The following is a 288,358-nucleotide window of genomic DNA, read 5'->3' as shown; positions in this document are numbered from 1 at the left end:
TGCTTTGATTTTATTCTGAAGCTTCTAACTGCTAAAGCAATAGTTAGCAATAGTTAGCTCCTCTGACACACAGACCTGCTCATCTCTGCGTTCACAGTGCTCAGCCAAGGATCGATTGAGCATTTGAATTTAATGGATTTTTATGTATGATAATAGCCTGATCATCTTTTGGCCAAAACCATTAGTGCCTACTTTCTTGAGTGATTGTTATCAAGTCTAACATAGTTTAATCACCCCTCTGACGCATCGATGCATTTTCACACACCTAGGTGATTGCAAAGATATTTTATTTAATTAAAGAATAAAGTTTAAGATTTCCTGTGTGTGTGTGTGTGTGTGTGTGTGTGTGTGTGTGTGTGTGTGTGTGTAGTTTGGCACTTCACTATATTAAGAGAAACCTTTTGGTCATCAGCTGTGCAAGCAAAGTGCTCCTGAATTAGTAGGAGGATGAACCATCTTATATATGAAAATGTAGATATTGAACATTTATTACATGCATAATATTCATCCAGTGGGGTTCTAAAGTCTCAAGAGTATAGATCAGTTCTTTTTCTTTGAGTTTCCTAATTTCATTGCTGCCATAGTAATGAAAGTATAGAGACAACTCTAGGAGTAATGCATGAGGAGAATTCTATTTTATTACTGTATATAAGTAGTTGTCTACTGTATAACTTGTAAGAGATGTAGTCAGCTTGATATTGGAAAAACCAAGAGAAGACTTGCTGATCAGTTTGTTGAATACCTTCAGGCCATCAGAATTAAGAATTTGTCATTTCCAGTGGCAAGGCATGTTAATACTATTGGACATTCCATTAATGACATATATATATATATATATATATATATATATATATATGTGTGTGTGTGTGTGTGTGTGTGTGTGTGTTTGTGTGTAATTATAATATATAATTATTATAATATATTATTATTATTATTATTATATAAATAGTCAACCGCATGCCATTTTCTCATCTGTATGTCAGTGTGTGACAAGACTCTCAGCCTAGAAACAAAGGTCTTTTGAAAGGAGGATCTTCACAGAAGAAGGACAGCTCTCAGGAGGAGGAATAAGATAGATGAATAAGGATCCCTCTGAATTAAAAGATTCATAACTAAAAATGTAAAATCTATGAAAAAGTTATATTCAGAGAATTTAAGAGGCAAGAACTGAAAAGGGATCAATTATTATTGCATTCTCCAAAGGAAGACATAGCCATGTTTTTATAAAGATTTCTTCTTAATATATTTTGTTCTAAATATAACTGCCAATTGACTAATTTTCTCAAAACTAACATTTCCATGGTAAAAGTGGTTATAGAATTCCTGGTATCAATATCAAAAGCAAATTGATGAGATTCTGGCTTAATTGAACATTTGATCATTCTTACACGAAAACAGCAGTTTGAGGGCAGCAAGAAACAGAGACGACACACACAAGACTGACAGCCCTATATATGGCCCTGTCAGAATGAACCTAACCTGCTCCAGGCAAGGCGTTCAATGCAGCTTGCCTAATGAGTGGATTGAAATGCATGCTCATACACTGAATATCTATTGGCAGCTAATTGAAAAGTAATCTCAGTCTTTTTCTCTCACTATAGCCATTCATTCAGGGGATGGACCATTCTCAGTCTGCTGGCCTCAGGCCAAAGCTAGCAGTTATTCTGAAAAATGAAGAGCACCAGAAAATGATATTTAAACCTACATATTGGACTGTCCTTCTCTTTCTTTTTAGAATAGAATGTTAATTATGATGATAGTCTTATACTTGGGCTCCATGTCTCAGCAGGTAGTAGCTAATACATGAGTGCGGCTTCTCATCACTCTCCTCCCAGCTATGAAATCACTGTGTATTAAAGGCTAAAAGTCCCAGAGTCACTTTAGGGCTATAAAACTGCCAACAGCTCCGTCTGGCCCTACATTTTCTCTCTCAATTCGCTCCACCTCTCCACTGGCTGTGGGCTTCTCTTACCCAAGCACCACCACCCCATCTCCCCTTCCCCAAACAGATCCCAATCACAGCACTGTACACTTGTAGGAATGTTCCTGCGCCAACAGCCCTACAGCACTCAAAACCAAGGAAAAGGGGAAAGAAATATGGAGGCAGTGGGGACCTGACCTGATTTACTGTTATTGCATTTTAATACAGGCGAGTCCCGGATCTCCTACCGAGATGTCTCTGGGAACAGAGGGGTGATTCTGCTGCTGTGTATTACCATTTCATCATTTATTCATGTTGGTCTCTAAACAGACACTGAGGGTGGGAGGCTGGACTCATTGGCAGCTCCAGTCAGAAACAGATGCCTACTGAGGTCTCTGATGCAAACAAAGGCCTGGGATGTCAGATGCTTTACTACAACAGTAAATTGATGATGATTTATTTCAAAGATGAACTTAAACTGTAGACACGGATGTATTTCAAATTGCACAGGGGGGCTCCTACAAGCTACACAGTGGGTCAAGGGGCTTTAGGATTGTATTTCAAACCCACACAAACAGGCATTTGGCACTGGCATGTGGGTTAGGGTTACACTGGGCAGTTTTCAAGGTCTGCCTCCCTCCTGATACATGCACTATAACAACTGGAAGGAATCTTAACTTTCCACAAGTCATTCTGAACTGAAGGTTTGCAATTAAGTAATTAGGAACAATTTGGCTTGGTTATTGAAGTAATGTTAATTGGTTTTGCTCAGTGCAATTTAAAGCTGTCTGATGCGAAAACCAATAAGAGGTAAATTAGGTATAATGGTGCAGACTCGTAATGGTATAGACCCAAGTCTATAGCCTATCCTCCAATGTGACAGTCATTTATCATCATTTGAATGGCATACCTTATACATCTGAAGACGAGCTAAACTTATTTCAGCTTTTACCTTTCCACATGGCCCCGGGCACCAATAAGGAATTGCCTGACTGTGAGATGAGGTTGCTTTTATACTTCCATGACTGTGTTTTGTCAGTGTGGTTTAACAATGTGATCAATTATGGCATCCCACTGGAAGAATTAGTTGGATAAGGCCAGAACGTAACAATGTCAAGAAAATCCGGTTTAGAGACCATTCTTTTTGTGGATACCACTGAAAAGGATTTTTTCAATTTTAGTTCCTCAGTTGCTCAGCATCACAAGCGTTAATTCGGCTCTGGATAGATAAGAAATGAAGAGTGAATGATGGAAAGGGAATAAAAGATTTGTCTCATGAAAACATGCCATTTGATCAGTTAAGCTCATGCACACTCTTCAACAAATCAACCATAATAACTTATTTTTAAATCTCTAATTTGACACAGAACATTAAACCTGACACAAAACATAAAGCCTATGTAACATAACAACCACAAGTAAATTAAAACACCTAATTCTAGTATTGTCTGTTCAGAGTAATGAAAAACTGGAGATGTTTTCTTTCATTTTTTCATAGGAAACAAGGGCACATACTCCAAAAAGGCTCCATGGACAAAAATATTCTGCTATAAAATGAAGGATGTGAAAAGAAAAAAAAAGTTTGCCCCATGTGGTACACTCAGAGGGTGATAGAGGCAATTCTCTTCTTACTTCCTATCTCATCTGAGTTCAATATTAACAACGGGAAGCATAACTAATTGTAGGTTATTTGTATACCCAGAAAATAAAAGGGAAAAACTCACTATTTTAACTGAATTGGATATGATGTATAACCTGCTTTTTGAGACTTTCAAGAAACAGGTACCTTCTGGATAGTAGTTATCTGTATACTCTCATATGACGAAATTAGGAAATGCTGTCTGGCCGCTTGTTCTCTGGAAATTAATACAATATCCATACGGATTAGTATGAATTTCAGCCTTTCAAAACTTATATAGTAATTTTAACCATAATAAAAGCACCAAATAATGGTGATTTGATTTGTATGCTGTTTTTGTGAATGCTCTGCCCTACAATTTGTTAAGTTCATTATCTGATTATATATGCATGCAGAGTGAGGGTAGCCTCCAAAATCAATATTAGACTAAACCTTTGAATATTATCTGACAAATATTTCACTCTGCTAATTGTAATAGAGCAACATAACAGTGGCTGCAGAGCATGACTATAATTTTGCATTTTCCTGTAATATGGGATATGGGATTTAACAAACTTTGCATAAAAACATAATGATAATTCAAATAAAATATAATTGCATAATTTGTTCAGACAGTAAAATTTGAGAATGTAGCCAGAGGTGAGATAATGTTGGTTAGTGATTTGTGAATTCTTCTGTAAATTATACTACCTTATATCTGATTTTACAACTGAAGCAGTTGTTAAAAATCTTCATCTCATTATTGCAAAAAACAGAAGTACTGTATTGAACCACATTGCCCTCTGCTGGTTATTCAAAGGAAGTATTAGATTTACTAAGCATTTCAAATCCTTGAATTATTATTTTTGGACATGTGCACTGCTAGAACATTATGCTCTCATTTTTCTGAAATAGTCAAACTCAAAATATTATGTTTCATAATATGAAGCAGAATTACATTTTTAATCTAAAATAGTAGCCCTTTGTTCATGCACTAATTGCACATTAATAGAGATCTTTCAAGAATGCACCTTGGCGGTAGAGATGCTTTGTCTGCCATAGCAGTGTTGGATACATGCAGTTCTGTCTATCTACCAAATTGCTGCAATGTTGGCACATGAGCACTGGGCCACTGATGAGCATTGGCTGGGGAATAAAAACAGCAAGAAGGAAAAGCATAGCAAGCAAAAGATCCTTTAGGAATTATTGAAGAGTGGTGCTGGATTTTAAATAATGGATGAGCGCCTCATACAAAGCCAGAATTCCACAGTTACAAGGACAGCAGTGTAGTGAATACTAAGCAAGCTCCAGTCTGCTTTCATACAGTCTAAAATGCAGTTACACTGGCTTGGCTTTGTGGTGCTCCTTCACCAGCTCAGACACAAACCACACTCGTCCCACCCCTATGCACGGCCTTGCTTCCCTATTCTCTCTCTTCCGCACCCTGTTTGCTCAAATGATACAGGCAGAGTGTGTCAGCGGGTATTGCCTTGTCCCTAGATCCCCTTGCGATGCAGGACGCAAGGACAGCAAGAGGAACTAACCCACACGTCCAGCTGCTAAGACCAGCAAATACAGCTCACAAAGTCACAAAGTCACCAACATTAGGAAGTCTCGGCTGTGAGTGGAGAAGAGATGTATTTTTGACAGCTTTGCCAGACCTTGTGAGAGATACAGGTCTCTGTCCTGTCCACTGCCATCTTCATTACACAGCAGCTCTTCCTGATGATGCCCCCACAGGGGTATGAGAATAGAGGCAGGGGTATGAGAATTGAGACGGGTGCTGTTCTCTGACTCAGCGGACAATACGCCAATAGACTGCAAGTCTCACTTCTTGAAAAGTGGCTGATCCATTCCCATAAAACCCAACTCACAGCTGACTCGTTCCCAAGCTGAAATTGGGCTGGTGACAATGGAGCTGGTGTGTTTATTAAAAGACCTTTTCAGGCCCTTTTCTATCTTTTGTAGGAAGAGTTTTATCCCAGTGTGAAAGAAAACAGTTGAGCAGGAGAAGTTGTTTCCGGAAGGGGTGGTAATAGAACACTCTGCGCCATTGAAAGAACTTGTCAGGGTGTCTAATGAAGACAAAGGCATGGGTTCGGGAAAGGAACATGTGGGTAAAGGAAGGTTAATGTTCTATTAATGAAGACCTCCACTGTCCTTGGCAAATCATGTGGGCTCAATAGCATTATAATAGAAAAGTCAAAGCATTCCACAGGCAGTTATCAGTGCTCTTCTTCTATTATGAATTGGTAAAATGTCAGGTTTGTACTCTATACACTGGGTGTCTCATCTATTTTTACAAAGTTTTCTAGGAGACTCAAATATGTTTTGCATGTGTCTGGCCTTGTGTTTAGCCTTTACACCAGGACTTATTACAATGACAGAATGTTTTCACCACTGTCCCTTAACATCACACTTTTCAGGATGTTTTCCTGCTACAAGCATGTGAAACCCAGGAGGATGTGTTAAGTCATATTTTAGCATCACCACAAAAATGGGCAGATCAATTATTAGCTCAGTTATTACAATTTTCATGATTAAACTGCCTAAGAATTATTAACTTCTAATAGCATATATACAAGGACTTTTGTCATCTGGTGTTACATTTCTAAATGTAAATGTAGTGCAAGTGCAGTCAATAGATAGATAGATAGATAGATAGATAGATAGATAGATAGATAGATAGATAGATAGATAGATAGATAGATAGATAGATAGATAGATAGATAGATAGATAGATAGATAGATAGATAGATAGATAGATAGATAGATAGATCTATTTCCCACAGGACCTAGGCTGTGGATGATAAAGAATGGAAACTATTGATAACTGTCAGGTCATGACAGCTGAGTTGCTCATTCATAAAGTCCTGAAAACATCATAGAGATGTGGCTGCTTTCTGTTTTTTGACAGTGAACAATCAGTCATTCTCCCAACAGCAATGTGTGCCAGTCAAAGAGATTAATCGGATTTCCCTTTTCCACCTTAGGTGTAGCTTTATAAGATATAGTGTGGTCTTTGTTGTTTCTAATATAAGACAGCATTCCTTTACATACATGAATAATACCTCTTTACTGTACAGAATATATGCATCACATGAATGATTCAGAAATGCTGAAATAAGGTTCAGAGTTCTTTATTTTCTGCCATTTTTGAACATAGTAATTCCAAACTTTGGAAAACCATGGTTGTTCCAAATATGTAAAGCATTCATTTCCCACACTGTGGATACTCTGACAAAGATAGACTTAGATGTGTAGACACAAGTATTAAAGATATCCTGCTGATATAAAAATGTAACAGAGATGCATTATATGATTCAAATTTCAGAAAGTAATTCATATTGAACATCAAAACAATTTGTCTTACTTTTCCAAAATTTCTGTGTTGATGTAATATTTTAATTATACTCTAATGTGGAAATGATGTAAACTTGAACCATTCCAGCATAATGCTAATCAACTTTGTCTCCTGCATTTGGCCACATGTTCTCATCCACATCCCACCGTATGCCGTGTGGAGCAGCGCACCTGGGAGAGAATCTCTTGGCATGCCTGATCCACTGCTGGCAATCTGCTACAGTTATATCCTAGCATCCAGCATGTACTGCAGCAAGTAAAACCATCTGGCCATGTGGGTGGTGGTCATACACCTTCCACCTCCACAAGGAAAAGAATTCCTCTATGGGACTGTGAAAAGGAGAGTAAGATGGGAGAAAAATATATATTTCTTGGATGGCCTGCGAACCATTGTGTTGCTACAAAGGCATGGTGAAATGTCACATTGTGCGAAACAATTACAAATGTCTGCATATGTTGCCGCACTTGCACTCTGTTCTCAGGTAGCATAAACCTCCCGTACAGGCAGTGCAAGAATGCTAGGAGATGTTTGTGTGTTGTATCATCTGATTAGTGGTTTATGCATCATCAATCCATCTGAGGATATTGTTGCACACACTGTAATATCTGCTCCCCTCTGGCTTGGGATGTTCAATGTTGCTCTTTCCCAAATCACATTCTTTCCTCCCCCATGTGCCAAGCTAAAACCACCTTCATCCACAAAGATGAATACAATGAATGTTTGACTGGCTTCAAGCTCCCATTACCCTCTTAAGTGAATTAAAATGAATAAAAAATTTACATATCCATTTATAAACGTTATACAAAATTATGGATGTGTGTGCTATGCCAATTTTTATTTCATTTTTCAAAACCAGTATTGATTTATATAGACATCTTAGCTGGACATAATGATACCCAATTTACTTAGCATAATAAGATTTCCTCCCAAAAGGGACAGTATACAACTGCTTCATCCTGATTTTATGCTTTATCAGGACTCTTGCAATAGTCGTCGCACTTGCATCTTCAATATTTTCAAATGTAATGTCAACACTGTATCCCAAATCTGAGTTTTATGACATTGTTTGTGATGACCATGTCAACTTTTGCAGTTCTCCAGTAGAAATCCTACATCTTCCTTTTCTGTGAGCTAAGTTTACACACATGGTTCTGGAGTATTTGACCAGACTACTACTCAGTCAAATGCCTTGCTTTGTGTGAAAATTCTGACCACAGACATCACTAATGAGTAGGGCAGATCTTTAATCATTCCTTCATCACTTGCTTCAACCATACCTACTATTCATTCCCTGTTAGCCACTTCTCTGTTGGTTTGTTTCAATGTTTACACACAAAGTTCAAAACAAAAGTCAAAAACAAAACACCTGCGTTAATTAATAATTAGCTGTTGCTCATCGTGGGTTGCTATTTGGAAGTTATTTATTTATTTCCTTTAAAATATCATTGGAACAGGAATATTTGCTAGCAAATTCTAATTTATTTTGGTCTTGAACATAGTTTGAACCATTTTGAAGAGCATATTTAAATATGTGTTAAAGATGTAGTAAATACTAGTAAATCATATAGTAAATACTAGTAAAATACTATGTAAAGATGTAGTAAATACTAGTAAAATGCTCTGCCGGTGGTTGAATTTGAGTGAGATATGAAGTATATATGAACTTTGAAAGATGGGGTTACTGAAAGCATTTTGTGCACAAGCAATGAAAATGGATATACAATTTAGCCAACATACACCATTGTTGTGCTAGGTGTTTTAAGTGTTTTGTAAAAGTAAATTCAGTATAGATGAATGCATGGAACCAACGGAAAAAAAAAAAACCTGTAAAACACAGTTCTAAAGAGGCCAAATGTCACCATGTCGCCAGTAGATGGCAGTATGTACAGATAAATAGCATTTTTAACCAATTAACAAATTTTAAAGTTTCCCAATTTATGAGGAAAAAACACCAAATGCCAAATAAGATTATTGGTGAATACCTGATTTTTGTAACCTTTTCTATGTCTTAATTATCTAATTTTTTTAAATCTCTCAATTATGTTTTTATTTATAATTTTTTTTTTATATGTGGGTGAAGCCACTGAGAGTGGGATGATGTGTCCAATCCCTCCTCATTTGAACACTAGAGTACTGCTCCTCCCTCTGGGCAGGCCTTCTCGCACACACCACTAGACCCTTACATCTGATCCAGAATGGAGCTGCGTGACACATCAGTCCTCTCAAGTTCACACAAGCCACTCTATTGCTGTGATCCTGTACTCGCTTGCATCAGATTTAAAACCCTGACACTGCCCGGCAAAGCCAAAATGGATTTGCTCCCTCCTCCCTGAAAGCACTTGTCTCACCCTGCACTGTAACTCACACCTTTGTGCCTCAAGTACTGCACCCCTCAAGAAACAGAGAAATCTCAAGATTCTTTTCTGTACTAGCACCTAGATGGTGAAATAACCTTCTACTACCTGTTCAGAAAATTCACCTCCGTAAAAAGCATTTGAACGATTGCTTTGCATTTCAAGGCACTGGATTAATGATTAATCCTACACTTTGTTGCATAAATACTGTGGTGGTGATACATTTATGTTTCATTCATATAATATTTTACTCATGTATTACACTTTATTTGTGTTTGTAATTAATCTATTAAGTATTATGAAAGTTTATGCTCTGGCTGTGTGTGTAAGAGGGCCTCTGTTCCAGACTTTGCAAGGGACTACACTCAAATATGGTAGACCTGACCCTGACCTTCACCAAACTGGACCAGATAATGCAGGCACTGATAGCCCATGAAAGAAGCAACAATCCACCTGTTTGTTTAAATGGAGTTGTCCTATGGCTCTTCCTGTAGATAGTTGGTTACATCATCTTTATCTCAACAAACATGTCAGGACCTTTAAATTTTCATATATATATATATATATATATATATATATATATATATATATATATATATATATATATATATATATATATGAACACTTGCCTGTATTTCCTTGTGTGCATTCTCTCTGGCAGGTTTCAATGGGATCCTCAATGGGACCATTAGACTCTGGCATAATGTTGTGGACCTAGCAGCTTAAACAGCCACTCTGGACCCATTACGCACAGTAGCTGCTGCCTTTCCAATTCATCCTTGCACTCCTAGAATTGAACAGATTCACTCTCTATGAGTTCACTTATTCGGGGGAACTGCAACAGTGGGAACAATAAGGCCATTGTTCTAGGGCAAGACAGATGTTGATGGTTGGGTGACAGAACTGCCCAAAACCTATCATGCCTCATTTCATTATTTTATATAACCAGCTGGAACATTTTGGGCCTGCTAATACCTGCCCCATGTTGCAGCAAACCTATTTGGCTATAAATTTAGAGTGACAGTTGTGCTTGAGTTCAGATCTGTGTTGAAAACAAAACCACTAAACAAAAGTGCTATGCTGTCCCTAGGACACCGACCTCAAATCTATTTAAATTACATTGGAACACTAACCCTTAGTGGTGTTTATAAGTAAACATCGGTGATTGTATATTTGTTCTCCCAATAGGTTGAGGCTTTTGCTTGTAAGTAAAGTGATGAAAAACATTAGGTAAAAGTCTTACATCCCATATCGCTCTCAAAAAAGTGGAATTATAAAATCTCAGTATAAGTTTCTCAAGTCCAGTAGAACAATTCGATCAGCATGCTTCTACTTAGAGCATGCACTTAGGAAATTTATAATCTATGCACCATTCCTGTAATGTACCCTTAGATCTCAGCCCCTTGGCATCACACTTCCAAGTAAAAACCAATAATATTAACCAAATAAAGAGTGCTTATACTAACACTAACAAGTTAAATCCTGCTGCTACTAACAGTAACCAGTTAAAGTCTGTTCATGGTAACACTAATCATTTAAAGCCTGCTCATATTAACAGTAACCACTAGTCATCATATTTAATATCCAAACAATTTTTATGACTGTATCTGGTTCTACCATATCTGTTAATTCACCAATTTAGAAAAAAATTATATATATATATATATATATATATATATATATATATATATATATATATATATATATATATATATATATATATATATATATTTGCCACATTTTCCAAGAATATTGCAGTAACATTAGTGAGGTATGGTGCTCTTTGTAGTTCTACTTACTGGTAAATTAGAGATGAGTAAGAGCAGAACTGATCTCATCATAATCTGCCCTCTCTGGTTAAGTGGATGGGAGGGGCAGTAGCTCTCAAGTAGGTAGTGTCTCATGAGCAACAGCTCTACTTTCTACTCTTCATTTCAAATACCATTCATGAGCACCACTAGTTATGCCAACAATATGACAGGGGTTTTTTTTAGATATTGTTTTTCCCACTCTGTTTGACTGGTTCATTTTTGCAGAGCTTTTAGACTGTAGAATTTGTGCAAAATGAAATACATTTAATCAGCTACTCTTCTGACAGTATCATTATTATCAATGAATACCAACTTCAATGTGCAGTGATTAAAATATGGCTCAGGCTTTACTATATACACACTTACCTAATTTTCTCATTTCTCCCCAGTTGCCTAGTACCTGCTTGTCTCTGTGTGTGTGAGTGTGTGTGTGTGTGTGTGTGTGTGTGTGTGTGTGTGTGTGTGTGTGTGTGTGTGTTACAGTGGACAGCGATAGGATGTGGGGATGGTTGCACAGTCACTGAGATAAATTTAAACCCTAAACATCATATAAAGATTCACACAAACAGCTAAGATTTTCTGAGTGGGAGGGGCACAACTCCAATGGGAAGCGTGAAACTCAGACTTGTATCCTCTCTGTGACCTGTTGTCTAAGTACTACATTCAGCTTTATAGCAAAATCAATTGTGAAACCAAAGCATCAATACGACAGCAGGCATAGTGCACACAGGGCAGTAACATTAGTTTAAATGGGAGATGAGCTATAGCCGATCTTGTCACGGTAGCCTTTGCCTCCCCTGAAGCAACGGCTCTTGCCATGAGGGTAAGAAACTAAAGCTTAGGGGAGCAGGCAGCCTTTCTGAAGGGGATGGGGGTTTTTTTTAATTGCATTAGAACAAAAATTCATTTTTGCTATATTTTGATATATGTTGAGAAATGGTATGCTTAAATAATTTCCTTTAATTGTTTAATTGTTGGATTCAGTGCAGGTGAATATATATGCCATTATGTTGCCATTATTTGGCAGTATGCTGGGGCGCGCACTTAAATGCTAAGTCTAAAGACTAAAAAAGGTCAGTGTTGCGAGCAGTTTTTGAATATGCTATTTGCTAGTGCAGTGCTAGTTGAGATAGATGCCACTAATAATATTGCCCTTGTGTACTTTGATGATGTGTGCTGGACCTGTGATAATGTGTGTTTATGCAAACTCTGAGCATGAGCATTCAAACCTATTAGTAGAGTACTCAGATCCACTGCACATTGGTCCATAAATGTTTACTATAAAGTGATCAGTTTCTTTATGTGGTTATACTACAGATATAACCCTACAGGTTAACCTGTTAGTGTTGTAGTGTCAACATCCAAAAAGAGACAAAACATTTCCACGTCTGTCTCTTCTTGGGAAAATGGGAGGAAAACAATCGACAAGAAAAACACTTGGGGGGTGGGGGGTACAACACATTTATAAAATGCTAATATAACAATTATAAAGGACACTACTAACTAAAATAAACACACATAGACAGTATAAAAAAATTCTAAACATTGATGTTTAACTAATTGACATTGTGCAGGGAGGCACACCAGATTCTCACTGTGCCCTCCCCATTCTCTTTCTCAAGCTATTGGCCTGCCACCACATAGCTCCTCCCGCTCCCCAAGCGTCAGTCATCCCTGGAGACCCACATAGCCCCAACACAGCACCTGAACCTTTCCTTGGCAGCAGGCAGCCCCAGTATAGAGCGAGGACAACAGCAACAGTGCTTCACTCACCCGCCTCTGCTACTCTCCATGTTTTCCATCTTCCCCTTCATCTGCAGAATCGTCAATACTGATGAAGGTGATGATGATCATGTGCGCTGCCCCCTGCCCATGGAGTTTCGCCAACCAGAGCTCTGGTGCTGCGAGTTCAGTTCCTCCAGAACCAGTGGCTTGAAGGCTACCAATGAAGGCCACATTGCCAGGAAGCCCAAACTTTCTGCCTCTGTTCTACTGCTCAGCACCACTGCAACTGTGCAGAGTATATATCACTATAGCGTGGTAGGTGGATGTGTGCTTTCTTTGCCATTCCCATTGTCTCTGTCTTGCCAGGAGCAAGCCCAGCTCCACTATTGCGCTTTACTATGCTGCTTTCAACGCCATCCTCCCCAGTCATCCTCCTCACTCATAGCTGGCTGGTCACGTCAGGCAGAAGGCAGGCGTAGTGCTCAGCACCTCTTCCTCCAGGCTGTGTCTCCTTCACCATCCTCTCTCAAGTTCTTTGATGAACCATTCAGTTTCATCCAGCTCGGCAGCTCCATGCTTCTTCTGATTGAGAGTGTCAGTGCAAAAGAAGAGATAGAAGACATTTTTTGCTTGCGAGCAACTGTTTTATTGAGGCTTACACATAGAAAAAAAGCAGAATGGGACTAAAACTAAAATGCTAATATAACAAAAAAAGGACACAACAAACTAACAATTAAAATAAACACATATGTACACAAATCATTGACTGACTAAATTAGTACTTATTGTAGGCTATTGTTTATGTTGTTTAACAAACTAGCACTTATTGTTTATAGCACTTATCAAGATAGACCTTATGTATTTTGTACTTCTAGGTATCAGCATTCATCCATGTATTCTACAGTATTCTAGTTCATTGGTATGTCTGATTCTAACCTACTGTACTAGGATATATTGTATGAGTAAATGACAAAGCACTTTTGTAAATCGCTCTGGATAAGAGCGTATGCTAAATGCCGTAAATGTAAATGTAAATCAACAATTTTAAAACAATTCTAAATATTGTTTTTTTTAACCCATTTGCAGTCTCTGGGGTGCATGGCATACAGTCTCACTATGCTTTCTCTCTCTCTCTCTCTCTCTCTCTCTCTCTCTCTCTCTCTCTCTCTCGCTCTCTCTCTCTCCCCCAATCTCTCTCCCCCACTCTCTCAAGCCAGTGGCCTGCTACCATATAATTGTTTCAGGGATTTAGCTTGGCCACATGACTGTCTTCACAAGAAATTGCAGTTTATCAACTAGCTGTCACACTATTGAGAAAAATAGCAAAACGTGCACAAAAGCTATATCACAGAATGTGTGAGGCACATGAGGTTTGCTATAATGTTTCTCATGTATCAAATATCACCACAGTCTGAACAGTTAACATGGCTAGTCAGTTAGTGGGAGGTGTGCACTCCTTTACATCACGTATGGTGACATTTGTGTGAAGTCAGCATTAGTGTGAATGTACAGCAGTAGGGGGTGCTGCCCTAGTAGTGCAGCTGTTTGTCAAGCTGACGGAGTTGTTCCATGAAGCCGGTGTTTGGGCAGATATGCCTGTTCTGTGCTATGGCTTTGATGGCTTCCACAAGTGTCATGTTCTCGTGGATCATCAGGTATGCCAGCACCAGCGTAGATGACCGACTCAGACCCATCGCACAGTGCACCAGCACCTTACCTGCAAACATATATAAAACATGACACAAATACCTGCAAATAGCTCAGCTCAGACATTACATAAACACCAGCAAGTAGCTCAGTTTAAATACATCTTACCTACAAAGTAGCAGAGATCAATCATGATTCAAAGACTACACAAATCTACAACATAACATTTCACAAATACCCTTCCCAGCAAACAAATTTAAAACTATACAAACACCATAACTACAAAAACTTGCAGATCCAACAGTGCAACAACACCTTACCTACAAAAATATGAGCAAATGCATCTTGCCTTAAAATTACATAGAGATCTAATCCCTCACAAAGCAACTCAGTGCTGGAAAATGGATGACACAGCAAAGCAGTAAATACTAATGGCAACTGTTTATGTGGGGCATGCACTTCACCTTTACCTTGGATGGGTTTAACACAGAGATTTGAAAATGAATGTATTTTACAGTTAAAGGCTAGATTCTATATGCACATGAAATTTCTTCTCCTCACCTCTTGGAGTGCTCACAGCATTCTTAATGAAGTTAGCAGAAGAGTAGAAAAACGGGCTCATGTCAAAGGACGGCATGTCAAAGGCCTCCACACCATGGTAGGCAATGTTCATGTCTCTGTAGAAACTGGGTCCAGTGTTTATGTTGTATTTCCCATGGGCTGCATTCAGCACATGTGAAATATTCAGGTCCTTTAGCATGTGTTTGTCTTTCGCTGCATACCTGAAAGACGGATCATTTAAAAGACCAGTTTGGCTGAAATAGTCTAACAATATGACAGGCAGTGTTTCTTGTGCTTCTAATCTTCTATTTATTGTTAGTTAAATGATCAAACCAGTTTTAACCAACCATCCGGAAGATTTACCCTTCTGTTGGGTTTAACCTATATGTAGCATAACCAGCTAAATAGGTGCTTTGTAAGACAGTAATTAGTTGGATCAGGTGTAGTCATAGTTGTAACCAAACTCTGCAGAACACCAGGTGCCTAGAAGCATGTTGGTGACCTGGTAGTCACCAGGAGAGAACTGGTGAGCAGTCTTACATATCTCCTATGTAGATCCCTGGTCTGACTTCATCGAGATGGCCGCTGGTGCCAGGTTTAATCCACAGTAGTCTCTCTAACTCAGAGGCAGGTGGAGTCTCATACCTGCCCTCCCCCTGACCGAGGTATCTGCTCCGTGGCATGGCCGTCACCTATTTCACCTTCTGTTACTGCTTCCAGCTGATTCTGCTTTTACGTTCCTGGAGCACATTAAGGTACACAGTAACTCTGTGAGCTTCTAATTATAAGACGTTGCCCTTATGTCAACAGATGCCCTTTCTTCTAAGAAGTTATTTATTTGTAATTGCTGTGTAACAGTGAGGTTATCATTCTTAATGCCCCACCATAATCAAACTGTGCTTGACTTTTAAACATTTTTAAACATACGATTATTTCCTTTTATGCAATCACAGGAATATCCAGCACTCTGTAGCATAGCAAGATCAGGGAAATATTGTCCATCCAGGCAAACTGACCAATAAAATCATTCATATTTTTAAAGTGTTTGAATTAATTAAAATCTGACTAAAACAATTTTAGAATATAAAATGTATGTCCCTTTGCATTGCAGCAAAACAATAGCATTTTTTTTCCCAGCATGATCAGTCTTACACAACTCACTGTGTAATGCAAGAAGTAGCAGCTCAAATATCTCACTGTCTCATGAGACAAGATTTTAGTGCATACAGGTATCTAACATGTTTGTAAGTTACCTGATTTTTTTTTTTTCAAATTCCAGAACACGTTAATGCATCATCTCCCAAACAGACCAAGTTTTTTGAGAAGGAAAGAAAGTTGTGAATCGGTAATGTAGGACCTGTGGTAGGAGCAGCATGTCTGCCAGGTCGTTCCTGTGTGTGTGGCTATGTGTGTATAGTTGTGAGTGAGTAAGAGAGAGAGAGAGAGAGAGAGAGAGAGAGAGAGAGAGAGAGAGAGAGAGAGAGAGAGAGAGAGAGAGAGAGAGAGAGAGAGAGAGAGAGAGAGAGAGAGAGAGAGAGAGATCTAGCCCTGTAGGAGAAATACCCCATGCTTCTCAGGACAATTGAGTGCCAGAGTGAGGTCCAGTTGTGTTTATTATACTTTGACTTGAACCATTTCCTGAGCGTAGTCGGGTCACTGCTTGGCTTGTTGCTGTTGTTTTAAAGTGTCGTATCTGAAAGACCAAGCCCTTTGCATGTCTTTTTCCGTACATGCGCCGCTATTTAAGGCTGCTTTCCTGTTGGTTGAGGTATTTGGGGCTGCTTTCCTATTGGCTTAGGTATTTTGTGACAGCCTTGTAAACTAGCTGCCTTCATTCCTATCAAGCAAAGCTATTTATAAATAAGTGAGGTCTCTCTCCATATGCAAAATAGCACATTACCTCTATGTACTCCTAATCTCTAAATAAAGTATCATATATTTTTACTGGAGAAAAAAACTGTTCTAGTGCAGTGAATTTTATCCAGAGCTTTATTTTAGAGATAAGAAACAATGGCATTTATTTTTACTCACATCTTTATTCCTGTTTTCTCAGTGATCTTTTCTCTTTGGTCCATTTTGAGTAAGTTACAAAAGAATGTAGCAAAGGTCATACTTTGTCTTAATTTGCCTTCATATTGCTATATCAAATTGTACTCAAGTAAATGTGTCTCTGTGGTCTCCAGACAGTGTCTGCAGTATTGAGTACAATTCCCAAAACACTTCAAATGAGGCCAAATAGACTGTTTTACTATGATATGATCAACTTGCATTCACAATTAACCATACTGCAGTCTTAAAGAATATACGAGCATTTTTTCAAACTAATCTTCTGCATCCTTGTTAGACAATTACCACACAATATCTATTTCCCTGTACATGAGGAAGAATGGATAACTCAGAACACACTTATAATGGAAGCATAGAAGCAGTTGTGGAGACAGCTGCTAAATGTGAGGGAGGAATCTGTGGTAAGACATCATTGCTAGACTACTGTATACAGAGGCTCTGCCTAATCACTCCACACACCCATAAGGAAAATTAAAATATGCAGAATTATATAATTACTGTGTTGCATCAGCATGTTAAAGAGAAATAAAACTACAGCTTTGGTAAGTAATTTACTCATGTTTACGTTATCCTAAGATACTTATCATTAAAGTGTAACAGTTGTTGCTTTAAATGTTTGTTATATGGTCATGCATTTCAAATGTCTATTGAGGAAACCAACAACTGCCCTTGAGATTCCATTATAAATATCAATAGGCTTTTAATTATTTCCTCAGCACACAGAAATCCATCAAATTTATGGTCCATGATAATTAATACGCTGTAGATATTGTCAGTAATAAAGTTGAAGAATGATGGAATATTAATTTAAGAGCAGTATCATCAACTGACACTGAGCACAATCATTTGGATATCTGATTCCTATAACTAGTCTTTACGTAGAGTGTACTTGGCTCAGTCTCCATACTGTGCTACCCAAAGACGCAGATGTTTGTGTTATAGTGCATCACATAGAAGACTGTGACATCTACATTATGTCTTAGTTTTGAAGACCTATGTAGTTAATTTTATGTTTACTATTATAACAAGCCCGTGCTTCTATTATATTGATTCAGCTAGTTTTTTTGCCATTATCTTATTGGCTAAGTTATTCCATGCATTTATCATTTTTCCACCAAAAGTTGATGCTGCTGCACCATTGGCTCATCCATTTTATGAGACATTGTTACGTCCCTCATAAATCATAATGACTTCTAAGAAAAAGGTATGCATTCCTTGTGTATGCAAAACCATGAAATATTTGGGTCACGTTACCATGTAGATCTATTATGGTCTGTATTGTTTGTTTGCTTACAGTAAGAGCTTTCAGCTTCAGTCCTGCCTGGGACTAGTGTCAGGTTTTCATAACCGAGCATACCATATCCAGCTTTTTAAGGGCATGACAATGAGCCTGATGAGCTAGATTAGCTGGGTTAGAGTATGAAAACAGAAACCATACAGAACAGTGGGACTGCAGGACAGGAGCTGAAAGCCCATGGTTTACAGCAGAATGCAGGTCTTTCTCTTTCGCTTTAGCTGGAGATCTAAGTCCAGGAGCAAGGCCAGGAAATTCCTGTTGGGGTAGATGGCTCGCTTCTGGATGATGCGCTGGATGGCTGATCTCAGGGGCATGTGGTGGTACAGCATCAGGTACGCCAACACCAGGGTTGACGAGCGGCTCATACCCATAATGCAATGCACCAGCACCTTTCCTGGAGAAGGCATTAAGTACATAACAGTTAAATTCAGTATTTTGAAATTTACCATATATTGAGTTACCAGTGTATTAGCTATTCCTGTCTAGATAACATCAGTTTTGGTTATGCTAGAAGGGGTTAGTGACAGCTATCATACCACATTCAGAGCCACTAAGGTCACTCTTCCCATTCAAGTACTCAATAGATCAATAAATGATCATGTGATATGACTTGTTAGGATGTACAGTCAGTGTGAAGATTGGGTGTGTAAATAATGAAATGGTAACTCAGTTTATATTTGCTCCTATTACTGTTTGTGATTTTAATGATTAATATCAAAAGACAACAACATAATGAACAGTGACATCTCAGCACAGTGGTCTGAGCTTGTGACGGATGACTGAAGGGTTACTGCTGATTCCAGGAAGACACCATAAGCAGCTTGCCCGGGTTTACACTGAAACAGCTCACTGAGATAACTGAACCCCATGTTATGCCATGGTTATGATCGTAATCACCTCGGTCCTCTCTGCTAAGATGTATACTCTCACTGCATCTTTCTGGGATAAATAAATGGTTAAAATGACTCAGGCGTCTATTCTATAAATAAATAAATAAATAGCAGCCTCTTATTTAAGGGGTCAGAGTGCAAAGTTTAAGCCCTGAAGTTTAATGCAATAATAATAATAATAATATTATTATTATTATTATTATTATTATTATTATTATTATTAATAATAATTCATTTTAATTTTCTTATAAATAACCCAGTTTCTAAATTGTATCATTGCACTTTTATAAATAAAAAGAGCAATATCTAACAATCCAAAGAATTCATAGATTTGTGTCTTGATCATACATTGAGTGAGCACAGTAACATAGAAATATACTACACACTTCAGTACCCTCTTACTGTATCTCTGATTTTAACAAATGGTTCTGTTATTAGCAATTATCTCTTAATTTTAAAGATATGGGGATATGACTCCGGGTTAGGGTGATCCCCTTCATTTCATGTCCCAATATTTAGAATTAGGGCATTTTACTGAGTTGCTTCTTTACTGTAGTGGGTAGAACTGTAGAAGGGTCTGTGATTCCCAGGTGGGATTCTCTCACCATCAGGCGATTTCAGGCCTTTGTGGATAAAATCTGCTGCCAGTCTAAAGTAAATGTCCAGGTCGAAGTGAGATGAGTCCTCTGCAGGAATCCCACAGTACACGAAGCTGCTTCCATAGAACTTCTGGTCCCCAATGCTACCCAGCTTGGAGTGGGCGGCGTTCAGGACATGAGTGATCCCGAGGCACTGCAGTGCCGTCCTGTTCTGGGCGATTCTTCTACAGATGGAGGGGAACCATTTCAGAGGAGAGAGGAGATAAATGGCTCTGCAGGACAGCCATGTTCTGGCCAGCTTTATAGGAAAGTGTGTCCACACTGCTCCAGCATATGGTTGAGGAGCAGTGAAAGTTTTAAAATATCAAAATATCAAACATATTATACACTGTCTACTTCATTTACCAGATTAAATAACCTATAGAATATTTAACCATCTAAGAAAATTATTCAAATGCATTCAGTTTCAGATTACAGTTAACCTGCATAAAATAATAGTCAGTAGAGTCGTCCAAGTCCACAATCTGAGTACTTAAAGTTAATATTACTTTCAAAAGCTTATATTTAAGTTTTATTTTGTTGATGGCCTTTTTCACATAATCAAAGACCTACTAACGATCAGTGTTGTTCTATTTTATTAATATTTTATCTTGTTCTAAGGAGATATATGCGAGATTTTTAATCATTTTCAGATTGTTGCCCAATTGTTTAGACCTAGAAGATTGATATTTTGTATTTCACCAAGTAGACAATAACATGTATTACATCTTTATGTTGCTTAATCAGCATTATTAACTATGAATATGATATCAGATCTGCACAGTAGTTCCCAGTTAAGTCCCAGTTCCTAATTAATGGAATCATCAGCTGCATGGTTAAATAAAGATCACGGTTCCCACAGGTCATGGAATTTCTGGAAAATTCCATTTAAGAGGTCTATTCCAGACATGGGATTTGATCATTTTTTCGGACAGGTCATAGTATATCAGGGAATGTTGTTTGCAGCTTTTTGCAGCAAATGTTAGATCCTATTTATGAAAAATGTTATATTTTCACAGATTTCCTATATTGTGAGTGGTTGTTATGGTTACTTGATCTTTTATGCACCTATTTAAAAGTGACCTGTTTGTATATTAAGTCATGGAGATTCGGCTTTTTAAATCAATGAAAGTCAGGGTAAAGTCAGGGTAAAGTCAGGCAATTTGACATTTGACATGGAACCCAGAAAGTTGTTTGTTGATGTTTGTTGAAACAGCAAGTTTCTCTCATATATTAAGACCTCATGCTCATACACATTGTATGACCATGAGGTCTTAATATACTTAACATACTGTTTGTAGCAGCTGTATTTCAGTACAAACAAGTAAGTGAAAACTGTATATAGTGAATGTTGCTTGTGGTCAGAGGTGGGAAGTTCAGGATCAGAAAGCAAAAGTCCTCCCCACGATTTTGTTTGAACCACCAATATTTGCTAATTAACTCAAACCAGTAAATATAATTAATTAGTGAAATCAGATGGATGCCACAGACACAGCAGGACTTTTAGATACTTTTTGAAGCGGAACTCAGCCTACGTACCTCTACATACAGCTGAAACTTCTCAGCTGTCTGTAGTTCACTGTCAAACAGGAGACGGGGGTAGTCTGTACGTACACATTTCCAATGTACAGGTTCGGCCAGACCTCGTCTATCTGGTGAAGATCCAGAGTACAGGAGTCCAAAACTTTCTCCAGGTCTTTCACTGACAGGTACTCCGTCCTCTTATTCCTTCGAGCTGTCATTTCAGTGGTGATGAGGCCACTCTGGGTGAGCGTAGTGCCAGAGAAGCCATCGCCGGTGATGGTGGACAGCAGGTGCTGCCTGCTGCACCACTTCCACATTTAGTCTATCAGTGTTGTATTACTCATACGCACATGGGCTTTAGAGCCCACATGCCAAAACCTTTAGTTCACATGCATACGAGCATATACACGTAGAGGACAGGCACACACAAGTACTTTCTCAGACACCTAAACACAGCTCAAACACATTCACCCTCCTGAAGCATCTTCTGTATGCTCAAATGGAATCCAGCATCAAAGACTATTGTATCATATGGGACTGAACAAAAACAAATTGGTGATTTAGATCCATCATCTTTATTGATCATCACTGATGGGGAGGGAAAACTGTAGCATTGTGTTAGAAGCCTACTACACGAACTAAATGTAATCATAGGTTCTGTGTTATGTATGCCTGTCATTATTTGTAAATGCCTGTTCACTTTGTGCCATATAATGTCATGTCCAGCGCTCGGAGCTGCTTCAGGAATCCTCGGTTGGGAAAGATCCACCTGTTCTCTTTCACAGTTTTAATAGCCTCCAGGAGGGGGAACTGCTGGTGGATCATCAGGTAGGCGAGGACCAACGAAGCAGACCGGCTCACGCCCACTGCGCAGTGCACAAGCAGCCGTGCTGAACACACACAAGCGATCAGAAATTCACCAACTCTCACCGAGTGTTTCATTGCTAACTGTATAACATACCTACAATGCTAAGGCCTTTTCACAACTGACATTAAAGTTTATCTATTCCTCTAGTACCAAGTCTCTGACCCTAACACCAATATGTTTGAAAGAGATAATGCACAACTCTGCCTACTCAGTAATGTGCGTATTACATAGTAAATAGTGCTTCACATAAACAGTATATAGTTTGATAATTTATTTTGTAAAGCAGATGTTTCTGAATATGTAGGTGTTCATGTAGCCTCCTCGGTTTTCCTGCTTATATTCAGATGATGGCATCAGACTTAGAGACACTTACCTATAACAGTTATGACTTTTTATACTGCACATTTGTCCCATATTAGGCCAATACTCTGGACACTGACAATATAAAAATATAATAAATATACTTAGGTAAATAACGATTGGATCGCAATGTGCATGCTCTGAAGCGGTAGCCACAGCTAAAGTAGCAAGAAGGCTAAATGCATCTGCTTATGGATGAGACTGGATCAAATCAAACATGATTTGTGCCTTTGCAGACTGGAAGAGCAGCCAGGAGGTTTACCTCCAGGTGAGCTCAGAACCTGGTGGATGTAGTCAGCACACGGACGGAAGTAAACTGACAGGTCAAATGCTGGCGAGTCGTCTGCTGGCACTCCACAGTACTCTACAGACGAGCCGTAAAACTCATGGCCGCCCTGGCAGTGCGTCTTCCCATGAGCCGCATTCAGCACGTGGGAAATCCCTAGCTTCCACAGGCCATAGCGATCATTGGCTATCGACCTACAAGCAGTAATCAGTATGATCAATACCCACAGATACATTCACATGAGCAGAGTAGAGGGTCATGTTAATGTATTCTTGTAGAATCTGTATTATATTCTTCATATTTGTGAAGGCCTATACCAACAATATAGGCACAGTTTCTGTATTCTCTGCTACAACTTGCGAATGATATGACTCTTCTCTGTCCTGGGTCCCAGATGGTGAGAAACCTCCACTGGCTGTACAAATATCAGAGTCCGTTAATGTCTTCAAACATAGACCAAACTAATCCTGAACTTATAAATTATTGTCTTGAAATTTCTGAATTTCACTACTGTGTTTCTTTGTCCCGGGTATCAGTGCTTATTTTTGTTTGGTACTGCACTTAGAATTACAAAATAAACACATTATTTCTTTCTATGTATTAGCAGTGACTCCAGTATCTAGTAGTGTTAGTGGTTTTTGGACTCTAATCTATTTGTACTGGCTAGAATGCATTAGTAGATGACAAAGCACCTTTATAAGCCATTGTGGATAAGAGCATGTACTAAATGTTATAAATGGAAATGTCAATGGAAAGGTAACTGTAATAAAAGGTGCATTACACCTGTCAGCCTAAATGTCTTACTTGCAAATAAAAAAATCTGCACATGACTAAGACTGTATTTATACATTTCACTGCATTAAATGGTAGAGGATCTCACAGAGTCACTCTCTCAGCTCCAAAACATATTGGGTGCCTCAAAAAATCCAGTATGCCCTCATCCTATATATATATATATATATATATATATATATATATATATATATATATATATATATATATATATATATATATATTGCAGAACATCAAATTAACTGCTGTAGCGTACTCAACATGCCAACTTATTCAACTTGAAATTAAATTAAGTAAAACTTAAGCTGCAAGTTAAGCATATTAAACATATAATGGAATGTAAATTTTAAGATACTTTCATTATTTTAAGATATTAAGATATTCAGGGGATATTCTCAGACTCACTTTTTCGTTTCAAATTTGACATGTAGAAAAATGTTAAATAAATAAATAAATATATATATATATATATATATATATATATATATATAAATAAAATAAAATAAAATAAAAAAGTTAAAAAGATGAATTCCTCTAAACCTAAACTCCAACCCTAGTCCTAACCTGAACCATAACACAAACACCACTCACATGTCTCCCAAGAACAGGTTGGGCCAGACTTGATCCACATGATTTCCACTCCGTTTCCCTCCGAACAGGAACCTCTCCAACGCCTTTATCGAGAGGGTTCCCTCTTTCATGCCGTCACACATACTTATGCTGACCCTGCACTAAACTTTGTCACACACTGCACAGACTACGTCCAGATGGTGCTGATATTAGTACATTGACAGGGGCAGGTGCAACCTATTGCACTGAAATTAAACCCCTAAATGCTTGTAGTTAGAGGCGAAGGAGTAGCAGCAATCATAAAAAAGAACGCCAAATTGGTGCCAGAACGAATTAACAAATGTTCAATTTAAAAGTAAGTTTTTCTCTGCACGTCCCCATGTAACCAGTGGATGTCAGTGTTTTGGCAGAAGGCCTGTGCGGTGTCATCTGACGCATGGCACACGGAGTCCGCCCTGTTTACAACCGCAAACGCAAAGCTGTCAAATGTGTGACACAGCCTAGGGACGGTGGATAGTAGTCAGGACGCAATGATTTACAGCAAATATCCAAATACAGAAAAGGCCTGGACACCCTTCAAAGACTCAAGTAAAAGAAACCACCTCCTGACACCTACCGTTAATGCTTTAAATTCTCTCGAATGAGATATCTGGTGAGTATGAGCTAGCGAAATTCTTTTTCTTATAGAGCATCAGCTCACAATAGGTAATGTTAAGTTACCTATTATGCTAACTATACAGCTAGCTAGCTAAATAATAAGACTTGTATTTGCATTAAAAAACTAGATTTTGTTAAATATGTAAATAAATATTACTGAGCCAAGTATATGTTTTGCGACAGCTGAGATTAGGTGTAGCTAACGTTATTGATGGGTAGCTAGGTTAGCTACTTGTGGTGCCCAGCCAGTTAGCAAGCTAGCTAACATAGGTAACCTGGCTAGCCAACATTGGCTTGGTAACCCCAGGTGTTTGCTGTTGCAGGATAACCAGCTAAACCAATAACGTTTGTTGATTTAGTGATAAGGGCATTATTGCTCACTCAGGTTGCGGGCTTTGTAGAAAATGAGGCTTGCTGGCGGATTAAGTTAACTATGTGTTTGTAATCTTAGTTGTCATTCAGAACTGTTCTCCACGTTGGCACATATAACTAGTTATGTCACGCCGTTCAATTAAACTAGCTAAGATACAGTGGCCGAGAACTGCTTGTTTAGCATGCCGACTTGCCGAAACGTGTTGTGTGTCTTGAAATAGTGTTTGCAATCTCAATCGTATGAGAAACATTTTTTACATTTTTAAAAATGTGAGAAAATACATTTGTGTCATGTTTGCGTTGTTTTAATTACAGATAAGGAATATATAACTTAATTGAACATGGGGGTGAATCTAAGTGTTTTTTTGTTTTTTTTTATGTCCATATGCTTGTTCAAAAATAAAATTCATTTTATATGATCATGTCCAATCACTTGTGCTAGTTTGGAGACAAGTTAGTTTATAAGATCCTCTTCTGAGCCCCTAACATGCATGGGTTACGTGATGGATTTCACTCAGTGCTTAGATTGTGTGACATATTAGAACCATGATATTTTCGCTCAGTGGGACAGGACTAAACTTTTTGGCGAGGACACATTGTGATATTACACCACTGAACAGAAGCTGAAGTCCTTTTGGTTAAAACATTGCATTAAAACTCTCTTGAGTGTGTAAGTATATGTGGGAGTTTCATGTTTTTCCTGTAATATTTTACCCTGCACCTTGTGAGATTTTGGTGTGTGCAAACAGTATACAACATAATTGCTACAGCCCTGTGTAATATCACTTAAATGTCAAATTATTCAAAACTGTATCTCCTCTTAATAACTGCATTATTTCAGAGTTGACTAATATAGTATTTTCTCTTCTAGATAATCAAAAATAAATACTTTAGAAAGACTGTATTAAATATACAGGCCCCAAAGTAGAAATCTATTGCAACAAAAACTAATAAACCTGTGATCTCTGACACACAAGTTAGAAAACCTGTGATCATTGAAAGAAAATTAGTATACCCATGTTTTCAAATTAGCATAATTCTCTAAACATGGTTATTAAATGAAATTTGAACAGCAGAATTTCTGAATTTTGGATCTATGATTGTGAAACTTCACAAAGATGGAAAAGGACACAGGAAGATCTATCACCAATTAAAATCAGTTGAAACACAGTTGTAGCAATAATCAGGAGGTATAGCAAAAGCTATAGTACCACTAACCAAGACTATAGAGACTGTCCTAGTAAAATGACGCCACAGACAGTGTGCTACTTGCACAGTCTAGCTCTGAAAAACGCAAGGGCAAGTGCTTGGCACAGGGGCTATCAGAGTTTCTCTAACAGCTCAGACAGTGCAAAGGACATTACATAAAGTCATTCTCTGTGGACAGCATCCAAGAAAAAAATCTTGCTTGCTCATTGGCACAGAACTGCAATATTAAAGTTTGCATGAAACATGAACATGGTCAGAAGCCTGAAGAATATTGGGAGCACATTCTTTGGTCAGATGAGACCAATATAAACTTGTTCAGCATGTTTGTGACATCATTGTGTGTTTGTGTGTGTGTGTGTGTGTGTGTGTGTGTGGGGGGGGGGGGGGGTGATATGGGGCTGCATGAATGCAAATGTCTTGAGGAGATGATGGTATCATCAATGCCTGTGGATATAGAAAAATTATGGCTGAGGGATGACTGTCATTCACCAGAAGATTGGCAGAAGAGGAATGTTACAGCATGATAATAATCCAAAGCTCAATGACAAAATCAAACAAGATTTTCTAAAGATGAACAAAGTGAAAAGATGAAAATAAGAGAATCCCTTTGGGGTATTTTTAAATGAAAGGTAGAGCAACACCACCCCTCCACCAAAAAATATCCGGACAAAAAAGGTCTCTGAATAATGACAGAACATCTCATCAGATGTGTGTGCAACCCTGGTATCCTCCATGCTGAGGAGGAGTGAGTCTGTCATCAAAATAAATATGGACATGCAAGGAATTGGGGGGGGATTTTGAATCTCAGTAATGAAAGGTGTACTGACTTCGTGTTTTATTGGTTTCCTACTATGGGGCCTGTATTTTTAATATAGCATTAGTTTTTAATTTTGCATAAGAACAATTATCCTACTATTCAACTATTCAGAAGTAATGCAGAAGTAATCCAGTTTTGTTGTACTTTTATCATATACTGTATAGGCTATGGTGTAGAATTCTTAGGAATAGAGAGGCACAGAAGGCATTGTGGGTAATTTTTTAAAAGAGGACTCATATTTCAGCCTTCTGCAATATCAGTATTGCTTAGGTCAAGACTATAATAATGATTAACAAATGATAGATGATATTTGTATTGGGGAGTTACTGGTGGGGGTAAAGTTCCTGTCCTCTGTGTTCTGTGTAGAAAAGGGTTCAAGGAGTAAACAGACACCACCCTAAGAGAACTACACAAACAGCTGCATATCACATCACCATATCAGTTCAGGGCTAACTCTGGCCCTATTACAAGTGTGTGTGAGAGAGTAAGGGAGAGAGGAGGGGGTAGGAGAAAGAATGAAAGTGTGTGAAAACTTTGTTGTTGGGGTGTGTGCAAACTTAGGAAGTAGACTTAGGAAGTTGTCAGTGTATGTGCATGTGTGGAAATGATTGTTTTGCTTTGGGAGTGGTTGGTTCAAACACAAAAACATATGTTGGTTCAAACACAAAAACACAATATGTCAGGGTTTCTGTTTATGGAGTTAGGGACAGGTCAGAGCATGTGAGAACTGGATTGGTTTGTGGATGTCTTCCAATGATGTAGACTCTAATGGCAGTGTTTTTCAGAGTGGCTATTGATGAAATCTGAGGGAAGGGTGATCTGTTGAGCAACTCCAGGTCCTAGTCTGTTTCCACTAAACCAGTTCTGACACTCTTTATTGTGTAAGAGTTGAGTGGAGGACCATTACCCCATGGAAATGGCTGAAAATTTAGAGTAACCTTATTCGGGCTGATTTTTCTTGACTGAATGGTGTCGAGAACGTTTGTGTAGTCAGGACAGATGGACAGTTCTAGATAACTAATGAGGCAGCACTCAGAGCAATGTCCTAGGCTGTGGACTGAATACAATAAGCATCTGCAATCTCCAAAAAGAATCTGAAATCTTTAGAATCTGTAGACATCTTAAAATTATTAGGCTTTTTGAATACAACATGATTTGAAAAGATGTAAGATCTACCAATGTGGACTTTGTGTCCAAGGTGTTGCTGATGAGGGCATTGTAGTTTTCAGTAGCAGCCTTGCAGGCCATTGGCTTGGCTATCAACATGTTTGGTCAGCAGTTCGAATCTTGGCTAGTATGTGGAGTTTTCAACATGTTTGTCTGTGGTTTAAGTTAAAACAACAGAAACCAGAGTACTGCAGCATGGAGCTTTGTTCTTAAAGTATTCATTTTAACTACACTTTAGCAGGGTCAGTGCTTTCTGTCCTGTTGTGGTTTGGCTTCTCAGAGACTGCAGAGATGGCCAGTTTCCTTTCTCTTTTTTTCAGTTCTTTTTCTTTTTTCTTTTTTTTAATTCAGGTTTTACAGGTTAATCCATATTTTAGGGCCCAATGGCACTCTAATTTAGTTCTGGTTTTAGTCCCTGTGTTCCAAACAAACAGTTGGTTTTACTTTTTGATATCCTAGTTCTGTAGCTGTTCTGTTCATAGGCTGGTAAATAGCTGTTATAAGGTTAGGAAGCCTCAAAACCAGCTGACTAAGTGGAAGTCTTTTCCAGGATTCAGCTCTTGGATTTGTAGTGCTGTAACATGCAGTGCTGCTTGAGGACTGGTCTTTAGATGCATCCTTATGATGTGTCTTTTTGGTATATTGAATAATGGTGGATTTAATTATGCCCTACATGCATTGGATTGAGTTTTCCTTTAGGTTTTTAGAGTCCTTTATCATAGCTCCAAGATTGTCCATACTGCTGAACATTCTCTCTCTCCCCCTCTCCCCCCACGTCCCTTATCCTCAGCTGGCTCTGCAATCCCCATTAAAGAGAGTGTTCTTGGTTGTTAAGTCTAAATGAATTACTTGGTTAAATGCTAAAGGCTTTTCATCAGCAGTGTTATAAAGTCCCTCCACTGAAGTGAGATCTGGCACTGCTTACGTTATAGCCTACACCCTGCTGTGTCAAGCCTGCTGCTCATGGGCTGACTGGCTGCAAGGCTTCAAGCTACACTGAGGAATTGAGGAATTTGAGCAATTGGGGAATTTTTTAGGAATGCAGTCATTGCTCTGGCATCAAGTGGGTTGGTATTGTGTGATTTATTCTTGCTGTAATGAATGTGTTCATCATGCGCTGTTGATGAACACATTTGCTAAAAGTGTGGTCACTTTTACCAAATAAAATACCAACTATTATGTGGGTTGGATGTGCTCATGCAGATGATTTTGATGGTTAGCCTACACAGTTGAAAACCAATTTGAGTGAACACAGATGTCATTATAACGTTACATGAGCTGCACTCTGGTTAATGTGTGTTTCTGCTGCTCTGTATTCCATGTACATGCGTGTGTGCATGTAGTGTGCGCACAGCGTGCTCCGTCTGTCTGAGCTGTGGAATGGCAGGCTCCGGGCCACAGCAGGGCGTGCGGTACTGGAGTGTGAAGCAGGTGGGGCGGTGGCTGCGTGAGGAGGGGTTCTGTGACTACGTGGACCTACTGTGTAACAAACACCGGCTGGACGGCACCAGCCTGCTCACCCTGACCGAGTATGACCTACGCTCACCTCCACTCGAGATCAAGGTGCTTGGGGACATCAAGAGGCTCATGGTGTCTCTGCGCAAGCTGCAAAAACAGAATGCAGATGTGCTAGAGGAGCTGGGCTACGCCTATGATGGACACTCCCCACAAGGAGGCACTGGTAGGTATAAGGAAAAATTTCCCTATTTTCCTTAACCCTGTCCCACTGCTCCCACTGTCTGCCTTGCTTGGGTCTGGTTGTTCCACCTCATGGCCCTGGGGCACTTTATTCAGAGATACATGAGTATATAGAGAGAACAAAATCATTGAATAAGTGGAATTATGTAAATTTGAATAAGTGGAAATATGTAAATGATATAGCAAGCGCAATATTTTCGAATATGACATGATATGCAGATCTAAAATGAGACATTCATCTATTGCCAACTCTGGACCATATTTGACATGGATTATCAACTATCTAAAAATAAACAACAAAACAGCAAAACATGAGAGCAAAAGAAAAAAATGGCACTGCTGATTAAAGGATAGGTTATTTACAGTAAAGGGAGCCACACTGTAGGGAACTAACAGTAGGTTTTAGAAATAACATAAGCTGCATAATAGCTAGTGATTGCACTGATTCAATACCACATATTGGAATTATGTCGATATCAGCAAATAAATTCTGCATTGGATATCAATGAAGAAATTTTTAAGTAAACTGATCCATTACCATCTGAATTTAACTGTAGTGTTTTCCTCACATTAACTACTAACACTATTATGTTTAAATGCAAATATCTATGCAGTCATACACGTCTGGTGATCTCCCTTGCTAACATTCTGATAACGCAGTATGGGGGAACAGGTTATCTGCCCTCTAGTGAGAGCATTTAAATGAGACAAAATATAATTTTAGGACTGTGCACTGCCATGGATCCCTGACCAACGGGGATTTGTTTATTAATCCATTTAAAAATAAAACAAAAAGATGACTTTTCCAGTTTGGCTGTAAAGTAAAGGAAGTTCAGAGTCAGGAAAAGAAGCAGAAACCTGAGACAGTGATCTGGAGAGGAATAAGAATAACCAATAAGTAAAGATCTTTCCTTCTCTAAATCCAGATAGTTAAATACTCTGTGACTTTAGTATATTCAAACTACAAGAAAAAACAGGAAAACTGCAGTTTGTGTTACCCTGCTGAGTTTTAAGGAGGAATGAAAATTTTGAATAAGAAGCTGAAGATTAAGCTACGGTAGCTGTCCATAGATTTTAAGAAAAAGAATAACCACGTAGAAAGAAAAACCATCTTGTGATTGTTATCAGATTAAATTTCTTAGTTTTAAGCAGAGGTCAAGTGAAGACAGACTCATTGTACAGCTAGCCTAGCTCTGTCTGCTAACTTATCCTGGTGTGTATGGGGTGTCTAGTGGTTGGAACAGTGATTTATCACTGAAATTCACAAGAAGACTAATTATAAGATCAATATTAAGTTGATATTAAGTTGAATATTAAGTGGAATTGCAGTTGCAATAAGTTCAGGCAGACGTACTGAGCATAGAGAGAGAGAGAGTGTGTGTGTGAATGCATTTGTGTGTGTTGGAGTACAGCACAGTGTGTACAGTACATCTATTAACCAAGATGATGCCTGTAGAAATAATTCTCACTAAAAGAGACCCTGACTGTTGGGCAATAGAAGGGAAAAACTACTTGCTTTAGTCTTGTAAACAAAGCTTTTTTGGGTTTTTTTTTGTTTTTAAATATATAATTATATTTATATTTATCTGTCATTTCCATGCATTATATCTGTAAACATAGTTTATATATAATATATCTCACCCAAAACAGTTCCCCCAAACAACTGAACCACAGCTCCACAGTGGTTTTTAATGAAAAAATATTGCATTGGTATTGATGTTGGCCGACATTCAGATGCATAATATTGATATTGGATTGGTACAGAACAAATTGGTGTTGTGCCAACTCTTATAATTGCGTTGGTACTGAAATTCAGTTTCCAGCAGTGCTGGGGAGAGGATATTGACACTGTTGAGTAATGCTTTTCATCTGTGAATGACTCTTATCTCACAAATAGCTGAGCAGCTAACACACTGCTTCAGGTGCCATTAGTGAGTGAGTGAAACGTTTGCTGGCTAAACATATAGCACAGAACGTATGTTTACCCCAGTCCTGTCTAACTGGTAGGTGTTAGTGTTCATGCATTTGGAGAGCCATAAATCAGATATTTGCAGTCTATCCTTGGATATCAGGTTTTTGTTTTTGGAACCGAATGAATATCTGGTCTGGCTGGTAGTTCTTATGGTTCAGCCTCGATAATGAGTGGTAATTGCCCATGATTAAATTTGATCTTGTCTGGCTAGTAGTTCTTAAGATCTCAGCCTCGGTAAAGAGTGGTAGTTGGCTATGATTAAATCTGTGTTAAGTGGACAATTATAAATAAATAACAACATTGCCTATACCTGGTACAGGTTTATAATTTCCGAATAACTGTTTGCTAACAGCCTCATGTTGTTCAGAAGGAGGACTTTCATAAAACAGGTGTATATTGGCATGGCCCTGTACAAACTTTGAGAAAATCTGATGACGTCTAAGGACTGTTGTGAGCTCATAATTGGGGTATTAGAACACAACTTGTTGTGTACTGTATGCTATAGTAGTTTTAGCTCTAAGCTAGTCCCAGTAAAGTGACAGTGTGTGAGGTTGTCTTTGTTGTATGTAGTCAGTGATGTAGGCATGTCTGTGTGCGTGTCTGTCTGTGTGCGTGTTTGTGTGTGTGTGCTCAGGTCCAGAGTGGCTATGTAATGGAGACTCTGTGCGGGACTGTGACAGTGTGGCTGATGCCCTCGTGGCAGAACAGTGCCAGTACAGCAATGGCAAGCACAAGCACCTGACACGACGTCTGGACCCAGAGTACTGGAAAACAGCCCTCAGTTCTATCTATGTCGTCCTCGTTTTTGGTTTCACCTCCTTCGTTATGGTGATTGTGCATGAGCGTGTTCCAGACATGCGCACCTACCCTCCACTGCCTGACATTTTCCTGGACAGGTAAGTGGGTAACCTGGGTGGGCAAGAAGTTAACCTGAGAGGGTGAGTGAGTAACCTGGGTGGGTGTGAGGGTTTTACAGAGCATAGAACGGCAATCCAGCACAAAACCTGTATTTGCTCCTAGTGGTGGAAACATTAGCCACAGCAGTCTGTTCCAATTACACTTCTAATGTTTTTAACATTAGAAATTGTGTATCAGTGTGCTACATAGTTTGTATTTGTATGTGAAATCAAAACTGTTTCTGTCTGGTCTATTGCTACAGGACAGGAACATTGTTATAAAATAATACTATAAATTCCTTTGCATTAATTTGCTTTTTAATAATTGTGGTTTCTGATAAAAATTACTGCAAGTTGTTAAAAGGTGGATGTTCTCCTTTTGGAATTTGGAACTGTCCCTGATCTAACACAATGCTGTGCTTCATCATAGATAGTTCCAACGCCTGTACTGACATGAATGCTTGATGAATTTCACTACTTTGCATTTGTCTGTGTACTCTTAGTCATAATCACAAGGTTGACATTTGTTGGTTACATTTGCTGATTGGCTAACCACACACACACACACACACACACACACACACACACACACACACACAGTAGGACAGTCCTTCAGTCAAGAAACAACATTAAGCAAACACCATTAAAAACCATCACTAAAAAGGCTCTGTAATATGAGAATAAATGGAAAAACAATCATTTGTAGGCCAAAGCAGTTGAATGCTGCTTGTATTGATGGACTGTACAAAGTAGCCGATGCAATGTTGAAGAAAAAGCTTGATGGACTTCTGTAGTCAGTTTGTGAGTAACATTTAGTTCAACAGTGCAGAGGTGAAATTGTGTGGAAACTGAGAGATGGGTGCAGAGGCAGGTGGTGGGAGAGGGGGAAACAGACCTGTTAGTCAGCGACCTAGCATCTGCTAGTCAGCAGGCTTTCTCACAGGAACACACAGTTTGATTAAAAGGTATTTTTGTTTCTGTTGTGGTACCACAAAACTAATATCACTTTGTCAACCTGTGTTGTTCACAACATGAGAGATTACGAAACAGGACATGAGTCGTTAGCATATCATTGACAGCATCTTTCTGTGAGAGTTATCTGTGCTCAGATGAATAGTATTCAGACACACTACTGTCTCTTCCTAGATTTGCATGCAAAATATTCACAAAAAGATGGAAAGCCCCTGCACAATATGCCTTAATTACGCTCTGCCGTGCATTAACACTAGTGTGTTTATATTACTACATGGTGCAATATACCCATATATTTAACCCCACTGTTGAACTCTTAAAGTGTCATGGTTGAAGATTGGTCTGCATTATTTTAACCAAAAATGAGGTTTGTTCGAGTGCTAGAGTGCTCAGTGTCTCTGTAGAGCGGATTAACAATTTTCCTTCTTTCTACAGTGTACCCAGAATTCCCTGGGCCTTTGCCATGGGTGAGGCATGTGGAGTCATCCTTTGTAATATCTGGCTACTTGTACTGCTACTACACAAACACAGGTAAACACACAGCATACACTCACAATCCCTCACACAATGCACACACATTGTTGACATACATGTCTGGCAGTCACAATACATCTTTTTCATGAGGGTGAGTATGTGTGCAAAGATGAACAAGTCTGCAAGTGTGTGCGTATCCATGTGTCTGCAGGTGTTGTTTTTGTACGTGTGTGTGGGTGGGGGGTGGTGCGCAAGATAGTGAGGATTATGTAAGCGCCTTTGCTCTTGCACATTTGGATTGGTATACACCAGCTGTGTGTGTGCGCGTGCGTGTGTGTGTGTGTGTGTGTGTTTTCCCTGTGCCTTCCTGTGTCTTTCTGTTATTGAAATTCTGTTGAGAGGTGAGAAGTGACCCTGTAAGAGGGTGAAAGGCATGGTGAGGAAGATTCAGCTGGAGAGAACAGAGAATCCAACAAGCCCACTAAGGAAACTTCAGGCCTGCAGGTTTAGATCACATCCTGGCTTTGGCTAGAATGATGTATGCAATAAGCTACCTCCTGGGAGTGGAGGGCCTGTAGTGTGGAGCTCCACACTACAGTGACTGGGGACCCTACAGCCTGGTAACATTCTGCTGACATCACTGAGTTTTAAATGCCCCACTTAAGATGGCCTGCTAGTCACTGCACACAGCCCTGAGAGTCCATCTCTCCTCCCTACTGGTCCATGTCTAGGTGCTTATTTTGAAAGGTCTAGTTTTAAATATAGCAGAATGAGAATGCAAGGGAGGGGAGAAAAAGAGCAAGGGAGGGGAAGTTTTCTAGTCTAAATGATTGTAGGAATATGGGTGATCTGTAAAGGTCATGTTCTGAATTCTATAGATCATGTTTTAAATTCTAAATGATCCCTTTCTCTGTGTATGTGTGTGTTCATACACCTGTGCATGTGCATGTGTGTATAGGTCCATACTTCTGAGACGGTTGTGTAGTCTGATGGGAACAGTGTTCATGCTGCGCTGTGTCACCATGTTTGTCACCTCACTCTCAGTACCTGGCCAACACCTGCAGTGCACTGGGAAGGTAAATACAGGAATAAATGCACAGACTAATTTCCAGGAGAATACCTGCAGTTTAGCAGGGGAATAGTAAAAGACTTAAAGAGTAAAAGCTTTGGTTAGTGAGCAGCACTTTAAATATGAAAGAACATACCATATTTGTCAATTATTAAGTTGTGTTTGCATATGCATGCATGTGTGTGTGTGTGCGTGCATTATAGATATACGGTGATATTTGGGCGAAGCTGCAGAGAGCAGTCGCCATATGGAGTGGCTTTGGCATGACCCTGACAGGAGTGCACACCTGCGGGGATTACATGTTCAGCGGGCACACTGTGGTCCTCACCATGCTCAACTTCTTTGTCACTGAATGTGAGTAACACAACTTCTTGAGCATGCATGCGCCAGCAGAGACACTTTAGTGTGTGGAAAATATCTAAAAATAACTAAATGTGTTATCCACATACAAAGAAGTCCAGAAAGGACATGAGAAAGCAACTTTTGTTACCAACTAATTCAAGACCATGACTTATTTTTCTTGTGATCTCAACAAAAGTTGCTTTTTCAAGGGCACAACTTGCTTTCCTCATGGTCTTAAAATGCATAATTAGGAATACAAGCTCTAACTCATGGATGAGTGCATGCGTTTTTACGTTAATCAGGGACTGACACAACAGGAAACACAGTCAAAGCTGCTCACACATTCTCAATTAACAGAAATAAAGAAAATTCCTTTTCTCTGTTTACAAGTCTAATAAATTTCCACGTTTACCACCTTAGTTACTGGTGCTGGATTATTTGTAATATTATGGTATGTGTATTATTAACATGATTTCAAAGACTTTATCATGTTAATACATGTGTGATAATATTGTAAATAATAAGATATATGTGAAACGATATTATATATTATGAGTGTCATTCGGACTGGATAAATGTGGTCGGATTGTTACAAGGAGAGTAACAGTTATGACTGAGGGGATCGTACTACTGGAAAGTAACATACCAGATGTTGAGGGCAGCTACAAGTACCTTGGAATCCCACAGGCAATGGGAATCATGACGAGGCCACAAGGAAAACAGCTATAGCCACAAAGAGTGAGGCAAGTCTTGCAAAGTCAAGCTGAATGGGAGAAACCTATTAACACCCACGCTCTTCCAGCTATCAGATATCCCACTGGCATAATCAGCTTGCCAAAGTGGGAGATAGAAGCCACTGACATCAAGACAGGGAAACTACTTAAAATGCCTGGAGGGTTTCATCCCAAATCAGCAACTCTGAGACTGAGACCAAGCGGAAGGAGAGGGGCCAAGGATTAATGAGCATCAGAACCACTAAACAGGATGAAACAACCAAGATTCAAGCGTACACCAGGATGATGAAGTGTTTACTGAGTACCTCAGATAGCAAAAAGCCAGGAAGGATGGAAATGAGGAGGAGCAGGAAACATCATGGGAGGAAAAACCCCTGTACAGTATGCATCACTGGCAGATAGTGGAAATGGCTGATATGGTGAGATCCTACCAATGGCAGGAAAAGGGTGGGTTGAAAGACTGCATGGAGACACTAATCATGGCATCACAGGAACAAGCTCTGAATACAAGATCAATAGAGCCTGGGATCTACCATGCCAGGCAGGACCCCAGATGTAGGCTGTAAAGATGCCCCTGATACAGTCCAGCACATAACAGTGGGATGCAAGATGCTAGCATGCAGGACGCTCATGGAACGCCATAACCAAGTGGCTAGGTAGAGTATACATACTATGTTCCCATCTTGAGAACAACTAAGATACTACACAAGAATCTCAAGCTCCCAGGCCTTTGGTAGAGAACCCAAGCTTGAAGGAAAAAAAGACTGCCCGGATGGGGAGTAGGGAGGTTTTTTTGTTTGTTTGTTTTTTAAATGTATAATACAGGCTGCAATCTACCACACAATTTACATTCACAGCATTTAGCAGATGCTCTTATCCAGAGCGACTTAGAAAAGTGCTTTGTCATTTACTCACCGAATACATCTTAGCCAGTACAGTAGGTAGGTACACTACAGGAGGTTAGAGTCCAATATACCAATGAACTAGAATACTCTTGACATACAGGGATCAGTGCTGATACCTAGAAGTGCCAAACACTTAATCTGTATCTCAGAAAGCGTTAAGTGCAATAAACAATAAGTACTAGTTTGTTAGTCAGCATCGGTGTAATAAACAATACCGTACAATAAGTATTAGTTTCAGTTAGTCAACATAGAAGCACGCTCAGTGGTCATTTATATATTCCACAAATAGATAGGTCTTCAATCTTCTTAGGAGAAGACCAGCAAGTAGTGAGTTGCAGTAGATGCCAGTATAATATCTCATTCATAATTATTGTTAAAACTAGCATATGGTAACACCTCTAGACCCAGTAAACCGTATTCTTATTACAAATTAATTGTTGAAAAATGACATGATGGTGATTCAGATGTAATGAAAATCTCTATACACTGATGTACTGAGAATCTCTATACACTGCCATAGTTTGCATAAGCTCTCCCCTTTCCAAAATTACATTTCTTGCGTCTTTAAGGTTCTGTTAGGCCTTAGCTTACCTGAAAATAATTTAAAGTGTAAAAACAACCATTTGGTATCTTAAGATCACAAGAAAAATAAGTTGTGAATTCAGTAACAGTACAGAAATAATAAGTAGCTCGTGACCTTTCTGGGCTTCTGTAAAATTCTTTGTAGACATATAACAGTTGGTAAATAATACAGTGCCTCTTGCGATCGTGTCTAGCTGTAGTTGGATTGTAAATTCTGAATCTGAGTGTTTGATTAATATTGTGGATGTTTCTGTATTTGATGGAGTTGTTTTTTCTGTCTCACTATTGGATTAATAATATTGATTCCAAAGTCTTTGATAGGTGGTGTTGCTGTCATTGCTTTAGTGTTGGTGTTTGTCTCCTGTAGACACTCCGAGGAGCTGGAACTTCATTCACACACTCTCCTGGGTGCTCAACCTGTTTGGCATCTTCTTCATCCTGGCTGCTCATGAGCATTACTCCATCGATGTCTTCATCGCCTTCTACATCACCACACGTCTCTTCCTGTATTACCACACGCTGGCCAACACGCGCGCCTACCAGCACAGTCGCCGTGCTCGTATCTGGTTCCCCATGTTCTCTTTCTTTGAGTGCAACGTTAATGGCCCTGTGCCCAACGAGTATTGCTGGCCCTTCTCTAGACCAGCCTTCCTCAGGAGACTCATCGGCTAAACACACACATAAACACATCATCACACGCAAACACAAAACACACACACGTTCATGCACAGGCTAACTCACTCTCTGACTACTCATTTGAGTTGTACATTGTGAGGATAGAGATACTATCTTAATCATTATAAGCATTTGTTGCCATTTTGGCATGAATCTTTTTCTCTCACTGTCATAGTGGCCAGCAAAATGTTTTGTTCTCTATCTCACTCACCCACTCCTCTCAGACACACACACCCACAAACGCACACAAAACTGTTGATTGTCTGCAAGTTGGAAAATAAGGTTGGAGTCTTCCCACTGTTTTGTGCACACTGCAACTTGGAGGCTGTGTGTGTGTGTGTGTGTGTGTGTGTGTGTGTGTGTGTGTGTGTGTGTGTGTGTGTGTGTGTGTGTGTGTGTGTGTGTGTAAATATATATATATATAAACACTAAACATACTAATTTAAAAAACAGTGACAGGTAGGGCAAAAGTTCAGTCTGAACTGCATGACAATATTTGCAGTTTTCATTTTTCTAGATCCTAAAGGTTAGGTTGTCTAGTTTAACAGATAAAGGTACAATATTTTTCTGTTCACTCTTAGTAGAATATTGAAGTTGCATATGTGCTAATGTTTTATTCCAATGTGTACGTTGTTAATGAAAGATGCTAAATTTGAAGCATTTTTCAAGTTTTGCTACTATAAAACCCTAACCCTAACCCTGGGACTGGGACAACTTTATGCCACAGATCTTACACGGAGTACATTTTAAGAGAAAAAAATATATATAACTAGTGGTGGGGTGACCGTGCAGGTTAATTATAGTTGCCATGTTACACTGAAATGTGACTAGCAGGGTTGTAAACCTAAAAACAAATGCAGAAAATCAAAAATTGTTAACTGAACATTAAGTATATTTCAAACAACAAATCTGATAAATACATTTTACCGATCATTATATGAAAATAAAAATTAATGGAGGTGTTAAAATAATATGACAAACACAAAAGCATTAAATTTGTGGCCAGCCCAGTAACCAAAAGCTTGCAGTAACTGTAAACACTTTAACTGTTTTAAAATAATTGATTCCTTGTTTGTCCCAAAGTGATTTCAACCTTGTTTACCAACCTTTTGAAGCAATATGAAACATTAATGCTTCCAGAACTCCTATAGTTTACACTTTCATTGTCTGAGTAATGTTTCTGTCAGCCTTGATCATTTCCATGTGTTTAATTTGTGCGATAAGCCTTTGTACTAAGGATTTGCCATTTTGCTTGGCAGTATTAGACTACCTGCATATGCTTACAAATTATCATTTGTGCAAGATTTTTTTATTTTTATTTTAGGGGGGATGTGGTATTCAGGACACACAGGTTTTTCTCTCCAATTTTTTCTTATCTTTTCAGCCTTGCTGTTATACCATTATGTTTGAGTGAATTATCTGTGATCAGCTGCCAAAATTTGGGATATAAATTGTTGAGTCTCTGTCCTAATTAGCATTCCAAATGCCAACGATATTTCATAGCATGCTTCATCTCTTTAATACACAAGGGTTTTTTTTGTTTTGTTTTTTGGTTTTTTTTGTTTGTTTGTTTTTTTACATTTTTGTGAGATGTGTTAACTCTTGATGTGTTAGTATTTAGAAGGTCTCTTATACGGTCTTAGAATGTTTACAGTTTAACAAAACTCCTTTCTCCCCTAAAGAGGACTATGTTTTCCTCTCATTCTAGCGCGTGACATTAGAGCTGAGCTGACAGGATATAAGGATGGATCATTGGATGTGTGTGCAGTTGTGTACATGCACAAGTGTGTCTATCGATCTCTGATCCTCTTAAAGTGGAAAGTCTGCTGAAGGTTCTAGTGGAGATCCGGTTTGGTTTTTTGCACAGATGTACAGAAATACAATAAGTTAATTTATTTGTTGTAGGTTTGTAAATATACAGGATACAACAAAGTCAACCCCCAACCCCCCAGCCAAAAAAAAAAAAAAAAAGAAGAAGAAGAAAGCACAACAATTACTTGCCTAGTTAATATGTAAGGGAGAAAGTGGACATGTGAGTGCTATTGGGCGCCAATGGACCCTCCCTAATGGATGATCTACATTTGCCAGTTGAAGGAGTCCCACCATTCCTCTAAGCCCTCTGAAGGCTTGGGGTTTAGTTAGGTTGTTGGGGGAGCTCTGACCTCACCCTTGCTGAGTCTCCTTTTGTAGTTACATTCATGTTTGATATGTTGATTGTATGATTCAATATGTTTCTGATATTGCTAATAAAAGTTTAAACTTAATCTTGTAAAGATGCCTTTTTTATGAAGCTAATCAGTCCTCAAATGAAATCAGTTTCAGCATGACAGTCTGAGTAACGGGGGAGGTGGGGGGAGAAAAAAATTGCTTCTGGGAAAGAGACCTGTATGTGTGGATCAGTTTTTGGTTTTGTTTTAAATGTGTGTTAGAGGCTGGGGCTAATACCTTAAAAGTTAACCCCTATTAAGATCAATCTTGCTAGTTTTTAATTAATGCTTATTTTAAAAACAAACTGATGAACCACTCATGAAAACGGTAGAGTAATATCATTGAACATTTTTAAACATGCGCTTTATAACAGAAAGGAAAACAATATGTCAATTACATCTGTACGACAAGATTTAAAACTCCTAGACTCGTCCCTATCCAGACCATACACATGGCATGGTACTGTTATGCATCCCTGAGACTGCTCGCCAAATTCCATCAGGCAGATTTCGACACTCCAAAGAGACATGGGGTCCTAGGCTCGCGCCCGACGTCATGAAGACGCGCCGCGCTGCCAGTGCGTCTCCTTCAGATCACCCTCGAGCCGGCGAGTCACGGGAGAGCTGACTTTTGCCACTCGCAGCTGAACCTACCGGCCCAGAATTACAGGTAGGACTTTAGGCGTTGTCCCGATACCACATCCGATGGTTAATCAGTTGTACAAATCACTAGGTGTAGCAGCGGCAAGTAAATGCACTTTGACTGTGAGGGTGAACGGCCTGTTTGACATGACAGCCGTAATTCCCCTGATGCACACCTAGTCAAGACATCACTTATTCTATATTTTTTGCTTGGTCATTGGTTTAGCTCCTATTTTAGCTGACTGTTTCCTTAAAGTACTTCTGAGTGTAGCACTGCAAATCCAGCTAGCTAAATGAAAACGTGGCTCGCCTTTGTGTGTTTTTCTTCGTTTTTATCTTGATCTGACAATAACCGGCCAATAGTGATCAAAATTAATCTAACATGCCTAGATCATGGTGTAACTATATACTGACACTGTTTTAAGTGTAGTTAGCTTCTTGTATACAGGTATAAAAAGCTAGGTCAGGTAGCTAGCTATATCCGTTAGCTATTTACGAGCACATTAACGTTGCCAATACAAAATGCATTACAAAATGTATCGTTCGTCTCATTAGTCGTTGAGCAGTTCATTCATCAGGCTTCTGTATTCAGTCTATCTTCGTGATACTAATTATACGAAAAGTGCACGAGCACAACTCGTAAGTTTACAATGGTTAGACACACAAGTACAGAATGGGGCGTCTATATACAGTCATTTCGGGAAACTGCAAAATGATCCCAACCAAAAACTCCCAGAAAGATGTAAAGCCGTAGGGTGATTAATAGAACAAAAGGAATTATGTATTACGGAAGGCGCTTTTGATTCATACGTCTGAGGTTGCTGCATTGTCTTTCAGATCTGTAGAATGTCTACATTCTGTGGTTGTGTAAACATGTATGAAATGCTCACTATATTTTGTTTTGTTTTTTGTTTTTTTCTCCCCCTGTCCGTCCCAGCTGAAATGGCGATTCCTCCAGCATACGCTGACCTTGGCAAATCTGCAAGGGACATTTTCAATAAGGGATATGGTAATGGCTTTGCTGCTCATCACTTGTTACTGACCTCACTACTGGTCTCACTGTAAGCTGTGGAGACCACTGTACTTTGTTCTAATGCAGCTGATTGTGCTCTTCATGGGCTTTGCTCAGTCTGTGGATGTGTAAAGTTTTCTGCTTTAGAACAGGGATAACAGTGTTGCATTGTGGTACTTCATCTAGGCAAGCAAAAGGTCTTCTTAAATGTGATTTTGTGAAACAATACTGCACATACAATAATCTCCATCAATACACACATAAAACAGGGTATGAAGTGTGTGTGTGTGTGTGTGTGTGTGTGTGTGTGTGTGTGTGTGTGTGTGTGTGTGTGTGTGTGTGTGAGCAAGCAAGCAAGCATCCCACACATCACAATGGCATTCAGTTCAATGTATTTTCAGTTAGTCATTCAAGAATAGAACTAATTTTACTTGTTCTGGTGGAAGAAGAGTCCTTGCTGAACATCTGCATTTTAATCAATTTTCCTCAGATTTGACTACTATCCTAAATTTTCTCTTTTTTTCCCTGGTAGGTTTTGGGCTGGTGAAGCTTGATGTGAAGACCAAGTCAGTCAATGGAGTGGTATGTAAAGCAGTAGATCTATGAACTGGCTTCATTGCTCTTTAAGCCCTAGGCTCACAGCTTCTTGCTGTTTTGACCCTGAATGTAATCAGGAGTTCAAGACATCTGGCTCGTCTAACATGGACACGAGTAAAGTAATCGGGAACCTGGAGACCAAGTACAAATGGGATGAGTACGGGCTCACGTTTACCGAGAAGTGGAATACAGACAACACACTCGGCACGGAGATCACTGTGGAGGACCAGGTGTGCATGCACGTTATATATAAGAACCAGATTATCTTGTGTATGTGTGCTCTCTCTCACTCTCTCCCTGGTCAAGAGGCTGTTGTGTGTATTCTTTCTCTCTATATATCTGATGTATGTGTGCATGTGCACACATATATGCCAGGAACAGGTGCACACATGTATGCCAGGAACAGATGCACAACATGCCTACACCAGGATGAGAGAGATTCACAAACATTCATACATACTAAACACAGCACAATTGCATAATGTCTGTGAGCTCTTCTGTTTAAGCATGTTCTAATTGGCTAAACTGGGTCTGTAAACTGCTTTACCCTTTATAGATAACCAAAGGCCTGAAGCTGACATTCGACACAACATTCTCTCCAAACACAGGGTAAGGCAACCCTCTTCACTGCAGTTCTGACCACACATGGCGGTTTAAGGCAGAGGCATTCAACACTACCTCAACACTATCTTGGACGTCAAACCCAGCTCCTGTATAGAATTTTGTAATCACTGGAAGTTAATGATGTCCATAAAGGGAGGGTGAACACCTTGTAACATTTGGCCATTGAGGCCTGTGATTTAAATGCCTTGTTGTATTGACTTCAATTAATGACAAGTAAAAATTCAGGGTGCGGAGTTGAATAACACTACTAGTTAAAATCTCTGGGTGGTACCTCTCCTCTGTGGCAGGAAGAAGAGTGGTAAAGTAAAGACAGCCTACAAGTGTGAGCATGTGAATGTGGGCTGTGACGTCGACTTTGACTTCGCTGGCCCATCCATCAGTGCTGCCGGTGTCCTGGGCTACGAAGGCTGGCTTGCCGGCTATCAGATGACCTTTGACACCGCCAAGTCCAGAATGAAACACAATAACTTTGCTGTGGGCTACAAGACCAGAGACTTCCAGTTGCACACCAATGTGTGAGTGTTCTTGCATACAGGAGGCCTGTCTAGAAAGATCCTTCCAACCATTGGTTAGTTGGATGAGGTGGTGTGGGTTAGGGTGCAAAGTAAACTACATGAATGCTACTCTGTGGTTGAAGGGAGAATGTGATATAAAACTGCATTAACACTGGTGGGAAGACTGACCCAGCTGGGATTAGGGCTGCAGCTATCTGCTCATCATGGGTGTCTTTGAGCTCAAGCATCAGAAAAGGGTGGACATTATTATACTCAATGTGTTTCTTTGCCCCCTGACGTTGCATGAAAAGTTGTGGTTGGATGTATTCGCCTTGGAGGATGCATGTGACAGCTCTCCCCCTCACTGTTTGGCAGCTGTTGTCTGATGGATGAAGGGTGGGAATTGGATATGAATAATTAGAGAGAAAAATCAATGTGAAAATTTGAGGGGGGGAAAAAAATAAAATATACAAGAAATAAGTAAATGTGTTTGTGTATAGGAACGATGGTGCTGAGTTTGGAGGCTCTATTTACCAGAAGGTGAGTGATAAGTTGGAGACAGCAGTGAACCTGGCCTGGATGGCTGGCAGCAACAGCACACGCTTCGGAATTGCAGCCAAGTACCAGCTTGATTCCTACGCTTCCATCAGTGTGAGTATCTCTGTCTCATGCACACACTCTCCAGTGCCTCCACCAGTATAACATCCTCACTCACCCCTTAATATAAACCCACCTCATCTGTGCCTTTATCAGTGTCGGGATAAAGCTCTCTGTAGTCTGTTGTGGGGCTCCACCATCATTAGCATTGAGTTGCAAGGCTCTCCTCCCTGCACCTGTACTGATCCACCTGTCTTTGCTCTGTAGGCTAAAGTGAATAACTCCAGTCTGGTTGGAGTGGGCTACACACAGACGCTCAGACCAGGTGAGTTTCACCCTTCTACATTTCATTCTGCTGTGCAACCCAGAACTACACTAAAATAACCTTTATATGAACACTTGCAGAGTGACATACTGATGGGCTACAGTTGCGCGCGCGTGTGTGCGTGTGTGCGTGCGTGCGTGCGTGTGCGCGTGTGTAGGGGTGAAGCTGACGCTCTCTGCTCTGGTGGATGGAAAGTGCATCAACTCTGGAGGCCATAAACTGGGCCTGGGGCTGGAGCTGGAGGCATAACAAGTTCCATCATGAATACTGCACACTCTCCCCTGATCTACCTGTGTCTCTCTCTCTCTCTCTCTCTCTCTCTCTCTCTCTCTCTCTCTCTCTCTCTCTCTCTCTGAAGAGATGATGGATATCTAAGGAAAGTGGGTCATCTGTCTTAGGTTCATGTGGAAGTCAAAGACCCCTAGTGCTCCACACACACACTCACTCTGGCTGTGCGCAATCATTAAGCACACCCCCCTGCAGCCTTCCTGACTTGTATTGTCTGTGGTTCCTTCTTTACTCTGTGCGCCTCACTGCCACCCTGCTGTGTTGCTGAACTACATCTCTCTCCAGACCAACACAAGGTTTGGGTTTGCACCTTTGACATCTCTCACCCCACAAGCAGGCTCTGAACAGACTTTGTTACCCGTATACACCTGTTTGCTGCAGTTACGGTCTTCTGAACATAGAATTACTGTAAACTTACCTTTGTGTTGTAGAGAATCAACCTCCTCTCTGCTTTTAAAGGAAAAATGTGTCTGTTTAGCACATTGATTGTACCACCCCTGCTCCTGAGGTTTTATATTTGCATAAATTCCCATTTTTGGCTTCATACAGTTTTGGAAAGTGTTTTCGTACTTACCAAAACCATTGGCCGTTTTTGCTTTTGTCTGTAGTGCTCTCCAGGTTTTCATTAAATCGGATGCAGTTGTATTCACATGTGGAATGCCAACTGTAGATCACTTTTTACTTGGTTTGTGCTTTATAGGAATGCAATCCAATAACATTACTTTTTATCCATTGAAGAAGAGATTTAATTGAAAGGATATTTTGCATTGGTCATATTTTTCCATGCTCACTGATGCATGTCATTTAGTGCTTGATGCAACATAGAATTTTAAGCTTTATAGGAGCCTTATTGCAGACTATTTTGTTTAATATTCAGAATACAACTTGCAATAAAAACCTTTGGTGTGAACTACTGTCATTTCTTAAATTTATTTAATAAAGCATTGACCTCATTTAAGGACTAAACAATATATAGAGTCTGCTACTCTTGATATTGTGTACCGTTGTAGGGAAGAATCAATCCATCTGTTTATATTTGACCAGATTTATGTTCTTCCTTACAGACTTTTTGTTTACCCAATAATCTTCAGACAACCATTAAATGGATTTTCAGTGATGAAAGCTGGACCTTTTTAAGGAAGTTACAATGCAAACATTAGCTTTGCAAAAAAATAGGCTTAAAGCATGCTGGTTTTACTAACAAGCTATTTTTTTGCCCTCTGGCCTATTATTTCTTAAGTTATGCATGTGTACCTCTGTAAGCATTAGATATTTACAGGTTTTACATGTTGTCACTGACTTTGTGTGCATGTAGTATTTACTGTTGAGTTGTTTTTGACAAACACCACATGCAGACTCACTCCTTGCATAGTCTGAAACCTCACCTGGGAGTGGTCCTGTACAGAAATGGACTCAGACAGGTGCATATTATAACCACCATGCAATAGGCCACTGTGCTCAATCCCAGTTCTCAAAGCACTTCAAACAGGCAATCAGGAAAACTGAAAATGTGGTACATTTAGAGATATGGTCCAAGAGAAAAACATGCCCTTTAGGGAACACTGGGATATTCTGTAATATTGCAACCATAATGTATGTATGTTACATATGTATGTATATATCCGCAGCCTCCATTCGGAGTTTGCGTCTCTATGCGTCCGTCTGTCCACATGCATCCCCAGCCTCCATTTGGAGTCTGGGTCCCCATGCATCTGTCAAATGTGTTTATTCACCATCTCCAAAGAAGGTACTTTAGCCATTAAATTTTAAAGGTCCTGACATGTCACTGATCATTAGAGACAACGAAGATTTAACCAATTGGCTATAGAAAAAGACATATGGCACTTTGTTTACATTTCTGCCTAGTCACAAACGGTTGGATCATTGCTTCTCTGAGGGTCTATCAATCCTTGCATTATCTGTTCCAGTGTGGTGAAGGTCAGGCCTCCCAAATCAGAGTGTATTCCCTTGCAAAGGCTTAAAAAGAGGCTCTCTTACACACACAGCCAGAGCACTTTGCATAATACTTAGCATCTTAATTATAAACAAAGTAATAACATGAGTAAAATAATGTATGAATGAAATATAAAGAAGTGTGTATATTAACACACTATAATATATACGCTGTGTATGTAATCATTAGGGATACCTGCGCTTTCCTTCAATCAGAGGCCAGGTGACAGCTGTGATCCATAATAGATTGCACCACTAAAATTCACTTAGGTGAGTGTGTAAATGTAAGATGGATCATTGGGTTAGATTAGAATTTTGCAGCCTTGAACCAAGGTTGTGTGAAAGAAAAGCTTTGCTTTTGAATCTCTTATGATACATTCCAGTTGTGCTTGTTTCTGATGTAAGTTTCTTTAAGTTGAACGCAGCCCTGTGGGTATGTGGAAAGATCCAGTGACCAGGAGGGTGACATTAACTGCTCAGATTAACAGAGCTCAACATTGCAGTCAAAAGACAATAATGGAAATACAGAAGCACTGCTTGAAACAACTGGAGATTTAGTCTCTCCCAGCCAACAGCCCTCTGCATTTCTGCAGGTGCAATGAGCCATTAGACCCTTATTTTAGTCATTTCCTTAAGATGAGAGGGCAAACATATCAAGAATGCCACAAGTCCATGCATTCACTACGCTGTGATTCAACCTACAGGCTAGTGGTACAGCAGTGGGGATTTCCAAGGCTTATATAAGGCACCATGATTATAGAGTAGAAATATGTAAATGCCAGAGATCACTTGGACACTACTCTATATATACTTCATAGTCCAGTGTAACTCAATGCATTAACCTGCACAGACACAAGATCCCATTCCAATAGAACATACAGGATAAAATTAATGAGGGGTTTGAACTTGTGATCCATTGAATACTTTCAACAACTGATTAAGTCACCTGATAAATTCAGGCTGTTCTGAGGGCAAAAATAGCTTCAACAGAATATTGGGGAGTCTTTCCTGCTGTTTTGTTCTGTCACTGATTTTTTTAATGTTGCTGTCTTTGTACTTTAACTAATAAAACATGAAGATAATGTTTCTTATTATTGCCTTCAGAAAGTATTATAATCTATGAATATATAACCATATATTGATATCACATATCTTTGCCTTTAGAGCAGCCTCGGTCCTTCCTGGGATGCAAGTCCAGGACCTTGAGTAGAATGATATTGTATCATTCTTCAAGGAGGAAAAACCTCCATCTTTGAAGAATGCTTAAGATGGAAACTTTGTATGTCTCTCTCCAGTACATCTCATCCAGTGAGATTGGGCATAATGTTAGACATTTGACTTCATCTGGATGTTGATGAAAACAATCAGGACTTTGTTTAGCAGCATGTTTGGAGGAATTATCATTCTGCAATATGAGTAGAACAGTCTTTGGAACAAAGTGGAGGCCTGGTCCAGTAAAATGCCCTCATTATATGGACCGCAACCATATTTCATTGCTGGCAACAAATGATGTGGAACAAAAGCAACTGTAGGCCCTCTTCAACTGTAAGCATATCTGAATGTAGCAAATTGATTTAGCAATTGCCCTTTTTGTGCACCTTACACCAGGTTGTGGGTGCTTGTGCATTACACTTGTGTATATGCAGTTTTTTAACAGTTCCAGAGTACCAGTGCCAGGGGTTCCAGCCTTGTGACATTCACAAAATGCTGTCTAAATGAATATCAGATTCAATTCTGTTGTAAATGTTGGAGGCTATAGATTTGTACCAAGTAGAAGTTGGTGTTGGTGTTGATATTGATATTGATGACCAAGTTACTTAAACATGAGTTTATAACATAAAATACAAAATCAAGTCAGTAATAGGAGCATTTCCATATTATACTCTTTTCTTGCATTGGTACACTATGAGGGATAAAAATAAATAGTTTGGCAGAAAATGATATGTAGAGTTTAGGCAAACCTATATGGAGATTGAGAGATATAGGAATTTTCTTGTAATTATGGCATTCCTTTAGCCATTAGGGTCATAATCTTAGAGACTGTGCTTCTATCTGGAGTCATGCACTGAGAATCTCACCAGCAGCCAGCAGTCATATCTTCCGGGGGCCATGTGAATGTTAATCCAAAAACCTTCTGAAAGTAGAGCTCTTAACATGGAGCCTCACACAACTGTATGTTATTTATTTGGAAATCAACATCAAGAATTGAATCTACAGCCTTTGGGGAATCACAACTTGATGCAACATTTACTGTAATTCTGCTTTGGTGTCTCTGATTTGTGCTTTTATGTCTAAGAGAAGGTTCTGGGCCATGTTGGAGAAATGTAAAGGTCAGTCTGAAGGTTACTATTTAAAAAAAATGAATAATTGAGCATATATACATTTGGAACACATAGGTACCATTGGATCATGCAGAGCAGTTTTGTTTGGAATTGCTCTTTTATGCATGTTACAATAAATTAGTCTCTCTTGCATGTATTTCCAAATGCATTTTCATGATCCTCCTGATAGTCATGTAATTCCAGAGTTTCATATATCCCATATTTCTACATAACAAGTGGTGTCTGCACATACTACTATATCCAAACAGAAGCATTTTTTTGGAAAACAGTGTGCATTCACTCAATTTCAAACAAGGCTATGATTTATCATCAATAATGAGTGTACATGAGGCACACATTAGACTTCATAAATACACTTAAGTTGGTGCATCCACAAATGTGATTTCCGTAGGTATTACGGCAGAAATGAACACGCATGTGAGAAATAACATCCCAGAACCATGGACTCATGTTTCTAGTTTTATTTATCAGACATAGTGTTTTCCAAGCTGGTGACTGTAAATGTTTAGGCAACAATGTTATCCTTGACTTTTAAAGGTTTTTGCAACTATATTAAAATTGAGACGTAAATTTAGACTTAAACATACAATTCATTAAAAATGCTTAAAAATAAATCCAACATTACTCTGGTTCCAATCACTTAAACATTGGCAAGCTAAGTCACAGTCCTGTCAAGTCTCACCTTATTTCTCATCTGTGTGAGGTTTGAGTAGAAATGTTTAAGTTCACTTGTTGAGTCTGTTGAATGGCACTTCAAAATTTAAACTACACGTTCTCAGTCTGACTCCTGGGTTCCCCATGCACTGCAAATTGCACTGCAGAAAAAATACACTCAAATGCAGATCATGGGGTCCACATGAGAGAGACTGGGAAGACTTAGTTAAACTTAGCTAATATTGAAGCAGTGTTGTAACAACACCATTACAATGTGATTGCATTTAATACTACTACGAAATGCCAAGTGATAGTATTTGAACATTAACTGCAGCATTTGACTGTACCAGCATAGATGGTTTTATATTTTGAATGCTAATGAGAGGCCATCTCCTACAGTTAACATGCTCAGATTCACTCTGATGTCCCTGTGCAGTTTCTTGTTTAGCTTATCGATGCTCTGGGTGTCCAGATCATCCTCTGCTGGCTTCAAGACCTTCCCGCTCCATAACACCTGAAGACAGAAGTCACGTCACATTAACCTCAACCCAACGCAGGTGTAATCGCATTACCCAAAGTACCTGATTGTAGAGCCTAAGGGTGATGAGGACCAGGGCTTGGGGCCAGTTCTCTCACCACATAAAGAATGTGGATGATCAGACTCAGGTGAAAAAACAGTGACCTGGTCAGAATTAGGATCAGAAACAGCAGAGGATCTTCTCTGCTAGTATAAACACGTCATCCTGCAATCACTCACGTTGTCAATGGCAATGATACCTCCTTTCCTCAGCAGCTGCAGAGATTTCTCATAGTAATTATCATAGTTCATCTTATCCGCATCAATAAAAACGAAGTCAAATGTCTCCGCCTCCCCTGCAGCCAACAACTCATCTGGAAGCAAGACCACAAGTCCAACATAAATCTATTAACTACCTTAATTAACTCATCCAAAAGCTTTATGTGAGTTTTATATGGAAAAATGAACATATTGCATCTACAGGTGATAGCTGTAATGCCAATGATATCTGCAATGCACAGGAAATTAGTTCACAGTTCTTAACTTTAAAATTCATAAAACGCATGCCTTACCCAGAGTTTTTAGTGCTGGCTGCAGCCGTAGGTCTATTTTGTGTTCAATTCCAGCCTATGAGAGGAAACAAAAGATTGTTGGATTTGTGTCTCTTTAATAGCCAAAACGACACAGAAATGTAAAAATAGCACTGGTACAGAGAATGAGAGCGCTGCTGTAAGTAATGATCCAACTGCCATTCAAAGTAACCTATGCTGCTTCAGACAATGCAGACGGTCTACATGCTAATTACCCCTCAAAACCTACAACCTTATTATTTACACCTCTACCATCTACACCCTCACATCCTAATAGACTTCACCCAAAACAGACGACATGCTCACATCACATCACACCCTAACAGCCCACAGTTGTGGCCAAAAGTTGAGACTGACACAAATTTTGATTTTCACAAAGTTTGCATTAACTTTAGATTACGAAGAGTGATCAGATTATTTTCAATCAATTGCAAAATCATTCTTTCACATGAAAACAACCTTAATCACAAATCCCCCATTTCCACTACATTTTAACCCTGCCACAAAATGACATGCTAACATAATTTAAGTGATCTTCTCAGTAGCTCAGGAGAAAGTGTTAACAAGGACAAGGCATCTGATATCACTCTGTCATGGAGATTGAATTAGAAGTGCAGACTGGTTGCTTTAAAAGGGGGGTGGCTGTTGAAAGGATGGTTACCTCTAAGGAAACATGTAGTCATCACTCCTTAAATCAAAAGGGCTTCACAGGCAAGGATATTGATCCAATAAATGGTTGATTTAGGTGCATCAAGAACTTCAAAGTGAGGTTTAATTGCTGTGAAGAAGGCTCCAGGATGCCCAAGAAAGTCCAGCAAGTGTTAGGACTCTCTCCTAAAGAGGATTCTGCTATGCACTCTGGTCACCACCAGTGCAGTGCTTGATCAGGAATGGTAGCAGACAGGTGTGAGTGCATCTGCATGCACTGTACGAGGAAGGCTTTTGGAGGATTGCCTGGTTTCAAGAAGGGCAGCAAAGAAGCCACTTCTCTCGACAGACTGATTCTGCAGGAAATATAGGGATTGGTCTACAGAGGACTGGGGCAAAGTTACTTTCTCTGATGAACCCCCCCCCCCATTCAGACTGATTGGGGAATATGGAAAAATTACCATATGGAGATATTTTTAAAAAAAAGAAAAAAAAAAGGTGAGTGCTACCATGACTCCTGTGTCATGCCAAGACAAGTGTGGGAGCAATGGGTTAGATTAGAACAGTAAAGACCATGTGTGGGTTTGCTTCTCATCCAAGGGAGTGGGCTCAGTCACAAACGTGCCTAAGAACACTGCCATGAATAAACAATGGTATCAAAACATCCTCCCAGTGCAACTTCTCCCAACAACCCAGGAGCAATTTGGTGATGAACAATGCATTTTCCAGCATGATGAAGCACAATGTCACAAGTCAGAACTTATGACAAGTGATAACTTGGTGGCTCTGTGAATAAAACATTGGAAATTTTGGGTTCATGGCCAGATCTCAATCCCATTGAGAACCTGAGGTCCATCTTCAAAAGGTGGTGGAAACACAGAAATTGTGATACATTCCATGCACCGATTAGGCAAGAATAGGTTGCCATCAGTCAGGATTTAACCTTGAAGCTTCCAGGGCAAATTGCAGAAGTCTTGAAAAAATAGGGTCAACTTGATGTATTTGTCAGTAGAAGTAAAATACTTATTAATTGTTTATAACTGTACTTCAGTATACCATAGAAACATCTGACAAAAAGATCAAACACTGAAACAGGAAGCTTTGAGAAAACTAAAATTAGTCAGTCTCAACTTCTGCTATGACTGTACTGTGCTATGACCTTAACAACATCCAATTTGAAAAATCTAGCTCATGGGCCGTTTTAGATTGGCACTAGAAAGTAGTCAATGTAGTCTATGTAACTGTCACCGTAAGCATGATAAATTACGTATGCTACTACTAAAATACACATAGCCTATGACACACTCATATGGCAGGTGATCCCCTGGAAGCGTCGTTAGTGAGCACGTTTCATATGAATTAGCCAGACTAGCTTGTTTGAATTTTTAGATACATATAGGCAGGCTAGTAAATATGGAAGTAAAACATGTTTTCCCATTTTTGTAATTCGTAGATACATCCAGAAGTAAGGGCGGTACCCATAAACAGCTACCATTAGCAACACCTCGCCTTTTTCGTAGTGCATGATGGGTCTGCGGCTTCAAAAAGTAACGCGGCCTCTACAGCTCCCTAGCTAGCCTTCTTGGCTAGTTGTATACGGCGAACCTTTTGCAGTGTGAAAGTACTTATCATTCATAGAATAGCACAGTGGATGTGCGATTTCAGTCAGGGCCTTATTCCTAACTCGCTAAACTATTAAGTCAAACGCTTGCAACACCAGGACACGTACACACTGATGGTAAGCCTTAATCTTCCTGCCACAGATTTAGATAAATAAATGATCTTTTGAATTATATAATTGTTTTACTTCTGTAAAAAGAAAAGAAAAGAAAAATAAATCGGTATATAATCGCCTAATCTTTCATAAGTAAACAGCTACGCAGAATTCCAAATAGTCAAAGCTAATATGAGACTTTAATGTGTTGGGTGAAAAGTATTATTTCGAGCTACCCATATTGTTTTTTATTTATTTATATTTCTGTAATTCATATACGACTGTAGCTATATTCCTTTTCTACTTTTGATAGATTGGATATCTGTGAAGGACCCTAACTCGGTAGTGCATCGTAGATTTGCTCTGATGAAGAAATAGGACAGTGATTACTGTTTCAGGATTAGTCCAGTAGATGGCGTAAAATAACCTGTCCTGTGGTTTAAAAAAGTTCAAACTGTAATTATTGTTCAGCAATATTATATTATGGCTATGGTCCACCTATTGGCATTATTTAAGTTATTAAGTGACCCAATTTCAGGCTGCACTGGTCTCCATTTTGCTCATACTCATACCAACAAAGAAAACATTTGACTTTGTTGAAGATGACTCATGATCCTTTTAAATAATAGGTCCTTTTAAATAATGTATTTATAATATAGAAATGTAATGAAGTGTGCAGTGTGGAGAAAATATCACTCCCCTCCTCTAGGTTGTTCTAGGTAGCACCTTTGGTGCAGCTCAGCTCACCTCTTTCCAGAAAGGTCTGCCGATGTTCACGTATTCCTCACTCACGTCACATGCCACAACTTTACCATCCTCAGGAAGTGCCAAAGCAATACTTAGGGCATTATAACCAGTGTACACACCTACAGCACACACAAGCACCTTTCAGACTGTTGTATAGTGTGTAGCTACAGTGTAATGACGCGTGTAGAGCAGTGGCAGTATAGGACTGTAGTGTGGTCGTACCAATCTCAATGGCCTTCTTGGCTTGAATTGATCTGACTAGGTTTGCCATAAACTGAGACTGCTCACATGCCACCATCATGGCATTCCACCTATGGTCCATGGTAATCTGCAAAATATACACACATGCACATACATATAAAAACAAGTCATTACATGTCATTGCACATAGTGAAAGGTTTGCTTTTGTTGATACTAAAGCTACACAAATATTTAATAAGTAAGAATAAGGGCTCTATCAGTCTTAAATTTCAAAACATCTCAACCTAAAAAAAATTGCACATGGGACTTGCTGAAGTGAATAAACTGGAACCTGATTGGTTCTGTGTTCCCCCCACAAATAGAAAATACAGCAGCCTTTACGCCGTCCATGATCATTAAATCCATTTTCTCATTATATGCTCCAATTCCACAAAAAAATGACTGTCATTATATCCTTTGTGTCCTTCTAAGCAGCAGAACTTTAGCAAACATGGAAACTAGAGATGGTACTATACCATTTTTTTTTCTGTAAGAGTCCAATAACAATATCATGCATTTGAGCGTCACTTGATTATCAATACGGTTCCAGTGCTTTTCATTAAAAACCACTGTGCAACTGTGGTTCAGTTGTTTGGGGGAATTGTTTTGAGTGGGATGTATTATACATGCTATGTTTACAAATATAATGCATAGATTTTGCAGATAAATACAAATTATTAAAAAACAAAACCGTTTAAGGCTAAAGTATTTTTTCCTTCCATTGCCTTACAGTCAGTGTCTCTTAGTGAGAGATTTTTTTCCTTGGTCATCAACTTGTGGGTTCTTAGCTGTACTGTACTCCCCCCTATTTTTTTCCCTCTCTCTCTCTCTCTCTCTCTCTCTCTCTCTCTCTCTCGAAATTTACACTATAGTTTGTCTGCATTTTTTCCCCCCTTATTACTGAATGCAACTGTAATTGCATGTCCAGTTAATATTGACCTTATTTTTGGTCTTCTAGTGAGTTTTAGTGGTAAATCACTGTTTTACCCACTTCACACCCCATATACACCAGGCAATAAATGAGCACAGAGAGAGGCTACCTATACTACTAGTCTCTCTTCACTCAACCTCTGCTTAAAACGAATAGACATTTGATCTGTGACATTTGGCCAAATTACAAGATGGTTATTCTTTCCAGCCAAAATAATATATAGACTATCTATAGATTATCTTAATCTCTATTTTATTCAAAATTTCCTGTCCTCCTTAAAACACAGCAGGTTAATGCAAACCACAGTTCCCCCCCCCCCCCCCTCCATTCGGTCTGAATATACTAAGATCACAGAATATTTAACTTCATGAATTTAGAGAAGGAGCATGCTTTACTAGCTTTGTAATTTTTTTCTCCTCTCCGAGTCAGTTTCTCTCAGATTTCTGCTGCTCTCCTTTTCACAACCCTGAACTTTCCTTCACTTTTTAAAAATCTTTTAAAGAAGGGATTAATAAACAAATCACCATTGCTATTGGACAGAAGGCAAATAACGTGTTCCCCACATTAGGTTATCAAAATAATACCAACGGAAATCGCACGTGTGAGTGTGAATGGATATTTGCATTTGAACATTGCATAAGGTTTTAGTAGTTAATGTTAAGAAAACATTAAATTTAAACAATACAGTGGTGTATAAACTGTGCTCAAACTAGCCTGCCTGTTATCATGTGACCTGTTCAAAATAATCTGACTATCACCACATAATGCCATCCTGCAAAGTGCTGCTTTCAGAGGTATCTGATCAGTTTCCTCAGAAATTCATTCCCCGGCATCCGATGCAGCAATTCTTTCTGATATCAAACCAATTCCGATACATGGTACCAGATCTGTCCCATCTCTAATGGCAGCCAAATATTCTGCTAAAAAACAATTTTCGTGAGATGTTACATAAAATTAGGCATTTGATGATTTCAGTCTGATGTTTACAAAAATGCTTTTGATGAACTGTCAGCAGAAAAAGCTGCACTCCTAACTGGTGGGGTGTGATGGCATTTGACAGAGAGATGTGGATGGGTAGTGCTGTTATGCTGGACTCTAAAGCTTTATGCATGACTACCAGATATGCATCTCAAGTCAGGTAATAAACAAACTGCCATCTTCAAGGAAGGGGAAAAGAAGCAATCACAACATTGTCATTACCAGACCAGCATGCTTTAACTAGGCAGTCAGAAGGACTCAAAACAGCAGTTAGTATCTTTATGCAATAATCAAGAGCCAGATACCAGCCGCAGCTTCTTGAGAGCAGGGTGTTCCCTCATAGAGTGGTTGAGGACATACTGCATCAAGGGGTTGTCCTTGTTACCAACGTGGCTCTTAAGATTAGACATACTCCTGCCTCGGCCTTTACCTTCAGGGAAAAAAAGAAGACAATGTATAATAAAAAGTTACACAGCACAAATGGTTTTATAGGCCTAAATCTGACTGGACACAAAAGGTCACTGTGCTACAAGTTAACTGAAGTGAAGGTTTTAATTCAAAAATAGGATTTTTGCTTTGCATACGTTCCTTAGACGACATGGATATATATATATTAAACATCGTGAATTTATTATAGACTAAGCCATAGCACTAACTAAACAAAATTGGAAGCAGGCTCTGATACTAACCATGCTTTCGGTTTATATTAACTATGAACAGGCCAAAGCCCCTGCGGCTCTACTTACTGAAATAATAACCAGCTATAAGGATCACTCCTAGTGTAGCGGAGCCTAACAGAGCTTCTTTCGGAGTTTTGTGAAACGACATGAAATAAAAAGAATATCTCGAAGACGTGATCGTGGAAAGCAACAGCAGCAAGGCGAGAATCTCTTTACGAAAGATCACGTTACCGCAGGTGCACGTATATAATTTACACAGAGTGTCGAACATTGTCTGAAAAGCGTTCAGAACGTGTAATGCGCTTATATTACATACATTAAGCTACCGGAACGGTTACGCAGTCAAATCGTCATCCTGACGCGACCACTTATGTTTCTTAGTTTGAGACACCCATCGCTTTGCAGTGTAATAATTTCACAGCATTAAGAATATAATTCGATCTTCTGCATAGATTTGTAGCACGTTATTCTTTGTAAGCATGGCCTGTTTAGTGTACTCAATAGACTGGCAAAAGAGCCAAGCACACCCATCGTGAAAGCGTTGCTGAGTCTACACATCAGTTCGGAGTATAAACACTAACTTCCGGCACCCAGCAAGCATGGAGACAGCGTCTTCAGGCCATTTATCCAATCCAAACTGCACAAAGTTTTCACGGTTTCTAGCGAAATATTTCCCCTGCATTATGGTGCGTTAGGTACAACCCACTATATGGCGGAAAAAGTGCAACTCACCGCTTCACTTGATTTAGGCCGAATTTGCTCCCTTAGAACACCAGTCCTCTGCGTATGATTTGGTCGCTCTCTGATTGCATTGGTTACGTCTGTGGGTGGAGAGATTGTGCATTGTTAAATAGTTAATTAGAAAATATGCCTTAATTAGAAAATATGCCTTGTTAATATTCTCCAGAAACGCTCAACTTTCTCCAGGTCATGTAAGATGTATCTAGGTTAGTATAACTTAGTTTATGAACATCTTACAAGACTTTTTGTGCTAATCGTTTACCTTATTTTTATTACATTTATTTTTTCATCTTCATGGGAAGGCAAAATTAGTTCAAAATTTTTGCAGCTAATTTCATTCAGGGAAAACGCATACACACTAATAACCCAATCACTGTCTTAAAACTATTAGACCCACAAAATGTGTGGTGGTGTTTTTTTTTAAAGTTGATAATACCATTGAAAACTATATCCTATCTTGTCATTGACAATTTGAGTTAGCCATCCTCCAATTGTTCATAAATGATTAGTTTTTGATTACAGGACTGCTCATACCATCAGTGATGCTTCAAGTTGAGGGTGACAGACAAATTGCATAGCAATATATAGCCTCCAGTAACTAATAAGAAAACTGATTGTAGACCAGAGCAGGGAGAATTGTCAGGAGTACTGGTGGCCTGGATGTTGCCATGGGATCCTGAATTTAAGCAACACCAATTTAAGCAACACCAATCTAAAAAAAATAAATAAAAAATAAATAAATAATATATATATATATATGTGTGTGTGTGTGTGTTTGTATATCTATATATCTATATCTATATCTATATCTATATCTATATCTATATATAGCGCATCTATGTAGCAGAAGGCAGTTTGTTCGCCAAAGGGCTGGAGAGTGATACAATAATGAGTGTCTGCAGGCAACAGTGAAGCATGGTTGAAGGTCCTTGCAAGTTTGAGGCTGCATTTCTGCAAATTGAGTTGGAGATTTGGTCAGGATTATTGGACTCCTCAATGCTGAGAAATACAGCCAGATACTTATCAATCATACAATACCATCAGGGAGGAGTATCATTGGTCCCAATTTTTTCTGCAGCAGGACAACGAACCCAAACATACAGCCAATGTCATTAAGAACTATCTTCAGCGTAAAGAAAAACAAGAAATCCTTGAAGTGATGGTATGGCCCCCACAGAGCCCTGATCTCAACATCATCCAGTCTGTCTGGGATTACATGAGGAGAAAGAAGGATTTGAGGAAACCAACATCCACAGAAGATCTGTGGTTAGTTCTCCAAGATGTTTGGAACAACCTACCAGCCAAGTTCCTTCAAAAACTGTGTGCAAGTGCACATAGAAGAACTGATGCTGTTTTGAAGGCAAAGGGTGGTCACACCAATTATCGATTTGATTTAGATTTCTCTTCTGTTCGTTCACTGCATTTTGTTAAATGATTAAAATAAACCATTAACACTTGCATTTTTGAAAGGGTTCTTAGTTTAGCACTCCCGAGGGTGGTCTGTTCAGCAGAGCACGTCACAAGGCTAGGAGGATTGTGAAAGACCCCACCCATACCAACAATTGGCTCTTCTCTCTGTTGAGGTCAGGGAAGCGCTTTTGCTCCCTGAAGACCAGCACAGAGAGACTGAAGAGGAGCTTCTTCCCGCAGGCCATTCAGGCCCTGAATTAGGGTGACTGATGAACTGTGGGGACTACTCTGTGTATGATGTCCACAATAACATCATAAAAACTAAAAACTAAATTGTAAAAAAATGGAGTTTGTACATTGTATATATGCATATTATACATTCCCTCTTCGTCATAATATATTTATTTATTTATTTAACCACATCCATTTCCCTGTATCTCTCCTCGGTTCGGACAGAGCAGTTAAAATAATTGGGAACGTTTGTCTCCACTCAAACAACAGGAGGTCATAGAGTTGTGTAAGGGAGTGTGTGCTGTATGTGATTCTTCTGGTCACAAAAACCTGACAAACAAGCTTATCAGGCTACAGGTGGTTAGATTTCAGTCTGTTTTCTGTGTGTGAACGTCACGGAATGGCGATTAAATTAGCAAATATTCATGTAACCTGCGTTAAGATAACATTCTACAAAGCACAGAAACAACAACGGAGGATTGGGTGGTTTTAGCAGTAGTTCATAGTGTATTCCAACAGGTGGCAGCACTGTAACACGATTACACAACTCAGCAACTTACATGCATTTTTTTCAGTGTCACACAATCACCACTCCAGAACAAATGCAACACACTTATCACACCTTCAACAAAAGCAAAGAAATCTAGAAATTTGTCCAAAGACATAGGCATAACAGCATGAATTTGTTTTTGTGTGAATATGTTGGACTGGAGAGGTGAGTAACTCATGTTCTAAAATTACACAGCCACAGGATTCCAGCTCTGTTGTGCCAGTGTATGCACACACACATACATAAATACAGCAGTCAAAGAGTAACTGGGTCATTTCTTCAAGCATCCTAAACATTTACAAACTTTTGGCATTTGAAATCCTAACCCATACAGAATTCACTGTGGATTGCATGCAAGCCATCAATGTGAAGTAAATCCTGACATGTAACTGATAGCAGGTTCTGGCTAATGAGTTAAATTAGTACCATTCCAGTTTATGTGATAGGTACAGAGAGAGGGATTGCTAACATATTTCTGAGCACATTCTGCAGTAAAATTAATTCTCTGTGACTTCTCTGAGTGTGTGTGAGAGAGAATGTAGGGCACGGCAGGGTGTAACTGAAGCATCGGACTGCTGGACTACACCCTTACCTGGCTCACTCCACCCTCAGCTTCTGATATCAGTACAGTATGTGCAAATAAAATGCATGTGAGGGGGGGTTATTTACAGTCATTCAGCTTTCAGTGTCCGTTAACTTTGTGTGCAGATGGATGATCAAGTATATGTGTAAACATCCTGAATTCCTGAATGTGTTGAATCCAACTGATTATGGAGGGCAATAAATCAGTAAAGAAAGAAACTGCTGACAGACACAAGCACGCATGCAAACCATCACCACCTTGACAACAATGACACCACAAATTCAATCTCTGTTCATGGGATGTGTGTGCATTTACTGTGGTAGTTAAATGAGGTTTCTGTGACTCCTTTAGGGCCTCCTAGGCTTGCTGTGGGCTGTGTGTGTGTATGTATGTAGAGACAAAGGTTAATTGCTTTTAACCACCAGCAGCAGGCCTTACTCTCCAAATTGCATATCCCAATTTATGAGCCTGCATTGTCAGGGCTGAACCCTCTCCCTGATAGTCTGTTAACTGAACATGTTGATACTGATGCTGACATACATGGAATGTAAAACAGGATGGTAACCTCAACCCTTGCTGTAGAGATCACCCAGGAACAGCCTACAGGCTAGAACTGATAAAGCTGGAAGAACAGATCAGATGTGTACATTAGACAGATAGCGAGTGAGCCAGACTGTCCCACCAATCGACTGACTCATTCATTCAGATTTAATTTTATTGAAGAGAGATTTCACTTACTAAAAATTTGTCTTGGCAGTAAAACGTATTAATGTAGACAAGTGCAATAAATATATGAACATAAAAAGCTTTGTGAAGGAGAACTATGTGTTTAGGCTTTTTTTGTCTGTTATTAGTGACATGCAGAGTGGGGTTTAGTGACTGATGTCTGCCAGCACATTCCACTTAGGCACGTGTGGTGTGCTCTTCACACAACGACCATTGCATAACTCATAGGTAAATCCTAGAGCTGTGCAGATTGCATTATAATTAGTGCTATAACGAGACAAGCCTACACATCACTGAGTTTTTGTCACGGAGCAGAATTACTCTGCTCTAGGTGAAAAAGGTGGAAATGATAGTGGGACCTAAAGATAATGGCCTAATGAGTGTCAGAATGATGGGTAAAGTAGCCTACAATATTCATGAGCCCAAATGTTTCATCAGTGATATTTTCAGCCTTTGCACGTTTAATGTGATCGTTTTATATTAAGGAGCTATATATTACTTTATTCTTTGAACACTTTTTGCTTTCATTTTTAAGTGAAATGGAAAACATGTAATGTAATGTAAATGTAATGGTGATACTGCCATGTTCAATCTGCCTCGAGTGCTGATGACTTGCATTTCATCACAGGACATATAATTGATCATTTCATGTGAGTCATAAATAATTGTATTACAATCCTGAGATAGCACCATTTTCTGTAATGACCACAACTTGGTAATTAGTTGATGTACAGAATAAGCAGTGTAGGAGCTGGGGCAAATGCACCCTTAAATTGTGTAATGCCAAGGTTAAACAGAAGTTTGGGTTCCTTATAAAGAATAGTTAGGCCCCAACTTACAGCATCTGGCAGTGACTGCAGTGTTGGACATTCTGTTTTAATTTAGCTAAACCTTTATAAGAGATGAAGAATCTCTCCAAGTTTGAAAGATAGCATTGTTGTAAAATAAAGGATGAAAATGTTTGAAGTTTTGGCGGTGATAAGCTAAAAGAAAATAAGATACAAGTGTTCCATCTTGATTTTGTGATTGTATGGGTGGATGCTTATTTTTAACCTTTGGGTGTGATAGCTGCATGCACATAGCTAGATGTTCCTACTAATGCTGAATGAAAACCATGGTTAATTTAATTCTCTTGGATTGGGGTGCTTCCTGGTTGCAAACTAGGCTTAATGTGTAATTTAAGATAAAAACATTATTTAGCAGTTGATATAGCATTAGCTGACTATAGGTACAATCAGTCGGCTTGTATGCAGAAATCAGGGTTCTTCAGTACTTTGTCCCTGATGTGGTTCCTTGCTCTGATGTCCAAATAAATAATAGCATTAATTTGCATTTTTGCTGCATATTAAATATACACCTTTTTTTTATTCCTAAGATTTTTTATGAAGTTGTGGGAAGCACCAGGTAGTATCTGTCATTTGATTGGCTGATGCCCATGTACACTGAGGGTGCTGAGGGCATTTCAAATATGAGATGTTTTGTCCTATGTACTTTCTTCTCCCAAAAGTCTTTGGATTCTCTGAATTGCAAGATCCTTAAGTAGTCGAAATATAAATGTAGCTATGAACAACCTAAAGCTACTGTGTATAATAATGGCCACAGTAGGTTGTCTGAGGCAGGCCTCTGTGGTTTGTTTCAAGGATGGCCACAGGACTATTGATTAAAAGCAGTGAAAAGTGCTTGCAGTCTAGCCACGTTAAGCAGTATCAATTCAGATTCAATGCATGGCAGCTGTTAAGGCTTGTCAGAGCAACCTATGAACACAAAGGAAAGGTCTAATGTGTCAGTAAGTGTATTCCAATTGCCCTAGTAAATCCCTGTGCAATAAACTACACAAGGAATTTGGCAATTTTAACAGAGATTCAAAGCATTAGTGAGTTCAGTTCACTTTGAAGGGAACTTCAAACTATGCAATGAGTAGTGAATAATAGTTTATCACTGCTGACTGGTTGATATTGTAAAGCAGCAAATAAACAAGAATTTGGCAGAGTTCATTTAGGTGTGTGAGGGATACAAATATTTCATAACTTTTTGCTGTATTCTATCATCTCAAAGTAACCTGTTCAGAAAAGTGGTCAAACCAGCTGAAAGACAAATATAGATAACTTTTACCTAGTTAACTGATGTTAGTTACCCTGAGGTGAATATTGCCTATAGCAATATGTCTAGCGAACATCAGGCAAAGATTCATTGTACAAGCAAAATATATGTTTTCATAAATACAGTTTAGCCTAGCCAAGTTAGCAAATACATTAATTGGCTATAAAGCTAATGACAGAAACAAACAAAACAAAGTGTAACACAATGTCTTCTTTGCAATGATGTTACAAGCACTGGTGTAGGGCAGGAGTATGCAGTCCATGAACTGTAGGGGAGCCTCGAGTTCAGGGGGCCTCCCTGGGAGACAACATTTTATGAAAAGAGTCTCCACCCTGCCTCTTGCAATGAGACAGCAGATGTTTGTGCTATGCCACTGGTTACAGGACATTCTGAATGAAGGGATGTAAATCATCTACAGTTCATCTGACTCACATCAGTGTGTAGGGAATACAAAGGTCCTGCTTAGGCATGCCATTGAATGGAATGCAGAGCATAAAATGAAAAAGGTTAGTGAACTGCTTTATAGCTTATATTAACTACAAAATGGCTGTAGCTAACCATCTTACAACAATTAACTGGCAACTGAAAGCTAACTGACAACTGAAAGCTAACTTGTTAAAACTGAAGTTTCAAAAGAAAATCAGATGTAAAAGCTTCAGTAATAGGAGAGATTGCTAATTTTCATGTCAGTTCAGTGCGTGGTAGTTTTAATATACCTGTAGCAAATAAATTTTTTGCATCTTCAAATTCAAATGATCTAGTGATATTTCAGAGAAAAGTACACATAGAACAAAAATGTGTTTTGCTTACCACAGGGCATGATGGAATTTTCAAAAACCCCAATTTCAAAACTTCATTTTCAATTTTCAAAAACTCCATTCATCATTGACAAAACACGTGTAGAGGAGGATAACTTATATGAGCTTAAGAGCATGACGTCGATGACAGAAAGGTGACATGATTTCGGTGCTCTGCAAAGGCCAAGAGGTGAGAATTGATAGAGGCTTCAGTTTCCCAACTTGATATTGGCTAGAAACGTTAAAACTAGACCTACGGCAACAGAAATCAAAACTGAAGCGTGTGTCACAATTGGGGTTCATTATAATGCTAAAGAAATACTCGAGAAATGTGTCATTATTTTCATTGCTTGTATTTACTTAGGCAAATTTTATTGTGTAATTTTTACCAAACTCTTTTCATTTATTTAGGCATTTCCAGGCTCCTGGAGATCTATAGCCCTGCAGAGTTATTCTTACCTAACACACCTAATCCTTTTCTAATTGTTGAGGAGCTTCTGAGTATAAGAGCCAGGTATGGGAGGTTCATGGTTTCAAATGTACACTGCTTCAGATAGACACGCGCACACACACACACACACACACACACACACACACACACACACACACACACACACTGATTGTTCATTAAAGGTGTGAATTACAACTTTAACAACTTAACATAGCATTTTGGTGTCAATATCATTCTCTCCCATCTTAGTAAAAACTCACCCCAAGTGTACCTGTATATACATAGTTCCACCTTACCAATGCCAGAGTGTTTGTGTTTCCACCCCAACACAGTCCATCCTCGAATGTTGTAGGTAGTCTCACTTCAGTATAATATGTAGTTTATTTATAGTTTTCATGCTTTTCTGATTGTTTTTTTTTCTGGCTTGGGTCCAGGACATAGGCTATTACAGCTTATAGAGCACGAGTTCTCTTCACACTGGCGCGGTTAATAATGTTGACGTTACCTCGTCACAACAAGATTTAAATAACACATGCAATGTTCTCCCTTGCTTGATTATGTAGCTCGGGAACTGAAGCTGATTATCAGGTGGATGTGCACCCCAAGGTGGTGGCATGACCGCGTAATGCACGTAACCGATTATAAAAAGCGTATTTATTTTTTATTATCCAAGTTACTACCTTGTTATAGTGCACCGGAAACGTAAGATAATTATTAGAGACCTAGAACATTGAGTCAGGATGAACCCATCCCACCTAAGGAAACTAAAATGTATATTTTTTTAAATTCTGAGAAATGTTTGAATTCGTAAAGGGCGACTTTTGTTTTGGAAAGGGCATCCTTACCTCATCCTTATAATCCTTGTAACTGTGTCAGTATGAAGAACTCGGTAAAGAGCCATCAGCCTAAAATATAATATATATTTTTTGGTATCCCAGAGAGGAAAAAAGGAGTAAAATGTCTTCTTATGTCGTCAGTAAAGTCATAAATAATTAGATGGATTTTTAATCAGTTTTTATTGTTTTTTTTTTCCTTGTGTTCCTTGTTAGTGAAGCATTGCATTTGAAAAGAATGCTATTAATATTAATAATAATAATAATAATAATAATAATAATAATAATAATAATAATAATAATAATAATGTAGTTAATAATAAAATCAAACAACATTTACAATCTACGGATTCCTGCTGATGTTCTAATTAAATAAACATTAATAAACATTTTATCATTAAACTAAGCAAGGCCTATGTAAAGTAGCCCAGTGTTTTCCCCATATTTACTTTTAAATAAACTCATTATATTTAGTTTTAATGAAAACTAATTATAAATGAATCTCATTCTCTATATTAATCTATCTAATACATTATAATAAACCAGATAAGAGACGATTTGATTGTACGCATGTGAGTACTATAAGAGTAACAGGAGCAAAGGGCGTGGCCTATGATTGATTACTCTGGTTTAGAAAGACGTCATGATGTATATTTTATGTAAATAACGACTGTTACATTTGTTATCTATTTAAATAGATTTCGCTGTCATTTCACAGAAAAGGAGGTAGCTAGGAAAATCCTCTGTTCCCTCTTCGTTATACTAAGACGTCACATAGGACTGGCTTGATAACACTTTTTCATTTAGTCCTAAGAATGCATTAAAGCACCGCATTAAGAAATGTGTGAAAAAAATGGTTCTGTTATACCCCTCATATTGCACTAATTTGTCAAATGGTCTATGAATGTATTTTACCTAATGTTTTTTGTTGTTGCCGTGTAATCAAGCCTATTGGTTTTTTTTGTGTTAACCCAACACCCCTGGTTCAACTTAACATCTTATTATAAAGCTCTTCAGGAGCTGTCTTACAGCAGGAATCACTAAAAATGTGTAGAAGATGATGTTCGTCGTAGCTTGTGTTAAACTGTAAAATCACGAAATTTCTTGATAAACCTTTTCATCTAGCGAATCACCATTAGAAAAATCCCCTAAAGGAATAAATGACCAAAGAACAGCTAAACGTAAGTTTTGCATGCAACACAAAATACTCCTTCAGATTCATTCTCGTTCATTTTCGCGTTAGATTGTCTCTTGCCTATTGTAGATGGTAGCGTGACGTTATTCAGAATAAAAGTTGTCTTAATTCATCTCTCACGTCTTGCTCGCACATAGACTGCTTTAAACGCCGATTATTAGGAAGAAGACAAATAAATTATTGGATAAGATTAACCGTTTAAATGCATCTTGAATATCCTACTAATTACTGTTGTGCTAATTACATTTGAAAACGATAATCCAGAGAATGCATATAATATTCTATATGGTATCAAATGGGACATTTTATATAATTAAAATATAAACCACTATCAACGGAATAAGATGTATATTTGCATAAGCCTACATATTTTAAATCCAGAAAAATCGATCACCGCTTTTCTGTTTTAATTTTATTACGAGTAAAGCCGAATGTAGGCCTATGTAATATGTGTTTAATGGCCACAAACATTTTCCCTGAGTTTAACCTTAAAACTATTTCCACCACACACATTAAACCGTCTCAACTCTTTTTGGAATTTCGAAATAAGCCTGCAAATAAATTTATTTAAACATGTGGATAGCCCGAGCCTCCTAGGTCACAGCTGCATAAAGATCCTGGATGTGTAGAATAGCCTATTGCGTCCCAGCGTTTCAGTTGATCATATTACTCAAATGAAGAACTTTGAGTCTCTCCGAAATATGTTTTTTTGTTGTTGTTCTATATTTTATTATTCTAACTTAAAGCTAATGTAAATAAATAGGTACCGGTCCTGAGGCACCGCAGCATAGAAAACGTTCGGCCATTAAAATAATTTTTCTCTTCAATACGTCTACCGACTGGAGTGTTTACTGATAGCTCAGACCGGGTGCAGTGGCCAACCTCTGTCCGTACAGTCCATAGGGGGAGTAATATGAACCCGTCACTCCAGGGGTTGGAAGAGGGGGTTTGGAATACGGGTGATAACGACTGCTAAGTCCGAGCGCATGATGCGAGGTCCTGGGTGCCAACGCGCCAGAGCCTCCTGGAACTCCGGTTGGGGGTATGTGCATATGACAAGCCATCGCGGCGGCGGCGGCGGCAGCTAACGAGGATGAACCAGGATATCCTGATAATGACTTTTCCGCTCCGACGAATGCTGTGTGAGTTCGCAGGTGGTTCAGAAGCTCTTCTGAAGTGGAAAAGCGCTTGTCACAGGGCCCGTTTGCCGAAACCCAATTACAGACATGGTGCTGCGGGTCATTGGGAAGCACAAAGCCGTACTGGTATAACGGGTGCGGGGTGAAGGTGGTGGATGAAGGAACACCGGCTAGTGGGTGAGAGGGGTACAGTAAAGGATACCCGGGCTTCAGAGCCGCGGTGGAGTCGTGCGAACAGTTGGCGCCTGGTAGATGACCTGCGCAGTGGTAGCTGAGACAGTATGGGTCTCTGCACAGGCCAGCTGACATGATAGATGGTGGAGAAGCCCCGGCCAGTGGGCTTGTCCCCGCCTTACTGCTCAGCGAGTTTGCGGCGGCGAGTTGCGCGCTGATCAAGTGACTGCTGGGTTTGGTCGGGTCTAATGTCACCCCATGGGACAGGAAGTGCTGAGGGTAGCTAGCATATGTCCCCGCCAAGCCTCCCGGGAATGGAATTCCAGCGGGAGGGAGAGGGAATACTGTGTGACCTGGCCTGTAGGGGGAAACGGGGGCAACAAGTCCTGATCCGAGAGCAGACGATGCCGAAGACACTGTGGTGGTGTCAGACGCTAAAGACTTTACAGTTTCTTGCTGATGGCTTGACTCATTATCACCTGAACTTCGACTCGTTCTTCCGGACACTTCAGGCGGATCACCATCTGATTCCTTCTTATCCTCTCTATCTCCCGTTTTACAGTCCGCGATCTGTGGCGATGCAGAAGTGCAGGAACTCGGGCTGCCTGTCCTTGGGGTAAACGGCTGGCAGGTGGCGCCCGGCACCCGGAAGCCAGATTTATCTCCACTCGAAGACAAATCTTTCTTCTCTGATGATTTTGAATATGGCTTAAAACTAGATTTATCTTCTGCTCCAATATCACTGATTTTCAACGGTCCGGATTTTGAGTCTTTGTCGCAAGAATCATTTGAGGTGACAGCGGATAGCTTGGTAGAGCACGGCGGATCTGGTTTTCCGATTTGAGAACATGTTTGTGCCAACAGAGCCAGTGGACTCTTTTTGGCATCCAGCTGCGAAAACAGAGAGTTTTAAATAACACTTATATGTATGGAATGTAATAAATCATTAACAGAGCGACATAAACATATTAATTTAACCTTGGTTTAAACCCATAGGTGTGCTAGTCTAGATAAATGTTCGTGCGCTTTGCATTAAACATTGACGAATACAGCAGACACTAAATGCATTTCAGCGTTTTTTATCCACGCATGAGAGAAATACTCAAGGTTTGTTTTGCTAAAACAGCATAGGATTTCTTTGTTCTAAACTAAAAGACACAGGAAGGTTATTCGATTTTCAAAAACGTACCTCAATGGGGCTGACAGGGGTGGACGGCAAAGGCTGTAAATAGTCCGGATGCAGGAAATGTCCAGTCCGCGCTGTGAGCATTTTTAAAACCTTAATCGGTAAACGCTTCGCTTGTCGCTGTGGATCCGCGGGAGGTAAAAAGTGCTGATAAGCTTTCGTAGTTTTTGCAGTGCCGTTTTCGCAACGCTCCCACACCAGATTCGCAGCGCAGGTTCTTAGAGCGGATTCCGGGGGCAATGTAATCATGACCCTCTTGTCATTTAGATTTCAGGAAACTAATTCATAGACGTTCAAAACCATATCCCTTGAATAAAGAACCTGGTGTGTCCAGAAAAATGAGGGACCGTGGAGAGTAATCCGCGGAAAAATCGGTGAAGACGGTCGAGAGCGCAGGTTACATCTGCCGTGGTGCTGCTCTGTGCGTTACGTATTCCGTGAACGGGACGCGCAACCCCACTGCTCACCAACGTGTCTTCACGAGTCCTGAGATAAAAGCTGTTGCCGCCTTCCAATCAAAGCGCAGATGGAGGTGATTGGAGGGTCAATGGGATGTGACGCAACTGACTGATGTGGGCGTCTGTTTTGTCCGTCTCTAATTGTATGACGGGATGTTGCTTGTGTTTGACATAAATAGCGATCGGTTGAGTTTGAGATCATGTTTTATTGTGCATCACACAAAGGACATTTACATACAACGCCATAGTTGTCGAAGCCTGTAAATCGTTTATCAGGCGAGTTGAACTGTAGGTTATACAGCGCATGAACTGAAATACAAAGAACCTTCACGTTTAAAGCAGGGAGCGTACGTAAGACATGCCTCGCATTCTGTATTTTTCTTTTTATGTTCTGACTGATTTGTTGATGAGATAAAAATGATCACAATTGTAGTGAATGCCAGGAGTTCCGGAATTAAAGTAAGCAACAATAAACCAAATTATTTCTCTAAGGGTATCTACTAGGAGTACCCGACTGACTGTGCACTTAGACAAATTGGTTAAATGCGGCCAGATGCTTAAGAGTGAGGGAAGTGGAATTTAATCTACTGTTAGAAACAAATGATATGGACATTTTTGAGAGCATAAGATCAGCCGCTAAATATGAATATATAAGAGCCTCCATAATAGTCAATTATCATGACATATTTAATTGCAGTCTCTGGTTCGGGTTTTGTTGCTGTTTGTACACAACAGATGATGTTAAAAGAAGTGTGTTATGCTGAAAGCGGCTGTGATTAGCCTTGAACAATATAACATATGTGGAAGACATTGTGATTATTAATCAGGAGATACTGTGATTGATAACCGAGTTGCTTTTTTCGGCTGCGGCTGTCAGCTCCTGCCACGGCGCGTGAGTTATTAGGGCAGAGGAGGGGAGAAGGGCGAACATAAATTCCGCGCTTCGGGCAGAAACACCCTTTATTGTACGCGTGATAGATGACTCTCCGCTGCAGACACCAAAATACTCGACATTATTCTGTAATGGGAACGTGTTTCTGCAGCGCCATATTTCCCCACGTTAAAGTAGAAAGTTAAAATACTCACGTCTCTGACAATGTTTATGGATAACTCTACACTTGTGGATACTATTAGTCACCACCGACCTAGAGTTCGCCTTTCCAACTGATCCTAACCGTTTCAAAAGCACAAAATAATATTTTGTAGGTCAGAATGTTAAAGGAAATGTTAGTTTTAAACGGTTGCGTGCTTCCCCCCGCAGAAACGACCGATAGCGGTCACAACAATGGGAAATCAGTCTGTATACGACTACGGACAGAGACATGAATTATTTGTGGACACAAAAGACTTGCGCTTACTTACCAGGTGCATTAGAAAAGAACCTGTATTGTTGGCAAATGATTTTTTTTTTTTTTTTTTTGATATTGTGCCTCTAACGGAAAGTGTGAGCTCAGTCCAGCGTTATTGGTGTAGCGCTATTTAGGAGCGCCTTCCTTCCATTATTTTATCTTGATGTCATAACTACCTTTTGTGGGGCACACAAGAAACTTGCTAACTTCTATTCAGTCTGTTTATATTACCATTTAATAGTTATATTTGACCTTTTTGCTCCGAGATGTTGATGCATTAGTAATAGCTAATCTGCATCTGTTATCAATGCCATTATATTCCCCGATCTATAGAAGAGGTTTCATTATTTTACGTAGTTAGAATGCATTAACTAATGACTCTGTGAGGCTGTTGGTCTTCTAGCTATAATTGTGCAGTGCGCTCAATATGACCTCACTGAGATGCACCGTGGAAATGCCAGCGGCTTCACACTCATTAGGACGCAATCAAAAAATGGAGACACTTGTACGGCGAAGTGCATATTTCACTTCAGGTGTTCCTTGGGTACATGCTGAGGTAGAGAATAGTGGATCAGTGCCTGGCTCCGTGATAATACACCCTGCTCAGGAAGATCTATAGTAAGCATGCAATTTGCCTGAGTTGTTACCACTGGGATTGTTTTGGTGGAAGTTGTGTTTTACAAATATACCATCAGATTTGAGCATTCTGTTGGTAAAACAAGCACGAAAAACGACTTTCTTCCAACTCAGTGCCTCCATAAGAGATTGAACATAAATCCAAAAATAACCCAACATTTATTCAGTGACTCCATTGACACTTGTTCGTTTGAGTCGTCTTGGATATCAGGAAAATATTCAAGTATAAGGAATATCCACTTAATAGTATTAATAGGAATATCCACTTAATTCGCACCCAAGACGAATGTAAAGTTTAAATCGTTCAGAGGACATCAGAAGACGATCTGAGACCCATGTAAGACATGTTTATACAACTGTAAATGCATTTGTGTCTCTAAGCTACAGTTGATAGTCAAAACCTCATCCCCTCACATGTCATACTGTTATCCTCTACAAAATCAGTGGAATGACTAGAGTTGACATTTTTAAGGAAAATGGGGAAAAAAATTATTACGTATAGCACAATAAAAGAGAGAAGCATATGTAGCGTAAAAGCTTGTGATTAATATCTTGTGATGATACAGTCCAGATACAAGACGCATGAACCGACCAAGTGTAAACGTTATAACATTCCCGTATAATATAATAACGGTATAATAATGTTCATATAACATTATAACATGTCAGGAGCATCCAGGCTGGTTGTAAAGATGCTAATATATCCTGTATGTAGGCAAGCAAATGGCCAGTACCATGGTAGCTAGCAAACAAGACTGTAGTTTTTAATTTGGACTGCATAAAAGCTGTCTCTGCAAATCTACTGTTCACTGAAGTGATCTGATTACATATGGGTAAACCCTCTTCTCTCTGCCTCTCATAATGGTCCCATACTCTTACTGTTAACTTTTATTACATGTTGCTGTTATATTTATGAAATATTGTTTGCTATTTAGTCAGGTTGTCTCACCTAGAGACAGCTTTGCACTTGAAACTTCAAGAGCAACGCACCATGTTTAAACAGCCTGCACAATTGTAGTATGTGGTTATTAGAATAGTCCATGTTAGAGTATATCCATCAGACTTGGGTTGGGTTTTTTTTGGACTTGGTATAAATGAGTTGCATGTAGTTTTTAACATGAAAATGATTAAATCACAAGTCAATTGGAAAAAAAATTCAGATACGCTTATTTGTTCCTACATATAATATTTTGTCTGCATGAATACCCTAAAACAAATAAAGTGTGACATAAACATGTTTGTTTTTTTCTAATCCATAACGAAGGATCATCTTGGCTCCTGTACTTTACTAATGCTGTTTTCAAGTGATATTCTTTCTATTTACTTGGTTTAATTGCATTCATTTCATTTATGTAAATTTAAGCACTTTAGTACAGATCAGCACAGAACAGCTTAATGGGGAAAGGAGCTTCTGCTTTAAAACAAATAAGAAACATCAACAAAATCAGTATTTGTAAATGGAGTACATTTATTTTCAGGTATGGGCACATTATTTTTTAATGTTCCTGCAATGCTTATTGTGTTTTTAGTTTTCTTAACATCCTTGAAATGTTTTTCCTTTATCAGAACTCTCTGTAAAAGTCCCCTGGAATGTTCCCTGTTAGCTGGACTGCTGGGATTTGGCATAGATAGGCACGCTGGCTTAGACAAACTACAGACTATGTGCTTCTGACATCAGATGTATATGAACAGTGTCCATATTAAAACCGGGGGAAAAAAAAAAAATAATAATAATAAAAAAAAATATATATATATATATATATAAAAATTGAACCATAAAATTGAGATTTACTACCACTGTTTCTATTGACCCTTGCTCTCTCACCTGCTGCACTGACCTATTCTAGGCTCTCATTGGCTGTTTAGACCAGTGGTAGGCAATCATCATCATGAACACTCATTCAATACTTTACTCTCTGATCTTTGTTTTCCTTACCCCTAAAGCGCTCAGACACACATTTCCTTCAAACTGTGAAGGTTGGAATCCATGCTCCAGCATTCATAAAGGACACTGCAATGGTTTGAATGCATGAGACACAAGGCTGGTGCCCGTCAACATGCATTACATTATTGCAGAAGTGAACGCTGTAGCACCAGGTACTGGCTGACCCTCAGTGAAACATGCAGGCAATGTGATGGAGTGGAGTGTCCTGTCTCTGTAGGGAAGCCAGAGCAGTTCTGAGTGGTTTGATGGTGCACTAATGTCCTTGGTGATGAGCGTCTGTGTCTGTAAGCATAAGAGTTAAACTCTCAGCTGGAGGAATCTCTTAGCTGGAATGACAGGAAGGTTCAGTCATAGAGAATCCGAGAAGCTGAGAAGTCAAGAACACATGGTCAGAAACTATTCTAGATAGTACACAGTTCTCAAGTATTTAGCATCAGGCTTGCTTCCACCACTGAGATTTTTAAATGGCTGACGTTTGTGATAATACCCGCTCCCCTGATTAAGCTAGAGAGAGAACCTTTTGTGGTATGGTTGTAATTTCTCTGGCAGTGTTAGACCATCCAATCCCAAGATAACCTCATTAAAACTCTCAGAACTGCTATAGCATGTGTGTAAGGTGTGGCATGATGATCTGAGTGTGCTGGAGTGCAGCATTGAAAGCTTCTTTGGTGACACCTCTTGTTCAGCATGTCTCATTAATTAGCTAAAGCTGTGGACCTCCAAACGTTAGTCTGCTAATGAGTCCTTTGGATTATGGAGTGATGGGCATGAGAGATGGATCTGGCAGCATCAGCCCACAGAGCTGCCTTCAGGACAGAAATCTGCTTCAAAACCACGATGCCTGTCCTAACAGCTGCCTTATTTTTGTATTAAGATGTTTCTGGAAACTGCTGATACCCCTTTTCCCAGACTAATAGTCTTATGGGTAGCATATAAAATGAGTGATTTGAACATTTCCACTTGATTTTGTTGAAAATGAAGTTATGGAGAAATATAATCTTTTATATAACAAATTTTTTTGGGGGGAAATACAAATGTTACAAACTAGTTATCTGTATAGGGTGTAAATGTCTGGATGTATGTAGCCTCAGCACAGCTCTCTGCTCTATAGTCTGTATATATATGTAATGACCTTTTTTGTAACATCACCTGTTTTATTGAAAGCTGACCTGTTTTTCTGCCATAGCCAAACACCTTAAGTAATACATTCAGTCAAGGTGTAGATAATGGTCAACACATTTTTAAAACCTATGGAAGAACCTTTGTAGAATTAACCTTGTTTGAGTTGACCTCATTTAGTCTTAAATTAAGTTGAACTCTAGTGTTAGTCATAAAAGTGTAACAAGGATAAAATGGTGAATATCATCAGTGTAAAAAGTACATTTTGCTGATTTTAATTAGCCTATTAAAATATTAATAATGTAATTAAACAGCAGGATGAAATGGATTGTACAGTTAAAACTGTACACCGTCAGCTCACTGGAATCCTCTTAAACCCATGCTAGGGAACTTAAACCTGCCTGTTTGGGTAGATTATAGACATATGGTGTGTATGTGTTTTACTTGGAGTGAAATAAATCTATGGAACTAAAAAAAGTGTACAAAAACATGACTGAATTGCTCATTTTAAAAAAAGTGAGAATATTGACATTAATATACTGTAACATGTAATGTGAAATTTGAATGTATGATGTGTGAATTTAAAATTCAATCTACAAATTCAATTTTAAGATTCCCAAAGTCATCTAAAAAAAGGAAAATGAGAACAAAGGTCAAATGTTCAGGCTTTTGTAGTGGATATAATTAAACTCACATTGGCCCACAAAGGTCTTCTAGATTACAACAGTGTTCAGTCAGATTCTCTCTGTTTTGTCCTGAAAGTCACTCTGGGAATAGAGTTGAAGGTGTCATGGAAATGGTTCCAATTGTAGAAAGACTCTACAACATGGACCATGTTAACCACACTCTCTACAGTTTTGTCAATTCCCTGCTTCCAGTTTAGCTCTTCAGTTAATTATCAAGTTACTACAAATGTGTTGGTGCAGGGAGATCAATCAACTGTGGTAATGTGGAGAGATCAATCAATTGTGGTAATGCCTCTCAAAGTGTTGAGTGTGAGACCCTGCTATAAATAGTGTGGCCAGTGGAACTTCACTGTAGCAAAAAGAGTTTTTGCACTCTGTCTCACACACACACACACACACACACACACACACACACACACACACACACACACACACACACACACACACACAAGCAAGCATACCTATAATATGCTCAATTACACACTCAGCCCAACCCATGGGGTTCCTCCACTTCAATGTGTCTGGTGAGAAGTATGTGAAATGGGATTACTGTCTCGTCTGAGTCCCTCAGAGTGAATAACTGCGCCTCACGGCCCTGGATTAGGGATTACCTGCCAGTGAGCATCCATCAGGATTAGGGGGTGTGGAGGAGGAACATGCAGGTGTGGAGGAGTGTTGAGACAGGTGCAGTTAGACATATTGCTGGCGTCCTGAGTATGGGGTGTGAGACTGTGTGAAGCAAGCACTTGCTCCTTCCCTTTCCCACACATGGGTGCAGACCACATATCATTAGCTTCGCCACCCTTGCTGTGAGAATTGCTCTGACAGAGTCTCAGGGCTCATGCCAAAACAGCGCCACCATCTCCCCAGGACTACCTCACAGTTTGCTGACAAATAGCTTGGCAGATCCACCTGTCATGTAATATGTGGTTTGTAAGGATGCATTTCTCAGTGGTGGTGTTTAGAAGTTAAGGCTAGTATTGGGGACCAATATCAGTCTGCCAGATGTCTTGAAAGGTACTCAAGACTTGGAAGTTACAAGAAATAAAAGTTAAAAATGTTGTGAATGAGTTGTATGGTAGGTGCTTTGATTTCAAGGTGATGAACCCCCTACTCTGCAGACTAGGGTTAATTTTTCTTATGGTGCAATGCACCTTTCCAGGAGCCCTTTACCTATGCTAACTGACAGAAAGAACAAGAGGACTGCACCCCATTATTAAAGAGCACTTACCTTTTTCCCATGTACCCAGCATGCAATTCACTGTTGATGGAGCAATTTATCCATCACATTCACCTTTCAGTGAAGGGAGGAAAAAAAGGTGGGGCATGTGTGTCAATGCTTTAGGTGTAAGTGCTCGAGAGTGGTGGTGAGCTGTCGGAGAGAACGGAGCCAGAGACGTTTCCGTTCCTGCCCTGATGAGTGAGAACAAAGGAGACACGTAGAGACACCTGGAGAAATAACGTCCTATGTGACACGTCAGCGGAGTCGGTGTCAGGTGATATTCCAATCGGACGGGTTTATTACAAAGAGCTCCCCTAAAATCCCTCAGGCATCTCTCTCTCTCTCTCTCTCTCTCTCTCTCTCTCTCTCTCTCTCTCTCTCTCTCTCTCATGCACTTTTGCTCTCTCTGACAATCTCTCTTTGTCTCTCCATCTTCTCTCACTCTCTGTATACAGGCTATGTGTATTTAATACCTGCTCTAAGATGATCTCATTATGCATAATAATAGCATATTGTTAGATTTGGGAGTTTCTATCTTATGTCTTCACAGAGCATTTTGCCCCTGCCGTCCTTGACCTGATCATTACAGGTGTGGACCTTTATTTCTGTACTGCTGTTTTGTGACAGGTGTCATTAAATTGAAATTAATGCATTGTATTTTTGAGAGCTGATTGGCTGGCAAAGGAAAAATATGAGTGAGTGAAAAAATATGAATGGGTTCAAATAACCACATGATTTAAAAATAATGTTTCTATGCAGTGTAGAACAAAGTGAAATGGTTTATCAGGGCTTGTGTGTATATATCAGCACATTGTGTATTAAGATAATTTTTTGTTGAGGTTAATCCTCTCTAGGATATATGTGAATGAATATATATCAGCTAATGAAACAGTTTTTATTTATACCACACAATATAATTTGGAATCCACAAATCTGTATAAACAAGAATATTTTTCTTTTTTTTTTTAAAGAGATCCTTATTTCAGTTGAAACATTCAATCATTCAGTTTTATGCACAGTTTCTCTCTCTCTCTCTCTCTCTCTCTCTCTCTCTCTCTCTCTCTCACACACACACACACACACACACACACACACACACACACACTCTGAATGGGAGGAGTAATAGTCACTGAAAACAAATCAGACTGAGGGTCAAACCTGCCTGCAGCCACTTACACTGCTGCGTAGTGCTTAGCTGATACTGGTTAATATCCAGCTCTTATGAGGTAGTAGTTAACACTCAATAATAAGTTGCTATTTAATGGTATGCATTCAGCAGTTAGATGATTGGATTCAGCAACTGACAAATAAAAACTAGCAGTTAACATTTGGCATTGATTGGAATTTAGCAATTACTCGCTAGATAGCTGAGAGCTATCTGGTGATGACTGTCTCAAAAACAAAAAACTAAGCAGAGATGGCCATGTGTATGTGTGTGAGAGACTGCTGAGCAGGGCAGTCTGGGGGGATAGGGGGGTGGGGGCGTTGGTAGGTGCTTGACCGTGTTCAGTTGGTGCATAAGCCAAACCATGATTTAATCATTTGTCGTGGGGCGTGGGCGCATGACCATGTGACGCATACGTGGTGTGTGTCTGTATGCATGTGTTTGGTTGGTGGATGAGCTGATGTAGATGAAGAAGGTGAGATGGAGTGAGGAAGGGATGTGGCCTGAAAGCAGTGCAGTGGTTCTAGTCAGAATCCAAGGGAGATCTTTTTGCTTTCTCTAATTTAACATATCTGCTTCAACTCATTGGCTAATTATTATACCCTTTATTAACTTGACATGGCAGTGAGGAAATTGCAGAGGAATCTAGGACTGGGAGCTGCCAAACAATGTGACATCACAAGTCGTCCTGCTATCATCAGGTTGGGCTCCCTCAGTTATTTAGTCTCTGCTAAGAAATCCACTTCAGTGCTTCTTAAATGTAGCTTATGTGAAGGTAAGGAGGATGTCCTAATAGTCACTTTTGCATTTCCTCTCCTCTTCTTGTTTTCTTGAAAACCCTGAGATATGTGGTGAGAGGAGGAGATAAGGTCACAGAGGAAAAGGTTTGTATCTCTCCCTTGTGTTGATCTTAGTGGAACGGAAGGACATTCTCTTATCTCTCAGACTCACTGTGACCCATTGCCTCTCTGCAGTGTGTGCCATTTTTCACCTGGTGTGGTTGCGGTGTAGTGCCTTTTAAAGTCACACTCACTGGCTTTCTGGCAGTTCCAGGTAATTAAAAGGTTGGCCAGATGTATTGAGGCTTGTTGGTGGACTAATGGTGCACTAATGGACCTACTGAATTTATTAAGAGCCTGACTTGCTGCTGTGCTGGTTATGGGGAACAATCATAGCACTGTAATGCAAGCTGATGGCAGAAACATGCTGCTGCTTGCCAGGCATAGCTGACTGTGAACAGTAGTGTGATGACTGAAGTCATGCATGGTGTAGCCCAAGAATGCAGGGTGTATAGTTTTAAGCCCTTAAAACCCCAAACACAGGATTTCTGAAAGAGTGTTGCTGATGATACAGGACATATTGTAAACTCCAGTGAAGACTTTTTAAAAATTATTTCTGAGAACAGGAAATTAAAATATGTCCTAAGAAACCTTTACTCCTGAACTTAGCTTATCCTTTTCTCTATATCTCTCTGTCTGTCTTTTTCTGTCTCTCACACTGTCTGTCTTTCACTACATCTCACAGGGCTGTTGTTAGTAAAGGTAAGTAGTGGTGCCTGGTGGGTATGTAGTATGAGTTCTCTCTGAGCGGTTTGAAGTAAAGACACAAGTCAGCTGCAGGAGAGGACAATACACACACACACACACACACACACACACACACACACACACACTGTATAACACATGTATGATTTCTCTCTTTTATCTCTTTTCTTTTACTCTTTTATGATAAGGAGGGAGCTGCCCTGTACATGTGCGTTACTAGATACAAACAGCTTGCTTTAAAATTGAGGACCTGCTGTGAGAGTTGGTGTCAAGGTTCTACAGAGGAGAAAGCACAGGAGTGTTTGATCGTATGGATTTATTACAAAGAATATTAAGTACTGCTCTGTTATCACTAACAGTGTGTTTTCAGAGTAATCTGGAGAAGTCATATTGCACTTTGGCTTGTGTGTATCTCTCACACACACAAACACACAATGCATGTATGGCTGGGTAGATGGGTGTGATACATTAAGAAAGAGCTAGGGGAATATTCACTGCCAAGTCCAGAGTAGTAAAATTGCATGGCTGTCAATTGATTTTCTCATTCAGTGAGGAATGATGACGCAACAACACACAGCTGGCCAACAAACAGCTGAGTAGCCAATCAACATATTAAGGACAGTCTCTAAAAAGGGCTGTATGGTTATGTGTATCACTCACTATGTGGGTCACTCACTATACTTTCAAATTAAGCTTGACATTCTCTGTTTCCATTAATTACTTCATAGACTATTTCCATTTCTTGCTTATTTTGTTTGATTTGGTTCTCTTTATCTAACTTTAGGACTTGTGACAAACTGATGAAGTGTTAAGTCAAATTTATGCCAAAATATAGAAACGTCTAAAGGGCTCACAAACTTTCAAGCACCATTGTATGCACTGACTGAAGAAACTGACTCTAGAAAGATTACAGGAAGAGTAGCAGAATTGCTGTCATTTTCCTTCAGTTTTTTGGATGGAATTCAGATTTAGTTTAACCACCAAAGACTTTAAAGCTGTAGTGTCTAAACACTAGTCTGTACAGAGCAAGTAATTCCAGTAGTCCAGGCATTTCTCAGCCAACATTCTCACATAAAAGTTTGTGTGTGTGTGCACACGCAAGTGTGTAAGGAATGATTGATGAATAATGAGCTGTGATAATTAATGCACACACACACACACTCACTCACTCACTCTCTCTCTCTCTCTCTCTCTCTCTCTCTCTCTCTCTCTCTCTCGCTCTCTCGCACTCACACACACACACACACACACACACACACACACACACACACACACACAGGGTCGTGGGGAGACAATGTGACACAAGCAGTGGTACCTAATCAGAAGCTGACATATTAATCATAGGTTTTCACATAACCATGACTTGCTTGGCGTGTGTGTGTGTGTGTGTGTGTGTGTGTGTGTGTGTGTGTGTGTGTGTGTGTGTGTGTGTGTATTCTAAAGCTCACCTGTCCAGACTGAGACAGCTCTAGTATTAGTTGTTCATTAAAAGCTGCTAAATGTTTCCAGCAGGTGATTGCATAGCTGCCAGTTGTACCAGTAATGTATTTTGGCTTTCTACCCCTGTCCCCTCATAACTCCACTCACATCAGGCCCTGCACCAAACACACCAGCTGCTGTACCAAATATCTAATCACCACTAAAAATAGATAATCCTAAGAAAAAATCTGAAATTGCACAACAGAAAGAGTTAAACATTTATTATATTGCAATAGTTTTTCTTGCACATTTTCTATGATGGACTTCTAACAGTTGTTGAAACATAGTCTTCTCTTGGCTAGGGTACTTTTGTAAGGTAATGGTAGCTAGCTACTTTGTATCCTAGGTAACCACCTTAAAATCACAAGTAGACATACAGATTGTGTTTCCTCTTTCCCCATTTTACCACATGCTTGACATTATAAAAATCACAGAACATGTACTCAACCATACCCCAATCCCCCAACCCTCTGCTTCCAAAGCATCAGTTCAATTCACTTTTATTATTATTTACTGCTGCCTATAAACACTGGTGAAGGAACATAACAGAGTTTGAGTAAATTCATTGAGTGAAATGGAGAACATTTGCACCAGGCCAGTTTGCAAAATTGATAGATATTGAATTTTTGAGTCTGAATTTTGTTGTTCTAATTTTAATCTCATACTAGACTCATTGTTTACTTGTTTATATTGTGTCATACTGGACTTTATATCTTACTAGACTATATTGCATGCTGAACTCTATCATACTGGGCTCTATTTCATACTGGAGAATGTATTATACTGGACACTATTAGACTGTATTGTATATCTTAAAGGACTCTGTTTCCTAATGGACACTATCAGGATGAAATAAAGATGTCCTGTAGAGGCATAAACACATTGAACATAAGGACATTTTCAGAGTGAAGAAAGATTAGGAGAAAAGGTTTTATGTTTAGAATGTTTCAGACAGTTGGGTATCTTTTTCTTTCAGCTTTCACAATGTGCATCCTCCTCCACATTTTTACACACACACACACACACACACACACACACACACACACACACACACACACACACACACAGTCACTTGCTCTCTCACATACACGCTGTCTCTCTCTTCTCTTTCACACAAAGTCTCTCTCACACACACATCTCTCTTTGTCTCACACATTCTCTCACACACACAATAAATCTCTCTTCTCTCTCTCTCACAGTCTCTCCCTCTCTCTTTCTGAGGCAGCTGTGATGAGGTAGTAAGGGATGATGTATGTAGCATGTGCGTCTCTGTTCTCCTTTGGTCTCATATCATTAATCATTAAGTCCACCACTCTTCTCATTTTCTCTCATTCTCACTCTCACTCTCACTTAACATTTTAGGTCTGGGCAATAGATGGTCCTGTCAATCAGGTGTATTCTGTGTGTGTGTGTGTGTGTGTGTGTGTGTGCGTGTGTGTGTGTGTGTGTGCGTGCGTGCATGTGTGCGTGTGTGGGGGTGGGTGGGTGTATGACTAATGTCTTTATCCTGGATATTGATTTACCCCACCCCTCAACATACATACATACACACACACACACACACACACACACACACACACACACACACACACACACACACACACACACACACACAGACAGATTTCCTGTCTTAATGATGTGTGTTCCATAGTTTGGTCTAGCACATTACTGAACATTACCACACCATATACTTGCTGTGGGTGAGTGCATGTGTGCGGGTGTATGCGCAAGGGTGCATGCATGAGAGCGCGTGCTTGCCTGTGTGTGTAAAGTAAGTGGCTTTTCTGACTTTGAAAACATCCAAGCTTTTTTCGCTGCTGTTCTGTGGCAACCTATCTGGACTGAACACGGTTGGTTTCTTTGGCAACAGTTCAGTTTAATTTCATTGGCACAGTGTTTTTGTGCAATAGACATTACCACAATGTAGATCTACAGAAATAAATGTAGAGCTGCAGCATGAGGGCAAGAAAAGAAAGGGACAGAACAGCCACTTGCTGTATGACACAGATAACCAGAGCTGTCAGCCTTCTCGTAGAATGACATTTTTACTCATTATCAATATGACATGAATAATGAATGTTTGGGCAGAGATTTTAATGAATGTCTGGGGTAGTGTTTCAATGCAGTGTCTGGGGTGAGTGGTTTAATGGGGTGTCTGGGGTGAGTGCTTTAACGGGGTGTCTGGGGTGAGTGTGTTAATGGAATGTCTGAGGTGTGTGTGTTAATGCAGTGTCTGGGATGAGTTTTTAATGTTTTAATTATTTGTTTCCTGTCAGTCACACTGCTCATGTGTTTAAGGAGCTGTTTACCTCCATAACAAAATTTTCTAATGTCCTACTTCATGTTTGTGTGTTTGGGTGAGGTTCTCTCAAACACAGGCCTAGACTTGTCTCTTAGCCACACTCATCATATCAACTCCCCACACACTACACACAAGTAATTGTAAACATTAATGGACTCATTTGCAACTTTTACTTGTGGAATGATAAGAAGTTACTGCCTTGCTTGTTCCTGTCTTTGACCTTCAAGTGCAGTGATTTAGGAGATGATGTTCAGATGCAATGACTGGAGCATTTTATAATAATAACAGCCCAGTGATTTTTGTTGGCTTTTGTAAGTCGCTCTGGATAAGAGTGTGTGCGAAATGCCAAAAATGTAAATGTAAATAAGTACAGAACAGGTATGTTCAAAGTACACGTTTGCTTTTTAGAAAAGGTAGCTAGTTGTAGCTGTAAACTTACACTATAATGCTGTTTTTGTAAGCTTGCGTGAAAGAGAGCATTGCTTTGATAGTAGTAGATTGTTGCGCAGGGACTCACATACTGTGAGTCCCTGCGCAACAATCCCACAGTAGGCATACGTGCATGCATGTTCATGTGTGTGCATTATTAATGATCTCAGTGGACCTCATTCATCTAAAAGAGACCTCTTTCCCACTCTCCTTCTCTCTCTCAAATCTTCCTCTCCCTCACACCACCACCCCTTCTCCCTCTCTCTTACTCTCCTCTTTCCTCCTGTCCTGGATGTTTTTCTGTGCTATCTGATAAGTGTTTGGGAGGGCACTGGGTGGCTCCATTGTGGGGGCTGGTGGAGATCGGTGAGGCTGAAGTTGATTAATTGGTCTGTGACTTCTCAGGAGCTCCAGGGGGCGTGTCTCTGGGACCCATGACCCCAACACCTGGTTCTGATTGGCTGTAGCCTAGACATTTCATAGACGGTTGGATCGTAGCAGAAGCATAGTGCAGGGAGAAGACATTAAGATGAAACGATGCTGTCATCCCTGCGAGCACAGTACTGCATCATCCGAGAGAGGGTGAGGAACACAGAGGGAGGGAGAGATAGGGAGAGAAGCAGAGAGAGGGGAAAAGATGTAGACTATAATAGTATAACACAGGTCCTGGGTGTCTAGAATGAGGAACATTTTGACTAACACACACTGCACTGCACAGGTGGAGCCGACATGAAGATAAAAAACCCCCCACTAAAGATTAAAGGCAATTAGCATTAACATTAGCAAAGAGCAAATTCTTCAGTTACAGGCAAGAACAAAGAATGAATCAAAAATAACTGATGATGTTTCGAGAGGCCTGTGAGGATATTATTTATTTACGTTATATTGCCATTATTTACACGTGTGTGTGTGTGTGTGTGTGTGTGTGTGTGTGTGTGCGTGCTAAGCTGAAAGTGCTGAGCTGGGTTTGGTTGAGCTGCTGAAAATGCTGTTGCATTTTCAGTGTGATTGATGAACTCTACGAAAGAGAGAGAGAGAGAGAGAGAGAGAGAGAGAGAGAGAAACAATAGGGGAAGAGAATGGGAGGAGAGAAAAGGAAGGAGAAAAAGATAGTAAGACAGAGGGGGGAAAACAGACAGTGATTAAGGATCCTATTTGTACAACTGTGTGTTATACTTAAGCGGTGTATGTTATGTTATATTTGAGTGGGAAGGTGTGCATGCGTGTGTGTGTCTGCTAGTGGGCCAGTACTATACACCTTAGCAGGTATTCTCCAAATTTGCCCAATGCTTCCCCCAACCAGCATATGACATCATCAGTTTATAGCTGTTTAAACCCTCACCACCAGACTACGTGTGGAGTGTTTGTGACAGTGATGTATAATCCCAACTGGGTTCACCTTTATTTAAGCATATAGGATTACAGAGGTTAAAATATCTTGTCTGAAAGAGGTTCAGGCTAATGGCTGCTCTCATGAAGTTGTAGATATACCACTCTGTGGAGTATTATGTATATGTGTGTGTGTGTTTGTCTGTGTGTGTGTGTGAAACATCCATTGAAGACTGCTCCAGCTTTTAGGCAAGTGTCCACTGAATCTTACGTCAGTAAAATACAACAGACCAGATGTGTGTATGTGTGTCTGTCCATTTGATTGTCCTAGAACCGTGTTTCCCAAACCATGCCCCACATTCACCTACACAGACAGCCAATTAATGTGATTTATAGCCATGACTGACAGAAAGAGGACCCTATCAGCACTGTAGTGGGGAGGGGAAGAAGCAGTTTCTGCTGAAATGGCAGGGTGTGACAGTGCATTTGGGGAATGCAGTATCTTCTCTTCCCTATTATGGGGGACTGTGAGAGTCCTAGTCCTGCTGGAGAGTAACGGGGGGTGTGAACCAATGACCTCCTGGGCATAGTGCAGGGGATGCAGTCCTTCCTAGCAGACACCACCAATGAAGAGCAAACTACAGGGGACACTGACTTTGGATGGCCCCCTACAGGCTGATCTTAGATAATGCCAGTTTATAGGGGCTTTTATTTGCTAACAAGTATTTTTAAAATACTGAGTTCTCTTTTTCTAAGCTCTTCATACGTCTGTCTATACAGCAATTTATTTTATGCCAACAATTGCCCTAAAACTACCAAAACATTGTAAACATTTCTCAAAATAAACAAATTGGTTTCTTCAAACAAGATTATTTCATCAGCCGTAGCACAATGATATTAGAAACACCACACAAACTATGCAAATGTGTGGGGCTCCAGAGATCAAGGAGCCCCCTTATAGCCACAAGCAGTTGCCTGAAAACACAAACCTGACTTTTTTTTTTTTTTCATTGTTTTACACTAAAGTAATACCATAACATACTAGCTGGCTAATCAGGACTCTTGAACACAACCATGAAAAGCTTGTATCCCAGCAGCACCCAAAAAGAAAGAAAATTAAGGACAAGTATTGTTTAGCTGTAAAAAAATAAAAATGTCTTCGATTAGGGCCCCAGATATGACTTTGCTTTAGGGTCACAGAAATGCCAAATCCACTCCTACCAAAAAACACAAGCCAACAGTACCATTATATGCTCCATTTTATGAAGCTTTTTGGGGATAATAGATAATGTTTTGCACCATAACGTTTATTGTAATTACTTTGTTGTTCTTCATTAGTTTTGACTATTGTCACGGGATGCCCCCCCCCGCCACGGCCTGGGGGGGGGGGGGGGTTCACATGTGTATTTAGCCACGCCCTCCATGATGGCACACACCTGCACGGGGTTCAGTGTTTTGTCTATTTAAACTGTCTGTGTGTGCCTCTCGGTTGGTCATTGTTGATGTAGCATGCTTATGTCATTGTTAGTGTAGATGTAAACTGTTTTTGCATTTTCTTGTTAATGTTCCATTTAAGTGTGTTTGTGTTTAACGTTGATATTGAATGTGAGTGTCACCATTGTCTTTTATATTTGTTAATAAATGTTTCACTACGTCAAGTGAGTCTGTGCGTCCTGTGGCATTCGGGCTGCCGTTACAACTGTAAACAATATATTTTTATTTCAAGATTTTGTTTTACAAAATATAATGTTCACTGTATCAAATGTGTATAAAGCAGGAACAAGCAAGTAGAAATGAGACATGACCATCACTCAACTCCTGGGTCCATGATGACAATCAGCTGTGATTGGTTTATTTATTTCAGTATTAATATAAAGATAACCATTATGCATAAAGATAACCATTATGTCTTTGTTATATTTACACCTGAATTCTATGTTGGGTTTTGAACTTGAATGCATATATTTTGAAACATTTGCAAACACTTGCTGCTTCAGAAATATTCGCTTTGCTGGTTGACCTTTAGTGAGAAATGAATGCAAAAATTTAGAAAAATGGTTTGGTCCAGGAAGAATACAAATATGCTAACTGTGGGAAAGAAGAAAACTTTAATTGTATGTCAATGTGGTATTAAAATGTATAGACTGCTAGACTCAATGTTCTAAACACAGAATTCAATCACAGACTTTCTAAAACAAAATTCCTTTCTAAGTGCTATGTGTGTGATTGTCATAGGTTTTTTATGTTAATGTGGTGAAGCTTATTTTGGGTTAGTCAAAATAGGTGGTTTGGGTTTGTCTTGATTGTTTTTTGCTCATCAGGGAAAATGTTTACTGAGGAGCTTTACACTGTGTAATAGCTAAATCTGGTTAGAAAAGAAAATACTCCCATAGCAGTGAGACTGTATACACGCTGTTGACATTGTTGCAGCATCAAATATGAAGTCAAACTGGACAGTACAAAATTTAGAAATATACATACGTTATAATTTCTTCTCACTATCATCGTCATTTTTCTTTCTTTTTTTCCTTTATCTTTCTTTTTCTTTCTTTTTCTACACATGCATACATTTATGCATATAATTCTCACCATGACTTTCTCATTACAGCTGGGTAGTTTGACATGTGAAATTTGACCAACTTTTAAAAACTGGTTAGGCAAACTTTAGCAATAGGAAAAGTGAACCAGTGGGTTTGATTGAACAGAAGTCTGCAGCAGTGAATCCAGCCTTATTAGTGATCAATCTACCTGGTCTCCATTCCAGTATAGCGCTATTTGATGGTGTGTAATTGTGGTGTAACTGTCTCCATAGGCCCTGATTAATAGAGGTTAATATCAGAGAGGCTTTTAAAATTAGTATATAGACTTAATGTTCTCCACGCAGTAGACCTTGCTGGCCAAAGACATTATGTTCAGTCCTGTACATTAATGAATAAAGAAGCCTTGTGTCACAGGAAATATGCCAACTAATAAATAATTCCTCTAGTCATACATAATTCCTCTCTAAACACACACACACACAAGCATATTAATTCTCGGTCTCTTATTGCTGGGTAAGGTATTGGTAGAACTAAAAGGAAAACTATTTACTGAAAAGCTTTACACCATGTACATACATACATGTATGCATATATGCATACCCATGCTCCAGCCCAGCACACACAGCTCATTTCTGAGGATAATAGGGCTGTCTCTGGTTTTGCACAACTGGTTGTGGTTGTGTGTGTGTGTGTGTATGTGTGTGCACGTGCACATGTGAGGGAGAAGGATGAAGAGGGGTGGAGGGATTGATGAGATGGTAGGTGATGCAGAAAGGGGTGTTAGGATTGACAGAGGGATGGTTTAGCTCAGTGAAAACAGGAACAATTGACAGAAACTTACTCACCAACTTACTCTGAACAGAGCCAGACTGGAACCACCTGGAACATACTGACACTCATACTCACTCTCTGCAACTCATCAAACACCTGCAACTCATTAGTTCACACATACATGAAGATGTCTCACCTGTCTACACTGGCTTACAATATGTTATTAGAGAGATAAACTCTGAGAGGGAAGAGAGAGAAAGTATCTATATGGGCATGTGTGTGAGTTGGGGAGCGACTATGAATAGACTATAATGAAAAAATGTTCCACTTTATTTTGACCTATGTGCAGTTGTAGATATGTGTGTTTGTGTGTAAATATATGTGATCCTGTGTGTGTTTTTGTGTGCAAGTTTAGGGTTTATTGAGTTCTCATTATGTTTAACTTGACGGTTTTAATATGTTGGCAGAACAAAGTTAACTGAATTAAATAAAACAGCAGATTAGAGTTTCACATGTGTAGATATTTGTACATATGTAAATTTGTGTGTGTTTTTAATTTAGTTCTCATTGTGTTTATAACATATTGGATCTTGTGTGTCAAAATAAAGTTAAACTGAATTTAAAAAGCAGCAGATTAGAGATTCACACCCACCAGATAAACCTGCTGGAAGAGCTGCAGATCAGCTCAATCAGGAAAACACACACACACACACACACACACACACACACACACACACACACAAAAAACAACAACCAACCAACCACAACCAGTTTCACAAAACCATAGAGAGCCATATTATCCTCCGTACTAGAACAAAGAAAAAGAGATCATTTATGAGCTGTGTGTGGTGGGCTGGAGCATGGGTATGCATATATATGTGTGCATGCAAGTGAACCGATGCATGCTTGTTTGGAGCCTTTGTGTTTTGTGTGTGTCCTGGATATATACTTGTGTCTGTGTGTGTGCTGGGTTGAAGCCTGTGTGTGTATATGTGTGTGTCTAGGAGTCCTGGACAGCATGAAGGTTGTTTCCTCCATATGATTCAGGGTGCAGGATGTGTGAGCTTGCAGCATGCGGCTACTGTGATAAGAGTGTAATTCCTGTTATGGTTCACATCTTTAACACACACTTTCCAGCTATTAATAATGCCTCCAGCTCTGTGAAGAGACCAGCACAGGAAGCTGACCCTCTTCCTCTCTGTTTTTTGTTTAACAGCATGGCTCGAGTTTGTAAACTCATCAAGTGAGTACACGTGACATGAATAAGTGTGTGCCTCTGTGTGTGCCCCTGTGGTTAATGGCTGTTTACTGCTGTCATGGTAATCCATAACAGTAAAGAGGAGGTCACATTTTTGGCTAGACCAACACATGGATAATCTGGGGTTGTATAGTGATGACATGAGATCACTTTCTGCTTTCCTCTGGCAACAGTGATCAAATACAAAACTATCATCTTTGTTTTCCAAGTCCTAAAGGGCTCTGACATGCACATCCTCCAAACTGTGAAGGGTAGGATCCACGCCTCAGCACCCCATCCTCAGCCCCAGGACACTGGTCATGGCCTTTCTGCAATTGAAAATGGCCTCACAAGCCAAAATGCCCCTAGTTCACAGTCCTTGCCCCTAAGTGATGGATTTATGGTCCTCTTAAAGACCACCCTGAATTGCTGTGGTGGTCTATAGACTCACTTCTACAGGCCTAAACCCTGGTCTAGGAAACTTTCTGTGCACTGCAGTATACCTGAGTATGTACTGCAGTCCATTTCAGCCAGCATTTCAATGTGTAAGTAGTAGAGATTGCACGATAACAGTTTTTCTGTACTGGTATGCTGCATTTGATTGTCGATATTGATACCGAGCCAATATTTTAAAATTAAAAACCACTTTGGAGCTGTGGATCAGTTGTTTGGGGGAATTGTTTTTGTTTGATTATATATACTATGTTCATAGAGATCATGCATGGGTGTGGCAGATAAATATAAATACAATTATACAAAAAAAGATTTGTTTACAAGACTAAAGCATGTAGTTTTTTCCTTCCATTGCCTTACAGTCAATGTCTCTCTTAGTAGGAGTCATTTCCTTGAGCATCACCTTCTTAGTTCTCAGCTGTACTGTACTCACTCCCAACACACATACACACACAGACAGATTTCCTGTCTTAATGATGTGTGTTCCATAGTTTGGTCTAGCACATTACTGAACATTACCACACCATATACTTGCTGTGGGTGAGTGCATGTGTGCGGGTGTATGCGCAAGGGTGCATGCATGAGAGCGCGTGCTTGCCTGTGTGTGTAAAGTAAGTGGCTTTTCTGACTTTGAAAACATCCAAGCTTCTTTCGCTGCTGTTCTGTGGCAGCCTATCTGGACTGAACACGGTTGGTTTCTTTGGCAACAGTTCAGTTTAATTTCATTGGCACAGTGTTTTTGTGCAATAGACATTACCACAATGTAGATCTACAGAAATAAATGTAGAGCTGCAGCATGAGGGCAAGAAAAGAAAGGGACAGAACAGCCACTTGCTGTATGACACAGATAACCAGAGCTGTCAGCCTTCTCGTAGAATGACATTTTTACTCATTATCAATATGACATGAATAATGAATGTTTGGGCAGAGATTTTAATGAATGTTTGGGGTAGTGTTTCAATGCAGTGTCTGGGGTGAGTGGTTTAATGGGGTGTCTGGGGTGAGTGCTTTAACGGGGTGTCTGGGGTGAGTGTGTTAATGGAATGTCTGAGGTGTGTGTGTTAATGCAGTGTCTGGGATGAGTTTTTAATGTTTTAATTATTTGCTTCCTGTCAGTCACACTGCTCATGTGTTTAAGGAGCTGTTTACCTCCACAACAAAATTTTCTAATGTCCTACTTCATGTTTGTGTGTTTGGATGAGGTTCTCTCAAGGACAGGCCTAGACTTGTATGTCTCTTAGCCACACTCATCATATCAACTTCCCAACTTCCCACTCCCAACACACACACACACACACACACACACACACGCACACACACACACACACACACACACACACACACACACACACACACACACACACACACACACACAGACCGACCTTTCCCTGCATTACAGGGCATATAGCACACCAAGGTCATCAGGAGGTCTCATTATCAGGGACAGCACACATCACTAAAACTACTACTTCTCTCTTCTCCCACCAAGCAAGCATTATAGAAGTGTGAAGGCCAAGACAACTACACTGGCAAATAGCTTTCCCACAGGCAGTAAGGCTTGTGAACAACACACACACACTGCCACTTCTGACCACTCTAAACTGCTGAACCCTAGTAAGGCTCACACACTACCCACATACACACACTCTTTGAACTCTTAACTCTCCACACTCCATATCATAGTTGCTATGAAGTAGTGTTTTGCAGCAACACACTGAAATACTGCACCTTATGACTGCTGCTCAATATGCACAAGCAACTTTATGTAACAAACGCAATACGCAAAAACAACTTTATAACTATTTAACTCTGTATAGCTGTCATACTTTTAAATTTTTTTTTAGTTTATTCATTAGTTGTTGTCTTCATTGTTTGTTGTCTACGTTTGTATTATCTAGATTTTCTAACTGGTTTATGGAGGATATGCAAATAAAAATTTCATTGTGTAGTGTAACTGTTTTATGCTATGCATATGACACTAAACTCTTGAACTTCACACATACTCTCTCTCACTCTCTTTCTACTCGGTATGGCTCTCATTCATTCTTGAAATTTACACTATAGATCATCTGCATTGTTTTTCCCATTCTTTTCCCTCATGTTTCCTCCACAAGTGTAAATCAATGTCAACTTAATATTGACCTTATAATTGGTGTTCTTGTCAACTTCAGCATTAAATCGCTGTTCTACCCATTACACACCCCACACACATGAGCAGACAGAGAGAGGCTACGAGCCTCTCTTCACGCGGCCTCGGCTTAAAACCAATAGAAATTTCATCTGATAATTATGAGATGGTTATTTTCTAGCAAATAAATGAATAAATAATTAAATGGAATGAAATTAAATTAAATCTATGGACAGAGTTACCTTAATTACCAGAGTTACCTTAGCTTTATCTCCAGCTTCTTATTCAAAATTTCCTATCCACCTTAAAACTCAGCAGGGTAACACAAACTGTAGTTTTCCTGTTTTTTTTCATGCAGTTTGAATATATTAAACCACAGAGTACTTAACTATATGGATTTAGAGAAGAAAAGAGCTTTACTTATTTGTTATTCTTATTGCTCTCTGGATCAGTTTCTCTCAGGTTTCTGCTTCTCCTTCTCCTCCTTTGCATTTGAACATAACAGTTTTTAGTCGTTAATGTGAAGAAAACAGTGCAGTTACACTTTACCATGGTGTATAAACCACAATTAAACTAGCCTGGCTGACCTGCTCAAACTTATCTGGCTATTATTATATACAGTGCGTTGCTGCAAAGCACTGCTGAGCAATTTTCAGGCTGGATTTCTTCACCGATATCTGATTCAGCAATTTTGTTGATATCAACCTGATTCATAAGTTGTACTGAATCAGTGCCAGCTCTAGTATGCAGTTCTTTATTTAGCTTGAAGCTTTATTTTGAATAGACAGATACTAGAGGCCTGGAGAATAATTTTTTTAACATAACATTTGTGAAAATATGCTGTTTGTTTTATAAAATATTTGTGCATTTTTAAATCTATTTTTCATCTATTTTACATAAAACAGCTTTCTGAACCCTTTTAGTGACCCATGACATTATTTTATGGATCAGGTCAAGCTTATTCTGAAAAAAAAAAAAAGCATAATGTGGTTATTTTCAGATATAAAATTATTGTAATATTACTATTAAAATAGTAATATTGTGGTATATGAAAGTGCCAAAAATGACTTGTCTAAGTACTCTCTAATCTACTGTCTAGCCAGGGAGATCTTTTGGACATTTAAATGAGGTTATCTTGGTGAACTTACTGAACTATTAGAAACATTTCTTTGCCTGAAGTTGCCCTACACCAAAATGGACAAGGATCATGTGTTTTATATTACATAGCACCCTTCAAGATTGGGTACTATTTATTTGCTTATTTTTATATCCCTTTATCTTCTACTGGTCACTACTGTGAGTAATAGTAGATAAGACCCGTCACCTGACTTGCCACTTGTAGCGGTGAGCGGTAAGGTGGCGGACGCCTGTGCGGACAAGAGCGAGATTTTTTAAGGGCAAATCCGTAGTCGTAGTCGTATATTCCACAGAAACGCAAAAACACATGGAATCAGACATGGTTTAAATACATGAACTTAACAAGGTAGAAACGGGTGACAGTTCAAGCGAGGGGCGGAGAAAACGAAAGTACGGCATGGAGTTAAAATACACAAGACAGAGAAAACATGGAAGCTGGGAGGGACTAATCGTGACACACTAGGCTGGTCTCGACGAGGATGTATTTTTTTCAAAAATGAAGCTTTTATTTCATTCAGTGAAAAAATAATAGCTCTAAAAGTTTTGTTTTGTTTCGGTTTTTTTTTAATTATTTTGGTTATTGAGGTTATATAACCAAGGCATCACCTGGTCAAGGTTATGTTTAGGCATAGCAATATTTAGCTACAGTAATACACAAGCCAGTAAATGGATCCCATAAAGACAGTAATGGAATACTGTGTGTTTGTGTGACTGTCGTAGGCATTTGAGTTTAAGAGTTTGTGGCATTGTCAGCACACCACAAGAGCTATTTATTACCTTCTGCAGGAAATCATCCAATGCTCATGCATGACTTTATACATAACAGAAAGAGAGAGAAGTGAGAGATGGACACAGAAGATGATCAGAGAAGAAGGGAGGGAAAGGTAGAAGGTTGAGCAGAAACAGAGGAAGCTAGAGACACTGCAGTGGTCCTCGTTGTCCCATCCTTCCTGTTGTCTGTAAGAGAGCAGAGGTGGAGAAGACGAAGTAGGGGCGAGAGAGAGAAAGAGAGCGAAACAGGGAGGGCAAGAGAGAGCGGGGGAGGGGGAGTGAGCACACCATAGGAGGGCTGTTGCTTAGATGAGATGTACTGCTGTTTATGTAAACTGCTCTGCAATCCTACTGGGTTTGATCAGCACTATAACACCTTCAGCAGTTGCCAGTGATGTATTGCTCTGTGGAAGTCTGGATGTGACATGTGACTTGTACTTGACACTGTGTGTGTGTGTGTGTGTGAGTGCATGTGTGTGTGTGCACGTGCTGTGATAGATTGACACATGAAGCCATCCGTCACGTTCCATCACATTCCACTGTGATGCAGCTGCTGCCGCCTCCTAATCAGAGGCACCAGGTGTCATGTAGTGTGTGTGTGTGTGTGTGTGTGCGCAAAGAAATGATACATCAAAAGTCAATCTCCTTGTAGGTGTGATATAAGATCTGTGGTTACAGTCATAAAGTGAATGAGAGTAGATGCTAAGACATACCAGCTAACAGGTCACACAGGGGTCACACAAACCATTGCTTGTTCGACTTATATACCTGCTGCTCCTGAAAATGTCTTATCTTGTTTGTAAATGTTTCTGATTATCAAACTAATAAAAGTGTGAAACCCCGATCGGGGGGTTTTGTGTATGTGTGTTTGTGTTGAAGGGCAGAATCTGTCACACAGACATGAGAACAAAATTAAAGCTCTCTCCTTTTTCCTCTACAAAAAAACTGATAAAACAAGATTTATAACCAAACGCACACACGCACACTCTCTGCAGTGATAAGAAGAGACAAAATTGAGTTGTTTTTTTTTACACTGACTATAATCTATGAGCAAGAATGTCTGTTGTAACTGATGCAGTAAATCAGAGTGAGGATTCGTATCTGCAACACCCAAATCAAGAAACTCTTGCGTGGTCCCATTTTAAAACCCATTCAGATTAGAATCTGTTTTCAAATCAGTGCTTTTCAGTGGCAGCTCCCAAACAGTGCCTGATGAGTTTCCTTAAATTATCTCCATTTTGAAGTCCAAAGCTTTCAATTGAAGTCCAAGGCTTTCATAGGTTGAAACAGGTCAGTTTTATCTAATTGTTTTATCTTCCAAGAATATTCCCCAACTGTTCATTTTTAGGTATGGGCAAATTATTTTTTTAATGCTCCTGAAATGTTCATTGTATTTTTTGGTTTTCCTAACATTCATGGAATGTTGCTTTTCCTTTTTCAGAACACTATGTAAAAGCTCCCAGGAATGTTTCCTGTTAGCTGGGCTGCTATATATTTTATGTGTCAAAACAATTGAGATGTACTACCATCACTTGTGCTTACCCTTGCTCACTGTGGCAGTGGTAGCTCAGTGCTTGAGGTACTTGACTTGTAATTGAAAGGTTGCTAGTTCAAGTGCCACTACTGCCAAGTTGCCACTGTTGGGACCCTGAGCAAGGCCTTGACCCTTAATTGCTCAAGTTGTACTCAGTCATAATTGTAATTGATCATTTATCTAATGCTCTGATGTATTAAAGGCTCTTATTGTCTGTTCAGACTAGTGGACAATCACTGGCTACTCTAACTTGTCCTGAACTCTCATTGGCTACATTGTCTACCTGCAGATGAATGATTGGGAATGTTTTATATGACACTGAATGCATCTTCTGGTTGTACCCTGTGATTAGCTCCTTGGTTTTAAAGGATCTGACATCTAGTGTGAAACACTGAAAGGAATGAAAAGAAAACTTGTAAGGGTTGGAGTGGTGTGTGTATGTGTATGTGTCTGTGTGTGTGTGTGTGTGTGTGTGTGTGAGTGTGTAGATGAATACAGATTTATGGTGGAGCTGTGGATTCTGTGTTAGGAGATCTTGAGCAAAAGCAGTGTTTTGCAAAGTCTGAGCAAAGATGTTTTACAGGAAAAGACTTTATGCATACTGGAGAATGTTGTTAGTCCTCAGGGTAAATCATCAAGAGACCAAGACAAGTCAAATGATATGTCACTTTTTACAAGACAAGTTTTTTCAAACCAGTTTTACATATATGTGTGTCTAGATCTCTAATGAGCAAGACAGAGGTGATAGTGGGAAGGAAAAATTTCATTGGCAGGATTGTGGAAGAAACCTTGGGAGGACCATGCTTTAAAAAATTACATTTAGTCCAAGTAGCCATTTCAGTATAGATGTGAGAATCTCAGCCACTCCGGTGAGTCTGGGGTTTGTGAGTTGTTTCTGCAGCCAATGGTGTAGAAGGAGTGACTGGATGGATATGGCAGCATCATTTCATCTACTGGCAGCACAGGGACATTTTCTAGCATCATCTTAGATGCTTTGTCACTAATGAGCAGGACCAGTCCAGTGTTACCAGCCTATTGCCAAATACATCCAAACAAATAAATTACAGGTGCATTCATCATACAGCTTGTACGTTTACACCTCCTCTTTAGGACACACACTGCTTTGAATGCTCTGGGGAATTTTGTTGGATTGAGCTTTATAGCATGTGTGTTATTAGTATGTGTGTGTGTGTGTCAGAGAAAGAGAGAGAGAGAGTGAGAGAGATAGACAGATTTATCAATACTTTAGCATTATCATCTTGGCTAGCTGACCTCAGCACAACTGTGTAAGAGTAGCCCCTGTCTCTCAGATTGGGATGTAGATTACTCCCACATTTACTATCACATTTCACTTTTCATACAATTCACTCATACAGTTTTTATATTAGGCCTACTGTAACTGAGAAACATCCCCCCCTCCACAGGGATCAGGTTGCCTGCCAGGAATCTGCAAGTGTTTGTCTGGGTTCAGCTAGAGTTTCCTCATGACCACAGCAGCCATGACATCAGCACAAACACAAAGTAAATAAATGAAAACTATTTTTTATTTTTTACCAGCCCTGCTTTGATTTGTGGTCTGTTGTTACGGACACAGCTATCTCTCGCAGTTACTGTCAGCGGTCACAGTGCCACGCCATCAGCACCACCCTCACCATGGTAATGGGTGCAAAGGTTCGTAGACAACCTTTGCTCTGTTAATGCTGTTTTTATTTTCAGAGCAAGTGTGGAGTAATGATGGGAGCACAGTTCAGACTGAGGCTAACACTCATCAAATAACAGCTAAATGGCAACTACAAACATATGTTATTTAATAACAGGGGAAAGAGAAAGCCAGGAGGGAGGGAGGGAGGGAGGGAGGGAGGGAGAGAGAGATTTCCAGAGAGTGACAGAGGAAGACAGGGAAAGAAAAGAGTAATGTAGAGGTAAAGAGGAAATTGAGACACTTAAACAGGGGTAATAAAGGGATAAGGGAAAAGGCAAACAAAAGAAGAGAGAAAGGGAGAAAGGTGGACAAGGAGAGGGAAAAAGAGATGAACAGAAGTATGCAGGCTCTAAAGAATGTGCAAGAGCCTCTGAGTTTGGAGTGGTTGGTGGCTTCCTTCCTAATCCTCCTCTGCAGAAGGACTGCAGCGAATGTGCATTTATATGTCGACAGTGCTGAATCCAAACTTTGCTGAGTGAACTAAAATGAAACTGACCAGCAGCAGCAGCAGCCCATGTTTAGTACATCTGTGTTTATTCCACACTGCTGAGGGAAAGGGCATGGTAGGTCAGGAAGCATCACCTCAGTAAATCAGCCAGCAGGGTTAAGCATTTTAAATCAGGGTTGAGTGTTTGTGTTATTGAGCAATTATTTGAGTTGGCTTAGGGTGGATATGGCTGACTGATGTGTCTAAGTGATTGATAAAGGAACATTCAAATAAATTGATGTTTCTGAGGGATTACATAATTGGTTAGTATCACTAAGAGATAGTGGGATTGGTGAGTGTTGCTGAGGATAGTGGAATTAGTGAGTGTGTACCTGGGGTATTGTGGGATTGGTCACTTTCACTGAAGGATTGTGGTATTGGTCCACAATCTCAAGGCAGAACTACATTAGAACAAATGGGTAGGGACAGTGTGTGTGCGTTTGGGGGCTGGGGACAGGGGTCAAATTCTCTCTTCACTGTCTCTTGTGTCAGTGTGTGATTTTCTTTTTTTTCTTGGACTGCAAGGCGCATGAACAGCACTGAGCCCTGTATGACAGATGCTGATTGTCTGGATATTGACAGGTGTATTGATGAAAGTGGCTGAACCACAACCCTGTTACTGTCAGCTAAACCACACACCTCAAGGGGAGGAGGAAGCATCAGTCGATGGAAATGTGCAGTTACATTGGTGGGTGAGTCTGTGTGTGTGTGTGTGTGTGTGTGTGTGTGTGTGTGTGTGTGTGTGTGTGTGTGTGAGAGAGAGAGAGAGAGAGAGAGAGAGAGAAAGAGCACTTGTCAGTGAATAGAGATTGGTGCACTGTAATGGTTCTTCGTGTATGCAGACATGTAAGCAGGAGTAGGTGGGTGGTTAAGAGGTTTTGTGTGTGTGTATGTATGTATAGTATGAGTCTCTAAACCTCCACTAAGTGTACGCACAGACACACACACAGCAGGAAAGGGTCAGATGCAAAAACAATGCCACAGAGAGATGGAGAAATAGAATCTGCATCTCATGCGTGATGGTCCATCGTCTCTGAGATGGACAGTCTGGATGTGACCTGTACTAGACACTCTGTGTGTGTGTGTGTGTGTGTGTGTGTGTGTGTGTGTGTGTGTGTGTGTGTGAGAGAGCTAAGTCAATATTTCAGCTGAAACCTGCAGTGACTCCCTACTAAGTCTCCTCTCTCACACTGCCTACACCAGAGAGAAATTAGCCCCAACCTCATGACCTCCAGTAGTCAAGAGAGCCACTCTCTAACCAATCAATAGGAGTGCAGAAGTCTTCATGATTGATTGCTGTTCCTGATGGACTGGCAATTGATTCTCCAGTGACTGACTGAGTGATGAGTGATTGCACTATAATGTGAAAAACACCTTCTGTTTGCTGTACATGCGTAAGGCGCAATTCATTTTTGATCACACAGCTATAAAAATCACTGATTCAGGTGAAGAAAGATAACTTGCATGCTGCTTTGCAGAGTCCTTCTCTTATGCTTTCCTAAGCAATTTTCTACTGTCACTGTTCAGTTTGGCTTACTTATTAGTGGTCCTGGATTCTGAAAAACTGCTTTGAGACAAAGTCTGTTGTTAAAAGTATTATATAAATTACACCGAACATCACTAGTACTTGACTGTGCTTTGTGTTCTGTAGAATTCAGCTGAGCATTATATGAAGTGGAACTGCATTAAAATGTTTGTCTAGCAACTGGACTAGCAGGCAGGTGTTAATGAGGCACAATGCAGGCATGTTGTGTGCACCACTGGTAGGAGAAGTAAGAACCTGGAACAGCTGTTGTTGCAAACCCATGGGCCTTTTCTTCTGCTGTACACCAGGGGGTTGTTGCATCTTAACTCCTCCTGGTGCAGCGACATTCTCTGTCAGACACTAAATAATGTCCCAGTGGCAACAGCCACCATCGTCTCCATTCATTTCACAGTAATACACAATTTAACCTTCATGGCAGCGTCTGCAGCTTTGGAATATTCTGAGCTGGAATCATTTTTCTCAGCAGAGCAGTTATAGTGTGACCCAATTCATCACAGTTGTAGTACTGCATATCCTTAACCTGCATGCTGGGCCTGGGTTGCTGTGCACATGGGACAATAACTCACACTATTGTTTGAGACTGCATCTGAGCTGTGCACTTTGCCAAACCACATTTTTCCCACAAGCAGTTTTGCCAAGAAGTGGAGCTGGACACACAGAGGAGGTCGGAGGGTCACCCACTGAACTTCCTGTCAGCACAGGAAGTCTGAGTGAGAATGCAAAGAGAAAGACAGTGTCCAGAAATAGATGTAGATGACAAAAAAGCCATCAGACTCCAGAGCAAGACATACCTGAGGCATTTCTGTTGGATTGCCATATCTTTTAGATAGATCAGACAAATGATGTGTGTGCTTACTATATAAAATCAGAATGTAGTGTACATACATGCATGTGCACACACACACACGCACACGCACGCACACACACACACACACACACACACACACACACACACACACACACACACACACACACACACACACACACATTCATCACTCATTCAGTCATCTGAGCAGTGCTTATCCTTGCATTGTACTGTGTGTATCATTTTAACTGGCAGGGAATCTTCAAAGCAACATACACCCTACCACTGAACCTCCTGAAACCCATGTGGCAGTGTTACATCCTTTTCTAATTTCTCTTTGCAATCAGTAGCACATAGCTCCTGACAACTAAGAAAACTGAGAAAAGTATTCGAACAAAAAGTAAGGGTGTAGAAAAAGTGATGTAAGTGAAGTTAAATCAACAGGTTTCTTTTCCTCATTTGGGGAGTGGGGCTGTCCAAAGCTACTGACAGGGTTTGTGATGTAATGCTTTAAGTAAAATGGGAGATAACAGGAGTTTTGTGTGAGGACACTAGTACAGGGATGTCAGCCTCCAGTGGTTATGGAATCACAAAACTCCAGGGTTTAGTGTTTTCACCTGCTTTCGCACACATGAAACACCTTGATGAGCTGGTGGGTGCCTGTATGTGGTAAGTGAGGATAACCTAAACTCTACATTGCTATTCTACTCCAGGACCCAGCTTTACTACAAGGCCCCTGTTGACTTAAACGTTTTGATGCAAACTGCACTGGGTCACTGTGATAGTCATCTAACAAACACCTGTAAACCTAATCCAACAGAGTTCCGAACCCAGAGAAACTATGCAGATTCTAAAATATAAAACAGAGAGAGAGACAGTGCTGTGAAGAGAGAAAAAAGTTTTTTGTTTTTGTGTGTGTGTGTATGTGTGTGTGCAGCTTGATTAATCTATTGATTATAATTATGAAGAATTACTAGTAGCCTTTTGTTAATGAGAGGATATTATCATATTAAACCCAGTTAGGTCTTGATTGACAGTATCACACTGGCAGTGTGTGCTGATGTAACAAGGTGTTGTGAGCTAGGAGAATTGATGCCAGCTGGATTTGATATAGCCATATGCTCTGCTTTAGTGAATGAGGTTCATTACCACTGCCACAGTCATGTAGCACGTGCAATGTTTGGCTATAGAGATGAGCCGTAACAGCATGATGACACACCAGCTTCTAAACGATTTTAATCACCTTAATTAGGCTTGTGTCAGCTCACCTGTGGAGACATCATGGTCTGTCTCTGTTCCTCCTCATTCCTGCTCCAACAAGAGCAGCAAACAAGACTTCAATTGCTTGCAGAACTCCAATAACCACAGTGCATATATCTCCTATTAGGTAGTAGATGGTGATCTGATGACCCATCAGATTCTACCATGGATTTTCCAACTCTCTGCTGCATAGTTGGACAACTTTTAGTCAACAAAGTCATTTGGCTGAAGGTGGTTAACACATGGCCCTCAATTCAGTGATAAACCTTTTCCATTGCCTTTAAGATGTATCTTTACGTGACACGATAAGAAATATTTTGGATGAGTTGAACAGATAGGATTCAGTACCCTGAAGGCATGGTGTAAATCAGTTCAGAAACCCAAATCTGCATAAAATAGGTCTGTAAAACAGAGTTAATACATTTATTAGTTGATTAGGACTGTATGCACCTAAGGAAAAGGGTTTTTTCCCTAAAGGAAACGTCACACTTCTCATCATCCCTAGATACACACACAGTTAGAGGTGCGTGAACACTCAGGGAATGGTTATAGTGTCTGACCCCCGGTAGTTAGACTGCCTGACCTCTCAGTATAGCATTTGTGATTTTAACCTTCCACTATTAACACACTTACACAGATATACACATAAAGAAAAAGAGAGAGAGCTTTGTTAGAATATCCTATGGCACTAGGCTGGTGCTGTATTCACATCCATAGATCTGATTCTCACAGTGGGTATGAGCTTCAGTGTGATGAGGGTCTCTTCAGACCATGAGATGAAATATGAGTTAGTGTGCCAAGAGCACCCTGAGGTCATGGCACCAGACACGTCATCACTGAGATCTTCAATACAGAGCAAGTTTACACTTTCTTGCGTAAAGATTATAAGGAAAAATGTATTCATACAGCTACACAGATTTCTAATGAAAATAACATTTATAAAAAGATTGGAGCACAGTATTGGAGTGGATGTGACTGAATGGGCAAGAGTCTTTTGAACACTTTTGAATGACTTTTGTATGAACTAATTTGACTTTTAACTCAAGCCTACTTGATGATGATTTTCCATTGAAGTGTAAGGATTTTGAATTATTAAAAAAAAATCACTCTATCGATCAATAAAGCAAAACACAATGGAAATGCTATGCGATCACATGGTCACTTACCCTCAAAGTTCTATGGACTCTTCTAGCAGAATAAATAAAACTGAACTTTGTAAAATAATCTCTGATTTACGATACTTCACATGTGTCCTTTATTCTAAAATCAACAGCATAATTTTCTATGTGCTTGATATACTAAATGTTTTTCAGGAAAAATGCATTTTCCCATTTTCCAGATGCACTTAAAAAGGACTAGTTTATTACTTCAATACTGAGCAATTTAGACTTTTCCTCATATTGAAACTGGTGTTCACAAAGCTGAACAGCTTTCCTAATAAGACAATATTAGAAAGGAAAAAAGGTACAGTATAATGTAAATGATCGGAGAGTGAAAACTGACTATATAACCACCATGTAAACATCATATACAGACTGGACTGGTTGTCTTAAGCTCATTTTTGACTGAAACACAATACTTTGAGAGTATTAAGAGTACTAAAAAAACATTCATTAGGGTGGACCACAGGGCTATGTACTGGCAATGCTTCTTTTCTTGTTGAATATGCTTCCCAAAGAGAAAAAATAAATCAGCAGTCTTTGGTAATGTGCCTCTACTGAACAAGCTTGACATTGACAATTTCATGTTAATGTTTATGTTATTTAGGTGTTTGACTATCACATACTGATTTAATGTCACTAAAACTGCTTTGCAATAAAACACATTATCACATTTCCTCTGAATGAACACCATTTCAACAAAGTATCACTGAATTATGAAATCATTTCTTTTCCATTGCAATTCAAAGATTCTCCTTTGTCAGCGGTACCTCTGACAGGTTTACCAGCACTGGTGATTTAGAATGAGAGCCCAGATGTCCTAACTGACCTTGCCAGGAACCAGAGCTCAGTCAGACAAGTAACAGACAAGGATGCCAGCACTCTCATTTAGAGAGGGAAGACAGTGAGGGATGCCAATAAAATACTCTGACACCATTGATCCTTCAGCTACTAATGTCAGCTCAGAAATTCTGCAATAATTGTGACAGATGAGTGAGTGAGTGAATGAATGTGTGTGTGTGTGTGTGTGTGTGTGTGTGTGTGTGTGTGTGGGTGGTAACGGAAGAGTAAATATGAAGGCCTAGTACAGGAGATTGTGGTCACTGATCAAATGTTTCTAATCTATTCATCTGGATACAAGAAATTAAGTACTATTTGGGACTACTTGGGTTGGGGCAGGACAGTGTATAGACAAGTAGAAAGTTATTAATGAGACTAGGGTTATGTTTGGGTTAGATCATTAGATAAAGACCTTTTAAGGGTTATGGTTAAGGTTTGATCATCTAGGATAGACTGTTTATGGGTTATGCTCTCTTAGGGGCTCTCTTTCACTTTCTCTCTCTCTCACACACACACACACACAGATGGTGTAGCTCAGGCCTGTGTTTCCTAATTGGTCCCATCATTCACATCCTCACTTGTGTTACTCGAGGATCATGTCTGATAGATGAGGTGGATCGAACAGCAGAAGGTGACCCTGTCGGACGTAATGTGGGAGTAATTAATAGAGTAATTTATTGCACAAAATTAAGTAGGTTTCAGTAGTGGCATTTAATCGCTGTGTCTTTAGACTGAACTCTCTCTCTGAGTCTGCATAGACATTCCAGATTAATACTCTGAGTTATGGGAGGAAGAGAGAAAGGACAAAAAGTGGAAGGAACTGAGAAATAGGCAGGACAGAGAAAGAAAGGAAATCACAGAAAAATGTGAATCACTCTATACAAGAAGTAAAAAAGAACACAACGAAGAAGAACAGTAGAAGGAAACCAACTCAGTCTACAAACAAGCAGACTAGGAGTGTACATAAGCTAGTGCATACATGTTTGGGGCAGCAGAGAGTCTGAGGCATTTTCAAAGGTGTAGGTGAGGCCAGGAACAAGCAGCAGGTGTTATTAAACAGGGGCGATGGCGTGTCAGAGGCTTTCCACCAGGGGTGTACCCATGACCCTTTGGTAACAGTTACAGACCAAAAATGCAGATGCCACATCTAGAGTCCACCCTAGAGATGGCCAATCAGCTCTGATCTCCTGTGCATAAACCCACAATGCAAGTGTGCACAGCTGGCCAAGACACAAGTGAGTACTGTCCAATGACCCTAAAGTGGGAGGACTATGTACAAAAAGAGCTGCAATTCCTGCACAGGTTACCTGATATGAACAGCCTCGATTCAAAGTTAACAGTGAAAACAGTTATAGTTATTGTTTCAGCGTTCTTACATGCTCTGCTGTACACTAAAGGAATAGCAGCTTACCATTTGCGGGCTGCATTATCTGTCTGTACTGATGTGTACTCAAGAGCATCATTAGTTTAATGTATACCTCTACTCACAAGTATCAACACTTCCAGTACATGAAACAGGTGTAAGTCAAGTGTGGCAATGGAATTACAGGGATGCTGAAGGCCTTTGAAAGGCTCCTTTGTAATCTCCATTAATAATGCTGAGAGCAAGATAGTTCTGCTGTTTACCCTCACCAGGGACACTGGGGGGTTGGGTCAGTGGGGAGGGGCGTTACCAAAGAGGCAGGGTCGACAGGAAGGCTTGTGTCTCCCTGCCCAGCACCATGAGCCTTGTGCTAGACACATGTTACATTTATCAACTGGAGCACGTGGCCAAGCAACTGATTTATGACCAGTGGGTGGCGCTGAGGAGGAAATTCTGGCGGTCAGCAAGAGACATTTATCACCTTTAACTCTGACATACACATAAGCAGGAGAATAATATTACGCACACATAGGCTGGGGATGGGTGATTGAAAACAGGATCCATTCTGCCATGATGCTACAGACTTCCAGACTTTGTGCTTATAGTTGTGTTAAACAAAAAAGGTACGTATTAAATAATGTTTTTTGTAAGTATGATGCACGTCACTGTATTAGGATGCCTTTTTTCTCTTGAGTATTTTCCTTATGAGATATATTTATTTTGAAAAACATGACCAACTGTTTGCTGTGTCACTGTTGTAAATGATTTTAACTCAAACACGTGAAGTGGTAGCAATGAAGCAGCTCAACGATTATATGTGTCATTCAAGAATGTCTCACATACATTTTAAAGGATTTAACATATCTTCCACAGACATCTATATCTCCAGCTGTAGCTACTGGAGTAAATGGGAGCAAATGCTTTATCCTTTGAACTGAGGCAGACTGAGGATGCCAGACTTCCTTAAAATGCAATTTAGGTCACACATGTCCTCAATGCATTTCTGTACTATAAGATCTATGCTTGAAGGTGATGCTTTTGTACCTGGCTGTTTGGTGAGTTATGAGTATACATATAATACATAGAAACAGTGAGTTGTAGGAGCCTTTATACGTCCAGTTTTTCAAAAGTCTTCTCAGTCCATTCAGCAATCCGTTTTCAGTAGCCGTTTGCAGTATATGGATCTCCTGGCTGTGTTGTACTGCCCTTTTGCAGTAGAGGTCTTCCTTACAGTGTGCAGCATCTCCACTAGTGTCAGCCAGAGAGCCAGAGCCCTGCTCTAGCTTCCTTCTCTTCCTGCTCCTGCACAGATCCTGGATCAGCCATACCAGGGTGCACATGGGCCAGTGGGTTTGAGTAGTGGAATGAGTTTCTGTCCCGTGGTTCAGCAAATCAACAAAAAATAACTCTCTACAATGATGACACAGAGGAAGAGGGTCTGATAAACAGAGGAAGACAGAGGTTCTCTCATCTGCTCTCACCCATCTAACAGGAGCACTCTTTTAAGTAAGTACACTCTTGCCTGATGAAAGGAAGGAGTAGACTTGAACTTTTCTGAGCAGGTTATGTTAATGGCCTAGTTTTTATTATTATTGTTAGTTTTTATTAACAGACATGGCAGTTTTGAAGACTGCTTTGCAGAGCAGTGTGAGTGTATGTGGGGCCGAGTATTGTGATGTGTGTGAACGAGACATCTGGCAATGGTTTGGATTATTGATGTTTCTGCTTATGTCTGAGTGTGCTCAGAATGGGCCATCAATGAACTGATCACTTTAGGGCCCTCCTCCTTTTCCCACATGATCAATCAGCATGGAATAGCACCCAGAAATGATCTGCAGCTGCATGATGTTTCTTCAGGCCACAGAGAATCCTCTTTCTAACCACCTCTAAAATAAAATATGATAGATTAAAAAAAAAAAACTTCTTTTCTCTCCTGTCTTCCCTTCTTCTTTTCTCCTCTGTTCTTTTCTAACCATCCCAGTTAAAAGAACTCTTCTCTTTTCCATCCCTTCTCTTCCCTCTTTTCTGTGACCTTGAATCCGCCGTGCCTCATCCATCTCCCTCCCTCTCCTCAACCCCCTGCAGCACCGGCCGGAACAGATTAGTGCCGCTGCTCGGTGCTCACACACACGCATGCACACTCCATCCATCTCCCACTCCAACCAGTGTTTTGACACCCAGTTAATTTTCACCTGATGATTTATCAACTCATAATTACCACAGTCTGAAGGGCTCCTTCATTATAGTGATGCATGATAATAACGATGATCACAGCGGGATGAATTTTAAGTACTTTTGCAGTGATTCTAGCATGTGTATGAAGTCCTTATCTCTCAGTTTACTGATTTTACACTCCTGAAACTGCAGTCAGCCACTCTAACACAGACTGCAGTTTTAATTTCTCACCATCAAAATAAAAAGCCCTGTTAATTTTGACTTTATCTATGTAAATTAAGGAACAGTATCTAAAAAATAAAACAAATTCAATGAGGATTTTAGTCAAAAGATCAAAGAGAATGAGATGTTCAAAAAGGTCTGTTGATGGCCAGAATTGTACAGGGCAAAATGATATGGTCAAAATATCATATTGCAGTATTATTGATATCCCTTGTAATAACCTTGCAATAAACTGAAAACACACCAGCGAACACCATTGTTTCAAGCTGTGACTCATCAAAACACAGAACACTCATCTGGAATGTCTCAGATTGGTCAGGACACTCACTCCACTGTAAAAAAAAAAAAAAAGAAGAAGAAGAAGAAAAAAAAAGAAAAAAAAAGAAAAAAGATTTATTAGATGGTTAATTTGCTTATCACTTCTTTCTGTAATATCAGTACTACAAAGCCCGTCTTACGTGCACACAGTCATTTTATGTGTACTGCAGGGAAAGTCTCAGGCTAACTGTAGCCAATAAGGCTAAAAATACATGAACAGTTTTTGCAGCGAGTTATCGTGCAAGGTGTCAGTCAGAATGAGTGGGGGTAGAGTGTTAGGTATCACCAGGGTGACATACCTCTCATGATCAAAGGACAGCCAACTCTGCCCTGCTTGTGGCACACGCATACGTATATACGTATAATAACCGTACCTAAACAACGGGCCTATTTGGATACAGAGGAGTAATCACATTGCGGGTGGCTGCTCTTCGGAGCGCGTTTGACGTGGCGGACTTCTGTCTGGTTCACAGCGCAGTAAAACGGACTTCACTTCGAGACAGACAGAGATGCAGGAATCGTCGGCTACTAATTCTGACAGCATTTTAGTCCCACGGGGAACTGGGAGGACTGGATTCGACACGTCCGCTCTAAAGAGACTAGCTGTTTTTAAGCAAATGGGACAGCGGATGCCGGTCTCTCTCGCTACCTCACTCGCTCTGTCCTGTCGATACGGACAGGAATTTCCGACTTCGCACGCATGAGGCCTGTCACGATTGCCCACTTAACACACGAACCCACACAAGCGCCAGTTCGATGTCCACTCAATCTTTATTCAGCACACTTAACTCGGGCAGAGTGGCCATGCTTTTCTGTCTGTCCGCGTAGAAAACAGCGGCTAAATATTGAGTACGGTGTGTGTGTTCTACCCAATGCTTAATGATTAGTGTAAATCTATTCAGATAATTTTAGTCTAATTTGTATTGTGCCTTTCAGTGTGTCGGATAAAGCCCATGCAAATTCCAGGCCATGACGCCAAGCAGATATGTTTCTGTTTATTCAAGTTATCTGTGTACGTCTAAATAAAAGACGCATAGAAAACATCACGCTGACATATAATGGGCACGTTAGACATTAGACCTGAATCATTTTTATTGTGTATGCACTAATTCATTTACGCTTCATGTTAAGACCGCAAACGTTTGTAAAAGTGTCCAGCGGGTGCCCTAATCTAGCCTACTAATGCAGTCAAGGAAAATGAGACAGAGAAAAATGAGTTTAATTATCCAACGAGCACTCATGCTTCACGCGCGCGCGCGGGGGCTTCATTATTACCACACTAAACCAGCGTCGTGACGTTCAATTTGCAAAGTTAAAATGGTGGACATTGCAACATAACCGATCAGTGAGAGACTTCGGTGAGCTGATTGAAATGCCCGCAGTGGCAGCCTTCCTTGATAGTCAATACACCTGTCCACAGCTTTGCCGCTCAATAACACGACCGGGTTAATTATCACATCTATCACTGAGCATGGCGTTGCAGGTCTGAGCCTTTGTCCCTCCCTCCATAAAACTGCATATAAGAGCGTTAAATGACATTAATAACAAAAAAAAATAAATAAATAAAATGTTAGCTGCTCATAATGTTTTTCTTAATTTATGTTTCACTGAAGAATAACGTCATGAACAAAGTAATTGTAAAAGGCAACTTTGGAAGAAAAGGTAATTTACATGAAGATCAGTTAGTCATGGCCCAAGAACCTCGAGCTACCACACAATAAATATTTTTAATTAGAAAGTTTTATATAATGAGACACAATATTCTAACTAACAGCAATATATTCCCTGAATACTGTTCTGAATACTGTAAAGATATTTTATGTAAACTGTTGTGATTTACTGTGTCCAAGCTTTGAATAAATAAACATTAATTTCATTACTATGTAGGATTTTTATTTCTAATGCCATGGCCAAATTTTTAAGTGTGGAGTGGGTTAAGGAAACCCATGATTTAAAAGTAGGCTTCTTCTGTTGTTGTATTGTCTTCATGCAGTGGTAGCTAAGTGGTTAAAGTACTTGCAATCGGAAGGTTGCTGGTTCAAGCCGCTCCACTGCCAAGGTGACACTGCAAGGCCCTTAACCTTCAATTGTCAAGTTGTACTCACTCATAATTGTAAATTGCTTTGGGTAAAAGTGTCAGGTAAATGTAATCCCCCTCAAAATGTTGGATTGACAGGAGAGTGTTAATGCTATGAAAATATGGGCATGCTGTCAGACATGCAGACTTTTACATCTTTTGCCAGTTTTAAGATCAGGCTTATAATAATTACTAATGTGTAGCATTGGTTTAGGAATGTACAGTGAGGTCATTTTTATTTATTAATTTGTTTATTTCAGTAAGAGGAAAATAATTTCAGTCCATCAAGAAAAGGACTTGATAACTTCAGATTCTCTCTCTCTCTCTCTCTCTCTCTCTCTCTTTCGGTATCTATCTTTATGTCATTTTCTGTGCCTTAGTAGACTGGTTGAGAGAAAACAAACCACTTTTCAATCATCATTCACTGGCCAAAAATTGTGAGATCTATATGTCTGGTGTTTGGATATTGCAGATTGTTGTACTCCAATACACAAATGGACAGCGAAGTACATGGCTCTTGTACCCAGCCATGGTGGAACGCAGAGAAGTACACTGTCTACTGTCTAGGGATAGTCAGCATTTAGCTGCAGATCTCCCACCTGTCATTCTCTGTCAGTCTCCTCTACAGCAGCTGCTTCAAGGTGTGTGTGTGTGTGTGTGTGTGTGTGTGTGTGTGTGTGTGTCTGTGTGCGTGTGTGTGTGTGTGTGTGTGTCTGTGTGCGTGTGTGTGTGTGTGTGTGTGTGAGAGAGAGAGAGAGAGAGAGAGAGAGAGATCACCAGAGCCTGAACAGATTGTTGGCCATGACATGACCACTTCTCGCACGCTCACACGCACATGCATGCATACACACACACACAGAGGCTCGTGGCTGGCCATGTGAGCACAGGGAACAATAGTGAGTTTAATCAGTCTAATCTCTGGCTCCAGATCACAGAACGCAGGGCAGGAGTTCACTCAGTAAACATTCACACACCTGCAAGAACAATAACAAACTACACTTATTCTGTCCTTCTTACACGCACACACACACAAACACACACACACACACACACACACAAACAGCAACTTGAATCTTTTTAATCAGCAATAATTATCTTAGCAGTGAGTGTACTGGGGCGTGTGAGGATTTGTACCAGCATGTGAGAGATCAAAGAGAGTAGTCTTAATCCCACTAGGGTAAACTTGGGGGGTGGGTGGGGGGGGGAGGGGGTGAGATCTAATAGGACCCGGGAGAGCAGTCAGGAGGGCAGGTATATTAATCCAGTCTTTTTAGACAAAGTGGCTGCTGCTTTTCCAATTAAACTGGTAGTTCTTTCTTAATACTTTCCCTCCATAGTGGCCAATGTGGGTTAACCCTCATTGGTGGAAACATATTTGAAACATAGTGTCAGAGAGTTCCCCTGTGTTTATACAGAGAGAGATGCTGATGTTAGTTGTGTGCAGTCATGTCTGTTGTAATTTTGTAATTACTTCTGTAGATTTGTTGCATCACTAACAGGGTTTTGTGATGTGTCAAATAACTGATTCTTACATTGTAACTATACTCCTGTTTGGTGACCACTAATTTCAATGGAGCAGAGTTAATAAGAGTTAATTTCATGGGGGCTTGCATGTGTGTGTGTGTGTGTGTGTGTTTTTATGTGTTTTTGTCATGCTGTGTCCAGTCCTGCAGTTTTGGCATGGTTAGAACACTCCTTCTCCTCCTCTCTCCCCTCTCTCCCTCTGACACACACACACACACACACACACACACACACACACACACACACACACACACACACACACACACACACTCTCTCTCTATCACACACTCTCTCTCTATCACTCTCTCACCACCTCATTCTTGGTCTCTCCCAAGGTCATGGTCTCTTTCCATTCTCACCTGTGCTGTCTGTCTAACGGCACAGTGTGGGAGGAATGTTGTACTGCAGGTATTCACTGCATGCAGGATGGATCTTTGCCATGTGGAACTTCAACTATTCCAGGCCCATATGCTTTAAATAGCAGCAACAGTGACCCAGTAGCCCTGCAAGAAACTCAGCAGAAAGAGATAGGAAGTGTAGGTGAGGGTACGGCAGGTGTAAGCTTTAGACAGGTAGAGACAGAGGTGACAGACAGGTGAAAATGTGATTCGGCCGGAGATAGGGGTGTTAGACAAGCAAAAGTGTGGCAGGTGGAAATAAGAGGAAAATAAGCTATAGCAGGTTTCAGTGTTCTCTCAACTCTCTCTCAGTTCTCTCAGTTGACTGAATGAAGTGTGTTTTGCTTTTTTCAGTATCTCAGGGACACAGCAGGCTATTAACCCTTAGAGAGCACAGGCACACAATTAGCCTAATGAAGAAAGAAAGACGATGATTTTCCTGAACACAGCAGTTTCTCCCTCTGGGCAATTGTGCATTACACTGAACACAGCAAACCTGGAGAAAAATAGATTTCTTTTTGAGTGTTAATACAGAAAAGGAGAGGCTCAGACAGACAGATATGCTACCTGACTGACAGACAGGCTGACAGACAGGTTCACAGACAGACTCAGTGCATGAGTATGTCATTGTACTCCTGGTATTGAAACAAGCTGTCTCACACACACATACTCTTCTGGGTGGAGTGTGCTGTCCCTGAGCTGTGAATTTACCTGATTAAATCACATTGTGCACTGGGCACGAGTGACACCAAGGGAACAATTAATGAAGAGCTGAGCTGTGTCTTCCAGAAGTATACACAGTGCTGATTACTACAGACCTACCCCCTGCCCTCTGCTGGAGACATAGCTGACATTACATGACACTACACGGCACGAAAATATCCAAAACACACACACACACACACACATCAATTGAATATGACTTGTCCTTTCTCTCTCTCTATCTCTCTCTCACACACACACACACACACACACACACACACACACACACACACACACACACACACACACGCACAAGTGAGGACAGGGGATGGTTGAGGTTATTTTTGAGAAGGGTGTGGATGTATTTATTGGCCAGTTGGGGATAGAAACCAGCAGAATAATTAGAATAATTATTGCAGTTTGCCATTTGTAAACAAAAATAATGAATAATGACTGTGTGTGTGTGTGTGTGTGTTTGTATAAAGATAGGAAGTGGTATGAAGATGGTTTGTACTGGTGAGTAAGTTGTGTGAGGCAGTTGTGTGAGGCAAGTTGGTCACATGTGCTTGACACCTGCTTTCTGACACCTGTCAGGCATTGTTATCACTCACTGAGGCAGGTGTATTTCTCCTTTGTCTCTCAGAGATGTAGGAAACCTCATATGACACCTCACAAGCCATGAATTTACATCATGTTTGATGTCCTGACTCTGAATTCTGGTTAGTTGTCAAACCACACCTGGTGTGGTTAAGGGGAGTGTAGGTGCATTTAAATTCATACTCAAGTCTCAGAAAAATGTTCAAAATGGATTCGTGTCTTTTTTGTTTGTTAAAAATGCTCACTATTGTATTATAATGTTTTTGGCAGTGTGACCTCTAGTGGAAAAAGATGGGATATAAAAGGCATGTGATTCTGAAATGTTAAAATGTGTTGCAATCTTATTTTAGTCTGGCACTGGAAAGGCAATATACACTGAAATGTTAATGTAATGTTTGTGAAACTGTATAGCTAGATATTAATGAAGAATTCTGACTTTCTGCTGCAGTGTGTGTTGAGAAGGCACTTCCTGATATCTTTGCTGATGCTCGCAAAATTTTACACATTTGACACTGCGGGTGAATTTGTTCTTTTTTAAATTAAATGCAATATTCAGGTATCTAACCTGTTGTACTAGCTAGGATGCATTCATAAGTAAAGATTGAAAGCTCTCATGAGAGATAGGAGCGTCTGCTGAATGCAGAAAATGTAAACATTTAACCAACTAAAAGAGCCAAAGGATTTCCTCTTGGTTATTAGTTAAGGTTTCAGTTAGGTGTAGGACTATGCACGGTGTTATTTAACTATGGTAATAACGGTAATAGCGCTCTGTAGCTTGCCCCTTCCCTATGCGAGTACAGCTTGGCTTAACCTGCCAGCTCCTTCCAACCAGCACCACTGCTCTGTAGACAGTGAAGACAAGCATCAAGCCCCTGTCTCTGGGTTGCCCACCAACTAGTGGAATAGCCTTCTTCTGTCTCCCATTTCAAATACCTTCTGAACCCCGCCTTCCAAAGAGCATGCTCATGATCAGTCATGATTCAGTTCACTTATATTATGAATACAAGTTCTCTTTCTTTACTGACTCCTGACTCAGTGAGTTAGCATGATGGTATCTTTAGACCCAAGCCTATATATGCCAACATGTAAATGGTTTCCAAGTAAACAACAAAGCACCTCTTAACATTGCCCTGAATAAGAGTGTCTGTCAAATGCTGTAAATGTACTCCACAACAGTTGTGTGTGTGTGTGTGTGCGCGTGTGCATGTGTGCACAGACATGCACACATGTAAATACTCATGCAAAGACTGTCCAGTAATGTTGTGTAACACATAATGTTGTGTAATGCATTTAGAGGTAGATACACTGTATGTCTTGTTTCTGTCTGGTTTCTGTTAGTGTTTTGAATTATTTCAGCACAGCCCACTAATAAGGCTGAGAGCACTGTGATGTTCTGTAAAGCTTTAGAACAGTCCATCTCCCTCAGGCACACATATACACACATTCCTGATGCCATTTTGGAAGGTTTGTATGTTTGTATGTGCATTTATTTGTCAAACAAAAAACAATTCCCTTTCTTAAGATAAGTGATCATTTTAAGTGAACATTTCTGGAATAAATTATATACAATCTTGAAAGATGTAACCATGAGGAAAGGGTGAATTCCCTGTGCTAAATTTCTCTGCACAGTGAATGTTACGACATGGCACATTAATTCTGCTGCTGGTAGGAGGCATAGTGCTGTTATTCTCTCTAACAATTATTTATGAATCTGTTCTACTTACTATTACCCTTAAGTGCTTTCTTTTCCCAAATAAAGTACATCTGTAGTAATGATTTACCATAGACAAAAGTCATAAGGATTCAATTGCAGAGGATATTTTCTGTGCATTTGTGTGTGAGCATGCCTGCAATTGTTTTGAATGATACTGTATTAACATAGTTTCACATCGCCATGCGATATGGCACTGCTGTTGTAGTGTCATGTCTGATGGGGACAGGCTGTAGTAGTGCTATACACACACAGCTGCAGGATACAGGTTATTGAATTGTGGGTAGCAGTAATGTTGCATGCAATACCCCTTTATCTGTGCTATGTTTTGTAATGTCCTGGGTGTTTCTGCAAAATTAATAACACTGATTTTATTTCACTAGAAAGAGCTGCTACTGATCTGTGGAAGATGAGGCTTTGACATCACAGAAAAGTGGAATAGTGGTATGAAACTGATGATGGTGATAATGAAGATGAGCATGAATTTCAGAGATGGACGTCTGGCTTGGTATGTTCATTGACCACTATGATCACACTGTCAAAGCACTTCAATCATGCCAGTCTTTTTCTCTCTTAGGCTTTATTGTATGTAGAAGTGTTCAGCTAAAGTGTGTGAGAGTGTGTGTATGCATATGTGTGTATATGTTTCTGCCTGGGGCAGATGGATGTGTTGAAGCAGACTGACAGCAGCCCAGCATCAGAGACATGGAATGCTTCACACAAACGTGAACACACACCTCCAGCCCCTGCCTCTTTGTTCCTCTGCTGTGTGTGTGTGTGTGTGTGTGTGTGTGTGTGTGTGTGTGTGTGTGTGTGTGTGTGTGTGTGTGTGTGTGACAGTGACAGAAAGAGGAGAATTGGTGAGTTTAACAGGAACAATGAGTCAGCAGAAGGATAATGAGTAGAAGGATAATGAGATTCCTGAATGATGTATATGTGCAGATACATTGATGTGTATAAGGATACACTCATGTTTGTGCTCTTCAGTCACTGGGGTCTTCCATAGTGTTTTCACTATCATCATCATGATTTATAATTCTCAGAACAGTGATCAAAGCATGAGGGATAAACATTTTAAAAGCCTTGTTCATGCAGTGGGCACCCTTATCTACTGAGCTATAGTAATACAGTAACAGACTTACAGGCACACACACACAGATTTCTAAAGCTTGTTGACTGATCTGTGATGATGTCATAGGAAGAACCAGCTTTTGACCTTTGACACCATACCAGTAGACTTTCCTGGGCTGTGGTAAATATATGAGGCAGGAAGATGCAAACAGAGGAGAATTCATCTTTCTGATCGACACACGCATGCACGCACACACGCACACACACACACACACACACACACACACACACACACACACACACACACACACAAACACACACACACACACATCACATTGATTGTAAATATAGCAAAAGAGAGAATTCAAGAGAGCATCTTGAATCACTTCTTCTCCAGGTTTTTCTCCCCCCCACCCCCCCAGTTCCACATAAATTTCCAGCTGCATAAATAACGCAGTAACGCAGACTGGATACAGCTAATGTTTACCTGCAGCTGTTCTTGCTTCTTCGAGGGGGAGAGTCAGAATGATGGAACAGCCAGATGCCTTGCTCCTGCTGCTAAGTCTATCTACTGTGATTATTGTTATTTTATTATTTTGATACCTTCACTGTTTTTCTAAAATGTAGACGATATTAGAAAAAAGTGTCAAAACTTTGGCTGCTACTGTACTGAAAGATGCTCTAGAAAGATGTGGAGGGTGAAGGCAACTGGGGTTCCTGTGATAATCTGAATACTAGGGGCTGTGACCCCCAAACTGTGAGAATGGTTCCAACAGATCCCAGGAACAACATCTGAGATCTCCATCCAGAAGAGTGTAGTCACTCAGCTAAGATACAGCTAAGGAACAGCCATGGTACTACGCAAGACTCTCAAGCTCCCAGAAGATTTGGGCTTGAAGGAAAAAAGACTTTATAGAGGTATATATATTCTGGATTCCAGTTAAACTAATAGCATATTTTCAGATCATCTTGTTTTGCAAATTTTGTTTATTAAACTCATTATCAAGTCAGCAAATGCATTCAGATGCAGCAGACCTAATGCAGCAGACCTAAACATGGGTATTGAACTCAACATTACTGCTACTCGCTATTCAAAAAATATATAACATTCCAAATTTTATGTGTATGGGGAGCATCTTCCTGGAAGATAGTACTTAAATTTAAATGTGTGACATAAAAAATCTGGATGTTCCAGTCATTGGTTTAGTTGACTATACACCTGAGATGAGGCACCCATTTTCACTCATTTATTCAAGTGTTTTGGCACTTAAAGCTAACATGACAGAGTCTGTTCTGAGAAATGATGTGATAAACCATACCTGACCTAGAAATACACTCTCCTGCAGAGTTTAGCTCCACCCCTGAACCTTCACAACAGAATGCAGAATGCAGAATATATAAAATATATAATTATATTAGAGTCAGGTGTAATGGGTTAGTGCTGGAGCTAAATTTTGTATGAGAGCACACTGGGCAGGAGGGAATTCACCACTGACCATATTAAAGGTTTAGACCTGATGGCTGGCAGCAGTCTTGGGGCTGATTCATAAATTCTCTATTGTAGTTTTAGGGCAGATATGTGATATTTCATTGACTTGCACAGAAGGTGCTAATAGAATGGATATTTTATGCCCCCTGCTGGAGCATAATGTTATGGCAGCATCGAAATTCATAGTTCAAGTTCAAGTTTGGTTTATTCTCACATACATTGTCATACACAGTATAACTGGCAGTGAAATGGTGTGTAAAGGTGAAAATATATAACGATTAATAAAACAGTTGTTGTCTTAAAGCACCATCCAATGACAATATGGCCTGTGTACATGTGTATATGATGACAAATTATTCTCCAGGTCTTTTAATTCTGCAGTTTCATCTGGGATCATTAAGGTGAAGCTGCTGCTTCACACTTCTGCACAACTCAGGTTTAAGTCAGATCCAGCACACCTGTCTTCAGCATACCTGTCTTTGATGTTCAGATATTCCTCCATTAGCTAGGCTCCAGGGTGAAACAGCTCTGAAACCACTGTGTCCCCAAGCCACTAGGTTGAGAGATGCAGTGGATGCCTATCACTAACAAGTGTCACTGTTTTGGTATTTTTTGTTTGTTTGGTTGTTCATGGTATGAGAGTCTCTGCTGCATCGAAAACAACCAACCAACCAAAATAATGAAAAGAATAACCTGCCCTGCCTCTTAATGGTACTATTTAATGTGAAAACCGCTGCACTGTGTTCCTCACAGGCTGTGAAAAACCACTGTAACAGGAGGATGAGTGTACCTCTTCACACAGCTTTTTACCACAGCAGGTGGCTGCAAGATGGCTTGAGGGGAGCAGAAGGGAGTCCTGATACTAGTCAGATAACCTTGGCAGCGAAGATAGCATTGCCAGTGGGCTGTATCCTAGGGTGACTGACTGCCTGTAACATCAGTGCAGCAGCTCTTAATCAAACTGGAGGTGCACAGGGCCCTGGAGGAGAGCAGATGAACTACAAATCACCTTGCTTACTCCGGCAGTGAGCTGTCTACACAGCCACATGCTTTATGAGGACATTATAAGATGTCTTGCTTGTACACACACACACATGGACACAAACATATATTTAAATTATCTGGATGAGATTATTACATTCTGACAAAGATGACATGTACAGTCATTCAGTTTAAACACAGACAATTCAGTTAATTCAGTTTAAACATGGACAAATGCCATATACACACAGACAAAAAAACATTCTGGCTGTAATTATTACATTACAATAAGATAAGTGTTAGAGGCAAGGCCATGTTTCATTCAGTTTAATCACAGCCAAATAACCCCCCCCACCACACACACACACACACACACACACACACACACTCCAGATCTGTCATGCAGCCAAGCATATGATTCACTTTGAGCTCTGTATTATATCCAATTATAATGAGCTTTGTCAGACTGGAGCCCACAGCATCCATGCATATAATATCAATATGTCTTCATAACTAGTTCACATTCTACAAACAGTATTTATATTCCTGTGAAGAATGATATTAGGAGCCTATAAGTGAGGCATAAAAAGGAGTTAGCTGTTTGGCTAGGTTACTGGGCTAGGTTATTATTGTGATCTACAAGTGTCATTGGTAGCTCACAAATATTATGTATGTACTTAGCTGAGCAGACAGCTGCATGGTGTTCTACATCTAATAGAGAGATACGTTGATGTGTCGTCTTTTTTTTTTTAGGATACTGATCACTCTTATTTCAACAGTGACATTAATGCATGGAAAAAGGTACTACCATGCGGATATCAGATAGAATATATATCTAATAATATCAACAATTGCAGGGAATAACTGCAATATACTGCAGTTAAAGATATAAATATGTAGCAGTAAAAATTGCAGTGTAGTAAAAAAGGATTTCAAAATACTTCCACAGCTGATGAAGGACTTCTGTCTGAAACATCCCTTTATCCTTGAAAATCGTGTGTACTGCACTGTAATATATCTAATTTCAGTCCCTTGTATTTGAAGAGCTAACATGAAAGTTGTCCCATCAGTGATAGGAACACATGCACGTTACCCCTTAGCTGGAGGTATGGTCCCACAATATCAGTCATGACAATATCAATCTTAGTTCAGAAGAGCAGAAACATAGATCAGCAGAAATGCTGCAATATTTCCTCAGTCATTGTTTGATGTGCAATAGGGATGTGCAAAAGCTCTCAACTTATTCTTCAAACTGAACAAATATTGACTTGTCAAAAAAAAAACAAAAAAAACATTCTCCTCTGTTTTCAGGACACCTAAAAAAACCATGAAAATAACATCACACCTAAATCATCTTAGCCAAACCCAGCCTTTCGACTTTTCTGACAGGTTCTACATACAAAATAAAAAAACAAAACAAAAAAAACCAACAAAAAAAAAACAGTGGATTGAAATCAAGATGACATGCTGTATTTAATCTCTCAGGGTTTGAACAAGTTAAATTTCTACATACTTTTAGTATTTAGTAGATAAGTATCTTTATTTGTTTAAATCATTGAGACTTTCATTGTCAACAAAATTGTAGTTGTGTTATAGTGGTTGGTTTTATGAGAGTTGCTAAGTTATTTTTATTGCACATAAATCATAGTTTACTAGACCTGTATCTGCAAAAACTTAAATATGATTTTTCAATAACTATTATTTGTTTATTGTGGAATAAAAACTTCAAAAAAGGTTCTCATTTCTTTTGAGAAATAACTTGGAATTTGATCAGGTACATGAGTAGAAGTTCCCTGATATATATATATATATATATATATATATATATATATATATATATATATATATATATATACAATAATAAAAATAATAATAAAAATTGGATGAGGATGAAGGTCAGGCAGAAAATTTGTGACGAGCTGAGCAATGTTTATTAAGTGTAATCCAATAATGACATTAAAACAGTCTACAGTCGAAGAGCCAGAACTTGAAATGAAATTAAACCAGATAACAAAGACACAAACAGTATAATCAACAGGGAAGAACAGGGATCAAAATACAGGCTATCAAACAAGGAGGATAGTTTTTTGGATAATGACTGACAACTAAGGCAGGAAACACAACAAAGATGCACAAAATCACCAGTCAAGGTGGGGACAAAAGAATGAAAACAAAACCAGATGGCACTGAGCAATCAAATTTCAATCTGGATAACTAGATACATTTGTTAACATGACTGTGTGTGGTAAAATCTTATCAGGATACAGTCCAGATATAAGATAAATGAAATGACCAAGTATAGAAAACGATAACTTCTTCGTTTAAGACCTGACAATGTTTATATTTATTTTATGCATTCTTTGTGCACCCTGAGATACGTTTAAATCAACTTGATGAAGATTAAATATTTGCCATTTAGGGAAAGACATCATAATGTTTAATATCTGAAAAACATATCAAACCAGAATAAATTTGAAAAAAATATGCAAGGCAGTCAGTGACATGAATGTGATAAAAATGAGACCAAAAACTCCTGGAAAATACGTTACCCAGAAACCCTGATAATTAACAGATCATGTCTTCTTAGATGAGTCATTCCTTGAAATCTCCAGCAACACAAACAAAGATTATACAGTATTTTCCAGTTACCTGCAAATCTCCGCTATTGACTCAACTCTTCAGATAGTTAGAAAGGTCATATTTAGCATTTTGCATGTGTCTAAATAAAGTGAGTTAGAAAAGAAAATCAAGCTGTTATGAGGACTCTCATTATGATTTATCTCATAATTTTCACATATAAAGAGAATGTGACTGCTGGCTCAGCAAACCAGTTCCCGGAGAACAATGCCATCCTGAAGGGTTAGTGGAATTGGTGTATCTGAGAGTCCCTCACTACACAGTGAGCTCTTATGATCTTTTTCTGAATCAGGCTCAGTGTTTGAATGAATAAAACATACAAGGAACAAAAAAAGAATAAAAAAAGTATAATAACCAGTGGTTTGCCATTTCAGGTCTGAGGTGACACAGCAAATATTCTGGACTTTACACTGCATTTAAAGAGAGCACCATCGGCATGACAAATTAGTGTAAACTGTTGAAAACTGTGGTGAAGTGGTTTATTCCAACTGCAATAGTATCTCTGTCTGGTGCTAGTGACAGATGCCAGCAACCTACTTTATGTATTTTCCTGCCACATGTCCAAGGTCCAATTCAAATTAAAACCCAAATCTTCCTCTCCTTCCCTCCTTCATTTACTAAGCACAAGTAAGTGTAGTAGTCTAAACAGTAAGATATCTTTGACTCAGGAATGCGCTTAAATGCAGGTCCAGTAGTCTTTAGACTATTAATGGATAATTTATTGCAGTTCTGCACATATGATTAAACTACCCAAGGAGGAACTATGCCATACATTGTGTTGAGGAGTGAGAACTTGGTCTTTTCTTTTATTATTTTAAAACTGTTATTAAGCTATTTTAAACTGTTGTTAGGTTAGCTATCTGGATGTTGATATTGAATCATTTAAAGATTTTTACTTATTAAGGAAATTGTGGTGGGTTATTCAAAATTTAAACCTCAAAGGTTAGACTTTGGTGGATTAATGTTATTTTTTTCTAATTTGATAATGATTGCTCGGGCCTGTAGGTACAGATAGAGAAAGCAAGGAAGGACGGGTAAGTCAACTTGGAAAAAGGTGGAAAAGTTAGGATTTTATTTATAGCAATGAACACTGTGTACATTTGATTTGGGATGTACAGAGTGAGCATGTGCCCAGTACATCCTAGTTGTATGTGTACTTGCCAATATTATTTTCTCATTTTCAATTGGACATATATGATAGAGAGAGAGAGAGAGAGAGAGAGAGAGAGAGAGAGAGAGAGAGAGAGAGAGAGAGAGAGAGAGAGAGAGAAACGGGGGTTTGTGTGCAGTGAGAGCTTGGCTGTGTGATTTTACTTCGAGGCTTCTGAAGTTAGTTGCTATTTGTAATAAGTGTCGTCTAGACAAATTTTAAGTCGGGTAGTAGCGTTTCCGAATTGTACTTTCTAAGTTGCTATCCTAGATTTCAGTCGAGAGTTAGTGAGCTAGAAAAGTACATGGTAGCCTCGCCGCTCGTGTACCGAACTTGCTGAAGAAGCGGGACGACCATGGAGCACCAAGGACTGAAAAACAGACACTGACTGCGGAGCACGAGCAATATGACTTTCACTCGAAAGCGGATGCAATCCAGTTTACTTTAGGTCTATATTGATTAAAAGAATGAAACATAGACCCCACATTTCAGTCAACATTTACGCCATTTACAGACGATCTTATCCAGAGCGATTTACAAAAGTGCTTTGTCATTTACTCATATAATACATCATAGCCAGTACAGTAGGTTAGAGTCCAAGATACCAATGAACTAGAATACTGTTGAAATACAGGGATTAATACTGATGCCTAGAAGTGCGAAATACATAAGCTCTATCTCAGACAATGATAAGTGCAATAAACAGTAAACAATAAGTGCTAGAGTATGTTAGTCAACAAAGGAGCAGTCAACAATACCCTACAATAAGTACTAGTTTCAGTTAGTCATCATAGGAGCAGGATCAGTGGTCATTTAAATATTCTACAAATGATGGAAATGATTAAATTACAAAGTAGAACTAAATGTAAACTAAACCACCTGCCAGAAAATGCATCCCATCTTAATTCTGGCTTGCTCCTAGCTCAAAATTATTTTAGCCATAGTCTTATTTTAGCCATACAGACACGAATAACCATTTTATGTTTCATGGATGTAACACCTTAAAATGTATATATTTACATGTCAGTTATAAAATGCTGAAATAAAATACACTGTGGTGACTGAAACGTATGATCGTAGGTTCATTTTTTAAAACCTGCTTTGGAAGTTGTACCACAACAATTGTAATCCGTAAATCAGCAATTTCCATCACTGTTAACCGAAATGTGCAATCTTTGTGTCATTCTTTTGATCAATGTAAATTAAAGTGATTAAGGTACTTGACGGTAATCAGAAGGGTGCCAGTTCAAGCCACACCACTGCCAAGTTACTACTGTTGGACCCCTTAGCAAGGCCCTTAGCCCTCAATTGTTCAAGTTGTATTCAGATATAATTGTAAATCGCATTGGAAAAAGCGTCAGTTAAATGCAATAAATGTATGTCGTACCGCTCCCGGGAAGCGGATGCATCTTGTGGCAGGGGGGCTGAATTCTCATGCATGTCCTAATCAAATCAGAAACCTGAGAGTGAAGCACCAATACCTTGAGGAATTTCCTTAACAGGAAGGAATAGGGTTACTTCCAAGTGAACCTGTTCAAGGGTGGCGATGTGGTAAATTATACTGAAAAACAACTTTGTTCTAGGGGAGTGGATATCCTGTGTGCCTGAGGTTTAGAGGCTGTGATGATATTTTCACATATGACAAAGTTGAAAAAATGACCCTAAACCATAACATATAGCTTGTCTCAGCCTTTTCGCCATATGTCAGTTAACACCGGAATAGAGCACTGGTAATAATGCACTTTATTCCTAATCTGAGAACAATCATCTTTAAGATATTATTTTATTATTTGCATTAATATAGAACAGATCATAGATACATACTACCATTTTATTTATAACGGGAAATCCTGTCTGCAGTAAACATATTACATGAACAAAATAATACACAATTCCAAGGCTACAACCAACTTAATACCGATCCAAACAAGACTTACGCACATTTCTAGTTACTTTTAAAACTTAAGCAAACGTATTCAGTGTACTTGGTGTCTTCCACAATGCTTTAGCATACATACAGAGCTAAAATTAGCCCAGACAACTTTGTTCTAAAAAATGCTCAGCAACCATTAACACTTCTCCCAGTTCAACGTGCCACAGAACAGAAAACTTCATTTACCTCAGCATAACTGAAGGAGAGTTCGGTACATGGAACAGGCGAACCGTGAACCTCAAGTACTGTTGTCATCTCGTTCAAATATAAATCCCTCATTAGTAAAATAGTTCGTAAAATTGACCAATTCCAAAAAATTGACCAATTCTAAACTGTTAACCCATATTGGTTAATAGTCTTACTGATTAAAAATTACACTCCTAAAATTAGCATACACTAGCCCATATTCTACCAAACCTGTTCACATCCTATTCGCATTATATAAAAATGACTTAAAAACACAGTAATTTCTCAACCACTTTGCCAGAACCTTGCTTTAATTTTGAAAAGTAGAATGTTTTACAGTACAAAATATCAGAAAACTTGCATATTTCTGTATATTGCTTTTTTGTTCTACAGGTTTTAGGCAGTACGACGCATTTCTGCTACTGATTGATGATTAGTCGGTGAATTGACGGGTGTAGCAGAAATGCGCCTGTAGCGTCTGACAAACCTGGAAGACATTATAATTATCTCTAGGTCTCTGGTTCTATCCCAGGAACAGCTGAAAATACAACACTTATGAAGAGCAAAAACAATGGTGGTTCATATTCATATATAACAGGATCCTGGACAAGTTGTTAATTGGTTCTGCACGTTTCACTCTGGGCAGTTGATCAAACCTTAGACAATATCAAGAAGGCATTTGACACTGTCACTTAAAAGACAGGACTCACGACCTGACCGCGTAAGTAGCTAGCCATACATGCTGCGATTTCCATTTTTGTAGGTTGAAACCTAACCATCTTACATTGAAAGTTTCATAGTGAACTAACAAGTCAAGATTTGGTCATTTACTTTGTAGTGTTGAGATCTAAAGCAAGTAGCTAACCGCTCTCTAGATAGCTAACGATGAGTAACGTTAGCTAATAGCAAGCTCCAAGTAACAGCCTTTGTCTCATTCAGAGAAATATACTGTGTAATCATATAAATATAAGATAACTAGTTGGAGATATCCAATCTAGGCCTATAGCTAGCTAACTCGCACCTTTTAGCTAACATCAGCTAGCTTCTCAACCACTGAAAAGCAAATAAGTTTGACAAGACATCTGTGAGAGATGTTTGACACATGGTCAAAGACGTCTTTCACCTCTCACAGTTGTAGCTAGCGATTGACTTTGAACTCGTCTATGTGAGACAGTAGGGCCTCTAGAAACCAGCCAATCAGAGCTAATCAATTAATCATGAGGCCATCAAAAAAGGTTGTAAAAATGAAAACAGCTTGTTTCTAGCTAGGGCCAAATCATAGTGTTGTAAATGGGTGTATATAACAGCATCTCGGCCTTTTTTGCCATGATCAAAGTCACATACCATACGTATAGACAGGAGAGAATAATCAGTAATACTCAATAAATGCATTCTATGGCCCATTTAACACCTCACACAATTGGTACAACTTCCGAACGCTGTTGATTTTGTAACAAGCTATTTTACCCACCAGCAAAATGAAAAAGAAATCTAACACCATTTAATGTGTAACCTAATGGATTCTGGCCATAAGTGTATTTGCTTTGCTTTTTACCCCTCGGCATAACTGTAGATTCCTTATGTCTGCTGGTATATACCGTCCTCTAACGGATAAACCGTGAACTGGTCATGGGTTTGTTCTCATTCTGATCGCCAGGATATTTTTATGAAGGAAAACAACTGTAAAAAACAGACCAACTAAAAATATGGGTGCCATTTTTGTTATGCTTTTATACACAGACAATCATTAATGAGCCTTGAGAAGATCACGCCTGTCAGAATTCAATAAAGTTTCAGTGGGGAACTGAAGAGAAGCCAATCTGATTGTATGCGTATATGCATACGCCACCTGCAGGGGAGATTTTGCCTAATCATGTCAACAGCAACAAAAATAAATGGGAGAGGTGACCGTGTTGTTTCTGGTAGTACTATCACCTACAAATTAAAGGAAAATGACACCAACAATCCTGCTCTTCTGATTCTTCCAATAAAAAAAACGATTGATTGAAAAGTGGGATGCTTTTTTTTGTCTGGAATTTGATGAATGTAACATCTGTGTATGTTTAAGGGGTTTCCTAGTGAAAGACACCAAAGGCAAGGCCTAACTTTAGCTCCCTCAAGCACATAAAAGTCTGAATTTGATTGATTATATAGATTTAACCTGTTAACTAGTTGGTCAGTTTCTAATGTAGAGATGTTTCAACAGACTGTTAAATGTCACTGAAACAATATCAAAATGTGAGGGCTTTTATTATACACTGCCTGGCCAAAAAAAAGGTCCCCACCTGGCTTTAACTAAGCAAATAGGTAAGAGCCTCCCATTGGATAATTACTGCATGGGTGATTGTTTCAGCTGTGCAACAAGTTATTAACTCTAACTGATGCAGTGAGTAGGTTCTTATTTGTTAACCATGTCGAAAGACTCATCCTGTGGTCATGGAAAAGATGTAAATCTGTTTCAGAAGGGTCAAATTATTGGCATGCATCAAGCAGAGAAAACATCTAAGGAGATTGCTGAAACTACTAAAATTGGGTTAAGAAATGTCCAACGCATTATTAAAAAGTGGAAGGACAGTAGGGAAACATCATCTTCAAGGAAGAAATGTGGTTGAAAAAAATATTGAATGATCGTGATCAGCGATCACTTAAACTTGTGGTGAAATCAAATTGTAGAAAAACAACAGTAGAACTCAGGAGTATGTTTAATAGTGAAAGTAAGATCATTTCGACATGCACAATGCAAAGGGAACTCATGAGATTGGGACTAAACAGCTGTGTAGCCTTAAGAAAACCACTTGTCAGTGAGGCTAACTGGCAAAAACGGCTTCAATTTGCAAATTGGACTCTGGAGCAATGGAAGAAGGTCATGTGGTTTGATGAGTCCAGATTTATCCTGTTCCAGAGTGATGGGCGCATCAGGGTAAGAAGAGAGGCTGCTGAAGTGATGCACCCATCATGCCTAGTGCCTACCGTACAAACCTGTGGGGGCAGTGCTATGATCTGGGGTTGCTGCAATTGGTCAGGTCTAGGTTCAGCAATGTTATGTGCCCAAAGAATGAATATACTGAACGACTAGGTTATTCCATTAATGGATTTTTTTCTTCCCTCATGGCACAGGCATATTCCAAGATGACAATGCCAGGATTGATCAGGCTCAAATTGTGAAAGAGTGGTTCAGGGAGCATGAGACATAATTTTCACTCATGGATTGGCCACCGCAGAGTCCAGATCTGAACCCCATTGAGAATCTTTGGGATGTCCTGGAGAAGACTTTGTGCAGTGGTCCAAATCTCCCATCATCAATACACGATATTGGGGGGGGGATAATGCAACTCTGGACAGAAATAAATGCAGAAGCTTGTGGAAACGATGCCACAGTGAATGTGTGCCGTAATCAAAGCTAAAGGTGGTCCAACGAAATATTAGTGTGTGACCTTTTTTTTTTTTTGCCCAGGCAGTGTATTTAAAAATAATACTATTGTCACGTTTTCATTGTCTGCTTTGTCACCACATTGCTGAAGCGCTGAAAAGTCCCCTGAAGACCACACTGCCAATCACACAACCAGAAGCCCTTATTTATTGTACACTGTTTTCTCACAGCTCCAAATCCTACTTGCTTTTGTAATCTCTGCCCTACCCTCACAGTTTCGACATGCACACAGTCAGGTCAGGTTACAGTCAGTAGCCTGTCAGTCATCCTGATGCTGCCTGACATCCGCCCTCTTTCATTTATCACTCACTGTTCACTCTAACTGGTAAGCCATTAAGGCATAATAATTCAGTCAAAGCATGTGACTCTGGTATGGAGGGGCTTACAAGTATGGGAAGCTGTGATTGGTTGAGGACTCTGGGCATTGATGGAGGACTGGGCTGTGTGTCAGCTTGACTTACTGGTTACTACAGGGAGGACAATGAAACCTGTGGGTCCATGGACACAGGCAAATATGGTGCTGATCCAACAATTGGAGAATGAACATGTATTGACATTAAATATGATATAAATGAACAATATCAAATAAGATAATCCTACAGAAAGGAGATTTGCAGTGTTACAGCAGAAAAGGGGACAGTACAATAGTCTCAGACATTGTATGCAAGAAATTTAATTTGAATATTAATAAGATTTAAAAATAGAATATTTTGGAGAAAGTAAAAAAAATAAAAAATTTATATATATATATATATATCACGGCATATGCACTATTTCACTAACATAGGCAGCTAGATTGTCAGTTTTAATGTTCTTGGTGCTCTTACTGAGAGCAGTCTTGTTAAAAGCCTGACAGAAACAGCAATGCAGAACCTGCATTATCTCATCTTCACACACTGGGTGAATCAGCCTGTCACAAAAGAAGCTGCCCAGTGAGCTGAGAATGTCCTGCATGGGGTGAGAGATGATCATCATGGATTATAGCTTAGCCATCATTCTCCTACCTCCCATCACTTCCAGTGGATCAAGAGCTGGCCTTCTTAACCGCTTGTTGAGTCTCTTCTTGTCAGCAGTGAAGATGCTACTGCCCCAGCACACCACACCATAAAATATGATTGATGCCAAAAAGGTCCTCAGGAGTGCCCCTGCATTCCAAAATGTAAGTAAAGTCTGCCCAGAACTTTCTTGTAGACTGCATTAGTGCTATCTGTTTAGTCTAATTTGTTGTACATATGAAGACCTATGTACTTGTATGAAGACACTACTTCAATGTCCCTGCCTTGGATGCTCACTGGTGTGAAGTGAGATTTCGAAGGTCTACACAAACCCATCGCCAGCTCTTTTGGTTTCCCTACATTGATCTGCAGGAAATTCCAATAGCATGAAATCTCAGGTCAGTTCTCTGTAGTCCCAGTCATTCCCCTATATTATGAGGCAAACAATTGCTGAGCCATCAGTGAACTTTTGCAGGTAGCTGTTAGAAGATTTGTATGTGAAGTCTGCAGTGTATAGGGTAAACAGAAAGGAAGCAAGAAATGTTCCTTGTGGGACCCCTGTGCACAACCTTATAGAGTGTGGTCAGTTTGTGAGGTAGTCCAGTATCCACGCTATGAGGTTATGATTCACCCCTGTGTGCGCCAACCTGTCCTTAAAGGGCATGGGCTCTGTGGTACTAAACACACCGAAGTAAAAAAAAACATGATTCTCACAGTGCTCCCAGCATTTTCCAGATGAGAAAGAGATCTGTATAGGATGGCGGTAGTTATCCTCTACCCCAATGCCAAGTTGGTAGGCAAACTATAGGTGGTCCATTGATGCGCTCACTAGTAGGCGGAGATGGGCAAGAACCAGCCTCTCCATGATCTTCATCAGATACAATGTCAGCACTACCAGTCTAGCTGGGATCCCTGGGATTCTGGGTCTTTGGTACTGGTACCACACATGATGTTTTCCATAGCTGTGGCACTCTTCTCGCCCTCAAATTTAGGTTCAAATATACTAATATCTGGGTCAACCACAGATCCGGGTCAACCACAGATCCCTGAGCATCAGTAATGATCGAAAGACTTAGATACACACAGTGTTAAGAATACTGTAGTCAGTAATAATCACTGAATTTTCAGTATACTAGTCCGTTGTACATCACTCATGTATAGTACACTATTTTGGTTGTAATCATAGTATAGTATATTACATTCAGTAATAGTCAATGAGGATGCACTATACTATACTCAGTAACTATCAGGGAGTGCAGTATACTATAATCAGTAGTAATTGCTAATTATTAATTAAACTAATGTATATTATATAACATTTCATAGTAATCAAGCCGATTACTGCACCGAGTCCCATTTAGAGCGGGACCCCTACTCTCAGGAGCAGACTGGCTCTTTGCTAGGAGCAGTAGGGTTCTGAGGAAAGGCATTTGTCATTGATGGAGATGAGGATATACTTACCTTGCCTGTCTCCCTTCTCATGTAGCTGCCAGCTAGTCAATAGTGTAGCAATTAATGTCATAAGCTTTCGTTGTAACAATTGCACCATATTGGGATCTGGGCCTTTTAAAGAATTATGAATTACATGGCCTTATCAATTCTGTCAAAAGCCACTGACACAAATTTATTCTTCATGTGTGATATGCTTTTGAGCCTTTATGTTATTGTTCAAAGTGAATCATAAAACTACAATAAATACTAAAACGTCATGGCTCTGGTAAAACATCAGTGGTATAAGGCTATGAATTGCAATTGTAAATGTAACATTAGCTTGCATGGCAGCTATAACATGAGAGTCTTATTATACCCATAATGTTATACTGTGGCTAGTTAAGTGAATTAGTCATTAAATTGATGAGCAATGGCTCACAAATTTAGTGAAGGTGCTGTCATCAAATGCCCCTAGATTACTGATTAGTAATCACCAAGACCAGAAATGTTCAAATTCATCTCAAGCTGTAACATATATGTTGGTGTTTAGAAAGCTGTGTTGTACTGTGACCCTACACACCATGATGGTTTGTGAGTAAATGCGTTACTGCACCATGGTTGGCAGTCTACCTCTGTCTCAGGCAGGATGGAGTATTGACAGGGTATGAGAGCACAGCAGATATTTAGTAGGCACAACACTGATCCAGCCATCAGAATGTTATCAGCATAGTGTTGGAGTTCCTGTTTATCCAGAGGGGCAGTAATATGGTGGGACCAACACTTTGTAATGGACTAAGTGTTAGTGGTGATGTGATGAGATATGGAGGGAGTCGAACTTGAATTCATCAAACATACTGGAAGATAGATCTCAGATACAGGCACATATTAAGTATGTGAGACTAAACTGTATTGATTGGGCATAGCTTAAGTAAATAACTTTCTAAGCTTGTAAAGTTAAACATACCAAGTTCTTGATTTTAGCAAACCTTTCCATTTAATTTAGGGCAGTCATCTAAAAAAAAGTTCATGCACTGAATAAGATCTTTCATTTTAACATGTGATCTTTACATTAGTAACTTGTATATGGAGCTTCTCAGGATCATTTCACATTTGCAGAGATACAAACAGACCTGGGTATATTTTCATTCAAACAGTGTGCACCACACACATTTCATTAAAACCTCAGTGCCATCTCCTCCTGAGGAAAGCACAGAGTATATGTGTCCTATATCTACTATCTAAATCTACAGGATGACAGGGGAAAGTGAGGCATGTTCTAAGGGTCTACGTAGAAAGAAAAGAGACAAGGTTAGTAAAGATTACATGTTCTCTGCATGAACGAGCCACGAACTGTTCTCGTGCCTGCCATGAGCCACTCCTGTGCTTCGAGAGAGACAGGGAGAGAGAGAAAGAGAAAGGGAGGGGTAAAGGAGACAAGAAGAGGGAGCAGTGACCTCAGGCGACCAGCTTGCGGTCAAGCCGCAATGTCATGGCTGATAGGCAGAGACCTTGCACTGGGAGCCTGAAGACCCACTCCCCCCTTTGATTCCAAAGGAATCACATATCAGTCATACACAGGCACCAAGGCAACATTAGCATGATTAATCACAGAAGTAGAAATGTCAGTAATGAAAGAAGACAGCAGTGACAATAAGCAGGGTCCACAAACAAGAATCAACACAATAATCAGCAGTATGGGAAAACATATGTTTATGAGCCATAATCCCCAAGGGCTGACAAGGTCAGTTAACCAACTGAACCAAGAATCATCAGCCGGTGGAGGCTCAGCAATAGTGATCTTCATGTGCAAAATGATGTCAGTAATGTTTTACTAACTATGGCTATCAAAGCAACACGTTTCATTAATGACCTTGCAGACACCTCCCTCCTTTTCTGAAAGGAGATCAAGGGCTAGACGGTGAGAGCACTGAATCCTAACCACTAGACCACCAGGGATCCAGCTACAGAGGACGGACTGGAACCTGAAGGACTATACCAATGTCTATAAAAAGAATGAATTTCCTTCAGAAATGTATTCACCTGATTTATTACAGACTGATGATTAATCTAATAATCTAATTCTGAGGCCTTGTACCTACACAATTGGTACCAGTGCTACTGCATTAAAGTTGCATAAATGGTGCTAGCCAAACTGTTTCCAATACTGTTACATACACTAGCAATACTATTGCCTCTGGCAAGGATAGTGTTAAATAACTGGCACTGACTGGCAAGAATAGTGTTACTGATACCTACACTGATGCTGATACTGATACTATTACTTAACCTGGTACTGATGTTGAGGAGCCTTTCACATGCAGGTTCATACTAATATACATGGGATGTAGATGCATTAATGAAAGCTTATTTAGTAGATGGATGCTGAAATGGGGGCGGGTAAACAATATAAGCATCCCATTTTTATATACATAAGCATTCACTGCTGTGGAAACTGTAGTCTACTCCTAATAAACAATACACCAACACACTTTACATCACAAAACACCATTTTATTCTGAGAGACAAACTGAAATCATATACATATTTGCAAACTATCTACATGAAAAATTTGATTTGTGTGTAATGAAGGAAAACAACTGAGAAACCTCTCTATTGCACAATGTATTGCACAATGTCTATTGCACAATGTATATATGACCTTTTCACACAACAAACAAAAGAAAGAACATTTCAGGGTGGAATAAAATTAATACAATTGTTAAAATATTTTAGTTATGTATTTGTGAACATAATTATTTGTTTGACTGGTGATTGATTGAAAGTTACTTTCAGTGAACTGGAAATAATGTAATTGTCTTTGACGTCCCTGAAGCCAAGACTTCCAAGCTGAAACATCTGATCTCAGCATAGCCTACCCTGACACTAACTAGCAATTAAACAAAGAGGTACAGTATACTGCATAGTCAGCACTGGCATAGTCAACAGAAAATGCCTTTTTAAAAGTGAAATGAATGTATCTAATACAAATTGGAATAGAACACAGACTCATGATAAATGTAATGAGGCCTATGATTACAGCTACACAAAGCACATGTAGGCTAATTAACAGGACATGAAATGTTTTAAACAATAAAAAATCATTTAGATACTGTGGTTATGAGTACTTAATTATTTTCTTTACTTGTACACAATATTTATTCAAACTGCTTTGAACATTTGAGTGGAAATTACCAAAAGAAACAACATTGATCAATAAATACAGATTTAAGATGTAATATAAGATGAAAGAAAGCAGATATAAAATGTAACGACACTGAAACTGTAAAATAACTAACTCTGCTAACCACATTTACACTATCAGTGATTGAGCTGTAATTGTGGTCAATAATTCCTGGAAAGATGAGATGATTTTCATATAGTTCACTCAGATTATACACATTTTCAGACAAACGGAGAGGTCCTTTTATGAGCTTTGCAAGCAAAGTGCTTCTGGGGTTCTAGGAGGAGGAACCAGTTCTGGAATATACATAGAATATAGCACATCCTGACATGAGGATGACCTTTTTGGATGCTTTAGTTCAGTTTTCAAGTTCCTGTTTAAATACCACCATCTGTTATAAACCCGTGGAGTCTGGTTATAACTGGTTTTCCTGAGAACAACAGTGGCTGATGATGTGCTTGAACACTTCCGAATCCTCCAGGAGGATGCAGAGACTGTATCCCTTTTAGGATCTCCTACAGACAAAACAATAATATTAAAGGCATTCTCATCAACAGTGAGCTAGATGACAGTTCAGATAACTGCAGTACTGGATGTGCTGCATGAGGATTTAATGACACAGACCCTGGAATAACTAGCATGAAAGGATTGATTATAATCTATTTGTCCACATTAATTGTTCTGGGAGTTGTTTACTGTATTGCTTGAAAGATATGAAATCAGCTTTACACTGGAGAAAGGAAGAGAAGGCTTGCTGATTTTTGTTGAACACCTTTGGACCATCAGAATTATGTTTTTCTCATTTCCAGTGGCAAGACATTTTAATACTATTGGGCATTGCATTAATGACATAATTGTTTGCATTGTCAGTTGTTGCTATGGCAGAAATTACCTTAAGAATCTTAAAAAAAAAATAATAATAATAATAATTGATCTCTGATAACAACACTTCCAGTGATATCATGCTAATACAAGTAAATCTTACTCTACAATTATATTAACAGCAGAAAGCAGAAGAAAAAGATAAACAAAAAGAAGAGGCATATCTAATGAACAGGATAACCTGAAAGATAGATATACAGATAGGGAGAAAGAAACCACACTTGTGAAAATGCTGGCAAATAAACAGGACTCAATAATACAATAATTGTGGTATTGTGCAAACTAAGACAAGAACACTCAGAAGAAACCAATGACAAAAGACTTTGGCAAGATTAGAGGCTAATTTGAAGGAACTTTTAGAAAGAACAGGTTCACTGGCACAACACAACAAAAACAGAGGAAAGATTGGGAAATCTGGAAAACAGGACAGCACAGCTGGAAAAATTGGAGTCAAGGTCGAGGCATAATAATATATTTATTTATATACATGGTATCCTTGAAAGATCTGAGAAAAAAATGAAAATGATTCCATAGAATTTGTGATTGATTTTATTAATTCATCATAAATCTCACATGATGCAGATATTCGCATTTAAAGACCACATAGCTCATAGATTGTCCAAAAAGAGAATATTGTCCTGCTGTGAGTGATTATTCACTCTTTAGAATGTCGAGTGCAAGATTATATAATATAGCAAGCATGGAAACAAAGGAATTTATATGAAGTACGGACTATCTATTGAATCAAGATTATATGATTGGCAAACAACCCAAGAAGCCCCAACTTCTGGATGTAATAAAAAAAAGTCAAAGCAAAGACCCCATATCCTGCACAGCTGAAGGTGTTTTTGGACTAAGTGACCAAGACCTTTACTACACTAATGGAAGCAGCACCCATGTTAAAGGGCATGGGGATTAGTGAGGAGAATGAAACTGAACTCATTAACATTGTTGTAGTGGTAAGGACCAGAATTAGGATTTGAACAAACAAATAAGGTCCTGAAACAAATGTGGACAATTGAAATACATGTCTAATATGGTACATAGAAATGGAGCTGGTTTATGGTATACTAATTAAATAAATTAATTATTGGTTATAATGTGCAAAGTAGACAGAGTATTATTGGTTATAATGTGCAAAGACAAATAATGTGTAGACAGAGTAAGAGCTAACTTTGAATATTAGATGGGAAGAGAGAATTCGCCACATCTCTCTGGCTACAGGCCTTTGGGAGTTTGTTGTTATTGTATATTAGTTGTGAAAATGATTTCTCTTTATTATGTGGTGGTTTGTATAGTTGTTTTAGTTTTCAAGAGGTACAGGGCTGGTGGGCTTCAAATGAAACTGATATGAATACGGTTCAATCTGGTATCTTATAATGTTCATGGCGTCCATCATCTCACTAAAATGAGGATTATAAATCAGTTGAAAAACTAGTGTTTAGTTGTCCTGCTGCAAAAATACACATTTGGATGAGGGTGAATATAAAAAAAACTGAGAAAGGAATTTCTAAACCAGTAGATCCGTGGAGAAATAAGAACCCTAGGGGAAAGGAATAAAATCTTTACTCAAGTCCTAGCTATCAAGGACAGATTTTTTTTTGTTTATTTGTTTGTCTCAACAACATGTACATGAAGTGTAGAAATGTAGTTGTCACATTTGCCCCTCCCTGGCATTGCGATTCCCATAGCAACGCCTCTGTTTATTTACTTCCTAGTTTTGGTTTCCTCATGTTTCCTTGTTTTGGTTTCTAGTAAGTTTTATTACCTACCAGTTATTGTAATCACCTTTATCGTGTTTGTCCTCGTTAGTCACTGCACTTAACCCCCATGTTTATCTTTCCTTGCTTAGTCTTGTTTACCCGAAATACATTTCTGAGCCGTTTATCATAGTGTTTGTTGCTTCTGGTATATTGGATCTCTGCCTGTTTCATTGGATAACCCTCTTTGCCTGTTTCCTGTCTGTTTTGGTTTGCTTCATTGACTGCCTTCTGGATTTTTATCCCTGGCTTATATACTTTGGATTACGTCTGTGGAATTCCCGTGTTCTCTAATAAATCTGCATTCGCCTTACTGCGAGTGACTTCGTCTTTGCACGTGCTCAGACCATTACAATAGTATGGAAAATATAAGTGATTACACTTCTGTTATATTAACAGTAGACCTGGGCAGAGGGTATTTCTTAAAATAAATGGCAGAGCTAATGTATCAGTTCAAATCAGATGGGACAAGTCAATTACAAGCATTTCCACTTCGAAAAGCAAACAAATAGGATAATTACAAAACCGGACGGCCCAATTCCAGTCAGATTATGGTTAAACCAGTGGAGATACTGGAAGCCTTTACAGAATATTATGAAAATGTATCTGATGACTTAAAACAATCTTATAGAAGACAATTCAAGCATTCTTGATAAATATGATTTTTTTTAATCATTGACAGAGGAGGCAGCTGAAATGATACAACCAATCTCACTAAATGAAATGTTGGATACTATAAAAAAAACCATAAAAAATAATAAATTACTGGGTGTGGATGGGTTCCCAGGGGAGTCCTATAAAAGTTTTGCAGAAGAGATAAGTCCAATATTAGCTAAATTCTTTAAATTATGCTTTATCTTCAGATAACCCAACCATTGGTAAGGAGCAGTTCTTTAGTTAACCTGTTGGGATTGTTTTGTTCTGGATGGTAGAATACATGGACTACACTAAACTACAAGATGGCTGAGCAGAGACAACAACTGGTGAGTGAAACAACTCGTGAGTAATTGGTGAGTAACATTTGTCAGAATATTAGCTAGATTGTATGTTGTTTTAACTCATTTTGCTGCATATCTGTATCCAGCAATGATGTAGACTGTCTACTTGGATTTGTTCAGGTCGTGTAGTAATGTAAACAGCTATAACCATTCAATATAGTCTATTTTACATTTGTGAAATTTAAAATGACATTATCAGCAGGGCCCATCGAGAATGTGTCGACCCCTCTGTGCTGAGAGTCTAGCTCCACTCAACCCCTGGTTTTCACTGAATTTGTTTTCCACTCATAAGTTCCACTGGAGCAGGGCTTTCATGCATGTCAGTGTTAATGCCAGTTCCCTCTCTACTCATCCTGGTTCCACTTCGAAGAGAAAGGCAAACTTTGTCATTTTGAATGTAAAATATAAAAATACAATGTCAAAACTCTAAGCAAATAAATTTAAAATAAAAGTAAAATCCATCAAAAGTGATGCAAGTTAGTGTTGGGGCAAAAAAAAACTAAGCAAATTAAACAAAAAACACCATGTTCAAATTTGGACGTTGCATTAAATCTTTCAGCTTGTTTTAAGGTCAGTACATTGGAGAACATTGTATTTTGTATTTGGAGCAATTTTATTTGTATAGCACTTTGCATACACAGTGGCAATTCAAAGTGCTTTACACGGACATAGAAGAAGAATAAAGTTTATTACATCCCAAGATCCATCATCTCGGGAAGGTTTTTGCTAAGATTAAAAAACAGAAAACATTGCAAAAACAATGTATTAATATATACTGAAATATACTTGATTTAAATAGATAAGCTAAAAGTAAAATTCATTTAAAGAAATAAAATGAAACAATAGAATGTTAAAGGTTTAATTCAAATATAATTAATAAAAGATTAAGTATGTAAAATCAAATTAAAAAGTAGAAAAACACAAGATTAAAAGTGCAGTGCTACAGGATCTAAGGAAACAATGTTTAAACTGAGTCGAATGCCTAGCCAAATAAGAATGTATTTAGCTTTGATTTTAAAACTCTGATTTTACGTGGCTACTGGTTCCATTTACAAAACTCCATGATCACTAAATACTGCCTTTCCATGCAGTTTTTGCCTTAGGAAAGAGTATCTAACTAGTTCCAAATGATCTGAGTGTTCTGCTCTGGTTATAAAATGACAGCATATGAGATATGCTGGTCCTGTACCATCAAGCAATTTATAGACTAGTAGTAATACCTTAAAGTCAAAACTCTAATATATTTTACTGAGTATTATTAAATATTATAGAATATTATTAAATATTAACAACTCATACCCTTGATTTATTGATGATGCATTCAGAGTGGTATTTTATAGGGTAATAATGATATTTGCATGAGATCAGCCAAGGAATTTATGCAAATTATTGTACATTATAAATTAGTGTCTTACCTTTGTATTAACTTGGTATATCCTGAAATTCCTCTGTTCCGTTATAAACTTTTAGTGTGCCACCCCAGGATTTTCACTGGCCCCAACCACACACCCTGCCCAATCCACTGCAGTACCACCAAAGATTAGCTGCGTTTAATAGCCTTCAAACTGAAATCATATTTCAAGGGGCAAGAGAACACAAGCAAATTTTCCTTTTGTGAAAGTGAAAATGAAATTTACAAAAGATATAGGAAAATACCTGAAAGTCCCCTTACTAACCATAGAAACAGCTCCATATTTGTTCTGTAACTGGTAAAAAAAAAAAAATGTGTATATGTATTCATATAAAGTATGCAACGGAAATTAAGGAACAAATTTGGAATGTCTTTTTTACATAAAGAGCAAAGAAGCACAGCGGTGAGCTGGATAAAATGCAAATGTAATTGCAAAAGTGTGGGCAGTAAATCTCACGGGTCTGAGCCATGGCAGAGCAGTGGTAAACACTGAGTGTGTCTAGTAACAGCAGTGAAGAAACAATGCACAGCACTGTATGAGCGTTCCTGTGGGCTTAAGTAGATAAAAAACTAAAATGTAAACAAGGAACAGGTGAAAGCAATCAATAATCAGAGGACTGTGAATGGGGAAGGTGCTGCGTGTATGTGTGGGCGTGTATGTGTGGCTGTTGGCAAGTCCCTCCAAACTGGGTGCCGGGCGAACTGTGACAAAATGTCTGACACAAATGTTGACAATGAGATTAATAGTTAATGTGAAGATAACGAAGAGTTTTCAGAAGCCTCAGTTCTGGATAACTTGAGGGCATGGACTGCATGGACTCTCGACTGCTCCAACATGACAAACAGTTACTCATATTCAGTAAATCAAAACATCATCTTTTTTTTTTTTTTTTAAAGTATTTTTAAACAGAAAAAACATTGTTTTGTCCTCAGTAACACTATAGTGTACATGTGCTGATTTTAACAGGAGTGGAAGTCAGGATAAAAACTGAATTTAATGAATGGTGTGTTTTTAAACTTTTTAAAAAATCTTTAAACTTTATTCTTTAAAACAATATTTACATATTCAAATACCTTCAAAATGATTTTTTTTCTAGAAGGTAGGGGAAATTTATATTTCCAATATAGAGGCCTTTAAACGTGATTTTGCCATGCCAAGGGAAAAAGGATTTACATGAGGAGGAACATGGGTCTGCTACCCAAAAAGGGATATACAAGTGAATTGATTTAATCAAGAAACTGACAGACATAATTCCAACAGTGCTGTAATAATGATGTTTAAGCAATAGAACGAGAGGGAGTGCATGATCGCAAAATAACATCACATCTGTGATTTGGGAGCAGGTAAGATTGCTGTAGATGTTATATGTAATAATGCAATGTTGTTATTTTTATACAGCAGTTCTAAAAAATAAAGTAACAAAATAAAGAAGCCCAAAATGTAATTTTAAATGTTGCAATATTGACAACTCCTTCTGCCTAAAAATAGTTCCTCAACATAAAGTCTATGATCAACAACAAATTACATGTTGCTATGCAATACTAACAATTGCCTGCTTAAGAGGAATAGTTTATATAGCAATACCAAGTATTATTAGTTTGAAATACAAAATGAAAATAAGCAAAGACAAAAACTAAAAATACAATTATTAAAGAATTAAAAAGATATGGTTATTGTATTACACTTGCATCAACTGTGCACTTAGACAAAAAAAAAAGGTTACTCTGTAGGACATGTGTTTGTATCAAACAGTTCAGCTTGCTTTACTCACTTCAGTGTGTTTAATGGTACTACCAACACACAAGCCAAACTTAAGGTTTTAAATGTACTGACATATTTGGAATTTAATGTGTGTCTGCCATCACATTCTCCTTCAGAGTGACCAAATGGGCTGCAGGTCAAGTCCCTGTGTTCATGTCCCATTTTGTACAGGCACAAAACAACTAAGGGTTGGGTGCATAAATCTAGCTGTTAATTAGCAACACATCAGGGTGATCTGGTTTTTGTGTGAAAAGACTGTGCTGTTATCAGCACAGTTAGAACACTTTTTCAATCAATCCGATTGTGAGATCAGAACTAACTGTTGTATGAGATGCTTAAAATGCAGTTTCAGTGCAAAATGGTTTCATCGCTTTGTACAGAAATTCAGGCAGATTGTATTAGTCCAGATAAGACACCCTCAGTGAAGGATAAAGATACCACTGTTAAATTTAATGTAATGTGTGTTCATAGACAATTTGCATTGCAGCTCAAAGAATAGGTAGGAAACTTTCAAGAGGTATGGATGCCAACGTGGATGGAGTTTCACTTCCAATCATGTGTTCACAAAGGAGATTTTCTAACAGAGTTCACATGAAAATGGCACATAGCTGCAGCAGAACATGCGTGCATGCTTGCAGGCACACAGAGAGAACATACTTCATATAGGCATTCAGCAGCACAAGTCCAGACACACCAGACAGGCACAGAGAGAGAGAGAGAGAGAGAGAGAGAGAGAGAGAGAAGGAACATGAAAGAGACAGAGGGACAAAGGAAAAAGATAGTAAGAGAGTGTGTGTGGGAGAGGAAAAGGGAGCGCGCGCGTGTGTGTGTATGTGAGAGAGAGTCAAGGAGAGAAGGTGCAGTGAGCACATACTTCTGTTTGTCCTACGAGTTCTTTTTGTTTGAGGAGTGGGACAGTGTGGTACACGAATGACCCGCCGCAGGGTCAAACTGTATCAGGCAGAAGACCATGTCCGTAGGTATCAGCTCCAAATCATATGGAGGGTTGGTGATTACAAACCTATGACACAAGAAAAAGAGAAAGAAAGAGTGAATGTGTGTGTTTGTGTGTGTGTAAAGAATGCACACCAGGTATCTGGTGCCCTCATATGGAAATCTTAAAGGGTAACAAACAGATATTTTATACCCAAAAAGAATAAATTTTTAGAAAGCCACAGATAGCTTGTACTGAATTCAGAATCCTTTCTCAGGATTGGCAGAACTTTATCTGGAACTGAACATTATGTTATTCCTGTATTTATTTAAAATGTATTTGACCTTGTTTGGGGAATGTCATATATTAACACTGACTGCAGAACACACTTAAATTTTATTTGTTACTCTTTGGGGCAGCTAGAATACAAAACATTTATATTTTGAGGGTAAAAACAATTAGTGGGAGAACTTTGACTCAGAGAGCACACAATTAAAAAAAAAAAAAGTTAACGTTACACTTCAGGGCTTCCATACCTTCATCATATCCACTGCTCTAAAAATTAAGGGAACACTTCAATCACTCATCAGGTCTTTATGAAGGAACAATTCAAGTTCAAAATCTTTGCTTATTTAAATTGCATACTTCGTGGAGATAGTCAATAGAGACCAAATCCTCAACCCACTGTAGGATGGATTCAAAATCATACCAAAAATTGTAAAAAGATAAAAACTTTAAATCACAGGCTGAATTTGAATCAATTTCAACACGGCAACTCAATGTGACTCAGTAGTGTGTATGGCCCCCATGTGCATGTATGCACTCCAAACAATGTCTGGGCATGTCCCTGATGAGACTGTGGATGCTGTCTTGGGGGGATCTCCTCCCATGGCATCAGTGACCTCCTGGACAGTCTGTAGTGCTAATTGGTGTAGTTCTGATACATAACATCCCAGAGGTTCTCAATTGGATTCAGGTCTGGGGAAAGTGAGGGCAACAATGCTTTCATCATCCAGGAACTACATACTGGTCACATGAAGCCAAGAATTGTCCCACACCAGGAGGAACCCAGGGCCCACTACACCAATGTAGGGTCAGACAATAACTGCTGATGATTTCATCACAATAACTAACCGCAGTCAGGATATAATTGACTATCAATTAGAGGTTTGTGCGACCCTCCAAGGACATATGTCCATAGACCATCACTGACTCACTGCCAAAGCAGTCATGTTGGATGATGTTGCAGGCAGCATAACATTCACCAAGTTGTCTCCAGACTCTTTTACATCTGCGATGTATTTGAATACTGTGATGTTTTTAAGAAATGACACCCAGTGATCTTGCATGAGTCTAACATGTCAAATGTAAACATGTGGCATGCATGTGCAGCTGCAGGTGACTCACCGCTTCGTACACTCAGTCTCAGTGGTCCGGGGCATGTCCAGCAGTCGGTATATTCCAAAACACAGCATGTTGTAAGTTTTTATTGCCTTGCGGAATAATTCCCCATATAAACCTCCTTTCTGTAAATAAAACAATGAACATGTATAGTCTAGTTATTCAGTAAAAGTTATAAGAGCAAATACATGTGTGTAACATTCTTGTAACAATCAGGGCAGGAAGCATTCACCATTCTCCAAACACCAGGCTTTGGTCTAGAATTGAATATACTCAAGGAGCTCCTGTCATTTACAATTTTATCAATATAAAACTACAATATTGTTAAATACAGATCCACAGATTTATGGTCATGTGTATTCTGGGAGAGAGAGAGTTCAGTTAGGAAGATAGTGGGATGCTGTGAAAAAACTCAAAAACTTGATTTGCTAGCTTTCTCAACATTTTCAGTAATGCTGTTTGGTGCTCCATACTGTTTCCTTTATGTATAAATGGATCATTAGTAGCTGTTTGACCTGTCTTGGTTTGGTCGATGTAGAAAATAAATAAGCCCTTCAGAGTACCCACACCAGTGTCTGTGTTGATGCAAGTGTGCTCCATGCGTCATGGTTATCCTAAAGCACCTGTTCCTCATTCCGGGTAAGAAACATTATAATTGGCAAGAATGTAATGAGTTACATTATTGCCAAAACAAATTAACAAAAAAGGGGAAATTGGTAGGAAAACAACAAAAATACATTATTTACAAAATAAATAAAATAAATAGTTATTAATCAACAATATTGATAAGTTGTAGAAAAAAAAGGATTACTGGATGTCAGGCTATGACAAAATACTATGGACCTTACTGCTTCTATAATCAGCCCACTCTTCTGTCCTAAGATACAGGGCAGCTTTTCTCTGCCCACACTCATTCACTGCGTTGGCACCACTGTTCCACCGCCGGCTGATCCGAGGTTGGGGGCTTCCAATAAAGACACTTTGAGACACTCAGTTAGGAAGTGCACCTCTGTGTCCACCACTCTCAGGTTGCAGTGGGAGTACATCCTGTTCTCTCTGGACAGCCAGCTCTGCCTATGATAGCCAGTATCAATAACCAGGCTGAGCTGACTGTCTGTACATTGATAATGCTTCCTTTTTTGTCTTTAATCATGATCAGATAACCTGCCAATGTATGGTCTCAATTTATGACCAAATAGCATTGAAATTTGTGCTGTTATTTTGTGAATTCTTTCCAATAGTGATATTTTTGTTTATCTTTGGTTATAACTTTATTTGGTCTGATTGTTTGGAAGAGTATTTCTCTCTCTCTTCTTATTTCTCATCTCTATTGCTCTGTCTCACCCCAAGTTCAGCAAAGGGTCCTTCACACAGGGCCACCTGGGTCACACGGCACCTGTCCCTCTTGGCCAATGTTTCATGGGTGCTGTAGCCCCCCCGCAGTGTGTTCTCCTCCGCCAACAAACTCTCCAGTTCCGGAGTGGATCCACCTGTGACCAGCGTCCGGATCAATGACAAAATGTTATCATTGAAGTAAGTCTGTTTGAGAGAAACAGAAAGTGAGAGAGACAGAACATGTGTTTATTACAGCATTGGATAAAATAAGATCTTTCATCACCTATGTCTGTGTGTGGTTGTTTGTGAACACATGCAAGTATGTGTGCTTTATGCATGAAATGTGTGTGTATTTAATCACTCACAGCACTCATTAAAGAGTCGAGCACACTGACAGCAAATGCTGTCCCACATGCGAAGGGCTGTGTGAGGTACAGCTCACTGTCTGGGTCATCATCATCATCCTGGTCCAGGTACTGTACGTTACCATCATTCACTATGAACACACACACACACACACACACACACACACACACTAATTTACACACAATACAAGCACAGCATACAAATATTTATAACCACTTAATATCACTCAAATTTACAGAGACATTATAAGGTTTTTATGGGATTTACACTGATGCTGAAAAATCTGTATAACCTTAATATCAGTTTTATCTGCCAAATGACACATCAGTCAGGCTATATGGCACCAGAACAGAAAGAAGTTGAGGGATGTCTGACGCACACACACACACACGCGTTACAATTCATAAACATATAATACGAACACACAAACAACCATAATAGAGAATAGAGAATGGTTGTAATGTGCTCACATTTTTTGTACTCTCATCAGTATTCTATCTGTGCTGTTCTAAATGTACTGTTATCTCTGAAGACTCTTTCTAGGAATCCCAATGAGAAGTGCATTGTAATAATCCTGTCAGGAGGAGACAAAAGTGTGAACCAGATTTTCAGCATCTGATAAGGTGTGAGTGGGATGAACGTTGGCAATATCTCTGAGCTGGTGAAAGGAGATCTTCCAGAGGTGTTTGATATTGGCTTCATAGGTTAGTTGAGGGTCAAGTCATCGGTGACTAATCATGAGGAGGAGGGAATGTTGTGGTGTAATGCTAGTTATGGAGAAGGAGGACTGAATCTGATGCAGGGTGCCAACAAAGATTGATTCAGTTTTGGCACTATTTAACTGGAGAAAGTTTCATCCATACATTTATTTCCTTAAGACAGGTGATGAGTGTTGATAGAGAGGTTGATGATGAATATGGCAAAGCTGCAGAAGAGTGTGTGTCAATTTTCATGTAAAGTTGTATGTCATCAGCATTTATAAATTAAATAGTCTAAACTTTATACTGGCTAATAACATATATAAAGTGAAAAGGATGGGGCCAAGGACTGACCCCCGGGGGACTCTGCATGTCAGTGTGTGTTTGAGACCTTGCATTTCCAAAGAAACTATTCTCTGTTCTGTCAATGAGATAAGACTGAAACCAAGTAAAAGCTGTATCCATGAGTCTAATGGTGTGATATAGCCAGTTAAGGAGTATACCATAGTCAATTGTGTCAGAAACAGCAGTCAAATTAAGGAGAATAAAGAGGGAAGGTGAGCCAGTGTCAGCTACCATCAGTAGATCATTTGTGACCGGAGCGGAATCCAGACTGAAATTTTTCAAAAAGGTTTTTCTATTTAGGGTGGCCCTAAAGGTGAGTGGCAACTATTTTTTCCAGTACTTTGCAAAGAAAAGGGAACGTTGGAGATGGGCCGGTAATTTGCAAAAACTTCAGAACCGAGAGCGTTTTTTTAAAGAAGTGGTCTGATTATGGCAATTTTAAAGCATGTGGAACATTCACTAACTTTCACTAGGACTGTAGTGAAGGGGTCTAAGGCACAGGTGGAGGGTTTTATTTTCCTGATGATGTCTTCAGCCTATTGCTCTGAGACTCCTAGAAAACAGTTAAGGGGCTGAAAGACCTCAAACTGTGAATAGGTAGTGTGCACAGGTAGAGTGAAAGAAATGGAAAGGACAGAGCAAACTGAGTAAACTTCTGATTTGTCATAAAATTATTAGTGCTTATCTGCAATTTCAGAGAGTGAAAGAGCTTGTGGTTTGAGGAGATGATTGATAGTGGAGAACAGCTGCTTGGAATTTCCTATACTGATTTCAATGATGTTTGAATAAAACTGTGATTGTGCCTGTAAAAGCAACTTTGAGCAGATCTTTTGATGTGCCCGATAAACTTTTCAACAGCTTTGTCATGCTGTTTAAGGGCACACCCAGCTGCCTTCATTTTCTGTAGCTTGCTGGTAAACCAGGGGATTGAACAAGATGGTGATGGTTCTTGTTTTAACCAGAGCATAAAGATCCAAAATACTGCTCAGAGTTTTATTATAAAAATCCACTGTACCATTGACTGGTAAAGTTTGCATGAAGGAGATGCTGCAAGTCAACTGTCATGTTTCTGAGTTGATGTTTTTCAAATATCTAAAACAAAGACATTTTAGATGTCGGGGCTTAATGAAGGGAGACAAAAGTGGCAACTCCACAGAGACAGCCTTAGAGACACACCCAGATCATATACAAATAGACTGCTGAGAGATGGAGTTAGTAGTCACCAGATCAAGAGTGTGCCCGCTGATGTAAGTGGGGATATCAAAGTTGTCTGAGATTAAAACAGACCAATAATTGGAGAAATTCAACTGCAGTGATAGGAAGGGGTGTTGACATGTCTGATCATATCCCCAAGTATTATAATTTTGGCAGAGGTTGTACAGAATGTTGAGAGAAGGTTGTACATCCCGATAAACATATAACATGCATACACTCAAAGCAACAACAATATTAACCAAACACATACACATAATGTACGCATGTGCACACAAATATACACACACACACACACACACACACACACACACACACACACACACACACACACACACACACACACACTTAAGTGATCACCAGTATCACCAAAACACACAAGAGCATCTTACCAAGCTCAGTGATCATAGGGATTGAGGTTCCATTGCTCCTATCCTGTATCACGCACAGCGAGTTCAGCAATCTGTCTGCTTTAGCTAGGAACAAAACACACACACACACACACACACACAGTATTCAGCAACCTGTGAGAAAAAAGGGCTCAGCTTGTGTACAGTATATGTGCTTGTCTGTTTGTATGTGTGCTTGCGAACAATGTGTTTGTGTGTATGTGTGTATATATGTGTGTGAACTTTGATTTTATATATTAAATACATATATGTATATATTGTATTAGCTGTGTTCTAATTCATTCTTCTTTAGATACTGTATTGTCCTCTGTGTGTACGTGAGTATGTAAGGTATGCTATGCGTGTGTGTGTTTGTGTGTGTATGTGCGAATTGTACCGAGGTCTGTGATGAAGGGGATATTGCATTCCATGGTCATGGTCTGTCTCATCAGGCCATGCACAGGGCTGTTCTGAGGAGAAGAGCGGTCCATACCTGGAGGAATGAAGCCTGTAGCGAACACATGAACACACACATACATACATACACACAAAAGCCACTATATTACCCAAAACTGTCAAGACTCTGTCAGTCTCCAGGTCAGAGTAAAGTATTTAGGATATTAACATTGTCTACGTTTGGGTGGATAGTTGCACGTTTATGTATAGACAGTGTATGCATGCATGCATTTACATGTGTGTGACTTGGTGTGCTTTTCTGTGGGGGTGGGGAGGGTGTGCATGTGTGAGAGACTAACAATCCGGTATCATGTCAGCTCACTAGGAATTAGGACACATCAGATGTCTGGGGAAGAATGGCATTGAACTAAACTCTAGTTACCTGTATCAAACTTTAGTTTTTTTGCCTGTCCAGTTTTTTGACATAATCAAAGAACTACTGTGTTAAATAAAGATTTTGTAGATATGAGAAGATCAAATCACTCCACCCACAGCAAAGTAATGATGCTGGTGATCAGAACAGCTGATTATCTTGGCCTTGTACAATATCTGTTTGCAGCACAATATCTGTTAGCCAGTTATTTCACTTTTATTAAGTATGCCTAAAAAAATAAAATAAAAAATCCTTGGCCTCATTGGTTGGTACAGCCATGTGTGTACTGTTGGTGGGTATCGGTACCATGCGAGTTGGCCTGCAGAAGGCCTATGGTGTCCTCAAATTGCATAGACTGGATGTTGAGTGAGGCCAGAATGCACTCTTTATCCTGCATTGATGTATCCTCATCATTATTCTGAATGCCTGAGATGATGACGCACATGTCACACAGGTTGATGTTCACAGCTCTCAGATTTGCTCTGCTCAGAGGAGAGCCCTTCACAAACACAAACAATAATGCAAACATTAGACACTGATGCAAGGTAAGCACTTTCATGATTCTATTTGAAATAATTTAGTTTAGTTGACTTCTGTTATAACTCAGTTCAGTTATTAACATTTGTAATTTGTAAATATTATTGATCTTTTTAAATAATATTGGTGAGGTATAGCCTAAATACAGCTAAATCTTTTAATTGAAGCAATAGACTGATGTGGCACAGGAAAGACTTTATTCACAGATATACAATAATGCTTAAATGTTTGTGAACTTGTAAGGAGGGCTCAAACCCAGGTCAGCTAGGTGATGACACTCTAATGATGGTGGGCCCGTGTGCAGAACAGTTAGATTTTAGTAAAACAAAAGGAAAAATAAAAACACCAAACTGAGCGTGGATAAAGGGAGAACAAAGGATGCCACGGGAAGAAATGGCAAACCTGATGCACTGGGGAAAACCAAACTAAAACTTCCCAAACAAAACCAGAAAACAGGGAGGAACTTGAATGGCTAAGGGAAGCCTCGGGAGAGAGACAGACTCGAGAGGAAAAATTGGAGAGGGGACGTGTAAAAACACAAACACCTTCGCAGAGAAGAAGTGAGGTGTAGTACAAGGACTCACAGAACTCAATACCTGAAGTTACCGACTAGGAGCTTGGCTCAGAACTTTGGCAAAGACCCAACACTGAATGACTGGCTCACTGGGCTTATATAAGGTCTAGCACAGCTGTTGGGTGTTATGCCTGATTAGTGGTGTGCCTGACTCGAGGCCTCCCTCTGGTGGCGGGAGGGGGCCTCGGCCTGGCACCAACCCTTACAGAACCCTTTAGAAGTGTCTATATTTTGCATACATTTGATCCAAAACATCACCGGATTGTCACACAAGTCCTAAAAGTAGATAAAGAGAATCAAATCAAACAAAGGAGACAAAAATATTAGATTCTGTCATTTGTTTATTGAAGAAAATGGTCCAATATCATATCTGTGAGTAGAAAAGGTTTGTGAACCTTTGTGTTCAGTAACTGATGTGACCACCTTGTGCAGCAATAACTGCAACTAAATGTTTCCAGTAATCATTGATTAGTCCTGCACATAGCCTTGGAAGAATTTTAGTCCATTCATCCATACAAAACAGCTTCAAGTCAGTTATGTTGGTTGGTTTCCTCCCATGAACTGTTTGCTTCAGGTCCTTACACAACATTCTATTGAATTAAGATCAGGGCTTTGAATTGGCCATTCCAAAACTTTAACTTTATTCTTCTTTAACCCTTCTTTGGTAGAATGACATGTGTGTCTTGCTGCATGACCCACATTCTACTGAGTTTCAGCTCAAGGACATTTTACTTCAGAATTTGCTGGTATATTTTTCTATCAATGATGGCAAGCTGTCCTAGTCCAAAGTTATCCTGGTCCAAATTTTGGTCTCATCTGTCCACAAAACACTGTTTCAAAAGCCTTCTGGCTTGTCCATGTGACTTTTAGCAAAGTGCAGACAGGCAGCAATGTTCCCCTTGCAACCCTGCCATGCACACCATTGTTGTTCAGTGTTCTCCTGATAGTGAACTCATGAACATTAACCTTAGCCAATGTGAGAGAGGCCTTTAGGTGCTGAGAAATTACCATGGGTTATGACCTCATGATATATTACATGCCTTGCTCTTGCTGTGATCTTTGTTGGTTGACCACTTTTGGCGAGTTTTCATTGGTGGGGTCCAAACTCTTTAGAGATGCTTTTGTAACCTTTTCCAGCCTAAATAGTATCATCAACTCTTCTACTGAGGTCCTCAGAAATCTCCTTTGTTTGTGCCATGATACACTTCCACAAACGTGTTGTGAAGATCAGACTTTGATAGATCTGTTCTTTAAATAAAACAGGGTGCTCTCTCACATCCAATCATTATCCTATTGACTGACACTTGACTCAAGATTTGAAGATTTCATCTTCAAATTATCTGATAATCCTGAAAGTTCACATAATTTTTCCATTCACAGATATGTAATATTGGATGATTTTCCTCAATAAATAAATTACAGAGTCTAATAGTTTTGTCTCATTCATTTTTATTTGGTTCTCTTTATCTGGTTTTAGGCAAATTTATGCAGAAATTAGAAACTTGTAGAGGGTTCACAAACTTTCAAGCATCACTATGCCTGCTCATAACTGCCAAATGTTAATACAGCTAAGGCACTTCAGATCCAATCCAATGCTCTCAATTGGAGCAGACTCACGGGTAAGATGGAGACTTTGGGGAAGATGTTGATTGTGTCCCACTCCTTCTTTAGGTAGTCCAGTGAGCCCACAAAGACTATATGTTTCAGTTCATGATAGTGGAAGTTACTGGCTCTGAGAGGCATCACCAGGTTCCTCAGGCCCATCACAGCCGAATTCACATCACCAAAGATGCACACCACCACGTGGCCAGTCACAACCGTCATTGCTGCTTCACTGCGGGTCTGAGTGGAAAGAGAAAGCAGCATTGTTAGCTACAGCTAAAACAGCGCTGGTAGCAACAACTATACTTCCTCTCTGTGTATTAGACTACAGCTGTACTCACCAATACAGCCTTCTCAATATCTCTGGGGGGGCACCAGTGGAACATTCCTGTAGAGTCGTACCTCTTCACACTGTCGTCTATCGTGTCCAGTGGTTGTCTGGTGACCAGCAGAGGTTCATATCAGGAAGAAACAGAGAAAATGACAGGCTAAACCATTGTGGTGGTGGTAGGGGTGGGAGCATGAGTGCACCACTCCTAAAGGAAGAGGTGCAAACATTTTCCATCCTTTTCAGTTGATTCAACCCCAGTTATAGGATTCTGCTAAGGAAGACGTCATATGTTATTAGGCCACATTCAAACACACACATACTTGCTCTCTTCCTTTCTCTCTGTGTTGCTTTTTCTCTCCATATTAACTTCAGTGTCTCTTTCGTTGTGTTTTTATTTCTACTCTGCTAAGTGAAATCCTCATCAGAGTTCATCTCCCACTGTGAGAAGGACAACAGTCCTTCCCATTCAACTTCTCTAATGAAACATTTATTTTTTCTCAGTCCATCCCTGTTGATGCATTCCATTATTCAGCAGCAGCTCTTTCATTGCTCAGAGTCCATAAACTTAGGTGTACTGCCTGCAGGGAGGCAAAGTGATCACCACAGCAGTATGCCCACACATAGAAAGAGTTACCTTGAGTTTTGTGGAGAAAGGTTGGTTGATTCCCCCAATTGTTCATTCTTCTTTTTTTTCTTAGATGACAGAGGAGAATCGGACTCTGCCTCACCTGCAAAGACATTTTGACCTAAAGTCACCACACTAACCTGCTTATTTGACCTAAAGTCACGTCGCTAACCTGCTTATTTGACCTAAAGTCACCTCACTTCCCTGCTTATTTAACCTGCACAGCCAGAACAAGTAGTGCCCAGTTTTCAGAAGGTAAATGTTCTGATGACCACTAAAATCCATAAAGTTTTGTATAGTCTCCAACAGTACAGAGGCTCCAGCAATATCTGCCAAATGATAGGTCAAGCTGATTATTTCTCTATGGCACCAAAACAGACACAGAACTAGCAATAGCCACAGAAAGACAACACACACACACACACACACACACACACACACACACACACACACACACACACACGAGTGTGTGTGTGTATGCATTTGTATTCTTATGTATATGAGGAAATTAATATTTCAATGTATTAAGTTATATTAATTTCCAAAAAACAAAACGAGTGTCATCAGTAGTGTTACTGAGGATGACAAGAATGAAAATAACTACACTGGAGGCCTTAATGGTTTGTTTTTTTGGGTATCTTATGGCAGCCAGCCTAGTGAATAGCAGTGATACATAGATAGAGACGATACACAAAAATATACATATTGATGACAGATTCAGTGGAGTGGAGATTTATTTGGTGCAATGGTTACCTTGCACTCTTAGCCAACTATGCATAGATTTGGCCATCACAAAATAGTATTTGTAAAACCAAAAAATGCTTCCTTTTTACATTTAATAAATAAGTTGTACACAATTTCTTCTCATTTTCATTTCTACTCTTGCTAAATGTTTGCTTGTAATCATGCATCACATTTTCAAGAGTCATTCGGAATACATCAGATATTAAACACATCAAAATATCACATTAAACATATTATTGGTATAAAAAAACAAAAAGAAATTAACACTTTAAAGGTTCATATACTCTCATTGTTGTTGCTTTTTACAAAGTAGCGACAATATTTACTGTGTGACTACATTGATATTTACTGGGTTTTTTTTTAGTTTTTATTGGGGTTACATTTACAACTCTATGTATTTGGTTAATACACGCTTTAAGCAATTTTTGTAGCTTGTGTCGAAGGCAGTATGTAAATCCAGGTGAACAAGTATGTCCAGCAACCCAGAATCAACTGCTAACAGTAAATCGTTTATAACTCTGACCAAGGCAGTTTCAGAACTATGGTTAATGCTAAACACAGACTGAAACTAGAAGACACACATTTCTTCAGTTGGGAAGCCACTGCATGTTCAAGCTTTAATAAATGGAGTGGGCATAGCATCTATATGAGAGGTAGTAGCTCTGCCTGCCTTAATAAGCCTAATGACAAGACTTTCATCCACATGGGCAAAAGCAGAAAATCAGCTGACAATAGTAGGTAATTGTAAAACAACCTCATTGCAGGATGTTCTCAAATAAGTCTTAGTTAACATGAACAATTTACAGATTTACAGTTTACAATTTAATTTGGTTGACAATATCATGTGTTGATTGTACAGCATCTTTGGGTACTGAAAATCATGCTATAGATGCATAACATGGGCAACAGCCACTACAGTTCATCCACAAATAAATAGGGAAATTGAGATTTTTCTTCATTTTCCTATCAGTGAGATGCAAAACATGCATAGGTCAAAGTCTGTTCTTAACACAGAATTTTGAAAAGATGAGATCCACATATACATTGTGACTCCATCCAGGTTAATCTATCATGAAGATAACCCATACTCTCTCATTCTTACTTTAGCCATGTGCAACAATATGAGACAGGACTTGAGTTAATTGATGCTTGGAGATGTCACACTCTGCAGCTAGTGGACACGTACCAGCAACTATTGCTTGAAACTAGAAAAAGCATGCAATTCAGTCTACATGAATCTGGACTTCAGTCCACATTACTGAATCCCAGAATAAGAAAGTCATTTAATTCATGAAGCACAGTAAACCTGATTATTCCTGGACCTCTCATTGGCTGGGTATTACTGCAGATGTTTGCATGATGCTATTCAAGTACACACAAGTTTTGCATGCAAGAACAGACTCATGCAGTAACATTCCAAACTTGCATCTCAGATCTTTAGAAGTCTTTCCTCTCTTCATTAAAGCCCAACCAGGCATGGATTTCTATACAACCTCTCTCTCTCTATATATATATATATATATATATTATACAAATAGAATATAAGCAGAAAATAAAGGAAATTTGTATGCAGTGTTAAAAACAAAATAACAGCTTCTACAGGCTACAGTAGCAAGAATTTAATGTGACCTCATATATATGTTAATAGTTGACTTAAATCAGTCATTTTAATAGTAATTAAATTTGAAGAATCTGACATTTTTTGAAGTGTTGTTTAACACTTTATTTGTCCTAATGCCATATGTTTCAGTTCATAGTCTTTACTTATAAATGTAAAAATGTTTGATTGGTAGTATAATTGCCATTAGACAAAACCTTTTTACTATTGTAAATTTTTATTGAAATTTTATTTAATTTTTATTAAAGCCATCATAGAGACCATGTAATGGGTTTAAATTCTGAAAACAAAAATGTATTTCAAAGCAAGTGGCCAATAGGTATTTGAGAAACAAGTTACATCCATACTGGATCCTATAATCTTGGAACCCATAATCTCTGAGTCAGGCCTTATGAATTATTTGGCTTTAGGAAAAGCATATTATAAATAGAATTCTTGTTATTTTATTACTATTATCATCATCATCATTATTTTAATTAATATTATTATCACAAGACCACTGCTTAATGAGTAACTGAAAGGACTAATCTCGGCTACCCTCTTTAAATGCTCAACAGAGCATTCAAACCTGTCCCCACATACTCCACCTGTGGAGTATCACACTAGAACATAAAGGTAAGCACAAAAGACAATGTGATCAATAGCCAAGGTGTTTCTTGCCCAGGTTAAATCAACCTCATTGACAAAAATATATTTTAAATATGGAGTTGATCAAAAATGTAGGAAAAATAACAACAACAACAAACCAAACAAACAAAACACATGCAAGAAATAAATTAGCAAAAAGTATTTTAGAATTCTATTGAAATCAATATTATATTCACTTCCAATAAACTGAAATTTAAGAACTATTAGACAAACAATTAAATCCCATTAAAAGAAATTTATGTCAAAGGCCAGTGGAAAATTGAGCCTAGATTCCATTTGGATGAATCTAGTAGGCTGAAGGAAAACAACAATGTAGGCTAAGAAACAAATGGAGGGGAAAAAAGAACATACTGGATTTGACATATCCATGTGATGGATATTTTTATGTTCAGATGAAATATAATAAGGCTGAAACAATAGCCATACAACCCTGTTTGAAATATTCAAGGTTAGAAGTTTTCTTAACACCTGTTAATATGGAATATGGGTTATGCATCAGGCCCAGGCCTGATGTTGTCTTTATTTCAATGAAGAAAGGATAAACAATGTTGTTTTTGCCAGTCCAAAAGAAGGGAGTGGTAATAAATTCAAGGAGCATATTGAAGATTGGTGGACATTTCTTGGAGATATGAATACGGATAAAAAAAGAAGTCAGTCAGGACAAAGCCAGGTAGTACCATAAGTGAAGGTAACCAGAAAACTGTTTTATCAAATTCTGCAAGTTAGATTGAAGGCCAGGCCTGGTCCATGGGTGGATGGTGAGCTTCATGGCCCAAAAGCTTCTGGAGCCAAGAGAAAACAAATAATGTGTAGAAGCCACGAAAGTGGAGAAAGGAGAAAAGGAAAATGCATGAATGCTTAAAAGCTGAATAAAGGGAAAGTTAAAGTGAAAATATGATAAAGGTGAAATGTTTTATATACATGAATGTTTGAAGAAAAAAAGAGAAAAACACTGGTATAAATGTAAAAGAATGATTTCTGGTTAGGGATAGGAAGGAACTTGTGTGATCTAGGTTTAAGGTAGGGAAGGGTATTCCATTGCACCTCTTCAACTAGGGAAAATGGGGTGACATCCTTCAGTGAGTGATGGACGACAGCTGTCAAGATTAGCTCGACCAAGCACTACCCTGAAAACCCAGATGAGCACTGTTTCCAGAAAGACAAGAAGGCACTGCTCGAAAAAAGAAGCTCTAGGTGTAACACAGCTCATGATTAGAAAGGGACTTTTGAAGTGTGTGCATTTACACTTATAGAGAAGGAAAGTAGTTGCTGTATGTGAGTTATGGAATTGCATGTTTCTGTGTGATCATGTCTGATATTTTATGTTTATATTCTTTTGTTGATGCACTGGTTTGTGGATAACAGGAAATTATTGAGACTTTGTCATAAGTGTATTGGTTTGCATTTTGAGGGTGACGCTTAGAGTTGATGAGTGATATAGAATAGTGGGAGAATAGTAAGGAGTTGTGACAAAGAGGAATCAAAGTGAAACAGGCCATAGAGTGTTTATTGTTCTGTGGGATAGTACTAATGCTAAATAAAATAGTTGAATGAGAATGAGTTGTCAAGCCAGCCACAGGTATGCAAATCAAAATTCTTGGAAGCCTTCCCCAGGAGGCCAGGACAGATGTGCCCGGAACCTAGCTGAAGGGCGAAGCAACCCAACCTGTCAGGTATGTCAGCTCATGCTTCAACTTCCTTGCCTCTTCAGTAAGTGCCTCCAGAACAAGATGTTTTCGCTGTCTTGTGTGCCATGGGGTGCTCCCTAAAGTAACACAGGCAACAACGAATAAACTCTGGGCACTTACCTGGGCTCTGATCATACGTGAAGTCCAGTGGAGGAATCTCTACAATGGACATTCTGGAACAAGGACAAGTCAGCCTTGTTCCTACAGCGCCGGCTCTCCAGCATGACTGAACTAAGAAAGACGGTGTCAGTGAAATAGCTTCATCCCAACAGAAGAACTACATATTGGAATGTCTAACTGTGTTCTTAGTAGGCTGGCCATTCTGTAACACTGAGTGATTAGAGGCAGGATGCATTTGGAGAGAAGAGCATATTTATTTAGGGCAAATTCAGAATTGCAATCAGATCAAGGTCAAAGATCCAGAGGAATCAGATAATGAAACAGAAGTGGAATACATCGCCAACAAAACATGAAGGCTAAACACCATACAAAAAAACTGGGTAAACACAAAGAGAAAGCTCTGTACAAGAAATGTCTAACATCCTTCTAACATCCTTAACAGTACTTCCAACATTTAACATAGCACATCTATCAATGACCAGATATAAGAAAAACAAAGACAAAAAAAGAAACACCTGGAACTGATTAAATAGGGAAGGGAAGAGACACAGGTGGGAGGTGGGGTTAATTTGGGGCACAAAACCAAATCAATCAGAAATCACATGGCTAGACAGGAAACCAAAAAAAAAAAAAAAAGACCACATGGCAGGCCATCACCATGGGAACCATGATACCATAGGAGGGGTGTAACATTGAGCGGTAAGGAGGCAGATGCATGTGTGGAGAGGAGGGAGATTTATTATGGGCAAATCCAGAATCAGAGTCATTAAAGCAGTCCAGGGTCATAGAGCCAACACGGAGAGCATGGGGATACATGATTAACAAAACAAACACATGGAGGCAAAAGGGGAAGCAGGCTATAACAAAGACTAGGGAAAACTCAGAGCTAAGAAACACAAAAGGCTAGAATACACGGAGTATAAATTAACACATTCACAATCACATAAACGCAACCATTCAATGAACACCCAAACACTGGGATCCAGGCAGGGTTTAAATGCATGAACTTAAAACTAGAAATAGGGGACAGGTGTGGAAAATCAAATGAGGTGAGGAGAAAACGAAACCATGGAACGGAACAAAAAAACACAAGACAGGAAAAACACGGAACCCGGGAGAGACTAATCATGACAAGGGGCAACTGTGACACCAGTAGCATAAAAACACGAGTTTTCAGAATTTCTCTATTAACCTTAGACTTTTTTGTTCCATTATATTTACATTTACTATATGGAATTTAGCAGATATGATCTACCAAAGTGCTTTTAGCTGTCTACTTAGATAGTACAAATAGTTCACAACCAACTATACTCACATATTGTTTTGGATAGCAGACCTATGGAAAATTGGTACCAAGCAAAGTGGAGCCCCTCTATGTTGGCAGAATATTACTGGACACTGAAGAAAGATGTTTAACATTGTACATATTTTAAATTTAATAAAAGCCTCATTTATGAATAAGTAATATATACTTAATGTAAAATTCACTTAAAAACAATGCCTTAGATATGAATTCAGCATAAAAATTTGTGGTGTCATTAAATGAGTTATGATGAAGAAACTAGCTGCTTGAGTAGTCTTTTTTACAGATGCTTTCTTACTTTTACTTAAGTAATAATTTAAATGACTACTTTTACTTCTACTTGAGTAATATTATTTTTAAAGAACAGTACTTTTATTTGAGGACAGATTTTGTACTACCCACGTCTTTATACTACCCACGTCTAGTATAAAAGTGTTATATTTGTTGGAAATTCAAAGCTTCCTTGTTAAAATCTATATCTTTTCAGTTAAATCCACTATACTTATAAAGGTTACTTACCTATCTACTCATGATAATTCCTTATGTATTTACTATGAGAATGCAGAGAAATTATATAGCAAAATTGTGCAAATGGCTAATTGGCTAACTATAGTATTTTTAAAATTGCATAAGAAAAACAAATTATCAATTTACTCTACTATATCCTTGAAGGCAGCTTTCCAATGTATTCAAAATACAACACTATTCAGTTTACTATATATCACATCTTGAAGCTCTATAAAATCAACCAGTCAAATTGTTATTAGATTGTACCACCATATTCTTAAAGAACAACTTTGTACATACTCAGTGTATTGTGAAATTGAGGCAGGATACTGAGGCAGGTCTCCATAGTACAAAAAACAGACATTTATTGAAGCAGACAAACTGAAACCAAACACAATGAACAGCAATAGACAATAGGACACTACAAATGGTAAAACAGGTAGCACTCAATAGGACAGGCAGACTGGCAAGAAGCACAGTGTGCAAGACATGCACAGGATCAAAGACAGACAAAGGACTAATACAAGCAAGGCCTTAAATATACACATTAACAAGGATGGTAACTGAGGACAGGTGTAACAAATGATCAACTAACAAGGGAGGGGCATAGTAATGAGGAGAAAGACACACACAGCCAGAATGATACACACAGATTAAAGCCATGTGCCTAGAGGCAAAGTGGGATTGGGGGGAGGAATCGTGGAGGGGGCCATGACATGTATATCTTTCAGTCATTTTTACTCTAGGAATCTGGAATGTGATAAAATGCTGCAAAATGTCTATTTTGTTAGGCTACTGAAACAAACTATAGATTGTTGATGTTGTACAACATGGATCTAATGGAATGCTACTACAGCAGTATGACCCAATCAAAAAGGCTACATGAAGGGCATAAGGAAACTATGGATGAGAGGATCTTCATCCACACTCACAGACAAGCAATTAATTAACCAGCACTCAAACACTGTGTAATGATGACTACCATCACAACTGGAGAGAAATTAAATAAAGAGTAAATATCAATGCCCAGAGAAAACATCTACTCCATTTGAGAAAGAATGTATCGTGGACATGTGTGGTCCAGCTGTGGACATGCAGAATATTATCAGGGCTAAGCGAACTACTGCCAGCCATCACTATACACTCCCCTGACTTAGTGGCAAGGTATCAGCAGACAGTATGCTAGCAGATATGAATACAGAAATAAGCACAACAACCACTATAACTGAAACCAACAAACTGGTATATGCCACTGTACTAGGCTATACAATACAAGACACAGGACACTCCCACTTCCCCCTTGGAAATAGAGGCCAAGATAAAAGTCAACACATAAGGAAGTCATAAAGTTTACAGGGCTTCAGAAGGGCACAAATTCAACAATGGGGTCTTGCTATAGAAGAAATACAATGGGCGGCTCATAGGTGAGGCTATAGCGTCTGCTAAACAAAGTTTAACAGCACTGACATCAAGACTGCAGAGATAAACAAAAGATGCAGCAGCCAAAAGGTTAAATGTCCTCTTCACCAATGAACCAGCCAAAGTATACCCTGACTGTGGATCCCTCAAGACCTGAAACATAACAGTAAAGGAAGAGCAAATGGGAGAATGAAGCATCACATAACACACATAGTGCACAGTGGTTAATAGATCTCAAAGCAGAAGCAGATCACCAAAAATGAAAAAATCCAGAACAAGAAACAGTTGATATTGCAAAAGCAGATGTTCAAGAGTGGGTCAGAAACAAAAAGAACATGGCAGCCCTTGGTCCTGATATGATCCATGCCTACAAGCTAAAGAAAAATGTATCTCTTCTTGGTCAACTAGCAGAACAAATGAACCACCTCCTCCCATCTGGGCTGACTAACAGAAGGACTCCAAGTTTCCAAGGGCGAAACACCATTTAACTACAGACCAATAACCTGCCTGTCGAAAACACAGAAGCTCCTGTCAGGAAAAATAGCCACTTATTGGTAAGATGCAAGGTAAAGTCAGTGACACTGTTACAACATTTAAAAAGGTTGAGAAAGGTTTATGACCAAAACTATATGGACAAATCTGTCACCATTTCAGAACTGCTGAGAGTTCTGCAAGGTTAGATTTACAAGACTATGATGGTGAGAAAACAAATTGGATATTTTATGAACAGTAGCTGCAAAAGAAATGGATAAGGCCTTTAAAACAGAGAAAATCTTGGTTGAAATATGAAAAACAGGAAAATGTGTTTATAGAAATGGATTACGTGGCCTGAAAAATTCCTGTTTCCCTGCCAAAGATGTGCTTGATATCACATCTACAGTGGTGTGAAAAAGTGTTTGCCCCCTTCCTGATATCTTTTTTTTTTTTGCATGTTTGTCACACTTAAATGTTTCAGATCATCAAACAAATTTAAATATTAGACAAAGATAACACAAGTAACACAAAATGCAGTTTTTAAATGAAGGTTTTTATTATTAAGGGGAAAAATTCAAAACCTGCATGGCCCTGTGTGAAAAAGTGATTGCCCCCCTGTTAAAACATAAATTAACTGTGGTTTATCACATCTTTGGAAAGCTGAGTTCAATTTCTCTAGCCACACCCACATCTGATTACTGCCACACTTGTTCTTAATCAAGAACTTACTTAAATATGACCTGCCTGACAAAGTGAAGTAGACCAAAAGATCCTCAAAAGTTAGACAGCATGCTGCGAGCCAAAGAAATTGAGATTTATCAGTTTGGAAAAGGTTATAAAGCCATTTCTAAAGCTTTGGGACTCCAATCAACCACAGTGAGAGCCATTATCCACAAATGGCAAAAACATGGAACAGTGGTGAACCATCCCAGGAGTGACCCACCAACCAAAATTACCCCAAGAGCACAGCGACGACTCATACAAGAGGTCACAAAAGACCCCACAACAACATCCAAAGAACTGCAGGCCTCACTTGCCTCAGTTAAGGTCAGTGTTCATGACTCCACCATAAGAAGGATGGCCTGTATGGCAGAGTTCCAAGCCGAAAACCACTGCTGAGCAAAAAGAACACAAAGGCTCGTCTCAGTTTTGCCAGAAAACACCTTGATGATCCCCAAGACTTTTGGGAAAATACTCTGTGCACTGATGAGACAAAAGTTGAACTTTTTGGAAGGTGTATGTCCCACTACATCTGGCATAAAAGTTACACAGCATTTCAGAAAAGGAACATCATACCAACAGTAAAATATGGTGGTGGTAGTGTGATGGTCTGGGGCTATTTTGCTGCTTCAGGACCTGGAAGACTTGCAGTGGTAAATAGAACCATGAATTCTGCTGTCTACCAAAAAATCCTGAAGGAGAATGTCCGGCCATCTGTTCATGACCTCAAGCTGAAGCGCACTTGGGTTCTGCAGCAGGAAAATGATCCAAAAACACACCAGTAAGTCCACCTCTGAAAGGCTTAATAAAAACTAAATGAAGACTTTGGAGTGGCCTAGTCAAAAGTCCTCACCTGAATCTGATTGAGATGCTTTGGCATGACCTTAAAAAGGTGGTTCATGCTTGAAAACCCTCCAATGTGGCCGAATTACAGCAATTCTGCAAAGATGAGTGGGGCAAAATTCTCCCACAGTGCTGTAAAAGACTCATTGCCAGTTACTGCAATTGCTTGATTGCAGTTGTTGCTGCTAAGGTTGGCCCAACCAGTTATTAGGTTTAGGGGGCAATCACTTTTTCACACAGAGCCATGTGGGTTTGGATTTTTTCCCCCCTTAATAATAAAAACTTTCATTTAAAACTGCATTGTGCTTACTTGTGTCTTTGTCTAATATTTAAATTTCTTTGATGAACTGAAACATTTAAGTGTGACAAACATGCAAAAAAATAAGATATCAGGAAGGGGGCAAACACTTTCACACTACTGTACCTCAAAAAAGCCATCTCTTGACAAACTTGGGAACCACTTCATCACAGAGGACCTTCTGAAAAGCCTGAAGATCTCTAAGATCCCAAGTCACCTGCACTCCCTGGGTGGCAATTGGTTCAGCAATGGTCACGCACTGCATGTCTCCCATTAAACCCTGCCACAGTGCTACACATGAGGAGACCCTTTCATAGATTATAGTCTTCACTGCTTATAACTCCATAGTTTTAGGCTACAGAATCATAATTCACAAATCTCCTTGGAAAAAGCTAGTATTAGGTCTAGGTTGAATTTGTTTACAGAACTGGGCCTCATTTAATTGTAACCTTCATCTCATTGAAGAGCCCTAAATCAGTAGACAGCTTTTCTATACCTGAGGAGTATAAGGACTTTGCAGAGGTATTTAGCAAGGGTAAGGCAGCAACACTACCACCCCATCATCCCTAAGAATGAGTAGCGAATATAGATTACACATTATTCTGCTAAAAACGTTTGGTTTGTTAGGGTTGAGTTGTCTCATCTGACAGGAACCAGGACCCCTGTTGCTCAAGATTCCTAGCAAGTTTAACGTGATGTTCACTATGACCTCAAATTTTGTCATAACCTCAAGTAATGACTGGTTATCTTGGTGTAATCCTCAAACTGTGGTGTATGCTTCTATTATTTAATCATTTGTACATTGTTTTCTTATTCTCTTCATTATTTGTTCATTATTGTTATTCATTATAATTATTCCTCTACATATTGTTTAAATCATATTTATTGTAAAAAAATTGTTAGCCACTTTTTATTGTGTTTACTGGTAATCTTTATATTAATCAAATTCACAAATTATATATTAGTCTGTAGCTTTCAAGTTAAAATAGAAAATGAATTAAAGTGACAGCCCTTCATTATTGTAGATGATGCTGGTTTTAGGGAGTTTGTAGGTATTTTACATCCTCATAAATCATTGAAAAGTACAGTGCATTCTTGAAATTCATTCAAAGGTAAGGTGGAAGTTGAGTACAAAGAGGCAAAAGAAAAGGCCAAAGAATGGAACATGTGAACATCTCTTCACAAGGTGTCATGATTGGCCACCCTCCTAGCTTCCCTTTTTTCATAGTTTCCCTGTCGTGTCTGTTTTCCTTTGGCGTGGTTATTTAAGCCCTTTGTTTGGTTTTGCATGTGGTCAGTTATTCTGCAACATATTTGCAGGGATGAGGTGAGAGAGGTTCATTAATAAATGAGGGAAACTACACAAGGGGGGCAAATAAAACAGAGATACAGGGAAAACACTAAGGCAAGGTAACACACAAACTAAGCAAACAAAGACAATAATGGAGATAATGACATTGGTCATGTGTGTAGTCAGTCTTACCAAAATAACTGACAACATTGGAAACCAAACATAGGACTTAAATAACCAAGACAATCAAGCACTAACCAGAGACAGGTGAGCATATGAACAGGCAAAACCAAAACAAGGACTGGAATTAAGGAACAGACGAGGGGTGGAGAAAACGAAACGAGGAGTAAAGAAAAACAGACACGACAGGGAAACTATGAAAACAGGGAAACTAGGAGGGTGGCCAATCCTGACATAAGGATGCATATATAGCCATCATATATCACTTTATAAATTAGAAGAATGAACTGTCAGCTGTTCTGGTGGGAGTGTGAAAATTTTCATTCTTGCTGGTTTTGTTTTTAGTAGCAACAGGTGGTATGGCATTTCTCACTCTATTGACACCAGATGACATCACCAGGTGATGTCTGACAAATTTGAATTTATTGTGGAGTTATAAAAATGACAGACATCAAGTTTTTTTATTCTCATTTATTGTTGACTTATAAAAACAAACAGTAAGTTCCTTTAAGCCCATCACACAGGTCATATCTGAAAGTGGTAATATAGTTTTGAAGACAAAGAATTCCATCAATCCCACCATAAAATAAATGGTTTTTCCTTACTTCTAAGTGCAATTGAAAAAGAATATTTGAACCTTTCTTTCATCTTGCCTTTAGAGACTTTTCCATGTTTCAATTTAGGTTACTAGATACCTAGATTGAACCTTCTTGTGCTACTAGAAAACTGACAAATCAGACCAGTAACTCACTATTTTTTATTCATCAGAATTACTAGCTAATGACATTCTGATCATCTATACAAGTTGTTCAGCCTTTTGATTTGACATCACTGTAGCAACTTAATAACTGCTAGCACTGTTCTTGATCCTTAGCAGCGGAGTCTGTATATCTTTCATGCCCTTGTAGGCTGTCTGATTGATTATACTGGAAACCCTGTCCGACTGTAATTATATCGAAATTGGTTGTTTTATCAGGAATGAGTTTGTTTTTTTGTTTTAAGCAGCTTTGGATAAAAACGTCTTACAAATTAAAATAAATATATGCTAAAAATATATTTTTCTTTTCAATTACATTCATTATTCACATTTATCAAGATGCCATAAGTGAATTACAAAACACGGGTCAGTTGGTGACTTAATCATGGTTTCATTTAGGTTGAGATTAGTTTTACATTTATGTTTTATAGTAATCAACTTACATATCAGCCAATTTTTTAAAAACTATCAACAAAATTCAGAATTCTACCACAGTGAAAATCTCCTACTTTTCCCTAATTGGCAATTTTTGCATTTACCATAATTTGCAAAGAAATCCACCAAAGACATTGTTGCTGCCTCTGAAGCTCTCACACACACAAAACTGATAACAGCTTGCTGCAGCCTGGGCCTGTTCTGCAAACATAATCTCCACTCCCTTGAAGTCCATGTCTCCACTTCTGTCTCCATCTTACAATTGCCCCAGCCCCACCACTTGAAATGCCTTACTGTCTCGTCTTAAATGATGGCATGTCATCACAGCCAGTTTGGAGTTTTCAGTTCAAGTTGGTACCATGTCAGACATCGTTTTGAATATCCTGTATATTTGGAGTTAAAATGACCAGTAACTGAAGCAATTCTGCTGTTATGAACCTTCTGAAGTACTCCAGTGGAGAAACAACTTTGTCTGGAGGTGTGACAGTCTGTCCTTTTGAATGTTTTTTTTTTTTCTTTGGATGGTTGTATTTTGCTGTCTGTGGTTCATGTATGGTTGCAGTACATAATCTAAATAATCTGATTCACTGCTATCTGATTCATCAGACTCATCTTAACATCTTGACACATCACTCTCCATGTCTTTGCTACTAGGAGTGTAATCAGGGTCTTCATCTGACCTATCTTCACATCCCTCAAACTCACTGTCATCTCCAGTGATGATATTGAGTGCATCTTGAAGACTCTCTTGGCTCTTGGTATTCATACTACAAGCAATTAAAATGATGTTGAAATAGGCTCAACATAAGAGAGTAAAATTCTTGTTTGTTTTATTTACCAAGTAAAGCATCCCTATTAAAAGTAAGGAGTGATTTAAGTACTGATATGCTAAAACATATTTTAATTGATTTGACATTACTTTTATGCTTACATTTGTTTAAATATGATTTGAATTGAATATCAGAAAATATTTTGATTCAAAACAATTGTATGGGTTTAATTGAGTAGCTCATTAGCATTAGTTCTTATTGTGACAAAGAGGTCACATGGCATCTATTGTAGCTATTTGAAGGTTAAAACCCCACTGTAACATATATATATATATCACAGGAACCACTTTAACTTGCATTTGATCATTTTGTTATAGAAATTGTGTCAGAAGCGGTTCTATGTAATATAGGACATGTTATTTAATCATTAGAATAGTTAAATGGGTTGGAACATATCTTTAGAAATAAAGACAGCCTTTTAAAACTAGCTGGTTTTGTCTCATATGCTAACCAACATTCTGAAAATGAGTACACAATTTGAAAAACACATGACTGCATCCAGGATGTTTAGTATGTGTCACATAGAGACATGATGAGAAAGACTTTTGCCAGATGGCATATAATTGAGTACTGTTTAGGGGAAAGAGGGTCTCATGCCTCAGATGCCAAAAAAAATTCCCATGAAAAAATCATGTTTCCATGTGTTTGTGCATGTCATAAGATTGGGTGACCACTCACCCCTGTTTTAAACAAACCTCCAAAAAACAGGCGATACCTACAAACACTCTCCCAAAAATCAACATTTATGTCTGTTGTTATCTGGCAAATCTCATTCACATGAATGGACTTGTGGACTTGTGACCTGCATGCAATTAATACCATATGTACAATGCACAGCTGGACAGAAACTCTGGATACATACCCACTGATGTAAACATGTGCAAATGTGCAATCTGCAATGCAACCACACAGGCGGTCCGGTGATAAATAAAATAATATGAAAGCCTCAGGTCAAGAAAGATCATGAAAAGCTAAAAATTACAAAATGGTCCTGAATTTTATGTGTACAATGTGAATAGATTTTCAATTGCAACTCTGAAAGCTTATTAGATTTCATTTGAATGGCATTACTTGTATTAATCTCCTAAGATGAAAAAGATAGGGTTATTATGTCATGATATGGCATTAATATGTCATGATCTGAATGACTGTCTGACCAAGAGCACAGTTAAAACATGCAGAAGTGGCCCAAAGCCCACGGCCACATGGCAGATACAGGACACTGACAAGTACAACTGCGTCAAAAAGCAGACACACAGTTGCCACATCACGTATACTCTGCACAGGAGCAGGTGAAGCAGGAGGCAATGGAAGACTTACAGGAAGAGAGGTGGAAGAGAGGGGAAATGCATGTGGTGGCATCTCCACGCTTGTATGGACACTGCGGGAGACACATGAACAGCCATGCTCCCCCTTGTTGCAATCTAAACAGCCCATCAGGCGCATCCGGCGAATGCCAGCCTTCTTAGCTGGAGTTGAGAGTGGAGGAGTGGAGAGGGAGAGGAGCATGTTAATGGGTAGGATTTTCTTAACTTCTCCAAATGGCATAGCAGAACAATCTATGGAGAGGTCTAGTATTAGGCCCTGAGGCACACCTTCATAATGATTGATGAGTTTCCTAGCATGACATTATGCAAGTTCGGTTTAATATTACTACTAGAACAGTAAGACATAATGAAAGTAAATGCATGTTTTATTCTTCAGCAACATGGAAGATGTGGTGGAACACAGGAGGAAAAATGTAAGGACTTATTTGTAGTCAAGATCAAACATCAGGAGTTGTCAGCCAGCTTTCTCTCTTACAGGTATAACGTGCTCATGGGTGCACAGGTTTTCAAGGCCTTAATGCATCATGCATATGTAAAATAGAGGATATGCCTGACAGCAGTGCCACAGATTCAACTGCTGCTGTTTTGTTTTTAAAGGAGTTTGGTGTCCGCTAGTAAGCGTACTTGGTTGCCCTCTAGTGGTTAGTTTTGAATAAATGCTTGGAGTAACAATGAACTTCATGGTCTTTATTAAAAATTGCAGTAATGCAGGTGACTCAGACATGATAACATGAAAATCCAAGGTAGCAGAAAGGGGGTAACAAGTCAAAACTGTTAATAAATTCATTCTTTTCCTTAAAAGTCATTTGTTAAAAGAAAATTCTGAAACAGACATGACTATCTCACATTGGGAATAATTAGATTTCACTAAACCCAATTACTCCTCACAGAAGGAAAAAAAAACCAAAAAACAATACAAGAATAATAATGCCAGCATGCATTACAATGAAGAAAGCACAGCTCTTATACAAGGCAGCCCAAATGGTTTCAAGCTGCTTGAGGAACTAATTGAGAAAGTGATTTATCTGCATTTGTAAAAGTTCCTGTGGTGCAGTGGAAAGCCATGAGAAGGGCAACACAGGGCACAAAGTACAAAATAAACCAGAGACAGCAGCATGCCAAGATCTCCGAGTCTGTACAGCTTGTCATCCACAAGGCAGGAGACATTGAAATCACATCTCATGCAGGGTTTTACCATAAATTATGATGACATGTGCTCATTTTATAACAGGTGCTGTTTTTGAAAACTTACTTTGCATGCATCCACACTTCTTGACCAGTTTGGGGTCAGAGATGTCATCATGGCAAGCCTTACAGTACACTGAGGCCCTAAGGAGAAGAAAATAACATCAGCGTTTTGCTGAAACATCTCAGTGCACTTCATTTTCCAATCACCTGTTTAAGGTAGCAAACTCAAAGCAGTGCAGTGTTCCGTGAACACTCCATCACTCGAGCACACATTCATTTATAACATTCACACATGCACACAGACATTTAGCATTCTATAGTGTGGGTTTTAGGATGTCATGTTGAAGTGCATGGTGTGTTTTAATGTGTCTTATTATTATTATTATTATTAGTTAAGTATATACAGTGCCTTTCTCAGACACAAGGATGCTTTACAGACAGATCTAAAAATTACTCTAAGCTAGTTATTGATTTGATCTACATTACTGCATCTACCCAAAAGGAAGAAATAATAGGACACTCCTCAAAAAATGTGAATGATATGATTTTTATTTTAGCTTTTTTCTCTTCTAATCAAAGGAGTATTCCACTGTGTTTAATACATCAACAAATACTTGCCCGATAGGCAATGTGAATCTACAGCTTGGGGCTAGATAAAGTCAGCTCACTTTAATCCAATTCGTATTTTTCTTATTTATTTAGGTGGTAATATTAAGTTCATAGAAGTCTAAAATAATTTTCTTCAAGGTATTTCCTAGCAGCAAATAAAACATTGTGGATGACAAAAATATAATAGATTTTTCTTATGTTTTTATTAGTTGAAAACAGCAAGGGGTTAGCCCCACTTGTCCATTTATACCAGATGTCCATGGATATGAGCCTTGCATTCTATACTGTGGAAATAGCCAACAAAAAAGTTTTAGGATAGTCAATTTTTTTTAAACATTTTATATAAACTACCATTTGTACCACTAACTATTTTAGTGTCTTTTTCCCCATTCTCTGTGTGTGTGTGTGTGTGTGTGTGTGTGTGTGTGTGTGTGTGTGTGTGTGTGTGTGTGTGTGTGTGTACCTCTTCACTTCTTTGGCATCACTGGCAATGAAGATACCCAGTGTTTTCTCTTGCAACTTCACATTTTTCCCTGGATTAATCATCAAACTTCAACACACACACACACACACACACACACACACACACACGCGCGCACGAAGTGTAAAGAAACCAACCAAGACTGGATTTAGATTACTTTTTGTCTTGCATATGTGTAAATTTGACTGACATGAGCATTTTAGTACTTTGCATTTTCATCCACTGCCAATATTAGCAACTACCTCCCCAGGATCATCCTAGAAAATCAGCATAGTGGGTAAGGAGAGCTTTCTAGATCCTTCACACTTCATTTCACAGTAAAAAATTAAAGGAAATTTAGCAAGTCACACCACTCCAGCTGATATTCACAGCATGGCATGATCAAGCTGAAAGCAAACATGTACTATACATCATATAACTAGACTAAAATACTGAATACACACACACACACACACACATTAAAAAAAAACAAGTTCACTCACTTCACACTTCTCTGACCAGATTTGAACTCAATGGCTATCAGCAAGAGATTTAGTTTCACAAAGCACAGCCTGCAAGGAAACAACAGTGAGCATTTCTAAAGGGAATTTGATGTCTAGATGTTCTGTATAACAGAATAGAATAGAATACTTACTCACAAACCTCAGGGAATGATAAACCCACGAATGAACTAGACAAGTAATCTGTGTACATTTCCTGAGATACTCCTTCCAGATAATACTTCTGCCATATCTCCTCTTCAAGCTGATAAAGACCATATCTTATATTCAAGTTATTTATCACTCAGTTTAATATCACATAATTTACTATTGAGATTGTGATGACAGAGGCCCATCTGATTTAATCCAGTTGCACTGTGCATTCTTCAAGTGTACTAAAGGTAGTAAAACAATTCATGCTTTAAACATTTAAGCCTCATCAGTGGTAGGTCTATAAGATCCATTATAGAAACAGAAATACAGCATCTTTAAAAAACACATGGGTCTATTTTACATGTCCACATTAAACTGCTTTAATTTGTCATTTAAAGTGGGGCTCATTTGAGTATACAGGCTTTTTTCCAATCATGCCTTAGATGAGAAAGAAAAAAACTTTGAAAGCATCAGATCCAAAGCTATGTGATGAACCTATGAATGGAGCCACTATACATATCACTTACAGTCACTGGTTCTGACCTAGACTATGTCAATGGCCATAAACCCAATTCAGCACACAGCACATCCTGTGAGCATAAAACACTCCCAAAGGGGATCATTTTGCCAGACCTCAGGAGGAGATACCTGCATGGAGGACCTCATGGAGAACAGGTTGGCCAGCATGGTAGAGAGGCCTTGGGCCAGGCAGCTCTGAGCAATAAAGCCCAGCTTCAGCTCAGCCAGGCAGATTGCATCATCACCCTCCCTCCAGTTCCAGCTGGGGATGTTCAGTAGGTGAGCCTGGGACCAGAGATGCACTTAGCACTGGCTAGACACATGCAGGCACACACACATAGATATGCAAACATGTGCACACATCATGCACTCAAACATCTATGACCATGTCCACATACAGGAACTTCAGCTCCTACCCATGTATTGGCGCACACACACAGACACACAGATGAAACACAAGCTGCTTAACCCCAAAGGTTTTATGCTGTTATTGGCTGTTAGCCTAAAAGTCACACATTTACATGCACATGCACTGTGTTTAATTATAGTCTTAGTATCTAAACCTTGATTGACAAAATCAGTCATAAATATGTTATGGCTGAAACTTTGAAAGTTAAACATTCATTGCGAGCACCTACCTAAAACCTATTATTGCTCTACTATCAGATCATTGGGTACACCTATCTTACAGGTGCGTTTTGTTGGTCTCCATTTACAGACTGTTACCATGCACAATTTGTCAGCCATCCTCTATCCCACTCATCACTGGGTAGTTTCTGACCACAGCAATTTTATACATAAAAGGTCATTGATGGGTTGAGAATGGCTCACCATCCAAAACACCCAGCCAACCATAGTCCAGAGCATAGCTGAAGGCTAAAAGGTGACTAAAATAAACTGTGCCTGGCAAAGAGATGAGTTTTAGGCTCTAGCTGTAACTTAATCAGAGCATCCTCGTAATGCAACATCCTCACCTTATTGTGATACTGTAGCATCTGGGTGATAATACGTATTTTTGAATTGTAGTTCTTGATGGATATCACTCTAGAGCAATACACATGGAAATCTCTTTGTTGGAGATTTTCTGCTAATAAATGAGACACGCAAATACCAATTCAAATCTACATTATTTAAAATTGGTAAACATTTCTTACCTCATGATATTGGATGCATCCTCTGCATCAGGGTCTGGAGAGTATTTATTAGCTATAATCAAACAGGCATCTGCTAGTTCAATCTACAACAGTACACAAAGAGACATGAAGATTTTGTCAAGTAGCTTCTGGTGACTTCCAAATGCTGCCTATGGCCAAATACCCATAAGTGTAGGAGTTCTTACTGGAAGAGCTGAATGAGTTGCTCTTTCCCTTTAGCCTGTAACATGTCTAAATGACTGTCAAAATTAGACTGTATAGTCTAATCACACAATTAGATTAAGCACACAAAAGCCTTGAACAAATCTACAGTAAGTGTTCATCATTTATCAACATTCATTGGCTTTATAAACATGGAGACATACTGGCTGTATTGTAGATGCACAAAGACCTACTAATGGACTAGGAAGAGAGACAATGAATTGGAAGAAAAATATACTTTACAAGTTTCTTTCTTTTAGAAGTTTCAGGTTATAGGATTTAAAATAAACCTTAAAACATGCAATACATTTCTTTGGAATTTTGAAGCATTTCCAATTTCTAACACCTGAATATGAGTAAAATCTATTCTGCAAGAAGCACACTTCCTTACCTTGACTCGAGCAAGATCATAGGGATTTAGGACAGAACCCTGGAAGAACACCACCTGAGTGAAGTGGCGTTTGAATAAGGCTTCCAGCTCAAGATTAGGTTCAATACTGAAACACACAACAGAGTACTACAAATAGGGACACAAATTAATGCAGATGTGTCCGATTACAGTAATGTAGCTGATGTCTAATCACAGTGGACACAACAATGACAAAGACTTTAATCACCTCTTCAAATCTCTGTAGTAACATATGAAGAACAAATCTCTGCTGGCAAGTTTTTTTTTTCCCAAAATTTAAATTGTGTGTGTGTGTTGTGGTTTTATGCTGCAAAGGCTTAGTATTTACAACCCTTACAATTTAAAACAAACACAACAGCTCTTGTGCTGTAATAGAAGGTGTTATCAAATTGTAGCCACAATTTATGTTTTTTCACATTTTACACTTGCAGTGATTTTCTTTTACACTTCTGCACAGTACTTACTGATGGAGAAAAACAATTTCTACATTGACATCATCCCTGTCCTCATGTAGGAAGTCTTTCAGGAAGTTAGAAACACTTTCCAGAGTAATGTTACCACATACAACAATATGCCTAGGAGGCAAAATTCATTAACAGTCATGTTTGTGTATATATATCATAAACACTCATTATCACAGCTTTGCAAAAGATTTCCAAATATTGACTGTTCTGTGTATAAAAGGGGGAGGGGCACATGCAGTCCTAAACATTTTACTAAAATGATTTCAAATTATTTCATTCTGTGTCTTTCATTGAAATAAAACAATCCCTTAATTTCATTTAAATGATCAATTGAGAGGCCTCTGATTATGAAATGCTGACTTCTCAGTACAGCCCAATCCCCAACCTTGCATTTCTTGGTTTTGTTAGCAGAGGTCCATCCAGTTAAATAATTATCTGAACTCGTATCTTAAAATCTTGGTTTTGGGGCCTACTATAGCACTGAATTTGAATTTGTCAAATTTCTCAATCATTTGAGTGGTGGTGCCAACAATGGTACTCAGACTTTTCTAATAGGCACCCCCTTTGCTTTCACTCAGGAATTCAAGGGTTTCCTCTGGGTGGGTGGTTGAACAATATTAATCCATGTGTGTTTATAGATGAGTTATTATATTAGTTCAAATGTAAGACTATGGCTACTTTCTTAAACTAAAATCAAATTTCATTCACAGTCAACATTAAGAGAAAAAGAAAAGGCACTATTTTGGTGCTAAAAAAAAGTTGAAACTTGTTAGAATTAGGACATAGAAATGATATTGAAAACACATTACATTAAACAAGCATGATACTGTAAGGATTGTAAGACTTGTTCATTGAAGCAGATGTCTGCGCTGTACTGGTTTCCCGTTACATCCTGTAGAAAAGGTTGCTTCCCCAACTGTTACTGTATAATTCGCACATTACCCTTAGCCACCATCTGCATATATACATCTCTGTTCTCCCAGGTGTTATTATTGTGAAGGTCTTTGTGGGGTGGCAAAAACGAAACTAAGGAGCGGTACAGGGAGGGAAGGAAAACAAAGACACGGCAGGGAAACCATAAAACATGACACCAGGAGGGTGGCCAATCGTCACACATAGAACTTGTTTTACAGAAGGAATGCATAGTCAAGACCATTTAAGAAGAAAATTAGTACAATAAACTACAAAAATGCTAACCACCATATTTTGTGGTGGATGTAATGTACAAACATGCCACTCTCATTTCATCTCATTTTGTGCAGCCCTGTTCTGATATCTACATGTACCAGCAACTGGTTCAGGATACAGTTCTAATTTGGATCTTATAACACACCACCACAAGGCTTTGTGCTTGCAGTGAACTCATGTAAACTCATGTGTTGACTTTAAAATTAAACATGCCACATACTATTTAAACAGAGTTAGCTTATATGGACGTTAATGATATTTAAATTAAAAATGCAATTGTTGCTTGAACAAACTTAAACTGCTGCTTGACCCCAACCAAGCAACTGAAATGCTTTGATAACCATCTTCCTGATCCTATATTTACAATAAGTTTACTACAATAAAAGTCTGTATTTGCATTATTTTCTACATTGAATTTTGACCCCATATCATTGTTCATCCTTATCAAGGGTACCACTAATTCTACACCTGGCTGTATCTTAATGGAAAGCATACAACATAATTTTATCAACAGAACACTAAAAAAGCAAATACAAACATTTTAGACATAGTTTACAGTGCTAATAGCCACAGATAAACACATAAGCTCAGGTTTCATATCAAATGCATCTTGGCAACCGATGGTGGCTTACACAATAAGCAATGGAATGACTTGTGTCATTTCACCAAGACCCTCAGACACAGAGTGATGCTGCTCCCAAATGCTAAAGTGGAATCTCTGAGTTCAGAGAGAGGAGGCTATTTTCTTGATCTAAAATCAGAGTTCTCTATCCAGCATCTCAGAGTCAACCTTTGCCAAAGACATTGAGCAACTTCTTGCATTAGTGTACTAGAAAAAATTGTCTAGTTAGCATGACTTACTTTTTTCCTGGGGCCAAGTCATAAGTCCCTCCATATTTCTGCCGATTTAAGATAATAGCAGCGATTTCTGGCACGTAGCGAGCAAACATTGCCTACATCCACAAGACAGAGACACAGAGGCATGCATGTGGGATTTTGTGTGGGAACAGTCACACACAATATTTATGTTCTCTAATTTACTGCACTAAGGACCAAGGAAAAAAACTAAAAACAGATAAGAGATGTCTGTGAAGGATTCAGCCACAGAGGATATTTATAAAACAGGAGAAAGAGAAGTATAAAGTAACAGACAAAAATCTTATCTTTCTATTTTTTTAATGGCATGATGATTGCAACCACGTATTTTAGGGGGAATCTTAATTAAAGTAGAGAAATGCATAATGCACAGGAGCAGTACACCTCAAGAGCCATGTTTAATCCAACAAACAAATGACTAGTGGATAGCACTGCCTGATTTGACATAGTTGCACAAAAGTTATACCCATTCAAAACAAGCAAACAAAAACTCATCTATCCATTCCAAACAAAGGTCCAGTCCAATTTTAATTTTTTGCCCCTAACACTTAGCCTTACCCCTCTGTTTTCCACATTTACATCTAGGGGTACAGTGTCCCTATTCTTGTTGAGATAGAGGGCTAGGACATAGCATTTGAGCTACATGGCCTTAGAAAATACAAATCGTAGTAGTTTCTGCTACTTTTAATATTGTTTTATATGTATTTTGTTTCATATGTAATATGTATTGTGATTTATTTTCTGCATAATAAGCATAAAACATTAGTAGTAAGCTATTCTGATGTCTCAGTAGCTAATCTAACATTGCATTATTATTGCATCAACCTTTAATAAAGTAAAACTAGGGGTGTGACATGAATAACTGCATATTTGATTCTGAAATAAAAAGCAAATCTATAAATAGATGGTTCCAATTAACATAAAAAGCATAATAATGACAGTACATAAAACATGTTTTTATTATTTTTGAGGAGCTATTACTAAGAACCATAACACACATAAAACATAAGAGGAAGCTCTCAGAGGTATGCACTGTGTAGGATGAGTTTGGATTGATGCTGGAATCTTATGAAGTAGAATCTGCATCTAGCTCTTGTATTCAAGCATACAATGGCTAAGGATGTGATTACTGTGACCATGGGACTTAAAGACAAGGAGGAGAAAATAATTATTGAATTTGTTGTTTTACCAAACCACTGAGGATGAAAAACACCATGAAAAGGCGTCCAATGTCTGTTTTAGCATAAATATCGCCATATCCCACTGTGGACATGGTTACCATGAGCAGATATACACATTCCCAGTAGCTAAGTGACTGGGAATTTTCAAAGTTTTTCCAAGGATCCCCTGAGTTTTCCACCTAGAACATAAAATAAACACTTTGAATGTTATATGAAATACACCGAGTTATTTTCATGCCACCTATATATACATATTTGTTTTATAGTGCAAGAAAAAAATAATTGGTCAACTACACACCACCACATGTATGTACACAATATGTATTTGAGTTTCACAGTGGGATAATGTAGAAATTTTGAAAAACTGGCAAAAGCTGACTAGCTGCACTATTTTCTCTTTACTAACATGTTGGGATTATGAACTTACCAAGTGTATAAAGCCTGCCCCTGTTAGCCATGTGCTTATGAAGATTGAGCACAAGTTCACCAACTTTATAGAATCCCTGCAGAAAACAAAATTCAGTTAGATCAGTGAATGCTCCCAAAAAATCCATGTGCCTTATCTCACAGAGAGAAAGTTGAAAGATGTTTACAGCATGTTTTGTGTCTTGGCAAGTAAGGTCTCCATGGACATTAATGGTGGATTGTGCTTTATGCAGAGGGATGCGTATACTCCTAAATCCTTATAAAGTTAGATTAAAAAGGTTCTCCATTTAGTTCAACACAGCTGTCAAGCAATTTTTAGGGCTTTTACCAGGCCTACTATACATAAATATAACCCTTGGTTCTGTACATATAAGTAGTCAAAACTGCAGCGAAGTACACAAGGTTTCCAGAGAAACAGGTCAGCGGTCCTTCATCAGCTGTTCAAGTGCTGAAAAAACCTTATATTTTATTGTCATTGTAGATTTATATACAACAAAAGTTTACTACACAATCTTCAAAATAGGATTCAATTATATACATAAGAAAGAAAGGACAAGGGACAGACAAGCACAACAATATTACACTTATAAAACACATATGCGTAATTCCAGACATTCACCAATTTCCAAATGTATGTTTTAAATACTGCAATTATAAAGGGTTGTGTAATATATAATTAAATTATGGGAACTTGCGTGTTTCAATGCAATTTTGACTACCTCTACATCTTTTACAGTACACTGCTGTTAGTCCTTTTACTACAGTACACAGCAGTTTATTAATGATGAATTTGAAGAATTTACTGATTACTGAGATAGCAATTTAATATGGATATTAAGGAACATTCCAGAGCTAAACTGTTGTTAATCCAAAACGTTGTTAATCATTCAGAGCAATTTAAGATGTTTTTCTTTCTATATGCACAGAAAAGCAAAACTTACCCTTACCTAGTTTGTACAATATTTAAAAACTGTAAGATTTCCGACATCTGTATCAATCTTAAGGCCCTTAAAAAACGCAATCCTGCATGGAAAGGTAAAAACACAAACAAACAAACAAAAAACAGGAAGAACAAACTCAGCCATTATATAACAAAGTATTCCCAGCTCCCACACTGTGTATATGAAGATGCTTATTCCCGATAAATTCAGTGCACAAGTTTAAATCCCTCAGCTATGGTGAGCGATGATATTGACTGTTTCTGCTCTCATAGATGATAAAAACCTCAACAATACCACTTAGCCAACATAAGGAAAATATATATAACAGAAGACAGGACATGAGTCTCATGGCACTGACCATATACAGAATCATTTATACACAATAACTTAAAATACCTGTAGTGCTGCTACTTAAACCACTAAAATGACCGCACAACTGAAAACTACAGCCCAAAAAATAGGACTTTCCACACCCACACGGACCCAATTAGAATGTTACAGCATATGTTTTTGAAGGAGCTGCAGTCTCAGGCACAAGGACCATAGTGTGAGGAAACAAACTCAGATGCAGTTTTAGGGTCCTTTCACAGGGAACTTTACTTATATAATCCAAAAGAACCAGAGACAAAAGTCAGAGTACAGGTAAGCAGAGGTCAAGAGAAACTGAGGTCTTAGGTGCAGCCATCAAAGGGCTTGGTATACAGATGGTGAAACATAGGCAATAGTTCAAAAGGACTGGGAATTGAGTGCTTTTAATAAATAAATATTATATATATATATATATATATATATATATATATATATATATATATATATATATATATATATATATATATAGTACTGAAAACTATCAATGATGTGAAAGTAACCTGTTCAGAAAAGTTCCTGGAATCAGATGGAAAGTTTCATCAAAGCTTCAAAAGTTTCATTAAAGCTTGTTAACTTTGACCTATTTAGCTAATTCTAATTATCCTGAGATAAATATTGGGCTTTAGGAATCTACTACAGCAATGGCAATGTTCAAAGTTTGCAATGATCTGAATCCCTAAGGGGTCCCCACCTGACTCCACTCACTCCCGTTGCAAGTAGCGTGCATGTTTGTTTAATAATTACAAGTTATTAACAATGAAAGCCAGTCAACAAAAAAAGAGGAGGAGTTATTCTACTAGTGAAAAGAGAAAGAAAAAGAAAAAGTAAGAGGAGAAAAAAAGCATGACGAGCAGATAATAATGATTAGTTATAATTAAATAATAATTTTGCTAAATAACTAAGTGCTGCTAGTCTAGCCTTAACAGTGGGGAAGATAAACTTGATTAACATAACTTTAACATTGATTAACCGAGATAGCAGCGCATCCTACTGTGTCCAGCTCTGCTGGCCATGATGTCAGAGTATGGACACAAGCAGCTGACTTGTTATTGTAGCTAGCCAAGCAGGCTAATAGAATGTAGAAACTACACTGAAATAAAAAAGCTTACATTTCGCAATTTTTGTTGGTGTCCTTTTATTTATAACATAATGGGGATAAAAAATATTTAGAGGGCTCCATGATAATTTTTTGCCTAGGGCTCCAACAGAATCGCCATTGCATAGACACAGTTCACTTAAGCAAAAGAAAGGAACTGCCTAATTGTCCAGCTGTCAAGAGAAACAAAAAAATGGAAGACACATAATATATTCTGCATAATGTCGCATAGCATTCCAAATTAAAGTGTAGCACCCCTTTCCCTAGAGCTGAGGATAGCTTGGTTCGAAAACCTATAGGGATGAGGCTACAGGTTTTGTACTAATACCTGAACTTTATGACTACTAATAACTATATTCAAATGACTAAGACCAGACATGTGAGTAAACTATGCACATTATTATTGCTTCTTCAACATCAGTGAAATGTATATAAAAGACAAGTAAAGACCATGAATAATCTATCTGACTTCAAACTGGAATTACACTCATGACCTCTAACAGACTAAATATAGGGAAATTTAAACATCCCATTATACAGATTCTCAGTGCTGCAAAGACTTTGTATGTTCTCATGATGTGTGTTCAGATTGGTCTAATTATTTAAATTTGTAAAGATGTCAGTTACATATTAACATTTAAAGTTACATTCAAACAACATCACAACTAATAAGTATATAACATTCACATAAAACTAAAATGTGCGCGCGCACACACACACACACACACACACACACACACACACACACACACACACCCAAATCACAAACTGGTGTAGGCCTGTCCGTTGCTCGGGTGCTGTGTGGCTAATCAGTTAGCCTCTTCACTCAAATGAAGAAAAGAAGGGGGGGGGGGAGGGAAAATCACTGCTCAATTCGCCTTACTCAGCAAAAGGTAACCTTGAAACGAGAAAAAAAAAAATCTGGTTCTTTTTTTCGGAGAGTAGAGATGGCTACTTTTAATCCCTCAGTCTCCTAGAGATATGAACTACTGCTAGCTTATGGTCTCCCATGCAACCAAATGTTAATGAGTCCCTACCACTCACAGAAGCTCACAGAAAGTGAAACTCGAACAAAAATCTACACATAAGTATAAAAATCAAGTACTCCTTAAGTTAACTCAAGTGAAATCTAAAAAATTACTATTCTGCTGTAACTTCACTTTCTAAGGTACTACTTAGCTTCTTGCCTTCTTTTGCACGTCTCTCTCCCGATCTGTCAGTCAGCTGTTCATCAGCTGTCACTCCCTCGAACATTCTCCCTTGTCTTGAACATTCTACTCTAAAAGTCTATCCCCCAGACTATTTAAATTGAAGGATAGCTAAGTGATACACTAAACGCCAGTCACTCGATCACACTCACACATCATTCAACCCATAGACTATTCTAGACTGTTCCACACAAATTCATCAACTCGCTGTCTTTTAAATTCTTAAAGGATAACATCAAATCACACTGGATTAAGTTCAGATCCGCTTTATCTCCCCGCCGGGGCTACAAAGGGATTTACTCAACTGCAGTTCCCTTGCCCTACATCATGTGATTATTATGTAGGGAATACAAGAGAATTGCTCAGGGACCCAGTGCAATGGAATTCCGCTTCAGACTCAGAGCTCATCAACTGATATGAGGCACTGCCCTCAGAGAAAACAGTGGCTGCATCCTAATTGTGTACTATACACTAATACTATAAGGTACTATATACTGTATGCTATATACTATATACTGATCTTAATAGTACGGGTTTGGCGAGTTAGCACAAAATATTAATGTATTAGTTTGTTTCAGGAAGTGATGAAGTGTTGCTATGCCAACATACATAACTGTAAGCAACAAATTGTTAGAGATTTTCTTTGATCAAATAAAAAATGGAAATTAACAATACTTTTTACTGTACTGTTTTACGACAACGTACTGCTTTAAGACGTTCTGGTAGAAGCGTGCTGCTTTATTTACTAACCTTATGTATAGGTTCAAGTTTTCTTTTCAGAAGGTTGTTTTTCTGTGAATTAAACAGAAAGGCGAGTGTCTTCATCGGTCCCTGAGGATGTTTTACATGATTTGTAATTTTTAACTTCCTTTTACTGTATTCCTTTTGTAGTATCACCTAAACGTAAAATTACTCTTTGCAATTACCATGTTAAGGCAAACCCAAGCTCACACCTGAGCAGGTGGTGCGACTAACACTCTAGTGCTATAATACCTATAATGCGGTATGATGCCAATAGTCACTCAAGAGATCCAAAGTACTGAAGCATACCGTCCCCTCCAATGATTCCAAAATCTCATGTACCAGAGGCATTGGGTAGGCATCCAGGCATGTTTTGGCATTCAAACCACAATAATCTACACAAAAATGAAGGACCCATCTGGTTTAGGCACTAAGACCACAGGAGCCACCCAGGAAGAGGATAATGGTTCTATTGTTCCCTCAGCCAACATCTTTTGGACATGGTTCTTAATCACTTCCTGCTTATGGGAGGAGGCCCGGTATACAGCGTCGCCTGACTGGCACCTCATCAGTAGTGTAGATTTGATGCCGCACAATCCTAGCAGAACCTAAACTCTCTGTCCATACAGTAGACCACTTCTGCAGCAGCGGTCTAACAATCTTAGGTTGAGAGACGATGTTCTGATGGAGTGCTGAGGGTTGCTCCTTCTTAATGGCCATATAAAAGTTGGTGCTAGTACACCTTAGTGAAGATGTTTGCTTATAGTGAAACTGATGAACGTGGCCATTGGATGTTATATATATTTTTGTGATATGGTTGGAGGGTGAGTTTGCTAACTACTAGAAAATCTAGTTCCAGCAGAATAGGCATGTACAAGTTGTTGTCCTTGATGTATATCTCCAACGTAAGAGGTGTCATGAAGACTGAGAAACAATAGAGCCTTCCCAATAACATGGCTCTCCTGTCCATCAGCCAACACAAAAATTTGGTTGTCACAACATTGGAGATCTTTATCTCTGGCTATATGTTTCTATAGACTCTCTTGTATGAGGGTGATATTATGCAAAGACATGTCTGCTGTTTTGCTCCCCACCTTTTTTAGGAGGTTTCTTGGAGGCATGGCAATCACAACTGCTTGTATTCTGGACTCTGTTCCAGTACCCCTTAGAGGATGCCCAGCCTATCTCTACCATGGAGCCTGTTTTCACAAGCTGGTCCACAGTGGTTACCACTCCACTTAACTCACTACCAAGATGAAGATCACAGGCATTCAAAATCATCCTGACCATCTCCTCCTCTGCCATCTCAGGTTGCCACTACAGGCACAAAGCCCTATATTCATAAGCAAAGTCTCTGAGGCATTGGTTCGGAGCCTGCACCATTGCATGATGATGATCCTTGATCTCAGCAGAATAATCCTCAGGCAGAAAAGCTTCTAGGAATGTGGACTTGCACATCGCCCAGTTCTTTATCTTGGCTCTGGATGCTAACCACCAACTCCATTTCCACGTGCGGTGGATACTTTATAGGATGTTCTCTCTCATCTGCCCTTCCCACACCCAATCTCGATGGTGTAGACAATCAACAATCACATGATCAAAATTACTGAACCTCTCATCTATGTATGTCTTGATATCTTCTGCTAGTTTCTCCATGGAAGACCTCAACCTCTCTTCTCTTACAAGGGAAGAGTCAACTATATCTTTCACTCAGCCTCCCACAGCCTCCATTCTCTCTTCGAGCTTTGTGACATGTTCCTCCAATATGCCCAGATTATCCTCATTCTCACCTACTTGATACTCCATATTTGGTAATCCGAGTGGCCTTGGTTAATCTATGTATAGTTGTTCCAACAAACTAGAGACCTCAGAGATGTCGCCGCAGGGTTGCCTGTATGTCACATGCTTAGGGGTCTCACCAAAACTCCCGGCCGCCTCCATGATAAAGGTGTACTATAGTGTGAGTGCCCACAAGTAAGTGCAGCAACATAGTACGGCCATCAATCTCAGCCCAGCCTTATAGGCTAATAATAAAATTGGGTGAAACAGAGACCAAAAAAAAAAAAAACCCAAAAACCTAACAACCCCAAACAGTTACAAAACACAATGCAAAAAAAATCCCTAACGCCAAACCCCAAAAGTGTGTCGTTACCATTACAAAACGTAATATAAATCTCCATATGGGCCATCACTATGTGACGTCCGTCCTGTTTTCCACAGGACTTCTTCGCAAACAAAACAAAGACAGGTGGTGTGACTAACACTCTAGCACTATAATACCTTTGAACACACAGATTAATGCAGAAAAGGTGGACATTTAATAGCAACCCCCCTCCCCCCACCACTGCGTGAATGTAGAGGGAGAAAATGCAAACATTTTCCCTTGGTTAAGTCCCATGAACTGCTACTTCTTTCTTTTCTCCATCTGTGGGATACCCTATTTCATTGTTATTCCATTTACGATCGTCCTTCCCACTGGGCAATCAGTCCCAACTATAGTCATCATCTGCTCTGTGAGGGATGAGCCCTAAACTCATGTAGCACAGGGTATGCGCTCAACCAAAAACATGAGTAAAAAAAATTTTCAAAGGAAAGAGATTTATACACATGTACATGTTTTAACCTATGTGATCATTACATATTCATTATTTTTACTGTTTTAAATAAATAAATCCTAGTTGTACTGACATTTATACACCATTCGCATGCAACTGTCGTTGCTGAACCATCTAGATCCAGATGCGAGTAGCTCCTCCCTTTCTTTTTTGCAGTGCATTATGGGACAATAGTTTCCATTCAAATCATACTCAAAAACCAACCAGTTCTAAGTATGCATCTTGGTTTTATGAGTTTGCTCAAATGTAACAATTTTAACTACTCTATGTACTTCATACTCAAAAAGTAGTTAGTATTAGTAAATAGTATGCAATTGGGATGCACACAGTGACTTAGAGCTCATCCTGAACTATGAGGCTTCTTGTTGTGGAAAGCCAAAGTAGTCAAAATTTACCTCAAACTAAATGCTTTTTATTTTTAAAACGGCGAAAAAAGCGTAATTTTGGGAGTTGCTGCTAAATACGGCATTATAGTTAGCCATACTGTAAAATACATGGGGAAAAAAACAAACAAAAACACTATTTTATGGCATATAAATGTAGTTTTACAGTACTTAAAGTGGCACTTTTTGTGTCCCTCCAATGGTGTTAAAAGCGCCACTTTATAGTAAAGTAATGAGCTCCGCCTGCCAGTTTTTGCCCAATTGCTCACAAACAAGGTCAGACCAGACCAGTTCATTACAGAACTTATCAGCTGAAATATCAGTGTTCTGTTCACATTTATTCTCATTATTCTAATTAAAATTCAAATTTTATTACACTTCTAATTTTAGAATATTAATTTTAGTAAATGTTAAAATATGAGTTCTTCAATGAATTACTGAAGAACACTACCAGTTGGGTCTGCATGCATGGGGTAGGGGTTGGGTGACAGCAAATGTGTAGCAAAAATGTGTGGCCATTGTTAAGTAGACAACAGAGCTTACAATAGAGCTAACTAGCTATAGATCTTGCTGTCTGCAAATAGGAGATTATCCTAACAGGTTATGTAACTATCTAAATCCTTGTCAATGCAATTCAAAACAATCACACAAAATGTAGACCTACTTCTACATACTTCAACAATATATGCTAATTTACAGGGCTAAGAGGTGAACACTAGCCTAATATCCTCCAAGCTCTGCTATGTTTACATCTTCTAAACTGAAATAGTGGCACAGAAACTTTGCTTTTGTGTAGGTAGTAGCTAGTACTAGCTAATTATACTTCCACCTAGTAACCTTACTGCCAGAGCTAACGTAGGTTAATTTCCTCCTCCCGGTCAAACAAACTCCACTTAACATATTGCAGGTCCAACAGGAAAACAAAAGACAAGTAACATTATAACAAACTACCTCAGCAAACCACTTAAGGTTTTAAAAAAACACCTAAATCAAAACAAAGTGGTGTAGCAATGTACTACCTTTTGCCCATCATTTAGTCAGGCTGCGCTGTCTCTCCTCTACTCTTCTATTGACTTCCTGTCACATCAAAACAAAATGGAGGGACAAGGCAAGCACATTCTGTGGCTTTATCATCAGCAAGGGCAGGGAATTTACATCACACAGAAGCTCATCTCAATGAGACATAAACAAAAACTCTTTTAGTGGATGGGTTTCTATTTGAGAGCCTCATGAAAAAATTACAAAATCATTACTCACTGTTTAATCATGAGATATAACCATGTAATGGACTGCGAACAGGCAGACACTCGCAGAATGGTAGAATATGCTTTAATGTAAAAAAACAGTAGTCAGTGCACAAAACAGGGTCAAAACCAGAGAGCTGGGAAACATGAGCCAAAGGAGTGTCAGAGCCACAGCCAGAGTACAAAATAAAGCGCAAAAGCATATCAGGCTAACAAATCCAGAGGATAATTCAAACAGTAACCAGACCAGAAAAAGCAGTAAAAGAGGCTGTAGTACAGAGAAATGCTTGGTATGCATGTGTAGACACAATGGCAATACTTTGCAAGGCAAGAATGGAATGAAAGTATTTAAATGCACAGTGAACTGGAATTAGGGGAAGTAAATTAGTATTCTGGGGAGGATCTACTGATTGTTTTCTGATTATCATGGGCATTATTAGAAATGGGAGTGGAAACCTGCAGTTCTCTGCTAAGTGGAGGGCTGTGTGACTGTCTTTCAGTTAAACTGCTAACTACACAGCTTGGACACTGAGAAGGGATTCAGAATCACTCAATAAACTAAAGGCTCACTGATAAACTCCATAAAATGCATGCATGTGTGTGAAAGCAGGCACACCAGATAGACTTCTCCTTACCAACTGGACAGAGAGTGGGAGGGAGCCTGGAGTCGGCTTATGATTTTATTATTTGTGTCTTTCCAACAGTCTGAGGTAATGGTGCATCTCAATGTTGGTCTCAGTTACTGTTACAAAGGGCCAATAAAAATGATTAACCAAATCAAAAAAGATTAATAGAAGCCTCCATCCACCATTGCAAGCACACACAAATGCACACACCAATCAGTGTCATAAAATTGTTAGGAGATCTACAGCATGCAGATAAAATGACACTTGAGCCAATTGACATGAACTACAGAGAGACTCTTTTGAATCTCTCTGTAATTCCCAGCCAGATATATCTGCGGTAGTGCAAATCCCCCCCACTACAGAGTAAGCCCATTTAGTATGATAGTGACTTAATAAAAGTGTAACTGACAGAAACAAAAACACTCTCTCTCTCTCATACACACACACACACACACACACACACACACACACACACACACACACACACACACACACACACACACACACACACACACAATGAAGTGAGCAAAGGTGAAGAAGGTTCATCCAACTTCAACATAAATTGATAAACCAGCTTGTTAAAGGAATGATAACAAATTACATAAATATATCAATAAATTACATATGACAACAAATTATTATTATTATTATTATTATTATTATTATTATTATTACTACTGGTTGCATTTATATAGCGCCTTTCTCAAAGTCAAGGTACAAATACCTTTTTTTATACACACACTCACACACCTGATGAGAAGTGGCAGCCAATTTGCATACATTGTACTCTAGATCAGAAACCACAGCCCCCATAATTACATAAATATATAAATAAAAAATAACATCTTGCAATTTTCACAGTATAACTTTTATCCACCATGCTTAACCAGATGAATCTCAATAAGCTATATCAAAATAAAATATTAAAAAATATTTAAAAATTACCATCCAAATACTAAGGAGCATGTTCATCAATCTTTTTTTTTGTGTGTGTGCCATAACTGGATTGTCCACTAGGTGGTGATTCAGGCTAGCTTTTCCAGGATACTAAGATCCTCTCAATACCACTTATATTATTTGCATATATTCAGCCACTAAGAGGAAGAATGCTAAGCTAAGAACAGTTATGTACGATAAACAGTTTTGCCTTTTGTAATGAATGCCAGTTTATGGGGATAACAAGTCTGATCCTGGGCCAGTGTTAAGATGTTCTGAGCTCATAAATTCTCATGATCAGCACTTACCTAGCCAACTCCTGTTCAGGTACATAGACACAAATACTGGTGGCACAGTGAAGAAGTCCACAACAGAATTCACCTCCAGCCAGAACTTTAGCTTATCATTAGCTGCAATGAACTGAACAGAGAGATAAAGAATCATTTGTGTGTGTGAGAGAGAGAGAGAGAGAGAGAGAGAGAGAGAGGTGTAAATGTTCACATACATGCTAAAGCTATGTAATACACCCTATATTAACATATATGCCATGAAATACCTTAAAATAATCATGGTATAGAACCGGCAACGTCATTTCATACTAAAATTATAACGGCTGCTTAACTTAACACGATCCTTGATATTAAAATATATTTATAATGTACAAGATCTATATTTGTCCAATACAAAGTTATATGTGAAACAGCATAAATGAAAGATACTGAAAAGGGGCTATAAAATGTAAAAAATATCTTTTACTTTGTATCTAATAGAAGCCACATGAATCTCATAGGATCTTTTACTGAGATTCTGCATATTTTTAATGTGATGGTTCCTTACACGCAGGCCAAAGTGCAGCAGGAAGAAGACGTTGAACACCATGTCGACCTGCAAGGTGAAGTCAGTGCTGAAGTCTGGGCAGGATTCTATAGGACTGTTCAAAAAGGAACGCATTATTCATACCGAAGATATTCACATTTCAGTAGAATCACTAGTCAACAATATGCTGTAGCTATTAACCTCAGTGGCAGAATACTTGATGTTTTTTACACAGCTACTCATTTGACCAGAAGTAAACCAGTAGAATCCTACACACATTACCTAGTGCAGCTTTAAGCAGATTATTTTGAAATTCACAGACAGTAACATGTATCATATCATCTGTTTGCCAAAAGAAACATAATACCTATGTATTATGGATTACCAAGACACTCTGGAACATATAAATACAGCAAAACCAGTTAAGTGACTGAATTTAATTGCAGTCAATGAATAACGTGTGTCTGGACCAGGAGATTTGGTGAAGTGTTTGGTTTCCGACTGGTGACTGATAGGTCTCCTGTGAATAGAGAGTACACCCTGTCTTACTGCACACACTGCTGATGCCAACAGAAACATTGTAAGTGAGATCCAGCCATAGAAGACAACCTTCATTAAAAAATTAACACAGGATTAGGAGTATGGCCAAACTCATTTCAGACAGCAGCTCAACCTTGCCAGAACTATAAAAAAACTATATAAAAACACACTGACTGCCCCTGAGTGGCAGTTGACGTGTATTCAGATCAGGCCCTGTGGATCTGGCTGTTCTAAACAAAGACAGGTGTTCTCCTCTGGTCAGCAGAGACACGCTAAGGTCAGTCATTAGAGAGAGGAAGATGACCCAGTGACATGAAAGACCCAGTGATACAGCCTGGCTGCCTGCTCTATTACCACCCAGTTCAATCAGGGAGGTTTAATTATCTGATATTATGACACAATTAGATTTCTAATTTTAATGAAGCGCATGTAAAAGACTAAAGATGAAATGGTGACCGTGTAAAATTCCCAATGCTTAGCGACACCTTTTAAAATGTTTATTATCATCAAAACCATTGTTGATTACAACAGTTTGAAAAACCCATGTTAAATACCATGCAGCATCAACCAAAGTCAACACAAGACACCCAGACACAAATGCAGAAAGTGGCAGAAAGCATTGGAAATGTTCCATAAATGTTTAAGACTTCTAACAGAACTAAGTCTGAAGTGTGGTCCTGAGAGTTCGGAATAGATGCAAAATGTCCTGGTTTGTCTGTGTAACTTGATAATACACTGCCTGGCCAAAAAAGTTCACCACATGGATTTAACTAAGCAAATAGGTAAGAGATTGTGATTGTTTCAGCTGGCAACAAGTTATTTAACCCTAACTGAAGCAGTGAGTAGCTTCTCATTTGTTAAACAACCATGTCGAAAGACACATCCTGTGGTCATGGAAAAGATGTTAATCTGTTTCAGAATTATTGGCATGCATCAAGCAGAGAAAACATCTAAGGAGATTGCTGAAACTACTAAAATTGGGTTAAGAACCGTCCAACGCATTATTAAAAAGTGGAAGGACAGTGGGGAAACATCATCTTCGAGGAAGGAATGTGATCGGAAAAAAATCTTGAATGATTGTGATCGGCAATCACTTAAGCATGTGGTAAAAGCAAATCATAGAAAAACAACAGTAGAACTCAGGGATATGTTTAATAGTGAAAGTAATAGCATTTCCGCACACACAATGCAAAGGGAGCTCAGGGGATTGGGACTAAACAGCTATGTAGCCTTAAGAAAACCACTTGTCAGTGAGGCTAACTGGCAAAATCGGCTTCAATTTGCTAGGGAGCATAAAGATTGGACTCTGGTAATGTGGTCTGATTTGTCCAGATTTACCCTGTTCCAGAGTGATGGGTGCAGGCTAAGAAGAGAGGTGGCTGAAGTGATGCACCCATCATGCCTAATACCTACTGTACAAGCCTGTGGGGGCAGTGCTATTATCTGAAGTTGCTGCAGTTGGCCAGGTCTAGGTTCAGCAATGTCATATGTCCAAAGAATGAGGTCAGCTGACTACCTGAATATACTGAACGACCAGATTATTCCATCAATTGATTTTTTTTCTTCCCTGATCGCACGGGCATATTACAAGGTGACAATGCCAGGTTTCATCGGGCTCAAATTGTGAAAGAGTGGTTCAGGGAGCATGAGACATCATTTTCACACATGGATTGGCCACCACAGAGTCCAGACCTGAGCCCCATTGAGAATCTTTGGGATGTGCTGGAGAAGACTTTGCACAGTGGTTCAAATCTCCCATCATTAATACAAGATCTTGGGGAAACGTTTATGCAACTCTGGACAGAAATAAATGTTGTGACATTGCAGAAGCTTGTGGAAACGATGCCACAGCGTTGTACTTGAACTGTTACTTTTTGGGGAGGGGCAGAAAGAGCTGTCCTTGGCAGACATGTATATTTAAGATGAAAATTGGACGAGTAAACGTTTTCCAATTTAAAAGACTTTGTTTGTTTTTGTTCTTCAATAATGTAACCATCATCAGATGTCACTGACACTCACTCTCTCTCTCTCATTCACACACACACACACACACACACACACACATAAAAAAAAAACTATATTGTAATGTATATTTATATCAATCACCTTTTAAGAGCTCTCAGGATGTATGCACAGGAACACTGAGATTAGGACTGCTGAGAATGAGAAGGAGGAAAAAAATATGTTTGAAAGGACACCTGCAAGCATAGATGTACTCACTCTGATGAGTTGATGAAATAAATTATCAGTTCTGCGATGCTGAGGATGAACACCAGCACCACCTGCAGGAGCACAAACAAAGCAGTTCACTTAAAGTCCAATAACATGTAAGCTGGCAGTGATATACCACATTGCAGAGCAGTGTTTCCCAGCCCTGGCACAGAAGGTCCCCCCTGCACAGGACATTTCAGCGTGGCTGCCAACAATGCCAGGCTTGTCTCATAAGCTAATAAACAAGTGCTTTCAGGAGTTAATCATTATGTTAGGAGATGGGACAGCACTACCATAATCATCAGGCCTGAGAAACACTGCTTAAGATGCTGCTTGTATTACAATGCTTTGGTAATATACTGATGAATATCAGGCAACAATTCTCAGATAATACATTTTATTCTGGGCCGGCATCTGCTAAGATGGACTCCCATTGAGCTGAGGACACTTTAGATAACATGTAAATTGCATTGGACATTCCAAAGCATATATCCGATACTACTATTAGAGAAAAGCTGACAAATCTGGTAGTGGCCAGCCACAAAACATTTGGGAGATGGGGTTTTAGTGAAGACCAAGTAAATCAGTTTTTCCAGTCATTCAGAGATGCATGAGTTAACAAACATGGTGAGACAGACCTGCAATTAAGCTCAGTACATTTAATTGTTGTTAAATTTATGCTGAGATTTATAAACAATGGTTGTGGCTGACATTCAAAGAGAAAGGTAAACAACCCAGATATGAATGGGTGAATCACAGTGAAGAAAGTTTAATGAAAGGTTTAATGAACCATTTTAAATGTGATTTAGGTAGGGACTTACTGGGTTAGCCAGTCAACGAAACTGAAAGATCCCTAAATGTTAACATCATATAATTGGTGTAACAAATATAATTGATGTCAGACTAATTAAACTAATATGATTCTAGATTATTTGGATAATGTGTTTGTTATATGTAATATTGTTGGCATGTTTTTGCATCACCTCCTGACCAGTAGTCCTCAAAATGCAGTTGACAAATCAACCCTGTAGTTCATTTTACAGAAACACAGAAATTATGTACATAACGTTTCCTTTCTCGTTAAAATTTATACAGTACTGTACAAAGGTTTTAGGCAGGTGTGAAAAAAAAATGTTGTAAACTAAGAATCCTTTCAAAAAATGGAAGTGTTAATAGTTTATTTTAATCAATTAACAAAATGCAGTGAACGAACAGAAGAGAAATCTAAATCAAATCAATCTTTGGTGTGATCACCTTTTGCCATCAAAACAGCATCAATTCTAGGTACATCTGCACACAGTTTTTGAAGGAACTCAGCTGGTAGGTTGTTCCAAACATCTTGGAGAACTAACCACAGATCTTCTGTGGATGTAGGTTTCCTCAAATCCTTCTCTCTCTTCACATAATCCCAGACAGACTCAATGATGTTGAGATCAGGGCTCTGTGGGGGCCATACCATCACTTCAAGGACTTCTTGTTCTTCTTTATGCTGAAGATAGTTCTTTGACATTGGCTGTATGTTTGGGGTCGTTGTCCTTCTGCAGAATAAATTTGGGGCCAATGACACGCCTCCCTGATGGTATTGCATGATGGATAAGTATCTGTCTGTATTTCTCATCATTGAGGACACCATTAATCCTGACCAAATCTCCAACTCCATTGGCAGAAATGCAGCCCCAAACTTGCAAGGTACCTCCACCATGCTTCACTGTTGCCTGCAGACACTCATTATTGTACCGCTCTCCAGTCCTACAGCAAACAAACTGCTACAACCAAATATCTCAAATTTTGACTCATCAGTCCAGAGCACCTGCTGCAACTTTTCTGCACCCCAGATCCCATGTTTATGTGCATAGTTGAGTCGCTTGACCTTCTTTCCATGTTGGAGGTATGGCTTTTTGACAGCAATTCTTCCATGTAGGCCACTTCTGGCCAGACTTCTCCGTACAGTAGATGGGTATACCTGGGTCCCACTGGTTTCTGCCAGTTCTGAGCCAATGGCACTGCTGGACATCTTCCGATTTTGAAGGGAAATAAGCTTGATGTGTTTTTCATCTGCTGCATTAAGTTTCCTTGGCCAACCACTGCGTCTACCATCCTCAACATTATCCGTTTCTTTGTGCTTCTTCAAAAGAGCTTGAACAGCACATCTCAAAACCAATCTGCTTTGAAATCTTTGTCTTGGAGAGCCCTTGCTGATGCAGTATAACTACCTTGTGTCTTGTTACTGTGCTGTCTTGCCATGGTGTATGACCTGTGAAATGAAACTGTCTTCCACAACCTCACCTTGGTAGCAGAGTTTGGCTGTTCCTCACCCAGTTTTAAGGCTCCCACACAGCTGTTATGTTTCAGTTAATCACTGTGTTTCAACCTACATGTGAAATTGGTGATCATTAGCACCTGTTTGGTATAATTGGTTGATCATACACCTGACTATAATCCTACAAAATCCCTGAGTTTGTGCAAGTGTTCCTATAAGAATTTATGCTGGTTTGAAGGCAAAGGGTAGTAACACCAAATATTGATTTGATTTAGATTTTTCTTTTGTTCACTCACTTTGCATTTTGTAAAATGATAAAAAATAAACAATTATTTGTATAGTTGAAAGTTTACAGCATTTTTTCACACCTGCCTAAAACTTTTGCACAGTACTGTATATCAAGTTGCCAAGCTCATGTATAGGTACACTGCAAAGTCTGTCTCAGTTGTAGTTGCCATGTGAAGTTGGCTGGGTAAGATAGCACATAAAATGCCATTTAGAGGTGTACTTTAGAAGTCTAAAAAGGGCCAGGCTTTTAAAGTCCAGCCACCATCTACCTCAAAACATTTATATCCAATCCATATCTTCCCCCTCCCCTCCCCTTTATGACCCCATCTCCCTGTCTCTGCCCATTATCACTCTCTATACCCACCCCATCTCTGTGTCTCATCCCCTTTATCACTCTCTATACCCACCCCATCTCTGTGTCTCATCCCCTTTATCACTCTCTATACCCACCCCATCTCTGTGTCTCATCCCCTTTATCACTCTCTATACCCACCCCATCTCTGTGTCTCATCCCCTTTATCACTCTCTATACCCACCCCATCTCCCTGTCTCTGCCCATTATCACTCTCTATACCCACCCCATCTCTGTGTCTCATCCCCTTTATCACTCTCTATACCCACCCCATCTCCCTGTCTCTGCCCATTATCACTCTCTATACCCACCCCATCTCTGTGTCTCATCCCCTTTATCACTCTCTATACCCACCCCATCTCCCTGTCTCTGCCCATTATCACTCTCTATACCCACCCCATCTCTGTGTTTCATCCCCTTTATCACTCTTTATACCCACCCCATCTCTGTGTCTCATCCCCATTATCACTCTCTATACCCACCCCATCTCTGTGTCTCATCCCCTTTATCACTCTCTATACCCACCCCATCTCTGTGTCTCATCCCCTTTATCACTCTCTATACCCACCCCATCTCCCTGTCTCTGCCCATTATCACTCTCTATACCCACCCCATCTCTGTGTCTCATCCCCTTTATCACTCTCTATACCCACCCCATCTCTGTGTCTCATCCCCTTTATCACTCTCTATACCCACCCCATCTCTGTGTCTCTGCCCATTATCACTCTCTATACCCACCCCATCTCTGTGTCTCATCCCCATTATCACTCTCTATACCCACCCCATCTCTGTGTCTCATCCCCTTTATCACTCTCTATACCCACCCCATCTCTGTGTCTCATCCCCATTATCACTCTCTATACCCACCCCATCTCTGTGTCTCATCCCCTTTATCACTCTCTATACCCACCCCATCTCTGTGTCTCATCCCCTTTATCACTCTCTATACCCACCCCATCTCTGTGTCTCATCCCCTTTATCACTCTCTATACCCACCCCATCTCTGTGTCTCTGCCCATTATCACTCTCTATACCCACCCCATCTCCCTGTCTCTGCCCATTATCACTCTCTATACCCACCCCATCTCTGTGTCTCATCCCCTTTATCACTCTCTATACCCACCCCATCTCTGTGTCTCTGCCCATTATCACTCTCTATACCCACCCCATCTCTGTGTCTCATCCCCTTTATCACTCTCTATACCCACCCCATCTCTGTGTCTCATCCCCTTTATCACTCTCTATACCCACCCCATCTCTGTGTCTCATCCCCTTTATCACTCTCTATACCCACCCCATCTCTGTGTCTTATCCCCTTTATCACTCTCTATACCCACCCCATCTCTGTGTCTCATCCCCTTTATCACTCTCTATACCCACCCCATCTCTGTGTCTCATCCCCTTTATCACTCTCTATACCCACCCCATCTCTGTGTCTCATCCCCTTTATCACTCTCTATACCCACCCCATCTCTGTGTCTCTGCCCATTATCACTCTCTATACCCACCCCATCTCCCTGTCTCTGCCCATTATCACTCTCTATACCCACCCCATCTCTGTGTCTCATCCCCTTTATCACTCTCTATACCCACCCCATCTCTGTGTCTCATCCCCTTTATCACTCTCTATACCCACCCCATCTCTGTGTCTCTGCCCATTATCACTCTCTATACCCACCCCATCTCTGTGTCTCATCCCCATTATCACTCTCTATACCCACCCCATCTCTGTGTCTCATCCCCTTTATCACTCTCTATACCCACCCCATCTCTGTGTCTCATCCCCATTATCACTCTCTATACCCACCCCATCTCTGTGTCTCATCCCCTTTATCACTCTCTATACCCACCCCATCTCTGTGTCTCATCCCCTTTATCACTCTCTATACCCACCCCATCTCTGTGTCTCATCCCCTTTATCACTCTCTATACCCACCCCATCTCTGTGTCTCTGCCCATTATCACTCTCTATACCCACCCCATCTCTGTGTCTCATCCCCTTTATCACTCTCTATACCCACCCCATCTCTGTGTCTCATCCCCTTTATCACTCTCTATACCCACCCCATCTCTGTGTCTCTGCCCATTATCACTCTCTATACCCACCCCATCTCTGTGTCTCATCCCCTTTATCACTCTCTATACCCACCCCATCTCTGTGTCTCATCCCCTTTATCACTCTCTATACCCACCCCATCTCTGTGTTTCATCCCCTTTATCACTCTCTATACCCACCCCATCTCTGTGTCTTATCCCCTTTATCACTCTCTATACCCACCCCATCTCTGTGTCTCATCCCCTTTATCACTCTCTATACCCACCCCATCTCTGTGTCTCATCCCCTTTATCACTCTCTATACCCACCCCATCTCTGTGTCTCATCCCCTTTATCACTCTCTATACCCACCCCATCTCTGTGTCTCTGCCCATTATCACTCTCTATACCCACCCCATCTCCCTGTCTCTGCCCATTATCACTCTCTATACCCACCCCATCTCTGTGTCTCATCCCCTTTATCACTCTCTATACCCACCCCATCTCTGTGTCTCTGCCCATTATCACTCTCTATACCCACCCCATCTCTGTGTCTCATCCCCATTATCACTCTCTATACCCACCCCATCTCTGTGTCTCATCCCCTTTATCACTCTCTATACCCACCCCATCTCTGTGTCTCATCCCCATTATCACTCTCTATACCCACCCCATCTCTGTGTCTCATCCCCTTTATCACTCTCTATACCCACCCCATCTCTGTGTCTCATCCCCTTTATCACTCTCTATACCCACCCCATCTCTGTGTCTCATCCCCTTTATCACTCTCTATACCCACCCCATCTCTGAGTCTCTGCCCATTATCACTCTCTATACCCACCCCATCTCTGTGTCTCATCCCCTTTATCACTCTCTATACCCACCCCATCTCTGTGTCTCATCCCCTTTATCACTCTCTATACCCACCCCATCTCTGTGTCTCTGCCCATTATCACTCTCTATACCCACCCCATCTCTGTGTCTCATCCCCTTTATCACTCTCTATACCCACCCCATCTCTGTGTCTCATCCCCTTTATCACTCTCTATACCCACCCCATCTCTGTGTCTCATCCCCTTTATCACTCTCTATACCCACCCCATCTCTGTGTCTTATCCCCTTTATCACTCTCTATACCCACCCCATCTCTGTGTCTCATCCCCTTTATCACTCTCTATACCCACCACATCTCTGTGTCTCATCCCCTTTATCACTCTCTATACCCACCCCATCTCTGTGTCTCATCCCCTTTATCACTCTCTATACCCACCCCATCTCTGTGTCTCTGCCCATTATCACTCTCTATACCCACCCCATCTCCCTGTCTCTGCCCATTATCACTCTCTATACCCATCCCATCTCTGTGTCTCATCCCCTTTATCACTCTCTATACCCACCCCATCTCTGTGTCTCTGCCCATTATCACTCTCTATACCCACCCCATCTCTGTGTCTCATCCCCTTTATCACTCTCTATACCAACCCCATTTCCCTGTCTCCTCCCTTCCCTTTTATCACTCTTTATGTCTACTCCATTTCTCTTTTCTCCCCCTTATCACTCTCTGTAGCCACCCCATCTCTCTCTCTTTCCTTTTAACTCTCTTCCCCTCCACATTTCCCTGTTCCCCTTTTTTTATGGTAATTGGTATTTCACACACAGAGATAGACCTACAGTCAGGTGAAGAGATCAGCCAAGACAAGGAAGGAGAGAACAGGCAATACAAAACAAAAGAAACAATGACTCACACTGGATAATGAAAAGCAGGGAAGATAGACAAGACAGCATGTGAAAACTGTAAGGTAGAAAAGAATAGAAAAGAATGGAGATAAGTGTAGGACAAAGTAAACTACACATTGTAGCACAGATGATATTAGACAGGGAATGCTGGAAGAGATTAGATTTGTCAGACCAGATAAGGAAGGATAGTTAAGATAAAACAGTGCTTGATGGAGCACAACAGTACTAGAAAGATCAGACAAGACAGTGTAGGAAAGATCAAAATTAAGAAGTGTAAGAGGGCAAAACAGATCCGACTAGGGTGGGTAGGAGAGAATGTTTATAACACAGTCACTGAAAACTGGTCTTTTTCCATAATGTATGTAATGAGCAGGGAAGGCCTGGCCTATTTGGATCTTTTTTTATAATTACACAAAGGGCTGCCTCCCTGCCTCTTCACCCAGGCAGCTCAGTGCATACATTATGGATAAGACAAACCTTGTCTGTGAGGTAAGCACAAATATGCAGTTCACTAACACACATACACACACCGAAAAATTTAGACTTTTGCCTCAGCTTTCATGAAGCTCCAAGCCACACATTTTGTGCTTGCAGAACACAACCCACCAATCTTATAATCACAACAATAGCCCCGTCCTCTCCTGTTGGCCATGCACATTTCCTAGTGTGCATATAAATGAATCATAGCACCTCTCCTGGGAAAACAGGGATGGTTTTATATCTGAAAATAGTTTACTTTTTATTACAAGTTAAAATGGCTCACTGAGAATACAGAACAAAATATTGAGTTATTTTATGAAATCAGTGAGAATAGAGTATAAAATTATCTTTAAGGTTATAGGGGCCAGAAGGCCTTGGGTCCACTCACAGATGGTGATTCTAAATGCTTCTGGCCCATAGCAACCTATGAAACAAAACACCTCAGCACACTCCTCTAATCCACTTTCTCAGCTGATGTGACACAAAAGTGGGTTGTGGACTCGCTCTGCAGGGTTGGGTCATGTGACTAAAGAAAAACAATCTTATTTTAATTGCTTAGGTAGAACTCTTAATAATTTTAATTTGATAGATATGCGTAAAATACATCCCAGTTTGTGATGGAAAGTGCTCGCACAAGAGAGCATGAAACCATCAAAATTAAAATGTTATTTAGATTTAAAACATCTCATATGCAAAGACAAACTGGTAGAATAGTTTCAAAGATGACTTTAGGATCGAAGGGCACCACAAAAGTGCCTGACATTATCATGTTCCAAACCATTAAAAGCACTTCAGGCACTTCATATTAAGATGTAGCTCACTATATCGCAAAGGCCAAGAAACCCCATACAATAGAAGAAGAATGTCTCTTACCTGTCACCAGAGACATGGTCAGACAGATGCTGGATCACTCAATGGTGGAAAAGCTGAAGACCATAACACTGTAGAATGATACCATAGCTAGATGCATTGAAGACATGTCTGGTGACATAAAACAACATACCACTGATTATATCCAGGCAAGAGCTTACTATGCCTTGACTGAATCCACAGATATTGCCAACCATTCAATTTTACTGGACTATGTGAGACAAGTATAGGAAGGAGATTTCCAGGAACAGTAGACCCATCTATACCACTAAAAATGCAAATAACATTTTTAGCACTGTAGATTTGTACTTGGGTTTGGGAGCCAGAGCTCAGTAAAGTGTGTGGGAATTACAATTGATGACATGCCTCCATGACAAGGGGTGATGATGAGAATTCTTGAGGAGACATTGAATGCGACATGGAACAACTGCTTTTTGAACCAATTTTTTCTGGTGTTTGATGAAACATTGAAAGATCTCAGCAAAGTAGCTAACCACATTATACAGCCAAAAACAGCTGAGTCACTGGCAAAGAATGTGGGTGCAAAAGAGGAAGCAAATGTGAGCCTCCCAACTGATGTATTTAATGAAATGAACAAAAAAAGAAACCAGACATAAAAGTGCACTAATGAGAACAAAAGAATCAGCATAACATCAGTGACTGTCAAATGGTCATACAAAACAAAATGGGGTTGAATAAGGAACAATATAATAACATAAAACCCCCTAGGTGGTATGGCAAATGAGGCACAACACATATGAATGAAATAGAAACAGAACGTAAACAAACAGCCAAGTGGACCCCACTGCCACCTGATGGAGGCTGCTGGCATGTGGAGTGAGAAGATGGGGCATCGTTACAGTATACCAAGAAATTACAGGGAGGACACCCCTTGGAACTGAGGGGTTTTTGATATCTAGCCCTCAATCTTTAGGGGTAGGCTCAGCAGGCTTTGGATGGGGGCCTCTTTTCCTTGATGGTATGACGGCCTGCTGCCTCACACAAGGAAGCCATGACAGGACTCCTAGCTGATGTTGGAGGTGACACTGAAGTCCCTGACAAGCCCTCTGTGGGACTACCATGCCTCCTGGGTGAGGAACATGGCTTCGCAGCATATATGGAAAGTCCCGGACAAAATGAGTCCCCCACAAATTCCCCCCACATTTGCCAACTAGTCCTGCTGAAGGAGAAGAGAAGAGCAAGCCCACAATGCAGGGGGAACGAAAATAGAAAACCAAAAGGACTACTGCTTACTTAAATGATCAGTCATTCTGTCATGGGCGAAGAATGTGCAGAGAAAAAAAAGTTGTAAGCAATTGTGAGACACCAACTGAATCACTTGTGCATTAATGATAACAAAAGAAGCCAATATAACATCAATGACAGACAAACAGTCATACAAACATAAAGTGCTTAAACAAGGCACCATATAATAACATAGCAGCCCCCAGGTGGTGTGGCAAATGAGGCACAGCACACACCACCAGAGGGAGGCATGGCATCACATGAAAACAGACAAGGCATATATGAAACAGAAAGAGAATGTAAACAAAGAGCCACGTTGAAGTTGCTGATGCCTGATAGAGGCTGCTTGGGAGGGGGCTTATTACAAGGTGTTCAAAAGACCTGAGCATGTACAGGTGTTGTAGCATTCGCTGGCTGTTGAGGGAAAATTGCTATCACACTTTTAAACAGAAAACAGAAATCGCCTCCTTCTTCTCAGAGAATAACTCACCTTATACTGAGCTGTCTGATGGCCAAGTCTGGTTTGTGAGAGCGTAAATATTTCTTTGCAAGGTAGGGAACTCAATATTTTTTGAACAGTCTGATAAAAATTGCTGCGTTCACAAAGAAGATCATCATGTGGGTAAATCATGTATCCAAAGACATTATGACATTAAGCACAACAGCTGGACACTGTAACCAAAAATGCCCTGAAAATAACTCTCATGGTGCATCTCACTAAACGAAAAGCTCGGTTTCACGACTACTTCCCAGAGAAGCATGACTACTAGATACACGACCCCTTCAGAACCAATATCAAAAGTGTCATGTTGTCAAGCGATGAAGAGAATCAGCTGGTACAGCTGTCATTTGATCAGGCACTAAAAAATACATTTGGTAAGCCTCCCACAGTTCTGGTGCAACAATGTGAGGGCTGAATATATACACTCAAAACACTCTTACCATTCTATTTTGGTCCAGCTCAAGTCAAAAGAGCTGGCTGTCACTGAGCATGATCTCAGAGCTCTGGTTACCATCACCCTAGACATTAAAACTTGTCAGGACACCAACTATCTTATTAGCATCCACAAATGTATTTAAGTGATAGCATATTTTGTAGGTCTTACTTAATTTGTGTGTAATCTCTTATGTAATAATGATGTTCATTTTATTCATAACCAAAATAATCATCAGCTCTGAAGGCCAGACTATGCTCTCTAAGATACAGTATTTGTATTTATTTTGTGTGAGCATTTGCGTGCATTTGTATGCATACCTTTTTTTGCATACCTGCAGCTTTTTGTACCCAAGTGTTTAATCTAAATCACCTTGAGAAAATATTTGATCTCAATGCAGGCAGAGGACCACTGATAAATGTTTGAACAGCAAGCTAAGTGTGCTGTAGCAGCTATTAAACTCGCTTATTAATAACTCAGACTCCCGTTTTCTTGTTTCTTTCTTACTGACATGTACAAAATGCCACTTCACCATTGTGTAGTTAGCCAATATTTTTTGCAGTTTATCATTTAACTCAGAAACTGTTATGTTTTGCTCACAGTGAAATATAAGTTTCTTAAATTTCACTTCCTATTATAAGGTCAACTGCATCCTTAGGCTGAGACCCTGTGGCTCTGCTGGAGCGCTCAGGCTGGCAGGCATTTACTGTTCTTTCTTTGAGGCTTTGAAGTGGTTCAAATCTGTTCTTCAGATGAAGTGATTTTATATTGCGTTGGTCTCTTAGCAACAGTGATAGCTTTAGCGTTAGTAGTACATGAACAAATGCTGTTAGTCGGGGAAGAAGACAAGACTTCAGAACTATATATTTCCTTCGTAATTCTTTGTATTAAGAATCTCAGACACCATAACTTGAATGAATTACTTTTATTTAGCAGGAAGAATAAACACACACACACAGTTTGTTTTATCTCTGTCTCTTCATTTCTGAATTTTGTCCAGGGCTACATTAGACTCACTGCTAAAATTATAAGGCTGGTATGCAAAAATTCTAAGTGGAGCTGTACAATATTTTAACTAATTGATCCTGTCTCATAATGCTGAAGTCTTCCTGAGCTCTTCACATTAAAGTACAGCTAAATGCCTGTTCTTCACACTGCTGGTTAGCTTAGAACCTCACATAGCCCACACTTAGGATATTACAAGGATCACAGGGAAAACTAATTGTACACTTTCTCATTCTTAACATTTCTTATGTATGTATTTATTTAGTGCCATAAAAAGGATTCAGCTTCAGGATTCAGATTTCCTTATGTCACATTGTCCATTTAAAAAATTATTATTTTTATTGTGGTTTTCGAGCAAGTCTACAGAAAGAATATACAATGTCAAAGCAAAAGAAAAAGGCCAAAGCATGTGCACACACACATACACAGAGAGAGAGAGAGAGAGAGAGAGAGAGAGAGAGAGAGAGAGAGAGAGAGAGAGAGAGAGAAAGAGAGAAAAAGAGAGAGAATGCAGGGGTCATATAGGAGTCATGAGGCAAAACATTAATTATGTAGGCTCTGTAGAGGTCAGAGGTCAGGAGAGGTAGGACTCACCATCACACGTCCAGTTGTGTTCTGTGCGCAGATCATGACCTCAGCCCAGTCCTTAACTGAAGTCGTCCAGTCAGGTGGGACCTCCACCTCCTGGCCTTTCCCCCCCCCTCTCTCACTTGTACAGTTAGCAGCCTCTATGGGGTCACTGACACGCTGGGGCTCCTACACACAAAAATATGTATATACATTTTGAATATATTTAAACATAGATTTAAACTCCTAACCAACAAAACACATAAAACTTCAAATTTCAAACATGACTAAAAGTGAATACTTTCAGTCATTCAGTCAGAAACCTCTAAACTTCAAGCTTTCTGAAGATTATAGAAAATGGCTGTGAACATAACAGTGTGAAGCTGCTGTGTAATGGCACCTTTAGCTAAACTGAGTGGGTGAGGATGAGCAGCGTTTCTGTTGCTAGTGAGTGGTATGAGCTGGAGAGGATGGACACTTGGAGTTCCAGCTCCTCCATACAGCTCTGTTATCCTCCTGAGCTGGTGATATGCATTAGAAGGCCTGGAGCTCTCAAACAGGTTCTCTTCCAAAACAGAGCATGTTGTCTGTATGCACTGTACTTCTGGAAGACAGCAGCTGTAGATATGCATCTCGCTACTGCCAATGTGGGATCTACTGTGTATATCTGTGCTTAAAAACAGTCAAATCAACTAGCGTTATCTATCAAGCTAACCACAGCTAATGTTAGCAGCTAGTCAACAGCAACCCATTAGGCTTAATCACCTCACCAAATGAGTCGTATTCGCACTACTAGCAACACCTCAGCCACCAAGTCTACATATTTCAGCTTCATCAACTGTGTCCTCAAATAGAACTGTTAACATTATCTATTTACTTCCAGTGTACAACACCATATCTGGCCTCAGTGAAGTTAAAGCAATGCCCTGTGACCCCTGTAGTTTTCTATCTATGTCTGCCTACATTTTCCCTGCAAAGCTGCTGCTGCATGCCTTGTTTCCCTGCTCACAAATAAAACTAATAATCATTCATCTTCTCTCTGGTGATATGGCCTTACTAAATGCTTTCCGCAAATCACCTGCGGAAAATCACCTTCCGCAAATCACCCAAGCCCTGCTCTTCTGCTTTGCACCTCTTCCAAGATGGGTACCACCCTAAGTATAGGATATACGTAGACCTATACGTCACTAGTTGGACCCATTTAAAAGAAGGAATCCCCCATGGTCTGGACTCTCTAGCTGGATACCACTTAGTCGCTACAATAAGGAGAAGACAACACATCAACATGTCTCAATCCTGGACTCTGTGTGTGACAAGAAAAACTCCATGACATTTAACAAATTTGCTCATTTATGTCTTTGACCATTTTTTTGTTTATTCAACTGATATTTTTGCTAAAAAGACAGTGAAAAGAATTGTGTCAGAAGTTCGCCAAGAAGCCAACTTCCACAAATTTTTCATCCATGATGACTACAACCTTCCACTGGGGATAAATCAGCAATCTGTTCTTTAAGGTAAACCACCTATCGTCCGGCAGGTAAACAACAAAAGCACAAATGTAATAACGTGCTTCTGTGGAACTTTCATCTCATAGTGCACGAAAAGGGCTCTCCTCACAAAGCTACCTGGCCTACTATGGCCTACTGGCCTATTAAAGGAAGAACGACCATACGTCTGGGCAGAACTATGTCAGAATATTGCCTCTATTGTTATCCATTGCTATCCATAAATATACGTTTGTTTTTGGTTTGTTCTGTTAACTGTAGAGATTTAGTTTAATGTTATGAAACAGTAGATCATAGATAAAGACATTTGTTTCTCTGCTGCTTTGATCTCTACCTCTCTCTTTCATTCCTTGTCACGTGTGAGTCCTCAGCCCTGCATGTGGCATCAAATAATTCATGATTACCCCAGTGTTATCCATTTGATCTCCCATCTCTTTTTTGTTTTGTTAAAGATAAATGCTAAATCGTCTTTAGTGTCCAAATCAATATGTTTTCTCAAGCTTGTGTCTATGTTTTTCCTGTAATCACATTATAGAATAGTTGTAATGTTTCCCATAATTCTCTGTGCTGCACAGTGTGGTCCACGTCCAACACCCACCCATTGTTCTAACACACCAAGTGTTCATGGACATAGCTCCATCACAAGATTATAGTGTATTTGAATCAAGCGCCATTATTTCCCCCTTGATGTGCTAGGATCCTATCCGTACTTGCACGTACACACACACACACACACACACACACACACACACACACACACACACACACACAGACACGCACATATACACACACATGAAGTAGTACCTAGTAGTTCACCAGTGTTTACTCATTTGTTATGACTGTTTGATGTGTTTTGATTAATAAATGTATTTTTGTTTGAACTCTGTTACCAGGGTGGTTATCATTCAGTTACAACATGAAGCCAAAACTATTACTGAACTATAGTCTTCTGAATTAAATTATGTTATTAATGTTATCTACAGTAAAACCGAGTGTAAAGATTTAACCTGGCTGATAAGATTATAACACGTATTTGGAACTTTAGCGCTATTAAATTTAATATTACTATTAATATAATGCTGATTGCTCAATTTATTATCAAAATTGATTATATTATTATCTAAATTTCCACCAATTCATAAGTAACTTTATGAAACTGTTTACTTTTTGAATAGCACCTACATCATAAACAAAGTATTTGCATTAAAGGCAAGGATTTATATTAGTTAGAATAGGTTCATGTCACATGGCTAGGCATAGAGATTGATTTATTCAGATGAGCCCAATTGACATCACTTCCCTGGGGCACAATTCACCTGTGAGATATTAAAGAGCACAGGAATGAGAATGAATGGTTTGCGACATGCTAACTTTTTCTCTTTTCCTCTGAGTATGTCTGAAATTTCCTTCCTTATGTTTTTTGTATTTTAATTTAGTTTTTTGCCTCATAATTAGAATATTTTAAAATAAAACTGAATGGATTACCCAGGTACTGAATGGATTACCCAGCATCCAGGCCTTACCAGGAAGAGGTAGGTATCAATACCAGTCAACCTGCAGAGATTTAATGCTTGGTCTGGATCACAATTTTCCATATTTTACTTCTTAGAAATCAAGTTATACTACAGAAATTTATAATTGTTCATTATAATTAAAAAAACATGAACTGGCTCAATTATATATAGGAAAATGCACAGGAAAGGAAATTAGACACACATTGATAATGTTTCCTTCACAAAAAACATCAAAAAACAAAACAAAAACATATTTCACAGAATGCAGAATTAGAACTGATCTCTGTTGTATTCATTTTTAGTGCTCCAGAACCTGGAAGCAAAGAACTGCCATGAGGAACGGAAAATTCTAAATTCTCTTCTTTGTCCAGCCTATTTTTCCTAGACATAACTGAGCTCAATTTAACATCAATATGAGATTTTGACTTTCTCATCCTTAAATTCAGCTCCTGCAAAATAGCCTTCCTCTTAACTCTGACCAATCGAAATTTAAGATCTTAAAGATCTTAAAACATTTTATTCTCACTGCACTGAATTTTAATTCTATATATGTCAGTTCTTATAAATGAGCCTGCACAATATCAAAAATTTGTTGCTGTGATCAAATGCAATAATAAATACTAAAATGTATCTGTTCTCAGAGTTGCTAACATCTACATAAACTTCAGTTTCTCACTGAAGTTGCAAATACATTTCAAATGCCTTCTAAACAAAAGCAGAGCATATACCCTGCAGACCTACTGATCATGTGGTCACTAAGTCTAATGCCAACATGAACATTTTTAGACAATTTCATGGTGATCCAACAAATATATTTATAAATATGCTGCTTTGATTGTACCTGCTGCCAGAACAGATATTCCAAGGCCCCTGCAAAATGCAAAAGGAAGCAGAAAACTTGTTCCTTCTTAACAGTTTCCACCAACACAAATATCCTTTCAATTCAAATAGGCACATTTTAAAATGGTTTTTATGGTTTGTCTAATAACTGGGCAATACTCTGATACCCTTTTGTCCATCTTGGCATTTTGACAGTTTTGAGTAAATTGTCACAAGAAGAGGGAAATTAGGGCACTACAGTAAGTTCCCAAAGTCCAAGCTGCAGCCCAGCCAACCCTTAAGTTGCACAGTTGTGAAATGTGTTCTTGACCATAAATTATTGGTGCCATGTGGTGTTTCAAGGGTTCACTGAAAAGGTCTATATAAATATAACTCCATTTGCAACAGACATGTGCATTCACGGATTCATTAACAAAACAGACATGTTTGAGTCTTCACATATAAGGTCAAACGCCACTTGACCATATTTAATTTGTGTTCCATTCTAGACATTCTAGAAGTTATTTATTTTATAGTCTTTGGAGTAATGACTGGATGTAAGGTCTTCTTTATTCACCTGAGCCCTTTGAAAAGCTTTCACTTTACTACTTTGAACAGTATAACGCAGACAGCCTTCCATGACATTCTGATTTTTAATCTCAGGCATGGGAGCAGGAAGTTGGACAGCGTCCACAACAATGGGGACAGGAGGTCTGGCAGCATCCTCAAGACAGGAACAGGCGGGCTGGCGTCCACAACGCCGGGGACGTGAACAGGATGATTGGCCAGTGTGACAGCCATGGAAACAGGCTGGGTGATTATGGAGGAACACACAGAAACAGAACCCACTCAGGAGCTCCCAAGGCTCACCTGGGCTACAGGAAGGCTGGGCAATGGGAAGCTTGCAGTGGTGCTTGAGAGCTGAGACCCATAGAATGGGTTTTCTGTACAGTCCTTCCATCTAGCCACATCTTGCAGTACAGGTTGCTCCTCAGGTCATTTTTCATCCTTTGCCTATATCGCTTACCTGAGTTCTTGTCACAAAAATCATCAGAAAGTGAAACTTCCCTCAGTGCTTTCAGAGAAAGACATGATGCCCTTTTTCTTGCAATCGCAGGGGATTCTCTGACTTGGTGGCACTGGGACATGGTTAACTCTGACTATTCAGAGTTTCATCTCAGTGGAACAACCACAAACCAGAGTCTTACTCTCTCACTGTGTCCTTGGTTGGCTGGTTATTCTGTAATGCAGTGTAGCAAAAATATATAATTTTATGAATTATTGTAAGGGAGCACCACCCTACATTTAGGGAAAACTATCAACTATTACCAGTGAATTACCAAAGGTTTATTGATGTTATATCTTTCTCAATTCCAAATTAGTTCAGATTTTGTGAATAACTGAATAACATTGCTTCAAATATATTTGCCACAATGACTAACTGGATGAGTAAATGTGAAGTTTATTGATTAATGAAAAATCTAATTATTGATGTCGTGAAACGGGTGTCATAAGCTAATATAGTGGACTTGGCTCAGGTGTACCAAATCCCAAATTAATGACAACTGAGGGGGGGAAAATGGGAAAAAGAGGAGACAAGAGAAATAAATAAAATAATAATAAACAAAACAACAAAAGGAAAGAAATTAAATCAGAGGGATAGAACCTTTGTGTAAGCCAGAGAACTGATTAGCTATGGTGCTAACTTAGCTAAGACTAACCTATCCAAAGAGCTAACAATGCTAGGTACTGGAGAGTTGCCTGAGAGGGAGGAGATTCTTATTTCTGTTATTAAATAGACTAATGATGGGAGGAACTATTAACCTGGGCAGAATTATCTCTAGAAAATGCAACTCACTAGAGAAACCCAGAGAAAACATATGAGTGGAAAACACAGCTCTTACTTCCAGTCCAAAAATGAAGATGGCCGTTCAAGAAAGCATAAGCAAATAACAACAAGATGAGGGAATCACATGGAATATATACACAAGCCAACAAGGAACAGGAAACAGGTAAGAACAGGTGGGGAAACCAAATAACGGGGCAGATCAGGAAAACCAAAATACAGATGTGGTTGTAACAGTTGAAGCAGCATTGATATTTGTTCTGTAATTCCAAAGAAGAAATAGAAAAAAACTATATTATCAGTAGTGGTAATAGAAGCAACACTTGCATTAGCAATATTTCTAATAGTGCTCTCAAAATTGCCCAAAATTTATAATAGTACTGTCAAAATTGGTCAAATTGTATTATTCCTTCAACGAAAACACATGGGTTCAAATGGTGCGAATATCTATTTTTTCATATTGTGTCCATAAGAGTGTAAAGAGTGACATAATTAGCTATTTATATCGGTATATTTATTTCAATATAAACATGTCTTTTCCTTGACATGAAACAGGAAATAATAAACTATTGGGGACTTGTCGTGCATGAACCTCCTGTCTGTAGCCTTCAATATCTAGCTGTTTAGTCCAGTACAGTAGACTACACTTTTGTATTTTTAAATAATTTAAGGCAAGAATTTAAGAGAAATGTTTTACCCTGAAGGATGATTTACAATAATGTGCTGTTAAAATGGAAAAGTAGTCTACTTAGCTAAATTATTGACACAAGAATATTTATGCTGGCTAACATAAAAAAATATATATATATTAATGGGCCATACTCATTTGGGTGCATATTTTCAAGATGTACCCTCAGGTTGCTAGTGCTGAAATGGTAGGCTAGCTGTAGCTTACATACCACTTTATTGCGAGGTTCCACAATATTGCTGTGTACTAACCAAACTTGCAAATCACTATTTCTGTGACCGAGTTGTGAACTCTGCTATATTTACCACATAGTTGTTTAATTAATCACTCATTTCAGATTGACTTACATTTCAGTTTCAATCAGTGAAAGTGATGTTGTGTGACTCCTGTGAGATGCAGGGCCAAGACCCAAATGAGAAGTCATGAGGCAGACAGCCATGATACTGCTGCATTTTTCCCCACAATATGCATTATACTTCAATATACATTTTAATCTATAAAAAACACAACACAATATCACATACTCAGTGCCTCCCAGAGTTCTTCATACAATTTATCAACTATTACCAGTGCAATCCAATTGTCCAAACCTCAAATTTCACAGGTTTATAAAAATCTGGATCATTTCCATTTCCATTTTTGGCATTTAGAAAACACTCCTATCCAGCACTATCCAAAAGTGTTTTCTCATCTATTCATGGAATGTATCCTTGCCAGCACAGTTGGTTACAGTTAAAGATACCACTGGGCTATAATACTGCTAAATACAAGAAATCAAAGCTGATCTCTAGAAGAAATACAAAATGAGCATAAGTACTATATCAAGCAACAATAAGTGTCGTACCAAACAATAAGTTCTAGAAGTATTTAGTCAATTAGTAGTAGTACAACATTTCCATAGGTGCAGGATTAGTGATCATTTATATACTCCAACAATGGATGAATCTTCAGTCTGTGTTTGAGGACAGCAAGGGACTCTGCTGTTTAGACAGTCAGTGTGAAAATTCATTCCACCATCTGGGAGACAGGAGAGAGAATTGTCTTGATGATTGTTTCCGATGAAACTTGAAGCATGGTGGTTCAAGTTGAGCCGTACTTCAGGTATGGATCGGAGTTTGACCATTGTCATCTTGTAGGGAGGGGCTTGTCCATTTTTGGCTTTGTAGGCAAGCATCAGGGTCTTAAATTTGATGTGGTCAGCTACTGGAAGCCAGTGAAGGGAAAGCAGAAGCTGAGTGATATGTGAACTTTGAATGATTGAAGACTAATCATGCTGCTGCATTCTGGATCAGTTGTAGAGTTCTGATGGCCCAGAGAGGAAGACCATCAAGTAGCAAGTTGTAGTAGTTGAACTTTGAGATTATAAGAGAATGCACAATTACATGGATAGCTTCCTGTGAGAAAAATCCTATGACTTAATTGTACACAAGTTGTAAATGATAAATCTGCATGACTGAGTTAAGAATGATAACTCGTCCAAAATTATGCCAAGACTACGATCAGCTTCAGACAGCAAGGCCAGGGAGTTCTTGAAAGAAACAGTGAGGTCATGGTGAAGAATTGGAGTTCCTTGGATGTACAGAAGCTCAGTTTTGTTGGGGTTGAGCTTCAAGTGGTTGGTTGTCATCCATGAAGAGATGTCACTCAAGCATGCTGAGATACGACTGGAAACCTGAGTGTCAAAAGGTGGGAAGGAAAAGATTAGTTACAGTTGCATCAGCATAGCAGTGTAAGAAAAGCCATGAAAATATATTGCATCACCAAAAGAGCAATAATACCTAAGAATACAGTGATCTGACACTCTGGGAAAGCTTCCATGCAGCTTTCCCCAAAGTTGTGCAGAAATGAGTAATCCATTTTTCTCTGACAGCACTGTCCATCTTGACCACAGTCCAATAAGTGAGCTCCATCATGTGGTATTTAAGCCAATGAAAGGCATTTTTCTAGTAAGGTTTTCATAGTTTCTGATTTGAATTTAAGCCCTGAATGTTCATTTTACATTACACACACACACACACACACACACACACACACACACACACACACACACACACACACACACACACACACACACCTTTTTTCCTCGCAAATTTTTAACATTGTAAATGGTCTTTGTTGTGAGTGCATTGTGGTTTCTCAAATGCCAGAAGCTTTATTCTATGGCCTGTATACTCTGTTCACAGGAAATCAGAGTTATATGGACCGTTTTGCTAGGTACTAAGTACTGTATACCGGGAACACCCCACAAATCCTTTTGTTTTGCAGCTGCTCTGACCCAGCTGTCTAGCCATCACAATTTGGCCCTTGTCAGTCACTCATCCTTATGTTTGCCCATTTTTCCTGCTTTCAACACATAAACCTCAATAAAATAATCATTTGCTGACTAATATATCCCATCTCTGACTACTGTAATGACAATCAGTGTTATTTACTTCACCTGTCAGTGCTTTTAATGTTATGGCAGATTGGTTGGAAACTGCTGGTATAAGCATTTGAGAAAAGAAATTGACCCCTGATTATTATAGTCTTTTCATTTACATGTTCTGCTCATTTACTGCTGTTTTACAATATTCTTCAGAAACATACCTAAATGTTGCTTTTCATTTCATTTCTGTTATTCGTGCTGTGCATATTCAGTTTTAATCTGTGGATAGCTAGAAACCAGTGGAGTTGGAAAGACTGAAGAAAATCTAAAGCAACAAATGCCAACACCTTGCTGACAAATCTAATTAATCATACAGTACCCTGATATGGTCCATGCTCAATGCTGTAAGCCTTAGTTTTTGCTTTAGTGGTTGAAGGACTAAAATGTTGGTCTTTTGTTTTAGTGGACTGAGTCACTAAAACTTTGTCTGTTTCAGCATTTGGTTCAGGTTACAGATCTAAGAACTGGCCCCATCTTGTTTGTGCAACTTGGTGAAAGTGGAGACATATTTCATTATTTTTTATGTAACTTGGTGGTTTCCATGCAGTTGTGGTTGTGAAGGTACATTACATTTGAGTAAATGGAGAGGAAACACTGCTGGTATATTCAGCACATACCATAGAAACCACTTGTAGTTTCATGGGGCTCAACTGCTCTTAAGAATAAATTTCTTCTTAAAACCCATTTGCACAGTTTTCATGAAGAAGAGATTTTTTTCTTAGGTAAGAACAGAATCTATGCACACTCAATAGCACGTCTGAGTTCTGACATATTTCTGCAAAATAAGTGGTTAATGTGTTTTCTTCAATTCTGCAGTTGTAGGGCTGACATGATTCCTCGAGAAATCCTAAAAATCATAAATGCAATATTCCTACACCCCATCGTGCCTTGTGTGAAATATGTGCAAAATATCCATCAAGATGAAAACAGATTAAATAGTTAAAAACTAGGCTCGGTAACAACAAAAGGATGGGCTCAGACCAAAACAATATTAAAACGAGGTGACAGTGTATTGTTTCTATTGTAGAAGGGAAGGAGGGTAATTAGAAAAAGTCAAAATTGACTTTTTGAAGTATTATTTCATATTTTCTTGACGTCATTAGCAAGTTATGGCAAGGCTATGAATAAGCTCCCAGAATTCAGTGTCTTCTTAACAGTAAGGCCAAGCAGGTTCTAATGAATACAGAACAATTATGTTTACATCATGCCTAGCCAGAGTCCAAACAGTCCACAGCAGGGTGCTTGTGCATGACTCGGGAGGTCATGGTCATGGTACTGCTATTTTATGCCGGGTTAGCTAGCAAAGTAGCAAGTTTGCTAACTATGTGAGATTGTTGAATTATACCAGAGCAATTTCTTGTCATGTTTATTGGCGGAGACATTACATTTTACATTTTTGGCTCTATGCACTAGGTATTATAGTAAATGTTACATACAATCGTATTTCGAATGAATGAATGAATTAATTAATTAACAAATGTACTGTTAGCGAATCACCTTTTGTACACTGAGGAAGTACTAAAATGGTCTGTATTCTGAGAAATCAAACCTAGCTACTGTTTTCAAAAACTCTGCTTTCTCACCAACATTGAGGCCCACTGAGTGTACTTTAAAGGTTACGGAAAGTACCAAACGGCAAATAGGCCGTATGACTTGAACAAGGAGCTGCTGGAGATGCATAGCTCATTGGTATGCATCTTGGAATAATTGTTAATTCCAAGAACAGTGTGCTTCTATTCCTATAATGACTTGCTTTATTAGGGGATTGAGGATTTCCCTTGGTACCCAGGTTAGTGACACCACTCATCTCAGTCTCAGCAGGAGGTGTCCTATAATCAGCAGCACTCACATACTCTCTCCACAACTGGCATCTTAAAAGGGTGCTGGATGTGTTTGACACAGCAGGTGGCAAACTGCTTTCCAAACCAGCAAAATTGTGTATAAATAGAATGACTGTGAAATTGTTTTCTTCTTGCAGAAACAGACTACCATTGTCAAAACCTGTCATACCTTTTTGAATGTTATAATCTTTGGGCACCTTCATTATTTTTGGTTTGTAGGATAATCATGGCTTGCAGTGTGTTGCACATCATCACCATGAAACATAGCGTACCACCACAAAAGGAGGATGTGTGTTGAGACTCTTGGGACTGAAGAGTTGGTGTCCAAGTTCAACAAAAATTAATTGCCCATTTGTAAATAAAGGGTGTAAAATTAGACTTTTGCTTACAATTAATCTCAAAAAGAAACACATCAATGTGGTGAAGGCAGCCACCCTACCCAAGACTGACAGGCCTGACACGAGGTAAACGTGAGCTCTGACCACCAGACCAAAGAGCCATCTCTGCTAGAGAAAAAACCAGGACCTGCAACCACTGCACTGATGATCGTAGCTCCTGTCACTCTAATTAGCAATCACCAAAAGGGCAAGTGAAAAACAATATGAAAACACATAAATAGCCATTACAGAGTTCAAATTTCTTACTACTTCACCACTTGCTGAAATGCTAATAATAAAGCTTAAATATGGACATTTAGTTTTCAAGATCTAGATAGGAATAAAATGTTTACTTTATTGGACAAGACCCTGGGGAATCAGGAAATGTAGAGCATGATTGAAAATGAAGATCCAGCATCCAAATATACATTATAAACCCCCAAAACAAAAAGGTGGGGTTTTTTGTGTTTTTTGACATCTTCGGCTCTATTAGATGAGCTCAAATGGAATTTGATTGAACCTAATGATAGAAAAATAAGCCTGGATGTGAATGGATGTCTTGTCCTAAGTGTCTACTTCAATTTGAATCCTGAATGATCATTGTGAAATATGTACAAGTTCAGATAACTAGTGTTAAATTGAAGTACAAATCATTCAAAAAATAATCTTAAAACATAGGGGTTAAATACATGCACTAAAAAGGATGATAACAAAAGACAGGTGTGATACATAATGGGCTAAAAAGGGAGGCCAATCATGCCAATATGAAGGCATCAATTTTTCTTAAATATATCACAAAGTATATTGCATTGTAGTGTGTAGCCATATAATAACATTTCTGTATATACTAACACTTTTCTCCATTTTATGCAAGGTTAACTATAACTCTATATCATACAATCATAACTAAAACTGTAAGCCTCACCATAACCACTTCTGTAACGGTGAGCGGTAAAATGGTGGACACGTGCAGAGAAGAGCAAGATTTATTATGGGCAAATCCAAAATCAGAGTCGTTGGAGTAGTCCAGGGTCATAGAGCCAACACGGAGAGTACGGGGATACATTATACACAAAACAAGGGCTAGGATAAATGAACCAAAGGCACACAAAGGGAAACAGGGGAATCAGGCTATAACAAAAGATGCTAGGAAGAATTCAGAGGCTAACAAACACAAAGGCTAGGATACACAGAGTACAAACTTACAAACAGGCAGATACAGGATTTCAGGCATTAAGACATTCAAATGAACACAAGAAACAAAAACGCACGGATTCAAATAAACAATGAAGAGCCAAAACACAGTGAACACAATAGGGTTTAAAGTCATGGACTTAACAAGACTAGAAATGACAGACAGGTGTGGAAATTCAAACGAGGGGTGGAGAAAACAAAACTAAGGCATGGAACTAAAATACACAAGACAGGGAAAACATGGAACACGGAAGATGGGAGGGACTAATCGTGACAACTATAACTGTAACCATCACCTCAATCACAACTATAACCATCATCTCAACTTACAACTGTAACTGTAAACTGTAACTGCAAATATAACCTGTAACCCCCACCATAACCATAACTATCAATTGTGACCTTCACCTCAACCAAGTGCTCCAGACTAAATTTCCCAGTTAGATGCACTAGAGCATGATTTTGTACAGGTAGCCTGCATGTATGGTCATCTGCATGCTGATGAATCGTGGTCTTCCTTTACATACCCTAGAGTGGCATTGATGTAAATATTGGCAGTGACTTGAGACTTTATATTTTGAAATATATTAAATTCTGAATATTGTTTCTCTTCCACAAGCAGTGGCTGAGAAAAATGGGTTATCTATTAAAAGGTTTTAAAAGAAAACACCAAAACCTACTGATGCTATACATTTCTCTGTACAGACGTATATAGACTCTACAAACCGTACAGAATAGACAGTTTAATAAAAAACATCTTGTAGGTATCATTATGATTGAAAAAAAAAACATTTGAGTTATTGTTTATAGTACTGACTTGCAAACTAAGTCTTCTTTTTAGCATTACATGCATCTTTATTTATAACTATAAAGCAATAACTTGTTTCAACAAGCTTTATCATGAACAAAATCATGATTTGTGCTGCCCCCATACAGCTAGTTAATGCCTGTGAATAACATTAAATACTAGCTTAGTATGGTTGCAGCATTAAGATGTGCATGACATTTAATAATTATAACAGTGTGATAATACAAAGGGTGATCCGGTGTCTATCAGTGCTTTGCAGTAAAAACATTGTACCCACTCATCATCCAGCTGCCTTACTTTCACTTTTTGGAGTAATGTATCAAGCCCCAGCTCAAAATTAGATGTAAAATTTTGGTTATGTTACTAAATCTATCTACCTCACCCACACTGGAGTCTTGCTTTTCTATTTTCTTTAAACAGCAAAGGCAGTGAACTGGTCATCTGCTGTTATAACCCATCCATGTTAAGCAATGACTATTTGTGTGTTCAGACACATTAGTAGGAGCATTGGGTTTGGTTGCAGTTTGATTGACAATGCACCACCTGTTCTTCAGAACAATTCTTGACATCCTCCTCTGACCCCTTTCATTGACGAGATGTATATGTCCACAGGATCCCCTTTTGCTGGACATTTTTCATAGTTCAAAATTCTCAGTATACTCTCAACACCATTGCATGTGAAAACCCTGTAAGGTTGTCAGTTGTTGAAATACTGGGCTTGGCTAGTTTAGCACCAATGGCAATGCCTGGTTTCAAAAACTGAGAAGAATGAGATTTATTAAGGGCAAATCCACAATAAGAGACACAGGCTAAATAGAAATGTACAACACAGAACACAGCTAGAACAAGAACACATAAACTTGACAGGGCACAGTATCTTCAACTATGAATAGAGAACACAGAGACATGGATTAACAAAGACCAGCAAACTAACAGGGAAAAACACAGGGTTTAAGACTGATGATGGCTAACAAGGAACAGGTGATAACTAATGAAAACAGTGAAAAACAAAACAAGGACCCGAACAGGAACGGAGAAGATGAAACTAAGGAATGGAACCAACACAAAACAAAGACACGAGACAGGGTAACCAAGAAGACAGGATGCTAGGGAGTGGCCAATTGTGACATTACTTTTACTACACAAGTGCAGTTCTGTTCATTACAATAAATAGAACAGAAAGTGAATTCCTGTGTTCAACTGAGTCTGTGCATAAAAGGCAATAGACGTTTGTTACATAAGGTTAATAAGCTCAACTTTGTGGAGTTTAAGGAGAAAGAATAAAAATGTATGTAACATGCTGGTGTGTATGGCTAAAATTCTTCTCATATGAGAACAGTCTTTGTTCTCATACCAACAAAGCAAACAGATCAGGCAAACAAATCCAAAATGGCAGAAAAAAGCATAGACAAAAGTCAGGAAACATGAACAAGGTTGTTACCATAATCAGCAGTAATAACATAAAAAATGCTCAGTATGCATAATCGTGGCAATACACTGCAAGGAAGAAACCAAACAGACATGTATAAATAGAAAGGATACAATTTGATAACGGCATTATTAATAGTCTGATGATGATTGTGTGAGTCCTTGCTTGGAATTCTAGGGGTTGTAGTTAGATTTGTGGTAATAGGGAGTAGGAGAGATCTGTGACAGAGAGAGAAAGAGAGAGAGAGTTCGGGGTGGAGTTGGCAGATTCACGCTGGGATACAACTACACAAATTCAGAATGATTTTGAGATGATTTTGTTGTAGCTGACTAATTTCCAGTGTTGGGCCCAAATATGAGCATTGGGAAGGAAGAACATGCCTGATAGTGTGACATAATGAAAGGACAGCGATGTAGCATATGGGACGCCCCAAAACATGCAGAGGAAAAGCTTAGCATGTCAGATTTTTTGGTATTTTCCTGCCTAGTTTGACAACTCATACAATGTGTTCCTTGATGCTGACCAATAGGATGAATTTCTGATGCACATATGTAACCACTGTGAAGACAAAGAGCTGTTGCAGATGTCAGGTCAAACAGCAAGACAGAGAAAACAGGAACAGAAGCTGTGGCAACAATCTCAGTCCATACCATCCGCTTCATGAAACACAAGAACGGGTTAAAAATTGTTTTTTGTCTTTAAATTTTTGGAACACAAAAATGCCAACATCATAGATTCTGATGCCAGTCTCCTGACTAAAACTTGGGATTAAACTGTGCAATTTCAGTGGTCTTATAAAACTGTTATATGTTAGAGTGTATGATGGTGCCATTGAAATCTTGGCAGAATTCTATGTCCGACCCTGTGATATTGAGTGTTTTAAAGTCAGACTGACTTTACAGATTCTGTAACGATAGATGTGTGATTAAAGGAAATGACATTCAGCATACATCATCAACGACCAAGCCATGGCCAGTATTTGTAGTTGTCCAATGAATTTCACATCACCTCATGACATCCACCATTGGTGGCTTGTAGACAAGCCTCATAGAAGTGGTCTCATTCTACGATTTTTATCAAAATTCTCTGCCAGAACTAAAACGTTGTACATTATTGCTTGATCTGACATAGACACCATCATCATTACTAAGAAAGACAAAAATATTGTGTAGGTTGGTTCTGGCATTAGAGCTGACTTCTTTCTTAAATGACATTCTGTGTACATGGACTCCTGACATAAGTGAGACAGGGTGATTGCGTGCATGGTTTGGCAGAACAGATATTTTATCTACATGCACACACGCACACAAATGGTAAAAGCTGGAGGAGAAAGAGGGCATCTGACACCAAACATTGTGGACAGCTGACGAACAAAAACATTCTAGAAAAGTCCCCATTGTCTTCAACAGTCAGGAATAAAATTACACACACACCCTTGCTGTGGTAGTCTGGGACAATTCATTCATTTTGAATTACACAAATTACACAGAAGAGCAGGTAGTTTATGCAGTATTACAGCCTCACCTTCACCAGCTCTATACACAGATCAGACAAACTCAACTACAGCAGTCAACACTGAAAACTAAAACTAAAAAAAGTAATTTTAAATAAAGTGCAATTTGATCTTTCCAGCAAAGTCACTGGTTGTAATGGAGTAGCGATTGTAAGAGTAAGAGAAGTGTAAATAAAGAACAGTAAATTGGAAGCTGTTTCACAGAATTGCTCATGATACAGCAGCCACTGAGGCACCAGTGGTTCATTTCACAAACTGAAGTAGGAAGTAAACAGGGCAAACCTGCTGGTGTAGGCCACTGGCCAAAAAACAGTACTGTGAGACAGCCACAGTAGGCCTGCATCACAGTAACACGATGTGAATTATATATTTTTTATGCATTGTTTGAAAAGGAAACTATCACAATTTATTTTCCTTTGAGGTTCAACAGAAGATTTGAGAAGGTAGTTTGTAGCATGTAAATTCTGTCTGTGCATTTACTGTGCATCACCAACTCCACATTTTAACTGGGACTGCCTACTTCATTTACATATAAAAACAATGGCTGAGAAGAAGGAAAAAAATGTGTAGTGCTGTCAAACATTATTTGATGCCAAAAAAGTGAAAGTGATATAGAACAACAAACTGCTATCTACTAAATTTGCAAAGGGAAGGAACAAAGACCGGCAACACAAACTTATTCAGCCATTTAAAAACAAAACACTTTATGAACTACAAGGGGTGCATTAAATTCTGTGATGCTTCTTCATAAGGTAGGAATAAGCACACATATACTGGAAAAACAACCACACTAGCAACAACATAGAATATGACAAGATTAATGTTAAATGAAAAGAAATAACAGCTGCTATAATGTACCATTTAGCAAAAGATATGGTTCCCATTGCCTCTGTAAAAAATGTAAACAATGGATCTGAATTATGACTTTACCATTCAGAAATACTTTGCAGAAGAAGCACTGCACAGTCTGTACAAGGTGAAACAGAAAGTTGTGAATCAATTTAAAAACAAAACCTATTTTTAACCACATCCAATCTGTGGACTGGTTGTAATATGAGTACATGAGCCTTATAATTTTATTGATAACTGGGAGATGAAGTATCTGTCTTCAGACAAGCTATACGCCAGATGATTATATTGTAGAAACAATTGCACTGGGCCTCAGAGATGCACTTGATCTGTGGAAACTTGATAATGCACAAGTCTGCATTACCACAGACAATGTTCCTAATGTAATTAAAGACAATGAACACATGGAGGAAACTACAGTGTGTGTGTGTGTGTGTGTGTGTGTGTGTGTGTGTGTGTGTGTGTGTGTGTGTGTGTGTGTGTGTGTGTGTGTGTGTGTGTGTAATGGTAAATCCTTAACCCAAAAAACCCCAGAACCTCCAAACATAAAACTCAAGACATGCTTAACGGACTCGTTTGGACAGACAAACTGATGTTTGGAGGTGTTATTGGTAGTCATATAAAGGTACTTCACATTTGTATATACTTTTATACGCTTTTTTTCAATGACTATTCTATTAATTACATTACATTAAATACTTTCTAATATCAATAAATAATACAGAACTGGACAACAAGAAGCACCTGCTGTTGTCAAGCTCTCACAGATCACATTAGCCCTGTAAAAGAGGGGATTGAATTTACTGAACTCTTTTAAAGGACATGATATATCCAGTGACTTTAATGTGGCTGTAGGTGAATAAAACCTAGTGCAGTGAATTTAATATGATCTCATTTGTGTAATGATACCTGCACACTGTCAGATCAAGTATTTCAATGGATACTGATATCTGCAAAGATACGGATTGCCTGGAGTAATCTGAGTTACTCTGCTTGTGTGTGTTGGGCCCAAGATACCCAAATAAATTAATTAAGGCAAAACACACACACACACACACACCACTAGGCGGTTCTAGGTGGTCTCTGAACTTTTAAGTAGGTCAAGCCTTTGTCATCCAGCATAAGCTTTACTTATAAAACACAAGGTTTACGAAGTGCTTTACCTTAAGAATAATAACAAAATCTCAGGTGGTGCCAAAGATAACAGGCAGATCCTGTTATGTGGAAACGAAAGGCTTAGCGCTGGACCAGAGCACAGAGGAGGACCAGCCACTCCTGCAGGGTCATGAGACATAAACGAATTAACTGATCCAGCCTGATCTTTTAAACGGGGCTAAAGCAGAAAAACTCATCAATGAACACAGAGATACAGAAAAGCTTCTAATGAGGCTAAATTAAATCAATAATCAGCATGATATTTCTTTAAACAAGAAATAAATACAAAACAGTAGACACTAAAAGAAGTAAAGTATTATATTGAAATATAAGCACTATGGGGAGCATGGGCCAATATCCATTATACCAGTTAGTTTAGACCTCACAGTCTGGTTGAAATGTGTTCTAACGTGCTGATATTTCATGATAACAGCACAGGTTTTTCACACCAAATGTGTATCACCCCGCGATACTAAGTAGCTCCTAGTTTATGTAAACAACCCTTAGTTGTTTTGTGGGTATACAAAATAGGACATTAATACAGTGACTACACAGCATAGCATTTGGTCACTCTGAAGGAGAGTGTGATGGCAAACACACATTAAATTCCAAATCTGTCATTACTATGAAAACCTGCTGTGTTGGTAGAACAATTAAACACACTGAGGCCACCAGTGAAGTGAGCTGTACTGTCTGATACAAACACCTGTTCTACAGAGTAACCCTTTTTGCCTAACTGCAAAATGAAAGCATACAGATTAACTTATACAATTAACATAATAACCAGGGCGAGGGGCAGGATGCACAGGCTCCAACGACGGCGACGAACATTTATTAACACTTAGAGACAATGGCACTCACACATGTTACAAACAAAGAACATGAAACGATTAACAATAAACGAACACGATAAACACGTACACATCTAACAATGATGAGTATAACATTTAACATCACCATCAACAACAACAACACGTTACGTCAACAATGACCAACACTCTGCACACTTCAACACGGGTTTAAAAACAAACAAGGTGCAGGTGTGTGCAGGTGTGGCCACAAACAGATCCTCCCACTACACGTGGCTGGCCAAACCATGTGACTCGTGGGAGGTAAGCATTCTGTGACACTAATAAATAACTCCATCATTTAGTTCTTTTGAAATTTTTAGTTTTTTTTAATCTTTCTTCCTTTTATCTACATTTACATTTACACTTTCAAACTAATGTTACATGGTAGTGCAATATAAACCTATAAATAATAAATAGTTTAAGCACTTGGCGATGCAGAGTGCTTACTGAATTCTGTTATGTTTTCCAAACAGATGGAAACTAACAGGAGGTCAATGTAAACACAAAACAAGGTTCCATCCTGTAATTCAGGGGTTTCCAAACAGGTTTCCTCAGGCTTCTAATATACATGTGCTGATGGCACATATATCTTTTTATGTTCTACACATTTCACAGTTTATTTGAATTGGCAAGAAAAATATTAATGCACCTTTATTTTGATAGTGTGACACCTGTTTGTTGTTTACAGGCAATATATGATTTTTCTTTCATAAAACATACAGTGGATCACTGTTTCTAGAACTAATGAGAAAACTGACAATATGCTAAAAAACATTCTGGGACATATTTTATTGTAATAACATTCATTCATATGGCCAATCCTAACTCAGTGACTAATCAGTGACACTCAACATTAATTCTACAGGTTGAGATAATAAAAAAGGGAATTAATATATACTAATTAATAAACAGGACAATTAAGGTTCATTCTTAATAAATTATTTCCAAGTTAGCTGAACGCAATTGTGCACTGCCTCCACATAACTCCAGAAAATAAAACAACAACTAAAATGACAAACTAAAATAACAACTGAATAACATCAGTCATGATACATGAAATTTGTGCATTATTGCACAAGTATTATTTAAAAAAAAAAACCAGTGAAGTGGATGCCCCATTTTGCTGTAGTTAATAACCATAGGAAGAAAAAAGGCTAGCCTTAATTCAAAACAGTGATAGAGAGAAACAAAAAGGCAATGTATAAAATTACACTCTAGTACTGCCTGGGCAACCCTCAGCACAGTACTACTAACATATATACAGAACATGCTCCATCCCACCCACCAGAATTACACTGAGAATGCTCAGCCCCGCCCACATTTCAGATGGGACCTTTGTGGTCTGTCTCACAGAATTTACACTCAATGTATGACAGGGCATACAATGAAACCAGCAGCTATGGAGGGTGGGTGTATGTTCATGTGTGTGCGTGTAATATGCACAATGGATAAGGTAATCAAACCTATTTATGGCTCTTGGCAAGATGTCAAACATGGGACACATAAGCAGCTCTAGTATGTTAGAGAAGTTATCAGAGCAGTCCCTTCCTCTCGCTGCCATGGCAATTCCAATAAGCACAAATTCTCTCTGTCTTCTTTCTTTCACAAATACCAGCAAGTTATGTAAATGGTGTGATTATTTTAGCAGTTGTGATTACTTCCTTATTATCCTTATTATATATGGTACACTGATCATTTTTAATTATGCTGTAATAACACTTAGGGTCAGCTCATTTCTGCAGAGGAATACAATCACATATACTCTCTCTCTCCAACACACACACACACATTCATTTTACTATCCTTGTAGGGACATGGACATCATGAAAAATGTAGCTAATTAATGCTACATCTACCCCCCCCCCCCCCCCAAAAAAAAAAAATTTAAAAAAAAAAAAAGAGAGACTGATGATTTCCAAATAACTGTTTGCCACCAAATCATTGTAAAACATTTGTGGTCATTTTACAACCCTGTTTGGAGTTTGACCATGACCTATAGGACTGTGATTTGCTAGAAAAAAAGACAGTCATCAGTAAGGATGCCTGATTCTACAGCTGTGGTTCTAAATCCATGTAAAACCTGGACAACAAGGCTACACCTATTCAAAACACCCAAATGACCATTCCCAATGCAACCTTACCACAAATCACTCTTAGAATCAGTACACCTTGGTCAGTCTACATGGCTAAGGTGTTTGAAGAGGACTGGAGGTTGGTATATAAAAGGTCCAGATAAAGTCTCCCTGTTCAGGCTGTATACATTTTATGAATAGTGGCTGATGCTAAAACAACTACGTGCAGAGCCAACATGTACCAGGGGCAATAGAGCATCAAATAAGTAGTCGGTAATTAGATTCTACAGTAGACGAGCTGTAGCATAAATGTTTCACTGGTTATAAACACGTGTTAATTATCTTACCTGCTTGTTGCCGCACTGGCAGCAAACGGTCCATAAATATCTGAGCGTTCTCCATAACAGTATGATGAATAGACCTCCAAAGAAAGTGGCCAAGGATGCGACGAGGAACGCCCACCACATCCGTTGCCCGCTCTCGGCGCACGGAATATCTGGCGAGTAGAGTATGAGGATTTCCATTTGGCTTTCTGATAACTGATCCGTTAGTGTACTTTCTTTTTCCGTCTTTATCTCCAAGATGTCACTGGTGTCGAGCCACAAGTTGTCATCCTCGGATGGAAACATGTACGATATTTTAGGTGACGCACCAGCACGCCCGAAACGGTTATCCAGTTGTTGCCTCGGCCACCACTCTCCTCCGGGCGCGGGCCACCCGCTCTCACGATTACCTCCGCGATAAATGAGAAGACTGCAACCTGTAACGTACGAACGGCTTTGGCTAAGCAGAAAATCCTCGAAAACTAAATTTCTCTCCCAAGACGTGTGCTAAAGCGCTAACTTATTCGAAGCGTTTCACATTCTTCACCGTAAAACGAACTACTATTTCTCAGCACAGATACATCGATCTCATGTTAGTCCTCAAGTAGTCTGTCAAGTAGCGATCCAGCAACGTTTGTTGACTCTAACCGATGCACTGATGTTCTTGCTGTTCTCTGACAGACTGAACGCTGTCAATCGCTCTTGTCTTTCGTTCTTGTAATTTGATTATTTGTCGTTTGCTTAAAAACACCAAAGCTGAGCGTAGCACGTTGGCAGGTATTCTGTCTCTCACCGACTGTGCTGACAGAGGGCAGCTGTTACAAAGAAGCAGTTGTACTCCAGAGGCTACCAAGGTGCAGTACAGGTAGGAGGGCGGAATCTATTGCCCGGAATATAATCAGCAAACCACTTCAAATGGCAAACATTCCTCATCGCACAGTTGGATGTGATACAGGAAAACATAAAAATAACATAAAAGCAAAAATAAACACCGCGCAACAAGTATTTTGTTGTTCTAAACTGTCCTCTATTCAAAAGGAAACAGGTTGATAAAACATAAAACGAAGGACTACTGAACGTCTCTGTTGTGTAATTTTGTTCCAGTCCTTTTATAATGGACACCTTTTATACTTTTATTTCTACAAGCTGAGGAATATGGAAAACCAAATTGGTCACAATACAAATTGGTCACAATACTATGGAAAGCCAAACAGGTAAATATTTAGAGCAAATGCATTTTATCTTTTACAGTGTGAAATATAGTATTAATGAAGTTTTCATGAAATACGCTGGCATATTTGACTATGAAATGAAATAAAAGTGCCTAATAAGGTAATGGGCTCCATTTGCCAATTATTGACAGCCAGAACATTTGAACTTTCTTCACCCAATCACAGACAAACCAGGTAAGACCAGACCAATTCAGTACAGACTCTAGTGGCTACGAAAGCACTGTTCATATTAATTTTTGTTAGAACAAGTTGTGTTCCTATTAATGTGTTCCCATTCATTTAGATATTTATGGAAATGTCTGTTATTTCTTTGGTTGTTTGCTACCAAGTAAACATTACTATTTAGTCTTTGTTAAAGTTCAGTAATGTTAAAGATATGTGTTCCCAAATAGCAAGATAAAGTGTTTTATGGATATAGATATTTGGTTAGGTTTCCAAAGATTGCTGGTTTCAGTGGTGCTTCTTGCTGGAATGTAACTATGGTAACTATGGATTGTTGGCTTAAATGTAAATGTTTATAAGGTTATACATAATTCTACCATGCTGTGGCAGTGAAAAGCAAAACCATCTCATATACATGAGAAATTGACATTCATGGTGTATTCATGGACTGCAATTGGAACTAGAACCTAGATGAATTCACAGAATGACCACAAGATGTAATTAACTGATATGTGTTCATAATGCATGATAGCCAGAAGATCAGTGACTTTCATTAAAAATGCTTGATTCTGTAGTGGTAAAACCTACTTAACACTATCACCTAATTTAACTGGTGAAGGAATTTATATGTATTTGTTTATTTTCTGATTGTTTCTGATTCTGTTATCATTCAAATTTTCCAGTGTTGGATAGAAGCCCATTCAACAATTGATATGCATAAAATCAACACTGATTCTAATATTATGATAATATTCCATAGGTTTCAAATCATTTTAGGAAGCTATAAAAGTTAGGCAGGGGCAGCTCAGTGGTTAAGATACTTGATTTGTAGTTGGAAGGTTGCTGGTTCAAGCCCCACCACTGTCAAGTTGCCACTGTTGTGCCCCTGAGCAAGGCCCTTAACCCTCAAGTTATACTTAGTTGTAAGTTGCTTTGTATAAAAAAGGCATCAGGTAAATTAGGACATTTTCAATGGTAAGCAACGTTATAAATGATTCCTTAATAACTGAGAAAGATGTACAATGTTGTGAATCAACCTGTAATGCAATTAATATCCATAATGCCTCAAATTCAATCATCAGGACCCAAATCTCAATGATCAAGCAGTTATTACTAGTAATTTTGTTACTGTTTACAGCGCTACAAAGATGCCAAACAACAAATTGAAAATAGTGTTAGTGGTACTGGAGTATCCATGTTTTGTAAATGTATGTGTTCCTGTCCCACTTCTTGGTTCCCTTAAATCAACCCTCTCACAAACTTTCAAGAATTGCCTGCATCCACACCTGGACCCATGTTCACAAATCTTCTCAGAGTTAGGGTGCTGATCTGTGATCTGTTTGTCTGCAAGATTAGAGTAAATAAGAAAAATCTGATCCCCATTCATCACTCCTAATGTGTGAAGCTTTTTGAATATGGGCCTAGATCCAGCTCATTAACCAGTCTACACTACCATAGGTAAACTGAAGAAAAAAAAAACCCACTGAAAATATGTTGTTTTTACATCCACTCTCCAAAGTGGGTAATTCTGAAAACTCGGCTGTTTTTGCCATGTGGACAAGGAAAAACAAGTGCTGTTAGAGAACTCTGATATAAGATTGTTATTTGACCTCCAGAGTTTTAAAAAGGTGGAGCTCAATATCTCTGTTTACTGCAGTAGGTATTTACATTTAATATTTAGCTGCTTGATTTGTTCAAGAGCAAGGTTGGGAACCCCTTCTTTAGTTTGTTATATGAGTAGCCTTTTTATTTCCATGTTTATGTTTGTTCATTTTTTAGCTGTTTTATTCCAAGTCTGTCCTCATACATGTAATGAAAATCCTTGCAATGTCATACATCTTTGTAAATTGAAAACAATGCATAGGAACCTAAAATGGGCAAGGGCGCTGCACTAGTAATGATCGGCAGCAGGGATGTGCGGAGGTGTGGTGTGTTTTGTGCATGTGAACATCTTGTTTTTTGGGAAGTTTTTCTGAAAGTTACTTAGTGAATTTTTAAACATTTTAAAAATCAAGTTACCATTTTTTAAGGCAAACTTTTATGGGCTAATCATATGCACAATGGAACTATTTGCAGCAGTCCTCATCTGGATAACATTCTATCATGTAAGAACTCTGAGGTTCAAGTCGATGTTCTTCTTGAGATTTTCTGCTGAAATGTAACAATCCAGAACAGATCCGTAGTATTTGGAAAAATGATCCAGATACTGAATTATTTAAGATTGACAGTTTGCCATCAGTATCTAATTTATGGAAATATAATTTTAAAATGTGTAAGTGTGAGAAAATAGGTAGTGTTAGGATTAGAATTTTAAAATATGGCCTCGGCCACAATCCCTTACCATCTATCATCCTTGCCAATGTTCAGTCTCTACGAAACAAAGTAGATGAGTTTCAAGCAAACATCAAGTATATATCAGACTATAGTAACACAGGCTATGGCCTTTACAGAAACCTGGTTTATGGCTACAGACACTGACTATGATATGGAAATAACAAGCTTAGGTAAACCAACACATTTGGATAGAGATGCAACCCTAACCCTCAATTGCTCAAGTTGTACTCACTCATAATTGTAAGTTGTTTTGGATAAAAGCTTCAGCTAAATGCTGTAAATGTAAGATAATATCTCAATTAAACTTTTCAATGCTTGTGCAGAGCAACTAAGTGATTATATTTTATTATATTTTTAAATGGTCTCTGGAACAAGGAAAAAATCCTAGCTTGTGGAAAAAAGTCCATTGTTGTTCCTGTTGCCAGATGTAAATCAATAACTTATATGCTTCTCTAATATAACATTAACCCATGTGTATATTGATAAAATAAATATTAATTTCCTACAGACAACAATAATTTGGTATTTTGTAAAGGAGTTTAATGACTTCTCTCATTTAATATTATTGGTAATGAAGGTATTTGAGAAACCCATCAAAAAATGCAATCAAACCAAGATTCCACCCCAGGATGGTTTTTCAAACAAGGCTTTTTATGCCACAGACACATGACATAACTTTCAAAGTTGTCAGATACACAAGTTGCTTGTAATTGGGTAGTCATTGTATTTTGCTAACTACATGACAGATCAGTGATGGTGGTCACACATTATAAGATCTTTCAAGATCCGACAAGTCTGTCTTATCTCCAAACAATTTTTTGATGAGATACCATGCATGAAACAGCGTTAGTCTCAGAGCAATCGGCAAGTCTCTCAGATGACATCTTATTCAAGCATAGAGTCCAAGAGCTGATGTTTTAACTCTGGGCAAACTCCAAAACCTGTGGAATATCATGGCTAAAATCGTGCAGTGTGAACTTGGCATTAGACAACTAATATACATGTATGGATACCATTGCTAAAAGAATTATTTTTTATTATGTTCTACATATTTCAGTTTATTTAAATACATAAGAAAAAAGGGGAAAAGTAGATTGGCAACCGGTCAAGGCTTGGGCCAAAAAACTGACTGTGTTACCCTGTCTGAGCCAGCCTCTCTGTATACTTGCACACTGACTGTCCTGTCAATATAGCTTGTCTCAGATCTGTTCTCCAAACTGATAATGAGCCTCTCTCTGTTCTGTTTCTTTCATCTCTCTTTGTGATAAACAACACTACACAACAATTTAAAAAACTGGATTTTCTGATGTATATAAAACATTTCTATTTGTGCAAACACTTTATATGACTGGTGGTTGTTTGATTTAAAGCTATTTTCAATCAAAACAGATTAAAGTATGCATGGGAAAAAAAAATCAAGAATCTGTTAAAATTACATGTATTGCCACAGTAACCTTATGTTTGTATGTACACACACACACACACACACACATTATATATATATATATATATATATATATATATATATATATATATATATATATATATATATAGTAAACCCAAAAGAAGAGAATGTAATATTTAACCATTTTGAATTTCTCAGCCAGGTTGTTGATCATTTTGCACTGCTTTGGTTTTCCAGCACTTTATCTGTAGATGTATGGAATGATTAGACAAGCTGAAATGCCAAGCAGAGACAGCTGATCTCAGAACAGCCTAAACTGACTATTAAGCTATAAAAAAAACCACATGTATGCTAATTAATAGGATATGAAAGTTAGCTTTTAAACAACAAACTTGTTTATTTAATTGCTCTTTAGTTGTACACAATATCTATGTTAATTGTGTAATGCTAGCAGTGATGAGGCAAGTGGCAGGATGCAAGCAAAGGAGGGATTTTTAATGAAAGCAACTGAAAACACAAAATTAAGAAACAAATCACAAGGCAAAACTACATGAAACAGAACAAGAGAACATGTCAGTATAGAACATACAACATGATCTAGACCAGAAATAAACATGGAATCCAGAAACATACAACTTGCACAATAACTGACAAGGAACTAAAGACCTAAATAAACTGAAGAAATTGGGAAATATACAACTATCAATTGAATAACAAGAAACAGGTGGAAACAATCACTCACAATTAAACCTAAAAAGTGGGCGGAGCAAAGAAGTATGTGGAGATGTCACACAGAAAGCATCCACCCTCTGGGCTCCGGAGTTATTTTTTATTGTTTTAATTATAATAAACTTCATGGTATATAGCATTACATATTCTATCCTAATTACTTAATTATGCTAGTTATACCAGAGGACTAAATTATTAAGTCAAAGTCATGGAACACTGGTTCAACATCTTAATATGTTAAATGTTTTGGCATGGGTTGCCAAAGAGATGTGAATGTTTCAAAAGGAAATATTTAAATATTGTAATAAAGGTGATACTGGAATATTATGATTAAATATCATTAATAATGTGTTGAATAATCAAAGTTCTTTAGCTAGTTTAATTAAAAATAACTCACTTTGCACATAATACATTCATTATATATCATTTTGAATGTAAACCACTGAAATACAATGTCAAATCTAAAGAAGGAAAAAAAAAAAAGTAAAATCCTTCAAAAGTGTTGTGATTTACAGTCTTGGGACAAAAAAACAAAGCAAACCAAAGCCAAACAAACACCAAAAAAAAAAAACAAACCCACTACCAAACAATATATAGATAAGAAATTCTGCACATATTCAAACTTGGACATGTGACACTGGACAGGAGGGAGCGAGACGCAAGTGGAAATAAGGACTTCTTTATGCTCCACTGTAGTAAGCAATAAAAAGGACAGTGATGAGTTGGCCAGTACAATAATTGCAAATGAAATTGCTGGCAGTATGACTTGGAGCACTGAGCTGCAGCAGTATGTCTCGAAGCATAGAAGGCTGGTAATGTGTAGCACTAGCGGAGAGTACCCATGTGCTTTAAACAGGGCAAAAAACAAATAGGGCAGAACAAGGCACATGTGAACATGATCAGTAATCTGGTGAATGGCAGAAGGGCAGTAGGACCTTGCTGGTAAATTAGAGCCAATGTTTTCACATGATTGTAAATATGTTGTTTTTGTATTCACTTAACTATTTAGAAAGGAGCAGATGCATGAAGAAGAAGGTTGTGGAAAAACAGGAACCACAATAATCTCGTGTTATCTGCAACAAGTGGGAAAGTTCGGAGAACAAACAGTTGATCATTCCTTTAGTCCAGAAAATGAGGTTTTTATTCTGAAAGTATTTCAGTATAATTACTGGAACATTTTTTACATCTGGAAGGTTTTTTTTTAATACATTTTACACCTTTAACATCAATTAAATGAGAAACTTTGGTCCAGAAATTCTGATTCACTTATGAATATGAACAAAGAATTCAGTGAAGAAAGCAAACATGTTACTTAGCATGTTTCATAGCAATCATTTGCAGAAAATGTACTTCTATCAGTGATGTTCTTGTGTATACATCGTCATGATGTTTTTGAGTTGAAATGTTCGAGTTCCTTTTTTGACAGTTCCACCCAAAAAAGGCAGCAAATTTATAATAGCTTTCAAAATACTGTGAAACCATATTTGAAGAGGCCATTGGAAAACAAATTGTGAAATATTGTAAAAAGCTAAAATTAAATTTGAAAAAGATACAAGAAAATATCTGGAAAGTCCACTTACTCACCATAGAAACATCTCCATATTCATTCAGCAACTGTTAAAAAAACAAATACATGCCTTTAATCATATGATCAGAGTAAAGTATGCAATGGAAATAAAAGAGCAAATGTATGACACTAAAATAGAGAGTGAGATTAAGATTGACACTGAGATTACTGGTCCATCTGAAGAGCATGTAGAAGCCCTAGTCCTGGCTAAAAGTTGATGATGGCACCTAACCTGATGTCACAGACTGCATAGACTCACAACTGCTCCAGCTGACGAACACATACAACATCAGACTGCTGAATACTCATATTCAGTCAATCAAAACATCATCATTCTTATTAAATATAGTAAAAACATTGTTTCGTCCTAAGTAACACTGCAGTTGTGTACATGGCGGTACTGACTGCTCCCGAAGAGTGGAAGTAAGGATGGAAACCAAAATTAATAGCAAGTCCTGTTTCTCAAGCAAGGTGACAATAAACTAGGTTGTCTGTGCTTGGATTATTCTTAAGGTTATCACACACTGAGAAGGCAGTGATAGGTACCGAAGTACTGAAACATCATCATTGTTCTTCATGTGTGGGAGATGCTAGAGCCCTCTGCCACAACAAAGCCCTCAGTGCTGAATGGAGATTTACACAGTAGGGTGCTAAACAGTGGAGTGAGTGGAGGTGTTGATTTAAAATGTGTTTTTCCCATGCAAGAGGAAATTCCCATGATGTTCATAGTGATGTTATGAGATGAAAAAGTGCAGTGCCAGTGCAAAATGGTTGCAACTCTGTACCGAAATTCAATCACACAACATCAATGAAAATGCACCACTTTTAAATGTAAAGTTTAATTTAATTTAATTTAATTTAACTGTGATTATAGACAAATTTGCATTGATGCTAAAAGAACAGGCAAGATGACACTTTCAAGAGGATGTATAGTGTGGATGTGATCATTAAGGAGATTCTCTTTGACATTCAGCTGCACAATGCCAGACAAACCAAACAGGCAGAGAGAGAGAGAGAGAGAGAGAGAGAGAGAGAGAGTGAAAGAGACAGAGAGAAAAGTAAAGTAAAAGGGGGAGAGAGGAAAAAGATACAGAGTGTGAGAAAGAAGGTGAGGGTGTGTGTGTGTGTGTGTTTGTGTGAGAGAGAGAGAAAGAAAGTCAAGGAGAGAGGGTGCAGTGAATCGATAACAAGCTTTATAGCACATACTTCTGGTTGTCGCACGGCTCATAGCACTTTGGCTGGCTGTTGCATGAGCCTACGCTGGCCGAGGTCTTTTTACTCGAGTTGTAGGAGGAGCGGGAGGAGTGTGACAGTGTGTTGCCAAACTGACCCCTAGTAGGGTCAAACTGCATTAGGCAGAAGACCTTGTCTGTAGGTATCAGCTCCAGGTCATATGGAGGGGTGGTGATTACAAACCTGTGACAGAGAAGAGAGAGAGAGAAAACTATAATGAAAGCTTAAGATCATGGATATAAAAGGGGGAGGAAGAGAGAGCATGTGCGTGTGTGTGTGTGTGTGTGTGTGTGTGTGTGTGTATAAAGAATACACACCAGGCACCTAAGCCCTATAGTACTACACACCTACACACACACACACACACACACACACACACACACACACACACACACACACACACACAAACACACACTTGCACACACATAAAACCAGACACTCGTGAATTTTAAAAGTATGTTCTATAGTAGTTTAAATTCTTGTTTCAAAAAGGGTCATTTCAAAAATGTCATGAAAAACAATCCAAGGTCATAATCTGAAAGGTACAACGGTAACAGGCAACCAAACCAAATGTGAATCCAAGAGGCAGTCAAAAACATGAACAGGGTCAAAAATCAGAATAGTTCAGAATGATAACACACAGTAAACCACAGAAACAGATGGCAATATATCTAAATGAAATGAATACAAGTCCATACCATTGAATAATCAGAATCATGCTTTATTAGCCAAGTATGCTCACACATACAAGGAATTTGTTCTTGGTTACATTTGCTCTCCCTGCACAGTTGCTTGTACACAGTACAAGAGACATTTCCACCACACTCACAACACACGTACACTCACACATACACCCACAGTCATTCTTGGAACATTACATGTGCATCACTTGTTAAGTGTTGAGTGAAGGTTGGGAGATGCCATTGTAGAATGATAAAGTAAAATAAATAAAATAACTATATTGGCAGGTAAAAGGTAGGGCAGAAAAGAGCACTCTCTTAGTGGTTTGTGATTAGGTGAAGCGTATGATGTATGTACAGGGAGTCCTTCCATTGGAAAACTGAGTCCTTCTCACCAACCACCAAAATTACAGATGACTGAATGATTGCCACGATAGGCATGAAAAATCATCACTATGATAAAACAGTAATTCAAATATCAAATATACAGCACTTTTTACAACAGATGTTGTCACAAAGCAGCTTTACAAATGTCAGAGTCCAAGCTCCCAGTGAGCAAGCCAAGGGTGACAGGTGCAAGGAAAAACTCCCTAGAGCATGAGGAAGAAAGCTAATACTCAAAGGGGGGCCCGTCCTACTCTGGATGACAATGGTCACCACAATCGAAACAATTTTAAAGGAAAAAAAAAAAATGAAATGAAAAATAAGCAATTAATGGCTTGCTTTTAATATGAATCATTAATATATAAAATTGTTATTCAAATAAGAATCATAATGTAAGAAACATTCATTAATAATTATTAAATCAATAATTGAAATTACATAATCTTTCAAATAAGAATAATTATGATTGCTGACATTGATATGTAAGCAGTGTGATGCAAATAGTGAAATTCTGCAATGTGAACACTGTAATGTCAACATTGTGGTGTAAATAGCACAGAGAAGCACCATTTGGCTATAATGCTCTTAGATGGAATCTCTTGTTACTGAACTTCAGACGTGTCAAGATCTTAGACATTTTTAAATCAATACTGAAAACTGATCTATTTAATCTATCTTTTAAGTAAGCTTAAAACACTGGTTTTAGCTCTCAGGGATAACACTGCACAGAAGTCTTATCTTTATCTTCTAGTCTTTACTTAATGTTATGTGTTTCATTTTTTAAAATTTCAATTAAACTTTTTTAATGAATCTTTTATAACTTTTTACAATTTTTATTAAATATATACATATATAATGTGAAAAGTGTGATACGTTCAGTAAGATGTGAACAGTGTGATTGAAACTGATGCAAACAATGTGTTGATGCATTTTAACACAGTGATGTTTTTAATAAAAGGCACACAGTGCTCTTGCATGACCGGTGCATGTACAAATATGACAAAGATCTTAACCAACATGTGTAACATATGTGACATGCATGTACAGCTGCAGGTGACTCACCGCTTTGTGCACCCAGTCTCAGTGGTCCGGGGCATGTCCAACAGACGGTATATTCCAAAACACAGCATGTTGTAAGTTTTCATTGCCTTGCAGAATAAGTCACCATATAAACCTCCTTCCTGTAAATAAAACAACAAACATACATAATCATGTTTAACAGTATAATATAAGCATGTCTAATAGTTATTCTGTAAAAGTTGTAAAAGTGTGTAGCTGTTGCAAAGGCTGCTCATAAAGATACACTTTGTCAAGGAGTGACGACACACACTGTGTCAGAGATCTGTGATGATAGGTCCACAAGAGACATCGGAGCGCATGTAGCCAGATCCTTGTTCCTTCTTATCCACATTCTGTTTGTGAAGTATGCTTCCTTGACCTGATACCATACTTATCATGCTCCATACTTTGCTCTTCATATCCTCCACATACTTCTCACTTCATACTTCATTCTCCATACCTCAAATACATAGCGTGCTGTCTGTATTTGGACAAACCTGAGTCTGTACTGTATACTAATATGCCCAGTGAACATGCTGGTGTGTGAACATGTATAAAGTGTTGCATTGTTGAATCTTTTTAAAGAGATGGATATCACCACTAACACTCCAGTGTTCTGACCGACACGCCGATTGGAGGAAAAATCACCCCATTGAACCTGCCTTACCTTATAGCTCTATTAAACAGTAACATTGTTACATACACACATAATAATAATACATGTAATAGTTATTCTGAAAAGGTTGTAGACAAATTACGTGTGTGTAACTTTTCTTACATACAAATTAAAACAAGAGACTCTGCTCTAGCATTTAACACACTCAAAACAAAAGATTCTGGTCTCCAGAATCTCCAGGTATAGACTCCAGTAGCTGTTCTCACTGAGTTATCAATTTTATCAATATAATATTATAGTACAGTCATTTTTTAACACTCCAAAATGCAAAGGTACATTTTTAGAGCTGCTGATATGCAAACCAGCTGAAATGCTACAATTAAATAATAAACAAATAAATTGTTCAGGAGTCGGCCATGTTCGCAAATCTATACATTATACAGGAGTTGTCAAGGCATGTGTGAAAGCTTGTCGCATGTCACTGATGTCCTGTCTATCTTACCATGTTCTAGCATCTGTGTGGGACTGTTTGCTGTGTCTGGGACTAGTGACATCTGTTAGACAGGTCTGATAGGGAGGTCTGCTAGGGAGGTCTATTAGCAAGGTCTGTTAGTGATATCTGCCATCGAGTTCAATTTGCCATCCACACTGATATTTTTAGGCAGTAGCAAAACTAGTATTAGTGCCCAAAGTATTCTATCAAAAGCAGTACTTTGGTACAGTGCTTATGAGTCACTTATCAACAGTTGCAGGTGTTTAGATGCAGTGCATGATGTAACTGTAGTATAAATTCTTGTGCAATGGGAGATCTGTTTGTAGATGACCCTGTGGCTTGAGAACTGTGTTCTGCAGACCATTTCTATTAGGAAATGTCCTAATGGAATTACAGCAGGAAATTTTAAAGGACATTTACACTGATTGGAAATGATTACGTGGTAGTGTGTGATGGTTAGACAGGATGCTTTGTGCTGAGGGCCTCTCTGTCTCCTTATGTTAGTCTCTATCTCTCTTTTTCTTCCTTTGTCTGCCTCTCTTTTGCTCTCCATCTCTTCTCTCCTGCTCTCTCTCCTTGTCTCTCAATTCAATTTTCATTTCAATAATGCTTTATTGGCATGAATGTAACAAGTTACACTACTACCAAAACAAATTAAAAGAAAAGAGAAAATTGGTATGGAAAGAACAAAAAGTACATTCACTACAAAATAACTAACTAACAGTAATTAATCAAAATACTGAGTGACTGTAAAAAGAAAATAATTTCTGGTAGTTCCTTAGACTGTGACAAGATACTATGGACATTGCTGTTTCTATAATCAGCCCACTGTTCCCTCCCAAGATATAGGACAGTTTTTCTTAATTACTGCAATCTAGAAACTCAGAGAAAAGTCTGGTTTTTTATAGAATGGATTTCTAATTTATTCATATTTGAGACACTCAGAGACACTCATTCCAAAGTGGCAGTGGGAGAACAGCCTGTTCTTTCTGGACAGCCAGCTGTGCCAGATGGCCTGGCTCAATAAGCAGGCTGTGGTCATTGTCATTGTGTTTGTACATTGCTAATGCTTTCCTGTTGTTTGTTTTTGATTGGGGTCAGATAATCTGCATATAGCACCATGTACTAAATACCACTGAAATCTATGCTGTTATTTTGTGGATTCTTTCTTATAAGTGATGTATTTTTGTTTTCTTTGGTTATAATTTTGTTTGGTCTGAATGTTTGTTTGTAATTAGCCCGAGGCGCTTATGTGTTTGTTATGTAAGATAGTTCAAGCTTTTTCCCTCTTTCATGCTCTCTTTCTTTCTCACTTCTTATTTCTCATCCCTATTGCTCTGTCTCACCCCGAGTTCAGCAAAGGGCCCTTCACATAGGGCCACCTGTGTCACATGGCACCTGTCCCTCTTGACCAATGTTTCAGGGGTGCTGTAGCCCCCACGTAGGGTGTTCTCCTCCCCCAACAAACTCTCCAGTTCCGGAGTGGATCCACCTGTGACCAGCGTCCGGATCAATGTCAGAATGTTATCATTGAAGTAAGTCTGTTAGAGAGAGAAACAGAAAGAGAGAGACAGAACATAAGCTTTTACAGCATATAATAAAATAAGATCTTTCATCACCCATGTTTATTAGCATGCACGTGCATCTGTGTGCTCATGCATGCAACGTGTGTGTGTTTGTGCTTATGCATGTACAGTTTGTGTTTCACGTGTGTGTGTGTGTGTGTAAACACTCACAGCACTCATTAAAGAGTCGAGCACACTGACAGCAAATGCTGCCCCACATGCGAAGGGCTGTGTGAGGTACAGCTCAGTGTCGGGGTCATCATCATCATCCTGGTCCAGGTATTGTACGTTACCATCATTCACTATGAACACAAACATATACACACATGCACTCATTTACACACAATACAAACAGACATAAGACAAACACATGAAACATATTTGCTTGTACAAAATAGCATTACATTCTTGGTTCTTGGTTCAATTAGCTAACATTTTTAGTGACTAAAAAAGGTCAGTTCTTTGTAGGATTTACAGTAATGCTGAAAAATTTGTGTAACATACATACTAATTATCAGAATTATTATATAATTATCTGCCAATTGATACAACAGGCAGGCTATATGGCACCAGAACAGAAAGGTGGGAGAAAGAATGTGAGGAAGTTACACACAAATTCATTCAAATACAATACAAACATATTATAAAGCATATAAACAACTATAAAACATACACTCAAAACAACACCAATATTACCCACACAGTGCACACACGTCCATACACATACACACAAAAAAATTTGCTCAATAGAAACACATACAACACACCACCACTCAAATGATCACCAATATCACCCAAACACACAAAAAGTTATGTCTTACCAAGCTCAGTGATCATAGGGATTGAGGTTCCACAGCTCCTGTCCTGTATTAAACACACTGATTTCTGCAATCTGTCTGCTTTATCTAGTGACAAAACACACACACATAAACCCAAACTCAGTGTTAAAGCAACCTGACAGATTTACCTAGTGTTGGTTTGTGAGTTTTTGCAAGATATGTGTGTTTTGTCTTTGAGTAATCATGTACAAAGTGTATCAGTTTGTATTTGTATACAATAAATGTTTCAGTTTATGTGTTTGTGTACAATACAGCCATGTTTATAGTTTGCATGTGTATATGCACAATATATATGTTTATTTGTTTTTATGTTTCTGTACAATATATGAGTGTTTTTATGTTGTATGTGTATGTGCATTATATGCATATTTATATGTCAGTTTGTATGTGTGTTTGAACAATATATGCACATATATGTTAGTTTTTACATGGTTTTTTTTCTGGGGCAGAATGAGATCTTTAATATAAAAGAAATCTTTAATAATGTATGAGATCATACATCTTTAATAGGAACAAAAAACCAAGAATTTAGTGCATCAGGTAAATTAGCAACTTTCGAAAGGACATTTAACCAAACATTTGGTCTGTATGTATCATTTTTACCGTGTTTTTATTAGAGACACCAAATGTATTTTTAAATGTATTTATTAAAGCTGTATGCTGAACTCTGCCCCTAAAAAGAAGCAAAATCAGTGAAATCCCAATGATGCCATAACACTTATGTCTATGATGAGTGTATTTACATTTCTGACCACAATTGTATGTGTATGTTTACAATATATGCATTTTTGTCATTTTGTATGTTCATTTGCATGTGCATGAATACTTGTGTGAACTTTTGAGATGAGGGTCAGAGAACCATTGTCCTCAGAGCCATTGTCAGAGCTTATGTTGTGCAGTGAGCCCTGGGTTCCTCCTGATGTGGAACAACGCACGGCCTCATGTGGCACAAGTGTGTAGGCAGTTCCTGGCTCACTGTCATTGTTGGCCACTCCTAGCATCCTGTCTCCATTGTTTCCCTATCTCATGTCCTTGTTTAGTTTTCTCCGTTTCTGTTCCAGTCCTTGTTTTGGGTTTCACTGTTTTATTAGTTTCACATGTTCCTCGTTTTTACCTTGTGTATTTATACCCTGTGTTCCCACTTGTTATGTCGCTGGTCATTCCTTGTCTGAGCCCATGTTGTTTGTATGTAGCTGGCTGTTCTAGCTCAACTGTCTATTTTTTTATTGTGAGTTTTTGCTTTTTGTTTAATATGTTTCCCAGTACTCTTTGACCATGGACCATTCTAATGACCATGATTTTGCATTTCCCCTTAAAAAATGCTCTTCTCAGCATTTGTTTGCCTCATGTTTGCTCCACATTACACTCACAAAGACATTGATGCTATTGGCCAGCCTTCATGTTCTATAGGCTTAAATCCAACTGAGAATCTCTGGGATGTTTTGTATTAGTGCAACCAATGCAGTCTTTGACTTTTGGTTTGATTTTGAATCCTCTTCCCTTATTTTGTTCCCTTATTTTTTCAGCCCTATAGTATTGGCTATGTATTGCATGTTTTTATTCCTTTCTCTTTAGATTCTGTTTTGTACTTGTGTGTGTGTGTGTGTGTGTGTGTGTGTGTGTGTGCATTGTACCAAGCTCTGTGAGGATGTTGCTTCCCATGGTAACACTCTGTCTCATCAGGCCATGCACAGAGCTGTTCTCAAAAGAAGAGCGATCCATTCCTAGAGGCACAAAGCCTGCAGAGAGTATGTGCACGCACACACGCGCACACACACACACACACACACACACACACACACACATCAGACACCAGGCCATACTAAAGGGCGGGTGCTGTACATACATATTTGTATGTAGATATAGTGCATGAGTGAATGCATGTGTGTGTGTGTGTGTGTGTGTGTCTGTGCCTATCCCTCTTGGGGTGGGGGGTGGGGTAGGGGAGTGTGTGCATGTTTATGCTATTGGTCAGGTATTGCTACCATGGGAGTTGGCCTGCAGAAGGCCTATGGTGTCTTCAAACCGCATGGATTGGATGTTGAGTGAGCCCAGGATGCTCTCCTTATCCTGCATTGATGTATCATCACCGGTATTCTGATTGGCTGAGAGGATGACACACATGTCACACAGGTTGATGTTCACAGCCCTCAGATTCGCTCTGCTCAGAGGAGAGCCCTTCACAAACAAAAACACCACATAAACAATACAAACATTAGTCAAACACTGATGCAAGGTAAGTGTTTTCATAATGCTATTGCTGATCTTTGATATGACAGAATTCAGTAACTGAGTTAAATTATATGTCAGTTCAGTTACTAACATTTGAAATAGAATACAAGGAGGTACAGCTAAACTTTTTTTAAACTAAAGCAGTAGACTAATGTGGCACAGGAAATACTTTATTCACAGGTATATTAGCCTGCTCATAACTCCCTTATGTTAATACAGCTAAGGCACTTCAGAACCAAGCCAATGCGCTCAGCTGGAGCAGACTCACGGGTAATATGGAGACTTTGGGAAAGTTGCTGAGTGTGTCCCACTCCTTCTTTAGGTAGTCCAGTGAGCCCACAAAGATGATATGCTTCAGCTCATGATAGTGGAAGTTACTGGCCCTGAGAGGCATCACCAGGTTCCTCAGGCCCATCACAGCTGAATTCACATCACCAAAGATGCACACCACCACATGGCCACTCACTACCGTCATCGATGCTTCACTGCGGGTCTAAGTAGAAGGAGAGCAGCTCTGTTAGCCACAGATAAACTACCTCTGTTTGCTGCTGTGTTAGCTAGAAATAAAACAGCTCTGTTTACTGTGACAAAAGGAGCTTTCTTAAAGGAGCACCAATACAGGGGTATCAAGAATGTTCCTTAGGGTCCCCAAGCCAGTCCACATTTTCATTCTGTTCCAGCGCCAAACACACCAAGGCTGCAAATCTAATCATCTACGTCCTTTAGCTAGACTACATTTTAGACTACTGGACTGAATGGGGAACACTGAGAACTGAACCTCCCATTTAAACTATAGTAGAATCACCACCGGAATATCCTTCTCCGTTGAGTGTTACTCATCAGTATGACATTCTCTGTGTGTTAGATTACACCAGGACTGACCAGTATGACTTCAACTCTGTGTATTAGAATACAGCAGTACTCACCAGTACAGCCATATCAATGTCTCTGGAGGGGCACCAGTGGAACATTCCTGTAGAGTCAAACCTCTTCACATTGTCATCCATCGTGTCCACTGGTTGGCTGGAGACCAGCAGAGGTTCACGACACAAAGAAAGAAAAAAAAAACAGGCAAAACCATTGTGGTGGTGGTGGGGGGAGCACGACTTTATTAGCTCTAAAGGAAGAAGTGCAAAAGTTTTCCCAGTTGTAGGGATTTTGTTAAGGAAATATATTATTAGGCCACATGCAAATACAGTTGCTCCCTTCCTTTCTCTCATTTACATTTATCTGACACCTTTATCCAAAGCAACTTCCAATTATGACTGAGTACAACTTGAGCAATTGAGGGTTAAGGGCCTTGCTCAGGGGCCCAACAGTGGCATCTAGCAACCTTTCAATTACAAGTTAAGTACTCTAACCACTGTGCTACCACTGCCAGATATGGAGAGATGCTGTCCATATCAGCTTCAGTGTCCCTTTTGTTGTGTTATTTATTTCTACTATGCTGAGTGAAATCTTCAGAATTCATCTCCCTCTGTGAGGACACAAATGTTTCCCATTTGGATTCTCTAATAAAGCATTCATTTGTTCATTATTCTCAGTCCACCTCTAGTAATACATTCCATAATTCAGCAGCAGCTCTTTCATTGCTCAGTCCATAAACTTAGGTGTACTGCTTGCAGGGAGGCAAAGTGATCACCACAGCTGTGTGCCCACACACACACACACACACACACACGTACATGTACAATCACATGCACGGACGCATGGAAGTGCACATATACACACACAGTGTTACCTTGTGTTTTTTGAAAAGTTGATTGAATCCCTCATTCCTTCTTTCTGGCGTTTTTTCATAGATGACAAAGCAGACTCTGTCACTGTCACACCTGCAAAGACACAGGCATTGGTTTGACCTAAAGTGACCACACTAACCTGCTTATTTAACCTAAAGTCACCTCACTACCCTGCTTATTTGACATGCACAGCCAGAACAACTAGTGCCCAGTTTTCAGAAGCTAAAAAGTCTGATGACCAATAATATCCCTCACTAAAGTGTTACATAATCTTATATCTTATTTGGGTGGTGGTAGCTCAGTGGTTAAAGTCCTTGACTTATAGTTGGAAGGTTGCTGGTTCAAGCACCACCACTACCAAGATGCTACTCATGGGCCCCTGAGCAAGACCCTCACTCATAATTCTTAGTTGCTTTAGATAAAAAGTGTCAGCTAAATGCTGTAAATATAAATGTTATAGTCTCCAACTGTACAGAGACTCTAGAAATATCTAACAAACAATAGGTTAAAATGTTTATTGCTCTGCTCTATGGCACCAAAACAGCCACTGTTTACAAGGTAGGGAGAAAGAAGACAAAGGAAGTCTCACAAACACTAACACACAAACAAGAGGAAGAGGGGGATAAATGTGTATGTATATTCAAATTTGTAGTAAAGTACACAGTTTCCACAGAAACAGAACGTTTCAGACAGAGCTGTGCAAGCAAAGTGCACTTTTGCAAAGTGTTCCAGTCAAAAGACACCTCTTCTCATTTACTTTATATTTTGGAATTTTCTACATTGTAGATTGAGACATCAAAATTATGAAGGAACAAATATGAAATTCTGTAGGAAAAAAAAGTTTCCTAACCAGATCCTATCATCCCATAACCTCTAATTTTGGAACCCATAATATTAGTCAGGCTTTATCACTTATTGATACACTTTTTTACTTTTTACTACTCTACAACATAAAGGTAAACACAAAACACAATTTAATCAAAAGACAATTAAAACTTTAAATACACACTTATTTTAAATCTAAAGAAACAGAAAATGAATACATTTATAAAGTTTATTTTAGAATTCTATTGACTATTCTATTCTGATAATCCCCTAAAATGAAACCAAGATTAGTGTTGGTCAGTGACATTAATGTGTCATCATCTGAATTCCTATCTGACCCAGTTATAACAATCAGAAATGTCCCAAAGCCTATTGCAGCTACAGGATGCTAAAAAGTACATACATGTCAGAACAGCAGATGCAACAGCCACAACATCATGTACACTGTGCACAGGGGCAGTAGGTGAAGCAGGAGAAGATGAAGACTTACAGGAATGCAAAGCTAACAATTTATCACTAAGAGAGGTAGGGGAGAGGTGAAATGTACGTGGTGGCATCTCTACACTTCTACAGACACTGCAGGAGACACATGAACAACCATGCCCTCACTAAACGAAATCTAAGCACCCCATCTGGCACATCCAGCAAATGCTGGCCTTCTTAGCTGGAGTTAAGAATGGAGGAGTGCAATGGTAGAAGAGCAGGTTAACAGCACAGAAAAATAATCTAAAGAAGGGTCAAGTATTAGGCCCTGAGGCAGACATTCATAAGACTGAAGAGTTTCCTAGAGTGACAGATTGGTTTACTGTTACTACTTGAAAAGTGAGACATTAGTGTAAGTAAAATCATGTTTTATTCTTCAGCTTGGTGTAGAGCAACATGGTATAGAGCAATATGGAAGATGTGTTGGAACACAGAAATATAAGGACACGTGTTTAGTAGTCAAGAACAAATATCAGGAGTTCTCAGCTGACTTACTCTCTTAAGATGTCAGCCTACTCAGGGGTGCACAGGTTTTCAAGGTCTTAATGGACCATTCACATATAAAACAGAGGACATGTATGACAGCAGTGCCGCAGATTCATCTGCTGTTTGTTTGTGAAGTTCAAGAAGTATGATCAGCACCAATAATGAAATGTGATTGCCCTCTAGTGGTTGATTTAGGAGAAACCCTTTGGAGTAATAGTGAACTTCAAAGGGCTTTATTTAAGAAATGCAGGAACACAGGTGACTCAGATGTGATAACATTGGATTCCCTTTTACTGTGCATTTGGGAGTTACATTGAAAAAAAAAAAGGATTTACACCTCAGGTAATCTCTTCCATAGTGAGGGGAGATTTTAAATCACATCTCATGCAGAGCATTTACTACAAATTATGGTGACATATATGCTCGTTATATCATGCAATGCTTTTGAAAACTTACGTCGCTTGCATCCACACTTCTTGATCAGTTTGGGGTCTGTGATGTCATCATGGCAAGCCTTACAGTACACTGAGGCCCTATGGAGAGGAAAATAATGTCAGTGATTTCCTGAAACATATCACGGAAATTAATTTTCCAATCATCTGTTTAAGGTAACCACTGCTTTGTGCTTTTCACACAAAGCAGTGCAGTGTTCCATGAACACTCCCTCACTCTAGCACACATTCATTTATACACATTTACCCAGACATTTAGTATTCTATAGTGTGGGTTTTAATATGTGTCATTTTGAAGTGCATTGTGTGTATTAAAACAGTGTTTAAGTGATGGATAATAATTTGTAGAGAGCCTTCTGTAATTCTGAATATTTGATGAGATTTTTTTAGGAGGTATGATTCAGGAGCAGACTTATTCTGTATCTCTGCATCTCTCTCAGCCTCTCTCTCAATTCAATTCTCTATTGGCAAGAATTTTCCAATTTTTACATTAGTGCCAAAGCAAATTACCATGGACAAAAAGGTAAAATAAATAGAAATAGAACAAATGTACATTATTTACAAAATAATAATTACTCATCAAAAACACTGACCTATTTAAAAAACACACTTGTCCCTTAAATAAGATGCCATGAATTTTACTGCTTGCATAATAATCCCACTGTTCTCTCTAGGACAGGGCAGTTTATGCAATCTGCAATCTAGAAATTGAGGGGAGATAGTGCAAATGTTCATATAAAATGGGTTTCTAATTTCAATTTGGAACACTAGGTATGATGTGTAGCAATTCCAGGTGCACAGCTTGTCTACTCTGGGCATTCAGTTGGTTTGGGTTAGATTGGTTGCCAATGTATAATCTTGATTGAGAAATCAAAATGACTAGAGCATCCATCTAAAGTAGGCATTTAATGGTACTGTCATTTATAGGTATGCCAAGTGTTCCTAAATTTATAATTTATTTAGCCAGTTTATTAATGTCTATGTTAAACAGTGCAGGACCTGTCTTACCCTTCTGAGTCAAGCTGTTTATAAATCCACATTTTGCCAACAACACAAACAAACAAAAAATCTATAATTTATTATTGATTCAAATAATTATTTTTCCAGTTTTTTCCAGTAATTGTCGAATTTTTCAGTGACATGTCTGAATGAAAAAGTCAAATCATATATGACAGATTTTTTGAACTATTTCTATCAATTCAAGGATCATTGGAGATTCTTTCTTCAACCAATTCCTAGTGATTGGCTTTGTACTACCTGCTAATAATATTTGTAACACATATCTGTCCTGCTTTGTCAATCCAGATGGCAGGTTTCCCTTATACAGTACAATGACGTTGAAACAAGGCTCTAAGCTAGTTATTGATCTCATTTGATCTCCATTTCCACATCTACCCAAAAGGAAGTAATAATAGGACACTTCCTAAAAAATTTGAAAATGTATGGCACACATCTTACCACACTGTCTCCCTGCATTCTTTTAATATTGGTAATGATTTTTTTAAATCAATTTATTTTTAAAGTATTTTTCCCAGGTAAGTTCCCTCCACAATCTTGAAATTGATGTGGTAGAGTGTCCTACATATATTTGACCTGTTTTCTTCTGATAATTTTATTTTAGGTTCTTTCTCTCATCTTGATTTATAATGTAGAGAGACTTCTTTCCAGTTGTAGATGAGTAAAGTCTGGAAATGACTTCTCTATTAATGTTACCTTTGTATGAACCACACCTTTGTATGAATATCCTATTCAGGCACAGCCTTTTCTCTCCAAATGTTTTAATATCATATCAAAATATTGTCTCAATTGAAGGTATCTAAAGAAGTCTTATTTCCCCAAATTATATGTTTCTGTGAGATGTTGAAAGGTGTTTAAGCAGATATTTGAAAAAATTATGTAGTATGAGGTAATACCCATAATTCTCCACTGTTTAAATCTACCATTCATAACAATTGCTGTAAACTCTGGGTTATATCCCAAATGTTTAGAGGAAATGCAATCCAGTTAGTGAATTTATCTGAATATTCCTTTTGTAGAAAATGTGGTCTTGATGTTTATGTCATGGGGCACCTCTCACGCAGCCTGAGACACACACACACACACACACACACACATTCACACTGCACCTGCCCCACTGCCAATCACCTGATTATTGAACACAAGCATTGTTTATCTTCTCCTCTATTTAAAGCACACAGGTACTCTCCTCCAGTGTTGCACATTGCAAATATTACGCACCGAGTTGTAATCTACTCTTCAGTGTGTCTATGTTTCAAGTCATTACTGCCAGCAAGTTTGCTTTCCTTTTATATTTTTAACCAGCCAACCACTGTGCTCTGTTTTTATCCTTGCTAATGGAGAATAAAGTATCTTCATTCCTTCAATCTTCATTCCTCCAAGCCATCATCACACATAACCACAAACCAGATTTTTGCTTAGAGTATCTTTTTACCATTGGAAAATGTATAATTCTTTATGAAGCCAATTATCATGAAGTACGTCTTTATCTGACAAAAGGATGTAATTTTTAACATAGAGGACTCAAGGGTGATGCATTTTTAAAAAAAATTGTTTTTTCAGTTATCTTCCATAAATGTGTAGATTTTATCAAGTTTTTTAAACATCAACTAAATAAAACAATCAAAGAAAAAAATGAACCCAAATGGATATCTAATCAAAGGGTAATAACACTTGCCAGCTGTGTAAATCTACAGCTTGGGGCTAGAGCAAATCAGCCCATCTTAGTCAATTCATATTTTTCTTATGGGCTTTAGGTGGTAATATTGTTCTTACGTTTACATAAGTCTAAAATAAACTTCAAGGCATTTCTCAACAGCAACCAAGACACTGTGGATGGCAAAAATAGGATATATTATTCTGATTTTTTAATTAGTTGAAAACAGCAAGTGGTTAGCCCCACTAATACCACCAGTCTCTGAATATGAGCCTTTCACTCTATACTCTGGAGTGTATATTTGAAACCAGCAAAAAAGCTTTAGGACTCTCAGTTTAGGCTGTGTTTTTTTTGTTTGTTTTTTTAAACATTTTACTTAAAATACCATCTGTACCATTGACTATTTTGGTCTCTCTCTTTTTCTCCATTCTCTCTCTCTCTCTCTCTCTCTCTCTCTCTCTCTCTCTCTCTCTCTCTTTTGTTTCTGTCTGTCTGTGTACCTCTTCACTTCTTTGGCATCACCAGCGATGAAGATACCCAGTGTCTTCTCTTGCAACTTCACATGTCTTCCTGGATTAATCATCATACTGCAACGCACACAGGACACACAAATACTATTTTAGAGAAACCAACCATCACTGCAAGATTTGGATTACTTTTTGCGTTGCATGCATGTAAATTTGACATATGAGTATTTTAGTACTTTGCATTTTCAACATCCCCAGGATCATCTTAGAGGATCAGTGTAGTTGGTAGGGAGATCATTTAGATACCCTTAATTTCAGACTTCATTTCACAGTAAAAAATTCAAGGGAATTTAGCAGGTGACACACAGCAGATGATATTCACATCATGGCATGATCAACCTCAAAGGAAACATGTACTATAAATCAGATAACTACACTAAAATCAATAAATACACACACACACATACACAAACACACATTAAAAAAGAGCAAGTTCACTCACTTTATGTTTCTCTCATGAGACTTGAACTCAATGGCTATCAGCAAGAGATTTAGTTTCACAAAGCACAGCCTGCAAGGAAACCACAGTGAGCATTTCTAAAGGGAATGTGATGTCTAGATGTTTTGTATAACAGAATTGAATAGAATACTTACTCACAAACCTCAGGGAATGATAAACCCACAAAGGAACTAGACAAATAATCTGTGTACATTTCTTGGGATACTCCTTCCAAATAATACTTCTGCCATATCTCCTCTTCAATCTGATAAAGAGCAAAGCTTACATTCATTTAGTACATTATGTAATATTGAGTTTTTGACAATAGCATCCTAATTGATTTATGTTTTCCTAAATCTGAGTCCACCCACATCACCCCTCCCCCCCACTGTCTGGAGCATTCTTCAAGTGTATTAAAGGTAGTAAACAATTCACACTATGAACATTTAAGCCTCTTCAGTGGTAGATCTATATGATCCATTACACCAACACAAATACAGCATCTTTAAAAACTGAACATTACTGAACATTTACATGTCTGCACTAAACTGCTTTGATTTGTTTGTAAAGGAGGACTCAGCAGCACAGGCTTTTTACAATCATACCTTAGATGAGACAGCTTAGAAAAAAAATCTTTGAAAGCAACTGATCCAAAGCTAGCTATGTGATGAAGCTATGAATGGAGCCTGTATATCCATCACATACAGTCACTGGTTCTGACCTAGACTATGTCAATGGCCACACACCCAATTCAGCACACAGCACACCCTCTGAGCATAAAAACACTCCCAATGGGCAACATTTTGCCAGACCTCAGGAGGAGATACCTGAATGGAGGACCTCATGGAGAAGAGGTTGGCCAGCATGGTAGAGAGGCCCTGGGCCAGGCAGCTCTGGGCAATGAAGCCCAGCTTCAGCTCAGCCAGACAGATCGCATCATCACCCTCCCTCCAGTTCCAGCTGGGGATGTTTAGCAGGTGAGCCTGGGACCAGAGATGCACTTAGCACCAGCTACACACATATGCACATATCATGTGGACAAACGTGTATGACCATGTCTACACACAGATTCAGCTTCCTACCCATGCGTGCGTGTGTGCGCGCGCACACACACACACACACACACAAGCTGCTTGACCTGAAAACTTTCATATTATTATTGCCCCCTTCCCTAGAAGTAATACTTGTACATGCAGATACACTGGGTTTAATTACTACTTATCTATCTAAACATTGGTTGAAAAAAATATGACAAAAAACATAAAATATATTAATTATGGTTGTGTTTTGTAGAGCTGAAAGTTAAACATTCATTGTGAACACTTAAACCTATTTTCACTCTCCACTTCTTTAGGTATCTTACAGTATCACACATAATGAGTGTTGTTGGTCTACAAACTGTTTCCATTAACAGTTTTTCAGCCATCCTCTGTCCCATTCATCACTGGTCAGTTTCTGACCACAAGTCACTGATGGGTTGAGAATGGCCTACCACCTAAAAATACCCAGCAAACTGCAGTCCAGAACATGCAGTCCAGAGCATTTCTGAAGGCTAGAAGGTGACTAAAACAAACATGTCATAATTCCCCTCCATTAGTGTTGTGCTTCCCTTGGTTACCTGATACATGTTATTTTTTTCCATTCTGTTCTGGGTTTGGTTCATAGTTTCGTTTTCTCCGCTCCTTATTGGTTACACCTGAGTCTCTTTAGTCCACGTTGTTTGTATATTTTACATTAACATTTCTGGCGTTTAGCTGATGTTTTTATCCAAAGTGACTTACAATTATGACTGTATTCAACTCAAGCAATTGAGGGTTAAGGGCCTTGCTCAGGAACCCTACAGTAGCAATTACAAGTAGAGTACCACTGAGTTACCACTGCCCTACTTATTTAAGCGTATTTAAGCTCTGTGTTTCTTTTGCCTTGTTGCTGGTCCTTGTACTAACCTTATGTTCTACATTAGGCATCTGTGTGTTTTGTGGTTATCCTGTTTTGTTTGATTTGTTCCGTTATCCTGTTTAGTTTTTACTCTGATTTCTCTGTGTTTGGCCGTTTGTTTCCTACATTCACTATGTATTCTTGATTCTTGTTCAGACTCTGCTGGATAGTCAACCCTGGACCATTCTTTTGACCTTGATTATGGATTTGCCCTTGATAAATGTCACTCTTCTCAGAGAGTGCTTCCTGCCTCTTACCTTGCAGTGTTACACTGTTTTGTAGACAAAAATCAAGCCTGATATTTCACAAAGTGGAAACAAATGTATGGTGAAAAACCTTTCTTCAATATGTCAGTGTTTAGTGCTGTCTGAAAACATGTTTTAGGTTACAACTGTCTTGGAACAGTCCAGTACTCACTATCTTCTGTGTGAGCACCCTTGTAATGCAACATGCTCACCTTATTGTGATACTGTAGCATCTGGGTGATGATACGTATGTTTGAATTGTAGTTCTTGATGGAGATCACTCTAGAGCAATACACATGGAAAGTCAGTAGTAAAAGTCACACAAGAGATTGGCCAGCATCTCTTTGTTGGAGATTTTATTCTGCTATGAGACACCCAAATACCAACTCAAATCTAGATTATTTAAAACAGCTAGGTATCTCTTACCTCATGATATTGGATGCATCCTCTGCATCAGGGTCTGAAGAGTATTTATTAGCTATAATCAAACAGGCATCTGCTAGTTCAATCTACAACAGTATGCAACAAAGAGACATGAAGTAGCTTTAAACATTTGATCCCAGCTGTGCTACATGCTCACTATGGCCAAATACCCAAAACTGTGGGTCTTCTTACTGAGCTGAATGAGTTGCTATTTTCTTTAACCTGTCACGTTTCCAAATGAATGTCAAAATCAAACTGCTTAGTGGTCTGCCCTAAACACACAAATGCCTTGAGCAAATCTTCAGTAAGTGATGAGCTACCTGAACATTCATTGGCTTTATAAACATGGGAGAAGACACAAACTGGCTGTATTGCAGATGGACAGAGACTTAATAACAGACTAGAAACAGAGACAGTGAACTTGAAGAAAAATATATTTGATAAGTTTCTCTTTTATAAGCATCAGGTTATATGATTTTGCTTGGAGAAATTTAAAATATGCAATTAAACAAAGTTTTGTGTAGAATCCAATTTCTAACAACTGAACAACAGTAAAACCTATACTGTAAGAAGCAGACCGTACCTTGACTCGAGCAAGATCAAAAGGATTTTGGATGGAACCCTGGAAGAACACCACCTGAGTGAAGTGGCGTTTGAATAAGGCTTCCAGTTCAAGATTGGGCTCAGTACTGTAACACACAACAGAGTACTGAAAATAGGGACACAAATTAATACAGATGTGTCTGATTACAGTAATGCAGTCAAGGTCTAATCACAGTGCTCACAGCAATGACAAAGACTAGTTATTCTCCTCTTCTAGCCTCTATAGTAACACATTACAAGAACAACTATGCTGCCAGGTAATTGTTTCAGAATTTAAACTGAGTGTGCTTTGGTTTATGTTGCAAAGGCATAGCATTTACAACTCATACAATTTACAGTTTATAAAAAATATAACACCTCTTGTGCTGTCATAGTATGTGTTATCACCATCATACTAAGATTTTTTAAATATTTTTATTTTTCTATTTCTATTTTTCTATTTAATTTTTCTTTTACACATCTGCACAGTACTTACTGATGAAGAAAAACAATTTCTACATTGACATCATCCCTGTCCTCATGGAGAAAGTCTTTCAGGAAGTTGGAAACACTTTCCAGAGTAATGTTACCACACACCACAATATGCCTGGGAGACAAAATTCATGTTGTCATGTGGCAAACTATTGTAAACAGCACGAACCCGTTTACAAAAAATAGATAGCACCATGGGTCATATAAAGTTCAATTACTCCAGTGACTCACCTGGAGTACCTTAGAATAAAAGTATATGGCAATAAAAAAATTAAAATAATAATAAAAATAACACCCACTTCTATTGTGATCATAAAAAAAAATCCAAACCTTTAAACAAAAATAAAAGCATTTACAGCTGTAGGTGTAAAACACTCATAAAAGAATGGAAAACCATCTGCCTTTATACACAGACTGCTATTACACTTAAAACATTAAATCTGCCTACATGACTGACTGTTTGTTATAAATTGTATTTGCATTTTATTCTGTGCTGAATGTTTGGCCCTGTATCCTTGTTCATCCTTATCAATGGTGCCACTAATTGTATACCTTAATGGAAAGCATAATACATAATTTCATCAATAGATGACTACAAAAGCAAATAAAAATAATTTTAAAGCAGACATACTTTATAGTGCTAAGAGCCACAGATAAACACAGAAGCTCAAGTTTCATGTCAAATGCAACTTTTCAAACATTGGTGGCTTACACAATACACAATAAGCAATGAAATGACTTGTGTAATTTCACCAAGACCCTCAGACACAGAGTGATGCTACTGCAAAAATCTAAATCAGAATCTCAGCATTCAGAGGGAAGAGGCTGTCTTCTTCCTCTGAAATCAGTTCCCTATCCAGCGTCTCACAGTCAACTAGAAAACGTTTGTCCAGTTAGCATGACTTACTTTTTGCCTGGGGTTAAGTCATAACTCCCTCCATATTTCTGCCGATTAAGGATGAGAGCAGCTATTTCTGGCACATAGTGAGCAAACATGGCCTACATGCACAAGACACAGAGACACAGAGGCATGCAGGTGGGGTTTTGTAGCAGTCAGGACAGAACAGTCACACACCATACTTACTTTCTCCAATTTAATGATCTATAGGAACCACCATATTTCTTTCAGTTTCCTATGAATTATTTCAGTGATGTAGAAGGCAAACATGGCCTGAGAAAAGGACAGGAGACCAAGGAAAAAACTAAAAACAGATAAGAGAAGCTTGAGAAGAATTCAGCCACAGAGGATATTTATAAAATAGGAGAAAAGAATTATAAAATAGTTTAAATGTTTTTTTAACTGCAAAATTAGGGTAGAATAGGTAACATGTTTGCATTAATCTTGTGGGTTTTGAGTTGAATGGAATATTTTGGAAAAAAAAAAAAAAAAAGCATGCATATGTGTTCATCAAATCCCCCAGTTTTAGGGGAGGTGGAAGAGCCTCAGATGATTAAGTAATGCAGAGTAATGCCATAATGCACAGGAGCAGTACACCTCAACAGCCATGTTTAATCCAACAAGCAAAGGGCTGAGTGGATAGCACTGCCTGATTTGACATAGTTGCACAAAAATGATACCCATTCAAAAACAACCAACAAAAACTCAGCTATCCATTCCAAACGAAGGCCCAATCCAATTTCACACCTTTCCCCTACCACTTAACCTTACCCCTCCTTTTTGCACATTCACATCTAGTGGTAGGATGTACCTCTTGTTGCAATAGAGGAGTAGTGTGAAGTGTTAGGCCTACATGGAAAATACAATACAATTGTAAAAAAAAAATCAGAAAATATTAAAATACAATACTTAGTTTATTCTCTGTTAATAAAGATAAATTATAACCTTTATCTTAGGTTAATGTTGTTTCAGTGTTTTATGGTTGTTGTCTTCATAAGTGTAGTGAAGATAGATTAAAAATTACTCCTATGATGGTCAAAAGGGGGGCTCTCTTTCACCCCCGGGCCACAGACCAGACCTAAGACATGCTGGTGCCTTGAGGATTAGCAACAAAGCCGTAAATTGTAAGGGTTGGCACCAGGCTGAGGCCCCTTCCGGCCACCAGAGGGAGGCCTCGAGTCAACCACACCACTAATCAGGCTTAACACCCAACAGATGGGCTAGACCTTATATAAGCCCAGTGAACCAGTCATTCAGTGCTGCGTCTTTGCCAAAGGTCTGAGCCAAGCTCATAGCTGGTAACTTAAGGTATTGAGGTCTGTGAGCTCTTGTGCTACACCTTACTTCTGTGATGTGAGGGTGTCTGTGTTTTTACACATTCCCTCCTCTCTCCAGTTTTTCCTCTCAAGTCTGTCTCTCCCTGGAGGCTTCCTTCAGCCATTCAAGTTAATCCCCGTTTTCTGGTTTTGTTTGGGAAGTTTTAGTTTGAGTTTTCCCCAGTGCGTCGGGGTTGCCATTTCTTCCCCTGGCGTCCTTTGTTCTCCCTTTTTTCCACGCTCGGCATGGTGTGTAGTTTTTCCTTTTGTTTTACCTGACCCAAGCTCTAACTGTTCAGCACACGGGCCCACCATTGTTAGAGTGTGGTTGCTCACCCAGTAGGCTGTTGGTATCATCACCCATCTGACATGGGTTTGAGACCACCTTACGTAAATGGCCCAGCTATCAAAATGTCCTGGCTACTAACCCTCAACCCCCTTCTCTCTAAGGGTCATAAACTGATGGTAAGGTGAAAAGCTGAAAACAGCCTGGGTATAGTAAGGAAGACTATAAATTCCAATATGGTAGTACTCAAATTTCTCGTCCCACAAAGTAACAACTTAATTTAATCTACTATGATGTCAAATAATCAACCAATAATGTATGGTGGTTTTAATATAATTACAGAATTGTGATGTGTGCTCCTGTTATTTTACAAGTTATTCTGTTCATTACTTGTCCTTCATTCATTTGTATTATTCACTCATATTACCACATCTGTATGTTGCTTAACCTCATGAATATTGTAAACAAATTGTTGCTTACTCCTGGTTGTGTTTACCAGAAATCCTATATGAACCACTTAGAAAATATATTAAAGTTAGTAGTTTGTAATGTCTAGAAACCAAAGGATTTTGGTTTCTTCCAAAAGATATCTACCGAATCCTACCCCATCAGTTGGGTTGATAAGTTGGGAAAAGTTGAGAGGTGAGGAGTGGAGTCTGTTGAGTTGAACAGTCCAGTTGGGTCAGAGGTACGAACTGTGACTGAAACAAAGAAGGGAGGGCCCCCCACTAAGCTTCGGCAGACAAAGGTGTTTTCCCCATTTCTCAAACAAGTCAATAACCTCTCGATAAGCAGCTAGAAATACTGGGTTGTCATATTTTAATTGGCTGTCTGTTTCTTTTGTTATTAACTTGTTAATTTATTTTCATTAGTGTGTATTCAACTGAATTGACCCATCGTGGCTCTTAAACACAACCATCTGGTCGAGACTGGCATTCCAATACACTGCAGGTAAAGAAACACTATAATTTCGGAAAGCCTAAGTAACTCTCACTAGAGCCAGATTACAGGTACAATTCCTCAGTTTAAGAACCCAGGTCTTCTCATCGCCATTATATCCCAAGAACACAGGACTGTTTCAGAGTCACTGGGTAATTTCAAAGAAAGGATGATGCTCTCACCACCATTCAGGCAGTTCGATGAAGACTGATCTTAACATCTGGCATGCTGGCCTGACACCCGAAGTCAAATGGATGCTTCCTTGCACTCTCCACACTGTCTGGATGATCCAATGGAACATACTCAGGCATCTCCAGACAGGGTCCAATGCCCGTGAGTCGCAAGAGCTGACATTTCCCTCATATGTTATGGTATCATTATTAGCTTTAGTGATTGTTAATCAAATTAGATGAGTTAAGTCTTTTCCCTCACCTGTGACACAGCCTCATAACACTTATCTGGTTCCTACACCTGCACCCTCTACATCCATCAACATAAAACGTCTTAGGACTAATATAAGTACCTGCTTATTGATTTTCAGCCATCTACATGCAACCCTTTGCCAGAAATCCCACAATGAATACACCATTTTTTGGGGGTAAATTTCCACAATTCCGCAGACTAGCAGGGTTACAGAGCACTGCAAGTAGCCCTGGTAATAAAGCAATGTTCTTTTTTATTTAGTGACTGAATGATTTGTGAAACTGGAGTTGTGAACAACTACAATGAATTGCAAAAGGTAACAGCTGGCAAAAACCTATTAAGTCTGTTTACATAAGTCATCACTACAACTAATGATGACATATTGGGTTCTTGAAGGGTTGTTCCATTTCATAGGGGAAGATTGTACTATCCCTTGTAATATAACTCATATCCAAGGAGTAAGATGATGCTCGAAAACAAGGGGTAGCGATAAAAATAAGAAATGTCACTGGACCAAAACTCAGTTATAAGCATTGTTATTATAGTTCTCAATTTAACAAATAAATATTTTAAAGCTAAAATTAATCTGTTGGGATTTCTCTAGCTAGAGTGCAGACTGACAAATAGGACCATGTTATCATACATTAATCCTTTGTAAAGCTTGGTGAAGTTTAGGAAAGTAAAACTAGGGTGGGACATGTAGATGTGTAGTTGATTCTGAAATAAAAAGGCAAATCTATACACTGATGGTTCTGATTAACATACACAAAATCAAAATTTAAAAAACTGCAATATTCTGTTGGTACAAAAATATTATTTTGGAGGAGCTGTTACTGAGCACCATAACACACAATATATAAAACACGGGAAGCAGCTCTCAGAGGTATTCACTGGCCAGCGTGAGTCTTGATTGATGCTGGAATCACATGACGTAGAATCTGCATCTAGCTCCAGCATTCAAGCATACAATGGCTAAGGATGTGATTACAGTGACCATAGGACTTAAAAGCAAGAAGGACAAAAAAAATTGTTTTACCAAACCACCGAGGATGAAAAACACCATGAAAATGCGTCCAAGGTCCGTTTGAGCATAGAGATCGCCATATCCCACTGTGGACATTGTAACCATGATCAGATACACACATTCCCAGTAGCTAAGTGACTGGGAATTTTCAAAGTTTTCCCAAGGATCCCCTGAGTTTTCCACCTGGAACATAAAATAAACACTTTGATTATAAATATTGGTTTTACAGGCACTGTTTTGTCCTGGTTTAACTCATCTGACTGATTGGCACCAATTTGCACAGGGAAGACACTGCTTCTTGGTTCCTTGTTTTTTATCATTTACATCCTGCCCCTTGATGATATCATTCCAATTCTATACTCATTGATGGCGACAGTCATGCTAGTCCCCCTACCTTGTCTGTCATTTGAACTGCAAATCACCAGATAAGTCTGCATATCTTCATAATATTGTCTGCCTTTGATTGATGCTCTCTCTTAAAGACTCCAAGATCCAAGTTCATGCATTCATTACCTCTAGGTTAGATTACTGTAATTCACTTTTCTGTGTTTTGCCCTCTAAATCTCTCTGCCCTTTCAGTGTATGCAAAATGCTGGAGCTAGTCCTGGTCCCCACTAAGAAATCTGTGCATAGCACTCCCATCAGCTACACTGCTTACCCAAGAGGAGATGCATCCAATATAAAATTCTCCTACTAACTTTTAAAGGACTTCATGTCCTTCATGGCACCCTCATATACTGTAGAATTACTCCAATGATACATTCCATCTCACACATTAAGGTCCTCTCATACAGGTGTCCTTACTGTCTGCAGGTTTAGGGTGTCCATCATGGGAAACTGAAACTGAAACTCCCTTCCTACACCTGTTTGCTCATGCTCTTCTTTTTCTACTCTTCTCTCAATAAGTCTTCTCTCAATAAGTCCACTCACCATCTACCACCACTCCTGATTGGTTTTTGTCTGGCTTATTTTGTATTTTAGTATTATTTTGCTTTTGTGCTTACTTTCTTTTTTTGTAAAACAACCTTGGGTTTTTGTGAAAGGCACTACATAAATCAAATCTATTATTATTATTAACACTTATTTTAATTTTACCTACATTGATATGTTTGTTTTATAGTTTTATATTCAATTACATACCATCACATGTGCATGCACTGTATATTTGAGTTTCTTCTTGGGACAGTGGGGAAATTTTGAATAACTGGCAAAAGCTGCACTATTTTCTCTTGACTAACATGTTGGGGTTGTGAACTTACCAAGTGTATAAAGCCTGCACCAGTTAGCCATGTGCTTAAGAAGACTGAGCACAAGTTCACCAACTTTATGGAATCGCTGCAGAAAACAAATTTCAGGTAGATAAGTGAATATTCCCTAAAAATTCATCTGTTACATCACACAGAGAGAAGGTCTCCAAAGAGATTTTATATATATATATATATATATATATATATATATATATATTTGTTTGCATATATATTTAATATATATTTGTTTGCACAGCTGATGAAAGACCTCATTCTGTTATATACACACACACACACACACACACACACACACACATACATATATATATATATATATATATATATAGACCAATTGACCAATAAACTTACATCATGCTCTGTAACCACTTGCTTGAAATAAATGTCATTTTAACTAATATAAATAAATACTAATGTGTTGCTCAGATACTATGAGAAAGAGGCACTTAATTCCAGACGTGTTTATATAGTATGTGCAAAACCAAGCAAAATATGCACTTACCTGGTTTGTAAAATATTTAAAAACTGTAAAATTTCAGAAATTTGTATCAATCTTAAAGCTCTTAAAAAACGCAATCCTGCATGGAAAGGGAAAAAAAAACAAACAAACAAGAAAAAGAAACAGGAAGAACAAACTCAGCCGTCATGTAGCAAAGCACTATTAGCTCCCACACTGGATAAGGAAGTTTCTAGAAGATATATCTCACAAATTCAGTGCACTATGAGGGGCCGCTTAAGGTGAAAGCAGTTGAACACTTGCACACTACTTGCACATACCTATGAAACATTTTCACATAAATAATCTACTACTTACATTTGCATATGATAACTTACACTTGCATATACACACACATGCACGTTCATTCATTCACTGGTGCGTAAACATAGTTTAACTAGGATTGTGTGCATGTGTGTAGCAGCGTGTGTGTAAAGCAATTTTCAGTGCGCCCGGAAGTCATTTCATGAGACTGGTCTGTCTTTCAGTTAAACTGCTAACTAGACCCCTTGAGAAGGAATTCTGAAGCACTCAATACAATGAAGGCTGACTAATATAAAACACATGCATATGCATGCAAACACACACACAACCAGATCAGCTGGCGGGTGAGAATGGGAGGGAGTCTGGAGTTGGCTTATGATTTTAATGTTTGTTTCTTTCCAACGGTCTGAGGTGAATGTAAATCTCACTGTTAGTTTGTCACTATTACAAAGGAGGGCCATCAGAAATGATTAACCAAATCCAAGAAGATTAATAGAAACCTCCAGCCAGCTTTACACATGCGCACACACACACACACACTCACACACACACCTATCAGTGCAGTAATGGTATGTTAAGGAATAATACGGATAAGAAAATTCTGAGAGCTACATCATGCAGATACAAAGACACTTGAGGTGACTGGCATGCACAAGGGAACTAAAGGAACATTTCCAGTGAGTCTCTCTGTAATTCCCATTAAGATACATCTGCAGTAGTGCAAATCCTCCCACTGTAGAGTTAGTCCGTTTACAGTGATAGTGACTTAATAAATGTATGAGCAATTGACAGAGACAAGAACAGATTTCTCTCTGTCTCTCTCACACGCACACACACACATGCAATGAGCTGAGCAAAGGAGATGGTTTCTCCAAGTTCAACATATACTGATAAACCAGCTTGTTAAAGGAATGATGACTGAATGAATGATGTATCAATAACAAATAACTGCATATATGTTTCACAATAGAACTTTTATCCTCCATGCTTAACCAAACCTCAATATAGCTATATCAAAATAAAATCTAAAAAAATAAACAAAAAAATTACAGCATTTGTATTTCTACAAATGCATAAGTCTACTTGCTAAGTCATCCAAAGACGGAGATCAACAATCTTTATTTTTTGTTCCATAACTGGACTGTCCACTAGGTGGTGATTCAGGCTAGTTTTTCCTGGATGCCGAGCTCCTCTGAATAGCACTTCTATTATTCACATATATCCAACCACTAAGAGCAAGAATGCTCAGCCAGAAACAGTTATGTATGACAACCAGTTTTGCCTTTTGTAATGAATGAGAGTTTATGGGGCTAACATCTGACCCTGGGCCAGTGTTAAGATGCTCTGAGCGAAATCTACAAAACCACCTTCAGTCTCTTCAAGATGTTATGTATTTCCTTAGACTGGAGAAGATAAGATTCACTTTAAAGGGTAACAATGATGCATTGTATGCCAAGTGGAATTCCTTTTTTTTTTTTTACTTCATTACAGATGATGCCAGCTACTTCTTTTTTTTAAATGATGTTGGTGCCTATTTGGGGGGGGCTACGTGTATAAATGTGAGCTATGTTTTGGGCTATGGAAAGGGTTCTAAGGTAAAAAAAAATTGAGGTCTGTAAATCAGGGCTTTTAGATTTGAGTTTTTGACAATATTCATTGTTATTGTATGCCCTCCTTGTTATTGTTTTGTCTAAATCTCTCCTCAATAAAAAAAAGATGTTCTGAGCTCATGAATTCTCAAGATCAACACTTACCCAGCCAACTCCTGTTCAGGTACATAGACAGAAATACTGGTGGCACAGTGAAGAAGTCCACAATTGAATTCAAATCCAACCAGAACTTTAGTTTGTCATTAGCGGCAATGAACTGAACAGAGAAATGGAGAACAATATATATAAATAAACATTATTACTTTGTATCTAAGAGATGTGAAGTCATATGAATCTCATAGGATCTTTTACTGAGATTTTGCATATTTTTAATGTGAAGGTTCCTTACGCGCAGGCCAAAGTACACCAGGAAGAAGATGTTGAACACCATGTCGACCTGCAAGGTGAAGTCAGTGCGGAAGTCCGGGCAGGATTCTATAGGACTGTTCAAAGAGGAATTCACATAACTGAAGATATTCAAATTTTAGTAGAATCACTAGTCAACAATATCATGTAGCTATCTGAGGCAGAATACATGGTATTTTTAATGGGAGATTAGACTGTGGAAACTGGAAAAGAGAAAGTATTCATTATTTGAAAAATTGGAAATTCCTGAAAAAGCCATTCACTGATAAGGTTGCTAATTAGTGATTAAATTAGGTTTTTCTGTAATATTGTCAGTGATGTAAAAGTGACGGTGGGTGATGAGGGCTGTGCCAACAGTAGGTCAAGTGTTTAAAGTTAAGGGTTAAGAGCATGCTAGAAGTGCAGAGTCACAGTTCTCCATGCTCCCTGGTAGACACTGAAACAAAAGGGCAAACAAATAAAACCTTCATACTGACGAAGACAGTAATTTCTGACAACATCCCAAAACACCATAAAAAAAAACAAAAAACATGGAGTTAAAAAAAAGAAAACTGTCATTTGTAGGTCGGAGTTGTCAGATAATATGAAGTAAAGTACACTAAGCAAAATGAATAATAAAAAAACCTGAAAAATTAAGTATTAATGAACAGCAATAATTTGTTAAGGTTCACAGTGGTCCATTTTCACATTTCCTTTCTACAGGTGCCATGATGACAGGATGCTACTTCCTATTTACACAGCCAGTCATTTGACCAGCAATAAGCCAGTTGAATCCTATGCACATAACATAGTATACCTTTAGGCAGATTATTTTAAATTCACAGACAGTAACATCCATCATATCACCTGTTTTGCCAAGAGAAACAGAATACCTATGTTATGATTACCAAGAAACTCTAGAACATATTAGAAATGCAGCAAACATAAAAGCAGTTAAGTGACTGAATTTCATTACAGTCAAAGAATAACTTGTGTCTGAAGCAGATCTGGCACAGTGTTTGGTTCCGTGCTGATGACTGATAGGTTTCCTGTGAATAGAGCGCACACGCTGCCTTACTGCACACACTGCTGATGCAAACAGAAACATTGTAAATGAGCTCCAGCCATATAAGACACTCATCATAAATAATGAACACAGGCTAAAATGTATGACCAAAGTAATTTCAGACACCAACTCCTCCTTGCCAGCACTTTAGACTATAAAAAATACATTGTCTGCACTTGAGTGACAGTTGACGTGTATTGAGATCAGGCTCTGTGGACCTTTCTGTTCTAAACAAAGCCAGGTGTACTCCTCTGGGCAGCAGAGACACGCTAAGGCCAGTCATTCCAGAGAGGAAGATGCAAAAGACATGAAACACCCAGCTATACAGCCTGGCTGCCTGCTCTATCACCATCCAGTTCAATCAGGGTGGTTTAATTATCTTATTTTCTGACTCAATTAATTTTCTAATTTTAATGAAGAGAAAGTAAAGGCAGGTAGCTTCATCATTCTTCTGAAATTATTACTGGGTTCATAGCACAAGTCCCAACAGTTTTTACATTTATATTTTTATATTTTATAAAAATATTTATTTATTTTATCATTAAAACTGTTGTTGATTGCTGCAGTTAGAAAAACTCATGTTAAATACCATGCAGCATAAACCAAAGTCAGCACCTGTCTCCCAGATACGAGCGTGCAGGCCCAACATGCGATATTGGTTTGTTTTGTGTCAGTGAAAACATGGCAGAAAGCAGTGACAGCGCTCAGAGATTTTTCAGATTTTTAAGAGGACTATGTCTGAAGTGCTGCCCTGAGAGTTCGTAATGGAGGAAAATATCATGGTTTGCCTGCTTAACTTGCTAAAAGCTTGTCAATAATGTAATGGAAGCTTTCAGTGTTACCTACTCTAGAAGAGTTAATTCCAAGTAACAAACAGATCGCTGTGTAGACCAATATATATCCTAATTCTGTATGGATTCCAATGTAACTATGATGTGACAGCATTATTTATATTTGACTGAAGTTCAATAAGTAGTTGAACTCTAACAAAGTCTTGAGTCAATTATTTACACTTTGCTGTCATGGGGAACTGGACATTGGGAAACACTTCTATTTAATTTGCCCTTCTTTAGCATTATCATTATATTTTGAAACGACCTAAAAATTAGTCTATAAAATATCAAGACCATTTCAAAACAACATGCACAAGCAGACTCTCTTAGTTCCTTTGCACTTGATTTGCAATGGCGCATCCTTAATGTTTGCAATAACGCATTATTAATGTCCACAATCAGAAATTCATGTCTTCCTTACAAGATTGGACTAGGTATCTGCACTTCATTTTACAGTGTTATTGTAGCTTGAGAAAGTACTGTCTATAAAAGCAGACTGTTTTCAACAGACAGAATAGATGTAGGCTACCATATTTAGTTCTTTTGATGTGGGTATTTAGCTACAATAACAGTAGTAATAATAATAATAATAATAATAATAATAATAATAATAATAATAATGACTTTGACACATCTCTCTGTCGTCATGTTTCTGCAAATTCTCTTCGCCTATAACAGGTTTTGTAATTGTAGTCACCCAACCAACATATTTTGTTCATCCTGTGTGTTTCCTGTCCTTTGCTTCTCATCCTCTGTTCATCAGATGTGGAGTCAGCATCATAACCTTATCTGCCCCATCTCTCTTTGCTCTGAGCAGGACCCAGAGAGCAGGCCTGGGTGAACTCTGGTGTCCAAAACTTATATGTGTTTAACACTAATATGTCCACATGATGTATATATTGTGTTTATCGTCACATTATGTTGGACATGCTAAATGTTCAGCCTTCCTTACAGATTGAAACAAGTGGAGTTAACTTTGGGTGACATAATCAAAATCCAGAGGTGCATGAAAGTGTGAACCCTTAATAAGTTTCAGGATTTCTGCATACGTTTGACCTAAAACATCATGAAATTGTAAGACAAGTACTAAAAATAGACAAAAAGAACCAAATAAAACAAATTAATAGACAGTGTCATTTATTTACTAAGGAAGATTATCTTGGAGGGGTACTGCAGCATGCATTGTGCTCCAAAACATCCACTTATTAAGGGTTTGAAATTAGCTGCTGTAAGATAAGTCAGTGCAGGGAGAGTGCTGTCATGTGCAGAGCAAGTTAACTTAAGAAAACTGTGCTCCTACTGATCCCAGAACAGGTCATTAAAACAGGAATAGGGAGATGCTAAATGTCTTTTGTGGTATGTTTATGTAACATCCAGTAACACACACACACACACACACACACACACACACACACACACACACACACACACACACACACTGCATTTTAATGTTTTTTTTTTAATGTTGATCACTTTTAAAAGCTCTTGGGATATATGCACATCAGCATAGAGGTTAGGACAGTTCTACAGGACTGCTGAGAGTGAGAAGAAGAAGAAGAAGAAGAAGAAGAAGAAGAAGAAGAAGAAAATAAAAATCTGTTCAAAAGGGCACTTGCAAGCACTATACCACATCTCCACCCATCTCCCCACCCCTCCCTCCACCCACATCATGCTAACAGAAGTACTCACTCTGAGGAGTCGATTAAGTAAATGACCAGTCCTCCGATGCTGAGGATGAACACTAGCACCACCTACAGGAGAACAATCAGAGAGCAGGATAAATGCTTTACATGGCTAACAGCATACATTCCAGAAACATTTAAGCTGTCAGTGATATGGCTGGGTTACCCCTGTTACCCCTGCACAGGACATTTCAGTGTGATTCCTAATTCCAACAGCACCAGGCTCATCTCATAATCAAATTTAAAAATGCTTAAATTTGTTGAAACGTGTTATGTTAGGAATATTATCAGGCCTGAAATACACTGCTTCAGTTGCTATAGGTATTACTTGGTAAAAACTGATTATCAGCAAAACCTCTCAGCCAAAAATGATCCATTTCAGTCCATTCTGGGCCACATTCCCAGTGAGCCATGGACAACGTTCGCTAACATGCAATTGACACACCTTCCACATGCAAGCAGAGTTGGCCTGCAAACAGGAGGCTACCGAACTGAACAAGATTATCCACCTCGCAATCACCTACAACCGCTTCCTACAGTCCTCCAGTGGCCGTTGTCTTGCGAGGGGCAATGCTTTCCACATCGGAGGGTGTGTCTCCAGGCTACTTCCTTTGACAGCCCAGAGGCTGACAAGCAGGTCACGGTTCTCAGAGACTATGAGGATCTGGCACAGGTGTTCAGTACCAGCAAAGCCACACAGACCACCCCCCCCCCATCGCAACTGGGATTGTGCCATTCCGCTGAAGGAGGGGGCAGTACCTCACAGGAGCTGAGCCTATCCTCTCTCCCTGGAGGAGGAGCAAGCAATGGGACAGTATGTAAAGGAGGCCCTAGAACAGGGATATATCCATCCCTCTACGTCTCTGGGTTCAGCCAGCATTTTCTTTGTGAAGAAAAAAGACGGGAGTCTAAGACCCTGTGTGGACTATCGGGGCCTCAATAAGATGCTTATACAGTACCCACATCCCCTTCCTCTAGTTCCTGTTGTGCTGGACCATTCTGGTACCATTCTCCAGACTCTGTTGCGGAATTTCCTATATTACAAAATCGGAAAAATGTGAGTTCCACAAGAAAGAGAGAAATTTCCTGGGCTACGTTATTCAAGAAGGTAGCGTGCATATGCAATCAGGTAAGAAAGAAGCAATTAAGGCCTGGCCGAGACCACATACACGTAGAGTCTTACAGTGTTTCCTGGGGTTCGCTAAACTCTAGAGATGCTTTGTTAAGTCTTTCAGAACCCTAGCTCGGCCTCATGAATCTACTCCGGGGTCAGAACAAACGACTGAACTGGAATCCTGGGGCAGAGAGGTCCTTTGAGGAGCTAAAAGACGCCTTCTCCGCCACACCAGTGCTAAGACAACCCAATCTACGGAAACCTTTTGTGGTGGAAGTGGACACGTCAAATGTAGGTGTGGCAGCTGTGTTGTTGCAACAATAGGACAAAGGAGGTAAATTGCACCCCATAGCCTACTTTTCCCGGTGGTGGAGTCCAGCCGAACGGAATTATGGAGTTGGAGACCATGAATTACTAGCCATGAAACGAGGAGTGGAGGCACTGGCTAGAGGGAGCCCGCCACCTCTTTACGGTGATCACTGATCACAAAAACCTCAAATACCTCCAGAACACCAAGAGGATGAATTCCAGGCAGGCTCGATGGTCGCTCTTCTTTTCACGCTTCAATTTCCAAGTTACCTATAGACCAGGGGAGAGGAACAAGAGAGCAGATGCGCTCTCACGCCTATACAACGCCGAGGTGCAAGCGACTTGTTTAGAACCTGTTCTTCCCTCCTCTTGCTTCCTGGCATCGCTAAGCTGGGAGATCGACAAGTGAATTGAAGCTGCTAACCCTCATGCACAATGTCTGCCCAATCGCCTATACGTGCCACCCAAACTTCGTGAGTCCCTCATCGTGTGGGCCCATACCTCAATGGGAACTGGCCATCCGGGGTCCACATGTACCACCCAGTTACTAGGCGCACGCTACTGGTGGCCAGCCCTGAACAAGGACGTGGTGAGGTTCGTGGCTTCATGTGTGGATTGCGCCCATAGCAACACCACATCCTGTGCCCGTGGTCTCATCTCGCGGTGGACTTCGTTTCAGATTTGCCTATATCCGAGGGTAATACCATAATACTCACTATAGTGGATCGCTTTTTGAAGATGTTTCAATTTGTTCCCTTGGCAGGTCTACCCACGGCTTGGGCAACAGCGGATTTAGTGTTTCATCATGTCTTCAGACAGTTTGGGCTGCCAAAAGACATCGTTTCCAACAGAGGAGCACAGTTTACGTCATGGGTATGGAAGGGACTACTAGGAAAGCTGAATATAACGGTCAACCTGACATCTGGCTATCATCCCCAGGCCAACGGTCAGGCAGAGAGAGCTAAGCAGGAAATGGGTAAGTTCCTCTTACTGTATAGCCAATGACACACGGAAACGTGGAGTACTTACCTTGCCTGGGCAGAATATGTGCAGAATTCTCCGCGGCATACGGGAACTGGTTTAACCCCATTTGAGTGTGTGTTAGGGTACCAACCGCCACTCTATCCTTGGAACTCCCATACCTCGGCTCAGCCGGCAGTGGAACAGTAGTGCTAACGCAGTGAACAAGTGTGGGCAGAGACGCACCAGCATCTGCACAAGGTGGTTGCCGCTTACAAGCAAAAAGCCGATAGGGTACGTGGAGAGACTCCCCAGTATGTGATAGGACAAAAAGTGTGGGTAGCCACAAAGGACGGCAGGGCAGGCTCTACCGGAAAGCTGGCCGTGAAGTGCGAGGGTCCCTGTGCCATCACTGGGAGGGTTAACGACGTCACGTACAAGATCAGTCTTCCGGGAGGCAGTCGGGCATCCCATGCATTTCATGTGCCAGTCCTGAAGCTTGTGGTAGTGGGTCCCCTCGCGGAGGGAAGCAATTTCTTGGGGCCCCCACCACCACCACCTCTGGAGATTGGGGGTGGTCTGGCATACAGGGTAAGGTCCCTGCTTGACTCTGGAAAGAGAGGCAAGCAGTTGCAATACCTCGTGGACTGAGACACATCCCATGCATCGCTTCCACAGGATCCTTATATCTACAATACTTAATTTTGTGTGCATTTCGTGAGTGTTTGTTCATTTGACCATGGAAAATAAAGAGCTCTTTAGCTCGACCTCGCCTCTCACTTCCTCTGGGCTGTCGCTACTGTCACACTATGATCTCACTGTTGCCAAAAGAGCTGGTTGGTGATGATTTAAAACAGTCATACCTGACTTTCAATCATCTAATCCTTGAGTATGATAGCCCAGATTAAGGTGGTCTAACAAACAAACGCTCTCAAAATAGTTGGAGTGGGTGCAAAAATGCTGCTGCAGAATCACCAGCATCCCATCATTTCGTCCACTACTGAGTGAAAGGTGTGATGAGGCCACCCTGCGCACCCCTCACTAACATGCTCAAGAATAGTTTATCTCCTTTGTATGGCTTCTCGCCTGCAGATTCAACATTCACTTACACACTTTGTCAGCAGCAGGGATAGGTTGTACCCATGAGCAGAACCAAATGACAAACACGCTTATTTCTCATGCTGTTAAATTGTTTTTTAAATGATTGACTTATTTTATATTTATGTTCTTAATTCAGTGTTTCTGTTTATGATATTAAACTTTTGTAATGTTTGATGCATTTCAGGTTCCCTGTTTAAAAACTATGCCTTGTCAAATTTTTATAAGCAAATGTAAATGTAAGCCTCAGTCCTCCCCGTGAGCTAGCTGATAACAAAACACACCCTTGCATGGCCCGGGAACTGGTAGACAAAGTACAGTTCACACTGGACTACAGTGCATGTGGGCTTAAATAAGGAGGTTAAACAAGGTGCATGTAGGGCTCAATAAGTGGGTGATTGAGAACATGGAAGTGAATGAGTGATGCAATTGGTAGAAGGGATGGTGACTGACAAGTTGGAGGTGTTCACATGGTTGGGTGGTGGAGATTGGCTATGTGCAGGTGAGTGGCTATGTGTGACCTAAGGATTAGAGCTGAGTGTTATTTGGTTCTTAATGTTTGTTAAGATCTTTGTACCAGTACTTGTACGTGCTTTGCCTAATTTCTGTTTGGTCTGTGTTTCTGCCTCCATGTAGCCAGGGAGGGGAACTCTACTGTCACCGTGGGTGATTTCACCCTTTACCATATGTTCCCATTACATACTGGGCGGGGTTGGAACAATCTGTTTTTCAGTAGAGCTGCACAATGATTTTTTAAAATCATTATTGCAATGTTAGTCTTTGCAATACTGATATTGCAGGATGTTAAATATGAAAAATAGAGTTTTCTAACCATAGTGTACAGTGTTTTTTGTTCTGTGAGTATCCGGACCAATTTCAGATACTGCAGACAAGCATTCTGTGGGAGTTTGATCTCGCTGGCCATACAGTGGACCCGAAATCCACAATAAAACTGTTTCTGACCAATAACAGAGCTTTGCAACAACTGCCTTAAATGGTCATGATGGAAGAGATTAGCAGATAGATATTAGCACAGATGAGTTTCCAAGAAAGACCAGACAGACCAATGTGTGCACCGCCTGGACTGAATACAAGAAAGCCTATGATTCAGTGTCCCACACTGAAGGATATACAACATCAACAGGACTCCAGGATCCCTCATCATGACAACCTAGAGGTCAATTTCATCCCAATAGCATAAATTACCATCAAATGCAGGATTTACCAATGCCTTGTTTCCACTGCTGTTCTGCATAGACCTGAACCCCCTCAGTGAATCACCACCAAGAGTGTCTACAGAATGGAGCAACCATCAACCACCTCCTCTATGTGGATGACATCAAGCTGTATGCCAGAAGTGAAAAACACATATACATAAACACACTAATCCATCTCGCCAGAATATACAGCAATGACATTGGAATGTCATTCGGACTGCATGAGTGTCGTTGGATGGAGAGGGAATGTAGCTAAAACAGAGGTGAGCATATTTCCAGATGGTAGTAGATGCTGAAGTACCCTGGAAGCAACAAGTACCTTGGAATCCCACAGGCCAATGGGAATTATGAAGAGGCCACAAGGAAAGCAGCTAAAGCCAAATTCCTTCAAAGAATGTGTCAAGTCCTGAGAAGTCAGCTGAATGGGAAGAACAAGAGCCAGGCTATTAACACCTACACTCTACCAGTCATCAGATAAACAGCTAGATTGAAATGATTTAAAGTCAGCACAGGAACACAGCTCCTGAGACAATCCAGCACATAACAGCAGGATGCAAGATGCTAGCAGGCAGAGCGTGCATGGAATGCCATAACCAAGTGGCTGGCTTAGTATACAGAAACATCTGTGACAAGTACGAGCTGGAACTCCTGAGGTCAAAGTGAGATACACCCCCTAAATTGGTGGAGAATGGCCATGTTAAAATTCTGTGGGACATCCAGATACAAGTACGAGCTGGAACTCCTGAGGTCAAAGTGAGATACACCCCCTAAATTGGTGGAGAATGGCCATGTTAAAATTCTGTGGGACATCCAGATACAGACAGACAAGATGGTAATGGCTAACCAACCAGACAAAGTAGTGATAGATGAACATCAAAAGAGGGTCGTAGTGATGGATGTAGCAATCCCAAGTGATACCAACATCAGGAAGAAGGAACGTGTAAAGCTTGAGAAATACCAAGGGCTGCAAGAGGAGCTGATAAAAGTAATTGAAATAAAGTACTGGGCTGCACCCCTTTTTGCCTTCTGAACTGCTTTACTTCTTCATGGCATAAATTCAGCATGGTGCTGGAAACATTCCTCAGAGATATTGGTCTATATCGGCCTGATAGCATCATGCAGTTGCTGTAGTTTTGTCAGCTGCACATTAAAAATGCGAATCTCCCATTCCACCAAATCCCAAGGGAGTTTTATTGGATTGAGATGCAGTGACTGTGGAGGCCATTTGAGAACAGTGAACTCAGTGTCATGTATAAGAAACCAGTTTGAGATGAACTGAGGTTTGTGACACGGCAGTTTATTGTTGGAAGTGGCCATCGCAAATTGTAGCCTAAATTGTTTATTCTTAGATGACATAAGTGGCACCCAGTGTGGTCTTCTGCTGTAGCACATGTGCTTCATGGTTTGATGTTTTGTGTGTTCAGAGATGCTCTTTTGAGTGGTTATTTGATACTTTCTATCAGCTCAAACCACTCTGGCCATTTTCCTATGACCTCTGGCATCAACAAGGCATTTTTGCCCAGAGAACTGCTGCACACTGGATATTTTCTCTATTTTTGACCATTCCCTGTAAATGTTAGAGATGGTGTGCATGAAAATGCCAGTAGACGCCTCGTTCCATACTACATTTAAAGTCACTTAAACCACATTTCTTCCCCATTCTGATTCCAGGTCTGACCCATTTAAACATGAACTGCCTTTCTGAAGAACATTATCTCAAACAGGGGATATAAACATAATGGCTGTGTTGAGCAGAGTTGTCAGAGCCATGTAAGGTTCAGAAGTAGAAGAGTGTAACAGGAGAAATGACGGGCTTCTTTGTCACCACTGAGGGAGTGGAGATTAGCCCATTCTGTTCTGTGTGCTGGCTCTAAAACTGCTCCATTACCTAATGTACAGAAATTACCCATTAGCGCACATTACCTCGTCACCAGCATAGGCGATGGCCACTTTAGCCAGGGGCTGAAATTAATGTGGTTTACTGCATGCACTCACACGTCTAGCCAGGTCTTCTCATTAAAGGTCACTCCAAATGCCTGTTTGCTACACTGCTGGCATCAGATTAATTTAACACCTCACACAGCCTACACTTAGAATATTACAAGGATCACAAGGAAAATTAATTGGACACTATTCAGATTTCATTATATCACACTGTCTACTTAAAAAGTGTTGATTTCCAACAAATCTACAGAAAGTATACACACTGTCAAATTTTAAGAAAAAGGCACACACACACACACACACACACACACACAGGAGTGCATGCAAGGGTCATCATGAGGAAAAGTGTTTTATGTAGGCTCTGTTGAGGTCAGAGGTCATGAGAGGTGGGACTCACCAGCATGCGTCCTGTCGAGTTCTGTGCACAGATCATGACCCCAGCCCAGGCTTTCAGCGAGGTCATCCAGTCCGATGCTACCTCTACCTCTTGGTCTTCCTCTTCCCCATCTTCATTTGAATCATGAGCAACCTCAGTTGGTATATCAATACTCTGGGCCTTCTACACACACACACACACACACACACACACACACACACACACACACACACACACACACACACACACACACACACACTTAGCATGCATTTAAACTCCTAACCTTCAGAATACATACAACAAAAACACATAAAAATTAAAATAAGAGATGACCAAGTGCATTCATGACAGTGATTATTTTCAGTCATTCTGACACAAACTTCCAAATTTCTGTGTGATGCTGCTGTGTAATGGCACCCTTAGCTAAGCTTCTAATGCCTGGATCTGGGGGACAATGAGTAGGATGAAGTGGAATGAATGGACACTGTGGAGCTCAGAAAAGCACACAAATAAATACTCATAGACACATGTAAGTATACACACTTACATACACACACACATATATAAAATTGGAGCTACTGTATTACATTCATTGTTGGCTCTATCTAATAATAATAAATGTCACGTAGTTGCCCTGCATTCACAGTGCACCTAACTACAACTCCCAGCTTCCCCAGCACAACCTTACCAGATCGTCATCACTGGACTATTATTGTCACTTGTTTCTCATTATTGCGTACCTATTTATTCTCTCCTGTTCAATGCATTGTCTGCAAAGTATTGCCGCTACTCTATTGCGTATACTGAGCGTTTCCCTGTCATTTGTCTTACTGCTAGTTACCAACCTGGATTGTTTTCCATTATCTCTCGTATTCACCTGCTCCTTTGGATTTGTCTGCCATCTTTAATTGTATTCTGGTTTTTATCCTGGACTAGTTTTTCTCTATGTTTTTGTTATGGCCTTTGGATTTATTCCCCTAACTGCTCTGGCTTTGACCTCACCTGTTTTATTATTATGACTGCCGATCGCTCCGCTATAAAAAAAAAAACCCAAAAAAAACTACAAGTGTCTGACCACTTTGAGAATGTCAAAGCTTAGGGCCCTGCACCCACCAAGGGGGTGAAGAGTTTTATGCTGTTGATATAACAAGTGACAATATATTTCTGTAAGATCAATTAAAAAATGTAAAAACAATTCTATATATGATTGACTGTTTTCATAAGCACATAATTGCATGATGGCACTGTCAAACTAACATGGTTAAGTGGTTTAATTATTCAAAGTAGTACTTGTGTGAAGAATATAAAAATGAAAGGTGGCATACATCTATAATTGATAAAATGTGCATTTTTACAATCTCCACTATTTATTCAGTTATTCAGAAAATCAAAGTGATGCAGTCGAATTTAAATAGCTTTACTCATTTTATCAACATAAAAATTCTTAGTATAAAATTTATAGGAGGACTGGTTTTTATAACAGTTTTTTATAACATCAAATGTTCCATATTGAATATAAATAAAATTTGACACTACATAAACATGCTACTGCTGTATTCAGTCAAACAACTAAAACATGAAATTATGAATAAAACACTTGTGACATAATTAAGTAAATAAAAACTGATATGTAACATTAGTAAATATTAAATACTTTTAGCTAATCTCACCAATATCACAGAAAAGATTTAAAACCAAAATTTACATACTGCATTACAACCAAAATTGAATGTGCCATAAAACTAGATATGTTATGCTATATATGCATGTATGTATATATATATGTGTGTGTGTGTGTGTGTGTGTGTGTGTGTGTGTGTGTGTGTATGTGTGTGTGTGTCTGTGTATGTTATTTTGTTTATTTGTGACAAATTATCTCTGTATTTATTTTTATAATGTGTGGGTCTGGGAAATTGCCTGGGGTGCGGTTGGGTGGTAAGGGGCAGTGGCCCCTAAAGCCAGCCCTGGTTACAGTGCATTCAGTTTCTTTTCTGCTTATTTTTACCCTGAGCCTTCTATTTCTGACAATACACACAACCAACCACAGACACACATGCTCACCATAAACAGAGAGGGCCAGGGTGTTTTACAAAATTTAAACACAACAAATCTCATAAGCCATGTTCAGTGTGTGCATGGCTCAGTCTGCCCTCTGGGGGAGGAAAGCATAGCAGCTGTCAGCAGGCTGTAGATCACAATGCAAGTGCAGCTCTGAGAGAGAGAGAGAGAGAGAGAGAGAGAGAGAGAGAGAGAGAGAGAGAGAGAGCGAGCGATAGACAGACACTGCAGGTAGGCATAATTTTTTGGTAGGGATGATGGGGATGTGACTTTTCTGATTACCTAAATTGTCCTCATCATTATTTATATATAAATAAATTGTATCATCTAATTATTTAACAGCCTATTAATTGCATGCACTGAAATCAAATGTACTGCAATTTCCATCAGTTCTACATCTCCTGTCCACACTGCATGAGAAATACAGTTTCTATTGGTGTTTGCTTGCTTTGTTCCTACCTAAACTTGCAGCAATGTGATTGCTAATGTTGAGTACAATTTGAATAAAAACAGCAGTGTTTCGTCAGAGAACAGAGCTCAGTGGAGCATGTTTGAGGCTGGCTGTTACAGGTGCTCTGCCAATCTCTATAAAAACTAAACAAAAGGTCAAGAGTGCCTGCAGCTTGTAAATAAACATAGATAAGTAATAAAATAATTATTTAATCTTCAAATAGCAAATTATATGCTGTAGTTGCAGCTATAATAATAATAATAATAATAATAATAATAATAATAATAATAATAATAATAATAGGGCTATAGCCTATTTGTCTTACTCAATGTGCAACATAAAAGTTAAAATATATACTGAGTCACTGTTCATAAGTAGGCTAGCCTATGAGTTGGTACAAATAACATCAAAGTGCAACATAAAAAGGGAATGTACATAATAAGTTACTGTCAGTAGGAAGGTTAGCCTATGAGTCTGTACAATAAGTGCTCATTGTGAAACTAAGCTACTCACTGGACCATCAAAGTAATTCGAGATATCCTGCTGGTTTATTTTTTGGTCTTCATGGTTCATGACATGAAAACCAACATGTGTGGTTTATGGAAAGATCAAAAGAGTTACAGTATGGTCACAGAAGACATTCTCCGAGGGATCATACTTAACTTTATGCTATAATTAACATTTTCTGTCATTTACCCATCCTGTCATAGAACTAGCTAATCAGTGGGACAAAATTTCTATTTCTGGGGAAATATCGCCATCTATAGGTCTGTGCTAAAAATGTCATGGAGGGTTATTGTCTTGTGTTTGTTTAATGATTCAATTTGTTATCTCACTGAGCAAGCTTTCTAACAGCTAGCTTCCACACTATGCTATGCATAGACACAAATTTGATTGGACAAGACTCAACCTGTCAGAAAGTCTTTTGCATTTCCCTGCCTATCTTGACAACTTTACAATGTGTTCATTGTCATTGACCAATAGGATGACAGAGTGCTCTCTGCTGCACATATGTAACCATGGTGAAGAGAAAGAGGGATGCTGCTGTTGCAGATGTCAGGTGGAACAATGACACAGAGAACACAAGAACAGAAGCTGTGGCAACAATCTCATTCCAGACTGTCCTCTTTGTGATACAAAGGAGCAGGTTCAAAATCTTTTTTTGTCTTTTCTTTACCTTTTTGGAACACAAAAATGCCAGCATCATAAACAGCAAGAATTTGTCACTATGATTGCCTAATCTGACATAGTGACCCTTGTCAAAGACAAAGATAAAGATAAAGTCTGATCGCAGCATTAGTGTTGATCTCTCAAGGGCGTCTGAGGCCAAACATTGTGGAGGGCAGCTGAGAAACAAAAAACATTTCACAATGTCTTCAACAGTCAGGAATAAACACACACACGGACACCCTTGTTAGATATGCCATTAGATATATTGATACACGATTAAGCAATTTAAAGACCATTAATAATACCTTAAAATCAACTCTGTATTTACTGGAAGATAGTGAAGTGACTTAAGAATGGGATTGATGTCTTCTTTTGCTCCTACTGAGAACTCTAGCAGCTGCATTTTGAATTAACTGAAGTTGTTTGTCTTTTTTGGGAGTCTCATTAGGAGCACATTACCGTAATCAACCCTGATATAGATGGAGAAGTTTATTTAGGTCTGGTTTTGTCAGGAAATCTCTGATCTTCTGGATGTTCTAAAGGTGCAGATTTAGTAACTGATTTGATAGCCCTGCTAAAACTGAGATCAGAGTCTATTAGTATGCCAGCTAGGTATGCTAGGTTACGAGCTAGCTCTTTAGAGTTTTCAAATCCAAAAAGGCAGGTAGTCTACGCCTCTCACTGCTGTTGCAAATATAATAATCTGTTTTATCTTTATTCAACTGCAGAAAGTTTTGGTCCATCCAGTTATTGATTTGCACTTGCAAACATGTTGCCTGGCTGACAGGGAAAGCAAGAGCCTCATCCCAGCTGATACAAGCTTCTGCATTATTGCTGGGAGGTTCAGGTGGGGTGAGAGAGGAGTCAAGCTGAAGGAGTAATAGCATAGCAATGAATTACTAACACTATCAACTACCTGGGAAACAACAAAAGTTACCATAATAACTCGTTAGCAACCACCTGGATCTCTAACTAGTAAGACCACAGAAAATCATAACCATTCAACAACAATTTTATAATGATGAAGTAACCACCTGGGATGCCATAGCAACCACTTATCAAGACCATATGAACCACATAGGACACTATAGCATCCACTTGGCGCTCCATATTAAGCACTGAACAACCACCTAGCAACCATTTGCAATGGCACAGTAGTTACCTGGGATATCATAGTAACCAACTAGCAAGATCATAACAACTACACTCTAATACACACATTTACAAATGCCCACACAGACACGGAGACACACAAACTCTCTCTCTCTCACTAACACACACACACACACACCATTTCATACTAACAAACTATCACACACACACACACACACACACACAGACACACACACACACACACACACACACACACACTGCATTCTGTGGGATAGGATCTGAACTAGGGACACTATGATAATCTAGTTTTTGTTTATTTGTTCATAATAATTCTTTTATTTTTGCACTTATTTGTAAACTTCACTATTTTTGTGATGACATTGTTTTTCTTCATACACTTCAAATGTTCTCGTAGTTATTGATCATGTACTTTTTCTGCTTGTCTTAGTACACGTCTCTGTTCTTGTAGGTACTGTTCACATACGTTTTTTGCCTCTAATGTTTTATAATTGTGATACTAAGCAGCTATTTACAATCCAAAAACTACAAATAACAGTACAGTAGAAGGATTATTCACAGCTGTGAATCATAGGTTTGGCCAAATAGGTTGGCATTTAATGAATAGTAAAATAGTGAGTTCTAGTTTATGCTGAAATATACCAGAAACAAAACAAGAGATACACAGAATTGGTACAATGTGCTCAAATATGAGCTCAGTGGCATTACACTAAAGTTCAAAGCAAATGGATTCTTTCAGCAAACAGAGTGCTTTGTTAATTTGTTATGTATGTAGTAGAGAATGGACAGTCCTCCCAATCTTAGCCTCACCTTTCAGTGACTGTACAGTATACCCAAAGGGACAACTAAATTATTGGATTCTAGCCTTGCCTGGTCAACATAATTCTCCATGTACTTTATGACCCAATACAAATATGTTTTGAGTACATGGACCCACAGTGTCTCCCAGTGACTATAATGAGATTTGATATATAATCAAGCTGACATATGTATATAGTAATTTGAGTCATTAAGAAATTTGATTAGGCTTGTTAAAAATTAGTTTTGCTAAACTTGTCAAAGGTCACTATACTCAATTCAAGGGAGTAATTTTACTTCAAGTCAAATACCACATTTATAATACCCAGACGTAAATAAACTATAGACCTGTACCATGCCTAATAATTACCAAGGCATACACCATAACTTTTTACTTAAGAGAACAGTAAATAATAAACTAGTAACTAAATACCTTGGTATTTATAGTGGAGGCCCTCTCATTGCAGCTTCCACCAGATTCACTTTGGCTTGTTTGTCTTAGGTTGATTGGGACCTTTCATTGGCATACTGCAACTCTGATATTATAGGGAATCCCACTGTCTGGAATTTCCCAATCTTGGGGAGGTTCTGTACCTAAATCTTGCCTGACTAAGTTGTCTTAGCCTTGCTGTTAACCATGGATTGTTACCATTGTATGTGTGATATGTTTTGGTTGGCTCACATGTCTGATGTGTCATGTCATTGTTAGTCAGTTCACCCATGTTTCTAGTTGCAGCTTCAAAAACAGTCCAATCAGTACAGTCAAACAGGCATGCAATTCCTGCTTTATCTTGCTGGTCCAATTTTTCGCTGTTTTGACAACAGGCTTTGCAGATTTTAGTTTTTGCCTATAACATAAACCAAGCAGTGATCAGTGTTAGAGGGCCAATTGAATGGTAGTCAGCATACTGAAGAAGTACAGTGGTGTGAAAAGGTGTTTGCCCCCTTCCTGATATCTTATTTATTTTTGCATGTTTGTCACATTTGAATGTTTCAGATCATCAAACAAATTTAAAGATTAGACAAAGATAACACAAGTAAACACAAAAGGCAGTTTTAAATGAAGGTTTTTATTATTAAGGGGAAAAAATCCAAACCCACATGGCCCTGTGTGAAAAAGTGATTGCCTCCCTGTTAAAACATAAATTAACTGTGGTTTATCACATCTTTGGAAAGCTGAGTTCAATTTCTCTAGCCACACCCAGGCCTGATTAGTGCCACACCTGTTCTCAATCAAGAACTCACTTAAATATGACCTGCCTGACAAAGTGAAGTAGACCAAAAATATCCTCAAAAGTTAGACAGCATGCTGTGATCCAAAGAAATTCAGGAACAAATGAGATACAAAGTAATTGAGATCTATCAGTCTGGAAAAGGTTATAAAGCCATTTCTAAAGCTTTGGGACTCCAGCGAACCACAGTGACAGCCATTATCCACAAATGGCAAAAACATGGAACAGTGGCGAACCTTCCCAGGAGTGGCTGGCCGACCAAAATTACCCCAAGAGCGCAGCGACGACTCATGCAAGAGGTCACAAAAGACCCCACAACAACATCCAAAGAACTGCAAGCCTCACTTGCCTCAGTTACATCTTGATGATCACCAAGACTTTTGGGAAGATACTCTGTGGACTGATGAGACAAATGTTGAACTTTTTGGAAGGTGTATGTCCCATTACATCTGGCGTAAAAGTAACACAGCATTTCAGAAAAGGAACATCACACCAACAGTAAAATATGGTGGTGGTAGTGTGATGGTCTAGGGCTGTTTTGCTGCTTCAGGACCTGGAAGACTTGCTGTGGTAAATGGAACCATGAATTCTGCTGTCTACCAAAAAATCCTGAAGGAGAATGTCTGGCCAACTGTTTGTGACCTCAAGCTGAAGCGCACTTGGGGTATGCAGCAGGACAATGATCCAAAACATAGCAGCAAGTCCACGTCTGAATGGCTTAAGAAAAATAAAATGAAGACTTTGGAGTGGCCTAGTCAAAGTCCTGATCTGAATCCAATTGAGATGCTCTGGCATGATCTTAAAAAGGCGGTTCATGCTCGAAAACCCTGAATCCAATTGAGATGCTGTGGCATGACCTTAAAAAGGCGGTTCATGCTCGAAAACCCTCCAATGTGGCCAAATTACAACAATTCTGCAAAGATGAGTAGGCCAAAATTCCTCCACAGTGCTGTAAAAGACTCATTGCCAGTTACCGCAAACGCTTGACTGCAGTTGTTGCTGCTAAGAGTGGCCCAACCAGTTATTAGGTTTAGGGGGCAATCACTTTTTCAAACAGGGCCATGTAGGTTTGGATTTTTTTCTCCTTAATAATAATAATAATAATAATAATAATAATAATAATAATAATAACCTTCATTTAAAAACTGCTTTTTGTGTTTACTTGTTGTTTTTGTCAGGAAGAGGACAAACAATTTTTCACACCACTGTATGTAGCCTCTAATCTCCAAGTCTGTGACATTTAGTTACCCCTTGTAATCATGGCCATCCAAGCAACACCACATGACTCGACAAGGGTCTCTTCCTTCAAGTTAATGACGAGTAGACAAATGACCCTTCCTTTGCACCTACTCTACCAGCCAGGTCCAGCTAACATAGCAACGACATACAATACCCACCAGTATATGACCAAGCTACACAAACACCTCAGAGCCACATTTGCCTTTGTCCAACAACACATAGAAGAGAAAGCTGAAGGACACAAGGCATCCCATGGTGAGCTTCAAGTGGTGGACAAGGTGTGATATCACTTGATTGTCCAACCCACTAGAAGATGCCAGCTAAGCACAGGGAAACTGGCTCGAAAGTTTCTCTCCCATACAGAATCACTGAGAAACTCTCTTCTGTTATGCATCAGATTAAAGTCACCCAGGGAAAAGGGGAGTCCTCAAGTAGGTTCACCGTAAACAAATCAATCCACACAAGATGTATATGGAATGAGTTGTTATTGCTAATGTACCAGTCAAGTCACAAGTCACAACTCCCACACCCCTAAGGGTCTCGATTACTAGTAAGACAAGGCAGCACAGATTAACACTCCTAGAATTACATTTTTTTTAAAAATCTCCTTTCTGTATATTCAGCACACATTTGTTCAGAATGAGAATAGGCCAGGCAAACCATAGAAGTGGCCTTAGTTCAGATTTCATGCAACTGATCCTTTTCTGCCTTTCTCTCTCTTTACATCTTAGCTTATTTATAAAAAGTCAACTGATCCTTAGTGGGGTTGGCTAGCTAAGCCTCCCAGCCAGAATTTATGCAATTCACACAGTAGTTTGCAGTGGCCTTAACCATATTTGCCATATTTTGGTAGGATGATCTGCCTGATCGCACTCCTGATCCTTGGCCTCATGACTGCTGCCCATGCCTAAATTGTTGAACCAGAACGCATTTAGGAATCGCCCTGAAAGAACAGCCTGGACTTTGTTGACTAGTTGTTACCTGTACATAAACATAAAGTGTTTGTCAGGTTAAACCCCAGTGAGATATGTAGGAAAAACAATTCCATCATGGCCAAACCGACCAAATGGGCTAGTGCTAGGTGGACTATGAATGCTATCAGACATGCTGAGATGGACACGACCCACAAGTTACAACTGAAATGGGTAGAGCCAGAGATCCAAACATTTTTAGGGAGACTGCTAGCCACAGCCATTGCAGTGGGATCTCTTGATTGTTGGAACCTCCACAGTGATCGCCATCAACCTACACACTGTCAAGCAACATAGACCATACAGGGAACAGTGCTGGTGCCACAGTGTCGCCCTGAACAAAACAATACAAACTGTTAACTCTCTTCTTTCTGTGATCCAGGCTGACCATGCTCACACCCAACTTGTAAACATGCTAATGCCTGATATGTTTCAGGAAATTGGGTCCTTAGTAGATAGTCTAGGAATGGGTAAAATTACCTCCTGCCTGGTACCTCTTTCTCTGATACAGGACATACTAACTGATGCTATGAGAGAAACCACTACAGACCTTTGGGTCCACCCAACATACATTTCTGGTAGTGCTGTTCATATCTATGTCAATCCCAAGGACAGAGTGTAGGCATTCTTAGTTTACTCGCCTATAGTATCTGTAGAGAACTTCCATAGACTAAAAGATGTAGTGAATGATGGACTTTGGCAAGGGGAGATGCACTTTATAGTGCAAAGTCCACTAATCATAGCCTACCTCAATAGCAACCCTGGCCTATACCTGGTCCCAAATTAGTACCCACACTAAAGACATCCATTATCTGTTTCCCAGCAAGCCCTTTATCTGGGACAGTACCAGTGGTACCAGGCTTAGACCCATGTTAAACAACACACAATGTCCTGTTGGTGTTACTCTATGACTCAAGTAACCATCACTTAGGTGGAAATAGTGGGCTTGTTAGTAAATAACCCTGCAGATTGTGCTTTGAGCAGGTAAATTTTCAACTTACTTCAGATAGACGGAACAGTTTCAGCACTTCAATCTCTAAGCACAGAGAAAAGAGAAATTAACACTACAATAAATTTCAAAACATAAAACAGACTTTAACCTTCTAAGCCAAGTTATATTATATGCAATATTAAGTTTAAATGATGAACTTCACTTTGAGACTTAACTAACAATGACGGTGGTGTTAAATGTGTCTCAACCTATAAAGTAGAAACAGTCGTTTAATTATATAAGCATCATTTTAATTTACATTAAAATATGCTATATTATAGGTAAATTTTTTATACAATTTTATATTCACACTTCGACTCTTTACTGAAATTTCAGTCATATTTTCCTTATATATTATAGCAGTATATTGTATTTGAATCTTAACTTACTTATAAAACAAACAGAGAATGTGCTAGCTAAAATCTGACATGAAGTACAGGTTAGCTAGCCAAGATAATAGAACATTAAAGTGTTTGTATAAATTGGCTAGCTACCTAACTAATAAGTGTTACTGAAGATTTCAAGTTCAGGTTTATCTAACTTGCTAGTTGGCTAGCTAGCTGACTATCTTGCTAATTGTTAGCATTATGCATAGTTATCAAACTGACAACTAGCAAGTTAATTATGAACACCCCAAAACTGCCACATAACTTTACAACCATTAAATTGAGGTAAATTTTACCATTTCCTTTAACTTACATGATTCTCTCTCTCTCTCTCTCTCTCTCTCTCTCTCTCTCTCTCTCTCTCTCTCTCTCTCTCTCTCTCTCTCTCTCTCTCTCTCTCTCTCTCTCTCTCTCTCTCTCTCTCTCTCTCTCTCTCTCTCTCCAACCTGTTTGAGAGATCATCGCTGTACAAGCAAAGCCCATGAATGGATGTCTGTCACACATTCAATGTACAGTCCCAAGTATAACCAGATACTTCTGGGTGAAATGAGTTGCTCCTAATCCATATAACAAACCTACACTCACGTTATGAAAAGAACAGAAACAATACACTGCTTCATCTTGGAAGCAACACCCTACATTTACTTTTCTCTCTTTTTACTAAGTTTAATTTTGATGATGTAAACAGAATGGCAAATTGACCTTTTTTTTTTTTTTTACATTTTCAGAAAATATTTTTGGAATGTCAGTGATTTTTATACTATAAAATTGCAAATCAGTTGGTTAGCTATGAAGGGTCAACTTCTCATAACATACATATCTCATACATAAATCATCTGCCTAGCCTTTTTGTTTTTAAATTGGTTCCTTGAGCCTTCACTTTATTATTTAGAAATCTAGACACATCATACTTAACACTATATCTATATTCATAGTTTCCACGCAGTTCCAAGTTGCTTTGGCAAGACAATTCATATTTGTCTTTTTTTTAACTTTGTTTGTATTTTCTTTGTTTTTACAAACCTTTGGTTGTATATACTAATTGATAAGCTCTGCTATGATTGGCTGGTTTACAAGTCAATCATTACCTCCCTAACTGAAAGGTGAACCATGCAGCATTTAGGCATCCAACCATACATGTCTGAGACTGCATCCATGGATATTTCAGCTTTCAAAATGGATGAACAGATTTACTGTCCTATCAAATGACAGTTATTCTACTTCCACAGTTTTAGAGAAGCTTACATTATCTAGAAGTATTTAGTTAGTTAGTTAGATTGAATATGTATAAGCAATCAAACTAGTTAGCATCAAAGTTGTTTTATTGATGAAATATAAATTAGAATTTTACCTGACAAACCATCTGTAAACATTTTGACTCGTATTTGCGGATATGAGCATTGTTGAGTGTTTTTTGTCTGTCCAACATATTTTTGTGATAAGCTCCAACTTGTGATTTTAAGGATTATATTTGATTCACTTCATATATACCCATTAGTTTTAGCTGTATTTTAGTTACTTACTAGTTAGCTATAGATCCAAGTTAGATGAACCCAGCTGTGCACTGCCTCCACAACACTCCAGAAACAAAAATTTCCAACTGAATGACATCAGTCTTGATACATGAAGAAGACATGCACAGTTGCACAAGTATTACTTAATAAACAGTAATAAACAGTGAAGTACCTCATGATATCACTTTTAAAGAGCCCCACAGCAGTAGAGATCACATTTTGTTGTAGTTAACAACTACAAATGGAAAAAGGGTTAGCCTTTATTTGAAACAGCAACAAGGCAATGTATAGTACTAAATAGATTGTATGTATAGTATAAATATACTATCTCTAAAAGGATATAATATTCCCTCAAAGTACTGTCCAAGGCAACCCCGTCAGTGTACTACGAACATGTTTACTGAGCATGCTCTATACTCCCAACCTGTATTGCACTAAGAATGCTCAGGTCCACCCACCTGGCCCACAATTCAAACAGTACCGTTGTGTTCTGTATCAAAGAATTCACACTCTGTGTAGAACAATGAAGCCAGCAGCTGTGGAGTGAGTGGTCATGTGTGTGTGTAATTTTTACAATGGCCAAGCTAAGCAAACCTATTTATAGCTCTTGGTAATGTCACACATGGGATACATAAACAGGTCTAGCATGTTAGAGATGTTTTCAGAGCAGTGGCTTCCTCTCACTGCAAAGCTGCTGTGCATTTAAATGAGCACAAATTCTCATTCTTGATTAAAGTCCCTTCATTCAGAATGTCATCCAACATCATCACACATTTCCATTTGTGTCTCTTGATGGCTGGGCAATTAAATTCATAATGGTAAAAATGTCTGAACTGCATCTATGTAACATCAACCATGTAAATTTTACATATACAAATATCTGGTTGTTGTATCGAAATAGCTTGCTACAGCCAATTTTATACCTCAGAATAACTAATATTACCTAAATAGGTCAAAGTTAAACAAGCTAAATGCCTTTTCCTGCTGATTTGACAACTTTGCTGAACAGGTTATTTCCACATCATTCATAGTTAGCACTCGTTATTTCCATTTATTGGCTGATCTTGGATAATCACCAAGGCAGCATGCTCAGCTCACAAGAAGCATGCTCAACTCAACATCTTGACAAGACATATAATGATTGACAGGCAACTTGCTACATGTTAATTAGCTGCATAGTGATAAACTGTTGTACACTACTCCCTGCACAGTTTTAAGTTTGCTTCAAACTAAACATTTTCTACTGTTAACAAGTGCCACTTAAAATAGCAGCATTCCTTGTGCTGAGGACTTTGCAAGGAACTATAAAGGTGAGTGGAATGCATATTAAGATTCACTTGCGGGAAAAAAAAAAAAAAGATCGACATGAGTAAGAATGCCTGATTCTATAGCTGTGGTTATATAAAACCATGTAAAACCACCTGGACATCAAGGCTACACCTACTTAAAACACCCAAATGCTAAATATTTTCTGTCCCACAGGGTTTAACTACAACCCTAATCACTCTTAGAACCACACACCTTGGTCAGTCTACCTGGCTGAGGTGTTTGATGAAGGTTAGAGGTTGGTATATGCAGAGTTCACATTAAGTCTCCCTGTTCTATAAATTTTACAAACAGCGAATGATTTTTTATTCAGTCTGATATTAAGAGAGCTGCTTGCATAGCCTACAGCTGCCAGAGGCAATGGAACATCTAAATAAGTAGTCTGTAATTCATTTGAGTCTATGGTAGAAGTGCTGTAGCCTAAATTTTTCACTGGTTATAAACACCTGGTAATTATCTTACCTCCTTGTTGCCGCATTGACAGCAAACGGTCCATATATATACGAGAGCTCTCCATAAGAGTATGATGACGAGACCTCCAAAGAAAGTGACCAAGGATGTGGCGAGAAATACCCACCACATCCGCTGCCCGCTCTCATCGCACGGAATATCTGGCAAGTAGAGTATGAGGATTTCCATTTGGCTTTTTGGCGAATAACCCCTTTTGGGATTTCCTTTTGCCATCTTTCTTGGCAAGAAAGCACCGTTGTCGGGCCACAAGTTGCCACCCTCGGATGGAATCATGTTGGATCCCTTAGATGACATATCAGCGCGCCCGAAACGGTTATCCAGTTGTTGCCTCGGCTGCTTTTCGCGATAAATGAGAAGACTGCAACCTGTAACGCACGGATGACTTTGGCTAAGCAGAAAATCCTCGAAAACGACTAGTTTTCTAACCAAACACGTGTGCTACAGCGAAAGCCTATTCGAAGTGTTTCAAATTCTTCATGGTAAAATTAATTTTTATATTTCTCAGCATAGATAAATCAACCCCACGTTAGCCCTCATTAATTCTTGTCAAGTAGCAACCCAGCACTGTTGGACCTGGATGACTATCGTCTCTAACCGATATGAGACACCGAACGCTGTGACTCGCTCTTGTCATTCGATTACTTGGCGTTTGGTTAAAAAGACCCAAAGCACAAGCGTAACAGGTTGGCGGGTATTCCATCTCTCTGACGTTGTTGGCAGAGGCCAGCTGTTACAGACTAGCAGTTGTACTCGAGAGACTACCAAGGTGCTGTACAGGTGTGAGCGCGGGTTCTGTAGCCCGGAATAAAATCATCAAACCGTTTCAAATCACACATGTTTTTGATCGCCCTGTTTGTTATCGAATACAGGGGGGAAATAAATAAATAAAGATTACCAAAAAAAATCGGTATACAAGTATTTTATCCTAATTGTGTTATATTCTAAACAGGTTGATAAACGTGCAACAGGTTAATAAAACCTAAAACGAACTACTGAACGCTGAAAACGAAAGTGTCATTTTGTTCATAGCCTTTTTATAAGGAACGACATTTTTTACTTTTATACTACAGGTATATGCAGACGAATATGGAAAACCTAATGGGCCACAATACTATGGAAAGTCAAACAGGTAAATATAGTCTCAATTATTATGCTGTTTTTGTGTCCTTCCAATGACGTTTAAAGCATAAGGTAATGAGCTCCATTTGCTCGTTATTGACAACCCACACATTTGAGCTTTCTTCACCCAATCACGGACAAAGAAGGTAAGACTAGACCAATTCAGACCCTATTTATGTAAGAATATATACACCTGCCACCCACGTTCTCTCACCTCAGCCACCAAATCGGCGTACTTCAGCTTTTTCCTTTCAAAAGCTTCATCCACTGCATCCTCAAATGGAATTGTTAGCGCTGTAAAATAAGCTATAAATTTACATTCATAGTACAACACCATGTCTGGCCTCAGTGCACTTAACACAATACACTGTGGGTCCTGTAGTTTTTTTTATCTATGTCCACAAGAATTTTTAAACTTATGCCTCACCCAATCTGCCAGTGTATATGGTCTCCAACATGCTGCCCTTCTTGCCCAAACTTAATCACTTTATTCTAATACCACTCAGCAATAAGTTAACCTCTGGGTGCTTAGTATCATTGGCCATACAAGGGGGTAGGTCAAAGACACCACAATTTCAATTCACTGCAATTTCTCAATACTAATAGAACTGCGGAAGGCTATTATCTTTGGCCCCACAACTTGCTCTTTAGTGCTGCACTATACCATCTACCTAAACTCTTAAATGGTTTCTCCAATAGATGGCATCACATCTCCTTCCAGTATGAAATTTTCCTGCACAAGTTTTCCTTTAACAGTTAACAGATTTCTACACTTGCTAGGTTTATTTATCGTCCTTAGCAACTGCCCGGTACATGGCAGAGTAGTTGTCAGCATTGTCGCATCATCTATGAATACCAGAAGCTGTCCAGTAGCCTCTCCCCACATACAATAAATTTTGAGGCTCTAATTATTTCCTCCATTGCTATTCTAAACACTAATGGTGATATAGTGCAACCAGCCATTATACCCATTTTCAATCTCTACCAGAATATAACAAATTATCTTGTATTAAAACAGAACAGAATATCCTCAAAATATGCTTTTTGTAACCTTACCTAGTACCTGGATGAATCCAAATCCTTTCCATAAGAGGTTATGTGGCACAAAATACATTAGCTAAATCTATGAAAACCACATGTAGGTCCATACCCGCTTTCTATGTTGCCTGAATTTGATGCCAAATCACACTACTTTCTGGTGACTGCGAGAACCCATTGTGCTGCAAATGTTTTAAAAGTGCTGCAGTTACACAAAGATTCATCAAAATGAAAACATGTGCGCTACATTTCTGAAATGCAGTGCAAAATCGAAAAACACATGCAACTTCAGAAACCGTGCAAATCCAGCCACAACACAATGGAAGTGTTTCTAGAGGACACACAGAGGGGCTCGACTCCTACGAGACCAGCAGTATCAGAGTAGCTGATGAAAAATAATTATATTTGCGATTACTACTGTTATATCATTATGTTGGTTTATTTTGCTAGGTTGTACAGAATGCACCCTTAAAGAACACTTATAAAATTCCCATTTAACAGTTTCTATCTTAATACCCAATTAGCTAGCTACATTCAGAGTATTTTACAAATTTGCAGCATAGGCTATGTTTCTGTTCAAGTTTGATAGTTTAGCTGATCTGCTACAATGACCAGCTCAATTGTGTTATTCATACTGTCTTAAATGGTTTGAAATGAATAACATTCTAAATATAGGTATATAGTCGGAAACTGAGTTTTATCTCTCAATGTAGCTAGCTAGCTAGCTAATTATTTACTGGCAGGGTCAGGTTTATATGTGTGTTAAATGGGATTTTGTTTTATCAGCATTCTTTAAGGCTGCGTTCTTTACAACCTAGTAGTAGCAACATACACAAGAATGCAAAACACACATAGGCCAATTGTCCATTCTGTACAACATACCAATGACAAAACCATGGTGATCACAAATATAAATTACTTTTCACTAGCTGTCTGGTTGTCCATCCACTTTCCATATCCCCTAGAAACAATACTTCCATTGTGTTGTGACTGAATTTGCAGCATTTCTGAAGTTGTATGCATTTTCATTTTGATGAATATATTTTGTTTTGTTTTTTTCATGTGTATCATGATCAGTAACTTGCAGCATAATGGGTCTTCCTGGCCACCATACTACCATGCTCCAAACAACCTACACATCCAGAAATGTCTGCCTTTTTTATTGATGTATCAACTAGTTTATTTGCCTTCAAGTATGCTGCCAGGCTCTGTGCTAGCACACATAACAAAATATTCTAAAAAAAAAAAAAAAGACTTATAAGCTGAAACTGTTCTATATGCATGGAATCCTTACAGACAATACAGACTTGTGAACCGTGAAAAAAAATGATAAATAGCTTACAGAATAATGATCCGTGAACACTACAATAACCGACAACCTACTCTACTGACACAGGGGTTTAAACACGTACACAAATGATACGCGTAACAAGAGGCAGGTGTGTTAAATTACGATGACGACAAGGGGGGCATTGTTACAAACATGAAGGCAGTCACAGTGAAAACCGTCAACAATGTCGACTCCACAAGGCGGGCTGTACCATGTGATAAGTGGGAAGGGGAGCCTACTGTTACATTGCATTAATATCCTCTTTCTTTCTTTCCCTTCTACACACCTCCACTGCTTTCAAAAACTTCGCAATACCTTGTCCCTATACCTTCTCCTGCAACCTACCAAAACTTGCCATTACATATTCATAAATAACTACCTAAACTGTTCAATTTATTCTCCACTGATCCCTTCAGCAGAGAAACCGGCCAATGCCTTTCAAATTGTCATTATTACTCTTCCAACCTACCTGATCTACTGCACCTGGCTATCTCACCTTTCTTCTCTGCCCAATATCTTTTTAAGATCTTAGTGTGGAAAATTACTGATAATTGCCTATTGTTCACTCTTTTTCATTTCCAGATCAAAGGCACAAGCCCAAAGCAGCCACGCCTAAAGTTCTTCCCACAGACTCTACAAGGGGACAGAACAAGAAACTTTAAAGACATACGGCATTGCACCATTGTTATTGGATGATAATTAATATTTATGTTTAAGCAACCTACACCCTTGGTTTTTGGTGACGATGCATCCAAATTCGAATTCCATAGCCTAATTAATGATTCCTTGGCTGATTTTATGTGAACGGCATAATCTTGATAGTCATATAAGATCAGTCAAGGAATTAAATTGTATGAAATGTACTGTATTACACTCTAATGTAATGTCTTTACCTTTGTATTAACTTGCATGCCCTGAAACTCCTCTCTGATGTCTAGCCTTATTAGTTAGCCACACCAAGATTTTCACTGGCCCCATCTTGTCCATGCACTAAATATTTTCTGCAGCTTTCACTGTTCACAGTAGTGCCTCTGCTGGACATGTTTACGTACAATCAGAAAAAAAAAACCCATTAAACTAAAATGTACTGCTCAGTAATAAGGGGGTGAAGGCCCCAGTATCTCAAGTGAAATGGAAAGATCCTACATAAAGAACTATTAATAATTATTATCATGATTATGTCATATGATTTTTAACTTCAATACCCCTCAATCAGTGCTGGTGTAGG

At 39.0% G+C, this 288,358-nt stretch overlaps 10 protein-coding genes across 12 annotated transcripts; 2 read left to right on the top strand and 8 right to left on the bottom strand.

The window, feature by feature from the left end:
• Window positions 1-13,912: 13,912 nt before the first annotated feature.
• Window positions 13,913-16,879, bottom strand: LOC113576342 (dual specificity phosphatase 29). Of its 2 annotated transcripts, none has more exons than XM_035533770.2 (4): window positions 16,255-16,879; window positions 15,647-15,741; window positions 15,002-15,222; window positions 13,913-14,510 (listed from the first exon to the last, which is right to left on the bottom strand). In XM_035533770.2, exons 2-4 carry the CDS (start codon window positions 15,682-15,684, stop codon window positions 14,323-14,325), a joined length of 447 nt encoding a protein of 148 aa, XP_035389663.1. In that variant the 5' UTR covers window positions 15,685-15,741; window positions 16,255-16,879; the 3' UTR covers window positions 13,913-14,322. The 2 variants fall into 2 exon arrangements, with proteins under 2 accessions (XP_035389663.1, XP_026864177.2); XM_027008376.3 differs by having other exon boundaries at window positions 15,542-15,741; window positions 16,255-16,479.
• A 348-nt stretch (window positions 16,880-17,227) lies between these two features.
• On the bottom strand, window positions 17,228-21,856 carry LOC113576341 (dual specificity protein phosphatase 13A-like). Its single transcript, XM_027008375.3, has 3 exons — window positions 21,508-21,856; window positions 19,861-20,078; window positions 17,228-18,759 (listed from the first exon to the last, which is right to left on the bottom strand). Exons 1-3 carry the CDS (start codon window positions 21,732-21,734, stop codon window positions 18,548-18,550), a joined length of 657 nt encoding a protein of 218 aa, XP_026864176.2. The 5' UTR covers window positions 21,735-21,856; the 3' UTR covers window positions 17,228-18,547.
• A 257-nt stretch (window positions 21,857-22,113) lies between these two features.
• Window positions 22,114-24,626, bottom strand: LOC113576343 (dual specificity protein phosphatase 13A). The gene is made up of 3 exons (XM_027008377.3): window positions 24,315-24,626; window positions 22,908-23,125; window positions 22,114-22,307 (listed from the first exon to the last, which is right to left on the bottom strand). Exons 1-3 carry the CDS (start codon window positions 24,434-24,436, stop codon window positions 22,114-22,116), a joined length of 534 nt encoding a protein of 177 aa, XP_026864178.1. The 5' UTR covers window positions 24,437-24,626.
• A 135-nt stretch (window positions 24,627-24,761) lies between these two features.
• Window positions 24,762-41,098, top strand: samd8b (sterile alpha motif domain containing 8b). Its single transcript, XM_027008332.3, has 7 exons — window positions 24,762-24,945; window positions 29,859-30,196; window positions 32,820-33,081; window positions 34,489-34,584; window positions 35,486-35,603; window positions 35,800-35,950; window positions 38,527-41,098. The coding sequence occupies exons 2-7, from the start codon at window positions 29,896-29,898 to the stop codon at window positions 38,829-38,831; spliced, it is 1,233 nt and encodes a 410-aa protein (XP_026864133.2). The 5' UTR covers window positions 24,762-24,945; window positions 29,859-29,895; the 3' UTR covers window positions 38,832-41,098.
• A 474-nt stretch (window positions 41,099-41,572) lies between these two features.
• On the top strand, window positions 41,573-46,530 carry LOC113576328 (non-selective voltage-gated ion channel VDAC2-like). Its single transcript, XM_027008333.3, has 9 exons — window positions 41,573-41,711; window positions 42,621-42,692; window positions 43,228-43,277; window positions 43,370-43,522; window positions 43,849-43,901; window positions 44,204-44,431; window positions 44,911-45,061; window positions 45,275-45,332; window positions 45,490-46,530. Exons 2-9 carry the CDS (start codon window positions 42,626-42,628, stop codon window positions 45,579-45,581), a joined length of 852 nt encoding a protein of 283 aa, XP_026864134.1. The 5' UTR covers window positions 41,573-41,711; window positions 42,621-42,625; the 3' UTR covers window positions 45,582-46,530.
• A 3,831-nt stretch (window positions 46,531-50,361) lies between these two features.
• Window positions 50,362-58,424, bottom strand: comtd1a (catechol-O-methyltransferase domain containing 1a). 2 transcript variants are annotated; one of them, XM_027008331.3, is made up of 7 exons: window positions 58,347-58,424; window positions 57,240-57,364; window positions 55,008-55,113; window positions 54,786-54,904; window positions 51,659-51,713; window positions 51,327-51,460; window positions 50,362-51,083 (listed from the first exon to the last, which is right to left on the bottom strand). In XM_027008331.3, the coding sequence occupies exons 2-7, from the start codon at window positions 57,342-57,344 to the stop codon at window positions 50,931-50,933; spliced, it is 672 nt and encodes a 223-aa protein (XP_026864132.1). In that variant the 5' UTR covers window positions 57,345-57,364; window positions 58,347-58,424; the 3' UTR covers window positions 50,362-50,930. The 2 variants fall into 2 exon arrangements, with proteins under 2 accessions (XP_026864132.1, XP_026864131.1); XM_027008330.3 differs by lacking the exon at window positions 58,347-58,424 and adding an exon at window positions 57,681-57,876.
• Window positions 58,425-65,343: 6,919 nt separating this feature from the next.
• LOC113576324 (zinc finger protein 503-like) lies at window positions 65,344-70,204 on the bottom strand. Its single transcript, XM_027008326.3, has 2 exons — window positions 69,734-70,204; window positions 65,344-69,435 (listed from the first exon to the last, which is right to left on the bottom strand). The coding sequence occupies exons 1-2, from the start codon at window positions 69,977-69,979 to the stop codon at window positions 68,080-68,082; spliced, it is 1,602 nt and encodes a 533-aa protein (XP_026864127.1). The 5' UTR covers window positions 69,980-70,204; the 3' UTR covers window positions 65,344-68,079.
• An 80,068-nt stretch (window positions 70,205-150,272) lies between these two features.
• On the bottom strand, window positions 150,273-156,196 carry LOC113576350 (calcium-activated potassium channel subunit alpha-1-like). Its single transcript, XM_081698009.1, has 4 exons — window positions 156,145-156,196; window positions 151,336-151,429; window positions 150,712-150,808; window positions 150,273-150,610 (listed from the first exon to the last, which is right to left on the bottom strand). The coding sequence occupies exons 1-4, from the start codon at window positions 156,194-156,196 to the stop codon at window positions 150,347-150,349; spliced, it is 507 nt and encodes a 168-aa protein (XP_081554135.1). The 3' UTR covers window positions 150,273-150,346.
• A 2,099-nt stretch (window positions 156,197-158,295) lies between these two features.
• Window positions 158,296-223,854, bottom strand: LOC118240059 (calcium-activated potassium channel subunit alpha-1-like). Its single transcript, XM_081697675.1, has 20 exons — window positions 222,591-223,854; window positions 201,385-201,546; window positions 189,593-189,654; window positions 186,854-186,947; window positions 186,325-186,436; window positions 176,805-176,880; window positions 175,859-175,934; window positions 175,440-175,610; window positions 174,236-174,327; window positions 172,187-172,297; window positions 171,705-171,810; window positions 171,113-171,195; window positions 170,933-171,002; window positions 170,088-170,243; window positions 169,442-169,551; window positions 169,290-169,358; window positions 168,790-168,876; window positions 167,782-167,858; window positions 166,522-166,670; window positions 158,296-159,526 (listed from the first exon to the last, which is right to left on the bottom strand). Exons 1-20 carry the CDS (start codon window positions 222,870-222,872, stop codon window positions 159,305-159,307), a joined length of 2,367 nt encoding a protein of 788 aa, XP_081553801.1. The 5' UTR covers window positions 222,873-223,854; the 3' UTR covers window positions 158,296-159,304.
• Window positions 223,855-228,181: 4,327 nt separating this feature from the next.
• On the bottom strand, window positions 228,182-283,878 carry LOC113576349 (calcium-activated potassium channel subunit alpha-1-like). The gene is made up of 30 exons (XM_081698007.1): window positions 283,635-283,878; window positions 269,927-270,088; window positions 262,895-262,956; window positions 259,311-259,404; window positions 259,067-259,178; window positions 257,055-257,130; window positions 256,547-256,622; window positions 255,300-255,470; window positions 251,309-251,400; window positions 250,406-250,516; window positions 249,911-250,016; window positions 249,331-249,413; window positions 249,117-249,186; window positions 247,549-247,704; window positions 246,877-246,986; window positions 246,725-246,793; window positions 246,256-246,342; window positions 243,029-243,162; window positions 240,838-240,928; window positions 240,023-240,119; window positions 239,365-239,589; window positions 238,850-239,042; window positions 238,499-238,603; window positions 236,847-236,930; window positions 236,197-236,327; window positions 235,807-236,001; window positions 233,355-233,473; window positions 231,202-231,411; window positions 230,013-230,042; window positions 228,182-229,501 (listed from the first exon to the last, which is right to left on the bottom strand). The coding sequence occupies exons 1-29, from the start codon at window positions 283,854-283,856 to the stop codon at window positions 230,036-230,038; spliced, it is 3,450 nt and encodes a 1,149-aa protein (XP_081554133.1). The 5' UTR covers window positions 283,857-283,878; the 3' UTR covers window positions 228,182-229,501; window positions 230,013-230,035.
• Between the last annotated feature and the right edge of the window lie 4,480 nt (window positions 283,879-288,358).

This window comes from Electrophorus electricus, chromosome 15 (assembly GCF_041902795.1).
Source record: "Electrophorus electricus isolate QZ-2024a chromosome 15, ASM4190279v1, whole genome shotgun sequence".
NCBI lineage: Eukaryota > Metazoa > Chordata > Actinopteri > Gymnotiformes > Gymnotidae > Electrophorus > Electrophorus electricus.
This window is presented reverse-complemented; position numbering and strand designations above follow the sequence as displayed.

Bases quoted from the DNA above. Each gene is read 5' to 3' on its own strand.
- LOC113576342 (XM_027008376.3), bottom strand. From the start codon at position 15,684: ATGCCACGGAGCAGATACCTCGGTCAGGGGGAGGGCAGGTATGAGACT. The intron at 15,223-15,541 runs GTAAGACTGCTC...TCCGTCTTTCAG, and splicing joins GGGATCTACATAGGAGATAT to GTATGCAGCGAAAGACAAAC. The intron at 14,511-15,001 runs GTGAGGAGAAGA...ATATGTTTGCAG, and splicing joins TGCTGTGAGCACTCCAAGAG to GTAAGGTGCTGGTGCACTGT.
- LOC113576341 (XM_027008375.3), bottom strand. From the start codon at position 21,734: ATGTGGAAGTGGTGCAGCAGGCAGCACCTGCTGTCCACCATCACCGGC. The intron at 20,079-21,507 runs GTACGTACAGAC...CTCCATCTGTAG, and splicing joins AACCTGTACATTGGAAATGT to AAGAATCGCCCAGAACAGGA. The intron at 18,760-19,860 runs GTGAGAGAATCC...TGCCTTCTCCAG, and splicing joins AGGCCTGAAATCGCCTGATG to GAAAGGTGCTGGTGCATTGC.
- LOC113576343 (XM_027008377.3), bottom strand. From the start codon at position 24,436: ATGTGTGACGGCATGAAAGAGGGAACCCTCTCGATAAAGGCGTTGGAG. The intron at 23,126-24,314 runs GTGAGTGGTGTT...TACTGCTTGTAG, and splicing joins AACCTGTTCTTGGGAGACAT to GTCGATAGCCAATGATCGCT. The intron at 22,308-22,907 runs GTAAACCTCCTG...GTGTGTGTTCAG, and splicing joins GGTTCTGAGCTCACCTGGAG to CACGGCTGCTTGTGCACTGC.
- samd8b (XM_027008332.3), top strand. From the start codon at position 29,896: ATGGCAGGCTCCGGGCCACAGCAGGGCGTGCGGTACTGGAGTGTGAAG. The intron at 30,197-32,819 runs GTAGGTATAAGG...GTGTGTGCTCAG, and splicing joins CTCCCCACAAGGAGGCACTG to GTCCAGAGTGGCTATGTAAT. The intron at 33,082-34,488 runs GTAAGTGGGTAA...TTCTTTCTACAG, and splicing joins CCTGACATTTTCCTGGACAG to TGTACCCAGAATTCCCTGGG.
- LOC113576328 (XM_027008333.3), top strand. From the start codon at position 42,626: ATGGCGATTCCTCCAGCATACGCTGACCTTGGCAAATCTGCAAGGGAC. The intron at 43,523-43,848 runs GTGTGCATGCAC...TACCCTTTATAG, and splicing joins AGATCACTGTGGAGGACCAG to ATAACCAAAGGCCTGAAGCT. The intron at 45,333-45,489 runs GTGAGTTTCACC...GCGCGTGTGTAG, and splicing joins CACACAGACGCTCAGACCAG to GGGTGAAGCTGACGCTCTCT.
- comtd1a (XM_027008330.3), bottom strand. From the start codon at position 57,762: ATGTCGTTTCACAAAACTCCGAAAGAAGCTCTGTTAGGCTCCGCTACA. The intron at 55,114-57,239 runs GTATCTGGCTCT...TATATTTTGCAG, and splicing joins CTCTCAAGAAGCTGCGGCTG to ATTACCATGGACCATAGGTG. The intron at 51,461-51,658 runs GTAAGGCATGCG...TCTTGCTTCCAG, and splicing joins GCCAGCACTAAAAACTCTGG to ATGAGTTGTTGGCTGCAGGG.
- LOC113576324 (XM_027008326.3), bottom strand. From the start codon at position 69,979: ATGATTACATTGCCCCCGGAATCCGCTCTAAGAACCTGCGCTGCGAAT. The intron at 69,436-69,733 runs GTACGTTTTTGA...CTGTTTTCGCAG, and splicing joins CCCCTGTCAGCCCCATTGAG to CTGGATGCCAAAAAGAGTCC.
- LOC113576350 (XM_081698009.1), bottom strand. From the start codon at position 156,196: ATGTCCATTGTAGAGATTCCTCCACTGGACTTCACGTATGATCAGAGC. The intron at 151,430-156,144 runs GTAAGTGCCCAG...ATGTCTTTGCAG, and splicing joins CACGTATGATCAGAGCCCAG to GTGAGGCAGAGTCCGATTCT. The intron at 150,611-150,711 runs GTGAGTACAGCT...CTTTCCACTCAG, and splicing joins ATATTGAGAAGGCTGTATTG to ACCCGCAGTGAAGCAGCAAT.
- LOC118240059 (XM_081697675.1), bottom strand. From the start codon at position 222,872: ATGTTTCCATCCGAGGATGACAACTTGTGGCTCGACACCAGTGACATC. The intron at 201,547-222,590 runs GTAAGATAATTA...TTTTGTGTGTAG, and splicing joins GCCAGTGCGGCAACAAGCAG to GAGCCCCAGCGTGTCAGTGA. The intron at 169,552-170,087 runs GTATCTCCTCCT...GGTCTTTATCAG, and splicing joins CCATGAGGTCCTCCATGCAG to CTTGAAGAGGAGATATGGCA.
- LOC113576349 (XM_081698007.1), bottom strand. From the start codon at position 283,856: ATGGCAAAAGGAAATCCCAAAAGGGGTTATTCGCCAAAAAGCCAAATG. The intron at 259,179-259,310 runs GTAAGGAACCTT...TTCTCTGTTCAG, and splicing joins TGGTGTACTTTGGCCTGCGC to TTCATTGCCGCTAATGACAA. The intron at 238,604-238,849 runs GTAGCAATACCT...TACTCTCTGCAG, and splicing joins TCTGCAGGCCAACTCCCATG to GCTTTGTGCCTCTAGGAATG.